Below are 288,358 nucleotides of genomic sequence, written 5' to 3'. Positions count from 1 at the left end.
ATAGGAGCATAAATATGCTACAGACGAAACTAAATGCTTTATGAGTGTAGTAAAAACTTCAAAAATGTAGTACATACTTGAAGCATTAGCAGATACTACGTTTTATGCATTCCACCCATTGTCTCACTCATTCTCCAATTTTTTGAAGTTTTAGACGCTTATTACCAAATAAATTGAGATTGATGAATTATTAAAATCTTATTTAAATATAAAATTTTGCACTAGTGAAACATGGAGGATTAAAAAAAAGAAAGTGAGATTCATGCAAGTGGTATGCCCAGTATCACAAACGGCTAAACCAGATTAAAAAAAAAACTTATTCACGATTTTACACTTCTTCTCTTACACTTCTTCATAGGTACTCTTTTCTAAAATTTTTCGCTGCATGATATTCTACAGAAGTTGTTATTTTGTTCCTGTCACCACGGGAAAGCCATTTCAGATAATCAGATAAATAATTTTTATTGGTAAATAATTTAAAAGGAAATGCAATACTCAATAGACAATTTCGGATTTAAAAAGACTTCATCAGCGACTATATTAAAAAAATGTTTGAAATAAATCTTCAGACGATTTTTATAACTTCTATTTTCCTCATAAATATGATATATTTTAGAAGAAAAATAGACACATAATTGGAAGTACATAATGTCAAAACTTTTTTCATTAACGTAACTAATTTACAAATACGCAATTAAAAGAGTAACTGAAATGACATTAACAACGTGGAATGAAGTAAACACTTCTGTTATATAGGTATATGAATTTATTACATTTTTAAAGTTTATCCACGAGGAAGTGGAAAATGTACAAAACGTTGTTGAAGTACAAACGTTGAAAATGTACAAGACCAACTGAGTTGGTCGTTAATCTCTCACTTGAACACAAGTAGGGGAGAGCTGGACAAAACCGGGTAGGTTGATAAAACCGGATACCCCTAAATTCTTCTAATTGTCTGCTGCTATCTATTAGACAATGTTAAAATCGGTGTCCCTTTACCACCAACAGTCGTTTGTATTCATTTCTACCTCATTTGAGTAATCTGTGCCGGAGCAGTAAGACCTCACCAGTAAGTTTATAGCTGTTTTCTCCTCTAATGAATAACTAATGGCCATTTCAAAATTTAATACATATAACCTAGTATATTACCTTTAATTTGGCCAAAAATTTTGAATATTATTTCATAACTTAAAAAATTAAATAACAATTAACGTCTTGTTTACGAGTTTGACAAAACCGGCTAGTCCGAAAATCGACAAAACCGGGTACCCGATTTTATCAGACCTATTGCTACTTCTAGTTTCTGAAGTGGTTTTTTGCTTTTAGTTAACTACAACATATGTGTGGCTCCTTCTGTTGAGAAGAAGCTAGCAAGAAAGCAAGTAGGAAAAATTTAAAAAATCTCCAGTCGTAAAAAAATTAAAACTAAATGAACTGGACAAAAAAAAAAAAAAGAAAAAACGTGTAAAAAGGGCTGCACCAAAAACAAAATTTTGGAGAGTTTGGAGGAAGAAGATAATAATGACTATGCGTGTCTATATTAAAATTAACTATTTTCAAATTATAATGTGAAGGAAGGCTGGATAAATGTGTGTCTTGCACCAAATGGGCTTATTACGCCTGTAGTGCCTATGATGATGTAGATGAAGTTTTTATTTGTGACTTCTGTTAATAGATTTTCGATTTTTGTTCGCATACTTTTAATAAATATTTTATTTTCTGCCCATTAGTCTTTTTACATGGTAATTAAGTTACTACCCGGTTTTATCATACCGGTTGGACAAAACCGGGTGTTTTGCAATATTTTCATAAAAATTAAAAGAATTAAAGATCTAAGAATATTTTTAAAAATTGACATTGGCATATCAAACTTAAGTCATTTGAGAATATTTCAATCTACAGCAAACATTTGCTACTCTCACATAGCAAAAGATACAGACGGCTTTTGGAGTGCTACTCGGTTTTGTCCAACTCTCCCCTACCTTGTGCAATTTTCGAGCAAGGAAGAAGTACATCCACATGTGAACTTTAAAATCTTAAGACATCGACTTAATGTCGACTACTTTTTAATATACAATGTAACAATAATGTAATTTATAGGTTTTTACACCTATTGAAGTGGCTAGTTACAAATACTTGTACACTGTACGTTTACACTGATGATGGTCAGTTTGACCGAAAACGTTTTGTACATTTTTCACTTCCTCGTGGATAAATTTTAAGAATTTTAATAAATTCATATACCTATATGCAACGGAAGTGTTTACTTCATTCCACGTTGTTTTGTCGAAGGTATACAGCCAACTATATGGTTTATTCTTTTTAAAGGAATGGCATTATTTAAAAACAAGCAACTGTTTAAAATTAAAATACATAAGATATAATATTAACAACTAGAGTGAAGTTTATTCACCAAAAGTTGCTGAAGGCGGCATATACAGTAGTTAGAATCCCAGCTGGACAAAAAAATAGGGACTAGTACCTACAGCTCCTATTTAAATTCGAATGTTGTTACCAGATAGTGTCCGATTTTTTTCGTAGGGTCTATGCATTCCGATAAACTGATAATCACATTGCTATATTTATTTTGTATGCCGCATCTCGAAACAACTCAGTGGTATTCATGTTGTGTTATTTGTAGTTGATTTTGCAGTCAGAAAATAGGTCTTTTTTATGGTGCTTCCTTCTCATGTACCTTTCCTTAAATAATCCATTAAACAAGGAAGTAATGTTCTTGATATCCTTCTCATCATCATTATCTTTGCCACTATCCCCTTCCCTATTTTCTCCTAATTTCTCCAAAAGTCTCAATCTTGGTTTGCCGAGTATGTATTAATCTGTATATCACTGACCTGGTTTCGACTTGTATCAATATATGCACTTGTGGTAGATTGAGAAGTAGTTACAACACTACAGGAGTTTTTTGTATGCATGATAGTATTGGTTTATTAGTTAGAAGACTTATTGCTTTCACTTGGTGCGTCTTTATCTACCAAGTCACAGTTTCCTAGGTTCCAATTATTGCTCTATAAACCCTTGTGTATAACTCTAGTATCATTTTCGGGCTAAAACCCCGATTTTTATGTCACATTCCTCTATATTTACCAACAGATATAGTAGCTGTCTATATGGTATTTAGTATAAGAGTATTCTATGTAAGACTTTGATCAAAACATACCATTAGGTATTTTGCTTCGTTGGCAAATAAAAAATCTCTGTTCCTCCCAGCATTGCAGGTTTTAGATGTTTTACTGTTGTGTTTTTTGTAAAGTAAACGAATTCTATTTTTTGTCTATCTGACAGTGTGCTAGTATTGACTATCAGTATCTCTTATTTACATTAGATATTAACTATATTTGACACCAACTGGGTCAATTTTTCCCTAACGAACAATTGCAATATCGTCAGCGTATGCTAAACAGTAAAAGTCGTTTGCGGAAAAATTGTGAGATCACCTAACAAGGTTGTCTAAAGTAAAAGTGACAGAATTGTTCTTGTGGACAGCCTCCATCTACTCTTGATTTGATAGTTGCTTTAACCGGAATGGATATTACTCTCCTATTCTCCAGAGTACCTTTATTATCAGTAGTAATTGCACAAGAGCTCCGAAATTATTGAATTTTTCCCGAGTGATATTTTGACAGTTTTAATTTCACGAGCCGAAGGCGAGTAACTTATGTCAAAGTGTCACGAGACCAACAATTCTACATTAATTTCAGAGGTCGAGTGCAATTTGTTGCGATTATTTCATGAATAAAACTATTCAAAACCAAAATTTTATTGTAATTTATTTATGTAAACACACAGTTTTTATAAATATTTGACCATTGAAAGTTATCACCTTTATAATTTTTAAAACACTAATTGTCACTAATGTCACTGAATGTATTTTTTTCGTAGCAACGAAGGACATCTGACATAATATACTTAACGACGAGAAATTATAAAAAATTATCGATTTAATTCAGATTTCTGTAGCTTTCTATTGGTCAGAATCTCCTATGAATGAAATAATCAGTAGTAATTGCACAAGAGCGCTGAAATTATTGACTTTTTCCCGAGTGACACTTTGACAGTTTTAATTTCACGAGTCGAAAGCGAGTGAAACTATGTCAAAGTGTCACGAGAGCAAAAATTCTATATTAATTTCAGAGGTCGAGTGCAATTTGTTGCTATTATTTCACGAATAAAACTGTTCAAAACCAAAATTTTATTGTAATTTATTTATGTAAGTACCATTAAACACACAGTTTTTTTAAATATTTGACGATTGAAAGTCATCACTTTTATAATTTTTAAAACATTAATTGTCATTAATGTCACTGAATGTATTTTTTCGTAGCAACGAAGGGCATCTGACGTAATATACTTAAAGACGGGAGATTATCAAAATTTATCGATTTAATTCAGGTTTCTGTAGCTTTCTATTGGTCAGAATCTCCTATGAATGAAATAATCAACGAAATACATTATAATAGAGGGTACTGTTTCCTCTAGCGGTAACTTCTGTGCTTTCATCTTCGTGTTTTGTTCTTATTTATAAAATATCTCTTTTGTTTCTCCACTTAGCCACACAACTAAACAGTTCATTTTTTCCCATTAATTTTATTTGTGCAATTGGCACTGGATTTTACTTCCGAGTACTCCATAACATTCCGACCATTTTCTTTTTCTTCACGTGCCATATCAGAATTATCCGACGTTGGCGATCACCTTTGCGAAGTCTTCTCGGTTTTCTGCAATATGGTATAATTGTCCAGCATTTGGTATCTGAGTCCATTCTCGAATGTTTTTTAACCACGAAACTTCGTACACCTCTACGGCCCTCTATTTTGCCTTTAAAGATCAGTTGTAAATCGACTTCCCCTCAATATATGTCCCAGATAATACATTTTTCGATGTTTAACAGTCTTTAGTAGTTCTCTATTTTTGTTGACCCTCCTTAGTACTTCTTTATTTGTTTTCCTTGCCGTCCAAGGTATCTTCAGCATTCGTCTATGAATCCACATTTCCAATGCTTCAATTTTGTTAATGATTGATACTTTTAGCGTCCACACTAAAAGTATCGATCCTGTGCACTATACAAAAGTACGGACCAAACATAGCACTTAACCATTCTTTGTCTTCGTTCTAAACTGAGATGATTATTGCAAAGAAATGACTTCATTTTCATAAAAGTAGTTTTCGTCATTGCTGTTCTACGTTTTATTTCTATGTCTGGATCTAGTTGGTACGTTATCACAGTTCCCAAATATGTCATTTTGTGAACTTTCTCAACTTGGACTCCGTTTAATTGAAGTTTTTCATCTGGATGTGTCACGAATAAACAATAAAAATTTGGTTTTGTTTGAATTTATTTTAATGCCCATTTCCTCTCCTACCTCGTGAATACGTTCAAACAGAATTTGGAGACCTTCAATTTTATCTGACAGAATTACTGTATCGTCTGCATATCTAATCACATTAAGTAATTCGCCGTTGATTTTTATTCCATATGGCTGTCTCTTAAGTGCCTTTTTAAATAACTGGTCCGAGTAAATATTGAACAATGTTGGCGACAAAATGCACCCTTGTCTGACTCCTCGTTGTATGGAGATTTCATCGGTGAAGTTATCTCCAATTTTTACGATAGCAGTTTGATTCCAGTACAATTTTTACTGACACGAATATCCTTGTAATCTTTTTCGATATTTTTCAGTATTTTCATTAATTTTACATGCTGAACTTTATCGAATGCCTTTTCGAAGTCCATGAAACATGCAAATGTATCTTTTCTTTGGTAACGGCATTTTTGAAATAGGATGTTAAGCGCAAAAATGCCTCCCTGGTTCCCATAGCATTTCTAAAACCAAATTGATTATCCTCGAGATCTTCTTCGCATTTGCGTCTAATTTTGTTGTGAAGTATTCTTAGGAAAATTTTGAGAGTGTGGCTCATTAGGCTAATTAATCGATATTCTGAAGATTTTCTCGCATTGTGTTTTTTAGGTATTGCAACAAAGATGGATTTAAGCCAATCTGTGGGAATCATTTCGGTGTTATATATTGAATTAAAAAGTCTTACTACTACTTTTATGCTATTATCCTCTGTTAGTTTCAGCAACTCAGTTGGTGTATCATTTGGACCACAAGCTTTTCTAATTCTAGCATTATTTATAGCATGCCCTACCTCGCATTTCATAATTTCTGGGCCGTCAGTACAGTTTTGGTAGAATTCGGTAATATTATTCCTGTCATCTGCAAACAACTCTGGATAAATTCAGCTGCCATTTTTTTCTTATTTCGTGCTCATTTACAATAATTTTGTTATTATTGTCACCGAGTCTAGAGCAAACTCGTTTTTTAAATATATTACTTATTTCTTTTAGTTTTTTGTGCACATTAAATAAGTCGTGTTTATATATCACATTCTCCATTTCGTCGCACCTTTCTCTCATCCATTTTTCTTTCTCTAATTTGATCTCTTTTTTTATTCTTCTCTGTAGGTGTATATATTGTGTTTCATTAGATTTTATCAGTCGCCGTTGTTCAATCAATTTCAAGATGTCGTCTGTCATCCATTTATTTTCCTTGATTAAGTTTTTTCTATAATCATTGTTTGTGAAGATTTCGTTAACTTGGTTTTTAAATTCAGTCCATAGTTCTTCTGGATCTTTTAGTTGTTCTCCGATGTTTTTTATTATATTGTTAAATTCTTTTTTAATGTTATGTTTTATGTTTATATTGTCAAAGTGAAGTACATTGGTTTCTGGTTTTTGTCGCTAAATTCGTTTTAACCTTAGTTTAATACATGCTACAAGTGGTTGATGATCAGATTCAATATCTGCTCCAGGAAATGTAGTGACTTTTTTGACGGCATTCCGACCATATGTGTATTATTTATAATTAACTCTTTAGCTAAACCAATACTAGTTTACGAATTACATCATCAGCGAAGAGTATGTCCATCTTCTACTACCCATTTATAAATCTAAAGAGTACTTTACCGGCCACTATAACAGCTGTAGAGTTATCTAGTCCAGAATAAATCTGTATATGGTACGTTTAACCAACCTTTAGATATTTTAAATATTAAGCAGTATTCTTGTATTTCCACTTTCTGATAAAAGTACTTAAGTAACACAATTCCAATTTAGTGCTTATCATTCTGCTTATTATTATTTAAGTAATAGATCTTTAAATGTTAACTTAAAAATAATTAAAATATAATTTAATATTCCAATCACGGAACATGAACACAGGAAAATTAGCCTTTTCACATGTATTATAATAAGGCTAATAATCTTTATCTCGATGGGCATCTAAATTTAATCTACCAATAGATAAATAGCCCTATGTTCACAAATTATTTAGAGTAGTCAAATACTTTTCCTTCTTTGATGAGAGTGTTGTTCCTCCATTCATCCTTTTTATCTGTGCTTATATAGTATCTTCTAATATCGTCATTTAGTACGTTCTTTAAAGGTAAAATATTGCAAAACCTCTAAGTTTTAAAGAACTGCTTGGATTAACATGAAATTTGGCATACACATAGCTAACAAGTCAAAGAAAAAAAGTGATATTGTGTCAATGTGTGCTTTTGCCCTCGGGGTGAGTTTCACCCACTTGTGTGGGTGAAAAATATATGTTCGAAATAAGTCCGGAAATGGATAAAATGACTAATTCTAAGCAACTTTCGTTCTATAAAGTTTTTTCACCAAGTTAATACTTTCGAGTTATTTGCGAGTGAATAAGTTAATTTTCCTACAAAATAACCAGACCAGACGGCTTTTCGCAAAAAACTCAAAAAGGAGGTATTTGGTGGAAAAAAATTCTTATAATTAGCATAGAACGTAAAAAAGTGAGAACTTGTTGTATATATTAGGTCACTGTACCTAGTAGAAGCAGAGCTATAGCTAATGAAAAATAGGTTCATATTTGTCAAATTCCAAATCGTATATTTTAACGTTCCATAACCAAAAAATTAAGCACTTTTTTGGAGAAAACTCTATTTAGCTTTTTTAAGAGTTTAAAAAATTCTTAGTTCTGTCTTTTAAAAAAAAAATTAGCATCAAAAGTAAACAAGTTACGCTCAAGATAAATTGGGTACTATTTTTTTGTTAAGAAGTCGGGAAAATCACCCCCTAATTAGCATTTCAAATGAACTTAATTGTTATCACTTCAGAAGTTTTTTACTCGCGTATGTATTTATCATACGATCTGTAAGTTTCATCGGTTCAAAGTCCCTATTTTTGAAGGAGCTGTAGTTAAAAGGACTTGGACGAGTCCCTTATCACGAGTGTATGCAAATTTAGAAACACCGAATCTTGACCAATTTTTGTCTGACAGAAAAACAAAAAATAGAAAATATTCAGAAAAGTAAAGCTGGCTTTTTTTTTATTGTTTAAGATTTTTGGTATATCTAACGATTTTTAAGTTATTTTGAAAAAAAAGCATTTTTTTCAAAATTAAAATTTTTAAAAATGTTACTTTTAAACCAAATTTTTCAAAAATAAGCACTTTGAATCGATGAAACTTACAGCTCATATAAACACAATATAAGTAAAGTAAGTTTTGAAGCGGTAACGATTAATTTCATTTAAGTTGCTAATTGGGGGGTGATCTTCCTGATTTTTTTTTTTGCCAAAACAAAAGGGACCAACTTTATTTTGAGCGTAACTTGCTTACATTTGATGCTAGATATTTCTTTGGTAAAAACAGAAAGAAAGCTTTTTTAAACACTTTAAAAAGTTGTAATGTGTTTTCCCCAAGAGTGCCTCATTATTTGGATATTTCACATTGAATTATTCTATTTGGAATTTTTCGAACATCAACCTATTTTTCATTAGCTATAACTCTGCTTTTGTTAGGTATAGAGACCTAATATATACACCGTTTTTTTCAATTTTTTATAGGTTATAATTTTGCTAAGAATATTTTTTTTACAAAATGCTTACGTGTTGAGTTATTTGCGAAAAATCGTCTAAAAACGTGGTTATTTTGTTGAAAAATGAACATATTCACTTGCAAATAACACGAAAAGTATTGATTTGGTGAAAAAACTCTATAGAACAAAAGTTGGTTAAAATTAGTCAGTTCATCCATTTCGGGACTTAATTTGATCATATATTTTTTCACCCCTGAGATGGAATGAAACTCACCCCCAGGTCAAAAGCACACATCAGCACCATATCACTTTTTTTCTATGCTATTTTGGTTATGCGTATTCCAAGTTTCATGTCAATTAAAGCGCTTCTTTAAAATTTACAGCAAAAACCGTAAAATAATATACTAATTATTCAAAAATTCCAATTAAAATATTTTATTTTAATGTACATTGTAATCTACGCTACTGTATTCGTAACTGTAGCTATCTGGCTCGAGGTTTCTGAGCCTAGTGTATACATGTGTTGAGTTTCCCAGCAGACTTCATAATAAAAGTAAATATTTGTATCTGCTGAATTAACGCGTTACATTATGTCCTTCGCACGCTTGAGCCCTTCAACACAGCGCCAGTGCCCTTAAGCTAATTTTTATGTAAAACGTCGTTCTTGGGGTCTTTAAATCTTGTGAAGTCTCAGCAATTTTTGATTATCTATGTAAAAAATCTCAAAGACAATTATTAAAATTCGAATAATTTATTATACAAATTAGTTTAATGTAATCAGTTGATTTTTAATTAGAATATTTAGTGTTTTAAGAAAATTTAAACTGTCAAAAACGTCACTTAAATAAATTTGGGTTAGAATGATCATCAATAATTGACGCCTATTTTCTATAAAAGCCAATACTATGACTATAACCTAATAAGGAATAAACTAATTAAACAGGGTGTCCCGAAAAATTGGTCATAAATTATACCACATATTCTGGGGTCAAAAATAGGTTGATTGAACCTCACTTACCTATATACAATAGTGCACACAAAAGAAGTTACAGCCCTTTGAAGTTACAAAATGAAAATCGATTTTTTTTCATATATCGAAAGCTCTCAGATTTTTTATTGAAAATGGACATGTGGCATTCTTATGACAGCAGCATCTTAAATAAAAATTAAAGTGGAATTTGTGTACCCCATAAAATTTTTGTAGGGATTTTGTTCCTTTAAACCCCCCCCCCCCAAACTTTTGTCTACATTCCAATTTAATTATTAGTGTGGCACCATTAGTTAAACACACTGTTTTTAAAACATTTTTGCCTCTCAGGGCTTTTTCGATAATCCAGTGTTTATCGAGATATTTTGAATATTTATCGAATCTACCACATATTTTTAATATTTTAAATTTAATATATAAATTATATATTAAAAGAAAAAAGAAAACAAAAAAAATATAAAAAAATATACTTAATAAAAAAATATGTAGATAAAAATGAATGACGAACTTGGACAGTCCATAGTAAAAAGTTTTCGAATTAAGTAGAGGGCTAAAGAAGAATGTTGCAGTTTTTGCTGTGGAATTCTGAGAACATCATTTAGAAAAAAATATAAAAAATTATTAAAAAAAATACAAAAATAATTATTTATTAGTAGAATTGTTTATTAGAGATTAATATTAGTATTAGTTTTAGGATAAGATACGAAAAAATGACTAATAAAATAAAAAATGGTAAAATTGTAAAATAGTAAACATATAAACCCAAATAAACAAAAAAACAACACCACATATTTGTATATGGCAAGTACGATTATAGAGACCTGTTAATAATCTTAAAACGTATTTATAATTTACATTTTTAGGTATATTTTGAAAAAGATGCCACATCTCGATAAAAGGTGACTTATCAAAAAAAGACTACGAGACCAAAAAGGTTTAAAAACACTGTGTTTAACTAATGGTATCACAATAATAGTTTAATTTTTACGTACACAAACATATGGGGGGTTTAAAGGAACAATAATACCCCCATAAAATTTTTATGTAAATATATTAAAAAAGAAACCGCATCTAGATAAAAACTCGCTTATCGAAAAAATACTAGGAGGCAAAAAAGTTTTAAAAACGTAGTGGTTAACTAATGGTATCACAATAATAAATTAATTGAAACCTACATAAAATTTGGGGGGGGGGTTTAAGGGATCAAAACCCCGATAAAATTTTTATGAGGTGGACAAATCTCACTATACATAATTTTGTTTTAAGATGATCCTGCCATAAGAATGATACATGTCCATTTTCAATAAAAAAATCTTTAATAGTTTTTGATATATTGAAATAAATCGATTTTCATTTTGTAAATTCAAAGCGCTGTAACTTTTTTTATGAGCACATTTGTACTAAGGTAAGTTAGGTTAAATAGAACTATTTTTGACTCCAGAATGTGTGGTATAATTTATGACCAATCTTTTTGAGACACCCTGTATAACAACAATAAACATACCTATTCCGTCATTTAAGAATGTTCTGCTTCTTCTTCTTCTTCGGCATTTTCCAATTATGATTTAACCGTGTCAACATAACCCTCAACAACTTTCTATCCTCCCAGTCACCTTCTCTGATACCTCTTTCCATCATCATAATATTATGGCTTAGATATATTTTCAATCTCAAAGCTGGCCTTCTTACTCCGACAACAATACGACACAATCTAATACGTTCATAGGGTAGTAAGAACCACCAGAAATGCTCTAGAGCAGGGGTTCCCAACCTTCAAGCAACTGCGTACCACCTGATATATTTTGAAGATTTTGGCGTACCACCAAACACAGGTTTGGCGGGGAGGGCATGGAATGGAAGGAAGCCCCCCAATTTTTTTAGAAACGTATTTTCTATCAAAAATATGTCCATTGGCTTGTTCTATTTTATCCAGAAATCAATTAAGGATTTCTTTTTAAAAGTGTCTTCTGTGAAATCGATTAATGTTTTCTGTAAATCCTGTAAGTCTAACTTATTTGGTGGGCTTCCTGCAAAACAATTTCTGATCCAGTCAAGTTTGGAATAAACTTCAGAGAAATATTTAGATATTAAAACTTTCTTGAAAAGATTCCAAGTGATAAATTATATCAGCAACCACATCTCTTATTCGAGCTATTTCGTTTTCGTCAAAAAATGATGACAGGGTCGGAAACGCAGAGACAACTTTTCCCTGTACTCGAGAACAAAAAGGAACTAACTTTTTCTTGAAGGAGTTTATTTTGGTTTACCAGCTTCACATCGTACAACAACTGAATGACACTCTCATAATGGCCTGCAACGAAAATCAGAAGCTAGCCTCTCAGATACCACAAAGTCACATAAATAAATTTCAAATATGACTCAACCTGGAGAGAGTTAAAACTCATAGCTCCAAGTCAACACATATTACGTTTAGATTAAGGAAGGGGATTATTTCAGCTCTAACTTTTAGCAACATTTAACTGGCAATAAGAAGTGACGTCAAATACATACTTTGGGATTTGTCTACATAACCGCCTAACATGGCAAAAGCATATTTGGACCAAACGACTGTAACTGGGACTCATATTATACAGAAAGATGTACTGGTTCATGAATCAGAAATCACGTCTAGGTCTAGGTAATCGACTGCTTATCTACAAATGTGTACTGAAACCCATCTAGACGTGTGACACACAAATATGGGGAACTGCCAGAAAAACAACCTTACACATTTACACAAGCTCCAGCGCTTTCAATAAAAAGTTCTAAGGCAACTTTGCAAAGCTCCTTGGTACATTTCCAACAATACTCTACATAGGGAAATCCAAGTTTAAACTGCTAAAGAAGACATATTATTTCTCTGTCCTCCAAGTAAAACAACAGACTGTAGGTTCACTCAAACAGATAGGTCGCCAATCTCTTGATACCTCTACAGAAAAGAAGACTATAAAGATTTGGATTTTTTTTATTATTTTAAATGAAAGTACAGAACTTCAAGAATACTCTCTGAAATTTCAGATTAATCAAAAAAAATACCGGTAATACAGCATGTTGAATACCCTACCTTCGACACGTTTTGTCCAGCGCGCTTGAGCTTAGTGAGAAATGTCTAACAGCTGTTCCCATTTTCTCATAAAAACTCCGCGATTCAAAACATATTCTGGTGTGCATCACTTTACGATCTGACACACAAAATTTTAAACGCGTTTTTCTCAAAACCGCTTTTTTCAAACATGGTGGACATTGTAACTCAAAAACTACTAGACCTATTCGCCTAAAATTTTATATATATATTCATTAGACATTTCATGAGGTAACTCTGTCAAAGTATTTTTTTTGTTTTATGCCTATTTTTTATTTAACAATAATAAATATGTTGATTTTCACGCGTTTTTTTTTTGTTAAAAATTTCGTTGTTTTGACTTCTGAGTGATACCAAAAATTTTAAAATCGCTCTAACTAAAAAAACTCGACATAGTTACGTTAATAAACTCATAAGCTAATAAAATATGTTTGATCTTTTTGTTTCACATGATCCACTGATGAGTACTGGTCCACCGCAAAATCCATTTTTGAGGTGTTTTTAAAAATTTGTCACCGTTGGCTTATTTTTTAATATTTTACCTTACATTTTGGTTTGAAAATTCTTTGAATTATACCAAATATGCATATTTAATTTAAAAATAAAAAATAATTCTATCATACTTTCAAAAACAATTAAAAAAATGTGCTTGAAATATTGATTTTAAACCCTACGCCCCCCCCCTTAAGCATAGCTATGAAAAAATGTTTCAAATAGAAAGCGATGGGTGCAGGTCGAATGATAAGAATAATAATCTGTGCTCCGTGCGTAAAGAGAGTTAAGTCCTAAAACACTGTTTGGAGATAAACGCGTTTAAAATTTGCAATAATCTGTTGAGTTATACTTTTGGAGTTTTTACAAGAATGTATCCCTCAAAATTCTTTTAAACACTTTTGATCAATTAAATATTTATTTCCCTCAATAACACAATCAATAAATCATATAAACAAATCATATTTATAAGTATTATAAAAAGAATAATAAATTTTTTCTTACATGGAGTTAACACAATTTGCACAAATATCATGAACTTAACACGCTGAATGCATAACAAAAACTATTACAAAAAGCATAAAAAATAATATCTAATACATAATAAAAATGGGGATTCTTAAGACCAAAGTAGCAGGTTTTAATAAATAATAATCCAAGAACTTTTAGCAAGACCAAATCTTCTGTTTATTCATCATAAAGTAATAATACAAAGTAGATAAGTAAAATACATATACAAAAATTAAACAAAAACTGATATGGAAAACAAATCAATATTCTTTTAAAGTTTTGTTATTTAGTACTTACATTTTTCCCTTCTTTCTGACAGTTTGTTTCTTTGATTTATTTTCATGTCAACTGTCATTTTTTCGTGGTTTTCAAATTTACTTTCTTTTTTTGTCATCTAGTTGCATTATCTCTTCATTTTTTTCAACAGGAATGTCATCAGTGTAGGTATTCTCTGCTTAATTTGAGGTTATTAAGTCTATAGAATTGGTGAAATACTGGTAAAATGTATGAAAGCAGGTTGAGGAGGTCATTCTTTTTCTTCTTAGATATAGGATTTTCTTTCTTTGCCTCTTCTTTTGCAACTAATGTACTGAAACGATTTATTAAGGTCTAAGTAATTCTTATAGTAAATTGTTTCAGCCTCATTTTTGACAACATTCAGCCTCTGTACATCCCTTCAGCTAAAATTGTTTCCAACAACATCATCTTTTCGCTGCTGAATGTCGGTTTTAGCAGCTTAGCAAAGTCAAAGAAGCTATCTCGATTAATCTCCTTCATTACGAAAGGGCGTTTTTTACCAGTGCTTTGTATAACTTCGGTCCAATCATGAGGATGGTGTAAGATTCAGCACTAAAAAATTTATGAATAATCTCTTTTAAGTTAGTAGAATTTTGCAGGGCTATCGTACATATAACTGCTACATGAGTATTCTTGTTTTGACCACCAACTATATCTGAGTACATGGTCAAACTTTTCGCAAGAGGCTTTAAATCTTTAGAAATAAATATGTATACACATGAGCCAACTCCATTAGCACCACTGCCAGCTACACCTTCATGTAAAAGGTAACAGTAAATTGTGCTATCACTGCAGTCGTAGACTGTTAGATTAAGAGTCCAAAGTTGGCGTTTGTAGAAGGCTAGAGAACTATGCACGAGTGGAGTGGGAAGACATTGCTGCATGTCAAATGTCACAGTTTTGGTTGAACGTTAACTTTTGTATTTTCTTTGTCTTTTTAGACTCATACGCACACTCCGCGTTATCAAGGTGGTCATTTTTTTTTGTTTTAAAAACTCCTAGATTTCATTCTCAGAACATATTTTAAGTTGCATGTCTAGCCTATCACATTTTGAACATTTTGATCAGCTTTAGCCTTTTTAATTTTTAAATTTATGTTGTGAACTCCTCACAAAACTTAATATAAGCTTACCGGTTTTGAACTGGTTTCAGATAGGGTACGCATATATTCTTCATATTATAGTGTCACTATCGTCAAATGTGGAGAAACAAATTTTTCCCACAATCTCGTCTTGAGTACGGGCTTTCATAATCTGGGATTCTAATTAAAAATTTATTTACTTTATTCTTTTCTTCTTCAGTTATAAAGGTTTTTCTAAAGTTTCCTCTTTCATCTGGTTGGATTATGCCCGAAGAAGATAATCTTTTCTTTTGAATAATAGTTTATAGTTATCTCCAACTTTTTCCAAATACTTTTAGTAAAATAGACAAATCAGCTTTAAAAGCGCGCGGCGTACAAAGTCAACGTAATAACTTATATATAACTTATATAACTTGTAAGTCGCAAAATTGTGGGACTTAACACACTGTGTCTTCTTGTTTCTTAAATAATGTTTAGTATAAAGAGTGATATGTTTAAGTTCAGGACTTAACACGCTTTACTCAGTTAGGATTAATAGTTTTTCATTTGTGTAAAATTAATATCTCAGTTTAGGAATTGAATTGGACTTTATATACACATGTAGATAACAAATTCTAACATACAGATAGTGCATTGGCTAATTTCGACCATTTTTGGACTTAACTCACTTTACGCACAGAGCACAGAAATAATCTAAGATTCTTTAGGTTAGATTTTTAAGAGTTTCGGTATGTGGCGTTTGAGAATATTCAGAAGTAGGGCTCCAAAATTAAAATAGGAATTTGTAACTCATAATCAGATGCGAAAAATATATTGAAAAATAAAATTGTCAAGTGTTGACAAAGGTTTGTTACGTGGGCAGATTATTAATTTTCATATAACTGAAAACAGGTACCTACCTACCCACTGTAAATAAAATTGATAAGATACTTATTGAAGAATTTGAGTGTAAATAATGAAAACAAAGTATGTATACCTTTGGTAATGAGAAATTTCAGATTCCAGTTAAAAAAAAGACAGCATATAATGGAACTTTTAATGAAAAATATGCTCTTTTTTGGACAAAAGGATAGCTGTGGTATGAGGAGGAAAATTATAAATAAATTTATAGCCCAATAAATGACCGTTTTGGAGTGTAATTTCCAGGGGCAACTCCGAATTGCATGAAAATTTGGATTTAGATTCTACTTACCCTCCACTTCAATGTTGAATTTGTGCCGTTGGTTGCTTTTACTTGGGGGGTGACATTTACCCCTTCTCGGGGGGTGAAAAAGGCGTGTTTAAGATAAGGCCGGAAATGGGTAAGTAGAGGTAGGGACACCTGGTGCTGGGAACTTTTTTTATGACCAGCACCAATATGTCCCAACCCCTACTGCGTATCGCATATAAACGTGACGTCATCAATCGCATGTCGCCCGCTCTTTCTTTTAATTTACGTCGCCCGCATAATTTAACATTTAATTAGATGACATGATTATTCTTATCTACATCGATCACGACGACTGATATTTTTAAAATTTTAACACGCGCATTTAACATATGGGCTGTGTAAGATCTCGTTATGACTGTTATAAAATTAAAACAAAGATGGATATGCATTTTTTTGACATAGGGATCCATAATAAAGAAGTAAACGGATATTGAAAACACTTAGGTCTTATAAAAAGTTAACAGTGTTTATAATAATCATTTGTATAGTCACTGACGTTACACAAATGACCAAGTAAGGGAAAAATGTAAGAAGTATTATAACTTGTTTTTAACAATTAATTAGAATTTAACCCAAATATTTCGAAACAGAAATTGATTTCATAGTTTAATAATAATAATAATTATTATTAATAACAATAATATTGGGGTGTTTCCGTTTTGAAAATCGACCAAAAAAATACGAGATTTTAAATAGAAATGTATAAAAATCGTAAGGAAGGTGAGGGAAAGCGGGAAAGCTATACATAGTTTTTATAAACTACGCTTCATTAATTACCATAAAACGTTCTATACTGTAGAGCACGACAAGCTGATGGAGATATTACCAAATACTGAAATAAACACAAAGAACCTAGTAGTTATTAGCAAATATTTACTGGAATCAACATTCGTACAAAGGCAGGAGAATACGATATCAAAAATATGATATGACAAATATGTGTACTATCAACTGTGCTGTTCAACATAATATGATATACTCTATAAGCTTTCAAGAAGCAGTAGAGAATATTGAATCGGAATTCTGATTAACGGAGTGTATCAATAGAATCAGATACTCGGACGACACGACGGTATTCGCTGACACCTACAAACCCTTCAGGAGTTAATGAATGTGATCGCAGAAAGTAAAAGATATGGAAACATTAAGAGAAAACATCTCTAACAGCAATTAGGACGAGTCAGTATGAATGGTCAACAATAGAAAAAGAGCAATTCACCTATCTTGGTACGAACGTAAATGAACTTAGAAATCAAATGTAGATAGAGAAAGCAAGACCTTATTTTCAAAAATAGCTACAAATGCCATTATTTTTAAACACCTATAAAAATCAGATTATTACGATGTTTCCTAATACTCTTGTAAGGAGATGAGTCATGGACTTTCAGAGACGCTATCCGCAAGACAATTGAGACCATGAAAATGTGGCTATATCGTCGAATCCTGAAGATATCTTCCACGTTACTAATCAGTACGTCTTATTGGAATAAAAACAGTCAAAATCGAATATCTGGTAATTTCATGATGAACAGAGAAAGATATGGTTTGCTGCAACTAATTTTACACGAAACGTAGTAGAAGGAAAACTTGAACTGCCTGAAAAATTTACGTACTTGGTTCAATACAACATCCGCAAATATTTTAAAAGTAGCATCGTGAAAAGTAAAAATTTTCGTAATGGTGACCAACATCCGAAATTGATACAAGAGGAAGATAGAAGAATAGAGATTAAGAAATATGCCGTTTATTAGCAAATAAAAATTGCATCAATTAAAAACAAAAATGTATTTTGAAATTTTGTTTATAGATACAAAAATGTAAATTTTTAAGGAATTGGTAACCAAATTAATGAAGACTGCAACAACTAGCTTATTTGGTTGTATATTTTCTACAATGAATCTGTTAAAATGTTTGCAAGGAGAGCTATGAGTTTGCAGAGCGAATAAAAATTTCGTACGTGTTTCCATGGTAATCTAATAAATATGTCTTAGAACAAGTGAACTTTATAATGGAAGTTTTTGAAACTTATGAACGTATATATAAATTTGAATATGCTTTTAGGTAACTAGTAACTGATATCAAATATTGTATTACGGTTTTTGATTTGTATTTTAATAATAGTCTCCTGTTTTATAAAACTAACGAGGCTTGGGGGATTATAGCAGGGTAGTCTGTTATCTCTAGAGCCTACGGTATACAAAAAAAAGGTAACAGGGCCAGTGGTACGCTTCAACCGCCTATTATTACCCTTGGTTTTACCAAGGTATTCATATTATTCAGATGAGTCGACCTGGTGTCTATAGACATTTTTTAAAATATGTAGATGTTCTCCTCTGCGCTATGATTCGAACCCCGGCCTATCTGCATGGAAGTCAGACATCCTACCGTCTGAGCTATCAGGGCCCACAGGTCTAGTTCACCAGGCAAAAAAATGTCATATTTTAGGAACTAAAATATCGGAAATATTTTGATATAAGAAGAAAAGCATATGTAATTAAACATTGTTAACATTTTTTATTTAGCTTAAATGGCTCGACAACTAAGGTCATTAGTATGGTACAATTGATTTCGCAAACAGATACCTAGTGTAATGTGTAGTGTGTGTGTTGGGTAAATGTCTTGTTACTTAATAAAGTCGACTTTACAGTCTTTGCAAAGAAAAAAACTAATCGTAATATTGTAAACATTTACTTTGTTTATTTATGTGAATAACGTATAATTGTTATTTTAACCAAGAAGAACCTAATAATCTACATTGAATACCAGAAAATTATTAGATACAATTTAAGATAAAGCTCCTAATGAGAAATAAAGTACCTTTATTGTTGCGTACACAAATGCATTACACCCTGCAGAGTAGAAAAATACTCAGTTTCAGTTCAATAAATCATAAATTTAGGCAAAAAAGTGTATCGATAATGCTAAAAAATTACGTAGTCTACTCGTATATAATTACTAAATAATCAAATGTCTGAAAGCATCGATATTTTTCAACGTCTATTGCAAAAAAAATAGATTAGCTATATTTTGGTACCGGTCTAATATAGAACTATATACAAGAAATTAATTTGTACTTAGGTTTCTTCTTAAAATTTTTGAAGGTATTCAACAAATATACCAAAATCTTACTGTTTGTTATAAATTTAAAAATGTTTATGTACAATTTGTCTTTATTGTCTGTACCTTGAATATTTGAAAATTATTTTACCTAATATTAACCGAAATCATAGAATAGACAAGACAATCGATAGAACAGTACTTACTTACTCAATAGAACAGTAAGCATAGAGTAACAGAAAGTAATTTACTGGAATTATTTATTGTAATACCTTAATTTCATTTAGTTTACTCAAGAGCTGTACACAAGTTATGTAGTAAATATGTCAAATATGATAAAATTGGAATATCCGAAACAAGTCTGAACTCGATAAAAAATTAATTATTATAATAGGATCAATCATCTTGGAGCGTAGCATAGGGCGGTTAGATGTAATAATGCAGGTGTTTCATTAAGTAGACTTTTCGCTGAGCATACTGCAGGTGGTTGATGTCGCTAAAACAGGGGGAAGAGTAAGTGCCCATATAAACTCATATTGAATCAGTATTGTGAGTGCTCGTGCCGGTGATAGGTATACCTAGGTAAGTACGTCTGCAATATTACAATTATTAAATGATAAGTATACATATCTAAATATTTTAAAACTACTGATGAAGATAAATAGCATTAAACACCTTATTAATAATAAACATTTCGTATATTGGTAATAATTATTCTGCTAGCATTTTGTATGAAAAGTAAATTTCAGTACTAGCTACAAGTACGTAAATTAAAATTTTCAGCCGGATGGTTTTGCACACTGGATATCTTTGTACACTTTTATAATTGTTATAATATGTAAAAAGTAAGAGAATGTGTACAATCAAACAGCTTTTTCCGAAAATAAAACTAGAACCTATCATAACTTTATCAATTAGAGCTGTTCAGTAATATATCGATAATAAAAAAATATTTTGTATTTCTCTTGTGTTTTCACAGAAATTATCATGTATCTATTAGTATTTCTTACATAATTTAAAAAATGAACATATTTTTTATTTTTTTTTTAGTTATTTCGAATTTGTTACCATTCTTCTTCAGCCTTTTTGCATCCACTCCTGGACAAAGGCCTGCCCATGAATTCTCCATTCTTCTCTGTTTTATACTATTGGAGTCAGTTTTCCCTTTTTCTTTGCTTTGATGTCGTCTAGCCATCGTTTGTGGTCTTCTTTTCCTGCTACTGTTATGTATTATATATCATTCATAAGGCAATCGTTAATTATTTTCCATATAGAGAGTATTTGTAATAGTGTTCTCCTAAAAGTTAATATACGTATAAAATCATTATAATTATTCTTCGCTTGTCCACAGCTGAACATAGATCTCCCTCATAATTTTCTAGGTTGTACCTTTTTGCATCTAATTTTTATGATCTTCAATTCGTCAGTTAAATCGTAACCGTTTATCCATCTGTGATGGACATAATATATGGAACAGATTTAAATTTTTAATCCTTTAATGCTTTTAGTAAACTCCTTGTAAAATAGCTCATCCTTAAAAAAAAAAAAAAATCCTTTTAGGTATCTAAAAGAAACCAAAGTGAATTCCTAAAAATTATGGGTAATAAATACTGTACAGTAAAACCTCGATATAACGGACTAATTGGGGACGGGTTAAAGCCGAAAGTCCGTTGTATAAAAAATAGGTTTAAAATTAATCAAAATTTTTTTTTTTAATTATGTAGGTACTGTATTTAGATACAGTGTACAAATCTGTAAATTATAAAAGGAATATAGTTTTGTTCTCTACTTTTTTTACTTTTCTACTTCATCTAAAAACTTTCTGTAATATACTCTATTTGGTTGACAAAATTATTCACTGATTCATGGGGTTGAATAAGCGATGTATTTTTTGGCAAAACATACAATTAAAGTTGCCATCTTCTGAATTTAGAATACTTTCAGGGTTATTAGCAGGAGCTTTATTTAAAATCAATAAACCTTTCACCTCTTTAGGCGGTATTTCCAGTTTCTTCCCTTGACATTTTCTCACTGCAGGTACAAATACTTTAAAACCAATTTTTGAAAATATCTCTGGTGATCCATGCCCTATAAGAGCTATAATATGAAACAGGCAGATGATGCCTTTTGATGATTATATCTTTGACAACATTAGGTTTACGAGATTTACCAACAATTATAGTAGTCAATCCATGCGAATCATCGGCGTTAGCACAAAGCAGTGCCCAGATCCTGTCCTTGTTGATTTTCCTTCTACATAGAATTCGATTTTTCATATTTTTGCATTCAAGCTTTTACATTTAATCTTATTTTTTGTCCGTTATATTCGAAGTCCATTAAAGAGTGCCGTTCTATCGAGGTTTTACTGTATTCATTTTTCGTCTATTTGAAATAAATAACACTGATTCTGTAATATTTTTCCTTATGCGACACGAATGTAGTTATTCTCTCAGTTGTGTGATTTTCACTTATTAAGTTAAGGGTATTCCAATATGTTTTCTTTTGTGACCAGGAGAATCCTCTTGTTGAGAATATAAAGGTTGTTTTTATTTTTTTTTTTGTCCTGATAAAAATATAATTTTCAAAAACTCGTTCGTAAAGTAGGTTTGCTATATTTAAAAATTATTAAAATCTTATATTGCTTGAACATCTTGAATATTATGCACACTAAATAATGTACCATTTTCATTCAACATTTGTTTATACATTATCAAAGATTTTTATCGTTAGAATGTTCTAACGGCGCACCTTATTTTCATGTATTGGATTATACCTGCTGCAGTTAGGTACCACGATATTCAGTCAAATGAATTTCTACTGGAGTACCTTCTACGTCAGGAAATGTAGCAAGTCCTAGTATACGGTTATCGTGGGTGTTATTTATTTAGTATGATGTACATGTTCGACATAAATCCATATATACACATACTGATTTATTAAAGATCCTCTTTCAAAGTAATATCTCTCTTAAAATAATACTTCTAAAAAATTACTCTCAACTGTGTATAAAAGATATAATTAACTGTAGTAAATTTTACATCTCTTAAGATTTTACCTATTCCGATCTAATGTAAGATAATCCCCCTTCTGGTATAAATATCGTAGACAGGTTCTTCAATATTCCTTTATTAAATTCCAGTTAACCCATGAGTTGGCTTGAAATTCACCTAATGCTTTAATGATATCATCGGTGTCACATTTATCATCTACAATCATTTTTTTTAACATCGACCTCAATTTGTTTACGTAAATAACCGAAACAAAACTACCACTAATAGAAATTCACTATTTATTTTGAGTTTTAAATCCCTAATGACTTTTTATGATTTTATATGATATACTTGATCTGTAAAACGTAATTGGCTAAAATTCCGGAATTTTGGCAATTTTCTATCGGGTAATCCAATATATAATATTAATATCATGTATTACTTAAATTAATAAACAAAAATTATATTGTGTAGACAGAAAAATAAGAATTTTTCAGTAATTATAATACTAAGCATACCTAATGAACTATTTGTACTCACAGTCCTTTTTGTTCTTTCACAAAATTTTTTATATTAATACTCAAATATTCACAAAGAATGAGCGGCTATTCAAATTTCTGAGAAAATATCGTATGCTAGTCTGTTTACGTCACCTGAATCATTCCATCTTAATTTGAAAGGTTTAATGACAACAAAAGCTTTTTGGAAATAAACAAAAATTTAGTTTATACAATTATGTGTATAATGCGTAGGAAATCATTCTTCATATGCCTCATCCTCTAAGGATATTATCGATCTTCATTTTACTCTGATTGCAGCAAAATCTGAATTTCTATTGTTGTTTTTCTACACTACAGCTTTAAATTTTCAATCAGGACGTGCGTCGTCTCCCCGATCTTTTTTTTAAAACCAATCGCAAGTTGATATTTTCATTTCTAAAATGTGACCACAGTAGCTCATTATTTTTCTGCATGATGTTAAGTACTTCTTTTCTTTTTTTTTTCATCTTTCTTAACATTTCCATGCTGGTTATGTGTTGTACCCATGATATTTTCCATATTCTTCAATTTTACATCTTAAACCTTTCATCTTTCGGTTGCGTCTGTAATTGACCAGGCTTTAACTCCTTTTAATAGCTCAGTTAATAATGCGTAGGAACTCTTTGCTCTACTTTATGTGCCTCATCCTTAAGAATATTATCGATCTGCATTTTACTCTGTCTACAGAAATTGTGAATAATTTTATTGTTATTTTTTCCACTCCACTGCTTTAAATTTTTTAATCAAGACGTGTATCACCTCTCCTGTCCTCATTTGTCTTCCCTTTCTCTTGTATATCCATTAACTCATATTTCTATTTCTTAGTATGTGACCAAAGTAGCTCATTATTTTTTCTTCATGGCACTACTTTTTTCTTTTTTCATCTTTCTTAATATTTCAGTGTTAGTTATGTGTTACGATAACACCACAGCTTTCATTTTTCAGTTACGTCGCTAATTGACCAAGCTTCAACTTCCTTTATATTCCTAATGCTTAGGAACCCTTTAAAAATTGTGTAAACCTAACAAAGAAATATATAGACAATTATAATTATAATACAGTGTTGTTTAAAATATAAAGAAAAATCCACATCAGATATAATTCAAATGAAATATTAGTTCAACAAGTTCCATACTTCCACAAAATTTATTACAAGGTAATGCCACTACAGCTGTTTCTGCGGAATATCTTTCTCGAGGAATTTTACTATGAGTCTGCACAAGTCTATCTGAAGAGGTTGAGGTGTGGAGAGCGGTAGTCTCAAGTTGAGCATTCAGAATTATATCTTTATTTTTATAATTTATAAATTTCAATAAAGATAGCATGTGTGAGGCCTTTATTTTGAATATGAAGAATTTGAAACTCTTAATGAAAGTACTATTATGATCTATAACGTCAAGAGCATACGTAGAATCTGTTTTTATATCTCTTTTTTTTTCTGGTATACGTTTGTTAAAGGCGTCTGATCGATGAAAGTTTTTAGACAGTCACTACGTGTCTGTCCACTCTGAAATTGCTTTTTTTGGACTCTTATTGTTGTTAATGTATTTGTCTAAGTTGTCTAAGCTGGTGTTATTCCTTTCTTTTTTATGTGTTTGGTTATTTTTTGTGTATATGTGTTAGTATTTTGTCATCAATTATTGAAATATTTAAGATTATGGCAATTATGCATATTGAAAAAAATTTATTTCTAAGAGGGTTACACAAAACAAAGTCATATGTTTACAATATCTAAATTTTTTGATAATAATAATAATACTTTAAAATAATTCATATTTAAAAATCTGAACTAAATACCAATAATATACTCAATCAATAGTTTTCGTTTTTTAATTAAATAATTTCACATACCTTCATTATTAAAATTACATAAGTATTCAGTATATACCTTTGCAAAGACATTAGTTTAATACGTTAAATTCCATATTGATATCTCTGCTGTTAATTTCAACAAACAGAAGAATAATTAGTGAAATACTAGATTTTGAGTGTGCTTTTCAGGTAGCTTCTAGGTGAATGACATTTTAGAAATTTCTGGTTCTGACAAGTACTATGGAAATAGGTTCATTACTTGTTAAAAATCATACTATATTTTCGAAGCTCTTTGTATTTTGTAAATCAGTCTCGGGTTCTTCTTACGATGTTTATCCATCAGATGTTAGCGATCAGCCTGGGTATCTTAACTTTACTTGCAGCTATTCCGAATAGTCCTGTTGTAGACGTATAAGACTTTCTTAAGATTTGAAGCCAAGGTATCCTCCTTAGTCCTCTCTTTCAAATACCTTGCCCAGAAAAATAACAAGATATATCTTTATTCATTTCTTAGAACATGGCAGAGATAGTCTAAATAATGCTCTTTAATTGTGTTAATAATCTCACATTTCTTGCCTATTCTAAGTAGTATCTCAACATTTGTTAGACGATCTACCCTTAAAAATTCTTAAAGTGCGTCTGTAATTCCATTATCTTGAAGGCCTCCAGTTTCCTTAAAAATGGTTCATAAAGTGTCCAGGTCTCCTTCTAATAACGTAAAAAATACACAACATCTGATGATAGAGATTTTGGTACCAAGTGGTAAATCGTGACTTCTAAAATGAGACTTTATCATTACGAACGCTTGTTAAATAGCATAAGCTAAATGTTTAATTACTTCCGACATTTTACAGTCCATTCAATTGAGTTTTTCGAACAAAAATCAGCTATTTTCATGTAATTCTTTTTCCACCAACTCACAGAGAAAAAATTTAATTATGTTTTCAAGGAGACTCTTCAGGGTTTAATATTATCCATTATTCCTTTGTACATATTTTTTTGAAATAAATAGTAAAATATGTAGATATAGTCCCCGAAGAACAATAGCCAATTTTAAAAATTTGGAATTTTAGGCCTCAGGTCTTTCAGCCACGAGTTATATGGCCTTTCTACTAATCTTTTGACGCATACTTTACCTTACAATATGATTCAGATGTATTTTCCTCTTTTATCATACTTAATAATCCTTTTTTTTGTTTACTCATGCGCCGAAGCTCCTCATCGTTGTTAACTTTTTGTACCCTTGAAATTTTCGGCACCAGTCTGCATATATACATCTCAAAGGCATATATTCTCTTTTCTGTTTCAGAGTTCATTATCCAACTTTCACATCCATACAATAAACATACAAACGTAACAACTGATCATTCGGATTATGAGTTCTAGACTAAGATCTGCTCTTATAATATATGTTTTTAGGCTCAAGAGTGTTACTTCGCTTTTTAGATTCTTGATATAATTTTTTTTTGTTACACTGGCTTCTGCTCCCAAATATTTTATGAAAGTTACCTACTTTATTATTTGACATTTATTGGTATATTTAAAAATAGTAAAATTCTAGTTTTGGAAACATTTAAATTTCAACATTTTACTATGACGAACTAAAGAATTTGGATATTTCGTAGTTATTGTCCACTGCTTGCTATTAGAACGGTATTATCAGCGTCCTGATGCTATTTATGCTGATTCCGTTAATCTTGAGTCCATCTAGGACCTTTTATAATACTCCTCTGAATATAAATTCCGAATACAGATTACGTAAATGGGGTAAAAACTCAACAAAGTACCTAACTACTTTAGTAAACATCCTTTTCTTTGATACTGAAGAATTATTTTGATATTAAACCTTGGTTTTATTACATTTCTAAAAATATATTGCTTTAGGCTATTTTAAAAAGTAAAATAAAAGCTGATTGTAATTTTAAACTTTAATCAAAATTCTATTATAGTATTACAAACAGTATTTTTAGTGAGTATTATAAACACTGATATGCTTAAAATGTGAATATTTTTGTACATAAGTAAACGCTTAACACTTTGTCTCTGCTTTCTTCTCTACTAGGTCTCTTTTCAAATTTTTTTTGGCTTCTTTGGATTATGAAGTAACTGCTTTTATATGTTGTTTATAATAATTTTTGTCACACTTGGTTTAATCCTACTTATTTAAAGCTGGATGTTTCATAAGTTTAGATAATTAGACCAGGTCGGATCTGTGAAAAACGTCTATATTTATATGTGAGAGGTGGCATTCTGATTTTTGCAGAAAAAAAAGGTAAGCTTCAGTAATAATAATTGACTCATCCTACCTCTCAAATATGCCCTAAACATTAATAAAAAAAAAACTAAAATATTTAAAAATTTCGAAAAAACATTGCGTTTCTTCTACTTTTCTTACTTATAACTTTAAAATTTGTAAGCAAAAGATGGAAACAAAATAAAGATAACTGAAATATCTACGAGATACGAGTGGTTGAAAATGTTTTAATTTACTACCCTTACTGAAAAATAACAATAAATACAAAAAAAAAAGCGAGGAAACAAGCCTTTCCCCATTCAACGGTTTTCAATTACTTCGGTTGTACCTTAATAATTCGCCTAGAAAATCATTGTAGCACAATAAAACAGAACACAAAATTTCATTAAAATCCATTTAATAGATTTTGCAGCAATTTATTTTATTTTTAAATTGAATTGAAATCTTGCACAAGAAAACTAGATCACATAGAAGTTTAATTTTTTTACGTATAAATCCCTATCTAACATACTTTATAGGATTAAAATTTGACTATTTGGGGGGAGGGTCTCAGGAATGTTCTAAAGTTATGAACAATTTTTTGGCTTATCAACAGATCTTCGTAACTATTAGATTAAATTCAGAAAATGGTGTTGGAAAAAACTCAGTAAGACGCTTCTTTGAAATAAAAAAAAAGGGTAAAATTGCTAAAAGTGGTTCCTGAGATACAATCGATCAAATTTGACCAATATTTGCGACGAGCATTAGGACGATAGTTTTTGAACCATTACATTTTTATTTCGTTTCTCTTTCTTCTCCATAAAAGACTTCCTATATCTTTAGGAAACTCATAACATATAATGATAATTAAAACGATCGGTCTATCTATGTATCTAATCAGCCCTAAACATACATCCTTGGATATAGGCGTCCTCTTCCTTCTTCCATACCTTTCTATCTGGTATTGCTCGTAAAAATACCAAAAAATACGCTAGGTTGAAGAAAATAAAAATTTCAGAGTTGAAAATCGGTATATGAATAAAAATGTGTTTTCTCGGCTTCCTATTTTCTTTATTTTATTAATCCAAATAACTCGAGTAGAGCCGTAGTTAATGCATACCAAATCCCAAAGGTACTTTAGTATTGTTACAATTAATTTATTTATAACAAAATAAAACTACATATTTTTCGTATGTTGTAGACTTTTTTTAGAAACAAATATAAATATTCTAATTTGAAATATCTATAATTATTGTTCTGACGTTATTTCCTTGTGGCATTTTTATAATATATAAATATTATTTTGTATTTTGACAACGACACCCGACTTGGGTGTCGAGACGTTAAAAAAAATAATTTTATTTTTTGGTAAAATTATGACTTACTTCACATATATACAATAGTTCTCTATAATTATTTAAATAAAACTTTGTTTAAACTAATTAAAATTAATAATCTTTATTTTACCTTACTGAAACGTTTCCGCAGCTCTTATTTCGCTCCAGAACAATGTCATATATATTTATATTTCAAGAGTGTGTGTTTTCGAGTCGAGAACAGTTAGTAGTTTATCAAATTAAAATTATTTTAATATTTTTATTCTGCGATTCCTAAATATATTTATGTATGTACCATCTTAGTGTGGAAGTTTTATTTAAATATCAGTTTTTAAGAATAGTAAAATTTTCATGTTTATGGTATTATTTAACAACTATAATATATAAAGACATTTTCTATTTAGCTTTCACTTTATAATGATATTTAAGACATCCTGGACACTATAACCGAATCCCTCACCAATCTACTCTTCCTATATTAGCCGTAGTAAATTATACTTTGAAGTACATTTTTAGGACTTAACTTGGTAGTTATTAATGTTTTTGGTATTGGTGTTTAATTGTTCAGTTTTTTGTCAGCACACAATTAACTTTTATGCCTTTTTTCTACAGAGGTGAAGTAGATCTTGAAAAAATTTATATTTTATCTCCATAGTTCAAACTGTTTTAATCTTCATCAGTAGTGATTGTAACATCTATAAGGTAATCAACAACTTTTCAAACTTACAGATACTGCCTTATTTTTCAAGAAAGAAGATTTCCCGAGTATTTATCGTAAGTACTTAAAATTTTCTCTACACTTTAGTTTAGTGTTAAACTATCTAATAATTTAAACTTTTACTAGTAATAGGTAGAAATTTAGTCACGTGACCTATTTAGCTTATTATAAATACAGGAAGGATTTTCACGTTTGTTAGTATTACTTAGTTAACTGCAGTAATAAGTCCTAATCTCAGTGTAGTCATTTGTTAGGAAGACTTAATATTAACCAAGTATAAGTTATAATGGAAAAGTTCTTAATTATCAAAGATACCTTCAAAAAAAGTCCTCGTTTTGGGCTCCAGGCTCGAAATCTCGAATTTAAAATTAAACCGATACCTGATGGGAAAGAGCCGGTCTCGTGGATCAGAGGCGCAATTGAAGGAATTATAAAGAAAGCAACATAAGGTTTAAGCCCTAATGATCAAGTAGGGTTTACGTTCTGTTCTAAAGAGTTTAGCAGAGGAGAAGGCTGGTTGCATTTTAGACCTGCATCAAAAATGTTTTTCAATGACATATGGGAAAAAATATCTTGTATTTACCAGTCTAACTCAGCTGGACTTGATACGGAGACATTTTGTCTAAACTCTACGTCTATAAAAATGCCTGTAGGTAAAGGAAGAGGAAAATTATACAATACTTTTCAGGAAGAGTGTAAAAGTAGAAAAGGTGTTATTTCTATTCGAAATAACGACAATCTTTGCCTACCGAGAGCTCTAGTTGTAGCTATTAGTCATAGGAATAGCGATCCTGATTACAAAAATAGAAAAATAATTAAAGATACTGCTAAAATTCAAAAAAAAAGAACTTTAGAACTTTTGAAAAAAAGCCGAGTTGTTATTCCCTTTGAGGGGTCAGGAATTTGTGAGTTGCAAAAATTTCAGGATTATTTGACTGATTATAATATTGTAGTTTATGAATACGGTTCAAGAGGTCGTGATGTAATTTTTACAGGTAATAAGAATAAACCGTGCTTAAATTTACTATTTCATAAAGGTCATTACAATGTTATTACATCACTTACCTCTGCTTTTTGCTGTGGATACTTTTGTGAAGAATGTTATCAGCCTTACAATAATAAAAACCAACATAGATGTGGGGGTATATGTTTTGCTTGTCGAAGTACACCTGCTTGCTCAAATAAAGAAGTAAAAATTAAATGTTCCGAATGCAATCGTTTGTTTTACGGCGAGAATTGTTACAGAAATCATTTAGATTCCGTATGTTCTCAAATAAAACGATGTATGGAATGCTATAAAATTTATTTTAAGGCCCATACATGCGGAGAGATCTATTGCAAAATTTGTCAAAAGAAACAATCTGAGGCCCATCTTTGCTATATACAACCAGATACGGGATCACCTAAGACTAAAGATATTTTGTTTATCATTTATGATCTAGAAACTAGACAAGAAACAATTCGTGAAGAAACTGTAATAAAAAACAAGAAAGAAGAGGTTACATCTAGTCCTCTTCATGAACCTAATTTATGCGTTTACCACAAAACATGTTCTAACTGTATAAATGAGACAAATTTGTATTATTGTCAAGTTTGCGGAATTAAAGTAGTTGTTCTACAAGAAGATGTTGTTACTAGTTTTATGGCGAACCTGTTGACTCTACGCAAATCATTTAAGAACCTTTATGTTATAGGCCATAATAGCGGTGGTTTTGACAATATATTTCTTTTAAATCACATACTAACAAAGACAGACTTGAAACCCGAACTAATAATGAGAGGAACTAGAACAATTTTAATGCAGGTAGAAAATATCAAGTTTTTGGACTCACTGAATTATTTTCCTATGGCTTTGAATAAACTCCCAAAGTCTTTCGGTTTAACAGAATTAAAAAAAGGTTATTTCCCTCACTTATTTAATCGTAGTGAAAACGCAAACTATATTGGTGAATTACCGAGTCTTGAATTTTATGATTACGATAATATGAAAAGTGGTCTTGAGAATGATGTAGGTACCAGAGAAAACTTTTTGAAATGGTACCAGGAACGAAAAGATGAAAATTATGTGTTTGATTTCCAAAAGGAAATTGTGGAATATTGTAAATCCGATGTAAATATCCTTAGTCAAGCATGCTTCGAATTTCGTAAACAGATGTTGGAAACAACGAATGTTTTTCCATTCACTGAATGTCTGACTATAGCGTCTACATGTAGTAAAGTGTTTAGACGTAATTTTCTGAAACCTAAAACCATTGCAATAATCCCTAAAGGGGGATATAGATGGCGTGATACTCAATCAAAAATTGCTATTCAGTGGTTGGTTTGGGAGGAAAAAATTAGAAATATAAATATTCAACATTCTGCTAAAAGTTCTGAAGCTATTATTAATGGTGTAAAAGTAGATGGATTCTGTGCCGAAACAAACCAAATATTTGAGTTTCAAGGATGCTACTTTCACGGATGTGTATTATGCTATAAGTATTCTAGAAATAAATTACTGCCCGATTCCTCTTCAGAATCGATGGATATTAGGTATGAAAATACTTTAGCCAAAATTGAGCATCTCCAAAATAAAGGATTTGAGGTAATTCAGATGTGGGAATGTGAATTCCGTAATCAACTTGCAGAAAATTTACAAGTACAGAGATATACGGAGACTCATCCTCTTTTACAAATTTTACCACTTAACCCCAGAGATGCCCTATATGGCGGTCGTACAGGAAACACTGTGGAATATTATAAAGCTAAAGATGGTGAAAAAATTAAGTATATAGATGTATGCTCACTATATCCATGGGCTTGCAAATATGGAAAGTTTCCTAAAGGCCATCCTAAAAATATATATATTGGAGATCAATGTTTAGATATATCTCTCTCATCAATATGTGGAGTTATAAATTGTTGTATCTTACCCCCGGAAAATCTTTATCACCCTGTGTTACCGATGAAAATGAACAACAAACTAATGTTTGTTTTATGTAGATCTTGTGGTGAACAAAACTATGACGACACATGTCAACATTCCACAGATGAGCGCTCTTTAACTGGTACTTGGGTAATTGATGAGGTTGTAAAAGCTCTTGAAAAAGGTTATCAAATGATAAAAATCTACGAAATATGGGATTACGAAACTATTCAGCTTAGTACAAATCAATCTGGATTATTTTCGGATATGATTAACAAGTTTCTTCAGATTAAACAGCAAGCCTCGGGATGGCCAAAGAACTGTAAAACTGATGAGGAAAAAGATCAGTACATCGGAGAATTTTTCAAACGTGAAAATGTTAAACTAGAATTTTCAAAAATTATAGATAATCCAGGTCTTAGATCGCTTGCTAAACTATTACTAAACTCTTTTTGGGGAAAATTTGCTCAGAGAGAAAATCAGAATCAAACCTCTATAATTAATGAACCAGGTGAATTTTTTAACATGTTAACAAACCCTGCTATTTATATGAATACCATTTTACCCGTAAATGACGACACGCTAGTTGTTAATTGGGGGTTTAAAGAAGAAGCTTATAATATTTCTAACACTGCTAATGTGGTTATAGCTGCTTACGTTACGACAATAGCTAGATTAAAACTGTACAGTTATTTGGAGCAGTTAGGAAACAGAGTATTGTATTATGATACCGACTCTATAATATACACATCAAAACCAGAAGAATTTGATATCCCTACGGGTTCGTTTCTTGGCGATATGACGGATGAAGTAGAATCTTATGGTCCTGGAAGCTATATTACAGAATTTGTCTCTGGAGGCCCGAAAAATTATGCTTTTAAAATATTTTCACCAAATAATGACGACAAACCAGAATCGGTCGTCTGTAAAGTCAAAGGTATTCAACTAAACTACTCAACATCAAAAAAGATAAACTTTGATTCTATAAAAGAAATGGTGTTAAAAAAGACGGAACCGCTGATTATAACTAGCAAACAAATATGTCGTACCAAAGAATACGAGGTTTTGACAAAAACTGTTAAAAAAACTTACAAGACTAATTCTACTAAAAGAAAATTTTTTGAAGATCACAGTTCTTTACCTTTCGGATACAAAAAGCATAAAATTTAAAAGTTCTGACATTTCAGTTTGTCTTTTTGTAATTCATTTTTATTTATGTTTCAGGACAACCCAAATCCTTATTTTATCCTATCCTACCCTTATCCTTTTTCTTTATTAATATAAAAATTGCAGATTGTTCTTTATAAAAGTCTAGTAAATATTACTAAATTATTTTAATTAATTCATGAATATGTTGTATACTATAAGTAATAGACAAACACAATGCGTACCCCTCCATTTAACTTCAGAGTATGTTATTTTGCTGGTATTCAGAATTTAATGCCCACCAAACAAAGAGGCTATACTGTACCGCAACGTGCTCATTTTAATAACTTCAGGGTGTGTTACATTGTTAGCATTCAGAATAATAAAAAGATGCCCACCAAACAAAAGAGGCCATAATCTACCACAACGTAATCCTCTGAGAGGATTAAACCTCCACTAAACAAAAGAGGCCATACTATACCACAACGTAATCCTCTGATTAACTTCAGGGTGTGTTTCTTTGTTGGTATTCAGAATAATAAAAGATGCCCACCAAACAAAAGAGGCCATAATCTACCACAACGTAATCCTCTGATTAAATTCAGGGTGTGTTACTTTGTTGGTATTCAGAATAATAAAAGATGCCCACTAAACAAAAGAGGCCATACTCTACCACGACGTAATCCTCTGATTAAATTCAGGGTGTGTTACTTTGTTGGTATTCAGAATAATAAAAAGATGCCCACTAAACAAAAGAGGCCATACTATACCACAAGGTAATTCTCTGATTAAATTCAGGGTGTGTTACTTTGTTGGTATTCAGAATAATAAAAAGATGCCCACTAAACAAAAGAGGCCATACTATACCACAAGGTAATTCTCTGACTAACTTCAGGGTGTGTTACTTTGTTTGTATTCAGAATAATAAAAGAGGCCATAGTATATCACAACGTAATCATCTGATTAACTTCATGGCGTCTTACTTTGTTGGTATTCAGAATAATAAAAAGATGCCCACTAAACAAAAGAGGTTATACGTAAGGTAAGGTAACATACCATTTGAATTTTAAGCGATATGTATTAAATTGCGGTAATAGAATATCTGTAAAGACTTTGATTATTATATCTACTTGGACATTTATCTATAGAGATATAAGAAATCAACGGTTTTAACCAAAATCTATAATTTTTATATTTCTTAAAACCTCCTTCCTTCTATCCTGGCGAATATGTAGTCTAACTTTTTTTATATTCAAATTGAAATTTTTATCAATTTGGATATCTTAGAAGGCCTTCTGGTGGCATTCGCTGTTAAGTTCAAATTCTGATTAACTTTAATCAGATTTTGTTCGACCAAATAGACTAATCCCTGTTTTTATTTTTTTTTATTCTTTTAAAATATAATTATATTAGCTTTTGCCATATTTAATCGTATGTACATCTCGGTACTCTTGTAAACAGTCCATGAGAATGCAATTCATGTATTTACTATAATAATAAATATAGTAAATTACTTCGATCACCGACTCCTTATTAATTGCGGTCTGTATTATTATACTCACTAAATTTGGTAACGTATTTTCAGATATTCGAGATACATTTCGTAAAGAATTTTTCAACTACCATATAAATATTTATGAAGTTTTATAACAACTATCTATAGGCTTCTCCCGCCTTCCTTTTTTACATTTTAATACCCACCAGGATTTTTATACATTTCTATTTAAAATCTCGTATTTTTGGTCGATTTTCAAAACGGAAACACCCCAATATAATTGTTATTAATAATGATTATTATTATTATTAAACTATGAAATCAATTTCTGTTTCGAAATATTTGGGTTAAATTCTAATTAATTGTTAAAAACAAGTTACAATACTTCTTACATTTTTCCCTTACTTGGTCATTTCTGTAACGTCAGTGACTATACAAATGATTATTATAAACACTGTTAACTTTTATAAGACCTAAGTGTTTTCAATATCCGTTTACTTCTTTATTATGGATCCCTATGTCAAAAAAAATGCATATCCATCTTTGTTTTAATTTTATAACAGTCATAACGAGATCTTACACAGCCCACAATATAACTATCGAAAGTTTGATATTAATATAATGATTACAATGTTTGTAATATAGTTAATAACTCGACCTAACGAGGTCTGGTTTAAATTCATTTTAGCAGAAATAGTCCCAGCAGGCGTGCTCTAAAAACCCTTGTAATATGAACAACTGTTCATATGTTAAATGCGCGTGTTAAAATTTTTAAAAATATCAGTCGTCGTGATCGATGTAGATAAGAATAATCATGTCATCTAATTAAATGTTAAATTATGCGGGCGACGTAAATTAAAAGAAAGAGCGGGCGACAAGCGATTGATGACGTCACGTTTATATGCGATACGCAGTAGGGGTTGGGACATATTGGTGCTGGTCATAAAAAAAGTTCCCAGCACCAGGTGTCCCTACCTCTACTTGGGTAAATTGACTTATTTTAAGCACCTTTTGTTCTATAAAGTTTTTTACGTAAGTTAATACTTTTCGAGTTATTCGCGATTTAAAATGTTGATTTTTCGACAAAAAAACTACGTTTTCAGACCCTTTTTCCCAAATAACTCAAAAAGTAAATATTTTATCGAAAAAAATATTTTTAGCAAAAGTGTAGCCTATAAAAAACGAAAAAAATGGCCAGTAAAGTCTACAAATTGAGTAGAAGCAAAGTTGTAGCTCATGAAAAATACGTTCTTATTCGTCTAATTCCAAATCGAATAATTCAACGCGGAATCACCGAAGAAAGAATCGTTTTTCGGGAAAAACTTATTAACATTTTTCAAGTATCGAAAAAAAGCTTATTATTTATTTTTTACAAAAGTTTACAGCATCACAAATGAACGAGTTGCACTGAAAAAAATAGTTGGCCCCTTTTTTTTTGGTAAAAAAAATCGTGAAATCCTACCTCTATTTAGCACCCTAAATGAAATTAATCGTTTGGCTTTACTATCTATTTTAACTGTATGTGTATTGTTTATATGATCTGTAAGTTTGACTGGTTTTAAGTGCTTATTTTTGAAAACATTTGGTTTTATAGTAAAAAGAAAATTTCTAAAAATTTTTGAAAAATTTTATTTTTTCAAAATAACTTAAAAAGTATTAGTGATCAGAAAAATCTTAAAGAGTAAAAAAATGTAGGTTTTGCTATTATAAATGTGCTAGTTTATTTTGTTTCTCCGTAAGATAAAAATTGGTTAAGATATGGCTGTTCAAAATTTGCATAAACTCGTGATTAGTGACCCATTCAAGCTTTCTCAATTATATCCCTTTCAAAAATAAACACTTTAAACTGGTGAGACTGACATATCATATAAAAAATAGATCGGTAAGTAAATTGTTTGGAAAGCGGTAGCGATTAATTTTATTTGGGGAGCTAAACACGGCGAGATTTTCATGATTTTTTACAAAAAAAAGCGGGCCAACTTTATTTTGAGCGTAACTCGCTTAGTTTTAATGCTAAAACTTTTGCTAACAACTAAAACAAAGCTTTTTGTAAACACTCTAAAAAAGTTTAAATATGTTTTTCCCGAAAAGTGCTTCATTTTTCAGTGATTTAACCTTGAAATATTCGATTTGGAATTAGACGAATAAGAACGTATTTTCATGAGCTACAACTTTGTTTTTACTTGATTGATAGACTTTACTGATACACCATTTTTTTGGGTTTTTTATAAGCTACACTTTTACTAAGAATATTTTTTTTGATGAAATATTTTCTTTTTGAGTTATTTGCGAAAAACCGTCTGAAAACGTAGTTTTTTTGTCGAAAAATCAACATTTTCAATGGCAAATAACTCGAAAAGTATTGACTTACGTAAAAAAACTCTATAGAACAAAAGTTGCTTAAACTTAGTTAATTTATCCATTTCCGGTCTTATCTTGAACATATGTTTTTCACCCCCGAGAAGGGGTGACTCTCACCCCCAAGTAAAAGCAACCAACAGTACAATTTCAACTTTGAAGTGGAGGGTAAGTAGAATCTAAATCCAAATTTTCATGCAATTCGGAGTTGCCCCTGAAAATTACACGGTATCGCCGAATTTCCCGTTCATTTACTGGGCTATTATATATATTAGAAAGATCAATTATTAAAAATAAATAATATCAAATCTTGTTTAATATTAAACTATTAAACTTTTATAAAAATATATTTATTAAAATTCCACTAAAAATGGCTAAATCACAGAAGCAGAACTAGTTTTCTCTCTGATTACAGATCATCATCAGTGCTGACTTAAAATAAGTATAACCCAATAAGTTAAAGCAAACCTTAAAATATTGACTAAGGATGAAAAAATATATAGGTTATACTCACAGGTTGCTAACATGCTAAGCCACCAAAATTAAACATATTTGGGTAAAATCCCTTAAAAATTATATAGTCATGGAAACATTGACTAGAATTATAATTATATACATGGAGTTATTAAATATCACATGATTAGTCCCGGGGCACCCTATGACTTTCACTTCAGTTGAATTCGTTCTTCACATTTTGAACGGTCGTTGGCAACTAATTATAGTAAGGCAAATCTTGGAAGATATCAGGACTAAACTGTCAGTGCAACAGGAAGTACTAATATGTACCTAATGGTTATATAGCCAACAATATAAGACTTGTTGAAATTAAAACGACAGTAACGAACATCACTCTACTGCGATTAAGAGATTAATCCAAGTAAAAATAACCTCGAATAACAAAGGTGAGAGCATAAAGAAGATATAATTAAGTTGCATAAAGATGATGTTTATCTTATCTGAGGGTAGGCAAGCAACAACGCTCGTGAGTGAATTATGTTGAATTAGAGAATCAATCAAACTAAGAAAATTAATAATAAATCCTTTTTGTGTTTGGCCACACCTGGGACTGTGGACGTATTTTGTGTCGATGTAAATTTCTTAGCTATTGAATTTATTAAATAGTTGGACAATGTTGAACTTTATATAAAATGCAAGAATAAAAAACATATAGGGTGATGGATGTATAAAGTTATCTCAGCTAATCCAAAGAATAAGTATCGATAAACAAAAACCCATACTTGGGCGACGAATCCTTAAGGACCCACTATTCTTTGGATTAACTGAGATATCTTCATACATCCATCACCCTAACTGTGTTTTATTCTTGCATTTTATATAAACTTCAACATCGACCAACTTCAGCCATCTTGCAGAAAGATGGCTACAGGCATACCATTACAACACCCGCATCGGATAGCAAGATTAAATTGTGCCCAGACTCACCTTCATTGAAATAAAGTAAATTGGAGCAACGTACTATTTCAGCCTGAGTCGCGTTTTTATCTCAATGGATCAGACGGATGTCGTCAAGTATGGAGAAGACGAGGAGAAAGATATGCTGCGGCTTGTATCGATGAGCGACTCCTATATGGCGGTAGGTCGGTTATGGTGTGAACAGGAATTACTTCACAAGCACGCACAGAGTTAGTCTTCATACAAAATGGCTCCTTTACGGCTCATAGATACACTACCCAAATTTTAGACGATCACGTTACACCTTCCTGAAAATTGGGGGCGTTTTCATGCAATATAATCGTAGACCACATACTACCAGAGTTGTCAGAGAATATTTTGATAAAGGGACCACCGGTTTGATTGGCCACCACTCAGCCCAGACATAACTCCTATCGAACATATCTGGGATGAGTTGGGCTGACGTATCCGAAAGCATACACCGGCTCTAAGAACGCCCAGGAGTTAAGAGAATTGTTATTGCAGGAATGGGGTAACATCGACCAGAATGTAATCCGTAATTTTATTGACAATAGGTCGCGTCGCCTATAAGCTCTCATTAATGCAAGAGAGGAAACACTCGCTATTGACGAAGATCTTTTTCCAATAATTAATAACTTTTTGGTCAGTTTCTTCACAATAAGTCGCACTTTGTTTTAACTGTAAACTTGTTATTTCTTCTAAATAAAGCTCAAAAACCAAAATATTGCTATTAATTTAATATTGAATATTAAAGGTAGTGTACAAAATACAATCAGAAATGTTAACGAGATATCACAATTTTCATATTTTCAAAGAGGTTTTAAAAAAAATGTTTTAGAGTATTTTTTTAAATTTTTGTTATGCTAAAAATTATCTGTACTAGAAATTCGTTACAACAAATAAAGGTTTGACTTTCCTTCAAATAAATACAGGGTATAACAAAAATGCAAGTCATAAATTAAATCACATATTCTGGGACAAAAATAGTTCGATTGAACCTAACTTACCTTAGTACAAATGTGCACATAAAAAAAGTTACAGCCCTTTAAAGTTACAAAGTGAAAATCGATTTTTCTAATATATCGAAAACTACTAGAGATTTTTTATTGAAAATCAATATGTGGTATTGCTATGGGGGACACATCTCAAAAAATAACAACAGTGAAATTTGTACACCCCATAAAAATTTTATGGGGGTTTTGTTCCTTTAAACCCCCTCCAAGCTTTTGTGTACGTTCCAATTAAATTTTTACTGCAGCACCATGAGTTAAACAAAATATTTTTAAAACTTTTTGCCTCTTAGTATTTTTTCGATAAGCCAGTTTTTATCGAGATACGGCTTCTTTCTTAATATGTTAACATAAAAAGTTTATGGGGGTTTTGTTCCCTTAAACGCCCCAAATATTTGTGTACGTTCCCATTAAGTTATTATTGTGGTATCATTAGTTAAACACAATGTTTTTAAAACTTTTTTGCCTCGTAGTATGTTTTCGATAAACGATTTTTTATCGAAATATATTTCAAAATATACCAAAAAAATGTTAATTCACAATAAATTTTCATATTATTACCAGGTCTCTATAATCTTACATACCATGGAAAAATTTGTGTTGGAGTTTACAAATGTTCAAAATATCTCGATAAAAACTAACTTATAGAAAAATTACAATGAGACAAAAAAGTTTTAAAAAGATATTGTTTAACTAATGGTATCACAATAGTAATTTAATTGGAACGTACACAAATATTTGGGGGGGGGGGCTTAAGGGAACAAAACCCACACGAAATTTTTATGGGATGCACAAATTTCACTTTTATTTTTTTTCAAGGTATTCCTGCCATAAGAGTGCCACATGTCTATTCTCAATAAAAATCTCTGAAAGTTTTCAATATATTGGAAAAAATCGATTTTTATTTTGTAACTTCAAAGGGCTATAACCTTTTTCATGTGCACATTTTTACTAAGCCACATGTCCATTTTCAATAAAAAATCACTAATAATTTTCGATATATTGGAAAAAATCTATTTTCATTTCGTAACTTCAAAGGGTTGTAACTTTTTTTATTTGCACATTTGTACTAAGGTAAGTTAGGTTCAATCGAACTATTTTTGGTCTCACAACCTGTGATCTTATTTATGACTTGTATTTTTGTTACACCCTGTATATTATTTAAGTACTCGAACGCACTGGCGACATTTATCTTTCTGGAACATTTTTTGAAGTTATACTTCTTTAGGCCCGAGGGTGAATTTTTACATTCCCTGGCGCATGCGCACACCAGCGCTATCTTATTAGTCGCTCAAACGTTATGAGGGCCCTTATTGGGGGTTAAAATCATCTGTCAATAATTGTTGGATATTATGGATAAACAAATGTTGTGTATATTAGTTTTTATTGTTGTGATGGCAGACAAAAAAGCAAGTTTATAATTGTAGTGACTTTTTAAATAGTTTTTAAATGTGACAGGTCCGTAATAATTGTAAATGTTTCAGTATCCTAATAAAAAATTACATAGGTACCTAGGACCGGACATTTGAAAGTAGGTACCCATTTTAATTTTAGTTTAATTTTATTTGAATTTAAGCTCATTTTGATGAATAAACTAAATAAATACTAAAATTGTAGTTACGCATTTAATTAATAAATTCAAACGTTCGCCTCTGGTTAGTTGTCAAAATGTTGACGTTTTTAAATTCTCTAATTGTTTTTACGTCAACCTCAACTTTTTTGGCAAATAACCAGTGGCGGACGTTGGAATATTTGTTAATTAAATGCAAAATTTGGAAAATTTAAAATGAACATACCAAAATAGTATGTACTGCTTTGATTTACATAATTTGATTACCATCAAAATTTCTGTCAATATTCACCTAATATATTGTTTTATTACTCTATGTTTTGTTGTATTTTAATATTCTACAAAAATCAAAATAGTTTGGTTCAATTCAGAATTGTCAAAAGTTTAAACCGTTTAGTTCGTCGATCTCCCACATAATGCATGTGCCTCCGTGGGTAAAAGTGTAAGATGAATGAATTCCAATATTAACTGCGCAAACATAAGCGGGTTCGAACCCCAATTGAAACTTTTATTTTTTTATTTTTTTTATACATTTTATGATTGTAAGTATATTTACTATATAAATTTTTTTTCAGAAAATACGTATTTAGTTATAAATTTTTCCGACAATTATTGCTCAGAAATCATTTGTGGCATTTTTCAATGTGTTTGTGTGTGTTTTATTCTTTTATTTTTTTTAATTTTTGGTACTGTTTTAATAAAATTTTTTGAAAAGTAGCAAGTATTAAAATTAGTTTAATATTTAAATAAAATATAAATAAACTTTTTAAAGTATATTAATTTCGTTGAAATCATATAATAGAAGTATAACTTCTTACGTGCGTACAAAGTACACACACATTCTTTTTTATTTTTACCTTCAATGAAATAAATCAGACAAAATTTGGAAAAGGTCTTTATTATTTAATTTGTTTCTTATATCTCAATAATTTAGTAACGTCGTAACTAAAACGGCGCTGCTTTTTCTATAATGGAAGTTTTCCCGGTAATCAGATCCTTTCGAGACTTGAGATCAAATAACCGTTTATTATCTGCAAATGGTAGCCCTAATGAACCATGTATTAAACGAAAATGAGAGAAATAGGAATTTGATTTACAAACCAATCGTATCTGATTTAATCACAGTAATATAGCCAATTACAAAATACCTTTTACAGTTTAAATGGAAAGTAATTATTTTTATTTGATTAAAAATTTTTACACAGGGATATCGTTGATACAAATAAAATAAATGAATGGTAATCAAGTAATCATATTATAGATGATTATATAGTGCTAGTCAAAAGTCCGCTCCCGCCTTGTATTTTTTGAACGGTTATACTTACAATAGTGAAATTTGGAAGGAACGAAATAAACATACGCAAGCTTTTAAAAAGGTATAACAGGTGATGTAATAGTAACAGATGACGTTACAGAGCCACTGTGACCGATAATTTTAAATTGAACCGTATGACAAATGATACCTCGTTTGAAAGGTATTGAAAGTACCTATTTTAATTTTAATTTAATTTTATTAGAGTTTAAGCTCATTTTGTTGAATAAATTAAATAAATACTAAAATTGTAGTTTCGCATTTATTTAATAAATATACAAACGTCCGCCTCTGGTTAGTGGTCAAAATGTTGACGTTTTTAAATTCTCTAATTGTTTTTACGTCAACATCAACTTTTTTGACTAATAGCCAGAGGCGGAAGTTAGAGTATTTTTATTAATTAAATGAAAAATTACAATTTAAATATACCTATTCAATCATACTAATATTTTGTGGGTTTAAGTGGATTGTGATTTTAATGAATAAATTAAGTAAATATAACATTGTAGTTTCGCATTTATTTAATCAAAACTCAAATATCCACCTATGGTTATTTGTGAAAAAAGTTGACGTTTTTCAATTGTCTAGTTGTTTTTACGTTAACGTCAACCTTTTTGACAAGTAACCATAGGCGGAAGTTTAAATTTTTATTAATTAAATGCGAAACTAAAATTTTATATTTATTTAATTTATTTATCATAATGAGGTTAAAATTAAACAAAATTAGTATGACTGAATAAGTATTCTTAATACCTTTCAAACGAGGTATCACTTGCTGTAAGGTCCCATTTAAAATTATCTGTTACAGTCAGTGGCGGCTCGTACCACTTTAAGAAGGTAGTGCCACAACTCGGGCAGCCGCCAAAATTTTTAGTAACGGATTCACGATATTGTCAAAAAAGGTATACTGACAACAAAAACTAAAAAAAAAATATGCGCGGATGCTTTTATCTCATGTACATATCTTAAGTTTATTGATCTGAGGTGCCAAGCAATTGTCCAACATTGATCAAAACAGTTCCGTAAATTAATTAATAATAAAAACCTCTTAACCTACCACCAGCATTTACTGCTGATAGTGCTTGAAAATTGTTATTACGATTTAGTCTCTATTTACCAATTTATAAAAATAATACTATTTCATTATTCACACACATGCACAAATTTTTGTAATGTCACTTTTAAAGTTTACGATATATGAAGTTCATTCTTCTATTTTTTGGTTGCAAAGTTTTCAATGACTTTATAATTAAAATTATCAATACAATTTACAAAATGCTTTTCTGCAGATAGCATACCTAAAGCACTAGGTTTCGATGTAAACATCGAAAAACAGCGTTCTGCTTCAGATGTTGATATAGGAATGGTAACTAAAATACTTAAAAGTTTAATAGTTTCTTCAAATGTGCTTTTTGAACCTTCCCTCTACAATAAAACCGATAGCGAAACAGCCCCAGAGGTAGTACTTAATTCGTCTCGCTAATACAGTACCTACTTCTAATTCAGTTTTAAACCGAGTTTTGCTTAAAAATTAAAATTGTCTCCAGTCTCCATGGTTCATTAAGAAATGATTCGGAGAACTGATGCTTATAAGCAGAAAACTTCTCCGACATAAATAAATTAGAAGCAACTAAATGTCCGGAGAAGGTAGACCTTTGAAAGATCTGGTACTTTGAATAATATGAACCTTTAAGTCGTTGTCTAATTCGGCGCTAAAATTGACCAGCTCCTTAAAAATATGCCTCTATTTTCTGAATTTTCTTTTTCGTCGTGACCTCTTAAAGCTAACTCGAAAGCTCCACAACACCTTATAACATTTGTAGTTTTTTTTCTAGCGAAAAACCACCAAAAAAAATTTTAAAATACTAATCTTTATTGTCAATTAATAAATTAACCTTAAGAAATAATCAAAATATTATCAAAATACCCACGATCATGATGCACCAAAAGTTTAATTATAAATACAAAAACTTTTTAACAGAAAATATACATAATAAAAGCGACAAACCAGCACGTAAAGAAACTCAAAATAAATAGACCTGGCTTCATACCCTCGTGCCTGGCACAGAGATTCTAATGTTAAGGTATACTAATAGTCCAATATAGCTCTTTCTCTGTCACTTACATATAATGCTCGTAAAATCTTTCTCTCTTTACTCGTGCCAGTACTGACTTCGGCGCGAAGGAGATTCTCCTGTCGAATACTCTCCGCTGTCGGCAGGGGTTGTATTGCGCCCATAGTTGCCATATTTTATATAAATGATGAAGATCAAAAGAAATACACACAAAAAAATTAATAGGAATTAAAAAGTTTTGAAGATAAAAAATATGTTTATGGATAGTTAGCAAGGTAGTGCCATGGCTCTATGGCACTACCTCACGGGCCGCCACTGGTTACAGTGGCGCTGTAAAGTCAACTGTTACTATTACGTTACCTGTTATGGCTAGTTGGCCTACATCCGTTTATTTCCTCCCTCCAAATTTCACTATTATAAGTATAACCGCTCAAAAATACGAGAGGGTATCGGACTTTTGACTAGCATTGTATACTGCGCATTTAGCAAATTGTGCAACTATTTTTTATTTATTTACATAAAGTACCTCCACATCTCTGGTCATTGGTACAGAAACACCATCATTTTTCTTCTTATTCTTATTCTTCTTCTTCTTCTTCAGCCTGTTTGCATCCAATCCTGGACAAAGACCTCCCCATGAGCTCTCCACTCTTCTCTGATTTGTGCAATTTGGTGCCAGTTTCTCACCACTTTGGCTTTGATGTCGTCTAGCCATCGTTTTTGTGGACTTCTTCTACTACGAATGTATTCGCGTGGTCTCCAATGTACAATGTTACTCGTCCACCTGCGTTGTTTTGCCGTGCCACGTGTCCTACCCAGTTCCATTTCATTTGCGCAATTTTTCCAATTACATCTTTCACCTTCGTCCTGCTTTGCACTTCCCCGTTTCGTATATGTTCTCTCAGAGATACTCCCAACATAACTCGTTCGATGGCCCTCTGTGTTGTTCTTAATCTATTGGCAAACAACTCCGTAAGTGTCATGGTCTCCATTCCATAAGTCACAACTGGTAGAATACAACTGTTGAGTAACCTTTTCTGCAGATATATTGGTATCTTTTTGTTTTTCAACACATCACTGAGTCTTCCCACGGCTGCCCAAGTCATTTGGATTCTTCTAGTTATCTCTTTAGTCTTTAATTGAATAGATTGAGGAGTGGGGAGCTGTTTTTCTTAAGTTGGTTATTATAATTATATCTGTATTTTTGAAGTTATAGTTCTTTACCGGCGATATGAGGGTGAATTTTTATATGTTAAAACCTATGATCCCAGCGCATGCGCATTATAACTTTGTTCTGATTGGATGTTCAAATGACATGTCAAAAATTATTCAATATGGCGGCTGTGGTACAGCTGTAGTTTGATTATTTATGGTTGTTGCGTTTAAAATTTGTGTGAAAAGAAACAACAAACAAAAGTTAGTTAATAGTTATACTGCCTTTTAAATAGTTTTCATATACCTATATTTTTGGACTTTTGGACTATTTTGGACAAGGAAAAGTCATTCTAATTTGGTAAGTAGTTTTTATTATAATCCTATTGTAATTATACATTTGGATTAGGTTGAAATACAGTAGAGCGTCGATTATCCGAACTAATTGGGGGACATAGGTGTTCGGAAAACCGATTTGTTCGGATAATCGAACTACAATATATTGATACATATTTATAGTCATACATATTTATCCACAAGTGAATAAAAGCCATATTCATATACCTACATATTTATTTATATCTTGATAATGACAACTAGCAACTAAACAAAAAAGTACAGCCTTTGCAACAACATAATTATTTTTGGATACAATATTGAAGAAAATTGAAGATATTTTAAGCGTAAATTACTAACGCTTGCTCGGTATTTTAAGCGTCAATTACTAACGCTTGCTCGGTATTCGAGTGCGGGACGAGGGAGTCGATAGTTCGAATAAGCGGTCGTTCGGTTGATCGACGTTCGGATAATCGACGCTCTACTGTACATTTATTTTCTCAAGAATGGGGATTTTAGAGAGAAATCCCAAATTAGGTCCGATTTTTATTTTTAAATTATGATTTTTGGCGTAGATTTATTTATCTAGTAGGTATGTAATGCTTTGATTTACATACTTAATTTGATTACCAACAAAAGTTCTGTCAATCTTCATCTAATATATTGTTTTCTTACTGTTTTTGTTATATTTTAATATTTTTTTTCACAAAATTTAAACTACATAATTTAATTATATTCAAAACAACTGTCAAACAGTAAAACGTTCAGTTACCCTATTTTTCTACATGACAAATAATGTGGAATTGGACGAGTGAGTCTAGGCTTCGATTACGAATCAAAGCGCCCCGAAAGTCACGGGGTCGATTCCCGATGCAAGTTTTTTATTTTTTTATTTTTTTATGCATTTTATGATTGTAAGTATATTTGTTACATATTTTTTTTTTTTCAGAAAATGCGTATTTAGAATTGTTGCCAACAATTATTATCGTTCAGAAATCATTTTTTCTTTGTGGCATTTTTCAATGTGTTTGTGTGCGTTTTATTCTTTTATTTTTTTAAATTTTTGGTATTGTCTTAAAAATCACATAATATGTAATAGAAGTATAACTTCTTACGTGCGTACAAAGTACACACACATTCTTTTTTTAATTTAATAATTTGCATAGATTCTAATAAAGACGGCTTGAGACCTTTATTTTGAATATGAAGGATATATTACTGTTCATTAAAAGAATGACTATGATCTAAAATGTGAAGTGCGTACGTAAAATCTGTTTTTCTATTAATGAAAGCCCTTTTGCGTTCTGCTATGCATGTGTCAAAAGTTCTACTAGTTTGACCGATGTAGGTTTTTGGACAGTCACCACATGTCAGTTTGTAAACACCACTCTGTAATTTCTTTTTCTTTTTGCTCTTATTGTTCTTAATGTATTTTCCTAAGTTTTTGTTAGTTCTGAAAGCTGTTGCTATTCCCTTCTTTTTTATATATTTGGCTCTATTTGTTGACACCTTACCTGTAAATATGATAGAGATGATGGTACTGGGTATCTTTCTGTGGTAATGGGAAGACTAATTTTAAGGCTTTCTTATGCAGTTTTTGATTTAAAATTTTGTTAATTATTTGTTCGATTTACCAATTTCTTACTGCTGATTTTTAGTAATCGAACAATTATATATCGAAGTATTTTTTGATATGGAAATTTCTGTCAATCTAATCTTAAAACTTTTTTGAAAATATTGAAAATAAAAGTCTTCAGTATTTTATGGTTAGGTAATATGAATTTCCATCAAGTAACGGTCGAAACCATCAATAAATGTATATTAAATTAAATCTTTTGATAGAACTGAGCAGTTTTTGGAAACAGTAGAGTTTTCTTGATTTACGTAGGGTTGTTGAGCATTTACCTCTTTTGACCCATGTATCTCACAAGATACATGACTTTATAATCGATTTTTTAAATATTGCGGGTTTTACAGTTGTACATATATTGGCTGTCCCAATCAGCTGTTCTTTCTCTATACAGTTGGCAGTCTTTTTTTGATTTAGAGAGTTTCAACTTATCATGTTATGTTAATTTATTTTCTTGTTTTGAGTGTGTGCGCGTTTTTCAAGCCATCAACAAAAGCGGTAAGTTCAGTTTACTGTTACAATTCTATTACATTTTTTTTATGAAAACCTATTTTGGTGAGTTATTATTATGTTATTTATTTTTAATTATTCATAAGTATTAGACCCTAATACTTTCTGATTTATTTGCAATAAACTTTTATAAAATGTATCTTAAGGTACGATTCCAACAACGACTGCAGACGGCAGGCGGCAAGTTCAGACGGCAGTTACAGTTGTTACCATGACAGACTTCATTACTTTGCACTATTAATTTGTATATTTATTAGCAACTAACGTTCTGCCGGACAGCAGTTGCAGTCAGATGTCGAAATCATTCTCATGCAAATTAAAGGTACGATTCCGACAACGACTGCAGACGGCAGGTGTCGCCGTGACAAACTTCAGTACTTTGCTCCATTAATTTGTATGAGACTGATTCCGACATCTAACTGCAGTTGCTATCCGGCAGAACGTCAGTTCCTAATAAATATACAAATTAATAGTGCAAAGTAATGAAGTCCTCATGGTGACAAGTCTAACTGCCGGAATCGTACCTTCAGGGCCGGTTGTTCGAACGCTAATCAACAATGATCACTATCAAATATTTAATTACTGTCACCAAAACTGTCAATGTCAACTTTTATTGGGTTGCTGAAAACATAATTGATTATAATTATGAGATTGATTAATCAATTAACATAACAATTATTAACATAATTGATTAAGTAATTTCATAATTGTAATCAATTATGTGTTCAGCAACCCAAACAAAGTTGACATTGACAGTTGGTGACAGTAATTAAATATTTGATAATGATCATTGTTGATTAGCGTTCGAACAACCGGCCCTTAGAGTACACCTTGGCAGCATGTAATAATTTTGACATTTTGTATCCAAGGGAACATCAAAGCAACAATCGGAGAGTAAATGAATGTCACTTAAAGCTTTCAGACTAGACGTTGCTTAAAATTCAGCTAGAAAAAAACGAGGAGCCCTATTAGTTAGATTTCCACCCACCTTCATCTGTTGCCAAGAGAATCTACGGAATGACGGTGTAGGACATTTTCCCAATTATGGTGATAAACATAGATGCACAAAGTGTCAGAAAAGCAAAATACCGTGGGTTGTTCAAAGTGTGATAGTAGATTATGTTTCGGACCAAAAAAAAAACTATTTTTATGAATATCATCACATACATTTGTACAATAATACATTATTAAACAGTGAGGACGTTTGAGTTGGAATAAATTTATTTTCTCGAGAATGGGCGACTCTGGAGATAAATGCCGAAAAAGGTTGATTTTATTTTTAAATTATAACTTTTTGGTACAAATATCATACGAGTGACGTCATTACTCTGGGCGTGGTGACGCAATCAATGATTTTTTAAACAAGAATAGGGGTCGTGTGATAGCTCATTCGAAAGGCCATTCAATTCTCTATTCACTTATATAAACATTAACATAATTATTTATACAGGGGGCCTAATTTTTTTTAATTAAATTATTTAAGACCATCGGTACATAATTCGCAAATATTTTACGGCTATCCCTACTTTTTCTGTTTTTACACGGCAAAGTACGTGTAGCAAAATTCACAGTGGTATGGATATATAAACATTACCAGAATGTCATTCTACTTGAAAATGTCATCAATAACTTAAAGAGATGGCTTTTGAATGTTCTTGGATAACTGTTATTTGTACAATTGCAAATTATTAATTCAGTTAATAAATGTGATAATTTTTTCACTAACTATGTATTCAGTGATTGTAATAATTTATATGCACAACAAAAACTAATACTCAATCAAAAAAAGAGGAAAGTGTTAAAGTGATTTTTTAATCATATATTGTTACTATGGAACGATTACAGTTTTGAATATCTTTAACAAAAAATACTTGGATCACAGTGTATATTATCCTGATGTATTCTCTGATTGGATCTTCCACAAATAATACACAATAAATAACTTTTTATTGAGTTCACGTCTTAAATCAATTATATATCAAATACAATATACAGGGTGATTGATTAGTGGGGTAAAGCTCAATAGCTTCGCTATAGTAATAGATAACAATAAAAGTTAATAACAAAAATTTTAGCCACCTTTGAGTTTCACATTACAAAATTAGTTAGAATCTTACAGGGTTCGATAACACAGTGGCAGACCAAACTTTTGTTTTTTTAAATGGAACACCCTATATTTTATTTTAAATTAGAAGTCCTGCTAACTTCTTTATCACAAAAATATAAAGGTTTGCTATGATTTATAGGGTATTTACAAAGTTATAACCAATTTTATATGAAAATCGTAACAAGTTCAACTCCCTGTATAAATAAAAATAAGCAAAATAGCCATAGCTTATTAATGCCATATTTTTTTACGTTTTGTCAAAATATTAAAGAATGATTGATATTTCTAATTTTCTTTATATCAAATACAGGGTGAGTAAAAACGCAAGTACATTATTTTCTCAGTAATTTTAAATAGAACACCGTATATTTTATGTCACTGTTGAAAAGTACCATTGCCGCTCTTTAATTTTTATATAACATTCCCTATGTCTAAATTTAACAGTTTTCGAGATATTTTCATTTTTCAATGGACAGTAGCGCGGCCACCCAAATCACCAGAATTTAACCCGGCACCTGCCACGTGGGGTGCTACCAGCACCCCATAACACATTTTTATCAAATATTTGGTATTTCAAGTTTGGTAACCGAGCTGTGCGTCATAGTAGCTTTCTATAATATTATATAGCATATATGTGTTAGTGTTTGAAGTGGTTATTTAGTGTCATTCTGAACTTACAGCTCTAAAGTCGAATTGGGGTGTCATCATCTGGCACTTTAATTTTTAAATTTTTTTTGTATTTTTGATAAACAGGTCAAATTTACATTTTTTATTGAAATAACTGATTTAAATTATTAATATAGACTCTACACTCACTAAATCTTAATTTTTTTAGATATTTTACTTGACTTCATTTATTATGGGTTGGTACTTGCTAATTTGCTTATAACACCTTTTTCATTTTATTTTTTAACTTTTATAACATATTAGTGGCTAATAAGTTAATAAAACATGTTTATTTATATTCTTGTGTTACTCAACACATTATTTTGTTTTTTAAACAAGTAGATCACAGAAAATTTTTAATGGGTGCTGTGAGCACCCCACGTGGCAGTTGGCGCCTTGCAAAGCCACGTGGCAGGTGCCGGGTTAATAAACTGGACTGCTTTTTTGGGGTTACGTTAATAATGAAGTTTATAACATAATAAAATACCTCCAACAACAAGGGATGATATGAAAAATAGAATACGAAGTGTATTTCGATGTGTTAATTTACAAATGCTTCGTAGAGTAAGTAGCTCATTCAATGATCGTTTTTAGGCGTGCATAAATCTGTTAGGAGGTAATTTTGAACACCTTATGTAATTAAGTATTAAAAATATTTTAGTAAAAGTAGCTTCTTATTTTTTCAAAAATGTTTTTTTTTGCAAAATGTACGACTGATAAATTATTTTTCGTTCTTTATTTGTTACATTGTTACATTTACAAACAAAAGTAGTGTTTAATTGTCTTCACAAAATTTTGTATTTTGTGTTTGTGTGTTTTTTTGTAAAATTTATTACTAATTTTCTTTTTTTATTTATTGCATTTACATAAAAATGTAGTTTTTAATTGTTTCAAAAATGTTGCATGTTGTGGTTGAGTTTTTTTTTTGTAAAATGTATTACTAATAAATTATTTTTATTTCTTTATTTGCTACATTGTTACATTGATTACCGGATTGATAATCAGTAATCGTCAATTGTTAATTCAGTCATCGCTTACTTGAAATTTAGTTAAATTTAGACACCTAAAATAATGTGCTCTGAAAAATGAAAATATTTTGAAAACTAATAAATTTGGACATAAGAAATATTATATAAAAATTAAAGTACGGTAATGTTACTTTTCAATAAGATATAAAATACAGGGGGTTCCATTTAACATTACTGAGAGAATAATGTACTTGCGTTTTGACTCACCCTGTATTTGATATAAAGAAAATTAGCAATGTCAATAATTCTTGAAAATTTTGACAATAAATTAAAAATATGGCATGAATAAACCGTTGCTGTTGTGCCTATTTTTATTTGTACAGGGAGTTGAATTTGTTAGAATTTTCATACAAAATTGGTTATAACATTGTAAATGCCCTGTATAACGTAACAAACCTTTATATTTTTGTAATGAAGAAGTTAACAGGATTTCGAATATAAAATAAAATATAGGGTGTTCCATTTAAAAAAACAAAATTTGGTCTGCCACTGTGTTATCGAACACCCTGTAACATTTTAACTAATTTTGTAATGTGAAGCTCAAAGTTTGCTAACATTTTTGTTATTAACTTTTATTGCTATCTATTACTATAGCGGATCTATTGAGCTTTACCCCACTAATCAATCACCCTGTATATCAATATTATATAATCAACAACTCAAAATATTCCCGATACCATGTCAAATATTTAAAATTGTCACTGTTTGTCACTGGCTGACTGACAATATGCTGACAATATTCTATTTGACTGAGTGCGTTGTAAGACAAAGATAGATTTGGAAAATATTACCACGGACATTGTGTTCATTTGTTTCGAATCCTGAAAAAACCAATAAATATTTTTGAAAAATTTAAACGCAGAATGAAAGACTAAATTATTAGCGAGGGGCGAAAGTCCCTTAGAATTAATAGAAAGTTTCTTTTGAATGAGATATTTGAAATAAAAATCACACTAAATTTTCTCTTAGTTTTTCACCACTGTAACATATTAAAATATACATTATAGAAGTTTTTAGGGACATTCGGCCCACGGTAATAACTAAATCTTTCATTCTGCGTTTAAATTTTTCAAAAAATATTTATTAGTTTTCTCAGGATTCGAAAAAATGAATCCTAATTTGAATATCATTGCAGCCGAAAATACTTACCCATTCCCTTAAGACGAACAGAAGAATGTATGTAATTTATTTAATGCAAAATACATTCTACTGCTGTCAGAAAATAGAAAAAAATATTAATTTTGAAAAATAAACATTGCTTTTCGCTTAAATTAAATGTTCAAACTGCTAAGAGGCAGATGGGTGGCAGCTTTAATATTGAATTTAAGCGAAAAACAATATTTATTTATCAAATAAACATTTTTCCCCGTTTGTGGACAACAGTAAAATGTATTTCGAATTAAATAAATTATATACATTATTCTTTTTGTCTCAATTAATTTAACTCAATTTTTTTTGGACACCCTTCAGAAATAATTCTGTTAATACTTATATTAGCAAATAAAGCATTGAATAACATTGCGAATCAGCTATCACAGGACCCATATTCTCATTTAAAAAATCATCGATTACGTCATCACGCCTAGATGGATGACGTAACTATTATAATATATAATGCCAAAAAATTATAATTTAAAAATAAAAGTCGACTTGTTTCGGAATTCTGTGCTCTGTGCGTAAAGTGAGTTAAGTCCAAAAATGGTCGAAATTAGCCAATGCACTATCTGTAAGTTAGAATTTGATATCTACACGTGTATATAATTTATCAAGTCCAATAAACTAAGATAATCCTTTTACACAAATGAAAAACGATCAATCCTAACTGTGTAAAGCGTGCTAAGTCCTGGACCTAGACACACCACTCTTTACACTAGACATTATTTAAGAAACAATAAGACTAATTGTGCTATGTCCCACAAATTTGGGACTTAACACACTGTACACTAATAATTTATTACGTTGACTCTCTGTACGCCGCGCGCCTTGAAAGCTGATTTGTCTATTTTACTAAAAATCCACAAGTAAGAAATTCCTGTAGCTGGCTGTATACCATTAATTACAAGTAAAATTTAATAAAAAAAATTTTGTCCTGGTAACAGGTATATTAGTTTAAAAAGCCCCTATAGGGCTACAAACATATAAACAAAACGTTTTCGCTCTGTAACAAGAGCATCATCAGTGTTACAAGCACATGGTGAGCCACCCAAAAATACAAAGGTTGAAACCTTTTACAAATAGACTAAATGTCTTATATCAATATAAACATCCTAAAATCCAAAGGATGGATAAAATTCTTATGGATGTGGCTCTAGGGCAACATATAACTCCCACAGGTGGTAAGTGGGTTAATTAATTAGGTCATTATGTTATAAGAGGTGACAGGCAACTCAAGTCACTTGAGTTGCCCTAAATCCACATCCATAGGAATTTTATCCATCCTTTGGATTTTAGGATGTTTATATTGGTAAAAGACTTTTAGTGTATTTGTAAAAGGTTTCAACCTTTGTATTTTTGGGTGGCTCACCATGTGCTCGTAACACTGATGATGCTCTTATTACAGAGCGCAAACGTTTTGTTTATATGTTTGTAGCCCTGCTTGTTAAACTAATATACCTTTTACCAGGACAAATTTTTTTTATTAAATTTTACTTATTTTACTAAAGGTATTTGGAGAAAGTCGGAGATAACTATAAACTATTATTCAAAAGAAAAGATCATCTTCTTCGGGCATAATCCAACCGGAATAAAGAGGAACTGAAGAAGAAAGGAATAAAGTAAATACATTTCTAATTAGAATCCCAGCTTATGAAACCCCGTACTCAAGAGGAGATTGTGGGAAAAAATTTATTTTCTACACATTTCACGATAGTGACATTATAATATTATGAAGAATACAAGCGTACCCTATCTGAAACCAGTTTAAAACTGGTAAGCTATACTAAGTTTTGCGAGGAGTTCCACAAATTAAATTTAAAAATTAAAAAGCCTAAAGTAGATACCTGTTTAAAATGTGAGAGGCTAGACATGCAACTTAGGAGAATGAAAACTAGGAGTTTTTAAAAAACAAAAAAATGACCACCTTGATAACGCGGAGTGTGCGCATGAGTCTAAAAAGACAAAGAATATGTGGCATAGTTCTGTAGCCCTTCTACAAACTCCAACTTTGGAATTTTATTCTAACAGTTTACGACTGCAGTGATGGCACACCTTACTGTTACCTTAGGCATGAAGGTGTAGCTGGCAGAGGTGCTGATGGAGTTCGCTCATGTGTATACAAATTTATTTCTAAATCTTTAAAGCCTGTTGCGAAAAGTTTGACCATGTACTGAGATACATGTGGTGGTCAAAACAAGAATAATCATGTAGCAGTTATGTGTATGGTAGCCCTGCAAAATTCTCCTAACTTGGAGAAGATTAATTATAATTTTTTTAGTACTGGATCTTCTACCATCCTCATGATTGAGCCGAAGTTATACAAAGCACTGGTAAGAAACGCCCTTTCGTGATGAAGGAGATAAATCGAGATAGCTTCTTTGACTTTGCTAAGCTGCTAAAAACCGACATTCAGCAGCGAAAAGATGATGTTGTTGGAAACAATTTTAGCTGGAGAGATGTACAGCAGCTAAATTTTGTCAAAAACGAGCCTGAAATAATTTACTACAAGAATTACTTAGACCTTAATCGACCGTTTCAATGCATTACTTTCAAAAGAAAAGGCAAAGAAACCATTATCAAAATAGACCCTAGTTTACGTTACCCAGGATAAAATCCTATAGGTACCTAAGAAGAAAAATAAAATGACGTCCTCAACCTGCTTTCACATATTTCACCAGTATTTCACCGATTCTATAAAGGCTTAATAACCTCAAATAAAACAGAAGATACCTACCGACACTGATGATATTTATGTTGAGATATTATTATTTATTAAAACCTGCCACTTTGGTCTTAAAAATCCCCATTATTATTATTATATAATATTTTTTATGCTTTTTGTAATAGTTTGTGTTATGTGTTAAGTGTGTTAAGTTCATGATATTTGTGCAAATTGTGTTAAGTCCATGTAAGAAAAAGTTTATTATTTTTTTATAATACTTATATGGTTTGTTTCTATTATTTATTGATTATGTGATTGAGATAAATAAATATTTAATTGGCCAAAAGTGTTTAAAAGAATTTTGAGGGATACATTCTTGTAAAAACTCAAAAAGTATAACTCGAATATATTATTTCAAACTTTAAACGCGTTTATCTCAAAACAGTGTTTTAGGACTTAACTCTCTTTACGCACTGAGCACAGAATTTACCTCCAGTGTCGCCCGTTCTCGAGGAAATGAATATATTCTAACTCAAACGTCTCCATTTTAATATATAATAATTAATTTATAATTAATATTTATGCCCATTGTATTCTTAAAATAGCTTTTTTTAATTACAAAAATATTATACAATAAAATGATGTTATCTTTAATTCATTTTCCAAGTAATAGTTGTTTGCCGTGCCCAATACATCTCTTAGGATACCGCTTTCAAGACCTATCTGTCCCACAAGATACACATTTTTTATGACTTTTTTTGGGAGTGAGGGGGCGGAAATAATTTTAAATATGATTTTTGCTTAATTGGATCCTAAAGCAATAAAAGTCTAAATGGAAATTATCATGGGTTGAGGATTTCTTGAGAGGGTTAAGAGTAGTTTTCAAGTCCAATGATTTATACAAGTTGTTGAATGATTTAGACTAGGTAAGGATGTGTTTCACGGTCAGGTAAACATTGCAATGTTTGCCAAGTTTTACGAGTTCCTGAGAACATCAACAAAATATGGGTAAGTTAAGTGTCGTTGATTCGGAAGTCTTCTAATAATCGGAATATTCGAAGTATAACAGAAGTAATCCACAATATTCATGAAAATTGTTTTGATCGTTTCAATTGTCAAGAGGCTAGTGGGAGGCAGTTTTAATATTTAATTTAAGTGAAAATCAAAGCTCATTTGTCAAATAAACATTTTTTTCTCTTTTTTGAAAGCGGTAAAATGCACAATTTAAAAATTAAATATTTTTTGGCCACCCTATATAAATAAGGATATTGTCTATATTATTGAATAGAGAAGTAAATAACTTTCTTCTTCTTCTTCTTCTTCGCGCGACTAGGATTACTCCTGTTTGTCTACCTCTTATTCTGTTTCAGCTTTTTTTTGACTGTACATTGTCTTTCCACCTTTTCGGCGGCCTTCCAACGGGTCTTCTGCTATACGGCTTGTTGTTATTACAGGTGTTCGCTAATCTATCTGGTTCCATTCGGTTTACATGTTCGTTCCAGTTTTTCTTTCTTGTTTTTATTCACCTATGGTCAGATATTTGTTTCTCCATATGGTTTCTCAAAGGCAACCACTTACTCTTGCCGCTTTTGTTGCTTATGTTGTGGTCTCTGTTCTTATATTCCTGTCACTAGTGATCTCTACTCCTAGATAATTGAATTTCATTACTTGTTCTACAATTTTGCCGTCTATTTCTAACTTGCTTCTACGCGGCTCTTTACTTATCACTATACATTAAGTTTTTTCTACTGGTATTCTCATATTAAGTTTATTTGATGTGATATTGAAAGTGTGGAGCTGCCCTTGTAGATCATCCTCGTTATCAGCAATTAGTACTGCATTATCGGCATAGCATAGTATTGTGATTTTATGCGCTCCCATGTGGTATCTATGTCGTTTTCTTACTTCGTGAATTATTTTATTTATCACCATACTGAATAACAATGGGCTGAGCGAGCCTCCTACACGGATTCCTCCTTTCAGTTCTATGCGTTCTGATTCTCCTGTTGACATTATAACTCTGGTCTTGTTGTTCTTGTTAATTTCATTAATCAGCCTTATTATCTGGTGGTCTAAATTAAATAACCTTTTAAATAAACTAGCACGCGACCCCTATTCTCATTTAAAAAATCATTGATGCCATCATCACACCGACATAGATAACGTCATTAGTACTTATGCTATTTATGCCAAAAAATCATAACCACGTTAGAAATAAAAATCGACTTTTTTCGGGATTCGTCTCCAAAATTGCCCATTCTCAAAAAAAAAATAATTGGTTCCATAATTTTGTCACTCAATGTATAGGGATCTTAATGTGCTCACAGACTCATTAGGCTCATTAGAAGTACATAATTGGATCTGATACCTACTAATGAACAAACAATCCACGAACAACGCTTATCGATGCGGAAGTAGCAACAATAATCTGCTAATTAAATTTAAAAAGAAATTTGCCAAGTGAAGATCATGAAATATAAATAGAAAACCATCAAGAGTGGACAGTACTCAGAAGATATCTATTATCCTCTCTGATTAGGATGTAATTTCTAAGAGATTTTTGGAAAATATAAAACAGCTTGGTTTGGGTAAACATTTTGATAAGAAAATAAGAACACAATTCTTATGTATTATTATTTCTTGTAGATTTTGTGACCACGTGTTTTGAAGAAACACGTGGATTGTTTCATATGGTCAACGGACCACTATGTATAAAAAAAACCGCTGAGTGCTACCATTTAAAGGGGTGCGTTTTTGAGAAAGGGATGAATTAGTCCCTAGGCACAGGGTGAATTAGGGTGAGTTCTATGCATATTTGGTACAAACACGTCTATAGAAAAATTGTTCCAGGTTAAATTTACTATCGAAATATCACCTTTTAACCCGGCACCTGCCACGTGGCTTTGCAAGGCGCCAACTGCCACGTGGGGTGCTCACAGCACCCCTTAAAAATTTTCTGTGATCTACTTGTTTAAAAAACAAAATAATGTGTTGAGTAACACAAGAATATAAAAAAACATGTTTTATTAACTTATTAGCCACTAATATGTTATAAAAGTTAAAAAATAAGATGAAAAAGGTGTTATAAGCAAATTAGCAAGTATCAAGCTATAATAAATGAAGTCAAGTAAAATATCTAAAAAAAATAAGATTTAGTGAGTATAGAGTCTATATTAATAATTTAAATCAGTTATTTCAATAAAAAATGTAAAGACCAGTTTATCAAAAATACAAAAAAAAAATTAAAAGTTAAAGTGCCAGATAATGACACCCCAATTCGACTTTAGAGCTATTAGTTCAGAATGGCACTAAATAACCACTTCAAACACTAACATATCTATGCTATATAATATAGAAAGCTACTATGATGCACAGCTCGGTTACCAAACTTGAGATACCAAATATTAGATAAAAATGTGTTATGAGGTGCTAGCAGCACCCCGCGTGGCAGGTGCCGGGTTAAAATCAAAAATATTTTTTTACAAAAATATATTAAAACAAGCTGAAAATGCGAGCATTGTCATAACGAAAACTTTGTATATTTACGTATTTTAATTCATAATATGGAAAATTTCTATTATGAAAAGTAGTTTAGAATTAATATTTATGTTTTAATGTGCCATTATATCATTATAATTTAAATGTTATGAACTATAAAGGTAGTGTACTCTTGATCGAAATTCATATTTTTTATATACCTCATATAAAATTAATAAAATTTTCTACAAGGTGTCCCAAAAGTAGTGGAACGGTCGAATATTTCGCGAACTAAACATTGGATCGAAAAACTGAAAATTGCTTGTTCAATCATTTTCAAAAATCTATCCAATGACACCAAACACAAACCTCCACTATACTCCCTGGAGGTGGGGCGGGGGGTAACTTTAAAATCTCAAATGGAAACCCCTAGATTTTCTTGTAGATTTGGATTCGTTACGTAAAAGTAAGTAACTTTTATTCAAGACATTTTTTCGAAATGTGGATAGATGGCGCTATAATTGGGAAAAACGATTTATCCTGATACCATGTGTAAATTATAGAAACGGTCTAATATCTCGACAAATACACTTCCAAATATGAAACCAAACAAATTTTTTTAATACTTTTCGAAAACCTATCGAATAACACTAAACATGACCCTCCAACCCACCCGGTGGGGTGGGGGGTAACTTTAAAATATTAAATAGCAACCCCCACTTTTTATTACAGATTCGGATTTGTCATGAAAAACTAATGGCTGCTATTTAAGATTTTAAAGTTACCCCCCACGCCACCTCCAGGGAGTGGGTTGGAGGGTCATGTTTAGTGTGTATCGACAGGTTTTCGAAAAATATTAAAAACCTGTTTTTTGGTTTCTTATTTGGAAATGTATTTCTCGAGATATTAGACCGTTTCTATAATTTACCTATGGTATCCGGATAAATCGTTTTTCCCAACTATAGCGCCATCTATCCACAGTTCGAAAAAATGTCTTGGATAAAAGTTGCTTACTTTTACGTAACGAATCCAAATCTGCAAGAAAAACTAGGGGTTTACATTTAAGATTTTAAAGTTACCCCCCACCCCACCTCCAGGGGGTGTAGTGGGAGTTGGTGTTTGGTGTCATTGGATAGATTTTTGAAAATGATTGAAACACTTATTTTTCAGTTTTTCCATCCGATGTATAGTTCGCGAAATATTCGACCGTTCCACTACTTTTGGGACACCCTATATATGATGGTTGAATCATAAATTTTAGAACATGAAGAGCTTTTTATGAAGAATAACTTTTATTTGTCAAATTAAAAATAAAAGAGTTATAAATGAAAATGTTCTTGGTATCCATAATTTGAGAAAAATCTTCAAATATTTTTTTCCATTAGAAGGATGTACACAGACACAATACTGACTAGTGATTTTAGTCAATAATTTTGCCAATTCGAGAAAAAAATAATTTCTAAATAGTTAATAATTTTTACTAAATAATTAGTAATTTTGCCAATTTCGGCAAAATTCTCAAAAAACAAAAAAATTACCTTCTACAATCACTAGCCAGTTGTCTCGAGTTTAGCGAACGACTAGAAATGGAACAGTCCATTTATCATAAAAGGGAGGCCGTATTTATACTGGTATAAACCTTTTTAAAACTGTTAATAAATTATTGCTTTTAAAATATTTATACTCAAATTGTATTTTTGAACATCTTATTTATTTTATATAATAATTAAATTCATTATCAAATGTCATTGATGTTTTATTAATACTTAATTTAAAATTTAGTTTGACATTCACGAAGTGTCAAACTCAAATGTAAATAACCTATGCTTGGCAAATCGATATTTAAAAAAAAGTAGCCTACTTCCTAATCAACCATTTGAGCTGACATTTAGTGCGTCGGTAGGAAATAACCAGAATGTAACGTCACATTTTAGACTTTGAGGTCGATTATCTCGAAGCCGGTTAGAGATATCGAAATATCGTTTTCAGATTTGGATTCAGAAGGCAAAACTACATAAGAATCCATCGATGTACCTGCTCTAAGTATTGCAGGAGCGGCAACGCAATAACACACAGACTATTGCAAATTTATAAACGAAAAGTTCTCGTTGAAAAAAGCAAACAAAAAACATGAAAGAAAGCAATTTTGTGTTTTGCCCCATGTTTTTTCCACGGGGATAGAGGTATAGACATTGCTTTACAGAAAAAAAAACACCCATCTTTCCTCTTGAAAATGACGTTTGGTAGAAGTCTTTAGGATTGACAATTTCCGAAATATGATTTTTAAAATTTCGCCACTCACAGCATTTTTGGACCATTTTCCTTATTATTTCGCAAACATTGTTCTATACCTTTTTTCTACGCAGCTTTAGGTATGTGTAAAATGTAGTAGGAAGAGAAATTAACTATGTATATTTAAAATGGTCTATTGTATAAGGTTGCATAACTATTTTTAAGCAAGTTATGATTTTTCAAAATTTTATACTTTTAACGATTTTTGATATTTTTTACGATTATTTTTTAAATTTCTCATTATAACTTTTCGTCTTCGACATTTAGGTATATATTGTTACTGACACTAACATAAGTCTGGTCAATAAGGTTATAAACCGGTCAATATCGACAATGGCCTGTTGAATTAGTCATTGTCGACTAACGTTCATAGAAACTGGACATTGATGATAATTTTAAATTCTTGATAACATTTCTATCATTGTCCGGCCAATGTAAACAATGCCCGTTGTTAATGGGTCAATGTTAAAATTTTGACTAAATGATAGGTTATGTTTATTGATTGCTTCATTTCCGTTTTCGTGCTGAAATTCTTCTTCTTCTTCTTCCTTCTTGTATGCAGGCTTTAAAGCCTGTTTCTTCTTCAAGATTAGCCTCCTAAATTGTTTAAGTTATCGCACTATATTTTTCTTGGTCTGCCAATACTTCTTCGTCCATTTGGTGACTTATCTCGTGCTATTCGTACTATCCTATCCTCTGCCATTCTACTAATATGTTCGTTCCACTCCTGTTTCCGTTTTGTCACCCATCCATTTATGTCTTCTACATCGCATGATCTTCTTTTGTTTTCGCTTTTCTCCCTATCCAACAGACTTTTCCCTGATATTCGTCGGAGTATTTTCATCTGTGTTTTTTCTAATAGTCGTCTCGTTTTAGATGTGTCAGGTCTTGTCTCCGCCGTGTATGTCAATATAGGTCTAATTGCTGCTTTATAGATTCTTGCATTGTGTCTTTACTTAGGTGTTTGTTCTTCCAGATTGTGTCATTAAGAGATCCCGCCGCTTTACTTGTTTTTAAGCTTTGTTGTCGTACTCCCTCTTCAACATCTCGGTAACTGGTTATATCTATTCCCAGATATCTAAACCTTGCTTCCTGCTTTATTATTTTCCCATCAATTTCGATTTTATATCGTAGTGGGTATTTAGATGTTGTCATACATTTGTTTTTTTCTGATGATATTATCATATTGTATTTCTTGGCTGTTGTATTGAAGATGTGTGTTAATCTTTGGAGATGGTCTTCTGTCTCGTGCAGAAATTACTCGTAGTAAATTTATGTAAAAAAAAATGATTAGCTTTCAAAAGCTAGTTTAAATAGAAAATAATACATTATGCATACTTTTATTTATTTGTCTCTATATCTCTATATCTCTCTATATCTCTTTATCTCTATATTATGAAAGCTCTAATTTTAAGCTATTCTTTTTTACAACATTGGCCAATAATAGCTAATATTATTAAGGCCGGGCATTATTGCTAATAACCAGGGAAAATAGACATTCACGACAATGCCCGGTCTTTAAGGTCAATGTCCAGTTTACATTATTGTCCATAACATATTTACATTGTTCAATTAAAAGATAGCTCATTTCCTGTACTTTAAAATGGTGTATTGTAAAAAATATTATGACTACTTTTAAACAAGATATTCGTAGAGTATCCAAGAGTATCCTTAATTTGAGAAAAATTTTTAGATTTTTTTTTCAATTTGGAGAATATATTAATTACATATAAGAACATAGTTTTTAATTCCACATAACTTTTCTTTATAACACATAATATTTTTTCATTCCACATAACATTTTTTGATATTGTGAAATTTTACTCCTTAGTAAAATTCATATTTTTTAACATACCTCGTATACTATTGATAAAATACGATATCTGATGATTGCGTCTTAGGTTTTACACTATGCCGAGCATATAATATTTTTCAAAAAATTAATTATAAATAACTCTTCCATATGGTTTCAACTTGTGGGACATATTGCATGTGTTTATGTGACATTTGACAAATCATATCTTGTTTAAAAATAATCCTAGAATTTTTTACAATACACCATTTTTATTACTATTTATTACTATTATGACATAGAAACTGAAACAAAAAATTAGTTTACAATTTTATATTGGGTCCTAAAAATAATAGTCCATTGAAATGTTACATTTAGTGTGCATTTCTTAGAGGAGTCAATTTTATTTTTTTTAATGTGTAGGGAGGTTCAGTAGAAGCTTAAGTTCAAGTTTTTGGGGTTGAGGCCCTTGTCCCCCGGCCGCCATCTTGGAAAAAGTGGTGCAAAGGGCTTTCGCGCTGTATCTCGTAAACTAGCTACCCTACAGAAAATTTAATTTTACATAAAATGAAGCAAATTAAATTTTATACAATTTTATATCTATTACTTTTTATCATAAAGTGACCAACAAAAAAGTTATAAACAAAAATAAGAGAAAATTTTGTAAGAAATTTCCTTTTGGAAGTTATAACTTTTTTTACGTTCATTTCACAATAAAATAACATCATAGCGATTTGGTAGAGGATTTATCAATAAACAATTTTCACTATAAAGTTGTTTAAGTTTATTTATTATCTAGGTTTTACAGTCCAAACTTGACCAGATTCTCTAATTCTAGTAGAAAAATAATGCTTTTCTATCTACGAGCGTACGAGCGGCATTCCGTTATGCCAGCCACGAAAATCAAATTTAAGGTGAATGATCAATTTTGATCTATTTTTATGTTTTAGAGGTCGCTGAATCCGAATATGAAGTTTATTTTTATCTAGAGTTGGTGGAACATGTTAAAAAAAATTTTTATACAAAAATGCCAAAAATTAATTTTGATGATTTTTCAAATTTACCTCGCTGTATCTTTGGTCGCTGTAAATATTTCCTTTTAAAAATTTTACTGTGTCATCTTTAAAGTAGGTAGATAACAACGAAATTTGTCAAAAATGTTTAAAAAGATTAAAAAATGAGTTGTTAATTTATTAACATTTTGTCATCATATTTTGTTAGTTTCATGTTTAATTAAAAAAGTTGAGTGACAAACATTTTAGTTTATAATTTTAACCAACACAACAATAAAATATAGTTCACGAAGAAGTTTTTTGGAAAATTTTAAGTCAAAATATATAATAGGAAAAAAGTTACGTTACTTCATATACAAGCGGAACACCCCAAAAAACGTTTATATTTCGAGATCCTTACCACGGTGTGGTGAATGGCTAATTTTTATCATACTTATGATTTTGATACCAAAAATCGTTTTTTTGCTCTGCTTAAGAATTTTGCATTTTGCGGTTGCGTCATTCTTCTTCTGAAGCGGCGAATTTGTCCTCAAACAACTTCTTGGGCCTTTTCTATATATGCTTAGAGTTATAAGTTTTATAATGGGAAGAAAGGTCAAGAACAGATTAATAATAGCATAGGAATGTTAAAATAATAATAAATTGTATGAATAAAAAATATATATAGATAGAAAAGTAAGCCTAACTTTTGTTTTTATTGTATCCCTATGAGCAGTCGAGAATCTGGTCAAGTTTGGAGCGCTGTAAAACCTATATAAATAAATATAATTAAATAACTTTATAGTGAAAATTGTTCGCTGAAAAACCCTCTACAAAATTGCTAAAATGTTATTTTATTTTAAAATGAACTGAAAAAAAAGTTATAAGATCCAAAAGGAAACTTGTTAAAAAAATTGTACATATTTTTGGTTATATCTTTTTTGTTGGTCACTTGACGATAAAAAGTAATAGAAACAAAATTGTGGAAAATTGAATTTTCTACATTTTATGTTTCATTAGATTTTCCGTAGGGTTGGTAGTTTACGAGATAGAGCGCGAAACCCCTTTGCACTCCATTTCCAAGATGGCGACCGGGGGACAAGAATGGCGACCCCAAAAACTTGAACTGAAGCTTCTACTGATCCCCCCTACACATTAAAGAAATAAAATTGACTCCTTTAAGAAATGCAAAGTACGGCCTAAAAAATGTAACATTTTAATGGACTATAATGAAAACGTTTTATTATAAAAAGTTCTTTTTTATAAAAGTGTAATTATACATTAAGTACTTCTAAACGTAGCGCAACGGATTAAAGGAGCGTAGGCGTAAAAGCTCGGGCCAATGCTTTTAAATACATTCGATTTTTTCGAATCCTGAGAAAACTAATAAGTGTTTTTGAAAAATTTAAACTCAATATGAAAGATTACATTATTGCCGAGGGCAGAAAGTCCATGAAAACTTCTATAATGTATATTTTGATGAGTTACAGGGGTGAAGAAAAAAAATGAAAATTGAGTGTGATTTTTAATTCCAAATATTTTATTCAACAGAAACTTTTTGTTTATTCTAACGGACTTTCGGCCCTCGGTAATCATGTAATACTTCATTCTGCTTTTAAGTTTTTTAAAAATATTTATTTTTCTACGACCGTTTGATAATGTGCTCATTATTCACTATTTTTGAATAGATAATGACACCCATTACTTTACCCGTGAGTAATATTTCATTACTCACGGGCTGAAGTTACACACGAGTCATTACTCACGGGTTGAAGTTAGATTAGTGGTGTATGGCACTTTTAGTGTACTTATTATTAACAAATAAAATTACTTAAACTTGTTTATTTAATAAAATAATCATTGTAATTTATATCAACAATTAACTTCGAAAAATGTTTAAAGGATTTTTAGCTGTAACAATGCGTCAGTACATACAGTTGAGTCCGCGAATATTTACCCGTGCGTCATCATATAAAGCATACGAAATAAGTCGATGATAAGTCGCAAATTGAAATTTACTAAACGCAACAGCAAGTCACATACTGTCACTTACTGTTGCGTTTAGTAAATTTCGATTTCCGACTTATCATCGACCTATTTCGTATGCTTTAAATGATGACGCACGGGTAAAGATTCGCGGACTCAACTTTATATATTTTTAGTAAGTGCATTTTTTACTTCTAAATTTCAACATTTGACATTTTAAGATTGACGTTATTAAAAGGTGAACAAACAATGCGTAGGTACTAATTCCGTAAAAGGGTTTACGGACATGAAATTTATATCAATGAATTATGTGTCACTTACTGTTGATTGTACGGTAGATTTTTATTGGGAGCAAATATTCTATTTCATGTAATTGCCTTAAAATATGTCATATTTTTAAAAACAACCACCATTATATACCATGCTTGACATTGATCACAACTACTGTTTCGTAAGCTCAAGAAAGGTAATTCTAACCGTGTTGCCATAGTTATATAAAATATGTCTTCTTATGAAAAATAAAATCTTTTGATTTTAAAAAATAATGTTAGTAGTTTATAATTATATTTTTTACTAATCCAAATAAAAAAAGGTCGTAGAAACAGTATAGTAGAAACAGTATTACTCACTCTGATGAATTACGACACTCGCCTACGGCTCGTGTCGCAAACTTCATCATCGTGAATAATAGCCATCATTACATGCTCGTTGAATAATAAACTATAGTTTATTGTCCGACTGGTATATTATTTAACAAATACTGATGTTAAAGTCAGTCAAATATTATATAGTTCCCTAGGCTGCTATTTTTAAAAATAACCGTCCAGGGCTTATTAAATTTACAAATAATTTGACAATAAATAAGTCATCAAAAGGTTTTCGTCGACACGGTCCACGCACTGCTTCGTCAACCAGGCATCAAAATGGAAATATTCTTTCTCGTAAATCCTCAAAGTTTCTTGGCACAACCATCTACTGCTCAGTGCGTCATAGTTTTTCGATTTCTTTCTAACGCATTAAGTTGGAAGTGACAGAAAAAAAGGTACGTCCTTGATTAAAATCATTTATAACATTTATTGTAGTTGTTGACAGATGGCGCTGTAATCGAACAAAAAATTATTAAAAAAAAATATTTATAGTCGTATTACTCCGTAGAGTAACTAGGTGCATTTTTCCGTTGGAACTTTACCAGCTGCAGACGGGGGATGTGAATTGCATAGTGTAGAATTCCTTCCCTCTCGTCTTCACTGCAGCATCCATTTGACTTGCAAATTGTAGAAGTCTTGGAGGTGTCACCAGGAAAGTGTACCAATAAGTTTTCAATTTAAAAATATTTTAGTAATGTTTTTAATATTTTTCAATAATATTAATTTACTATTAGGATTGAAAACTACTTCGTCCTTCGCCAAAAAATTATTTATATATTATCTATACGACTATAATCTGTAAAATTTATAAAACTATACAAATCAAAGAACATACTTTTTAAAAATAAAATAAACAAAATTAATTTGATTGTATACCAAATTACGATTACGATTCCGACAACTGTCAGTTTTAATTAAAATTCCATGCTATGTTATGATTCTCTACATTTTTAAAATCATATATTACATCACTAACGATACACTGGAAGACTGAGAAGTTAAATTATAGTCGTATACATATGTAATAGGTAAATAATCAGTAAATCGGTAAACCTAAAACTTTTTTTGATTATAGCGCCATCTATCAACAACTGGAATAACTGTTATACATGTGTATGTATCACGGACGTGACTTTTTTCTGTCACTTGCGTCACACTGAAAAAAGCCTCTGAGAAGAACAATAAACTAAAATTTTAAACAATTTCAAACATATATTTAATTACATCATATCCCACTAGTACAAACTCGACGGCAAACAAATTCAACAAATTTTTCCGCATTTATTAGATTCTTCGCTACCGTCAAGTTTAGCAGGAAAGCGTTGTTGCGAAATAAAAAACATATAATATAATATATTTACCGTAACAACTACCGGCTACACTGTTTCTCTTTGTTATTAAGAGTGTGCAACAAAGATAGCTATCTGTAATATGAAGTGTCGAAATCATGTTGACCTATAGAAGGTTATGTAAGATTTTTGTTTGTTTATTTTTTTTTCATCTTTTATGGGCTTTTGGAGGCTGTGCCCATGTAGGCAGCAACATATCTTAAAATTCACGCCTACTAAACCTACCATATAACAAGACTATTACGAACCTAATCAACCAAAAAAGGTTAGTGAAGGGAAACTGAAATTGATTAAATAATAAACTCTTGTTAAAATATAAACTAAATAAATAGAATTTAATTTGAAAACAATAATTTGCCATTATATTTAACCTCCAATAAAATTCTCCCTGTAATAGGAATGGCATGTCAAGAAAATCTGATTATTCCCTATATATTTTTTCAAACTTAAAATATGATAGTCCTGTCACCAGGGGGGGTAGAACGGCCTTCTTAATTCAGATGGACTTCCCCAAGTTTTTTTTTTATGTATTTTTGCCCGTAGAACACGAATTTTTTGGGTAACAGTTGATCCGGATGTCGATAAGATTGTTATAAACAAAGAAGTTGAGGAATTACATAACAGCAATTTCTCGCAAAACAAAACAATTTTTTGTATTTTTTGGGCCATTCTAACCAAAAAATATTCTTACAAGTTTTTTCGTAGGATGCATAGTTTTCGTAATAAACGCGGTTAAACTTTCAAAAAATCGAAAAATTGCAATTTGTGAACCCGAATAACTTTTGAATAAAAAATAAAATAGCAATTCTGCTTACCGCATCTGAAAGTTTAAGTCAAATTATATCGGTTTTGAATATTTGCATTGCTAAAAATTTATTTTTTTATTGTTAAAAAAAGCTACAAACACATAGTGTTTCCCGTGCCTAATACATGCGTTACATACAAGCCTCGCTTGCACGTTTACCTACTCTATCTACTCGTTCGATTTTAAATGAGAAATCATTGAAAACATCACTCAAGCACTAGGTGATTATAGCTTTGTTTAACAATAAAATAATAAATTTTTAGCAATGCAAATAATTAAAACCGATATAATTTGACCTGAACTTTCAAATGCGGTAAGCAGAATTGCTATTTTATTTTTTAGTCAAAAGTTATTCGGGTTCAAAAACTGCAATTTTTCAATTTTTTGAAATTTCAACCGCATTTATCTCGAAAACTATGCATCCTACGAAAAAATTTGTAGGAACATTTTTTGCTTAGAATGGCCCAAAAAATACAAAAAAATGTTTTGTTTTGCGATAAATCGCTGTTATGTAATTCCTCAACTTCTTTGTTTATAACAATCTTATCGACATCCGGATCAAGTGTTACCCAAAAAATTCGTGTTCTACGGGTCAAAATACATAAAAAAAAACTTGGGTAAGTCCATCTGAATACAGGAGGCCGTTATACCCCCACTGGCGAGAGGACTATGACAACAAGGAGGAAATTGCGTACGAGTCTTATTGTTTGCCTTCGACCATAGTCAGCAAAATGGTTTCAATATAATATGAGTTGTTTGCATTACCAGTAAAATCACTTTTTAATTAACTTAATTTAATTGTTGTACGTTTATAAGTTAATATTTTGCGGTACTTAAGAATCCAACTGAGTTTGCCAAATCCAGCCCATGCCAGTCTGCTCTTCTAGTGTTTCCGCACTTTGGTTCTTTTTGTCGGGCTTCAGAATTTTTGGCTTTTGTAGATATATGCTTAGATTTGTTCTACTTTATTGTAATTTAGAGTTATACATCTGAGATCGTCTATGTTTGTCATTGTTTCAGATGTTGTCAAATACATTTTTAGGTTGACATTTTGGCTCTGTGTCTGTGCGCTCCTTTTTTGTAGTTCCTCGAATGTGCACCCTGTTGTACTGGTTGATAACTATCCATTTTGTAAGTCATCCAGTTGTTAATAATTCTCATAAACATTCTTTAGGTTACATTATGTGTCCTATTTTTTGTGTAGTCGTTCGCCCGCTCCAGGCCTTAGGCATGTTGGTACTATGAAAACATCTATTAAATAGCTCTGTTAGTATTTTGGATGTTTTTATTTTAAGTCACTCTATATTTGGTAGTATGTATCTCTAGTTTTACGTTTTTCATTTTTATTTTGACGTTTTCTTTTGTTGCTCCATTAGGCTTTCTTTACGAAATATAAAAGGACTTGTAAAAAGCTTTTCGAAATATACGAAGTTTTGTAGAAGTCTTCACCGATTTTTGTTATTTTTCTATTGTTTGCTATGACTTACTGTATTCATATCTTGTTCCATTTTTTGATGGACTCAAATTTCACTCAGTTTGTAATTGTTATATTCAGTTCTGCGTCTTCTTGAGTGTGGAGTTTATTTTTCGCTAGTAGTTGTCTTCTTTTCTTTGTTAGTTATTTAGTTCTTATTTAGATTCTTTGCTTGTTTTGTCTTCATTATTTATTTTCTTCTTTGTGACCTGTACTCCAGGCTTCGATAAGGTTTTTATTTATATTTTTTTAACGTCATGTATTTGATCAACTTGGCAGACTAAGACAATATACTTTCTGCACTAGCTGATTGGCGAGTGGACCAAAGGTGTGTAACACCCATTAAAGCATCTATGAGAGCGCAGAAGTAAGTGTCGCACTCCACCATAGTACATCAAAGTTTAAAAAGGAACGTGGAGTTTGTCAAAATGATAATGTCGCACGAAAAGTGTTAGCAATGCTGTTAGAATTAACATTAAGAAATAAAGTTCCAAATGTAATTATAAGAGCTAAAACAGAAATTAAATATGCTGTAGAAAGAATAGCTTACATTAAGTGGAATTTGGCTGGACACGTGGCGAGAATAAACGTGGTGGATTTGCGTCCTGGCTTTGATACAAATTGAGGTGATACATAATAAAAAGATAAGATAGAAAGATTCCATTAAGAGAGTCACAAGATGGGCATTACTGGAACATCTGAGGGAGCAGTGGATCTTACAGGCTGCGCGATCATGATGATGTAGTTTTTCAGATATTTAAAAAAGAGCAAAATTAAACATGTTATGAGAAATAACGTCTGGGAATTTATAAACAAACACTTAAAAGAGTGGAAACAAAGGCCTGGATATATTAGTCAGTTATTAGACCAGTTGTGACTTACACGGCCAAAACAAGACCAGATACAAGCAAAACACAAAGACATCTGGAGACCAACGAAATGGAGATCTTAAGAAGGGTTGCTGAAAAAGGACTAGAGGACAAGGTAAAAAGTGAGGAAATCAGACGCATAATATGTAGGGTAGACAATATAAATACCTGGGTAAAGAACAGAAAAGAAGAGTGGAATCAACGCATAAGCAAGATGTCTGAATCAAGGATAGTAAGAATAGTCAGAGACAAGTCACCGCTAGGCAGAAGAAGTATAGGACGTACAAGGAAAAGATGGAATGACTATTTAGGGACAGAATAAAAGGAACCGTTGAAGAAAAATAGGCGGTACTGCCACTGCCTATATAAATGAAAAAAAAAGAGAAGAAGAAAATGGAATTTATAAAACTATTTAAGATAAGAAAAAACTGGAAGTTGTAACGTTTCAATCGGCCGATTGAATGCTTCACCAAGCTCCGCTCGGTACTTGTCCCTCGTACTATACATTTCTACAAGCGACCCTACTATCGTCAAATTAATTTGTCGAATTCTTCTAAGGTATTTAAACCGATGCAAATTTGTACCAGGGCTTTTTCATTACATGGGGAACATTACATGGGGACACAAACTGTAGCTGGAGAAAACTATCTTGGAGAGCCGAACGCGACAGCGACATCTCGCAACAGCCCACAGTATCCTGTATCCAACTACTGATCTACTGATGCATCAGAAGAAGAATGGCTTCAACAAGATAGCCCTAGAATTCCCACAACTACCGTCAGCAACAGAAAGTTCTGCAGAGATTGGAGACCTCCCATAAGAACTGTGTGACTCCGACAAGAGGACTTAAAGCTGAGTACCTTTTTTACCTTTATAACTTTTATACCGGTAACCACCAGGGTCTCGGTCACAGTTTCAGAAAATTAATTTGGTTGCCTGTACATAATAGAATGATTTTTATTAATTTTTTTTATTTGAATAAATAGTATATACAGCGTGTCTACTTGAGTTGGAAACATATGGGAAACTTTTTTATTATTAATTTTACGAAAAAAAGTTATTCTTTATAAAAAGTTCTGCATGCCCCAAAACCTAAGACTCAATTATCAGATATTAAATTTTCTCAATATTATACGAGGTATGTCAAAAAATATGAATTTCGGCTAAGGGTAAAGTACCTTTATTTCTCTCAATATCGAAAATTCTTATGATAAAAAGTTGTTTGGAATTAAAAACTAAGATGAAATATGCAATTACATGCTTCTTATTGAAAAAAAAATATTTTTCTCAAATTTATGGATACCTAACATCGTTTTTAATTATTACAAATATCATAACTCGTTTATTATTCATTTTACGAAAAAAAGTTATTTTTCATAAAAAACTTTGCATGGTCTAAAATCTAAGACACAACCATGATATATCAACTTTTATTAATTTTATACGAGGTGTGTCAAAAAATATGAAATTCGCTCAATATTATAGCACCCTTATATTTCACAGTATTTCAATTAGAAGGATGTAATTACATATTGACACAAAGTTTTTAATTCTAAACAACTTTTTTAATAACCGTTTTCAATATTGTGAAAAATAAAGGTACTTTACTCTTGAGTGAAATTCATATTTTTTGACATAACTCGTATAAAATTAATAAAATGTCATATCTGTTGGTTGAATCTTCGGTTTTAGGACATACAGAGATTTTTATAAAGAATACCTTTTTTTCGTAAAAGTAATAATAAAAGAGTTATCGTATGTGTAATGAATAAAAACGAAGTTAGTACCTATCAATAAATTTGAGAAAAATTTGGAAAATATTTTTTTCCAATTAGAAGCATGTAATTACATATTTGAGCTTGGTTTTTATTTCCAAACAACTTTTCATAATAAGAATTTTCGATATTGAGAGAAATAAAGGTACTTTACCCTTAGCCGAAATTCATATTTTTTGACATACCTCGTATAATATTGAGAAAATTTGATATCTGATAATTGAATCTTAGGTTTTGGGGCATGCAGAACTTTTTATAAAGAATAACTTTTTTTCGTAAAATTAATAATAAAAAAGTTTCCCATATGTTTCCAACTCAAGTAGACACGCTGTATATAAAATTATTTCGTAAACTTTTTATTTTCTGTACCTTTCTGGGATGGGTGTGAGGGAAGATTGAACAGGGAATGAACCCAGGGCTAAGCAGTCGGGCAGAGCACCATTCTGATGGATGGAACGGTGGACGTTTTTATTTTGAATATCCTAAGGGATGTTCTAGGAATTACTCCCCTTGTTTATCCCAGCAGTGTGGTGTTGCTTAATGCCATGGTCGTGCTACGATCAGGACGTTACAAAGTAGTAGAAATAAACCATCTAAGAAGAGAATATCGGATATCCAGACTAATACACTACAATCTAATTTCTATTGTACGGGCGTGTACTGCGAATGAAAGATAAATGATGACCAATACAGGCCCTTAACTATGATCCATGAATTGAAAGTAGGACAGGAAGATCAGAATTGGAATGGAGAGAAGAAATGAGAGATGGAGCCATAAATATGGAGCAATGGACCAATTGAAAAAGGTTCAGAGGCTGTAGGAGACTGTAGGATTCCTGTTGTGTTACAATAAATATAAATACCTATGTTACAGTTCAAGGTGATTCTCAGTTAGAGTTGACTATTCCTAGTTTGAGTCAACTCTAACTAAAACGAGCAGTAAAAGTTGATTTAAAAAATTTAATTCAACTTTTACTAGTTGAAGTTGACTATACCTGGATCGATTCAGTAAATGTCGATTATACGATTTATACGAGTATAATCTCACATGTTTTTTTGACGAGTGTGCGTCTCTTTGTTTTGACCGTTTTAACTACTTATCACGATTTAGTCCAGGCTGTATCGTCGCCCCCGTTAGACAAATCATTCCTGTTCGATTTCTTTGCACAAACTTACTCAAAAAGAGGTCTTTATAATAAATCCACAGGGTGCCGGGCGGTATTGTGGCTGAAAAATTGTTTAAACAATTCTTTTAAACAAATTCGCTAAACTAATGTTTTCACTTTGGCAAATTTTTTTTAGATTTTTTAGGTCATTTGTTTCTAAAAAATTGATTGTTGTCGAGTTATATGAAATTTAAAATTTGAAAAAGCGAAAATATCTATTTTTAAGGCTTAATAACTCGGTTAAAAATATTTATTTTGAAAGTCAGAAACTGACCTACGTAATAATTCATCATTAATTATCAACAATGAGCTCTAAAGGGTGTATTGAGGCGGCCGTCAATGTCAGAAACTGACCTTCATAATAACTCATCATTAATTATCAACAATGAGTGCTAAAGGGTGTATTGAGGCGGCCGTCAATGTGAGTGTGAGTGAGGTGCATTATTGGATGGCTGAAATGGTGCATCTCTTTCGCACTCACCATTGACGGCCGCCTAATACGCACTTACCGCTCATTGTTAATAATTAAAAATAACAGCTTAGTAAAAAATGATGACAAAAATTTCTTCACGATTTTGTAGAGGGGGCTATAAACTTTTTGGTCACTTTCTGACTTTCATAATAATTATTTTTAACCGAGTTTTTAAGCCTTGGATGGCTATTTGTATAACTCGACAATAATCAATTTTAGAGAAAAATCACAAGAGACCTTTTTTGCTCAAAATACCACACGATCTACAAAAAATTCGAAGTAAATTTTTCGAAGTAAAAAAATAATTTTTGTGAATTTGTTTAAATAAATTGTTTATACAATTTTTTGACCACGGTGCCGATTGACACCATGTGGATTTGTTATATTCTTCAAGTGCCATCTTCGCGACGAAGGTCGGCAATCATTATAGCTATTCGGATTTTGGAGACTGAAAAGACTGGTTGCTCTGAAAAGATCGTTTGATGTACATCCGTACCACTCTCTCAGGTTGCGCAGCCACGATATTCTGCGTCTCCCTATGTATCTTTTTCCTTGAATCACAGCTTGCATAATGAGATGAAGCAAGTTGTATCTCTCTCCACCTGTAATATGTCCGAAATATTCAAATTTTCTGGTTTTGATTGTATTTAAGACTTCCATTTCTTTATTCATCTTTCGCAGAACCTATTTGTTTGTGACGTTTTCTGTCCATGATATATTTAGAATTCTTCTATATACCCACATCTCGAATGATTCCAGTTTTTCATTGATGCCGCATTCAAGGTCCAAGCTTCCATTCCGTAAAACAGAGTCGAGAAAACGTAACACCTAACCAACTTTACTCTTAGCTCTAACCTGAGATCTCTTGTGCAGAGCACTTTTCTCATTTTGTTAAAATTCGCTCTAGCCTTTTCTATTCTAACTTTAATCTCCTGGAAGTGATCATTTGTGGAGTTGATCATTGTTCCTATATATGCATATTGGTCTACTCGTTCGACGTTGGTTCCGTTTATGAGGATATTCTCCTTATTTCTTTTAGTTTTAGATATTCTCATGAATTTTGTCTTCTTGATGTTCATTGTTAGACCTCTTTTTGTGTAAGTTTGTGCAAAACGATGGAATCGGAATAAATTACCTAACGGGGGCGACGATACAGGCTGGACTAATTTGAACATAAATAACATTTAATTTCTATTCCAGTCGGTTGTTTGTGTAAATCAACTCTTACTAAATGGCGTTGGGAAGAGTATACTTTTTCTAGTTGGATTCTACTTTTACTAGTAAATGTTGAATAAAAATCTTCATTATATGTTTATAATCAACTTTTACTGAAATCAGCCGTTTGGGTTGACTCAAAGTACGAATAGTCAACTCCAACTGGATAATCAACTTGAACTGTAACATATATATTTCATACGCTGCCTTGATCATGTCAGCTTGGATGAGCACTAGCTGGTACTCTATGGGTATACTTGTTATATATATTATGCTAAGGTGTTAGTTTTTGCTCCATAGCTAGTATTCCTGTTGCCCTCTGGTTGTCTGGTTGTGACAACATTTATACAGTTCGTTTTATAGTAATATTTTGAAGATGGTTATTATCAAGTTTTATAGGATTATTGTAACTATTTAATCAAAGATGAACTAAATTCCGTTTCTGATTATTTAAATTTACTACTCAACAAAGGGTCATCAGGTATTTAATAACTGTACAATTTTAAAATAGTACCTACAAGTATATGTGGTGTAAGATATCACTGTTTTAATATCATTTTTCTACTACTTTACGATTTTATTTCAGCTGACCGAGAAATAAATAAGCAGAACTGCACCAAAAACACACTTAACATAATTACTGAAATATCCAGGTAGCTGAAAGCTTTTTTAGTTAGTGTAGACCTACAGAATGAAAACCTACCTGTTTCCTGCCTAGACTTGCCGCCCGTTCTTTAATTATCAACAATTTAGTACAAAAAATGCGATTTTTTCGATTTTTTGCTCTCCATTCAAAAGTTAAATACTTGGCATAAAATTACAAAATTTAATTTTTTAGAACCTTGAATAACCTTCGTAATGACGATTTTTGAAAGCTAAAAAGTTAATTTGTTGCTGTTCAAAAACTAAAAAAGCAACTTAAAACTACTATCTTTTCTATATCTCGGTATCTACTCAATGGATTTTGATCTTCCTTTTTTTTAATTTTTGTATGTACTTTTTGTGTATATTACAAATTAAAAATATGCAATTTGTCTAGACATTTACTAATTCATAAATAATCTAATTTGTTAAAACCTACCTGTAGTCACCTACCTGAATATTTCAGTGCCTAAAAAATTCCTTATTTCTCTGGACTAAATATAATGAAGTAATAAATACTAACCCTGTGCCGGCAAATCTTGTAAACACCTGCATTATCTTCAGACTTAACTCCCTCTCTCTTGAGTTGAACTGTAATGAGAGATTCAGTGGATGACCAAAAACGTACTCGATTTCGTCGCCATGCATTACCCCCATCCATTCACCCCAAAGGGACGTACTAGTTCGCTGTAACAAAAAATGTATGTTGTGAAATTGCTTCACTGTTGCATCTCCGCTTTTGTTATATACACTTCCCCAAGAAATTAACGCACCACCTTAAAAATGGGTAATTTTTAATGTCTCGAATTTATTTCCCAAGCCTGTTGTCCGATTTAAGTGCTTTTTTAAACATGTTACAGCCTTATTCTTTAACAATATCGCTATAATAATATTGTTGCTAAACAGGTAAACGGTTATTGTATACCGGGTTTACCAATTACACTGTGATTTCTTCTCAAAGTTCGCGTGACTCTGTGGAATATTCTGGCACTTATAAAATACTGAAATTAAAACCCAACTATAGCCTTATGTTTTCTTGGCATTCCGTTTTTTATTCATTCGCTTATGTTGAATAATGAAAATGTTAGGTACTTTCACAACTAGCCTTGATTTTCGTCAATACAGGGTATTTTTAAATAGGTATAGCAAACTTTAAGGAGTAATTGTGCATGAAAAAATAAAGCCAGTTGCTTTATAATCATATGTCCGAATATGCTTCGTTTCTCCGAGATAGGGGGTGTTGAAATTTTTTTTTAATAAACTGACGATTTATTTATTGCTCTAAAACCGGTTAAAATATTCAAATGAAATTTTTTATATACAATTACGAATTTAATACTGACCATTGGCGGGCATACCGGTAATACGACCTTTATGTGCGCCAATGATGGACATAAAATTTCTTTATTATATGTCAAAAAACTGCACAAAAGCTACCTCTTAAACCCACCAAATATTATTTGCATATCTCAACTGTTTGTAAGAAAAAATTCAACAATCCCTACCTCGAAAACGAAGCATTTGCGGACATACGTTTATCAAGCAAACTGTCATTATTTTTTAATGCAGAATTACCCCTGAAAGTTTGCCATATTTATTTGAAACAGCCTGTATTAATAGAAAACAAGGCTAGTTGTTAAAGTACTTACCTTTTTTATTATCCAACATAAGCGAATGAGTAAAGAAAAATAATGTTAAGAAAACATGCAAGCATATTCCACGCAGGTGATGGAATCAAAAACATATGGTAAAAGAAAGAAAGGGAGGCCAAGGAAAAGATGGATCGATCAGATTATAGAAATCGGACAGGAAAAAGGAAAAACACATCAACAAATGAGAGAGTTAGTAAAGGACCGCAAAAAATGGAAGATATGGATAGAGGATGAATAAAACCTCCGACGCCCCTGGGGGGCATAAGGAGTTTCTAGAAAGAAGAAGAATATTTCACAAGGTGACGCAAACTTTGTGAAAAAATCACAGTTTTATTGGTACATCGACCAACATCGTACAATGACCGTTTACGTGTCTAGCAACAATATTATTAAAGCGTATTAACAAGTAAATTATTATTCTTTGGTTTTCTCATTTCAAAGTCATTTTCAAATAAAAGAATCTTTGTATTTTAGTAACAACTTGCAGTGCTGGACTCAGAACTTGAAATACCGAAGGTGAATTTATAATCTTTGGTTTATTCCCAACAAAAATGTCAACAAAAAAGATCATAATAGTTGTTTTAATTACTAAAATAAGTAATAGTCTAAGGGCTGGGAGCGGATTTTGTGCGTGCTAAGTAATATGCAAAAACTATACGGGTACATGTTGAATTAGTTGTGTACATGACTTTCCCCAACGGCCGGAAACCAGAGTGGGGGACGAGGGTAGTTATAAGGAGTCAAAGTCGCGGTTTTTATTTTTTTTTTGTGACTCTCATGATGTGCACCAAAATTTGGGAATAAGTAGGTCATGACGTAACTAAGTAAAATCTCCAATGCGGCACGCTGCGTGGCCGAAAAAGGGGTGGGGGTAGCGGTGAATATTAAAAATATAAGGGGTTTTTTGCGACGTTCGTGATTGAGATAGTGCATCAAAATTTGGGAATAAGTAGACCATGACATAACTAAGTAAAATCCGCAGAGCCGGAAACCAGAGTGGGGGACGAGGGTAGTTATAAGGGGTCAAATTTGCGATTTTTATTATTTTTTTTTGTCATGCTCATGACCCCTCACTGATCACGCAAAAAACTCCTTATATTTTTTTCTGTTCACCCCCACCCCTTTGGCGGTCACGCAGCATTCCACCCCTGGAGATTTTACTTAGTTAAGTCATGACATACTTATTCCCAAATTTTGGTGCACTATCTCGATCATCAGCGTCACAGAAAAAATAAAAATCGCGATTTTGGCCCCTTATAACTACCCTCGTCCCCCACTGTGGTTTTCGGCTCTGAGGATATTACTTAGTTATGTCATGGTCTACTTATACCCAAATTTTGTTGCACTATCTCAATCACGAACGTCAAAAAAAACCCCTTATATTTTTTATATTTACCCTTGCCCCCACCCATTTGTCGGCCACGCAGCGCTCCACCCCTAGAGATTTTACTTAGTTACGTCATGACCTACTTATTCCCAAATTTTGGTGCACTATCTCCATCATGAGCGTCACAAAAAAAATAATAAAAACCGCGATTTTGACCCCTTATAACTACCCTCGTCCCCCACTCTGGTTTCCGACCACTGTGGAAAGTCATGTACACAACTAATTCAACATATCCCCGTATAGTTTTTCCATATTACTTATCACGCACAAAATCCGCTTCTATCTCTCCGACTATAATATAACCACATTTACAAAAAATAGATTAAAACAATTTATTTTATTGATTTACAAAGCTTAACAGGCCTAGAGCTAAAAACACGATTAATTTAATAAAAAATATATAATACAGTGTGGGCCAAAGAAAAGAACCCACCTCGATATTTGGCAATATTTATTATTAGATTTTAAGGAAATGAAGAAAAGGGTAGATTTTGTATCTAAGAGGGACACATTTTTACGGTACATACATCTGTCATTTTTCAACCCCTTTCCTTCCACTTCCCCCACCCCTTATTTTTAAATATGTAATAGAGGTCGTGTGAAATCTTATTTGAAAGATTATTCAATTCTCTATTCACTAATATAAACATTAACATAATTATTTATACAGGGTGTCCAAGAAAACTTATTTTGGGTTAAATTAATTGACAAAAAAGAAGAAAGTATTTAATTTATTTAATTCAACTTACATTCTACTGCTGTCACAAAACAGAGAAAAATGTTATTTGATAAATAAACATTGCTTTTCGCTTAATTTCAATGTTCAAGCTGCCGCCCATCTGCCTCTTGGTAGGTTGAATATTGGATTTAAGCAACAAACAGTGATTATTTATGAAATACACACTTTTTTCTGTTTTCTGTTAGTAGCACAATGTATTTTGAGGTGAATAAATTACATACATTCTTCTTTTTGTGTCAATTAATTTAATTCCAAATCATTTTTCTTGGGCGCCCTGTATAAATAATTAAACTTGAATAACCTTTCAAATCAGCTAGCACACGGGCCCTATTCCCTATTTAAAAATAAGGGGTGGGCGAAGTGGAAGGGAGGGGGTTAACAAATGGCAGATGTATGTAACGTAAAAATGTGTTCCCCATAGATCAAAAATCGACCTGTATCTTATAAATACTACCAAATATCGAGGTGGACCATTTTCTTTGGCCCACACTGTATACTACAAAACTTGTTTCAAGTGGGCTGGATTCTGTCTACTAATTTGACTCACTAATCTTTATATTCATCCCTGTTTATTACTCTTCCTTCGCAACCAATAATTCCCTTATTTCTGAGATCTTCCTGTACGCTGACAAACCATCTTTGTCTGCGACTTCTTTTCCTTCTTTTCGTGATTCTGCTCCGTTTTAGGGTCACATTGGGCATTCTCTTCCTTTTCATTCTCATCACGTTTCCCATCGATCTCACTTTCTGTGTTTTTATGACACGACTGATGATTGGTTCGTAATATAGTTCCTCTAGCTCCCTGTTCGTTCGTTTCACCCAACCTTCCACCTTTTTTTCCTCCATATACAGGGTGAGGCAGATAAAGGGCCTATTAGAAATATCTCGAGAACTAAAGGCAACAGAATCATGAATATTGGAATAAATGGGTTTTGAAGGATGATCTATTAAATTAAAATATTTTCATCTCTTTGTAACTTCCGGTTATACCGGAAGTTGCTTATAACTTCGTTTTTTTAAATGCGACACCCTGTATATATTTACATTTTTGGATTCTCCTCAATGTTGTCTTTCTAAAATATGAGGTTTTGTAATATCATACATGGTATTTTAAAAGATATTTACGTTTTTTATTAAATTCGTAACAATATTCACACCCTGTAGAATTGTAATACTTTGACATTAAAAACTCTGCTTACGTTCAAGTGATTTTTAATATAGTCTACTACTGTTAAGAATCATTGGTATAGCTAATTTTGAAATTTTAGTATACAGGGTTAGTCGAAAAAAAAAAAGAATATTTTCTGAGTTTTCTTAAATGCACCCTGTATTTTAGTATTGTAATGAAATGATATTTTATGGTACTTTTTTATTTTATAAGTGTTCCCTATACCTAATTGCTTTAATTTGTGAGTTATTGGTGATTCAATCTAAATATTAACTGCAACAAAAAATAAGTAAAATTTTATTAGGTTGGCCCTGAAAAAATTCAATCGCAAATAATACATCTATAGTTCTATAAATACATCTTAGTTCAGACTGATCCTTAAAATTACCAATAATGGTTTAGCTATCAGAATACCTACGTAGATAAGATTGTTGGTGCGATTAACAATTAAGCACAAATTAAAGCAGTTTGGTATAGGAGATGCTTAAGAAATAAAAAAAGCACCATAAAATATTATTTCACTACAATACAAAAATACAGGGGGGAGACCGGCCCTGGCAAGGTATGGTGAAGTTGTACTGATATTGTACTCCTAGTTTTTACTAAAAACAAGTGGTATTATTAAATAGTTTTTTAAAATTAAAGTGTTTATCTACTAGATACTACTACGTAAGTCATCTATAGGTAATTATTACTTTATTATTGTGAAAAGAAAACGTCAAATAATAAATATACACCACCGTTCAATCATTTTGTGAGGTTAGCTAGCATGAGGTCGGTTTGTCGCTTACCAGAGCCGGACTGAAGCTTTCGCCACTGCAGCTAAAATGACTTCACACAATGTAAACACACCTTCCGATCTAACCAGTCCAGTAAATCAACGTTCGAATATCACAAACAGTTATGCATCAGCCGCTTCAAACTCTTTTCCGAGTAAGACCCAAGCAATTGTATTTAGTTGTATCGATAATGCTAAATTGCAGGATTATTTAATTCCGTTGGGCACAATAATCAACCCAAAAAATATTATTTTTTCATCTAGATTATCTCATAATAGAATCTGCATGTATTTGGCAAACAAAACCGTAGTAGATAATTTCATGCAACAACATGGCTCTATAGAAGTACTCGGCGAAGTTGTAACAGCACGGAGACTTGTCTCTCCAGCAGAAAGACTAGTCTTGTCTGGTGTCTGCCCGTCAATTCCTCATAAAGTATTAGTTGAAGAATTACAGAATATTGGTTTAAAGCTTATTTCCCCAATAACATTTCTGAAAATTAGCTCAACTCTTCCCGAATATAGTCACATATTGAGCTTTCGGAGGCAAGTTTATGTAAGCCCTATAACATCACCAATTCCAGATTCTATTCTAATAAATTTCGACCAAACACCTTACCGCATATTTTTGTCACAAGGTACACTCACCTGCTTTATTTGCAAAAATACAGGACACATATCATCCCAATGCAATAACAGTTCAGTAACGGAATTAACTCATATTGATTCAAACAATGAAGTACCAAATCAAACAGATCCAACAAGTATATTACACAAGTTACCAAACACTCAGCAGTCATCAAGTTATGCATTATCAAATCCGAGCATATCACCTACACCTACAAATCTCCATGACCAAGAAATTACTAATACTCCTACTCATAGCAACACTTTCAGTCATCCACATTCAGCGGCAATACCGTTTTCACAAACTCCTAAAGCAATATCCTCCAATCTATCAGCACCTCTTCCATTAGATACAACTGCAGAAAACTCCAATAAAACTGATACATCACCACAATTTTCCGAAACAACCATTTCAACCAATCTTACAATCAAAACTTCAAGCTCGACTTCTGTCATTACCAATGAGTCTGCTCCAGTACTTCCAAAGGTCATAAAGCCACAACATCTAAGTGAAAACTCTAATAGCACTTGCGAAAACGCAAGTTCTTCCATAAAACGCAGTATGGGTGAGATCGATACTCCTCCTTCAGACTCAGCAATTTCATCACAAAATCTGTTTGCAAAACCCAAATCTTCTAAACCAAAAAAACCGCGCTCATCTAAAGTCCCATCTACACGGGAAACTCTTGAAAATTTTATTGATAATCATACCCCACCATTCGTTTTAAATTACCACCAATTGTCCTTACTGATTGATAATGTCCAAGGCTCCCCCGACACTATTAGCGTCGTTAAAGAATTTACAACTGATATGCCTGGTTTACTCTATCTTTTACAAAGCAGCTATCAATATGCAAATGATAGATCTACAAAAACTAAGTTTACAAAACTTAAAAAGAAACTTCTTAACCATTTAGGGAAAGAGATTTCTGACTTAGACAGTGACTCTTCTGTAGATAATTGCTCAGTATCATCTAACTCCGAATCTGTTAACAACATTCAACTCGATACTTCAATGGAACATTGATGGATTTTTCCATCGTCTTCCTATGCTACAGCTTCTTTTATCCGAATATTCTCCAGATATTATTTGTCTACAGGAGACAAACTTAAAGACCAATCAGTTGTACAATTCAAAATATTTCAATTGTTTCCGCAAAGACCGTACAGATGCAGGTCGTGCAAGCGGTGGTGTAGCGATACTAGTAAACAATCTTCTTTTCCGTTTACCCCCAGCATGTAGCACATTTTCAGCTGAACTCTACGCCATATACCGTGCTGTGAAACTTCTTAACGAGCTTACACTCACCAAAGCCCTGATCATAACAGATTCCCTTAGCTCTCTTAACTCATTAAAACACAATTTTCCGAAACATCCTTTTGAAAAGTTGCTAAAATACCAGCTTTCCCAAGCTCATGAACATGGAAGAAGCGTTCAATTTGTATGGGTTCCCTCACACGTCGGAATAACAGGAAATAAAGAAGCTGACAGGTCTGCACGAGAGGCAAGTTTAAGTGATTTTTCGGAGCCGATAGACAAGTGTGTCTCCAGTGACTTAAAAGCTTATTTTAAAAATAAAGTGTTGTGTTTGTGGCGAAATGAGTGGTCTCAATCTAATTCTAAGTTAAATAAAATAAAAAATAATGTGTCTTAGTGGTTTCCATCGTCGCGCAATAGACGAGAACAAATTGCGGTTGCGCGTTTACGTCTAGGACATACCAGGTTAACGCACTCTTACCTTTTCACAAAGAGTAATCCACCTATATGCGATCAGTGTAACGTCCGATTAACAGTCGAACACTTTTTAATAGTTTGTAGTAAATATGACCAAGAAAGACAGCGCTACAAAATCCCAAACGCTCTACCACAGGCTCTAGGTCAAAACTATTCCTGCGACAATATAGTTAATTATCTAAAATCCATAAACATTCTGTACAACCTGTAGTTGTTTACTTTTGTTATTTATATTTTGTTCCGTCGCTAATAACCTTTTGGTGGATGCGACTTCTTTTTCTAATAAAAAAAAAAAAAAAAAAATACAGGGTATTACATTTAAGAAAACTCAGAAAATACTCATTCCGAGTTTCGACCAACCCTGTATACTTCAATTAAAAATTTAGCTATACTAATGATTCTTAACAATAGTGGACTATATTAAAAGTCATTTGAATGTAAGTAGAGTTTTAGATATCAAACTACTACAATTCTACAGGGTGTGAATATTGCTACGAAATTAATAAAAAAACGTAATTATCTTTTAAAATACTCTATACAGTCGAACCCGCTTATTGGAATAGCCTTCGTGCCAAGCAAAAGTATTCCTATAACCGGGATATTCTAATAACCGATCATTGGTGGCTAGTAGAAACGTTTCGGGACCTCAAATTTCTATTCCTTAAAGCGGGATATTCGTTTAACAGGTATTCTAATAAGCGGGTTCGACTGTATAACATTACAAAACCTCATATTTTAAGAAAAAAGACATCGAAGAGGATCAAAAAATGTGAAAATATACAGGGTGTCCCATTAAAAAAACGAAGTTATAAGCGACTTTAGGTATAACCTGAAGTAGCAAATAGATGAAAATATTTTCATTAAATAGATGACTCTTTTCAAAACCCCTTAATTCAAAATTTAAAATTTCATGATTCTGTTGCCTTTAGTTCTCGAGATATTTCTAATAGGCCCTTTATTTGGCTTATCCTGTATAACTCTGAACTCTGAACATTGTCCTTTCCTATCTTTACAATTTCTCCGTATTTGCTCATAATGGTTGTTCATATATGGTTCTTCTAGGTTTGTAAGCAGGCAAACGCAGTCCAGGACGAAGAAGAACCTCGTGGTTGAAGAACTTGCGAGATTGGTATGGTGTTGATACAAGCATGCTATTTAGGGTGGCAGTTAATAAAATTAAGATAGCTATGATGCTAACCAACGTTCTGAAAGGACATGATACATGAAGAAGAGGAAGGTTTGTAATTATTCTATTATTCTTTAATGTTTCCATTAGTATAACCGTGTTCTTATTTCTATTCAAATAAATTTCAATGGGCAGTTCTCAAATAAATTTTCAGTAGATTGAAGTTTCCATGCTTTTTCTCTAGTCTTACTTACTCATTCATTTTTTATAAAACGTGTCGTATTAATTGTCATGATATTTATTTTCGTATCATTAGCTATATCTTTTCGTATTTTGTTTTCAAATTTTTTTCGTTTAATTCTGGAACAGCTATATTTTTAATCTGCAGTAGTTCCCATTTGATTTAAGATGTAGATGTTTATGGCTCATATTCTTAATAGTACGTTCTTTAATGGTAAAATATTGCAAAACCTCTAAATTTTAAAGAACCGCTTGTATGGACATGAAATTTGGCAAACACATAGCTAACAAGTCAAAGAAAAAAGGGATATTGTGCCGATGTGTGCTTTTGTCCTAGGGGTAAGTTTCACCTCTTTTGTGGGTGAAAAATATATGTTCGAAATAAAGAAATATGTCCGAAAATAGATAAAATGACTAATTCTAAGCAACTTTTGTTCTATAAAGTTTTTCACCAAGTTAAGTTGATACTTTTCGAGTTATTTGCGAGTTAATATGTTAATTTTTCTACAAACTAACCACGTTTTCAGACGGTTTTTCGCAAATAACTCAAAAAGTAAGTATTTGGTCGAAAAAGAAATTCTTATCAAAAATATAGAACGTAAAAAAGTGAAAATCACGGTGTATATATTAGGTCACTATACTTAGTAGAAGCAGAGTTATAGCTAATTAAAAAAATAGGTTCATATTCGTCAAACTCCAAATCGAATAATTTAACGTGCCATAACCAAAAAACGAAGCACTCTTTTGGGAAAAACTCATTTTAACTTTTTTAAAATGTAAAAAGTGCTTATTTTTGTTTCTTAAAAAAGTTTTAGCATCAAAAGTAAACAAGTTACGCTCAAAATAAAGTTGGTCCCTTTTTGAAGTTATATTTTTTTAGGCGCCATTGAGAGTAAAATTTCATAATACTGCGCGCATGCGCACACAGACAGTATGGCGTTTAGTTTCTAAATCTTTCAAGTTATGGTTAATTATACCAACATACGTCTGTTTTGGATTTTCGCGACAACGAATATTTCAGTGTGCAACATACGAAGTGCGAAAGTAAATGGCTCTAATAATTATTTCAATAAACAGCAATGTAATTTGCAATTTATTTTCGTTCTTCATATTTTGCACAATAAAATATTCATTGTCGAAATAATCCAAAACAGATTTATATTCGTGAAATAAGATATATGTATAAATATATCAGTGCAAGAAAAGTGTGAAAAGAATATATTAGTGTTTTTAGTAAATATATTTATTATAATTTTTGTGTCTTTGGATTTGTCTTCCTCAGGAGTAAGATAAGTATTATTACATTTTATTGTATATTTATTATACATCACTTTGTCTATTGGTTTACTGTGAATTGTCATTAGGTACTTCCAAACCGATACAGACACAGTCTTCGTAGCGCATTTGGTATAGCATTCGGCTAGAGATCGAGAGGTCTTGAGTTCAAATCTAGTGCAATCCTATACTTTTTTTTTATTTTTTTGAAAGCGGTAAGCACAAAATTAGTTTGGTGTTTAAAAAAAATTAAAACAAACTCTTTAAAGTATATTTATTTTTAAGAAATTATATAATAGAAGTATAACTTCTTACGTGCGTACAAAGTACACACACATTCTTTGTTTTTGGTAAGGAATCGGGAAAATCACCGACTAATTAGCATTTCAAATGAACTTAATTGTTACCACTTCACAAGTTTTATACTCGCGTATGTAATGATCATATGATCTGTAAGTTTCATCGGTTCAAAGTCCTTATTTTTAAAAGAGCTATAGTTAAAAGGGCTTGGACGAGTCACTTATCACGAGTGTATGCAAATTTAGAAACACCGAATCTTGAAACACCGACCAACTTTTGTCTTACAGAAAAACAAAAAATACAAAATATTCCGAAAAGTAAAACTGATTTTTTTTATTGTATAAGATTTTTGGTATCTCTAACATTTTGTCAGTTATTTTGAAAAAAGCGTTTTTTTCAAAATTAAAATTTTAAAAAATTTTACTTTAATTTTTTTTTTCAAAAATAGGCACTTTGAGTCGATGAAACTTACCGATCATATTATAAACACAACACAAGCAAAGTAACTTGTGAAGCGGTAACGATTAATTTCATTTAAGTTGCTAATTTGGTGGTGATCTTCCTGATTTTTTTCGTCAAAACAAAAGGGGCCAACTTTATTTTGAGCGTAACTTGCTTACATTTGATGCTAGAAATTTTTTTCATAAAAACACAAATTAAGCTTTTTTTAAACACTTTGAAAAAGTTGTAATGTGTTTTTCCCAAGAATGCTTCATTATTTGGATATTTCACATTGAATTTATTATATTTGGAATTTTTCGAATATGAGCCTATTTTTCATTAGCCCTAACTCTGCTTTTGCTAGGTATAGAGACCTCGTATATACGCCGTTTTTTTTTTACTTTTTATAGGCTATAGTTTTGCTAAGAATATTTTTTTTCGACGAAATGCTTACGTTTTGATTTATTTGCCAAAAACCGTCTAAAAACGTGGTTATTTTGTTGAGAAATGAACATATTCACTTGCAAATAATTCGAAAAGTATTGATTTGTTGAAAAAACTCTATAGAACAAAAGTTGCTTAAAATTAGTCAGTTTATCCATTTCGGGACTTATCTTGGACATATATTTATTCACAAGCAAGAGGGGGTGAAACTCATCCCCAGGGCAAAAACACACAGCGGCACCATATCAGTTTTTTTCTTTGACATATTAGCTATGCGTATATGCCAAATTTCATGTCAATCCAAGTGGTTCTTTAAAATTTACAGCAAAAACCGTGAAATAATGTACTACAAAAGTTTCAATAGATTTTAATCTCGGGCACCTTCCGCATTTAAGTTTTTTCTAATCCTTGCTTGCACGTATAGTTCCTACATTTTTTAGCTTAGCTTTCAATGTTTTCTTTGACAGTATATCTTGATTTTCTTTGATTTAAGTTTAACAGTTCTTAGTAGTAGTAACAATCGGATTATTCTTATCTACCCCATCAGACGTCTTCATTTCCACTTTGAAGATGTTCGAAAACGATTTTCTATGTGGAAATCGAAACGTCAGAATAAACGTATTTTGAAATAAAATTGTGGGCAATTCTCACTAAATATAGTAGACATAGTCGAGTCTCCAATCTGAGACACAACTGTCTACACTACAATTACAATAAATATGCACCAGAAATAAACAAGCACGAGGGGCACTCCCAAATAATGATTTGCGAGTGATCCTCGAACATTCAACGTGTCTTGGTTTGTTTATTTCTACTTAGTGCATCTTTATTGTGATTGTAGTGTAGACAGTTTTGTGTCAGATTAGCGAATCAACCATAATATTATATGCTACAAGAAAATAGCTTTAAAAAATATTACGTATGTGACGATAATATAATTTTATCGTATAGAGTACGCCAATGTATTAAACAAAACATGTTTTTATACCATCTTTGGCGCATCTGTTTTGAGATGGACGTTGAGAGGTGACTCAAATTTTTTTGCAGAGATTGCTTGAAAATAAATCAAATAATAATATTTAAGTTATCCTCCCTCTCAAAAAGGTCCGCAACATTGTTTAAATAATCAAAATGTCAAAAATTGAAGGAAAAATTCGAATTTTTTCTTTGTTTTTTGATTATAACTTTAAAAGTATTCATTTTCGAGAAAAGTTGTACTAACATAAAAGTTGTGTAATTAAATTTCCTACAATAAAAAATTAGCTAAAAATTTTAGAAATAGTCACCCTAGTTGCAAAATAGCAATAATTGCGAAAAAACCATTCAAAAACAAGTATTCGCATTTTACGTTTTTCAACCATTTATGCTACACTTAGGACCTTCATATTTCACCCAGAAAAACGTTGTGATACAGTAATATAATACTGTAAATTTAATTAAGATCGGTTTAATAGATTTGGCAAAATAAATTTTGCAATCCAGCTTTCGCAAACAAAATTCATTTATTCAAAATGTTACAGGACTGAAAATAAAGCAGATAGCAAGTTGAAATGTTTTTTTGCTTATATAAGTGTACTGTACCTTTCATTTGCAATTTTCAAAATTAAAATCGATTAATTACCACGGCGTCAGAAAATTTTTGAAATAAACAATAATATTTGGTGCTGCGCGCAGGACAGCGGTGTTCTATTCACACAAGTTGATTTCCACCAAAATTTCTTCCAATCTTTATCTAATATATTATTTTTTTACTCTATATTTTGTTGTATTTTAATATTTTAATTCCACAAAAATCAAACTAATTTTATTATTGTTTTTGAAATATTGTTTAAAAAATTGCATATGTTTAAAAATAATAAACTTTTATTATTTAAGTTAAAATTTGTGAACAAAGAAAGTTTTTGCTAATAAAAGTGTTATTTCAAAGGATAGAGTATGTGTTTTTATTTTGCAATAAAGAAATTTTTTATTTATATCGAAATGTGATATAAATTAAAATGTATCAATCATTATCAAAGGTCATTGGAATGCCCAATCAGAGCAAACTATCCGCTGTCCTGCGCGTAGCACCAATAACTAATGTTTATTTAAAAAAATTTCTGACGCCGTGGTGTTAATCGATTTTAATTTTTCAAAATTGCAAATGAAAGGTACAGCACACTTCTATATGCAAGAAAATTTTGAACTTGCTATCTGCTTTATTTTCAGTCCTGTAACATTTTGAAAAAATGAATTTTTTTTACGAAAGCTTGATTGCAAAATTTATTTTGCAAAATCTATTGAACCGATCTTAACGAAATTTACAGTATTGTTTTATTATATCATACGGTTCTTCAGAGTGAAATATGAAGGTCCTAAGTGTAGCATAAATGGTTGAAAAACGTAAAATGCGAATACTTGTTTTTGTATGTTTTTTTCAAAATTATTGCTATTTTGCAACAAGGCTGACTATTTTTTAAATTTTTAACCAATTCTGTATTATAGAAAATTCAATTACGCAACTTTTATGTCAGCACAACTTTTCTCGGAAATGAATACTTTTAAAGTTACAATCAAAAAACCAAGAAAAAAATCGAATTTTTCCTTAGTTTTTTGACATTTTGATTATTTAAACAATGTTCCAGACCTTTTTGAGAGGGAGGATAACTCAAATATTATTATTTTTATTTATTTTGAAGCAATTTCTGCAAAAAAATTTGAGTCACCTCTCAACGTCTAAATGTACTAATATTTTTACAGATGCGCCCTGGTCTAAAAGCCATTTATATTATTCTCGGTGAACTGAATGGAGAATAATAAAGAAGGTATAATAGGTGAGTCCTGACCACATTCTGTAATTAATAAGTAATTAACGCTAATTATCTTACTGGGTATATAAATTAAGAAAAGAAGATTTAATTAATGTTATGGCAGAATTTGACTTAGACACGACAGGTAAAGTAGACAATCTTCGATCAAGAATGGTCTTACACATACGCTTAAAAAGACTGACACAGTTACCAATGTCGGACCGGAAGATCCAGAAACATACGATTTCCAAACGGAAAATAATCATAGTCAAATAATGGACACAGTTAGAAATGGGCCTTACATTTTGACGGATCCAAAGACCCCACAGAATTTTTGGAGAGACTACACGAACCAAATACCTATTACCGAATTCGAGACGACGCGTTACTAAAAGCGCTACCAGAAATATTTAGGGGAAAAGCGATATTATGGTTCCGAAGCAATGTCGACTTCTGGTCAAACTAGAACAATTTCACGGAGAATTTCAACCTCGCTTTTCAATCAGCAAACTGGCTAGACGATTTGGAAGACCAAATTAGAACAAGAACGCAGAAAACAAATGAACGATTTAACCTTTAACTACCCGCGCATCAAGTTATAACATAACTACACGCGTGGCGTACTTTATACGCCACAAGAAAGTACACTTAAAAACAGCGGATATGTTTATTTTTTTTTTTTTGAAAAAATACAATAAGTTATTTGTTATATACCTTATTCAGCATCAGCGAATATTTGATGTTCCTTCTCAGTAAGCCAATTGGGATTTATAACTGGAATCTGATTCCATGATAAATAAAATTACTAATAAAAAATTTTTTGAAATGTGATTTTTGATATGAGAAAAAGTATTGTTTATAAAGAAAAATATATTTTGTTCCATAATGACTAAAAAACAATTGAAAGATGTATTTATATTACTACTTATATTACTATAATCGTGGGCTATATTGTGCACGACCGGAAACAACAAATAATAAACTGTAAATTACGATCTTCCCAGAACGCCGATTATAACGAAACTAAAACCAATTGTAAAGCAAATTCCAGTGATGAGTTAGAGAGATAAACAAGGTCAAAAATGTAATATTTAAATATATTTGCAGTGGAATTCTTATATCTGGCGTAAAAAATACGCCAGCGCGTGTAGTTAAATGTTTTAAATAATATTTTCTGTTAGACCTTCAAACTCTAATCAGAAAGTACGGCAAAATGGACAAAACACAACATTTCTAACTAGTCCAGAAAGCCACTGCGCATCCGCTAGGAAAAATATTCCGATTTGGACTTTTTGCACAATCTTACTCAAAAAAGACCCCTTTTAACAAATTTGCGTGTTGCCAGGACCAAAAGTGGGTCAAAAATTTTTTAAATGTTTTTTTTTTGTTTTTTCCTAAGATTATTTTTTTGCATGGAACAAAGTTTTTTTATGATTTTTGGATCATTGCAAACAGAAAAGGTCTTTAGCGATTTTTCTCTATAGCTGATAGTTTTTGACATATTAGCGATTAAAAATTGAAAAATTGCGAACCCTCAAAAACAAACTATGCGAAAAACTGAAAATTTGAATGTTGCCAAGGTAGGTAGATATTCTTTAAACATCGACTGATGAAATCCCGAAGAGTTTTTTGCAATACAATATTCAAAACTCCTTTGTTTTTTAATTGCTAATCAAGCGTGTGCCACATTATTTTCCACGGTTGCATGTGTGTGTATGCCCAAGTAGCAATTTTTCGACGCATTGGTTGTCAGTACAAACAAATGCACTGTATATAACGTTGCCCGAGAGCATTTTAAGTTGTTTCGGCCAACGTCCCCTATCCCGACTGACATTGCGATGTTACAACTTTAAGTAATACCTTTAGTTACACGGGCAACTAATTTATTACCATTGTGACAACTACATATCACAGTTCGGTTTTTTCAACAATCGCAACGACTTAAAAACGTTATAATGCTAAACTAATTTACGCCCTGGTCGACTCTGAAGTTGTCTGTCACGACCCTAGGTGTTGTTCTAGGTGTGTGACACCTTTGCGGCAACTTCAGAAGGAGAAAAAGAATTTACTTTATAACCTTATTTTTTTCTTATTATTATATGTTTTATTTTGCTGGAAATTTTCGATTTATTTAACAACCTGTTTGTTTGTTTTTTTAATAGCTGGTTTCCATTCCATTGTCCACTGTTTTATCAGTAGATTTGATAACCTTAATCTTTCTATCTTTGTATCAGCTTTGCTAGACGGGGTTGTCTGCTAGACGGGGTTGCCAGGTCAGTTTTTACTCTTTCAGTAGTTTTGCTTTCACAAAATCAGTAGATTCTTTTTAGGCCATGTAAATACAGTATACTTATACAGTAATCTGCATATCCGTCTTAACTGTCCAAGAGGAATTCCAAAAAATTGGAAACCTAATTATTCCAAAACAACAACTGGTAATTACCATTTTTTAGCTAAAATCTACTAAATCAAAAACTAAAATATACTTAAGGATTTTTGGGATATATTTGGGATTTTTGATAATAAAAACAACAGCTAACTTAAGGGGATAGGCGCAAAATGTCGCCCGTTAAAATGTTCAATGTATTTTAAATGTTTTCATTTTTTGCGAATCCTGAGAAAACTAATAAGTATTTTGAAAAATTTAAACGCAGAAAGAAAGATTACGTTATTACCGAGGACCGAAAGTCCCTGAAAACTTCTATAATGTTTATTCTAATAAGTTACAGGGGTGAAAAAAAGACAAAATGTAGTGTCATTTTAATTCCAAATATCTCATTCAAAAGAAACGTTTTGGTTTTTCTAAATAATGCAGTCTTTCATTCTGCGTTTAAATTTTTCAAAAATACTTATTATAGTTTCCTCATGATTCGAAAAAAATGAATAGGTACATTTAACAACTAGAATATTTTGTCATCCACTAATTTTAACAGCTGCATGTCTGGATCAAATTCTTCAAACAATTGTTTCGCATTTAACATTAGAAACACGTGAACACAACATTTTGTGTTTTGCAAAGTTACATATGTTTAGATATTTTAGTTTTCCATCGTTAGCTTCTAATAGGCTCACCGAATGTCAGAACTCTTCAATAACACCTGAAACACTGCTTGCACTGTTACTTGAAATCTGCAAGTTTGTTACACAAGAATCCAGTTTCCAGTTTCATGTTTCGTTTCTCTGTAAAATTCATCATCTACGTCCTGAATCTTATTTTCGGTAATGACCTAATTATTCTGAATCTTATTTTCGGTCTTATTTTCGGATTGGGAAATTGTAACCAAATGTGTGAAAATTAATTTAGAAATGGGGTAAATACTATTAAAAAGCAAATTTTATTTTATTCATAACAAAATGTTGAAATATAACAAAAATCTACTAAACAATATTACCTACTAGAATATTTTAAAAAATATTAAAAATCTACCAAAAAAGTAGAAATCTCCAAAATGTGGCAACGCTGTTAAGGAGAATGCTACACTTTTGACACTGGTCACATGACCTCTCTGTCACCCAATAAGAGGGTGCGTTCTAAAATGGTTGGGATAGTCAGCGCGGCCGGGCTTGGTTGGCGATTGGACTTCTAAGTTGTCTTATCGGTCTAGGGTTGGTAATAAGGTATTTTTTTAGTAATAAGGTAATATTGTTTAATGCACCATTTTGGTTTTACTTGAGATTTTTGGGATGTAAGAAAATGAAAATACAGAATATAAAAAATGATGCCTTTTTCTGATACCTTTAAAAGCAACATCAATACATTAAATTTATACAGAACATCTTTAACATAAATTTTAACTTTTATATTAAAATTTGATTTTTTTAAATTTGCATATTTTTTGTCAAAAATGTCGTAAAAAAGTAGCGCGTGTGTTTTTAAAAGGTGAAATATCCATATTTGACGGTAATCTGAGATGCGTTTATAAATTTTCAGATCAGGTAATTTTGTTTAAGTCCTTTATGTATTTATATAAATTTAAATAACTAATACGATGTCAAAATAGTTACCATTTTGGTTTTCGCATTCACCATACAGGTGTTAAAAATATAGGTAAAAAAACATTACTAGTCTGACTCCTTGAGCAACCATTGCACGCGCAGGTTCTTTTTATAGTCGCTTCAGTTGTCTTATGCAACGCTTACGAAACGATGTTGCTTCATAGGAGGTTGCCTAGGCAACGTCAAGACAACTCAAAAATCGTCCACCAAATTAGTGCAGAATAGGGTCGTCTTCTAGGCAATAACAACGTTGTAACAAAACGTTGCCACGCGGTAGACAACGTTGTCGCGTCGACAAATTGCTACTTGGGTGCAGTATGCTGCAAATGAAAGGAATAAATTCGTTATTTCGTAAACCTTCGACTTTGAGGAAAAATCCTGAAACAGGTCGATTTTTATTTTTAAGTTATGATATTGTGGCATATATACTATATGGTATACTAAAGACGTCATCCATCTGGGCGTAAATACGTGATCGATGATTTTTTAAATGAGAATAGGGGTCGTGTGCTAGCTCATTTGAAATGTTCTTCAATAATTCTCTATTCAATAATATAAACATTTACATAATTATTTATACAGGGTGTCCAAAAAAAATTTTTTTCATTAAATTATTTGAAAAAAATAGATTGTATGTAATTTAGTTAATTCAAGATACATTTTACTATTACCCGAAAACTAAAAAAATGTTTATTTCACAAATAAACATTGCTTTTCGATTAAACTCAATGTTCAAGCCAGCTCCCGCCAGCCACCTGCCTCTTGGAAGTTTGAACATTTAATTTAAGCGAAAAGCAATGTTTATTTGTGAAATAAACTTTGTTTTCTGATTTGTGAAAGCAGTAAATTGTATTTTGAATTAAATAAATTACATAAATTCTTCTTTTTTTGTCAAATAATTTAATTTAATAAAAATTTTTTGGCACCCTTTGTAAATAATTATGTAAATGTTTATGTATATTACTGAATAGAGAATTGAAGAACCTTTCAGCATGCTTGACTACCAATTAAAAAACAAAGGAGTTTTGAATATTGTATTGCAAAAAACTCTTCGGGATTTCATCAACCGATGTTTAAAGAATATCCACCTACCTTGGCAACATTCAAATTTTCAGTTTTTCACATAGTTTTTGAGGGTTAAAAATGGCCGATTTCGCAATTTTTCAATTTTTAATCGCTTATGTGTCAAAAACTATCAGCTATAAAGAAAAGTCGCTAAAGACCTTTTCTGTTTGGAATGATCCAAAAAACCTAAAAAAACTTTGTTCCATGCAAAAAAATAATTTTAGGAAAAAACAAAAAAAAAACTTTTAAAAAATTTTTGACCCACTTTTGGTCCTGGCAACACGCAAATTTGTTCAAAGAGGTCCATTTTGAGTAAGGTTGTGCAAAAAATCCGAATCGGAATATTTTTCCTAGCGGATGCGCAGTGGCTGTCTGGACTAAACGCCGCCAAACAGCTGAATGCCAAATTAGCTCCCAAATTCTCCTGTCCATATACCATTCACAAAGTATTATAAAAAGTAATTTTTATCCAAATTCCAGTTAAAGAAGCAACGAGAAAAACAATTAACAAAGTTCACATTAAAGATATGAAACCGGCTTATGACGATAGTACATGACCCCTGCATTCTTTTCCAAATGTGAAGACAACGGGTAGCAAATTCAGTCGAAGTTAGGATTCGTTTTTAAGATATTTGATACATGACTGAATAATACTAAACAACGATCGGAATTGCATTTATTTATTAATGAGAAACGGTTATAAAACGAGAGGCCATCTCGCTCAACTCGCCAGGAGGAAAGACATGTAAGGAATTACGATTATCTCTCATATAGGATGGGTAAATGAAACGTCGTAATCGCTCAACATTCCAAGTCGACGGGGTTCGGAAGGGATCCGAATAATGTGGTCGAGACTCACCTATTATACCTTCTTGATTATTCTTCGTTCAGCTCACCAAGAATAATCAAATGGCTTTTCGTTCCGTCTTTTATACTGTCAGAGACAATATAAAAACACGTTTTGCCTAATAAATTTTGCGTGCTCTAGATGATAAAATTATATTACCGTCACAAGTATCGTATCAAAAATTTTTAAAATCGTAAAAGACCCCCCAACTCTCCTTATGAAAAAGTGGTTCAGGTCAAAAACGAAACTACGGTCAATGATAGTTCTCAGTGAGTAGTTTAAAAAAGTCTATAGCACCTAGGTCTGAAAATCTATTATTCTCGAGCTACAGCCTTCCGAAGTTTTTAAATTCAGGTATTCGGTTTACGTTAAGTGCACAAATTCACACAGTCAAGTGAATGCAAGTATCTATTATTTAAAGAAGATAGACTAATTTTGTCATGCGTATTTGCGTGTTGCATATAAATGCGTGGTTAAAAATAGATGCATCGTATTTTACTCTTCAGCAAACCTCCGAAAAGTACTCAGAAAACTGAAGTAGTACGATAGAAAATGTGTTGCTACTACGACATAAGAATTATCATATTTTAATGAATGGTTCAGACTTGTTTAACACCAGCATAGCTGCAGTTCCTCCTTATCTTTAGAAAACTACTGAACAGTGGCAAATCTAGGGGGAATAGGGTATTTCTCCCCGTAACACGGTCCAGAATTTAAAAAAATTATTGAAACTTAAAAAATATATTAGCGGATATGAAACTTACTACAGAGAGACAAATTCAACCCAATTAACTCGGCAGTTAGGAAAATTAAGCGAACTTATTGCACATATTATTTATTATCTATGTCTTGTAATTTGGGTTTATATATTTTATGTATTTAACGGTTGGTGTTTTATTGGAAGTCGCACCCTCTCCCAAGGCATATATTTCGCCACTGCTACTGAAGCGCCTTCAGAAAATTGAGGAACAACCACAATAAGTGCTGCTAGAGCAGAACAAGGTATCTCTCACGTTTTCACGCATGCATAATTAAATGCCACTAAAAATCATTAGGTATGCCGACGAAGCAGTAGTTTTCGCAAATAGCTTAGATGACTTGCAAAGAATAATCTCCAGCATATCAGATTTGAGTGGATTAAATAGACTTGATTTCAATACGAAAAGAAAAAACAAAGTAGATACATAGACCAGGGCTCATCGGTAAAAATATTAGCACATTTGGACATTGAGAGGCGACTCAATTTTTTTTGCAAAAATTGCTTGAAAATAAATGAAATAATAATATTTGAGTTATCCTCCCTCTCAAAAAGGTCCGGAACATTGTTTAAATAATCAAAATGTCAAAAAATAAAGGAAAATTCGATTTTTGATTATAACTTATAAAGTATTCATTTCCGAGAAAAGTTGTACTGACATAAAAGTTGCGTAATTAAATTTCCTACAATATAGAACTAGTTAAGAATTTAAAAAACAGTCACCCTTGTTGCAAAATAGCAATAATTGCGAAAAAACATACAAAAGCAAGTATTTGCATTTTACGTTTCTCAACCATTTATGCTACACTTAGGACCTTCATATTTCACCCGGAAAAACTTTATGATAGAGTAAAATAATGTTGTAAATTTCATTAAGATCGGTTCAACAGATTTTGCAAAATAAATTTTGCGATCCAGCTTTCGCAAAAAAAATTCATTTTTTCAAAATGTTACAGGACTGAAAACGAAGCAGATAACAAGTTAATTTTTTTTTGCGTATAGAAGTGTACTGTACCTTTCATTTGCAATTTTGCAAAATTAAAATCGATTAACTACCACGGTCAGGATTTTTTTTAAATAAACCTTCATTATTGGTGCAACGCGCAGGACAGCGGATATATAATGATTGATATATTTTAATTTTTTATTACATTTCGGTATAAATAAATATATTTGTTTATTGCAAAATAAAAACATATACTCTATCCTTTGAAATAACACTTTTATTAGCAAAAACGTTATTGTGTATATATTTTAACTAAGAGAATAAAAGTTTATTATTTTTAAACATATGCAACTGTTTAAACAATATTTCACAAACAATAATAAAATTAGTTTGATTTTTGTGGAATTAAAATATTAAAATACAACAAAATATAGAGTAAGAAAATAACATGTTAGATAAAGATTAGAAGAAATTTTGGTGGAAATCAACTTGTGTGAATCGAACACCGCTGTCCTGCTCGTAGCACCAAAAATAATTGTTTATTTAAAAATTTCCTGACGCCGTGGTAATTAATCGATTTTATCTTTGCAAATTGCAAATGGAAGGTACAGTACACTTCTATAAGCAAAAAAAATATTCAACTTGCTATCTGCTTTATTTTTAGTCCTGTAACATTTTAAAAAATGATTTCTTTTTTGCGAAAGCTGGATTGCAAAATTTATTTTGCAAAATCTATTGAACCGATCTTAATAAAATTTACAGTATTGTTTAACTGTATCATAATGTTTTTGTGTGTGAAATATGAAGGTCCTAGGTATAGCATAAATGGTTGAAAAACGTAAAATGCCAATACTTGTTTTTGTATTGTTTTTCGCAATTATTGCTATTTTGCAACAAGGGTGACTATTTTTAAAATTTTTCACCAATTCTATATTGTAGGAAATTTAATTACGCAACTTTTATGCCAATAAAACTTTTCTCGGAAATGAATACTTTACAGTTATAATCAAAAAACAAAAAAAAATCGAATTTTTCCTTAATTTTTGGACAATTTGATTATTAAAACAATGTTCCGGACCTTTTTGAGAGGGAGGATAACTCAAATATTATTATTTGATTTATTTTCAAGCAATTTCTGCAAAAAAATTTGAGTCACCTCTCAACGTCTATCTCAAAACAGATGCGTCCTGGACTAACATGGTAGTAGGTAAACGCGAAATATTAATTACAATTTACTATGAAAACATCGGATTTATGTCATCTTCGACTACCTGTACGTTATGATTTTGCTAATTTTGGTTAGATGCATCATATTTTAGGTCGTGTTAACTAATGATCTATGGGGATATTTCAGCAGCAATGGCGAAACATTTGCCTTGGGGGGGGGGGGGGGCGACTTCCAATAAAACACCAACCCCAAAATATATAAAATAGATAAACCGAAATTAAAAAAAAACATAGGTAATAACATGTGCAAAAAGTCCGTTTATTTTCCTAACTGCCGAGTTAATTGAGTTGAATTTGTCTGTCTGTAGTAAGTTGCATGTAAGCTAACATATTTCAACATGTAATAATCATGTTTCTTTAATTCTGGACTGTGTTACTACAAAATTCCCCTATTCCACCTCTAAATCCGCCACTGTTTAGTAGTTTTTTAAAGATAAGGTGTAACTGCAGCTATACTGGTATTGGATAAGTGTGAAGCATTCATGAAAACATGATAATTGCTATGTTGCTCTAGCAGCACATTTTCTATCGCACTTCTTTATTTTTCTGAGGACTTTTCGGAGGTTTTCTGAAGACTAAAATGTGATGCATCTATTTTTGACCATGAATTAATATGCAACACGCAAATATGTATGAAGAAAATGAGTCTGACTTCTTTCAGTAATAGATATTTTCATTCACTAGACCGTGAATCAGTTCACTTAACGTAAACCGAGTACCTGAATTTAAGAACTTCAGAAGGCTGTAGCTCAAGAATAATAGTTTTTCAGACCTAGGTCCCCAGGACCTTTTTAACTCACTGAGGACTATCATTGACCAAAGTTTCGTTAAATTTGATCGGGACCACTTTTCAATAAGGGGTGTCGCGGGGTCCATTTGTCGAATAAAATTATATAAATACAATTCGAATATTAAAGATTCATCTAAATACCTTTCTGTACAATAAATCTTAAAAAAACTAAAAAATGATCAAATTGTTACAATAATAACATTAAACATATTTTCTAAATCCTTTTATTTTTAAATATTTTTACGACACCGCATAATCGTGGAGTCATTAAGCTTTGTCAACTTCAGTCAACAACAAAACTTGCAAGGAACACGCACAGCGAACATTCATTATTATAAAGGTAATGTCGTAGGTTTAAGGGTTAGTGAATCATTATCACACCACAATTATTTTACTGGCCTTATTTGAATCTTGAAGAGGCCTGATAATTTAGCAGATATATGCTTATATTTTATAATTCCAGTAAATACACCACAGCAGTGGTTAAGCAATTCTACCACTTTTGGTGAGATCTTGCCTTATTTTCTTGTATTATTCCCAGAGTAATTTTGATGTTAAATATTATGATATTATAATAAAAATTATAGGTCAGTTCCAGTTAAGTATAGACCTTTTTCTTTGATTGTCCATAATTTACATTTGTACAAATAAAAATATTTCCAAAATCGAAAATATGATATATGATTTCATTGCACAAAGAGCTTTAGAGTTTAAGATTCCTCCTTGATTTACATTTCTCTTTATTTTTGGTCCGTTAATTAATAACCAACTTGGATTTCAATTTCAATTCGCTAATTGTATCCGGTACTCACCGAATGGATCGCAGATATTCGGATACAATTAGCGTCCCTTTGTAAAGATAATGAAGTCGACTTTACTAAGTAATAAGACATTTACTCAACACACAAACTACACATGACATCTTATTGCGAAATCAACCGTACCATTCCAATGGCCTTAGTTGTCGAGGCATTTACGCTAAATAAAAAAATATGTTTCTGATAATTCCGATATTATGTCCTGTTGCCAGGGGGTACAACGGCCTCCTTTATTCAGATGGACTTACCCAAGTTTTTTTTATGTATTTTTACCCGTAGAACACGAATTTTTTGGGTAACAGTTGATCCGGATGTCGATAAGATTGTTATAAACAAAGAACTTGAGGAATTATATACCAGAGATTTTTCGCAAAACAAAACATGTTTTTGTATTTTTTGGTCATTCTAAGCAAAAAATGTTTTTAAGAGTTTTTTCGTAGGATGCATAGTTTTCGACATAGACGCGGTTGAACTGTCAAAAAATCGAAAAATTGCAATTTTTTAACCCGAATAACTTTTGATTAAAAAATAAAATAGCAATTCTGCTTATCGCATTTGATTAAATTCTATCGGTTTTGTTATTTTCATTGCTAAAAACTATTTTTTTTTATTGTTAAACAAAGCTATAAACAAATAGTTCTTGAATGATATTTTCAATGCATTTCTCATTTAAAATCGAACGAGTAGGCGCGCATAGGCACAATCTCTACGTATGAATTACGTACATTAAAACGCATGCATTGGGCACGGGAAAAAATATGTGTTTATAGCTTTGTTTAACTATAAATAAATTAATTTTTTCTACGGCCGTGCTAAAAGAGCCACTTTAACGCACGCATTTCGTTTCCGAAAGTTGCACTTTCCCGCACGGCGTGCGTGAAAGTAAATTTTCGCGCATGGCGTGCGGGAAAGTAAAATACCTTGTAATATGGCATTATAATATATTACAATTACCTGCCAAAAACTAATATTTAGATATTATTTACTAATTTATTGCAAGTTTATTTTATTGTGTTCATGTTTTATTGAAATTAGCGCGATAATTCGATGAAATAAAATTATTTTGACATAATATTTAAATAATAAACTTAAAGATAAAACCCATAACTAAATTAAAATTCATGGTGACGTTTCAATTATTACTTTAATCATCGTTAGAATAATAAGTTTCTTGGGCGGATGCTTTAACATAATTTTAAAGGAACAAACAATAATTAATGAAAACGTAAAAATGACATTGACAATCATTGGGTTAAGTCAATAATTTCAAACACGCCTTGTTTGTCTTGTTGCCTGTTTAAGGGTGGCTTCAAAAGAAATATGGATAATGCCTCCTTGATGCTGAGTTCCGTTGGAGAACTTGCATGACCAATGATTGAGAAGTCCTTACGACTAATAGGGTGGTCAGAATCAGTCATATGTTGGAATACCGCTGAATTTGGAATTGTGCTTGATCGTCTTCCTAAGTGAGGAGTGACACCTAAGTGTTCGCAATATTAATGTCAGATGTTGCGAACACTTATGTGTCACTCCTCATTTAGGAAGACGATCAAGAACAATTCCAAATTTATATATTCCAACATATGACTGATTCTGACCACCCTATTAGTCGTAAGGACTTCTCAATCATTGGTCATGCAAGTTCTCTAACGGAACTCAGCATCAACGAGGCATTATCCATATTTCTTTTGAAGCCACCCTTACACACGCAACAAGACATGGCGTGTTTGAAATTATTGACTTAACCCAATGATTGTCAATGTCATTTTTACGTTTTCATTAATTATTGTTTGTTCCTTTAAAATTATTTTAAAGCATCCGCTCAAGAAACTTATTATTCTGACGATGATTAAAGTAATAATTGAAACGTCACCATGAATTATAATATTTAAAAGTCAGATAAGCAGACAATTACAATGGTTTTGAATCGTCGTCATGGAAACCAATATCGTCGTCGTGGTAACCCATTATATTGAAAGTTTTGGTTTTGACATCCTTGTCAAACAATTAATTTGTGTATTTTCATTTCTAAATAAAAATTGATATAACCCTATTTTTTGTGGCTTTTTTCCAAACGTACGGCCCTAGAAAAAATATTGTTCCTAACTCATGCGGAAAGTGTCTTCACCGCACTCGACTCTTGCCCGAACTCCGCTATCGCGTCGTTCGGGTCAACGACAGTCTCGTGCGTGAAAGTAACACTTTCCGCATTAGTTAGGAAAATAACTATTTCTACTATATTCAACTAGCAATGCAAATAATCAAAACCGATAACATTTGACTTGAAGTTTCAAATGCAGTAAGCAGAAATTTTATTTATTTTTTAATCAAGTTATTTCATGGTATGGTTCAAAAATTCCAATTTTTCGATTTCTTGAAAGTTCAATCGCATTTATCTCGAAAACGCATTTTTTGCTTAGAATGACCAAAAAATACAAAAACATGTTTTGTTTTGCGAAAAATCTCTGGTATGTAATTCCTCAAGTTCTTTGTTTATAACAATCTTATCGACATCCGGATCAACTGCTACCCAAAATATTCGTGTTCTACGGGTCAAAATACATAAAAAACTTGGGTAAGTCCATCTGAATTAAGAAGGCCGTTGTACCCCCCTGGTGACAGGACTATAAGTAGTGGCTCTCCTTACAATATTTTACTTCAATCATATTGATATACATATTCCGAATATTTTTTTAAATAATACTTTTGTATTATAAAATGTAGCTGAAAATGTGACCGGTTTAATATAGAGTCCAATGTCCCTTAAGCAGTAGAAACTTAACCCTTATTATGATATTCAGAGCACTGGATTCCAACAACAACTGTGTCAAAGTCACCAAAAGTGAAAAATCTAATGGCCAAAAACTTTAGTGTAATTCCAAATAGGTAGTAGTTTAAGTCTAAAATGGAAATGAGCAGTTAAAACATTTTGTATTTAGAAAGTTTTCGTGGAATGCTTCCATAAATTTAAATGCTGGAGATTATGTTTAACTATGAAAGAAAGAGAGTTTCCTTTCAGTTGAATTTATAATAGCTACAAGTAATTCGAATATTAGCAAGTAAATGCAATGTAAAGCAATGCGCCAATTACATCAAGTAAGATAATTAAATATCTAAAAAAGGTATAACGACAGTTGGCTAAATAATGTCATACGTAGTAACGTCAATAACAATAACCGTATTATTCCATTTACTTACAGTTTTTTCTCAGAATTTTAAAAAACCGCTTAGATTGACATGAATTTGGCATACGCAAAGCTCACCATTTTAAAGAAAAAAGTGATATTGTTTCCATGTGTGCTTTGTCCCTTTGCATGCCCTGTGGGTGAGCTTGGCCTCTTCTCGGGGGTGGAAATATCAGTGGCGGCTCGTGATTTTTACAATAGGGGAGGCTATACCTAACTGTAAAATATCTAGACAAATTTGCACTTGCAAAAAAAATCCGCCAAAAAATCTAATTTAAGGGTCCATTTTTTGACCATTTTTTATTTACATTTTAAATGTCATCATAATTCATAATTTCATAATATCATAATAATATCATTTTTAACTATTTAGAATGGGAAATAAGCCACAATATTATTAAAAAATGATTTTTATTAACGTTTCGACGCCCAAATCGGGTGCCGTTGTCAAAATACAAAATACTATTAATATAAACAAAAATGTTGTGGCTTAGTAAAAAAATTCTTCTAATAATTTATTTAATTTGACTCATTTATATCGGCAATTCAGATACATATGATACGTTTTAAAGTAAAAGACTTTAAAATGATATTGCCAATATTTATGAGTTGCGTTCCTGGGACGACTTTACTGAAAGATAGTTCATTCGATTACATGAAATGAATGAACTATCTTTCAGTAAAGTCGTCCCAGGAACGCAACTCATAAATATTGGCAATATCATTTTAAAGTCTTTTACTTTAAAATGTATCATATGTATCTGAATTGCCGATATAAATGAGTCAAATTAAATAAATTATTAGAAGAATTTTTTTACTAAGCAACAACATTTTTGTTTATATTAATAGTATTTTGTATTTTGACAACGGCACCCGATTTGGGCGTCGAAACGTTAATAAAAATCATTTTTTAATAATATTGTGGCTTATTTCCCATTCTAAATAGTTAAAATTGTAAAAATGCCACAAGAAAATAGCTTCAGAACAACATTAATAATATCATGTTAAGAATAGTTAGTTTAATTGTAAAAGTGTATTACCAAAGTTTGTGTCGTTTATTTGATAACAATTCTATCTCTGTAAGTAGATATGCATATCAAAATAAATACAGATTTGAAGTTTTGCAGTCCATACAGGTTGAAGGTTCACATTTCTTAAGATACTCAACTGGATTTTTTTAATTCTAAAAGCGGCCTACTGCGAATCCAAAAACACGGTAAATTACCAATATTTTGCTTTGCATTACATACATATATCGGAAAAAGTATTTGAACAAGTTGTTCCAAATTTATTCTAATCTAGTAATCTAATCTACTATTAGTTTTGAGAGTAAACTAAAGTAAGACCTAATACTTACTATGTCGGGATAGTATCACGAGGTTTTTTCCTGGGTTTCCCTCGTTATTTACTATGGAATCTCTAGCGCGAGAATTTTACTGTCACCATTGCATGTGGTTGTCTTTTTAAAGACAGATCACATATGTTATGATTTTTTTGTGACGGATATTCTTAAGTTGGGGTTGATTTTATGTAATCGAATGAACTATCTTTCAATAAAGTCGTCCCAGGGACCCAACTCATAAATATTGGCAATATAATTTTAAAGTCTTCTACTTTAGAATGTATAATATATGTTTGAATTGCCGATATAAATAAGTCAGATTAAATAAATTATTAGAAGATTTTTTTTACTAGGCAACAACATTTTTGTTGAATTCATTAATATTTTTTGTATTTTGACAACGACACCCGGTTTGGGCGTCGAAACGTTAATGAAATAATTTTTTTAGGAAAATTGTGGCTTATTTCCCATCACAACTAGTTAATTGCAAAAATGCCACAAGAAACTAGCTTAAGAACAAAATTATACTGAAACAAAAGGCCGATATCGAGCACTGAGTTTTATTAAATCTTGTCCAAATATGCATACGCTCCTAGAGCATCTTCAGGTAAATTTCGTCAAAAATGAAGGTATCCTCGAATGTCATTAACATTTGTCTGAATGGTGGCAACTTAAATTAACATTTAATATAACAAATAATTAATATACACTAGACGAAGGACAAACAGAAATTTGATTGCCGGTACTTGGGTACTACTACACTTTGAAGATTGAGGTGAAATTTTCTGTTTATCCTTCGTCTAGCGTATGAATTTGTTATATGTTAATTTAAGTTGCCACCATTCAGATAAATGTTAATGACATTCGAGGATACCTTCCTTTCTTGACGAAATGTTCTGAAGATACTCTAGGAGCAAAAGTATACTTGAGAAAGATTTAATAAAATTCAGTGCTCGATATCTGCCTTTTATATCCGTAAAATTCATATATTCGAGCATTCAACCACGTCCCATTTTAATATACACAATATTTTAAAATCTTACTTGTTGCATTTTCAGTTAAAATCTTTAACGGTTGTACCCTTATTATTCCTCTACAAAATATAGTACCGTGACTTAGCCGATATTTACATATATTATATGTAAATGTAATACTTTATTATCCAACAGATAGTCTTTCTTGTAGCGTGTGTCCCAATTTCCTCTAATAAAAAACTCCGAAACCTATCAAATGTCACACCTGATCTATTTATACGAACGACTTGTGCCGTTACGATAATCGTAGCAGGTTAATGTGTCCATCCATTAAATGGCCGTCCCGTCGTCAGACAGGATGTCCCTAAAGGGCTCTGCGTCTGCCGGATATCCGTTGGGCCCTAAACGACGGCCCGACGCGAGGCCGCCATGCTGCCATCGATTATGTTTTCGCCGTACCGGACCCATACACTGGCTAGGAACACCTACATGAGATAAAAAGGAAAATGAACTTGTCTGTAGACACATTGAGGTATTGGGTAGATGCAAGAAATATATAAAGAATATTATCAAAAGCCGATTTTTTTATTCTGTAGTTATGACTATAAGACAAAGTGAATAGTTTAGTGTGAATTAACCTTTTTAAACGCTTTTATTTAGTTCAATAGGTTGCGTCAAATCTTTGGACGTTAATTTGACTGCCTTTTCTCCAATGCAAATGAATGAAAATTTGCAGATATAGGCATTCGCGGGAACAATGCACGAATAGTCAATAAAGTTTTTTTTTATGTTTATTAATTGTTTAAATTAAAAAAACGATTTTAAAGGAAAATGCTTAAATTCTCTTGTTTTTTACAATTTAAAAACATGAAACTTTTACGGATTGTAGCTAATGATATGAACTATACATAATTTCACTTTTTACGTTAATTGTTTACGTTATGCTTCATAAATAAACAAAAAAGATTCAAATTTTTTCCGACTCCGACTACTTTTTATGTTAGTACATCATTATGTTTTATACATATTTTAATAAACATGACGATAGATGTTAATGTTTGAAAAGTGTACGACTAAAAAGTAAAAAGTAAAAGAATATGAAAAAAAAAATTAAGAAACGCTCTTCTTTAGTTACGAGTGACTAAAACTAAAAATATTATAAAAAAATCAACTAAAAAGCAAAAAATAAAATAAATCGAAAAAATCTAACACATTCGTTAAAGAAAAGCATGGGGCGAAAAGCGTTTATTCGATGAAGACGCGACAAGCTTTTCTTTTACGAATGTGTTGGATTTTTTCGATTTTTTTTTATTTTTTGCTTTTTAGTTGATTTTTTTAATATTTTTAATTTTAGTCACTCGCAACAAAAGAAAAGCGTTTCTTAAATTTTTTTTTATATTCTTTTATTTATTCTATGTACGTTAGATTTTTATTGGATATACGTGGGTAATCCGATAAGTACTTAGCCTCTCCGCCCTGTGGCGCAACTATCGCAAGAGGAATATACTACCGTATAATACGTTCTTGTAACGACCTATGTCAAAATCTCAACCAAATCGGATTTATAGTTTTGTGTTGGACCGCGTGCGGAAGCAGACCTGTCTGGAGATTTTAGATATATGAAAAAAGAGTAATAGGGGAGTGCATATAGATTTTCACTTCCGAAAAAATCAAACAAGATAGAACTTTTGGTAATTTCATTAAGAAATGTTTAATAAACAACATATCAAAACGTTCTACTCGAGAAGAGGGTGCTTCATTTTTTATTAAACAAAAATGAACTGCGAAATTAGATGTTTTTTAAATAACTCTGAAACTATAAACTTTAGAAAAAACTGACTTAACCATTAAAAATTCAGAACATTTTACAAAAAAAAACTTGAATAAAGGTTTTTCTAAAATTAAATCTGTAGCTTATATAATTTTTTATTTATAACGCTAAAGTCACCCTTCTCACAAACATTGGCGCACTGTAAACTATGGATGGGAAAAACCTACCGGTTATAACCTAAAACCCGTTTTTGTCCTCTGCAATAATCGGTTTTTCCGGCTGTTTTTTTGTCCCAGTTATAAGCGGTTTTTTCTTTTTAACGTAATAACCGGCAAAAAACCGAATACGTGGAAAAATACTGAATTTAGAGAAAAAATGGGAAAATGTTTCACCACTTGCGAAGAGGCTACAGTAGCGATCAACAGGTAGCAACAAGCGCGTTCCAAGATTGCGGCTCTAATTTTTAATATTTTGTCAAGATATTTGGCACACATATTCGTAATATAATAAAGAATGGCGGTACAGAGCCCAATTTCAGAAATATGTTATTACGTGGAAATTATTCTATAAAAAATAAAATATTGAAAAAAGGAGCCTGTACCGCCATTAAGAAAGACAAAAAATACACTTTCTTCAAATAAACTTTTTTATCCCATGCCTAGATTTTGTGTAATCTTGGAACTACTAAAATTTTTTATTTCTAACAAGAAATCGAACATATGACAACTAAATAACTAATTAGGCAACATAGATAAATTATCACTGTCATTTTGACAAACCTGAGTCAGATTTTCTCTAATCTGTTCTGTCATCTTTATCGATATCGGTTCAGTGAAGTAGTGTGTTAATTTAAGGATTCGTTTTTGTTGTTTTATAGGAAAGTAGTGTTTATTGATAGTAAATTTATTATATATTTGTTGTTGTTGTATAAGTATAAAACGACATTAAAATAATCATTGGAGACATGAACGCCCAGATAGGAAAGGAGATATGCTACCAAGATTATATTGGTAAACACAGCCTTCACGAAGTTACTAATGTCAATGGCTTAAGACTTATTAGTATGGCAGCTTCCAAAGACTTAGTTGTGGGAAGTACATATTTTAATCATAAGAATATCCATAAATCAACTTAGATATCACCAAATGGACACACCACAAATCAAATTGACCATGTTATAATTGACAGAAAGCATTTTACAAACCTAATGGACGTCAGAAGTTACAGATGCGTCAATATTGACTCAGACCATTTCATGGTAGGGGCCAAGTTACGACACAGAATTTCCAATGCCAAGAAAGAAAGGGGCACTAGACAAGTAAAATATAATTTACATATGCTAAAAAATGAAAACATAGAGAAACAGTTCCAGTCACATTTAAAAGAAACCCTAGTACACACCTGGGCAGTCGACCGGTCAAGCACGGAAATGTGGAACAACTGCAAGGAGGCTCTGAAATTAGCAACCGAAAGCACATTAGGAATATCCCGAAACCAAGAAAGAAACGACTGGTTCGACCAAGACTACAAAAAAATAAAAGATGAGAAGAACGAGACATTTAGGACCATGCAACAACGGAAAACTAGGACAACAATAGATAGATACAAAAACTTAAGGAGAGAGGAGAAACGCATACACCGAAAAAAGAAACGAGACTCGGAAAATGACATATTAGAACGGCTCGAAAGCCATATGAGTCACGGAGAAACAAGAAAGTTCTATCATTAAATAAATATTATTAGAAAAGAATTCAAACCGAGAATCAACTATTGTAATGATAAGGAAGGTAACTTACTTACCAACAAAGAGGATATCCTGTTACGATGGGTAGAGAACTTTCGAGAGTTACTGGAAGGGGAACCTACTAACAATATAGAGCTGGAATACCGAAATGAGGAACTCGTGGAACCCCCCTCGGTAGAAGAAGTGAAAATATCTATAGAAAAACTAAGAAACCACAAATCCCTAGGCAGCGATGGCATCCCAGCAGAATTATTTAAGCACGGTGGAGAGCAGCTCACCAAGGTAATGCGAGAAATTGTTTGTAAAATTTGGTCTGATGAGAAAATGCCTGAAGAATGGAGCTTAGGCTTAATATGCCCGTTACACAAAAAGGGAAACCAACTGGAATGCAATAATTACCGCCGAATAACTCTCCTAAATATAGCATACAAGATATTGTCAAGCATTTTGCACGAGAGATTGAAGCCTTATACCGAAACGTTTCTAGGAGAATATCAGGAAGGATTCAGGCGTAGACGTTCAACCATTAACCAGATCTTAACACTACGACAGATCCTGGAAAAAGCGCAAGAGTTTAACATAGATATGTACCATATTTTTGTCGATTTTAAAGCTGCTTATGACAGTGTATTAAGACCAAGTCTCTACAACGCTATGAATGAGTTAGGAATCCCAAAAAACTCATATGTATGATAAAAGTGACAATGGCGAAGATGACATCAGCAGTAAAAATTCAAAACGACTCGCCAACCCCATTTTAAATACATAGGGGGTTAAGGCAGGGAGATGCGCTGGCGTGTCATCTTTTTAATGTAGCATTAGAAAAAGTAGTACGAGACGTTAATATAAATAGCAGGGGAACAATATTCAATAGATCTGTCCAAATTCTAGCATATGCGACGTGGACATTATAGCAAGAACCAGAGCGAGAACTGCGGAAATCCTAATCGAGCTATTAGCAGCAGCAGAACGAATGAGGTTACATATAAATCGAAATAAAACAAAATTCATGGCGACTAACACAAACACAAGAGCTGGAAATTTTGACGAAGATCTAATCATCAATGACCAAAACTTCGAAGCCGTCAAAGAGTTCATATATCTAGGGATATCAGTTAACCCCAATAATAACATGTCAGAGGAAATAAAAAGACGAATAATAATTGCAAACAGGTGTTATCATAGTCTATCAAAGTACTTAGCTAACAAACGTCTGTCTCAAAAAACTCGTATACGGCTGTATACAACATTGATAGTCCCCGTTCTCACATATGGATCAGAGGCATGGACGCTAACTAAAACAGATGAATCCGCTCTGTCGATTTTTAAAAGAAAGGTGCTACGTAAGATATTCGGAGCGGTCTATTAGAACGGAATATGGAGGCGTGGATATAACTTTGAACTGCAGAATATCTACAAGCATACGTTTGGTGGAAAAGATATTATCACTATAATTAAGCGAAACCGCCTGGTTTCGCCAAGTTCTTGGGAATTAAATAACCTACAATTTCATATTTAAAATTTTTTTCTTATCTCTGATGCTTATCTATCTATTCTGAAGAAAATGGAATTTTTTACCAAACTACAAAAATTCGTTATTTGCTATTAAATCCAGTTTTTAAACACTAATTATTCTAATAAGCCATTCAACCTTTTCTAATCTATTAACAATACATAAATAAAGATAAATGAATAAGGCTAATAACTAAAAACACCTCTAACTTACATTATTATGCTTCCAATTAGATTTCTCCTTTTTTTTCAAAAAAATTTATTGATTTTTTTACCGTAAATTTTTATTTTTTATCTTAAAAAGTTTGTTAAAAAAACTTTTTGTAGGTTTTTACAAGATATATAAGCCTATTAATATTGAGTCTTTTGACAATCCTCAGTCGTAAAAAGAGGTCACTTTGAAAGGGTTGGTATAGGTGGTTTTTGCATTTTATTAAGTTAAGATTTAATTGCCAATATCTGACTCAATTTTTGCCGTAGAAAAAAATTGCATTTTTTCCGGGCAGGGGGTGCAAAATAGTAATTGCATCACTCTGTCCGGAAAATAAGTACGTAGCTACATGTATAGTTGTATATTTTATACTGGTTAATAGTACCTATGTATAAATTCAGATGTAGTTGCCTGAATTTCAGATGCGCTCCCTGAAAATAATCCTGGGGCGCACATGCAAGCTCCTTACAGAGTAAAACTCCCTCGCAACTCGCCTGGCTTGTTTATTTTATTGATATTTTAATATATATTTTAAAGTCACCTCAAAGATATTTTTTGTGATAACAATTTTTACCCTTTTTTAACTTTGGGGGAATTTTTGGGAAAATGACCGCTACTCTCCAGTCAGACGGGCATTTTTGTATTAGGCTATCATGGAAGAGTTACCTGAAATCTTTTCACATTTCCTAAAATATTCTACCCAAAAATGTCTAAGAGCTCTCGGACCAATAGTTATTGATTTAAAAATTACCCGTTGCCGGGAATACAGGTTCTTCATAGCTATGGTTTTTATGGCTTAAAATATACAAAATAAAAGGGGAGAAGAAAAACTAAGGATAATAATGGCTTCAGAATCGGAAAGAAACCATTACTATTATCTTCTTAATTTTTTAATAATTAAATACCACTTACAGCAAATAACAACTATTCCAACATTTTGGTTTTATAAGATCAGTTTGGACACAGTAAATTTCAGGAAACATCGACACGCATCTTTCACGGTAGAATTGGAAATAACGGAATCTTAATCAGATTCGTAATAATTATTCATTTTTGTTTGAAAGGGATAGGCAAAGACAAATAAACAACCATGTAAGTAGGTATATAATTTCCATGAAATTTATTTAAAATATATTAAGTTTAATTATTAAGACAAGCGATAAAATCTTAAATAAATTCTTCTGCCTTTCAAGCGACGGATTGGGTTTCCAGTCCTTACTTTACCAATTTTTTCCGTGCAATTCTATTTTTCGCCATCGTATTCTAGGTTTTTGCTTTCTCATTTGTCTGAAATTTTAATTTTTTATTCTTATTATGTTTAATTTTTTATAGTCCAGTTTTTGCTTGTGTATGTTATTATTGGCACTGCCATCGCGTTGTGAATTTTCCTATGATTTCGATTTTGACAGATTTGTGTCGTAGTAGTGTTGTAATAATTATTGTGTGGTATAATCCTGTAGACTTATTTCCGTGTCTATTTTTTATTTTCACGTATCCTTTTCAGATCCAAGAAAAGAGTTTTTATTAAAAATGAATAACCATTTTCAATTTCGTTGCAAAACTAAAATATAGCCGCACCATATTCTAGTCCAATCAGAGAGTGCAGAAAGCACCTCTACCGGTTTGAAAACTTATTAGTCTCTCATCAGGAGGCATATATGCTGCTCTCTCTGATCCAACCAAAAAAAACCCAGGCGTGCAGTCACGGATTGCAACGAACGAAATGGCATAGATGCCCTAGCGGCAACTGCTAGCAAAAGACTAAGTTTTCAATCTAATGGCATATAAATCAACATAATGTTACTCTACATCCCATCAGACGGAAAACAATGGGAACCTTCTCTGGTTACACCTCCGAGGCTTCTACAATTTTTTTATTATTTTAACAATATTTTCTATTTTCTCTCCTCATTTGTGAAAACAATACACAGTCTGTCAAACAAATATTTGACAGACATAATATTAAAGGTCCAGCATAATGGACATCAGCGCTTAGCTTTCATATAATTTAAGTATGAAACTGAAAAAACATTCTCGTTCAGGAGAAATACACACAGGTATATTTTGCATTTTGTACAAAAGAAACTCGTGTTCTTAGTGCGTCCAAGAGGTTTAGGCAACGCGGTATGAATTTCTATTGCTGACAGAACATATTGGCAAATGGTTATTACTGGTTTTTCTTATATCTATAGGCGGTAACTGGACAACTGTAGATGTCTCCGGTTCTCTTAAAATAGACGCACTAGCTTGTCTCCCGTCTTACCACCTAGAGCTAGTTACCTTCCAGCATACAGCTTAAATTGCTGTAAATCCATTTCCTTTGATTATTATCGCTATCTTCACTGACGAAAAAATCGTTATCTGCCAAAATAGCCTTCAATGCACGTTCTATTAATAACCTATTATGTACTATCTAGACCAGGGCGCATCTGTAAAAATATTAGTACATTTGGACGTTGAGAGGTGACTCAATTTTTTTTTGCAGAAATTGCTTGAAAATAAATAAAATAATAATATTTGATTTATCCTCCCTGTCAAAAAGTCCGGAACATTGTTTAAATAATCAAAATGTCAAAAAATTAAGGAAAAATTCGATTTTTTTCTTGGTTTTTTGATTATAACTTTAAAAGTATTCATTTCTGAGAAAAGTTGTACTGACGTAAAAGTTGCTTAATTAAATTTACTACAATATAGAATTGGCTAAAAATTTAAAAAATAGTCACACTTGTTGCAAAATAGCAATAATTTTGAAAAAAACATACAAAAACAAGTATTCGCATTTTGCGTTTTTTAACCATTTATGCTATACTTGGGACCTTCATATTTCACCCTAAAAAACTTTATGATAGAATAAAACAATACTGTAAATTTCATTAAGATCGCTTCAATAGATTTTGCAAAATAAATTTTGAAATCCAGCTTTCGTAAAAAAAATTCATTTTTTCAAAATGTTACAGGACTGAAAATAAATGAGGTAGCAAGTTGAAAATTTTTTTGCGTATAGAAGTGTACTGTACCTCTCATTTTCAATTTTGTAAAATTAAAACCGATTAACACCACGGCGTCAGGATTTTTTTAAATAAACATTTATTACTGGTGCTACGCGCAGGACAGCGGATAGTTTGCTCTGATTGGGCATTCCAATGACCTTTGATAATGATTGATACATTTTAATTTTTATTACATTTCGATATAAATAAATAAATTTGTTTATTGCAAAATAAAAACACATACTCTATCCTTTGAAATAACACTTTTATTAGCAAAACTTTCTTTGGTTCATATATTTTAACTTAAATAATAAAAGTTTATTATTTTTAAACATATGCAATTGTTTAAACAATATTTCACAAACAATAATAAAATTAGTTTGATTTTTGTGGAATTAAAATATTAAAATACAACAAAATATAGAGTAAGAAAATAATATATTAGATAAAGATTGAAAGAAATTTTGGTGGAAATCAACTTGTGTGACTCGAACACCGCTGTCCTGCGCGTAGCACCAATAATAAATGTTTATTTCAAAAATTTTCTGACGCCCTGGTAGTTAACCGATTTTAATTTTGAAAATTACAAATGAAAGGTACAGTACATTTCTATAAGCAAAAAAAATTTCAACTTGATATCTGCTTTATTTTCAGTCCTGTAACATTTTGATAAAATGAACTTTTTTTGCGAAAGCTGGATTGCAAAATTTATTTTGCAAAATCTATATAACCGATCTTAATAAAATTTCCAGTATTGTTTTACTGTATCATAAAGTTTTTCTGGGTGAAATATGAAGATCCTAAGTGTAGCATAAATGGTTGAAAAACGTAAAATGCGAATACTTGTTTTTGAATGTTTTTTTCGCAATTATTGCTCTTTTGCAACTAGGGTGACTATTTTTTAAATTTTTAACCAATTCTATATTGTAGGAAATTTAATTACGCAACTTTGATGTCAGTACAACTTTTCTCGGAAATGAATACTTTTAAAGTTATAATAAAAAAACCAAGAAAAAAATCGAATTTTTCCTTAAATTTTTGATATTTTGATTATTTAAACAATGTTCCGGACTTTGTGAGAGGGAGGATGACTCAAATATTATAATTTGATTTATTTTCAAGCAATTTCTGCAAAAAAATATGAGTCACCTCTCAACGTCCATCTCAAAGCTGATGCGCCCTGGACTAATCTGTAACCCAATGTCTAAAATTCTAATGTCTAAACGTCTTTTCTAATTCTAATGTCTAATGTCTAAATGTCTAAAATTCTGGACAAAAAGTTTAGAGGGCCCCTGACGTGTCCACTTGTAATTATTTTCAAATATATATTTACCACAAATACGTCCAAACCTCAAGTAGTAACATACGTTAAAAACAATCAATATTTTAAAGTACAGAAAAGCACTACAACTTACTGTATTTTTGTGGGGCCACCATCATAACTTAAAAGTTTCACCAATTATAAAAACAAACTACAGAAGTAGGCGCTCTTGTCAAATTTTTCAAACAATTAAATTTTACTGATAAATAGGAACTCCAATGCTGCAATATAGGACACAGAGATGCCCAATCCGAATAGTCATCGTGTAATAAATTATTAAATACTGTCCAGCTGGCTGGACCTATTGACTATTTTGCGACCATCAGCCAAAATGCTGCCCCGATATGCGTCCGTGGTTATTTTTTTCTAAAATTGTTCCATTAAACTTATTTACTTTTTGTTTGGCCTTCCCTGAAATTAACTATCAACGTTTTCCTTTTATTTATATTGGCGTCCATTTTTATATTTAGTATTTCTTCAGTCCACGAAATCACTAACATTTGAATTTGATTTTTATTGTTCGCTACGTATACAATATTACCTGCATAGACTAAAGTATATAATTTTATTGGTTGCATGATCCTGTAACAAATTTTTGTAATTGAAGAGGTGGCTGCAATAACCAGGTAGCTCCAAATTTTAAAATTTGTGGGAAAAGCGCCTAAAAATTCAAAGGAGGATTCTCCAGGAGCTGTCCGGTTCTTGCTACAAACCGACAGCAAGGTAGCTCCAAATATCGTTGCCAGTTATGTGCCGTTATTAGGCGATAACCGTTTGTGGCAGGGAACGATCGGCCGATTTTTGTTAAGAGTAAGTGGAGCTGCCTGCTTATTGCAGCCACCCCTTCAGTTAGGTTTTCTTCTCTTGCTTCGAGCTTCTCCTTGAGGAACTATCAATATCAAGAACCAACAAGGAGACTTTCTCACTGATAGATGAGATATACAAAGACGAAAATATTACTTTTAAGAACTGTTAAACTTCCAACAAGCACAACCGCACGATACAGAAATATGCCACTATTGAAGTAGATATATTACAATCAACACTTGACGAAATACATGAGCAAATAAGAGTTTTGAAAAACTATAAGGCTCCTGGCCGTGATAGCATTTCAAACAGAGTTGGTAAAGAATGTTGGAGAAAATCTCGCGAAAGAACTACACTGCCTTATATAAGAAAAGTGGGAAAAGCAAGAAATTTCAGATCAATTGACGAAAACACTAATTGTACGATTATTCACAAAAGAAAATAGAATAAACTGCTGCAATTATCGCGGTATATCTTATTTGTGCACGAGATACAAGATACTTGCATATATTTTGCACGAAAGATTAAAACCACAAGCCGAACAAAACGGTACCTAAGCACCGTAAAGAATTAGCTAAGAAATATACCAACGGAGTATCAGAAAAAATAGAGAATCCATAAATAGATACAATCTTCAGTATCCGGCAAATCTTGGAGAAACAATGGGAATATAATCTATATGTTCTCAACCTATTCCTTAATTCTTAACAAGCTCGTTAACTAGCTCTTAACAAGCTCGACTTGTTAGCAATATCAGAAGGGACGACCAGGAGCTCATTTGCACCATTTGAGAGAGCTTTAATGGATCAAAAAGCGTGATGGGATATATGCAGGGAGGCTAAAACTCTTAAAGACTTATATACATCGTAAATGTAAAGAGTTATACAGCCATGTAAAAAAGTAATGAGCTCTTAAGCTGGTTTTGCAAAAAAATTTTTCAAATTTTCCCTGTTTAATATTCATATCTGTTTCGTATTGGTAGGGGAGCAAAGTATGTTAAAATTTGCAGTCAATCTAGCGTTATGGGGACCTATTAAGTTGTGATTATTAGGTCATAAAATCAAAAGAAATTAAGCAAAATTTTCCATTTTAGGGGGCGCTTTCCATTTTTTAATGAATTTTCCATTTCCAACAATCGTTTTTTCCAATTATGGCTCCATTTATCCATAATTAGAAAAAATGTCTCGAAAAAAAGTTGCTTATTGTTACGTAGAGAATCCAAATCTGCAATAAAAATTTGGGGTCCCCTTTAAGATTCTAACCTTCCGATGACCAACCTTTTTTTGTTACACGGATGACCAAGGTGGGGGGGGGGGGGGAAATGACCCCAGGTCAAAAATGCCAAAAATGACAATTAACAAAAAAATAAAGTTTTTTTTTTAATTTTTAATTGGCATGGACTTTATGTCATTCAGCCAGTCACAACATGAGTATTAGTGTTATGTGCAGTGTGGATGATGAGTAAGTGTTACTTTGCAAAGTCGACGTCATTAGCGTAAAACTACTTGCAATTACACATAATAGACTCTATTTTATTAAACATCAACTTCAGAATATATTTTTTATTTGTAAAATATAGAGAATTTTTTTTATTTCAAAATATGAGGATATCTAGAACGATATTTTAAAGTCAAATAAAAAAATAATGAGTTAAAAATAAAAAATACTTTTGAATTTATTAAAGGAAAACCTACGCTGGGGTCACAATTTCCCCCGCTTGGTCATCCGAAGGTTAAAGTAACATCTCACCCCACCTCCATGGTGGGTTGTGTTTAGTATCATTCGATAGATTTTTGAAAAATATTGAAGACGTATTTTTTAGTTTTTCGATCTAACGTTCATTTCGCGAAATATTCGCTTTTTTCGTGAAACCTTTTGACTCACCCATTTCCTTACGCCCCGCTCAAATCGTCAGATTTTTGAAATATACACTATTTTACATGTACTTAACTTACCTTATCGAGGGCTGAGAACAATAAGGTTCCAAGCGCCATATCATAAATATTTCAGGAGACAATTTTCTAATTTTAAACTATCATAACTTCGTTATTTGAAGGAGTGTAAATCTTAAAATTATTTTAAACTACAATGTGGTAAATTGTGATAACGTTTCACGTTAGATAATGACATAAGTAAGCATCTAATGTGCAATTTTTTAACATATTTACTGACGTCTGCAGTGTACTTGGAACCTTATTGCACTATAAGCCTTGTAATTGGAATGTCATGGAATTATAAGATAAATATTTCACAAAAAATTTAAATTTTCCAAAAATTTTTAGCGAAATTGGTGAAATTAAGGCATAAATTTTAAAATAAAATTTAAATATATTAAACTGTTATTGAAAATGGCAATGTCTGTTAAAAACAGGTTACATTTTCTTACTTCTCTTTAATTATTTTTTATAAGCGCTGAGGGGGACAAACCCCCCTGGATACGTCACTGAAAGTATATTTGTTTCGTTGAAATCATATAATAAAAGTATAACTTCTTACGTGGGTACAAAGTACACACACTCTTAATTTGTCGAAAGTATTTGTCGCTTGGAACCTTATTGCCCCAACCTGAAAGTATTTCACGTACTTGAAACCTTATTTCGTCATTGATTACACCGCCATCTAGAAACAATTAACGTTTTTCAACTATCATTCGATGCAGAATTCTTTATTAAATATAATTCTGCAAAAAAAAAACGATTTTGTACAAAATGTCGCTTGAAACCCTATTGTTCTTAACCCTCGTTATATTAATCTGACAATTTCGAGTACCTATTTTTAAGGATATTTTTTTTTTCGTGATCCCCTTAACGAACTTCTTTGTGTTAAGATCCAATATATGGTAGAAGTACATCTGCAGGGTACCAGGTTTCTCCCCATATGATAATCTGACGCGCTCGAGTAACTGCAAAAATCCCCGCTTCGGCTCCCGTATTATATATGGTCCTTCCATATAATGATTATGGTTTCCTTCTTCGTCTCACTTCATGTAACATATCTTTTCAAAACGTTGGTTACCATCATAGCTATCTTACTCTTATTCACTGCCACCCTAAATAACATGCTTGTATCAACACCAATCTCGCAAGTTCTTCAACCATGAAGTTCTTCTTCGTCCTGGACTGAGTTTTCCTGCTATTTTCCCTTGCATAATATTTTGTAGCAACCTGTAATTTGGACTTATCATTTCTTGTCCGAATAGTTTCCTTGAGAAGATCTTTCACATTAGTTTTTGCAACAATCACAATAATTATTGTGATTCTAACTTTATTTCTTGTATGAGTGTACATTTTTGTCTTCCTTTATCAGTTTGATTTGGTTTGGTTTAGTTTTTATAAAAAAGGCTTTTTAGAACCAATTTTCCCTAACTAGTAATAATATTATATTGGATTCCTAACAATATAGTAGATTCCTTATTCTCTAATACTGTATCGAGGCTTAAAAAAAATAATGGGGTAAGTTTTGAATTTACTTTTTTTACTATATAAAACCTGATTGCCCGATTTATTACTTGTCTTAACGAAATATTATTTTTTACTATCATAGTTTAACTATATTAATGTCTCTGGTTTCTCCTGTAAGCTGCATTTCCCCTGTAATTATAGTTATAATTCGTCAAAACCTACAACGGTTTTTTTTAGTTATGTTAACTTGTGGACAGCCAATCAGGTTTCACCATTTCAAACACTAATTTAAATGTTGCGTAACCTGTTACTGAATTTACTGAAATGGACGAAATAGAGAAATACTGCACCCACGCACATAAATTATTTGAAAGTTTGGATAATTGTATCGTAATATATGTATTTTCTAAGTTCATAAATATTATGTCGAATACAGTGTTTTAATATAATAATAAGTGGAAATTTACGTACCTAGTGATTAAAGGCTGTCTCGATATAATAAAATGATTGTCTCTTTGGCCATCATTACATCGGTTCACGACCTTTCAAGGCCTTCTTTCGTAGTTCGTTTCAAAAATAATATTTATTTATATACATGTACATTCTATTGATACCTGCGTAGTCTCTTGTTGCTAACTTATAAAAAAATTAGGTATTATTTTTCCCAATATTTTATTTAGTACTTTCTGTTTGTTACGTATTATTCATATGTTTACACGGTTTTCCTTATACATCTGTAGCACCACATCGAAAGCCTTCACCATATTCATAGAGGCCTTTCAGAGGGTCCAAGCTTCCACTCCATAATGCAAAACCGAAACTATTTAGCACTTAAGTAGCCGACATTTTGTTGCCAGACTTATATCTCAATTTTTTAAAATCGACGTTATTTTAATAAATGCTTTGCTCCTAAAGTAATGCCTGATTTAGTCGTTCTTAAAATAAACCTGATTTCCTCCAAAAAATCTGCGAATTCCATTACTGGGGGGTGAGTAGGAACTTTTTCAGTGTCAAATACTTTTGGGTAGTCAGCCGTCCATTTGAATTTTGAATTTTTTTGGAATATTGGGAATGCCTATAAAGGCCAATTAGTGTGATATAACTTCTAAGTAATGTTAATTTGGTTACCACGTGTTTCTTTAAGTATAAGCAGCTTTCTCTTCTAGGTTTCCACTTCTTGTCTATTAATACTACCAATTTTTAGTTTCCGAAGTTTATTTCAAATATTGTTTTAATATTATGTATCTCATTGTTTCTTTCTTATCTCCCGTATATCTCCCTTTGCTCCCAATCAACTGCATTTTCAAATAGTTATACAGTGTGATTAAACAGGTCGATTTTTGATTTAAGATGGACACATTTTTACGGTACATACATCTGTCATTTGTCAACTTCCTCCCCTTCCACTTCCCCCACCCCTTATTTTTAAAAAGGGAATAGGGGTCGTATTCTAGCTCATTTGAAAGGTTATTCAATTCTCTATTCAGTAATATTAACATTGACATATTTATTTATACAGGGTGTCCAAGAAAAATTATTTTGAATAAAATTAATTGACACAAAAAGAAGAATGTAAGTAATTTATTTATTTAAAAATACATTCTACCGCTGTCTCAAAACAGAAAAAATGTTTTTTGATAAATAAACATTATTTTCGCCTAATTTCAAAGATCAATCTCCCACCCATCTGCCTCTTGGTAGGCTGAATACATCCTTCTTTTTGTGTCAATTAACTTAATTCAAAATTCTTTTTTGACACCCTTTATAAATAATTATGTCAATGTTAATATCACTGAAAAGAGAATTAAATAACGTTTTAAATGAGCCAGCACACAACCCCTATTCCCTCTTTAAAATAAGGTGAGGGGGAAGTGGAAGGGAGGGGGTTGCCAAATGACAGATGCATGTACCGTAAAAATGTGTCCTCCTTATATCAAAAATCGACATGTTTCTTCATTTCCTTAAAATCTAATAAATACTGCCAAATCTAAAGGTGGACTATTTTCTTTGGCCCACACTGTATAATTCTTGATTTGTCTAGTTCGTACTGATATGGATCTGTCCGGCATTTAAGTTGGATGTTTTTGATAGGTTTGTTCTAGCATCAGTTTCAAACGGTTTGAAACCATCAGCGAATAGCACGCAGGTAGCACTGGTGACTGTATTATGTTCTCTCACTGACCAACTGTTTGCTGACGGTTTCTGACTAGTTTGACTGTTTGCTAGAACAAACCTAATGTTTGTAATTTCCCCAGTAAAGGCTACCAATCTGTAGATAGTGAGGTTGTTACTGGATAGTCAGATAGTGCGGATGCCACTTCAAAACCACAAATTACAAATGAAGAAAGCCTTCTTCTACAAAACAACACAACAGAAAATAAATTTATAAAAGCTGCTGTGTACATACCCAGAATGTCTTCGAATTTATTATTACCAAAAAATAAACATTAAACAAGACGAACCTATGAATGATGGATTTCTTCGAGGAAAAAATAGATAGCGAAATAGAAAGAGAAAAATTGTTGGAAATAAAACATTGCTGTTGCAATAAAATATCGCATTATCGTTTTAAAATTAGGAAAATAATTATTTAAAATCATTTATTAAAAATAATTTTATGTTTTTCAAAAAAAAAAATATTTTTTTGAGCTTATGTACACCCAACCTAGGGGTCTATAAAAAATAGAAATATTTTTTAAAAGCCTCAATCATGCGTGTGAATTTTTTGAAATTTTAAAATTGATTGCATCCCACCTAAATAAAAATATAAACAAAAAATGAAGTTTTTGATGGTGGAGGAAGTGGAAAGTGTTGGTGGGTTAAAATTAGGCTGAGTCTTATTTTTTATTCACGTAGTACTTAAAAAAATTTTAAAAATTGAATTCCGAGAGTGAGGGAGGGTACCTTTTAATTTATTTATCCCGTCCATAACTGAAAAGATTGATGCGCCACTGTCGACACATGTGCCACTAAAAAGTGACGGCACAGTGTCCATACGTTTTACTTTTGGTTCTACTATTTAAGTTATAGACTCTTATTGTGCCTAAAACAGTTAGAAAATTTTATCTAGACCTGCTATTAGTGTACAGTGATGAGTGTGTTAATAATAACCGGCAAAATACCGCAAAACATGGAAAACATAATACGTTGTGCAATAAAAAGAACTACTAGAGGCGTCAAATTATGGATAGGAACATATAAATTTACATTACATTACATAGTTTCCCACCTTATGACATCTGTGACAGGAGAATTTTATAAAATTATCCTGTCACAGTGATAGTTGTAATACTTCTCCGATACGTCTTAAGGTGGGAAACTGTGTAATGTAATGTAAATTTATAGGTTCCTATCAATAATTTTACACCTCTACTAGCTTCATCTCTTTTTATTTCACGATGTAGTATGTTTTCCATCTTTTACGTTATTTTGCCGGTTATTAGCGCGCTCATATCTTTATCATTTTTTTATCTCTTTACTTATTAGTACCCCCCTACCGTGAGCCTCCTTTATTTAGACGGACGTTCCCAAGTTTTTGATAAGATAACAAACTTATCGAGATCCGGACAAACTGTTAAATACCCAAAAAATTCGGGTTCTACGGGTCAAAATCAATAAAAAAAACTTGGGTAAGTCCATCTAAATAAAGGAGGCCGTTGTACCCCACTGGCGGTAGGCAAAGAGGTTTTCTACCCACTTCAGTGATTATTTTGGCCATTAAATTTGACACCCCCGCGAAGGGGTGGGAACCAATCATATACAAACAAAGCGGCATATTATATAGCAGGGGTGAGCAAACTTTTTCTAGAAAGGGCCACAAATGTTTTTCGTCTATTACCGAGGGCCGCAATATTTGTTACTTACCTTAACCTTCGAGTGGTAACGTACGGTCCCTGACACCGACGTAGCGGATTTTTCGCGGTAAAACTCAAATGCGCATTTTTTTTTGTCCCCGCGGCCAGGTAGCTTTCAAATTCTCATCACACTATTTATTCTTAAAAAATCTGTGGCCAAGTGTGGATAGTTCATATGTTATTTGACCTGACGGTGTGAGAGACCGAGGTTACCATTTATGTTATACTTAACGGTCAGTTTTTGTCGTTTTTGGTTCATAGTCAGTTTAAATAATAGATTTTTATTTTTGGAGTTGTATATGAATATTGATTATGAAAGAGAACAAATCAGGTTGCAACAACTTTTTGACGAAATTGTTGCTAATTCCGAACAAGAACCGTACAGTGCGGTGCAGTGGTGTGTATAAAAAATGAGGAAAAAACGGACAATAGTTTCAGTTTGTGTTGGACATTTGTTGAATAATTTTATTTTTTTTGTGACATTTCAACCCTTGTCGATATGTTTGTTGATATTTTGTATTCAAAAACTTGACAGTTTTTTGTAAATTATTTGTCAATTATGTTAGTATCTAAAAGAAGCCACTTTTTTTAATGTGCATTTTTTTCCTGAATATAAATAAATATTGATCATTTCTTACTATATTGTTATTTAAATATAGTTATATTAAACATTTAGTCACATCAAAATATTAACAGAAAATCACAACCTAAGATATTCATTATTAAAAAAGTCGGTGTCGTAGACCGACGTTACCAACTATGTTACAAGAATTCACGTTACCGGCGGAAGGTTAATATGTTCGAATTTTGAACTTTTCGCTAATTTTGTATAAGGGGGGGGGTGGCTTGAAATCAAAATTTCAAGTACCATTTTTTAAATTTTGTTTTTAAATAAACTTATTTAGTACAATTCAAAGAATATTCAAAAAAAATTCAAGACTAAATATTAAAGAATAAGCCAACGGTGGCAAATTTTTACAGGCATCTCAAAAGAAAAAGATTTTACAGTAAACGTCAGAACTCGTAATGGGATCATAGTGAAACAAAAAATTCAAAAATATTTTATTAGCATGAGTTTTTTCTTGAGGTAACGCTCCCGAGTTTTTTAGTTTTAACGATTTTTGAGTTTTTGATACCACCCAGAATTCAAAATACCGATTTTTTTTGTAAAAGGGGTGAAAATCAACGTATTTATTATCGTTTAACAAAAAATTATCCTAAAACAAGAAATATCTCGGCAGAGTTACCTTATGAAATGTCTAAAGAAAATCTATGAAAAATTTCAGGTGGATCTGTCAAGTAGCTTTTGAATTACAATGTCCACCGCCTTTGAAAAAAGCAGTTTTAAGAAAAACGTGTTTAAACTTTTGACAAATTTTATTTTCAATTTCTTTTTTTGTGTGTCAAATCGTAAATTGATGCACGTTGGAATATGTTTTTGAATCGCAGAGTAATTTACAAAAGAGAAGGAAAACCTCTTATTGAACCTTTCTTACTACGTTCAAGCTGCTGCAAAGCGAATCATGATATTAAACATGCTGTTTTTGCGGTAATTTTACTTAGGTAACAGAAATTTTCAGAGACTCTTCCTGAAGTTATGTATATACTTTTATTTAAAATAATAAAAAAATCGAAATTTTCAAAATTCTCGAATCATATCTTTTCCCCCTAAATAACATTCGTCCTTATTTAAGCATGCTATTTTCCTCAAATATGTATATAATAGGTATATATTTATTTATTTTTAGTTTATCTAGGAACCTATTTCTTTTTTCATTAATATGGTTCTCAAGCTATTTTCTTGTGACATTTTATGCAATTTAATATTTTATTTGGGAATATGCCACAATTTAAGTGTGAAATTAAATTTATTTGACGATTCGATTTCACTTGGATTGATCTTGATTCTCTTCATTGTTTTCGTTTTCTTTGAAAGCATTAAATACTTTTCGCAAAAAAATGTCGAAAGTTTCATTTTAAAAGTTTCATTTTGCGTTCAAATCTTGTAAATTTAGCAAATTACTAGCAGTTTTTCCTTTCTAAAAATAAAGCAATTTCCTCCCCTAATTCATAACACATCATTTAAGGACCTTTTCTAAACTTAACCAACAAAGATGATTGTGGTATAAATAAGATATCAGGATGTTCTGTTTCTAAATCTACCAGGAATGCTATGAATGCACGATAATCATTCTTTTGAACGAATAAAATATGTAACAATATTAGTTATAATTGAAATGGCGTTGTCTGCTTTAAATTTTCTCAACATTATAATATTTGCTTCTCTTAAATTTGGTGCTCCGTCAGTTGTTACTCTTACTAGGTGGTTACGGGATAATTTAAAATTTTCCAAACAGTTCCTGATTACTTCAAAAATAGCGTTTCCATTTGTTGAAATTTCATGGATTTCATTGAGGGAGCCGACAAAATACTGTGCCTGAAACCCAAATAATTGCCTGCGTTATATTGAAAATTTGCGGAAAAATTACCCTCTGCGAAATTGTTAATTAATAGCTGCATTAGCTATATTGATTTATTAATATTAGCAATAATTTTAAAAAATATTTAAATGAAAATAATTTACTTTTTTCCGCGGGCCACAAAAAATGTATAAAGGGCCGCATGCGGCCCGCGGGCCGCACTTTGCCCACCCCTGTTATATAGGGTAGACGTTGTTTCTTGCTATTCCCTACTTACTGTGAAAATATCAAGTAAATTGATGCAGTAGGATGGAATTCGGAGCCAAATACCTTCATTAACTGCAGTATTAGTTAACGGACTAAATAATATCCAACGACATTATCGTTTTACCCTATTAGAGACATGTGGACTCTAACTTATAAAAGTTTATTAATTTATAACTTCGTCGCCAACAAAACCAACTGAAATAAAAACTTCAGTAAGACTAAAATAGCCGATATTCCCGATGCTATTAACTAACTTATTGCAAGATATCTTCGAAACTTTAAACTGAAAAAGTATAGGAAAAATTCTCAACGGGTTCAATATAGCAAACTTCGGATTATCAGCTGGTAGAGCATTGCTTGTGAAGTGTCCACACACAGATTTTTTAATATTTCTCTTAAATTTAATTATCAAAATAGTGGCATGTATTAATTTGGATTTGCTAAACCAAGGTCAGGAAACTAAACATGCTAACTTGGACTTAATTCAATGTCAATACCTGAAATACATAATATAATAAAAAGATATTGATAAGTAGAGCTCGGGAAATATGCACTTAAAAAACCCTAAAATATGCATGCAAATATGCACAAGAAACAGTTGAAATATGCACTGAAATATGCTTTTGTGCACTTAATGCATATAAATAAAAAACGCAGGAATCCTTGTATTGAATATCTGTATTTAATTTATTTTATGGTAAAGCCAAAAAAAATATTTATTGAAATTTCTATCACCTACATCCTTATATTCATTTATTCTTTATTATTATTATCATTATGAGAGTTAAAACTATATATTATTAAGTGTTTTTATAAATTTCTAGAGAAAAACTGTGTCGTATATCTGATAATAATGGTTTATACGCGGAAAAACTTCTTTTTTACTTCACCCCTGTTATACTGGCCCTCCACCTTGTAGAAATTAAAAAAACTAATAGCGCTAAATTACAAGCTATTTATGAGATTTCATATACCGTAGATTAAAAATTTTGAGCTCGTTACACTGGACAGGAATTTAATATTTTTTAAATATACTTAAACCCGACTACTTAAAAATAAAGATATTAAATCGATCTTTGCGGCAGAATAACGATAGTTTCGATTTTTGAGCTAATCCCCCTAACCCCCAAAGAACTCTTTAATTATTGATTCAACTCAAGAGAAACATGTTGAGAAAAATTAAAATGTATCGTATTGCGGATATAATTCGTAAAACGTATAAATTCTAAGAATAACCTCTTAAAATATGTGCACTCCGATTATTGAGTTACAACCCCTTTACAAGAAAACCTCCCCATCTTCCCGGCTTAAGTGAGAATTGTACTTAAAATGAATAAAATTAATTATTTTGCGACTACATATCGTTTACTAATATATGAGCTTGCAAAATACGCGCATTTCGATTATTGAATTGCAATTTATGTTCTATAGTGCAGCCACTGAATGTAAAAATCAACTAAAATCAAAATTTAGATTTTTCTTGAAAAAATGCACGTTTTAAAGCGGTTTTTCATAAATAACTCAAAAACTGTAAGTCTTTTGTCATATTATGCTAATAAAAATAAGGGGTATTTTCGAGGGATATTTTTACCTTTTTCGCTAAATTGCATTACATGTCAGTCACAGTCCTCAGATGTTACAGTTTTATTACATTACATTACATTACATTACATTTACAGTCCTCAGATATTTGTCCATATTATGATACATCTGAAAATATGCACTTTTAATAAATGCATATGCACTTATAAAATTTATCCAAAATATGCAAATATGCACCTAATATATATTTTGCATATTTCCCGAGCTCTATTGACAAGCAATCCGTGGGTTTTACATACAATAAAAGGCACGTATGCGGCCTTTTGTAATCAGCATAAATTATCAGTAGTAATATATTATAATAATTGCACGAGAGCTCTAAAATTATCGATTTGTATCCCGACTGACACTTTGACAGTTTTAATTAAAGTAAAAACAGTAAATCCTTTATAAAAGGTATATATTTAAAATCCCTTAAAAGGGCTACATCACAATCACATAAGTAGTTTTCGAATGGTTTACCAGTCATCATCAATGCTTACGTGAAGTTTACATGCTAACTACCAAGATATAGTTTATTGAACAAAAATATGTGGGTCAATGTCCTGTATAAGTGGTCCGTTAAGGAAACATCAGTTAAAAATGTCAATTTGGAATTTTAAAATATTTTAATATTATGCCCCATGTAACATCTGAGCTGTGGTTTGACTTTCACCATGTAATCAAGTCAAACTACAGCTCAGGTGTTACCTGGGGCATAATATTAAAATATTTTAAACATCCATGCTTTAATTGGAATTTTTAACTGATGTTTCCTTAACGGACCACTTATACAGGGCTTTGACCCACATATTTTTTGTTCAACTATATCTTGGTGGTTAGCATGTAAACTTCACGTAAGCACTGATGATGACTGGTAAACCAGTCGGAAACTAGTTATGTGGTTGTGATTTGTAGCCCTTTTTAGGGATTTTAAATATATGCCTTTTATAAAGGATTTACTGTTTTTTGTATTACATGGTATACAGCCAACTACAGGAAAACTGTTTCCTTGTGGATTTTTGAGTTTTAATTTACGAAATTATGTCAAAGTGGCACTAGGTAACAAGTCGATATAAATTTTAGACATCGAGGTTAATTCGCTGAGATTATTTCATGAATAAAATGATTTTTTTAATCATTTTAACTAATATTTTGTTCATATATTCACCTGAATATTTGCTAAACCTGTTTCTTGGTGTTCTCTGTGACAAGTTGTAAAACATTAATGTCACTGTATGTTCATTTTTACATATTAACGAAGGGCATCTGAAGTAATGCTTGACGACGGGATATTATCAAATATTATCAATGTAATTTTTATTTCTGTAGCTTTCTATTGGTCAGAATCTCCTATGAATGAAATAATCGCTGTAATTTTTATTCTTGTAGCTTTTTATTGGTCAGAATCTCTATGAATGAAACAATCTAGTTAAGCAACTTATAGATATACGAGTAGAGATAGAAAAATATGATTGATCAGTTATAGATAGATATACAGGGTGAGTCATGAGGAACTTTACATGATCCTACCTCGTATAGAGGCCCCTATGGGGAATAACAAATGACCATTAAAAAGTGTCTGCTCCCATTGTTTAATAATATACAGGGCGAGTTTCGCATTTTGACAGAAATTTGTATTCTTCATAATTTTTGAACTGTCAGATCGATGTGTCTCTTATTTTGGTCAATCGTTACACTATTACTACCTAATCAACTAATTTATTCAAACTGAAAAAAAATCAGGTCCGGCTTTAAAAAATTAGTTTGTTTTGGTCTTAGACAAAAATTTCACCCTGTATATGCTTTTTGAAAACTCTAATATGAATTTTACAAATTAGACAATAGGTAATTAAAATGGCATAATTAATTTTTTCCCCACACGATTACTTAATTTTTTATAAAAAAATCAAATTTGACTATAAATTCAAAGTTTGGTAAAGTGAACCATAGATTTAAAAAAATTAACTTGTATTACAAAAATTATTACTTTTTAAACACATATTTAATTTATTATACCACCTAATCAACTGATTTATTAAAACTAGAAAAAATCAGGTCCGGCTTTAAAAAATTAGTTCGTTTGGGTCTTAGAAAAAATTTCACCCTGTATACGCTTTTTGAAAACTCTAATATTAATTTTACAAATTAGACAAATAGGCAATTACAATGGCATATTTATTTTTTTCCCCACACGATTACTTAATTTTTTATTAAAAAATCAATTTTATCTAAATCGCAATTTTATCATAAAAATAAAAAAATTAAACAACGTTTTTCTTAAAATTAAAAGTTTCACCATTTTTTTTTATATAAACGTCTAGATCTAAAACCCCATAACCCTTCTCTTCGGACTCTATAGTTTAACATAGACGTGATCAAATAGATAAATTTTAAATTTTTTCACTTAATTTTTGCGATTTATCTTTGCAATTCACGAATCTGCACCTTTTATTTTTAAAAATTCATAACTTCTACGAGAAGAACACTGAAAGTCTACAACAATTTTCATAGTCTTCAGAAGGGTAAAAGATATGTGCTGTAAAAATTTCTGAAAAAAAATATTAAAATGGAACTGAGTTGTAGCGAGTTAAACCGTGATTTCATTTTTTTTTTCATTATTAGGTTAAAATTCCGATTTTGACAAAGTCGATTTTTTAATAAAAAATTAAGTAACCGTGTTGGAAAAAAATAAATATGCCATTTTAATTGCCTATTTATGTAATTTGTAAAATTCATATTAGAGTTTTCAAAAAGCGTATACAGGGTGACATTTTTTCTAAGACCAAAACGAACTAATTTTTTAAATCCGGGCCTGATTTTTTTCTAGTTTGAATAAATCAGTTGATTGGGTGGTAACATAAATTTAATGTTTGTTCAAAAAAAATTAATTTTTGCAATAAAAGTAATTTTTTTTTAAATCTATGGTTCACTTTACCAAACTTTTAATTCATAGTCAAATTTGATTTTTTTATAAAAAATTAAGTAATCGTTTGGGGAAAAAAATAAATATGCTATTTTAATTCCCTATTTGTCTTATTTGTAAAATTCATATTAGAGTTTTCAAAAAGCGTATACAGGGTGAAATTTTGTCTAAGACCCAAACGAACTAATTTTTTAAAGCCGGACCTGATTTTTTTCTAGTTTGAATAAATCAGTTAATTAGGTGGTAATAGTGTAACGATTTACCAAAATAAGAGACACATCGATCTGACCGTTCAAAAATTATGACGAATTCAAATTTTTGTCAAAATGCGAAACTCGCCCTGTATATCATTAAAAAATGGGAGCAGACACTTTTTAATGGTCATTTGTTATTCCCCATAGGAGCCTCTATACGAGGTAGGAGTATGTACAGTTCCTCATGACTCACCCTGTTTGATTCATCAGTAGTGTGTTGACGTTAGTAGATAGGGCGGCAATCAAAAGATGTTGTCCGTCCGCTATAACTTTTCCCATGCGGTACGATTCATTTTCAATCAAATTAAGTCAAAACAGAAAGTGAAATGTATATACACATCGACGTTCGTTTCAATTTATATTTTGACTTAATTTGATTGAAAATGAATCGTACCGCATGGGAAAAGTTATAGCGGACGGACTTTATATGCTTCTTTTCATGAGCATTTTTCAGTGCGTCACAAATGATAGAAGAAAAGGTAAGTCGGTGATAATACACATTTATGACATTTCGAGGGTTTAGTATCAAACAATAGTCTAAGAGCTGGGAGCGGATTTTGTGCGTGATAAGTAATATGGAAAAACTATACGGGGATATGTTGAATTAGTTGTGTACATAACTTTCACCAACGGCCGGAAACCAGAGTTGAGGCCGAGGGTAGTTATAAGGGGTCAAAGTCGCGGATTTTATTATTTTTTTTATGACGCCCATGATCGAGATAGTGCACCAAAATTTGGGAATAAGTAGGTCATGGCATAACTAAGTAAAATCTCTAGGGGCGGAACGCTGCGTGGTCGACAAAGGGGTGGGGGTAGGGGTGAATATAAAAAATATAAAGGGTTTTTTGCGACGTTCGTGATTGAGATAGTGGACCAAAATTTGGTAATAAGTAGATCATGACATTACTAAGTAAAATCCCCAGAGCCGGAAACCAGAGTTGGGGATGAGGGTAATTATAAGGGGTCAAAATCGACGTTTTTATTATTTTTTTGTGACGCTCATGATCGAGAGAGTGAACCAAAATTTGGGAATAAGTAGGTCATGACGTAACTAAGTAAAATCTCCAGGGGTGGCACGCTGCGTGGCCGACAAAGGGGTGGGGCAGGGGTGAATATAAAAAATATAAGGGGTTTTTTTGCGACGTTCGTGATTGATAGAGTGCACCAAAATTTGGGAATAAGTAGACCATGACATAAATAAGTAATATCCCCAGAGGCGGAAACCAGAGTGGCCGAAGAGCGTAGTTATATGGGGTAAAATCGCGGTTTTTATTATTTTTTTTTGTGGCGCTCATGATGGAGATAGTGCAAAAAAATTTGGGAGTAAGTAGGTTATGACGTAACAAAGTAAAATCTTCAAGGGCGGAATGCTGCTTGGGGTACAAAGGGGTGGTAGGCAGGGGTGAGTCTAAAAATATATGGGGTTTCTTTTGCCGTTCGTGATCGGGATAGTGCACCAAAATTTGGGAATAAGTAGATCATGACATTACTAAGTAAAATCTCCAGGGGCGGAACGCTGCGTGGGGGACAAATATTGTGCCGGGTCAAAAAAAATAATACACTCTGCGAATTTGACCCCTTAAAACTAGCCTCATCCCCAACTCTGGTTTCCGGCTCTGGGGATTTTACTTAGCTAAGTCATGGTCTACTTATTCCCAAATTTTGGTGCACTATCTCCATCTAGCACGTCGCAGAAAGCCCCTTATATTTTTTATATTCACACCTACCCCCAACCCTTTATCGGCCACGCAGCGTTTCACCCCTGGAGATTGTACTTATTTACCTCATGATCTACTTATTCCCAAATTTTGGTGCACTATCTCGATCATGAGCGTCACAAAAAAAAATAATAAAAACGGCGATTTTGACCAATTATAACTACCCTCATGCCCAACTCTGGTTTCCGGCTATGAGGATTTTATTTAGTTATGTCATGGTCTACTTATTCCCAAATTTTGGTGCACTCTCTCAATCACGAACGTCGCAAAAAAATCCCTTATATTTTTTGTATTCACCCCTGCCCCACCCCTTTGTCGGCCACGCAGCGTACCACCCCTGGAGATTTTACTTACTTACTTCATGACCTACTTATTCCCAAATTTTGGTTCACTCTCTCGATCATGAGCGTCACAAAAAAAATAATAAAAACGTCGACTTTGACCCCTTATAATTATCCTCATCCCCAACTCTGGTTTCCGGCTCTGGGGATTTTACTTAGTAATGTCATGATCTACTTATTACCAAATTTTGGTCCACTATCTCAATCACGAACGTCGCAAAAAACCCTTTATATTTTTTTATATTCACCCCTACCCCCACCCCTTTGTCGACCACGCAGCGTTCCGCCCCTAGAGATTTTACTTAGTTATGCCATGACCTACTTATTCCCAAATTTTGGTCCACTATCTCGATCATGGGCGTCTTAAAAAAATAATAAATTCCGCGACTTTGGCCCTTTATAACTACCCTCGGCCCCAACTCTGGTTTCCGGCCGTTGGTGAAAGTCATGTACACAACTAATTCAACATATCCCCGTATAGTTTTTCCATATTACTTATCACGCACAAAACCCGCTTCTATCTCTCCGACTACAACGTTAACTACAAAAACATAAAGTGGCAGAAAATGCGAAAAACTGTTTTGAAACGTAATATCGGCCAACAAATTTGTGATTACCGAGGCAAAATACATTACAATAGAAATCTGTAAGTTTATATAATATTATTATGGTTTCTTTGACATATGGTTAAAATTATTACAGGTTATTGTTATTCTACAGAGAAAAAAATAAACTTTTTTTCTAATAATGACCTGATAACGCTTTTTGATATTACCGATATATATTTTTTGTAACCGTTAATGTCGCACCTGTAATAATAGTTTTATTACAGGGTTAGCACTGCTGGGTGAAAATGTAAAAATGTAATTTCCCTAAAATGTTGAGAAAATTTCACTGATATTTGCCCTTTTTTCAGGATATGTATCCTTTAACTTAAATTTGCTGATATTTTCAAAATTTTCAGGATGTCCAATGCAGCACTAACCCTGTATTATAAAAAATGTTATAAGTGTATTTAAATAAAAAATTTTATTTTTCTAATAACACACAAATATTAAACTTATGAAATGTCTAAATACTTATAGGTATCATCTTTAAACGTCTTCATCTTCTGAAATATTTTCATTATGATCATCACCCCTTCCTTGAAGATTCTAGTAAAAGAAGTGGTATTGGTCTTTAATTTTTACTCACAGAGTTCTACTAAACCTTTTAACTTTTTATTATTAATCGTTAACGGTTTGTCATATTTTCTTCTTGGCACAAGTTTGTTAATTGAAAATGTTCGAAGTTGCCTTCTCTGTATTTTTAATTTCGTAAAGTTGTCTGATTTAAAATTATATTTGAAATAACTGTGTACAGTGTCTTCTTTTATAATATATGTATATTGTAGTCAAACTATGTTCAACCAATTGACAACATTTCCTTCAATGTCAGTTTTTTTTATTTTTAATCATTTGAATTTGAAGTTCTTTAAAATTCAAAATGTCTTCCTGATCTGTTTCAACTACTTCGTATTTTGATTTCTTTAAAGACATTTTAATCACTGTACATATACCATCCCGATGGATCATAAATTTACAAGCCTTTACTCGCGTTTTCGATGTGGGCATGGACCATATCACGTTCCATTTGGGAATATCCGGGCTCAAAAAATAACTGGTCGATTTTTGAAATATTTAGTGTTTCAACAGCAAACAGAAACATTTTGATCCGAACAACTTTTAGACATAAAAGCGAAGCCTTTCCCAGTAACTTCACTTTTCATTGTATTTGTAAGGCAAGAGGCTACCTAAGAAGATCCACGACCCGCTAAAGCTTCGTGTCATAAAAAGTTTTGTGCTACGACTGGACATTTTTCTGTTAAACACTGACAAAATCAAAATATTAAATAATTACGACAAATATATACGTAACCGGCAATAAGAAAATAATATATATATATATATATATATATATATATATATATATATATATATATATATATATATATATATATGTTTTCTTTTAACTTCGGCAAAACTAAAAAATGTAATGAGTAATCAGATTATTGTAATCATGTAATCAGATGGTAGAATCGAACAATATCGAAAATAAATAAATGTATTTGGCTATCCAGTATCAAAATGGCGTTTTTCAAACAAATACGAATTATAATAATAACGCTGTCTGCAATTACAGCTTAAAATATTAGTGTCAATAAACGTTAACAGTCGATAACTGTTTTTGATGTATCACGAAATTCACTGTGAAATAACGTTATCACCTCTTAGATGTTTTTGATATGAACAATTTTTTACAATTGGTAGTTAACGTTTAATGTATTTTGTAATCTGCTGCACATAGAGATACAGGTTTTTGTTACTAAATGAAGTCGAAAACAGTGAACTCGATTATAGATATATCTCAATTTCACAAAAAATGTAGATAACGTTGTTTGACACTAAACCCTCGATTTATTCTAACATGACATTTTAGTTAAATCTGACAGTTTTCACATTTAATTTGCAATTTGGCTTAAAAACAAATGAAATGTTTTTATTGCATTTATAAAATGGTATTTTCTTTGATTTGTATAGTCTTATAAATTGTACAGATTATATTCGTAGATATTTTATTATATAATTAGTACATTTTTTTTCGAATATAGCACATCTATTGACAACTAGAATTAATGTTATAAATGTCACCGACGAAATGTAACCACCGACGTGCGTTTTTTTCTGTCACATACAATTTAATGCTTTAGAAAGAAATCGAAAAACTGTGACGCACTGAAAGATCCTCATGAGAAAAAGCATAATATGAACTTATCTAAATAATCGTAAGTAAATTTTTAGTTACAATTCGTAAAAGTGAAGTACCTTAGTGTTGTTTTTTATATTATTGTAGTAAAATTATAGGAATCTATTTTTATTAAGGAAGAAGAATTTTCGAGCATAGTTGATAATGTGTTGATTCTTAGTTAAATGGATATTTGAAGAAAAATTATATATTTATAAAATATGAAACTCTTTTCGCTCCGGGGAATGGTGGAGCTCAACAACCTGAAATGTTTCCTCGGTTAGACTGGAATTTTAATACATAAAATATTAGTGTAGGAAACAGAGGTTGAACCTTGCGAAATGGACACAAGTCTAGTTTTATTTTTTTTCTCGTATATTAAGGGGTGCTTATTATGAGACTAACTTTTTCTTAAAAAATTTCTTCCCGGGACCCCCCTTTCCATCCCTTTAAAGGGGATAATTTGTGGTTTTTGCGAAACGTGGCCCTTCCTGTACGTTTTGAAAAAAATATGCTTTATAGTAAAATGAAGAGGACTATAATTCCTACTATTTATTTGCCGACAGCATATGTCTATCACCCGCCGTTTAGCGGGGGTGGCGCTCAAAAGTTGACATGTTTTTAAAAAAGATGTTTTTAAAAAATTATCAAGAAGAAACCCTGCGGCAGTTAATCACAAATAAGTAACTGATTTTTTGGTATAGGCTTCATTTAAGGGCAATTGTCCATTTTTTAATTACAGAGTGTCACATTATAAAAAACCACTTTTTATACCATCTGACCCGCTTATGCTAAAGTAACAAAAGTTTCAGCGATTAGCCATGTACAAGTATTATTTACAAATTTGTATAATGCACCCCCATATTTTCCCAGAGAACCACCCCAAAAAAGAAAATCAATAAAAAAAATAATCAAAAATTGATTTTGGACCACCACTGTGGCTTTAGCTTACAAAGAAAAGAAAATATGCATAAATCATAATGTGTAGCAGAGAGTGTGTTCTTTTATTTTCCATAAGTACGTTTTCAATAAAATGAATAGGTGACGAAAAAAAAAACAAAACTGGAGGCCGCCAAAAAAAAGTGCACAAAATGATATATGAAGCATTTTAATAAAGGGCATGGTTTTTGAAGGATTCAAAGAAAATCACTTTCTTTATTAATTATCCTTTTTTATGCGGTGGTTCAGGGGAAAAAGGGGTGCATTATACAACTTTGTAAATAACATCAGCCCATGGACAATTGCTGAAAGTTTTTTTACTCTAGCTTAAACGGATCAGACGGTACAATAAAATGTTTTTTAGAATGTAACACCCTGTAATTAAAAAATAGGCAATTACCCTTAAATGAAACCTATACCAAAAAATCAGCCACTTATTTGTGATTATTCGCCTCAGGTTTTCTTCTTGATTTGGATTAAAGTTAGGGAAAACTATTTTTTTAAAATATCTTTTTAAAAACTTTGGGACGCCAACCCCGCTAAAGGGTGAGTGATAGACATATGCTGTCGGGAAATAAATAATAGGGAATATAATAGTTTTCTTCATTTTACTATTAAGTAAATTTTTTGCAAAACGTACAGGAAGGGCTACGTTTAGCAAAAACCACGAATTACCCCCTTTAAACGGATGAAAAGGGGAGTTCCGGAGCGCAATTTTTTAAGAAAAAGTTAGTGTAATAATATGCACCCCTTTATATACAAAAAAAACCGGACTTGTGTCCATTTTGCGAGGTTCAACCACTGTTTCCTACACTATAATATTTTTACATACAGAAGTGTTGCAGAACTGCTAAGAGCCAAACAATCTTCAACACAAAAGAAATGTGCTGGCGAATGCATTTATATGCAAGCCAAAAAACAAAGTGGAAGCGGATAACCAGGGCATTTAGCACTAAAAACACCGAAATAAATCGGTTTTTAAATACAGCACCCAAAGACTTAACTTTTTGCATTGTGTTCAGGAGAACGCCAAGAAAAAAGTTGACAATGGAAAAATGGGTGGAAATATACAGGGTGTAACAAAAATACAGGTCATAAATTTAATCAGATATTTTGGGACCAAAAATAGTTCGATTGAACCTAACTTACCTTAGTACAAATGTGCAAATAAAAAAAGTTACAGCCCTTTGAAGTTACGAAATGAAAATCGATTTTTTCCAATATATCGAAAATTATTAGTGATTTTTTATTGAAAATGGACATGTGGCAATCTTCTGGCAGTAGTATCTTACGAAAAAATTATAGTGAAATTTTGACACCCCTTAAAAACTTTATGAGGGTTTAGTTCCTTTAAATTATTATTGTAGTACCATTAGTTAAACACAGTGTTTTAAAAACTTTTTTGCCTTGTAGTGCGTTTACTAAAAGTCAGTTTTTATCGAGATATTTTGAATATTTGTCAAATCCACCACACATTTGTATATGGTTAAGTACGGTTATGGGGACTTGGTAATAATATGAAAATTTATTTATGATTTACATTTTTGGGTATATTTAGAACCATATTAAAAAATGAGCCACATCTCGATAAAAGGTGCCTTATCGAAAAAATATAAAGAGCCACAAAAGTTTTAAAAATACTGTGTTTAACTAATGGTAGCGCAGTAATAGTTTAATTGGAACGTACACAAATATTTGGGGGGTGTAAAGGCACACAACCCCCATAAATTTCTTATGAAAACATATTAAAAAAGAAGCCGCTTCTCGATAAAAACTGCCTTATCAAAAAAATACTAAGAGGCAAAAAAGTTTTCAAAATATTGAATTTAACTAATGATACCACAACATTGGCACGTACACAAAAGTTTTGGGGGTGCTTAAGGGAACAAAACCCCATGAAATTTTTAGGGGGTGCACAAATTTTATTTTAATTTTTCCCTAAGATGTTCCTGTCATAAGAATGCCACATGTCAATTTTCAATAAAAATTCTCTAATAGTTTTCGATATATTCAGGAAAATCAATTTTCATTTTGTAACTTCAAAGGGCTGAAACTTTTTTTATGTGCATATTTGTACTAAGGTAAGTTAGGTTCATTCGAGCACCATTTTTGGTCCAAGAATATGTACTTTAATTTATGACCTTTATTTTTGTTACACCCTGTATAATTGCATTTTAAAACAGGCACCTGATGACCACGGTTACTGCTAAGGTACGTCATCTGGAGATTCGAGTGTTTTTGGCGCTAAATTGATGCAAACATATTTCTCGGGAGTTTTGGGATCTCTGAACATTAATACATTATCAGAACCGACCCACAAGAGCACCTGGTTCCCAGGGTCACTGCTGAGGTACTTTATCTTCTGGTGTTTCGAAGGTTTTCGACACTAAATTGAATCATACAGATGACTCGGTATGAGTTTTTGGGGTTGTTCAACACGACAATGATATCAGAATCAACCCTCAATTCACTTACTGTACAGGGTGACTAATATGCACGTCATCTATCGCTATTACGTTACCTGTTTTTAATACTATATCTCGTTTTTAAACTAGGATGGATAATTAAAATTGACCGCTTCGCAATGCTTGTTTGTAATTGGTCGAACCGTAGGCAAGTTTACTCCACAAATGTATGACTGTTTGACACTATTGACATTTATTATATTTTAACACTATTGGCATTTAAATGTTGATGGATTATTTAAATTTTATGAGCGATTTTTTGTTTTTTTTTTCTGCGCAATTCCTTTAATTTATAGGTTTTTGGTCTGCATTTATAAAATAAACAGTTGTTTTTAGAATTCTTTAGCGACGTATTAGTATAATATAAGATTTATGGATTACCGTCGAAGGCCGATATGATCAACAAAAGAAGAAGATTAATCTGGTAATATGATGATTTTTCTAGAAACATTATTGGTTGCGAATCTGTATTTTTAGTTTATAAGTATAACCGATTATTATAAGCATAACCGATTAAAAGATACAAGGGTGAAGGGGACTTTTGGCTAGCACTGTACATTCTGAGGTAGGTACATAATTTTATAATGACGTAAATTTGGCAAACAATTGAAAATTGATGTGTAAACACACACATTTTGAATTGAACGTAAACACGTACATCACAATGTACATTAGCATCAAAGAAATATAATTTGCGCTACCCAAGCAATCAAACTCTACTTACTCTTTCAGTAACTCTAATGGGAAATGGATGATGGCAAATGGGGTTGTTTTTCACCACATGCTGCTTCGAGGGAATCCCTGGCCAGTATAATCTGATCAGGTCACGAAATGATAATGAAAATATGGGAAGGCCGTCTGTGATAAATGGTTTTTTCGATGGTTTGTTGTGTGTACGTCTTACTACACACACGGGTGGTGGTTTATTGAAAACAGACATTAATATCGGCGGAAAGAAATATATTAGTTAATATTTGTCCATTTTCTTCTCGATTTTTTTTCTATTAATAATATTTTTTGAAAAGAGAAAGTGTAAAGCGATGAAATTATTTTCAGTATGATTTCGAATAAAAATCACAGGTAAAGTGTACCAATATTATTTAAGACTATAGGTTTGCATATTCATGCATATCAACAATATGGTGTTGCATTTGCATATCAATAATATGGTGTCCAATGTCATTATGCATAACGTATCCTTAAAGCAAATCTTATTCCTTAACATACGTTTCCTACTAAAGATCAAGCGATAATTTTCAGTGATATAGCTGTTCCATTATATCTTCGCACAAACGTCAGGATTCATTTGCAAACAAGTTAAATCAAAACATTAAAATGAAACGTACATCGATATGTAATATCGTTGATATACTGTCAATGTAATAATTACGAAATGGCTATTAGCGGTGGACGTAATTTATAAAATTATATTGCACATTTATATTTAACTGTGTTATAATATTCACTACAGATCTTCACTACAGAATCTCCACAAAATGCGATAAGGTTATTGGTTGCTCACAATTTGGATTTCGATAAGGCCTGGGTACCAGGGAAGCACTAGTTGCAACCCAAGTGCTAGCTCAGAACTGCTACGATCAAAGGAAAGATGTAATGATGTGCTTTATAGATTATGAAAAAGCCTTCGATTGAGTACAACATCATAAACTCGTACATATACTAAAACAACTCGACATAGATCAAAAAGACATTCGTTGCATAGAGGCTCTTTACTGGAATCAAACAGCTGTCGTCAAGGTGGATAATGAAACAACGCAAGCTCAAAAAATTTTCAGAGGTGTAAGACAGGGATGCATTCTTTCCCCACTACTGTTCAATCTATATTCATAAAGTATCTTCCAGGAAGCTCTTGAGGAATGCGAAAGCGGCATCAAAGTAAATGGTACCTGGGCCAATAATATACGATATGCGGATGACTCGGTCTTAATAGCAGACAATATAGAAGACACCCAAAACCTTCTTAATAAAATTGGAGAGCATAGCGAGAACATGGGACTTAGCATCAATATAAAAAAGAAGAAGTTCCTTATAATCAGCCGTCAATTATGTCAACATCAAAATGCAAGACTAGCATATAACAACCAAGATGTAGAGCGCGTAAGAAAGTTTAAGTACCTGGGAACCTGGCTATGTGAAGACTGGATGTCGGATATGGAAATTAAATGTCGGATAGAAAGAGGCAGAAGTGCATTTATGAAATTCAGAAACGTCTTTACGAACTCTGACTTTGACATAAACCCAAGACTAATATTCACCAACTGCTATATATGGTCGGTGCTCCTATATGGCATGGAAGGATGGACTTTAAAAATAAACACAATGAATAAGCTAGAGGCATTTGAGATGTGGATCTATCGACGAATCCTTAAAGTTCCCTGGACCGCAAGAATAATAAATGAAGAAATCCTGAGAAGAATTGGTACATAACGACAACTGATGTGCACAATTAAACAGAGAAAAACGGCATACCTGGGACACATAATTAGAAATGAAAGATATCAATTTCTGCAAACCTTAATTGAAGGAAATATCGAAGGAGGAAGGGGAGTGGGCAGGAAGAAAATGTCATGGCTCCGTAATGTCAAACAATGGACAGGATAAAAAAACATAGGAGACCTACTACATACTGCAAGGGATATTTAACACAATATAAATTTAAAAAATAAACACAATATAAGTTATAGATTCCAATAGACATAACAAATGTGCTAGTTTCATTGTCACAAAATGTTAAACGTCAAAATTCATATTAAACAAAATATCAAAGATCTAAGGTATTTTTAATCCTTGTTTAACTTACTGTGGTTTCTCCTAATGGTCTCGTTGCTTAATCTATCCCATTTTGTCTTTACAACTCTCTTTATTAGGTGTCTCACCTCGATTGCATTTATCGTGCTTTTATATTTTCCAGAATCGTCCACTTTTCACTTGCATAAAGCACAGTGGGTATTACTATTGTGTTATATATTTTTATCCTTGTCTCTCTTTTAAGTTCTCTTTTTCTTAGTATTGGCGCTAAGGCATAATATAACTTATTTGATTTCATTGTTCTATTTGTTATTTCCTTGTCTATGCTTTTGTCGTTAATATTTAAACTTCCCAGGTATTCGTAAGTTGTAACTACTACCAGTTCTGAGTTTTTACATTTCATCTTTATTTCATTACCTTCATTATCTTCTTTGCTGTTGATTATGATTATCTTACTTTTTTTCTCGTTTATTTTCATTTTTAATTCTTCTGTTTGTTATATTCATATATCCATTAGCTTCTGTATTTTATTATCGGAATCTGCTATTAGTGTTATATCGTCCGCACACATTAAGGGCTCTATTGTATTGGGTTGCAATCTATGGTATTTATCCTATTATTGTCTGTAGTTGGTTGGTTCTTACTCTAGTATTTCTTATCAATTAGTTCATTACTATTATAAATAACAAAAGGCTGAGCCTGTCTCTTTCTTTAAAGAAAGAGATTGTGGTGCAGATGGCCACCCTTCGCGCAGATCACCACTGATATTGTTCATAAGCACGCCATTAATGATTATGTCCTCTTTTGCGTTTTCCAACACTTCATTTAAGATTGCTTCAGCTTAAAGATTAAACAACATTGGTGACAATATACAGCCTTGTCGCAATTGAGGTCATTACTTACGCTGAAATAAAGAAAGTGTTATAGGAATTTCTATAAATTTTAGTTTGTAAACTAATATCTAATAACTAATACTCCCTTGTCGAGTATTTCGCCAGTCTGTTATGTTTTATTTTTCCAACTTAAAAAGCTCAGAGGAAAAATCATTTCGAATTTTATTTCCTGACTCAACTTTCGATTCATAGATGGTGCCAGTAGCATCTTTGGTAATTATTTCGATTATTTCATTCATAGAAGATTCTGACCAATAGAAAGCTACATAAATCTGAATTAAATTGATAATTTTTGATTATCTCATTCATAGGAGATTCTGACCAATAGAAAGCTACAGAAATACAAATTAAGGTGATAATTTTTGATAATATCCCGTCGTCAAGTATATTACGTCAGATGCCCTTCGTTGCTACGAAAAAATACATTCAGTGACATTAATGACAATTAATGTTTTAAAAATTATAAAAGTGATGACTTTCAATCGTCAAATATTTATAAAAACTGTGTGTTTAATGGTACTTACTACTGATAATTACCCGGAAAGCATGAAAGGATTTGATTTCAGTTCAGTGCCTCTACCCAGGCGCTCCGATGAGGAAACGGCTATTCCGAAATACGTATAAGCACATAGTAGAACTGCTGTACTGTAATAAAATCTAATCCACCCTTTTCTTCCTTTTAGTTTACACTTTATCCACTTTTGTGGAGATAAAGGGAATTAATTTGCCAAAATTATTATCACGGTGAATGACAGGACGTGAAATGCATTTTTAGATTTCCCTTGTCGAGTATTTCGTCAGTCTGTTATGCTTTATTTTTTCCAACTTAAAAAGCTCAGAGGATAAATAATTTCTAATTTTATTTCCTGACTCAACTTTCGATTCATAGATGGTGCTAGTAGCATCTTTGGTAATTATTTTGCTAATTACCCCGAAAGGATGAAAGGATTTGATTTCAGTTCAGTGCCTCTACCCAGGTGCTCCGATGAGGAAACGGCTATTACGAAATACGTATAAGCACATAGTAGAAGTGCTGTACTGTAATCAAATCTAAACCATCCTTTCTTTTCTATTACTTTTCGAGTTATTTGCAAGTGAATATGTTCATTTTTCAGCAAAATACCTACGTTTTTAGACGGTTTTTCGCAAATAATTCAAAACTTAAGCATTTTGTCGAAAAAAATACGCCTATAAAAAAGTGAAGAAACTGGTCTATTTAGGTCTCCATAGCCTAGCAAAAGCAGACTTATATATAATGAAACATAGGTTCATATTCGAAAAATTCCGAATAGAATAATTTAATGTGAAATATCCAAATAATGAAGCAATCTTGGGGAAAACCCATTACAACTTTCTTAAAGCGTTTAAAAAAAGCTTTATTTCTGTTTTTATAAAAAAATTTCTTGCATCAAGTGTAAGCAAGTTACGCTCAAAATAAAGATGGTCCCTTTTGCTTTGGCAAAAAAAATCAGGAATATCATCCCCCAATTAGTAATTTAATATGATCTGCAAGTTTCATCGATTCAAAGTGCTTATTTTTGAAAAAATGTGGTTTTAAAATAAAATTTTTATAAATTTTAATTTTGAAAAAATTCTTTTTTTCCCCTTATGTCCATTCGAACTCCATTCGAACTCCATTCGTTAAATAGAGGTCCATCCTATCGAGGTTTTACTGTACATTTACAGCATGAAATATTTATATTTCTAACAAAATAGTACAGCGAAAATGACCTAATTTTCACTTCTTTTTTTTTCAGAACTGGAATAATGGAAATGATAAAATATAATTTTTCTACGACCGTTTAATAACATGCTCATTATTCGCTACTTTTTCATAGATAATAGCACCCATTACTCTACCCGTGAGTAATAATTCATTACTCACGGGTTGAAGTTAGATTCAAGTGACGCATGCCACTTTTAATATTAATCGTATATAAAGTGCAGATAAAATTACTTAATCTGGTTTATTTAATACAATAAATATTGTAATTTATATCAATAATTAACTTCGAAAAAATTTTAAAGGAATTTTAACTGTAACAATGTCAGTATATTTTTTACGTTTATATCTTGTTTATTAAAAATTTTGACATTTATTATTTATTTTAGTGACAGTGACATTGGCGCATTTTGTTTATGTTAATTGGAATTTATAACTAATATTGTGTTCATTTTTCACGTTATCATGTGTTAAATATGTTATAACATATTATGTATAGTTATATTATTATATTATACCTATATAGTTAAATGTAAAATATACATTATAACTATATATATGAAATACGTCCACCGACAACAGCCATTGCCTATTTATTAGATATATTCACTGACAGTAGGTACAAATTTAAGCTTATAATTTTTCGGAAACGAATAGAACTCATATTGACTATTTCTAGTTGTATTTTTACGATAAATAAGAATTTGGTAATAGTAGGCAACCAATTATTCAGCCACGTACTAGGGGTAAGTAGCATTTAGTTATTTTTGTAAATTACATATTATAATTTAAATCTCGAGTAGTTGATAATTAAATTTTTTACTAATTAAAATAAAAAAAGGTCGTAGAAAAAGTATAGTATTCTACTCGCATGTAATGGCTATTACTCACTCTGATGAATTACGACACTCGCCTACGGCTCGTGTCGCAAACTACATCATCGTGAGTAATAGCCATCATTACATGCTCGTTGAATAATATACTATTAATTTTAATAGATAACGGCACAAATGTGTAATTGGTTTAATAAAACTGTCATTATTGGAGTTAGTTTTTTTAGACCATTCTGTTTCCTACATTTAAAGTCTGTTTGGACTTCTCAGGCCTCAAATTGTGTCTGTATATTCGTTGAGAATATACTAAAAGAAATAAAATGTCATATGTTTCCGTATTTCACTGGACTTATTTTATGAAAAATTTTTAGTACAAAAAAAATGTTAAAAAAATATAAAAATAATTAACTACTGTCGAATAAAATATTATAAGTATACGTTCCAGCTATGATTCAATAAAATTGTGTTTTGACTAGGAAAGTTTTGGGGTAGTTCTGATTTTTTTTATTTTATATGGATTTTGGACTGCTGAATCCGAATATGAGGTGTGCGGAGAAAATTTCGTGCCGGAACATTAAAAACATCGCAAAAAAAGCGAAAAATTTCAGCCTCTTTCTGCATTTTTGCTCAAATCTCGAAAACTATTAACTTTTAGCAAATGGTTTGTTAACAAAAATTAAAGTACTTAAATTATCTACAACTATCACTATTTACTTTTTTTTCAGACGAACCGTTCGGAATAAAGTACAAGTTGAAAATTGCCTAATTTTAACGGTCTCGGCACAACCCACTTTTTACATTCCAAAACTTTATTTTTTATGAGAATGCTGTCATTTGATAAATGTGTCCTAGTTTTCTGTACAAATAATAAATGTTAGTTCATAGGTATGGTTTGTCTCTTGTGACAGCTTCCATGAGTCCATTCCGTCCTAAGAGGCCGGGAATGTCTCTGCTTTTCCTTTATTAGAGCCACAGAAGATTAGGCACAGATGGAGTCACAGTTTCAGTTGGTGTGAACATTTCCTTCGGATCTGTTATCTTGATTTCTGATAAACCTAGTTGAACAGCTCCCCGACTTCCATAAATTTCAGGCGCGGGTTTCTTTTTTATTTTTGGGTGCGGTTTGGGTGCAATACAAGAAATGCCACATATGACGTGAAAAGTGTGGTATTCGTCGATTGTATGTATGTTAAAATCAGCGTTATCGTACACCTGCTGTGTAACGCACGGCAGGTCAATTTTCTGCGGATCGCCTTCGAATGCTGACACTTCCAGGCGAACAGATTCTGTATACGATGAACATAACCCCAAAGTGGCCCAAAGAGGACATCAACCTATTTTCTTGAGCCGTACTTTTTTTAGAGAAAACGGTTAACTCTGCAGGGAATGGCGAGACCAACTATCTGGCCTTACTGTCGCTACAAGACTTTGAGCAAGCCCGTTGCTTATCTGGAAATGTCAGCAATCGCAGGCGATCCGCAAAAAATTGACCAGCCTTGCTTTACACAACAGGTGTACGAAAACGCTGATGCCAGGACTTAATTTGCATGTTGGTCCATCAATCCCATAGGTTTTTTCATGCTTAGAGTCCCATTGCCTTATATATACGTCGCACATAAATAAACAAATAAATGACCAAAACATGTTTAACCAACTTAAACCTTTTTTTAACCAACTTAAATGTTTTCTTTTTAAAAGTACACATCAGAGAGCAAAACCAACTTGAAAAAATGTAACTAACTTAAAAAAAATATTGTATTGTAACATTAAAAGTTTTCCTTTTTGTGGCACCCCTCAAAACATGACACTACGCAAAGGCCGACTTCGCATTTTGCACACGTGTATCTCGATTCGCTTCTTTTGTTTTTCTGGTCTTTTCTGTGGCTACAAACGCTTCACCTTCTAGCAGCCACCTATAAGCGTTGCCACGAGTGCTACAATATAGCATATATCTAAAATATATGAACAAATATATTCGACAACGGGTCCACATGACCTGTCTTAGGTGCCAACATTTTGAGGCTTTGGGAACAATATAATCTAACATTTTCGGACATATTTCTACCGGCATATTTCTTCGGCACTGGGACACCAATGAGGCTAAAATTTTATAAGCAACGCATATTTTCGGCTTTGGTAAATTGAGACCAGAACACCTTGAACGTATATATACGGAGGCTGGGAATACGGACCCACTTTTTCAAAAACATATTATTATGCAGCGTTGGGACAGAAAGGGTTAACGTACATAAAATCGACGGATAGGATACCACACATTTTACGTCATGGGTGACATTTCTTGTATTGCACCAAAACATGCAATAGCTCCTAACCAATCCATTCCTCGGCTAAAAACTAAACCCGCACCTGAGGTTTATGGAAGTCAGAGAGCTGTTAAACTAATACATTTTGAAAGGACAAAACCTCAAGGTTTATCAAAAATCAAGATCCGAAGGGAATGTTCACAACAACTGAAACTGTGATTCCATATGTGCCTGATCTTCTGTGACTCTAAGGGAAAAGCAGAGACATTCTCGGTATTTTAGGATGGAATGGATTCATGGAAACTGTGAGAAGAAACATACCATATTCATATTATGAACTAACATTTATTATTTGTACAGAAAACTAGGAGAAATTTATCAAATGACAGCATTTTAATAAAAACTAAAGTTTTGGAATGTAAAAAGTGGGTTTTGCTGAGACCATTACAAATTGGCAATTTTCAATTTGCACTTTAGATCGAACGGTTCGTCTGAAAAAAAAGTAAATAGTGATATTTGTAGATCATTTTAAGTACTTTAATTTCTGTTAACAGACCGTTTACAAAAAGTTAATAGTTTTCACGATTTGAGCAAAAAAGCGGAAAAAAGCTGAAATTTTTCGATTTTCTCGCGATATTTTCAATGTTCCGGCAAGAAATTTTGTCCGCAAACCAATTATTCGGATTCAGCAGCCCAAAATCTATATATGTATAATAAAAAATCAGAACTACCCCAAAACTTTCCCACTAGGGAGCTCATAGAGTACAAATTCACTAAATTACTAAAAAATATAATGAAGACGTTCTGCATAAATAGCAACTGATAAACTCATCAAAAATAAGTAACGTAACACTGTAATCTGAGTTTTATACAATTGGGTCGAAAAAAAGCTGTGTATAGAATTCCCTCGGTAGCTATAAACATCATGCTGCATGCAACACACTTGTTAACAAATCCAACTCGATGTATTTTTAATTGAAATTATGAAAAACACGTTTAAACCGATTTAATTACAGGTTTGTCGGCCTGTCTCGTCACACACGTACGTTACGTTTCGCTACTGTTGCCTTGCACAAACATGCACGCTACTCGTTTACTCGTAATTTTTTAATTACTTGCTAATGATTTGTTATACACGCACAAATAATGAATGTAAAAGCATGAATAAACGGGTTTTATATTCTTTTGGAGTACCTGTCCATTAGAGTTTTAATTTTGGCAATCAACGATGACGAATTGGTCTATTTCGGACACTTATTTTTTATGCAAATTTTTCACGCATTTTACCTCCTATTTTGTCCCAGCGTGATGACTGATGTTGATTGTGGGTTATAACTTTGTAAGCGCACAGTATATATATATATATATACATAACCGGTTCTATAGCGTTCTACGCCTTCCGGTACCCAATCGCCAAGCCTGTCGATCTAGCCAGTCATTTTCTTGAAGATTTCTTTCTGACATGGCTTTTGTAATTCCTTGTTTCCAGGAGGTCGGTGGCCTTCCTCTTTTCCGTTTTTCTGGCGGTATCCATCTCATTGTAATTTTTGGTAATCTTTCATCTCCCATTCGTTGGACGTGTCCATACCAAGTAAGTTGGTTTCGTTGTACCTCGTCCACTATTGTTTTCTGCTTACCTACTTTTTCTCTGATCTGTTCATTTCGAACATGGTCCCATCTCGATATTCTGGCAGATCTTCTAAAAAAATCCATTTCAGTAGTAAGCAGCTTATTTTCGGATTTTTTTTTGTCATTTGCCACACTTCGGAGCCATACGTTAAAATTGGTTTCAGAATAGCGTCGTACATCCTCATTTTTGTATTTAAATTTATGTTATGTTGCCATAAGACAGGGTTTAGGGCTCTAGTAACCTTTCTAGCCATCGTCACTCTATCATCTATACTGGGTTCCGTTCTTCCACTATTTGTTAATTTAATCCCTAGATATATATACTCTGTACAACCCCTGATGTAGTCACTTCCGTCAAGATCTAGGTCCTCCTGTTGTATTTGGTTACCGATGTGTAGATATTGTGTTTTCCTTATGTTTACCTCTAAACCCCATTTCCTGTATTCTTCCATCAATTTTCTGGTCATATATTCTAAGTCTTCCTTATCTTGGGCAACTACCACCTGGTCGTCTGCGTAATTCAAAGTGTATAATGTTATGTCTCCGATTGGTATACCCATACCACTGCATTTCTGCTTCCAAAGTCTGAGAGCACCGTCGGTATATATATTGAAAAGAATGGGAGATAAGCAGCACCCTTGTTTAAGGCCTTTTGTTACTTGGAAGCTAGATGACAGATGGTTACCTCTCTTTACCCTTGACATAGAATCTTTATAGAGGCATTGCATGGCTTTGATGACAGTTGCAGATATGTGTGTGTTGTCCAAAACCTCCCACAATTTTTTCACGGGCACTGTGTCATATGCTTTCGTTAGGTCGACAAAAAGTATATGTGTGTCTTGTCCACGTTCGAGTCTTTTTTCCATAACCTGTGTTAGACAGAATATATTATCAATCGTAGATCGGCCGGCCCTGAAACCACACTGTTCTTCGGATTCACAGGGTTGATATTCTTCGCAAATAATGTTTTTCAGTATTCTGCCATATAAACGGCTCATTGTGCTTGTTACAGTTATGCTTGCACAGTAAACTTTGAATAAATAATGCTAATCGGTATTATGTTATTTAATTTAATCTATTTATATCACATGATTTCTTTTATTACACCCGTTTCGTCTATTCAAAAAACTTCCCATGTTCAAAAAGTGAACTGTAGTTTAATCCACTGTTTCTCAACCGCTGGTCCATGGACCGGCGCCGGTCCATGGAAAAATTTTGCCGGTCCGCAGAAAATATGTTGCATTTGCAAACCCCCCGCCAATTTCGCGCTCAGATACAGTGACATCCAACAAAAAAAGTTCGTTGGCCTGTGCACTGATGGAGCAGCTAATATGACAGAAAAGCACTGTGGTGTTGCTAAAAAAATTTAAGAACTTTCGTTTTCAGATCTTATCAATACACATTGTGTCATACATCGTTAACATTTAGCAACGAGAAACTTGTCACCAGGACTAAATTATGTTCTTTTGCGAATTTATAAAAATCGTGAATTTTAATAAGAACAGCGATTTAAATTCGAGATTATTTGCAATATTTTGACAAGAAGTAGGGGCAGAACATTACTTGAAACTACAACTAATAACTTTTACTTCATTCTGAAGTGAGATGGTTGTCTCGGAGCAAAGTGTTGACAAAACTATTTGAATTGCGAACAGAAGTGAAAATATTTTTAAATGAAAAAAAATCTTCATTATCAAATTATTTTTCCGTTACATAATGGGTCGCAAAACTGGCCTATCTGAGCGACATATTTTCTTACGTTAACGATTTAAATTTAAGTCTTCATCTTCGGGATAGTACAACAGATATATTTAATTTGCACAGCAAAATAGATGCTTTTAAGAAAAAGATTAAATGTTGGTTAACGCAAGTTAAACAAAATAATTGTCAAATATTCTCCGCTTACTTAGATTTCCTAAATACCAAAAAAGAATTAAATTATATAAAACGTAATGCAACAATTTGTATCCATCTACAAGCATTGTATGATGGGTTTGAAAAGCATTTTTCCACAGACATCGGTGTACCTACTTGAGAGTAATTTATCGATAATATAACAAATCCTTTCATTTGTAGTGTTAACAAAATGAATCAGAGATATAAAATGGGTAACCGAACCATGAGAATAAATTGCTACGCACATGATGCAATCTTAATAGCCGAAAACGAAGATGACTTACAACGCCTACTACAAAAATTCAAAATAACCGCCGAAAAGTATAACCTGACAATATCCACAGAGAAAACCCAATCGATGGTAATATCCAAGAACCCAATTAGATATAAATTAGTAGTGGACGACCATATAATCGAACAGGTAATGGATTGTAGATATTTGGGTGTGGAAATATCTAGCGACAGGCATCTGTGACAAGAAACAAAACAGCAGATAACGAAAGCAGCGATAATATCTGATTTCCTGAGGGATATAATCTGGGGGAATAAATATATGAGCACCGAAAGCAAAGTCCGCATTTATAAGACATGTGTTAGACCCGTACTGACATACGCAGCTGAGACAAGGGCCGAGACAATAAAGACCAAAAAAATAATCAGAATAACAGAGATGAAAACCCTAAGATCCATGAGAGGTATCACACTCAGAGATAGAATACGAAACTAAAACACATTGAGGGAGCTAGGTGCTCAAGACGTAGTGAGATGGACAAGAGCACGACGACGCATGTGGAGAGACCACATAGATCGGATGGACCCTGAACGTATGGCGCAATGGGCGAAAACACAGAAGCCCAACGCCAAGCGAACCAAAAGACAATGGTACGAGAGCTGGAGCTCCGGATCGCAGCAGAGACTTTAACAGGAGAAACAGGACATAGTCCTATTACAAGAAGAAGAAATCCTCTGATAGAATATGAAAATCTTCAATTAAACAATGAAGGGAAACAACATATTTTAAAATTGGGTTCTGATTTGACGTTAAAGTTAAATTTTTCGACAATGACATCCAATGAATTTTGGACTAAAATTAAAGAAGAATATCCCAGTCTTCACAACCAGGCTATGAAGATGTTGCTCCGTTTTGCTACAACATATTTATGTGAAGCGGGATTTTCGACAATGACGACAACTAAAAACAAAGCGAGGAATCGGTTGTCGACAAACACGTGACTTCGATTAACACTAACCAATTTACAACCCGAAATGGACACTGTTATACAAAAGAAACAGGCAATCACATTAAACTGTTAAAAATTTTGTGAAAATACTTTTTGTAATTTTAGTTTTCAATAATAATTTACTAAACGTGTAGGTACTACATATTTGAAAAAATTATTGGTCCGCTAAAAATTATCCTAATTATTACCGGTCCGCTAAAAATTATCCCAAATATTACCGGTCCCTGATAAGAAAAAGGTTGAGAAACACTGGTCTAATCAAATATCCAAGTTTTTTAAATTGTTTAAATACTGAAAACATTCAGAATTATTTAGAATCTCTAACCCCAACGGAAGCCTCAGAATACGCACTATGGAGGGCTACAAAAAAATCTTAAACAACCTCAACAGTTTAATCCTCCAATTAAAAACGGAAATAAATGAACAAGAAATGACAAAAAAAATCAGAAGTATTTACTGAACACTTAAAAACGTATTCCATCCATAAGATCGAGAGCAGCATTCAGAAGATAAAGAAATAGACGAAACACTAAATGCAAGATTAACGATAACTTCCAACAAAAACGTTACTGTTCTGCTGCCTTTATTGAAATGTCACAAGCATTCGATAAGGTTTGGCATATTGGACCCTTCTAAAAAATTAGGAAGCTACTTCCATATTCCCACTTCCTGTTACTAAAATCCAACCTAACCCATAGACACGTCGTTGTCAGACAAAATAAAGAATATTCTTCTCTGAACGCCATAAAATCAGGGGTACCACAGGGCAGTGTACTCGGACCTATCCTGTATTTGTTATACACAAGTGATCTTCCTACTACAACAATGGTTACAATAACCATATTTGCGGACAATACAGCTGCTCTCTCTTCACACGAAGATCCAAAGATGGCATCAAGAAAACTTCAAATGAAAATGAACTAAAATCTACACATGTAACATTTACACTCCGTAAAGAAACTTGCCCACCAGTACAATTTTACAATAACGACTTACGTCAAGCCGAAGATGCAAAATACTTGGAAATTCACCTAGACAGAAAACTAACATGACAAAAACTTATTTTCACTAAACGCAAAGAGTTAGGACTAAAGTTAAGCCGTCTATATTGGATCATCGGCACAAACTCTAAGTCGTCTCTAGAAAACAAATTACTGGTCCACAAAACCATTATAAAGCCCATTTGGACCTACGCTATCCAGCTCTGGGAAGCAACTTCTAATAGCAACATAAATATAATACAGAGATTACAAAACAAGACGATAGGGCTGATTCTTGATGCTCCATACTACGTACCAGACTAATGCCCGATTTCACCAACGATACCTAAACAGTTGCCTTATTAAGTAATTCTTATCGATAGGAACTTCTTAAGTCAATACTTAGGAACAATCGCATTTCACAACTAAAAGAACTGCTTATCTAGGAAATGCTTTCCTAGGTATTACCTAGGGTACGTTTGAACTATTTTTGATAAATAAAAAGAAGAATAAGATGACCTTTTTTTACTTTTTCGATTATTTGTCATTATTGTTTGTTTGCCAATTTGGTTTTATTCAGTTTTCTACTGTTATAGTTATTTTATTTAGTAGTTAGTTATTTGTGCATTAAGTTTGTATATAATAAATATAGTTTTGTGTGTTATTTGTATATGTACAGTGAAATGGAGGAAAAGAAGAGTTGTAAATTTCACATATTATGACGAAAAATTGAAGTTAGTTGAATTGTCATTAATGAAATAATTTTAAAATAAATAATATGTTGAAAATTGCTTTTTATTATTAATTTTTTAATGACACTCTTTTAGTTATATCATGAATGGGTTTTTGAAACACAACACTAGTTTGTTAGATAGTAGGTAGACTACATAATTTTGTCAACAGACCTGTAAAAAACTCCAAAGGATTTTCTATATTTTCCAACACATATTATATTAATAATATAAAAGAAAATACAAAATTACAACTAATATACCTAATATTACAGAATAACAGAAAAATTAAGGTAAGAAGCAAATTACTGACAAACGTCACAAGTACATTAGTCAAAATTGTAAAAATATAACCCGACTGTCAACGATAAGTAATACCTAAAGTGTAGGGAGATCGAAATCCGTATCCTAACGTAAGGTAATGCTTAAGCGGTTTAGGCAATTCTTATCGTATGGTGAAATCCGTTTTAGAGTTAGGAAGTACCTAAACCCACTTAGGTAATTCTTAAATATTTAGGTATCGTTGGTGAAATCGGGCATAAGTGATCCAAAGAGACTTTCCAATCCAAACAGTGCAAGAAGTAATAATAGACCAGGGCGCATCAGTAAAAATATTAGTACATTTGAACGTTGAGAGGTGACTCAAATTTTTTTGCAGAAATTGCTTGAAAATAAAACAAATAATAATATTTGAGATATCCTCCCTCTCAAAAAGGTCCGGAACATGGTTTAAATAATCAAAATGTCAAAAAATTAAGGAAAAATTCGATATTTTTCTTGGTTTTTTGATTATAACTTTAAAAGTATTCATTTCCGAGAAAAGTTGTATCGACATAAAAGTTGCGTAATTAAATTTCCTACAATATAGAATTGGTTAAAAATTTAAGAAATAGTCACCCTTGTTGCAAAATAGCAATAATTGTGAAAAAAACATACAAAAACAAGTATTCGCATTTTACGTTTTTCAACCATTTATGCCACACTTAGAAACTTCATATTTCACCCTGAAAAATTTTATGATACAGTAAAACAATACTGTAAGTTTCATTAAGATCGGTTTAACAGATTTTGCCAAATAAATTTTGCAATCCAGCTTTCGTAAAAAAAAATTCATTTTTTCAAAATGTTACAGGACTGAAAATAAAGCAGATAGCAAGTTGGAAATTTTTTTACATGTAGAAATGTACTGTACCTTTCCTTTGCAATTTTGCAAAATTAAAATCGCTTAACACCACGGCGTCAGGAATTTTTTTAAATAAACATTAATTATTGGTGCTACGCGTAGGACTCTGATAGGTTGCTCTGATTGGGCATTCCAATGACCTTTGATAATGATTGATACATTTTAATTTTTATGACATTTCGATATAAATAAATAAATTTGTTTATTTCAAAATAAAAACACATACTCTATCCTTTGAAATAACACTTTTATGAGCAAAAACTTTCTTTGTTCATATATTTTAACTTAAATAATAAAAGTTTATTATTTTTAAACATATGCAATTGTTTAAACAATATTTCACAAACAATAATAAAGTTGGTTTGATTTTTGTGGAATTAAAAAGTTAAAATACAACAAAATATAGAGTAAGAAAATAATATATTAGATAAAGATTGGAAGAAACTTTGGTGGAAATCAACCTGTGTGAATCGAACACCGCTGTCCTGCGCATAGCACCAAAAATTATTGTTTATTTCAAAAATTTTCTGACGCCGTGGTAATTAATCGATTTTAATTTTGAAAATTGCAAATGAAAGGTACAGTACACTTCTATAAGCGAAAAAAAAAAATTCAACTTGCTATCTGCTTTATTTCCAGTCCTGTAACATTTTGAAAAAATGAATTTTTTTTTGCGAAAGCTGTATTGCAAAATTTATTTTGCAAAATCTATTAAACCGATCTTAATGAAATTTACAGTATTGTTTTACTGTATCATGAAGTATTTCTGGGTGAAATATGAATGTCCTAAGTGTAGCATAAATGGTTGAAAAACGTAAAATGCGAATACTTGTTTTTGTATGGTTTTTTCGCAATCATTGCTATTGTGCAACTAGGGTGACTATTTTTTAAATTTTTAACCAATTCTATATTGTAGTAAATTGAATTATGCAACTTTTATGTCAGTACAACTTTTCTCGGAAATGAATACTTTTAAAGTTATAATCAAAAAACGAAGAAAAAAATCGAATTTTTCCTTCAATTCTTGACATTTTGATTATTTAAACAATGTTCCGGACCTTTTTGAGAGGGAGGATAACTCAAATATTATTATTTGATTTATTTTCAAGCAGTTTCTGCAAAAAAATTTGAGTCACCTCTCAACGTCCATCTCAAAACAGATCCGCCCTGGATTATAAGTGAATATAGTGCAACATATCGCGAACGAGTGTCTACACATCCCACCGAGTTAGCCTAGAGGTTGTTTGAAGACTTGCAGGAAGAAAGAAGATTTAAAAAATTCAAACCAATAGACTTAATTAATAGGTTTAAGTAATTTGTATTATACATATTTTTGTAAATAATAATTGTAAATTGTAAATGGTAAATACTAGCGGTAATGCCATAAAGTTAGCAATAACTACATTATAAAACAGAGTTTTAATTTTCAGTTTCAAATATCTCGGAAACTAATGATTTTATCGTTAAGAATAAATAATATACTCTTCAGTCCTAACGATAAAATCATTAGCTTTCGATATATTTAAAATTAAAATGTAAGCGGCACAAAACATTAATTAAAATAACTGCCGTTACGTGTTCAACTTCAAATATTTCGAAAACCAATGGCTATCGTCACGAGTCAGAGTAATTTATTAACATAGAGTATGGGAGAATCTAAAAACTGCGCTAAAATGGCAATTTCACCAGTGACGTAGAATTTGGGAAGGGTTAACCATTTGCTTTCCCCTGTCGTATGCCTCTGGTAATAGCCGGGAACCTGTATTTAACATAATTTCATAGGATGTACAGTACCTTCACTTTCTACCAAGTATGAAAAGGATTCGTCGAATAGTTTTAAAATACTGAGCAAAAATAATTTTTAAATTTGTAAATAAAACACCCTGTAACTCAATAAGGAGCCATATTTTATTTAAGTGATTTTGGTTAAATCTTAATATTTCGAGGTCTAGAATCGACAACTCAGAGATTGGACATTCTTAATGAAACCCTCTCTATAAGCAAAACTTTATCTTTTACTACTATAAGGAAGAAAAAAATAAAACGACAAAAAAATTGTGTTAATTGGTGAAAAACTCCCAGAAACCCGATTATCGGAACAGCATTTCAAAATGTTTAATCCCCACGACCTTATTAAAAAACAAATTATAAACAAATTAGAACAATTTTCAAATATCATTTTAGAGGGGAGTTAAATTGAAATTTGAATTTATCAATACATTTATCGAAACTATACATAAAAATAAAAGTAATGAGATTTTAATCAGGTTTTTATTCTTTTGCTAACATCCGCGTTTTTGCAATTGAAAATATAGTAACATTTGATAAACAAATTAAATATGTCATAAATTATGAAATATATTTTAACCAAGTTATTTTGTTTAATACTGGTAACATAGTGCCACTTCTCCTATTAAATAAAATAATTTATAGTGTATACTTAAAACGCAAAAAATATTTTTTTGCAAATTTGATTTTTAAATTTTAGATATAATTATTTTAATAAATAGGGGGTCAAATTTAATTTAGTAAGCCTTAGGTGAAAGATTTGTCTTTCAGCTTTGTAGAAAAAAACCCTAAAGACCTTTATTAAAATGTAAATTACCTCAGCAGGTAAAAAAGTTCATATTGTGCAAAAATGACCCCTTTGTAATTATTTAAACAATGATCCCCCTATATGATTTGGATACTTTCTTGAAAATATCTTCTCACCGAAACTTTGATATAAAATTTGTTTCAACCTGTACGAATTTACATTTTGATTTACATGTAGTGTAATCTTATTTTACTAGAATAATACTCGTTTAATCTATTCAAAAAAGTTCCCACATTCAAAAAGTGAATTTTCAGTGTCATCAAACATCCAAATTTTTTTAAATTCTTTAAATATTCCGAATCTCGTGCATTTTCTAAGAATTTTTTAAACAACTTGCTTGAAGGACCCCCATGCTTCTTCCTTATTTAGTGTCATTGTGGTTTCAAAGTTAACGTCGAATATCATTTTTCTAATGATAATGATAAACAAGAGCTCTACCTATCTAATACACCTTACAGAAGTAAAATCGGAATATTTAAGCAGCCTCAGCAATGTTTTAAATTTATAAACTTTTTGGCTTATATACAAATTAGGGCTGTCGCCAGGGAGGGGGTTCAACGGTCTCCTTCATTTAGATGGTTTTACCCAATATTTTATATGTATTTTGACCCGTAGAACACAAATTTTTTGGGTAACATTTGATCCGGATGTCGATAAGATTGTTATAAACAAAGAACTTGAGGAATTACATGAAAGCAATTTTTCGCAAAATAAAACGTTTTTTTTTTGTATGTCTTGGGTAATTCTAAACAAAAAATGTTTTTACAAGTTTTCTCGTAGGATTCATAGTTTTCGAGATAAAAATTTCAATGTTTGACCCCGAATAACTTTTAATTAAAAAATAAAATAGCAATTTTGCCTGCAACATTTGAAAGCTTAAGTCAAATTATACCGGTTTTAATTATTTGCATTGCTAAAAATTAATTTTTTGTTTTTTAAACAAAGCTATTTGTTTATAAGCCAAAAATTGATTTTAATTTTAAAACATTGCCGAGGCCGCTTAAATAATCCGAAATTAATTCTGTAAAGTGTATTAGATAGGTAGAGCGCCTCTTTAAAATATGTAAAAAAAATTAGCCAACTTCTAAATAATCTAATTTTTGTTCAGAAAGTTTTTAAAAAGTTAGAACTTTTTTAAAAATTTTAGATTGCAAATTTATTATGCAAAATCTATTACGTCGATTTTAATGAAATTTGATAGATAGTTTAAGTGTACTATAATAATTTTCTAAGCGAATTATTAAGTTTCTAAGTGACACCAAAGTGGTTTAAAAACAAGTAATTGGACTTCGTAAGTTCTAGGTTTTCACCCAAAGTAATCGAAAGTAGAATTGGAAGTCGATATTTGAATTCTTCGTGTAACTTTGCGTGGATTGATATACAAATTTACTAATTTTAAGTCATTTTTACTAAACTGTTTACACAGAAATAACTCTAAAGATTCAAATCTTTCAAGATGCTTCGATTTATGTGTTACATATACTATTTCTGAGTCTATTGGGACCGTGCAAGTTCGGCAAAACGACACCTGGTTTCTACGCTCTGCAACTTTATTCGCACTTTTAATTATATTGGCCAATTATATTAGTCCTGGTTACTGGATAATTGTCAAGGCCATAGTCCAAAAAAATAATAAGAAGAAAAAATAAGATTCGGGTTATGTTATTAAAACGTAAACAATTGTATGTAGTAAATAAAATTAGTTATTAAAATGCAGTACTGCAGTAATGCAGTACGTCAATTTGACAATTTCAATGGACAATATGAATTATTTAAGAAAGGTGCAATATTTCTCCTCTATTCGCGCACGATCGTTTCTCGTATCCCTTCCAAGTACTTGCACACCGCGAATAATGGCATTTCCGGTTATAACTTTTTAAGCAGAAATTACGTAAAAATCAAAATTTTACATTTGTTCTCATCTTGCTAAGACACGTTGAATAATATATCACTTATTCTCTTTCGGCGACTTTAAAATAGTAAATACTTACGGTTGCAACTCTAAAACCGGAACTCCGACGTCAAATTTCTCATCTTTAATAATACCATCCTTAGGTTAAAAGCTTTCATTCGACACCCTATTTGTCATTCTATCTGTATTAATAACGGAGGGAGTTGTATTCGCGGATGGACAGACAGACGGACAGAGAGCCTAGGTAAAATTTTTCATCTTTAGTACCATGCTTGAACTATAAGCTACCATTTGGCACCTCATTTGTCATTATACCTGGTATAATGACGGAGGATTTATACTCGCGGTCGGAGGGATCGACGGACAGACAGCTTAGGTCAAATTTTTTACCTTTAGTATCATCCTTGGATTATAAGCTTTCATTTGACACCTCATTTGTCATTCTATCTGGTATAATGACGGAGGAGCTATATTCGCGGTCGGACGGACCGACGGTCAGATAGCGTAAGTCAAATTTCTCACCTTTAGTACCATCCTTGGATTATAAGCTTTCATGTGACACCTCATTTGTCATTCTATCTGGTATAATGACGGAGGAGCTATATTAGCGGTCGGACGGACCGACGGACAGACAGCCTAAGCCAAATTTCTCACTTTTAGTACCATCCTTGGATTATAAGCTTTCATTTGACACCTCATTTGTCATTCTACCTGGTATAATGACGGAGGACTCATATTCGCGGTCGGACGGACCGACGGACAGACAGCCTAAGTCAAATTTCTCACCTTTAGTACCATCCTTGGATTATAAGCCTATATTTGACACCTCATTTGTCATTCTACCTGGTATAATGACGGAGGAGCTATATTCGGGGTCGGACGGACCGACGGACAGACAGCCTAAGTCAAATTTCTCACCCTTAGTACCATCTTTGGATTATAAGCTTTCATTTGACACCTCATTTGTCATTCTACCTGGTATAATGACGGAGGAGTTATATTCGCGGTCGGACGGACCGACAGCCTCAGTTAATTTTCTCACCTTTAGTACCATCCTTCGATTATAAGCTTTCATTTGACACCTAATTTGTCATTCTACCTGGTATAATGACGGAGGAGCTATATTCGTGGTCGGACGGACGGACGGATAGACAGCGTAAGTCAAATTTCTCACTTTTAGTACCATCCTTGGATTATAAGCTTTCATTTGACACCTCATTTGTCATTCTACCTGGTATAATGACGGAGGAGTTATATTTGCGGTCGGACAGACCGAAGGACGGACAGCCAAAATCAAATTTCTCATCTTTAGTACCATCCTTGGATTATACGCTTTCATTTGACACCTCATTTGTCATTCTACCTGGTATAATGACGGAGGAGTTATATTCGCGGTCGGACAGACCGACGGACAGATAGTTTAGGTCAAATTTCTCACCTTTAGTGCCATCCTTGGATTATAAGCTTTCATTTGACACCTCACTTGTCATTCTACCTAGTATAATGACGGAGGAGTTGTTGTTACAGACAGACGGATGGACAGACGGACGTGGATAATCCAAAGTTTTCACATTTTTTCAAAATTGGGTGAAAACAACATTGAAAAACAACAGGCTTCTTTTGCCCCCTTATTTTGTATTTATTGCTATTCTGCAGAATGGGTAATACTTTAAGACATTTTTAACCAGTCGCATATCATACAAAGTCAATTATCTTTATTTTATTTTTCTAGGACTTTGTTCCAAAATGACTCGTTTTAAAGTTAAAAGCAAAGAAAGTAAAAAAATCCATGTTTTTCAAAATTTTTAAATACATATTTTAATTTTTTTATTAATGTTCCGGGCATGTTTAAGAAGAAGCATAAATCAATTATTATTATTGAAGTTGTCACCTAACTTTTTCTGCAAAAATCCGAATGCCACCTCTCACATCCAAAAATAGACGTTTTTTCAGAGATCAGCCCTGGTCTATTGTTATACACGCACAAATAATGAATATAAAAGCATGAATAAACGGGTTTATATTCTTTTGGATTACCAGTCCATTAGTTTTTTAACTTTGGAAATCAACGATGACGAATGGGTCTATTTCGGACACTTTTTTTATGCAAATTTTTCACGAATTTTGCCTCCTATTTTGACCCAGTGTGATGACTGATATTGATTATGGCTTTAGTCTGGGCAGATTATCGAAGAATAGGCCATTTGTTTGAATAGACATTTACCAGCAATTTTGTTGCTGGAATCTTATGATTCTATATATTATTAATATAGGTATGCAAAGCCCGTAAATAGTGTGCTATTTTTTTATAAACAAAATGGCGCCCCCGTCAATTAAGTGGTTCGACTCAAGTTACTTGGGAACAAAAAAAAAATGGAGAAAATTGCTCCATGGGAAGCCGAGAAAATGAATTTTTTAACGTATACCAATTTTGAACTTTGAGATTATATTTTCTTCAACCTAATTTCTGATTGGAATTTTGGTAGTTTTGGTATTTTTTACTCGTAATGCCGATCGTTTTTATTATTATAATATATGTTTAAAGTCTCTTAGAGATATGTGTGGAGAAAGATAACCGAAATAAAAAGGTACTGGTTCAAAAATTACCATCCCATTGTTTATAACTTCGTCGTACATACCAGTCAACTTTGACCGGTTGTATCTCAGAAACCACTAATTAAATTTAAATGTATTTTCTTTTAAAAGAAACGTCCTACCACCTTCTTTACAATACCGTTTTCATAACTTAATTTAATTAATTTATTACTTGCCGAGATATTAAATTTTTTTATAAGCCAAAAAATAGTTTATAACCTTAAAATATTCCTGAGGTCGCTTGAATAGTCCAATTTCAATTCTATGAAGGTATAGTGCCTTCTGATCTATCATTCGTAATTATCCAGATTTAGCAATACGGCTCACACTCCTTCTAAGGGGTAAATTGACAGGGCCGCGCCGTCCACGTGTGCAATGTGTGCGGCACACACAGGTGCCAGCAATCAAGGGGCGCCACTAGAGTTACGCGGATCAAAATAACACTTAGCTATTTTTTTCAACTTCTACCAAACGTTAGAATATCATAAAAAAACACTTTACAAGCATTTACCTAATACACGCTGATCCAGTAGAATTGATGCTTTAAAGCCATTATACAAAAATTTGTCAGAAATGTATTATGAATTATGTGATATAACTTGGGATAAAGATCGTGATTGGAATTATCAAACTAGATGCTTAGGAGATAAAATATCAACATTTACATTCATATGCTCAGTTGTGCAGTCTATATGCCTATGGTATAAAGTTCTGATAAAAGTTAACTTCGTTAGCAAAATTTTTCAATCAAAAACAATGAATATGCAGCTGGCCTTAAATGCTTTACAAGAGATAAAACAATTGATGCTAGAGTTTCAGACAAATATCAAATTTAATGATGTAATTACTACAGCAAATGAAACTGCAGAGAAACTGGATGTGAAGCCCAGTTATCAACCAGTCACACAGTTAAGGCTTCGGGAAAAAGCGGACAGTTCGATTACTAACATAAAGACGAACCGATTTTGCATCCTAAAATGTCATACAAAGTTAACTTCTTTCATTGTGTTCTCGAGCAAGCATTAATATCAGTAAACGAAAGATTTTCATATTGGCAAATCATGTTAATTCTTTAAAAGTTTTATAAAGGTAATTTTAACGACAATACAGAAAACTCACAATTAAAACTTTTGTGTAGAAATTTGGAAAAAAACTGAGATTTAATGATCATCTATGTATTATGGAGGGAGACGATTTGTTTAAAGAATTATATTAATTATAGCTTCGGCCTTTGTTAAAACAATTAAATAATGATGTTTGTAAAATTTTAAAATATATATTTTTAAAGGAAATAACTGTTTCTTCTTATTCATACGCTTATCCGTGACGAATGTTGGCGATTATCGTGGCAATCTTTATTTTAGCTATATACGCGATATGCATAGAGGAAAAGCTGCACAGGGCCTCGATTGTTGACCCTGCGCTTCGTTATCGAACGTATTCGTTTCGTATCTGTTTAGTATATTGACCCTTCGCTTCGTTATCGCACGTATTCGCTTCGTATACTAAACAAATACGAAACAATTACGTTCGATAACGAATCCCTGAGCCTCGATTTTTGACCCTTCGCTTCGTTATCGAACGTATTCGCTTCGTACCTGTTTAGTATACGAAACGAATACGTTCGATAACGACGCGAAGGGTCAAAAATCGAGGCCCAGATGTTTTGTTGAACTAGGTTCTGAGGTATTTTAACCAGGATCTTTTTTTTTTCTTGCTGGGCCTTGCTTTCCAAATATTTTTCCTTGCACGATGGCTTGTAGTGGGGCATATCTGGATTTATTTCGCATAATGTGTACAAAGTATTCTAACTTCGAGATTTGATGGTGTTCAGTACCTTTCGGTTCTTCTTCATTTTTCTGAGGGCCTTCTCATTTGTGACCCGATCAGTCCACGGGATTTTAAGCATTCTACGGTATAGCCACATCTCAAAGCTTCCAATTTTCTGCACATATCTTCATTTAAGGTCCACGATTCAACACCATAAAAATGGATGGAGAGGACGTAGCATCGTAGCATTCTTACTTTTATAGGTACCAAGAGAGGGGTTGTGACCCTTGAAGAAAGGTCCCATACGGTTGAAGGTGGATTTAGCTTTTCCAATGCGCGCTGTTATTGCTTGGTTGTTGTTAGTCCATTCTTCATTTACATATTATGGTGTTGAGGTAGTTGTGTGCGTCACTCTTTCTACGGGGTTTTGGTTGATTTAGAGTTGCCCTTCTGTTATCTTTTCCTTGCTAATGATCATAACCTTTGTCTCCATTACGTTTATATTGAGTTCATATTATCGACTATAATATGTGATTTTGTACATAAGGACTTGCATGTCTTCTAGACATGCAAGTCATGTGTTATCTGCATACCTGATGTTATTTAGTAGGTACCCGTTTAGTAGAATTCCTTTTTCAGTCTCGCTCAAAGCTTCGATAAATGTTCTTTCAGAGGAGAGGTTGAAAATTACAGTGTACAAAATACAGCCTTGCCTCAGTCCACGCATGATGTTCACGTATTCGGTGTGTTTACGAAATGCGTATTTTTGGGCGCCATTAAATGTTTTGCACACAGGCGCTAACACGTGCTGGCGCGGCACTGTAAATTGACTCATCCCAGATACCTACGGTATCAAAAGGATTGAGCTCTGGTGGGACTCTTTCCATGTTATCGAGCCCTAGGTGACTTGGTATGCAGGTGTATATCCCAAAAATTTTCGTACACTTCTGGCCTTCGTGAGTAGTACAGCTTTCTGCATGGTCTTATAAAGATGTTCATTCAGACCCAACTTTTTTATGCTTTCGAGGAGGGTCTTCGGAATGACTCCAGTAGTAGACATAATAATCGGTATTGTCTGGGTACTTTGCATTCTCCATTGTCTCCGTATTTGAATTTTCAGATCTCTGTACTTGGCGATATTTTCAGTAAATTTAATACGTAGATTATTGTTGTTAGGTATCGTCACATCAATTAGTGTTGTTTGTCTTGTTAATTTATTAACTAGTACGAGATCTGGTCTATTATGTGCCACTGTTTGGTCTGTGAGCACATTGCGGTCCCAGTATAGCTTGTAGTTGCCATCCTCAAGCATACTCTCAGGGACGTATTGATAATATGGGAGATGGTCTGTTTGGAGAAGTCCCAGTTTGATAGCTATCTCTTGATGAATGATCTTTCCAACTGAGTCATGCCGTTCCTTGTATTCAGTTGCAGCAAATGCCTTGCAGCCCCCTGTAATATGTTGGATGGTCTCTTGGGCTTGACATCCATATCGGCTTCTATCGTTTTGAACCTGAGGGTCTTTGACGATATATTTCAGGTAATTTCTGGTTGGTATAACCTGATCCTGAATGGCCAGTAATGAACCCTCCGTTTCAGGGAACATCTTTCCTGATGTCAACCAATAGTTCGACGCTGTATTGTCGACATAGTCTTGGCTGACCTCATTGGGATGTCGCCCGTGCAGAGGTTTACCCATCCAGGTGCGCATTTTTTCGTCTTTAATGAGGTGGTTTATGCGCATTTCTGGTTCCCTCAGTTTAATCGGTGTTGAATGAATGAATGAATTTATTTGATTACATTACACAATTACAAGGTTTGTAGCAAGTCAGAAGCAGATAGCGCGATGTAGAGTAGATGTCTGTATGCATCTGAAAATAAGTTCTTAAGTTAGCAATTTGTTTGTCTAATTGCTCACGTATATCCATAAGTCCTCTTCCTCCTAAATTCCGTGGTATTGTCGTTCTTTCTACTGCACTTTTGGGGTGATTCATTCCTAATTATTATTATGGATATTATTGCGATCGTAAATTGTCAATTAACAACTTAATTGTTGCTAAATTATTCATTCAATTTCCATCCTCTTCTGGAAATGTAATCTATTATTTAATTATTAATAAATAATTACTTCCCTAAAATTTTAGTTAAAAACTAAAGATTTTGTTAGGATAACCCGCATTTTCCGAGGAAAATTTTCGTTGTAGCAAATCGAGAAAACGTGTCTTTATGCAGAATTTAATTACAGTGAATTTCTATTGGGGCGTTTTTGTTGCAAAGTTAAAATCTTCGGAGTTATAGAGCAATAATTGAAAAAGAAACATGATTTGGGGGCGCCATTTTGTTTATAAAAAAAACACACTATTTGCGGACTTTGAATTCTTCTTCTTGATGTGCCTATCCGTGACGAATGTTGGCGATCATCATGTCAATCTTCACCTTATCTGCAGCAATGCGGAAAAGCTGCACAGGTGTTGTGTTGAACCAGGTTCTGAGGTTCTTTAACCAGAATGTTCTTCTTTTCCCGGACCTCGCTTTCCAAATATTTTTCCTTGCAGGATGGCTTGTAGGAGGGCATATCTGGATTTATTTCACATAATGTATCCAAAGGGTTCCAACTTTCGAGATTTTATGGGGGTCAGTGCCTCTCGGTTCTTCCCCATTTTTCTAAGGACCTCCCCATTTGTGACCCGATCAGTCCATGGGATTTTAAGAATTTTCCGATAAAGCCACATCTCAAATGCTTCCAACTTTTGGCACATATCCTCGTTCAAAGTCCATCATTCAACACCATAAAAAAGGACAGAGAAGACGTAAAATCTCAACATTCTTACTTTTGTACCGAGAGAAAGGTTGTGGCTCTTGAAAAACGCGCCCATACGGTTGAAGATTGATCTAGCTTTTCCTATGCGCGCTCTTATCTCTTGGTTGTTGGTCCATTCTTCATTTATTATGGTGCCGAGGTAGTTGTAGTGCCTCACTATTTCTACAGGGGTTTGGTTGCTATAGAGTTGACCTTCTGTTATCTTTTTCTTGCTGACGATCATAAGCTTTGTTTTCTTTACGTTTATATTGAGTCCATATTGTTGACTATAATACGTGATTTTGTTCATGAGGACTTGTAAGTTTTCTAGGTTGTCCGCAAATACTATGGTGTCATCTGCATATGTGAGATGTTATTTAGCCGGCACCCGTTTAGTAGAATACCTTTTTCAGTTTCGTGCAAAGCTTCTATAAATATTCTTTCAGAGTAAAGATTAAAAATTAGGGGGGAGAAAATGCAGCCCTGCCTCACTCCACGCATGATTTTCACATATTCGGTATGTTCACCGTCAACTCTGAGGTTTGCAGTCTATTTACAGTAAAAGTTTCTAATTATTTTCAGATCTTGGTTGGTAATTCCTGCTTCTTTTAGTATTTGCATCATCTTGGTGTGTTGTACTCGATCAAACGCCTTCTCGTAATCAACCAGACATACGTATACGTCGCAATTGACGTCTCTTCATCTCTGGAATAAGACTTGCATTGAAAACAAAGCCTCTCTTGTACCAACAGCATTTATGAACCCGAACTGGTGGGCGAAATTTGACTTTCACATGGCTTGTAAATTCTCGTATGGATTACCTTTAGGAAAAATTTTAGGAGATGACTCATCAGGCTTATCGTACTGTATTCTTCGCATTTTTTGGCTCCTGGTTTTTTTGGAAGTACAATAAACTCAGACTTCAGCCATTCTGTTGGTATTTCTCCAGAGCTGTGTATGTTGTTGAATATCTTTGTGATTATTTCTATTGATTCGTTGCCCATCAGTTTCTGTAGTTCTGCTTGTATATTATCGGGACCTGCTGCTTTGCCATCCCTTAGCTGTGTTATGGCAGAATAAACTTCCTGCTGTAATATTCTTGGACCATCATTTACCTCTTCTTCTAACTCAAAGGTGTTATCTCTTTGGTCTTAAAATAGTTTTTTTAGATATCTTTCCACGTTATAATTTTACTCTGTTTGTCTAAGATGATGTCTGATGGACTTTGCATACCTACACTATTTATATTATATAAATTATAAGATTCTATTCCAACAATAAAATTGATGGTAAATACCTTTTCCTCGTATTTCGCTAATTTTCCCAGAGTAGTTATAAATTTGTAAGCACACACTAAACTTTTAATAAAGGGTGATAATCGGTATTCTGTAATTTGAATTCAGTTGTATGACTTATCCCTAGCTCTACTATCGTATTTCACACAAAGAACAGGTAAATTTGGCAAAACCACCTTGCTGGCCAAGAAGCATGCATGTTAATTTATGTTGTGTCTTGCAAAAACATGCGCGCTACCGTTTACTCCTATTTTTTTAATTACTTGTTAAATTATTTGTCATAAACGCACAAATAATAAATATAAAAGCATGAATAAACGGGTGTTATATTCTTTTGGAGTACCTGTCCATTAGTGTTTTAACCTTGGAAATCAACGATGATAAATGGGTCTATTTCGGACACTTATTTTTTATAAAAATTGTTCACACACTTTGCCTTCTATTCTGATCCAACAAGATGACTGATAGTCTAAGAGCTAGTGAACCCTCCGACTAACGGTCGTCCTGTAAGGCTAGAAATTTGTCTAGTGATAATTCATAGCACACCAAGGCTAAAAACCATGACCTGGCAGGTATCAGCGATGCACGTGTATCTACCAGGTGAATCGAAAAGTGGAAATTTGGGGGGTAAATAAACTTTCTCCTGTAAGGTTTAAATTTAAGTATGTGTTTGAGTAAGTCATTTAGAAGAAATGTATACAATGACAGGCGATTCTGAAGAGCATAAGACCTTGCCAGGCGAGGGGAAAGATTTGGGGTTTTTCCTAAAATTATTCTTTTTGCATGAAACAAATTTTTTTTAGATTTTTTTAATAATTTCAAGCAGAAAATGTTCTTAGTGATTTTTCTCTTAAGTTATTAGTTTTTGTTATACAAGCGATTGAAAATTTTGAAAAGTGCGAAATTTTCCCATTTTTAACCCTAAATCGGACACTTATCTAAAAATTTCAATATTGGCAAGGTACGTAGATATTCCTTAAACATTGATTGATGAAATCCCGAAGAGTTTTTTGCAATAAAATATCGAAAACCCCTTTGTTTTTTTTTTAATTGCTAATCAAGCGGGCGCTACACTGTAGTATAAGTGAGGACTTTTGAGTTTGCATAAATTTATTATTTCGAGAATGGGCAAATTTCAAGAGAAATCCTCAGACAGGTCGATTTTTATTTTCAAATTAGGACTTTTTGGTATATATATATATATATATATATATATATATATATATATATATATATATATATATATATATATATATATATATATATATATATATATAATAATAGTGACCTCATCCATCTGGGCGTGATGACGTAATCGATGCTTTTTTTAAATAAGAGTAGGGGTTGTGTAATAGTTCATTTGAAAGGTTATTTTATTATCTATTCAGTAATATAAACTTTAACATAATTATTTATACAGGGTGTACAAAAAAAATTTTTCTTCTACTTGTCAAATTTAATCAAAGTTAATTTAATAAAAAACATTTTTTTGTACACCTTGTATAACTAATTATGGTAATGTTTATATTAGTGAATAGAGAATTAAATAAGATTTCAAATGAGCTATCACAAAATCGCTACTCTCATTTAAAAAAATCATCGATTACGTCATCACGCTCAGATGGATGACGTCACTAGTATTATATATATTATGTCAAAAAGTCCTAATTTAAAAATAAAAATCGACCTTTCTGAGGATTACTCTTGAAATTTGCCCATTCTCAAGATAATGAATTTATGCCAACTCAAACGTCCTCACTTATACTACAGTGTGGCGTCCGCTTGATTAGCAATTAAAAAACAAAGGGGTTTCCGATATTGTATTGCAAAAAACTTTTTGGGATTTCATCAATCAATGTTTAACCTACCTTGGCAACTTTGAAATTTTTAGATAAATGTCCGATTTAGGGTTAAAAATGGTCGATTTCGCGATTTTCAAAATTTTCAATCGCTTATATAACAAAAACTATTAACTTAAGGGAAAAATCACTAAAGACCTTTTCTGTTTGGAATGATTCAACAAACTTAAAAAAAAATTTGTTCGAAGCAAAAAAAAATAAATTTAGAAAAAACCCCTAATCTTTCCCCTCGCCTGGCAAGATCTTATGTTCTTCAGAATCGCCTGTCATTGTACACATTTCTTTTAAATGACTTACTCAAACACATACTTAAATTTAAACCTTACAGGAGAAAGTTTATTTTACCCCCTAAATTTGCACTTTTCGATTCACCTGGTAGATACACGTGCACCACTGAGGCCTGCCAGGTCATGGTTTTTAGCCTTGGTGTGCTATGAATTATCACTAGAAAAATGTCTAGCCTTACAGGACGACCGTTAGTCGAAGGGTTCACTAGCTCTTAGACTATGATCTTGATTGTGTGTTATAACTTGGTAATCACATACTAAACTTTTATTAATAGTATATTAAGTATGGAGAACGGTAAGGGTTTTATACCGATCGAAGACAATTGTTTGGAGGAGGAGCGGAGCGACGACTCCAATTATTGTCTGAGATCGGTTACCCTTAACGTTCGACATGCTTATAACGTTTTTTGCACGATTGATACCATTATAAATTATAAAATTAAACATTTTCGTCATACTGACTAGTTTCATTCATTTTGTCAAGATAGATACTTTGGTTGTTAGGTAGTAACTAGGGTGCATAACAACAATGGAGAATTGAGTTTTTATTTAGTTGTCAATAATTTTAAGTACAATTTTTTGATTATTATAAATGAAAATATGAGCGAAAGTGAATTTGAATAAATTGAACGGGCTTGGGAAGAAGGGTGTTCCGCAATTATTCCCGAAAAATACAAAATCCGTTATCAAAATACCTACCAAAATTTAAAAAAATGGTGCGAAGGCAAGAATTTAAGAATCGAAGAAAAGACTCTAGTGGCATATTTCGTTCAAATACATATGCAGTTGGAAGCTCCTGGAAGCCTCTGGGCAGAATATTCAATGATTAAATCCACCGTTTTTCTTTATGATGGCATTATTATCCAGTTTTTCAGTTTTCAACTTTGATCGCGTATTTGAAGAGAAAAAATGTTGGCTATAGGCCTAAGAAAGCGAGTGTTTTTACACGGGAGCAATTTGAAAAATTTCTGATGGAAGCACCGGATGAAGAATTTCTAGTTCACAAGGTAATATAAGCTAGTTTAGGTAAAAGAAATACTCTAATGAATATTTTTTCATAATTTGTAGGTCGCAATGATATTGGGAATATCTGGTGCCTGTAGAAGAGAAGAATTATATAATATTACTATGAATGACATCCAACAAACCGATGGTTTAATGATTATAAAAGTACCCAATACAAAAACGAACATCCAGCGTACTTTTACAGTCGTTAATAAACCAGACGATAAAATTCCATATTTAGAAATTCTGCAAAAGTATATAAAACTTCGTCCATTACAAGTAAAATCAAATCATTTGTTCTTAAGATACGCCAAAGGAAAATGTTGTGCTCAAGTAATAGGGAAAGGGACAATCGGGGGCTGGCCTTCTCAAATTGCCAAATTCTTAAATTTGCCTAATCCCGGGAACTATACTGGCCATTCGTTCAGGAGGACATCAGCAACGCTTTTGGCTAATAAAGGTGTTGATATCCTCGGATTAAAGCGTCATGGAGGTTGGCGTTCAACGACAGTGGCAGAAAGTTATGTAGAAGATTCTCTTCAAAATAAAATAGATTTTGCAATATTGCAAATATTGTGCAATACTAGTAATACTACTAATGTATGCGATTCTGCAGGAGTTTCTGTTAGAAGTGAAACCACAGCCCAAACAAGTGGGATTTCATTAAATAATTTAACAAATTGTACCATAAGATTCAATATTAATAAATAATTCTAGTCCTGTCGCCAGGGGGGGTACAACGGCCTCGTTAATTCAGATGGACTTACCCAAGTTTTTTTTATGTATTTTGACCCGTAGAACACGAATTTTTTGGGTAACAGTTGATCCGGATGTCGATAAGATTGTTATAGACCAAGAACTTGAGGAATCAAATAACAGCGATTTTTGGCAAAACAAAACAATATTTTGTATTTTTTGGGTCATTTTAAGCAAAAAATATTTCTACATGTTTTTTAGTAGGATGCACAGTTTTCGAGATAAACGCGGTTGAACTTTCAAAAAATCGAAAAACTGCAATTTTTAAACCCGAATAACTTTTGATTAAAAAATAAAATAGCAATTCTGCTTAGCGCCTTTGAAAGTTCAAGTCAAATTATGTCGGTTTTGATTATTTGCATTGCTAAAAATTTATTGTGTTATTGTTAAACAAAGCTACAAACAACTAGTGCGTGAGTGATGTTTCTATGATTTCTCATTTAAAATCGAACGAGTAGGTAGAATAGGTACTAGTGCAATCAAGACTATTTCTACGTTACATGCGTTAAAACGCATGTAAAAGCACGGGAAACCCTACGTGTTTATAGCTTTGTTAAACAATAAAAAAATAAATTTTTACCAATGCAAATAATCAAAACCGATAAAATTTGACTTAAACTTTCAAATGCGGTAAGCAGACTTGCTATTTTATTTTTTAATCAAAAGTTATTCGGGTTCAAAAATTGCAATTTTTCGATTTTTTTAAAGTTCAACCGCGTTTATCTCGAAAACTGTGCATCCTACGAAAAAACTTGTAGAAATATTTTTTACTTAAAATGGCCCAAAAAATACAAAATATTGTTTTGTTTTGCCAAAAATCGCTGTTATTTGATTCCTCAAGTTCTTGGTCTATAACAATCTTATCGATATCCGGATCAACTGTTACCCAAAAAATTCGTGTTCTACGGGTCAAAATACATAAAAAAAACTTGAGTAAGTCCATCTGAATTAACGAGGCCGTTGTACCCCCCCTGGCGACAGGACTATTCGTTAGTTTTCTTTATTCTTTCAAAAAATAAATTAAAATTAAGAGATTTTTTAACTCGACGGTAAGTGAATTACTTACCGTCGAGTTGGAGTACTTACCGTCGAGTTGGATTACTTACCGTCGAGTTGCTAGTAAATGTCACCTACTGACGTAAAATCTGTCACGGTAAACAGTCAAAAATGATCAATCGTGCAAAAAAGGTGTTTTTCTACAACCACTATTCAAAGTGCACTTTTCTGCACGGTTTTATGTTAGCAAACTTGATATTTTCTCACAGTATAAGATATTTGACATTAGTGTGCAGAAAAGTGACGTTTCTGTGCCGCAAAATTCTTTTCTGCATAGTTGACTACCTCATTCTGAGTAACGTTATATTCTGTTTACATCCGTGGACTACCGCATTCTGAGTAACGTTATATTCTGTTTACATCCGTGGTTAAACTTTAGACAAATACATAACCTATAAGACAATTATTATATTTAACTATAGCATAGAAACTAAATTATGGATGTTACAACTGTTTTATTTTACAATTTTATTCTTATTAAACATTTTATAATTATCAAATAACCAATAAGGATTTAGCAACCTGTGCAAGAGACGTCGAATGAAGTAGGTTTTGTGTAAATCCGTGACTGCATAAATATAATGTCAATAATGTGTAATAATTGTTTAAATTTAAACAAATTAAGGCAGTGCATTAATTTTTTAACTGATTTCTGTGCAATTTATTTAGGTATAAGGAATTTAAATTGATTAGTAGGTATTAATTAAATACAGTTTATAATTTATCACGTAGGTACCTATTATAATTAATCGTCGTTTGGAAATTGTCATTTTTATTTTTAGGAAAAACTGTGCTTGTAGAAAAAGTATAGTGTGAAACACGTGCAGAAAGGTAATTTCTCACTCGTTTGAATTGCGGCACTTGCTTGCGCTCGTACCGCAACTTTTCAAACTCGTGAGAAATTAGTACCTTTCTGCACTTGTTGCACAATATACTATTATTGATATGTATTCTGTAATTTAATTTCAGTTGTGTTTTATATTATCGCTTATTACACACCTTTTCGAAAAACGCACAACTATTTGTAAAAATGGTGTAAATAATTTAAGCATATTTTGGCAAACGTGTTCTGAAAATATTGACTTTTGCAGATTTACAGTATTTTTGAGTTATCTTCATACATATTCTTGTTATTTCCACCAGAGCAGTAATAACAGTGTGCGATTGATCCACGTCGATATGAAATATTCAACACTCAATTGAATTTATGCACCAGTGGGAGGAACAGAAAAATAAAACGTCATAGAGTTTTATATACAACTAAAATTCACTGTAGATTGCTGCAAAGATAATAACACAGAGTTAATTAAAATGAGAAACACCTGAATACTTACAACCACCTTTTGCAGATGATCATAGAAATGTACAGGAATAATACAGTACAGGTTAGAAAGGGAGAGATATTGTCGCACTCCATTAATGTCACAAAGGGCCTTAGACAGGTTTGTAGTATGTCTCCTATTTTGTTTAATTTATATGTTGAAGCATCCCTTAGAAGCTGGAAGAAGAGGTGTGGCGGAATGGGTATTCCAGTCAATGACAACACCCTTTTCTCTTTTAGTTTTGCAGATGATCAGGTCGTGATAGCTCAGGATACTTTCGATCTAGAATTTATGAGGAAAATGTTGTATCATGAGTATCAAAGGTGGGGACTGCAAGTAGACAAGCTGAAAACGGTGGGTTCGTTGGGAAAAATATTCCCATGAGATTTATTTGCATAATAACATTCGTGAGACATCCCAGAATAAGGTTCAAGGAGTCGCCCACGTGAAAAGTGGGCCAAATTTTTTAACAATTTTTTTTTTAATCAAATGGCAAAAATCAATGTTTTTGGCCCGTACAATTTTTTGTAGGTTTTTGGGCCATTTTGGATAAAAAGGGTCTCTTATAATTTTTCTCTAAAGTTGATCCTTTTCGAGCTATAAGCAATTTAATATTGAAAAAAAAAACGAAAAGTGGTGATTTTCAAGGCTTAATAACTCGGTTAAAAGTTATTATTATGAAAGTCAAAAAGTAACTAAATCAAAGTTTAATGCCCCCCCTACAAGATCCCGAAGAAATTTTTGTTGTTATTTTATTACTAAGCTGTTATTTTTAAGTAATAATATTGAGCGCCATGCACGTGGTAGCCGGCCGTAAATGCTGAGTGCGAGAGAGATGCCACTCCAGCAGTCCAATTGTGCATCTTACTTGCACTCACATTTACGGCCGCCTACCACGTGCATGGCGGTCAATATTATTACTTAAAAATAACAGCTTAGTAATAAAATAATGACAAAAATTTCTTCGGGATCTTGTAGGAGGCATTAAACTTTGATTTAGTCACTTTCTGATTTTCATAATAATAACTTTTAACACCGACTTATTAAGCCTTGAAAATCGCCACTTTTCGTTTTTTTTTTTTTCAATTTTAAATTGCTTATAACTCGAAAAGGCTTAGCTTTAGAGAAAAATTATAAGTGACCTTTTTTATCCAAAATGGTCCAAAAAACCTACAAAAAATTGCACGGGCCAAAAATATTGATTTTTGCAATTTGATTAAAAAAATTGTTAAAAAAAAATTGGCCCAGTTTTCACGTGGGCGACTTCTTGAACCTTATTCTGGGATGTCTCCCGAATGTAATTATGCAAAAAAATCTCATGGGAATATTTTTCCCAACGAACCCGCCGTTTCGCCTTGTATAAAGTGAGTCTAACAAAAACAGAGTATTTGGTAGTAAACAGCGAGGCTCGGTTTCAAGTCCGTGTGAATGATGACGTTAACGATAATCAAGTGGAAACATTTAAATACCTGGGAGCATTGTTTGACACCACCGGATTGGGGGGAGTAGAGATAAAGCAGAGAATCAGACTGTGTTTTGATAACGATGTCCGATTTGGGTGTCGAAACGCCACTAAAATCATTTGTTAAGTTAATTTGTGGTTTATTTCCCATTTAGAATAATATACAGTGCGTCCATAAAGTAAGGCATAAATTCATTATTTCGTAAGCCGGAGACTTTAAGGAAAAATCCCGAAACAGGTCGATTTTTATTTTTAAATTACGATTTTTTGGTATACATGTCATACTAGTGACGTCATCCATCTGGGTGTGATGACGTAATCGATGAATTTTTTAAATGAGAATAGGGGTCATATAATAGCTTATTTGAAGGAGTATGTAATTCTCTATTCAATAATATTATAAACATTAATATAATGATTTATACAGGGTGCCCAAAAAATGTTTTTTTAAATTAAATTAATTGGTACAAAAAGTGAACGTATATAATTTGTTTAATTCTAAATATATTTTATTGGTGCCAGAAAACATAAAAATTTTTTATTTAAAAAATAAACATTGATTTTCGCTTAAGCGTAATGTTAAACTTCCAAGAGGCAGGTGGGTGGCAGCTCTAACATTGAATTTAAGCGAAAAGCAATATTTATTATTTGTCAAATAAACATGTATTCCTGTTTTCTGACAAAAGTTAAACGAATTTTGAATTAAATAAGTTACATACATTCTTCTTTTTGTCTCAATTAATTTAATTAAAAAATTATTTTTGGACACCCTGTATAAATAATTGTGTTATTGTTTGTATTAGTAAATAGAGAATTAAATACCCTTTCAAATGAGCTATCACATGACCCCTATTCTCATTTAAAAAAATCATATATTACGTTATCCAGCCCAGATGGATGATGTCACTAGTATGTATATGCCAAAAAATTGTAATTTGAAAATAAAAATCGACCTGTTTCGGAATTTTTCCTTAAAGTCGTCGGTTTATGAAATAATGAATTTATGCGTTACTTTATGGACGCACTGTATTTGAGTGAATATATAATAATATATACATGAAACTAATCATTTTTACTTCAAATATACCTACGCCTGCATAGTTTAGGGTTTTTTTTACATATTTTCAAAACTCAATCATAATCAAGCTGTATAAATTATACGGAACGAATCTATACGTAATCCTAAAAATACATCTTTCAACCAGTTCTTCATCAAAACGCTGAAAATCGTTTAAAAGTTCTTGAAAAACTTCCGGTAAAAACGACGTTTTATCGTGACTAAATATCCTGCTTTTTAATTAAGAAGGGTTTGTTTCCGGTAACACTAAACCAACGCCATTTTTACCTATTACATAAAATATACCTTGGATGGAAAGTCAATAGAACTGCATGTCTACTATTAAATTTTCATAAATGTAACAAGGTGGCATAAAAAATTTAAAGCATTATTTTGATCGATTAGATATGTAATTATTAAAAAAACCTTCAATGCCAATAGTCGGAGAGATAGAAGCGGATTTTGATCATGATAACTAAATATGGACAAACTATAGGACGATATGTTAAATCAGTTGTGTACCGGGTGTCCCAATAAGAATGGCTCTCGGCCATATCTCAGGAACCGTTTATAGTAGAGCTTTGAAATAAAAAATTTTATAACAAAAGTTGCCTCAGGAAAAGCCTGGAAATTATTTTCATAATTGTGGGACCACCGCTAGAGGGCGTAATTGAATATCAAAAATTAAAAAATCTAAATTTTACAAAATTTCCCTAATGAAGGGGCACTGGAAATCCGATCGTCGTATTCTTCATAAAATTCTACGCATATTTGATTTGACAAGTTTAGGTCTACCTTTGGAAATAAGAGGTGGGGTGAGTGGGAACCTTGTTATGAAAAACTGGCTCTGAGTCCGGTTCTGCTTAATCAAATTTTGCAAACTTGGTCCTGTTGAAGACAGATCTTTTTCATCAATGTAAAAGTTATGATTTCGAACCAACTTACTGAGTAATATGCCAGCTAGAAGGCGTTATTTAATTTTTTTCAGAAATCTAGTGTTCCTTGTAATATATTAAATACAAACATGCATTTTTAATACCATATTACAAAATTAGACAAAATTATCAACAGAATAGTGAAAACCGCATGTTAATACCTTTTTTCTATCTTGAGATATCTTACAAAACGTGTAAATTTAAAAACATAACTGTTACTGTCACCGGTAAACGAAATAATTCATTAAAAGTAGTGTGCTATGGAAACAACAAAGAAACATGTTCCAGCTGTCAACGTATATTAGGTATTTTCAACGCTTCTCATTGTTTCGAGCCTCGTTCATATCTCGTATATTAATATTATACACGGATTATACGGCATATTACAGAGGCTCGAAACAAATGAGAAGCGTTGAAAAGCCCTATTACAAAGAAATAAAAACAACTATTTAGTGATGACATAAACGATCAAATTTTTGCCCATCATTTTCGTTGCAAACATTTACTCTTTTAAGAGTAGATTGAACAGCAGTCTCAATTTCTGCTTTCGATATGCTTTGAATGGCGTTTAGTATTCTCTGGATAATGTATTCTAGACTTGTGTATGATAGGCAACAATTTGAATATTTAGGTCGTCACTAAGTAGTTCTTTTTTTTCTGTGTTATATTTAATTTTAATAGTATTGTTTCTCTTTATGTTGTTGTTTTAATTAATTATATTTTTACACGTTGACATCTGGAAAATTTTATTTTGTTTTTTTCCACAGCACATTACTTTTCATTAACTTAGTTTACCGGTGATAGTAAGTTATGTATAAAATTTACACGATTCTCGAGATATCTTGAGATAGACAAAAGGTATCGACATGCGGTTTTCGCTATTCTATTGCTAATTTTATAAAGTATGATTAAAAATGCATACTTGTATTTAATATTTTCCAAAGAAAACTAGATTTCTGAAAAAAATTAAATAACGCCTCCCAGCTGGCTTATTACTTATTAGGATGGTTCAAAATTATCACGCTTACATTGAAGAAAAAGATCTGTCTTCAACAAGACCCAGTTTTCAAAATTTGATTTAGCAGAACCGGAATTACAGCCATTTTTTCATAACAAGGTTCCCAATCACCCCCACCTCTTATTTGCAAAGGTAGAGTTAAACTTGTTAAATCAAATATGCGCAGAATTTGATGAATAATACAATAATCGGATTTCCAGTGCCCCTTCATTAGGAAAATTTTGTAAAATTTAGATTTTTTTATTTTTGATATTCAATTACGCCCTCTAGCGGTGGTCCCACAATTATGAAAATAATTTCCAGGCTTTTCCTGAGGCAACTTTTGTTATAAAATTTTTTATTTCAAAGCTCTACTATAAACCGTTCCTGAGATATGGCCGAGAGCCATTCTTATTGTGACACCCGGTACATGACTTTCCTCTACGGGCGGAAACCAGAGTGGGGAACGAGGGTAGTTATAAGGGGTCAAAGTCGCGGTTTTCATTATTTTTTTGTGATGCTCATGATCGAGAGAGTGCACCAAAAATTTGGAAATAAGTAGATCATGACGTAACTAAGCAAAATTCTAGAGGAGGAACGCTGCGTGGGAGACAAAGGAGTGATGGGCAGGGGTGAATATAAAAATTATATGGGTGTTTTGTGACGTTCTTCCTTATAATTTTTATATTCATTTCTGATCACCACCCCTTTGTCCCCCACACATCGTTCCGCCCCTGCAGATAACACCAGTAAGTCGTTTTCCACCTGGTCCTTAAATCGTTCTCTGGGCCTGCCTCTTGTCCGGTCTTCTTCTGGCCTTTGATGATATATGTATTTTGACGGCTCCATCTCGTTCATTCTCTCTTATTGGTCTAGCAACCGCAGCCTGTTTATTTTGATGGACTTACCAATACTAGGCTCTTTATAAAGGAGCTAATGCTCAAAATTACAGCGTCTACCTACACCATAATCCATTTTCATGCACGCATTTAGACATACAGGGTGTCCCCGAAAATAGTGCGTTCCTTTAAGGTGTGGATATAATACACAATTTAGAACAAAAAAGTCCTATAACATTTTTTCCTAAAGTTAACCGTTTCCAAAAAAATACATTGTTCTCCATACGAGTGAATTTTTATTTTCATAAATTTTAATGACCTGGCAACATTGCGTAGAAGAACCTGTGATTGTAGAAATTTCATCTAATGGAACCCCTTGTTTATTTACTATTTGAGGTGTGATTTTTAGGGTTGATGACCCTAGGTATAGGTCGTAGGTACCTACCTACAAAATAATTATTTCTTGCTATAATAATGTGGCATTTTTGCTATTAATATCTGAATTAAGGTTTTGGATTAAGGGTCGAAATTTTACATAAATTTTAACTTTTTCTTAAGTAACTATGGTTCAATTCCTAAAATGTAATTAATGCTCTTAGTGGAAAAATGATTTGTATCTAATGTTTTTCTGAAATCTATTCAAATATGGAATAATTTTAAACGAATTGATAAAATGTCAATCATTTACAATAAAAAACATTTTATCTTTTAACTAAACTAGTATTATGTACTTATTAAGCTTTGAAGGTGTTGAATGTAAGGATTTTAACTTAATTACATAGTTTACAGTGGAAATTAAATTCAGCAGACAACGTTTAACGATTCTATTTTAGTTTTTTACATTATGGTCCGACTATCAGTAATTTGTTTACAGGTGGTCTAAAAATTAAATTAAATGTTTGTGCTTAATTGATAATAATTTTTATAATACTTAAATGTTCAAAGTGAGCTCTACCATACATCGATACGACGAATCCGGTTGTTAGTAATGCCATAGTTAACTAAATTATGTCGGATAGTTTCTGCAGCACCAAAAATACATTTCTGTAGTTCAGCTTCTGTTTGGATTTTATGTCGATTATCATACACTAACGATTTCAAATGTCCCCAAAAATAAAAATCCAATACATTGAATTCGGGACTCACAGTGGCCACATAATGGGTTTATTCCTACCAATTCCATGACGAGGATAAATAATATCCAGAAGATTTTTCACAGCTTTGGTAAAATGTGCTGGGGCTTCGTCGCGTCATGAAGAAACCACATTTGACGTCGCGTCGTGTTTGCGAAGGCACGTCTTCAAGAAGTACCGGCAAAATATTTTGCAAAAAATTTATAGGCCTTTACATTTAGTGTTCTGGGTAATTCATAAAATATTGCACCCTTTACCCTTTCTGTATCCTTTACAAATTCCTCATTTTTAAGAAATACCTGTACTTTTGGAATAAAATTAAATAACCCCAAATATTAAATGTCAATAACATCAAACAAACCAAGGGGTGAAAAAATGTAAACACTAGCCATTTGGTTGATATTTACATTTTTACTTTACTACCTACCAGATACAAATGACCTAAAAACCTACTATATTTAAATATGTCAACGGTGTTGCCAGACTTCAATTTGCATATCAAAATGTATTTTGGCCAGACGGCTGAAATTAGAAAAAAGTTATAAGACTTTTTTGCTCTACATAGTGCCTTCTATCTATACCTTTAAGGAACGCACTATTTTCGGGGACATCCTGTATATTAAAGATTTTTACGTTCAAATCGTTTTTCATTGCTATTTTTTTTATCGTCCACGTTTCTGATACGTAAGTGAGGACTGGCTTGATAAGAGTTCTGTATATCAATATTTTTGTCCTTTTTATGACTATGTTTGATGTTAAAAGTTTATTTAATCCATATTAGGCTCTATTGGCTAGATATACAGTGAGGACATTTGAGTTAGAATAAATTCATTATCTCGAGAAGGCGCGAATTTGAAGAGAAATCCTGAGACAGGTCAATTTTTATTTTTAAATTTTCGCCATACATGTCATACTAGTGACGTCATCCATTTGGGTGTGATGACGTAATCGATGATTTTTTAAAATGAGAGCAGGGGTCGTATTACAGCTCATTTGGAAGGTTATTTAATTCTGTATTCAATAATATAAACTTTAACATAATTATCTTTACAGGAAATCAAAAAAAATTTTTAATTAAATTATTTGAGATAAAAAGAAGGATGTATGTAAATTCATTTATTTTTAAAAACATTTGAGTGTTGTCAAAAAACAGAAAGGAATGTTTATTGGACAAATAAACATTGTTTTTTGCTTAAATTTAATGTTAAATCTGCCACCCACCGGTCTCTTAGCAGTTTGAACATTGAATTTAAGCGAAAATCAATGTTTATTTGTGAAATAAACAATATTACGTGTTTTCGTGACAGCAGTAAAATGTATTTTGAATTAAATAAATTGCTTACATTCTTCTTTTTGTGTAAATTAATTTAATAAAATATTTTTTTTGTACACTCTGTATAAATAATTATGTTTTTATTTATATTACGGAATAGAGCATTAAATAACCTTTCAAATGAGCTATCACACAGCCCCTTCTCTCATTTAAAAAAATCATTGATTACGTCATCATGCCCAGATGAATGACGTCACTAGTATAATAAATAATATGCCAAAAAGTCATAATTTCAAAATAAAAGTCTCAGGATTTCTCATTCTCGAGATAATTAATTTATTCCAACTCAAACGTATACTGACTATACAGAGAGCACGTAAAGGTTGGAATAAATTCATTTTCTCAAGAATGGACAATTTTAGAAAAAAATCCCGAAACAGGTCGATTTTTATTTTTAAATTACGACTTTTTGGCATATATATTATACTAGTGACGTCATCCATCTAAGCGTGATGACGTAATCGATGATTTTTTTAAATAAGAATAGGGGTCACGTTATAGCTCATTTGAAAGGTAATTCAATTCTCTATTCAGTAATATAAAAATTAATATAATTATTTATACAGGGTGTCCAAAAAAAATTTTTGAATTAAATTTACTGACATAAAAAGAAGAATCTGTGTAATTTATTTAATTCAAAATACATTTTACTGCTATCAGAAAAGAGGAAAAAATGTTTATTTGACAAATAAATATTGTTTTTGCTAATTGAATATTAAAGCGGCCACCCACCTGCCTCTTGACAAATTGAGCATTTAATTTAACTCATTTAGCGCCAAAGGTGCGAAAACGCACCATTTTTTTGTAGAATTTTTTTTTGACAATTCGTTAATTTTTTTTAAATCTTTGTATTTTTTAAGCAACCACAAGATGTAAGTGTAACTGAATTTAATTTTTTTTAATTTCCAAACTCGTGCTTTCATCACAAAAATATTTTCTAAATGTCCGACATTTTCAATCCTTCGACACAACTTTATTTTTACTGTAGTAATTTTATTGGCTTAACACTTTTGTGGTCAAATAAATTAAAACATTATTTTTTTAACCTATTTGTACACCAATTGTTATAAAAATACAAAAAAAATAATTTCTGAGTCATCAAATCTCGTGTTTGAAAATAATGGTTCGATAACGAACCATTGGCGGAAGTCGACATATAATCCTGTCTGATCAGGAATAAGTTCAAGGTGATGCACAGGCAGTAATTTGTTGGGATATTTCTTTATTATGTGTAAAAACACGTATCCATTATTCTTGCGCTCCGAGCTCCTGCAACTGCTCCACATAGTGGACACGTTTGGCGCTCCCGGACTGTGCAATTGTGCGCACTCTGCCTCGGCGCTCCAATCTGTGGCAGTTTATATGTAAGGGAGCGCATACCGTATCGATTGGAGCAGTTGCAGGGAGCGCGGAGCGCAAGAAGTTCGTGAACATAGTGGATGGTTGGCGCTCTCGGACCATGCAACAGTGGGCGCTCCGCCTCAACGGTCCAATAGATGGCGGTTTATATGTAGAGGAGCGCATGCATGTAGATGGGAGCAGTTGCAGGAAGCGCGGAGCGCAAGAAGTTTGTGAACGTAGTGGATGGTTGGCGCTCCCAGACCGTGCAACAGTGCGCGCTCCGCCTCGGCGTTCCAATTGGTGTCGGTTTATATGTAGAGGAGCGCATACCGTATCGATTGGAGCAGTTGCAGGGAGCGCGGAGTGCAAGAGGTTTGTGAACATATTGGATGGTTGGCGCTCCCGGACCGTGCAACAGTGCGCCAACGACCGTGCGGCAGTGCCTCGGTGGTCCAATATTACGAACGTAGTGGATACGTACCTTTAGAAAGACGGGTATTCTGGTATTCAGTTTTGTTAAAATCTAGGGTGGGGGAGGGGGCTACATAAGGGAGATTGCCGGTTGCGTAGTGTTGTAGACAATATGTCGATTTGTCGAATTTATGCAACTGGCACAGTGCAAGATACAGGAATGGACAGTGTAAACTGGAAATATCTAAAATAATTTCTAAAAAAGATAGAGAGCCGTTCGACTTCGTTTTTGATAAAGAAGCTGAAAAAGGTGTAGGCAATGTTCTAACAATACTATTTTTGTTTATCAAAACTTCCAGGTCCATTTACGCTCTAAATGTTTTGAGACTTTTCACAAAAATATAAAATTGTGTATTTCAATTTTTATATCTCATTTCCGCCAAAGGTTCGAAAACGAACCATTTTGTTGTTGTGACACCTGCCATTATCAAAGCGTAAAATAATTTTTTTACGAATGTTTAAGTTTATTTTACTCTAGTTAATCAAATATATTACATATTATTGTAGTATTTCTTTGCTTGGCGGTTAATGGGTTAAGCGAAAAGCAATGATTTTTTCAAATAAACATTTTTTCTGTTTTCTGAGAGCAGTAAAATGTATTTTGAATTAAATAAATTACATATATTCTTCTTTTTATGTCAATAAATTTAATTCAAAAAAATTTTTTTTCGACACCCTGTATAAATAAATATGTTAATATTTATATTACTGAATAGAGAATTGAATTACCTTTCAAATGAGCTATCACACGACCACTATTCTCATTTAAAAAAATCATCGATGACGTCATCACGCCCAAATGGGTGACGTCACTAGTAATATGTATAAGCCAAAAAGTCGTAATTTAAAAATAAAAATTGACCTGTTTCTGGAATTTTTTCCGAAATCGTCCATTTTCGAGAAAATGAATTTATTCCAACCTTTACGTGCTCACTGTATAATACGTCTGTTGATATCTGGAGTTATTGTGTTACTTTGGTTGATTTGTGAGCCTAGATATGTGAACTCTCTTACCCCTTCGAAAGTATATGTTCCAACCATTAGATCTTCGGGTTTTGCTTATTATTTGTCACCTTCATATACTTTTTTTCACTGGTATTAACGTGTAGCCCCATTTTTTTTGCTACTGCTTCCTATGCCGTGAACGATTGGACCAGGGTCACCTTTCTTCTTGTTACGATATCAATTTTATACGCATATTATGCTTGAATTTATACATTCCTAGTAATAACGGCTTTAGAGTTAAAGTTAAAACTGTTTTGGAAAGGCAATCTATATTTTTAGGATTGATATGCGTAATAACTTAAGTATATCAAATAAACTTAAACGCATATAAAACCTAAAATTGTAGATTGCCTTTCAAAAACAGTTTAAATTTAATCTCTCTAATGTTTGATGATAAATGCTTTTTGATAAAATCGTTATCACCGTGCTAAAAACTCTCATTGCCTATGTTCCTTATGCTGTAAAGTCAAGGTGAGATGGACTATAGAATCATAATAATATTATTATATTATATATATTATAAATATATATATATATATTATATCCGAAAGATATTTTCAAGTTAAAAATGAGGAAGCATAATAAAAGTTGAAGCTGGAGTACAAGGAAGTGTATTGGGGCCAGTGCTATACCTGCTTCATACCAGCGATATAATCATCATTAGAACCAAATACAATTGTGACATTTGAAGATGACACATGCATTTTAGCCGTCGGAAAAAATCACGAAGAAGCAGCAACCATGCAAAATTCTGTTGAACAAATTAATATCTCGACCAGGCGATGGCGTATCAAATTGAATGAAACAAAATCTCTTCCTGTCAATTTTATTAACAAAAGAGAACGAATTTTGGTAACTAACAAATATTGCAAAATATTTTGGTATGCCATTAAATTCAAAGCTACGCTCGAAAGCGCACATTAAAAAAAGGAAGAATTATAAATTGAGTTCAGAAAGATGTACTGGTTGGTGGGAAAAAATCCACTCTGTCTGCTTACAACAAATTGTTATTGTATAAGCAAGTCCTTAAACCTATATGGACATGTGGGATAGAGCTATTAGACTAAGAGCCGCTATAGGTGAAATTTCTTAATATTTTAGGCACGATGGGACCCTATAACTTAAATAGTGGAACCTAAAAGAAAACGTTTGAACACTGTGCCTTCACTTTTCAGTGGCACATGCGTCGACAGTGGCGCATCAAACTTTCCACTTATGGATGGGATAAATAAATTAAAAGTTACCCTCCCTTACTAACAGATGTAATTTTTTTTTCTTTTTTAAGTTCTATGTGATTAACACGTAGGATTCAGCGTAATTTTAACCCACCACCTCCTTCCCCCTGCCCCCTCCATCAAAAATTTCATTTTTCGTTTTTTTTTTGTGGGATGCAATCAATTTTAAAATTTCAAAAAATTCACACGCTCCCGTTATAGGGTCCCATCGTGCCTAAAATGATTAAGAAATTTCACCTATAGCGGCTCTTAGTCTATATGGGGCTATACAAGAGAAAGTAACATCCAAATTATATAACGCTACCAGAATAAAGACCTCCAGATGGATACGGTTAGCCAGACAATAAGTAAGTTTACCGAGAATGATGACCAAAGGTTTTCCTACCATGTTAATGTCGAGGCCATCAAACTCCTCGACAACTCTAATCAGACAAGAAGATTTAACGATCCGATGACCAACCTTTTTTTGTTACAAGGATGACCAAGGGGTGGAAAAAATGACCCCAAGTCAGAAATGTCAAAAATGAAAATTAACAAAAAAATGAAGTTTTTTTTATGGCATGGACTTTATGTCATTCAGCCAGTCACAACATGAGTATTAGTGTCATGTGTAATGTGTATGTTGAGTAAGTGTCTTGATACTATGCAAAGTCGACGTCATTAGCGTAAAACTACTTGGAATTACACATAATAGACGGTATTTTACTTAACATCAACTTCAGAATATATTTTTTATTCGTAAAATTAGGGAATTTTTTTTATTTTAAAATATGAGGATATCTAGAATGATATTAAAGTCAAATAAAAAAAATAATGAGTTAAAAATTGAACATACTTTTGAATTTATTAAAGAAAAACTTACGCTGGGGTCACTATTTCCCCCGCTTGGTCATCCGAAGGTTAAGAGAACAAAACCTTTTGAGTTAGTGCTATAAGTTAAATAAGTGTGATAAGTGAATCAGCAGCGCAAAGTACGGCTAACTGTACACGTGAGTTAGTGTTATTATAGTCCGTCCGCTATAACTTTTCCCATGCGGTACAACTCATTTTCAATCAAATTAAGTCAAAACATAAATTGAAACGAACCTCGATGTGTATATACATTTTGTATACTGTATACTTTATAGTACACACATCGGCGTACGTTTCACTTTCTTTTTTGACTTAATTTGATTGAAAATGAATAGTACCGCATGGGAAAAGTTATAGCGAACGGACTATATGTATTAGAGCCTTCGGACTATTGGTAAATATCACCTTGGATAAGTTTTTTTTGTAGTATTAAATTAAGATAGAACTAACTCCATTATTGATCGTAGTAAATGATCAAATATCAATGATCATAACCAAAGTTAGGCAAATATGCAAGAGTGCATATGCATATGCATTTGCATATTTTTGTATTTTCTTTTGAATTTTGCATATAATGGTATATTTAAAAATAAAGTGCATGTAATACGTTTTCAAAACATATTTACTTGTTGATTCATAGTTCAAATACCTTCGTAGGTACCTGATATTTCCAAAATAATATTATTCTTATCTTAATTCCTTAAAAATTTTTAAATAGGTACCTGAAAATAGAAAGTATAACTTCCCAATAATTAGCCTATTGGGACCTCTTATTGGACTTTTATTAACTTAGGCACAGTATAATTGGAAGTAAAATTGGAAGTACCGAAAAATTGGAAGTAAAATCTGTAGTCGTGCATGGCGGTCGCGCAATGTTCTTAGTCGCTTTTGCCAAGGGAAAACCCGTATCCACCACTGGTGAATTACCAATTGCGTACTGCCGGTATTACTTCTTGAGATCAAAGCGCCGACAGAGGAGTGGTTTTACTGTGGAACCTCTATATACTGTGACTTAGGTAAGGAAAATTTCAATGTAGTTTATATAACTGAACTTGAACAGTTACTTTTGGATTTTGGAGTTTACAGAATGGTAAAAAGTTTTATCCAGTGTAGTTAAAATGTCGAAAGAATCGAATGTCTCTGCGTGGATCAAGACATATCCAGAATTATGGCTTGGTATGGGAAAAGTAATTTTCTCACCATGCAGTAACTAACAAGTAAGCCTAAATATTTTAGTTTGCATTAAAATAATCAGAAAACCATAATTTTTAATTCTTTAAGTTATTTTGTTACACCTTTAAACGCTTTAAATAACCCTAGATCTAAAAATTATTTAGTTTACTGCAGGAATTTTTTTAAAACTGCTTTACACACCGACAAAAAAAAAAGAAATTAGAATCGGGAGAGAAAAAGCAAGATTCGATATCTAGGTACTACAATCAACTAATCGGAAATCAATCAAGTGAGCAAGAGATATTGTTAAGCTCAAATATACCTTCGTCCAAATTATCAAACGAAGATTTGCGCATTTTTCTTGGAAAATACGGCAAATGGAATATTCCAAGTGAAAGAAGCCTCAGAAGAAACAAGGTCGATTCTGTATATTCTGCGGTACTGAGTAAAATAAGATTAGATATACAAGACAATTATTTTTAGGTATGTCGTATGTGTGGATGAAAAAATAAATTGATTCTTCTGGACGTTACATGGCACATTTATTAATCGGATCTCTTAAAAATGAGCAAGCTTGTAAATTACATTTAATTGCTTCCAAGCAATTGAATAAAACCAACACACACTAACAGATTCAAGGTTTTTGCAAAACAGTTTAGGAATTTTTTTCTTCCTTTAGCTGTTCCCAACTAAAAATCGGGTGAACAGGGAAAGTGTACTTTTGAAGTGTGTAAAACAAATAAATCCTAGCTGAGCGCTTTGGGCTTATAAAGCCATCTTCGGAACTATGCTACAATAGAAAAGTCTCTAATGAATAATAATTGATCTTAGAATTCAAAAGTTTAACTTACGTCAAAAGGTTCAAAATACCACTATGAAGAGAGATGGATCCCATGTACGATATACAAAAAATACTTCTATTACTTGTGCAGTTTTTTTAATGATGGAAAAAAATATAGAAAAAACTTTGTCTGTCTGTTGAAAAAAGGTGGTCAATTCTTGCTGTTCTTAGTCGAAAAAGTTGAAAAAACATATATATTACAAGCACAAAGGACTTTCACGAAAAACTACATGTTCTTGACACTTTTGCCTTATGTAAAACTTCAAAAAACATACCAGCTCATTTCAAAACAGACTTAGAAAGAAAACTACTCAGGAAAGAAATCTGTCTACATTATGCAAAAATTAACAACATTAACATTGAACTTAAGATATTGTATGATCAGATTGCAAGAGTCACTTCTTCTTTTTAAGCTTTCCAACAAGCTCGTCAAGAACATCAAGATGATTTAGCATTGAGTAAACACCTTAAATATGAAAAACTCAACAAAAAACTAAATAAACTAAAATCAGCACGTTCAGGTTATAATAATCAATATCAAACCTTTATTAATAACAACAGCAGGAATCAGGTCCCAAGTAGCAATTTTACGACCTGCAACCAATTTTGTCCTAATGGGACGTTAAATTTAAGGACAAAATTGGTTCACAATAAGCCTTAACCAAGGAAAACGTCTGTTTTTCCTATGGACCAACGTTGCTGCTAATAAGTAATATAATCTGATGACCAACCGATATCGGGAATAACGACGTCAATTATTAGGATAAGGTTTGACGTTAAGCTGACGTCGGTCTTAACCTATCTGTAGTATAAGTGCAATTAAGTGGCATACATCAACGACTACTCAACGTCGGGAATTACAACGTATTTTTTAGGATAGATGCCAACGTTCAGAGGACGTTGGTGTTTTATCGAATATGGTAGACGTATTTTTCGGGAAGACCACAACGACAATCCAACGTTGAGAATACCAACGTTAATTATTAGGTTAAGGTTTAACGTTAAGCTAACGTCGGGTATAACCTCTATACTACAATGTAATTTACTGGAAGACATTTAACGACTGCTCAACGTCGGGGATTACAGAGTATTTATTAGTATCGAATCCAACGTTCAGGAGACGTAGCGTCGGGTGTTTTCTCAGTAGGTATATGGTAGATTGATGCGTGTACTTGCGGGAAGGTGAGAACGACAATACAACGTAGGTAATAACAACGTAGTACTTAAGTAAAGTTGTATACGTTAACCTGACGTCAAAGTTTTTTTATAAGATACCTGTAATTTACTAAAAAACGTCGACGACTATCCAACGTCGTAAAGTAAATTTTCGACAATTGGTTGTATACCAATAGGTAAATTCGAGGTGTGCAAGGTAAAAATAGGTTATAATAAAGGTCGGCAGGGGATGTTCTTGTCCAAATCAGTTAAAATCGCAATTTAGGTGGCGAGTCAAATCCGCCATTAATGAAAGATCGCCATGGTTCAGCCATTTGTTGAAACATAATGTTTGGCAATTTTTTTGCTAGATTTTATTGAATATTTAATTTTAATTAACGAATTTTGTTTATATATAAATCAAGGATAATTTTGTATGGGTCTAGACATAATAATATGTTTTTTTAATTACGATGGTTATTTCTATTTTTACCGTTTTGTTCGATTTAACCTGTAAATTTCTGAGGCGCTTTCAGTTTTTAGCAATTTCTATACCTAGTTTAACAGTACACTTCCTTGCGTTTGTAAATTTTCGACCGCATTATGCAATGATGCAGATGATTAATAAAATAATTATACAAGTCACTTAGGTTATATTCTGAATAGAGTAGGAACCTACTTAAATAAGTATCAACAGGCCGTCATGCATCTTAATTTCTGATGAGTTAATATCCTCCAAGGTTATTAACCTATTTGGTAAAAATGAAGTGTGTCGGCCGTACTTCTGTGGTAGAGAATTTTATACTATTACTTTACAAGACCAAAGTCCTAAAAACTAACGTAATTTGACGATAAAATATCTCGAGATGAGAAGTCGAGAGGGGGACGTCGAGGCAACCCGTATTTCTATTCCCCACTTAGGTGCAAATAGCGGTTTTCTGACCGTCGTCGCAACGTCGCGTATTAACGTTGGGGCATTTAGTGCAACGTTAAGACGTCGTAAAATTACGTCCAATTGCTTCTTGGGGTGATTCAACAAAATTATCATACCTTTCATGAAAGAGTCAAAAATTTGTCTAACTGTAAATTCACACAATCCGAACTTGATTTTCTAAGGAGAGGTCTCAAGTTCTGCAGTAAAGCCAAACCTGATCTAAATAACATTGAATTGCTTTGTGTAGAAATTGACAGTATTATAAACAGTTTGAATATCACAAGCACTGTAAAAACAAACTTAAAAATGTCTTGTCTTCTTACACTAACTCAATCATATGAAAAATGTTCTTCAAACAATAAAGTCATGTCAACTTTTCAGTCTCAACTCAAACTTGTCAAGTATATGTCTAATAAAATTAAAACCCATAAACTTATAATAACAAAAGCAGATAAAAGTAATTGTCTTTTGATCATATACAATATAGATTATATCGACAAAGTAGAGTCCTTTCTATCTGACAACGCATTCATTCAACTAAACAAAAATCCAATGAAAAAAATGATAAATGAACTTAAAATTAACATCTCAAATGCTACAAATCTATTTCAAGAATCTAAAATCAACCCAAAAACTTTGATTTCTAGCAATTCTCTAATGCCACGACTCTATGGTCTTCCCAAAATCCATAAGATCAATGTTACAATAAGACCTGTAGTCAGTTTTGTCAATACTCCACTAGCTCCACTAGCCAAATTTATCAAAACCCTTCTCCAGGATCTTCTTAATTATACTCCGAAATACACTATCAAGAACCCCCTTGATTTAATATCCAAACTTTCTTCAACTAACCTTCCAAACAATTTCACTATGGTCTCTTTTGACGTAACTAATCTTTTCACTAATGTTCCTAGACTAGAAACCATTCCTATTGTAAACAATCTTCTAATTATAAAGAATATAGACCCTAACAAATGTTCACAAATCACCTCACTACTTCAATTTTGCCTTTCCCAAGATTTCTTCATCTTCAACAACAAAATGTACAGTCAACCAGCAGGTCTAGCAATGGGAAATCCTTTAAATCCGCTACTGGCAGATATTTTTCTAGATTCTCTTGAAAATATTTTGTCCAATCACATCCACAAATAATCCTATGGTACAGATATGTGGATGATATTTTAGCATTTATAGAAGGTCCTCTTTCAGAACCTAACAACATTCTTTCAATAATTATTAATAACCTACATCCAGCAATTAAGTTCACATTGGAGTTAGAAACCAACAACATGATCAATTTTCTAGACCTAACCATCAAAAAGAATACATATTCTGCTTCTACACCTTCTACTACTCTGGAATACTCAGTATTTAGAAAACCCACTCAAACTGACCATATGATACCCATGTCATCTAACCATCCCTTTTAACATAAGATGGCAGCTATTTAATGTTATGTTCACAGCCTTCTAAATATCCCCATGTCCCAAGACAATTACAACAACGAAATTTCAATCATTAAGCAAATAGCAAACAACAATGGCTGCCCCTCTTCTACCGTAGATAAGGTCATTAGAAAGTCAATACTGAAAAAGAGACTAAAACAAGCTTTTAACATAGAAAACGAACCCAACACTACATCTATTTATAGATCCTTATCCTACTTATGGCCAATTTCAGAAAAACTATCAAGATTACTTTGTAATAAAGTCATTAACCTAAACATCTCCTTCAAAACCAAAAATAACATTAAGTCCATCTTCAGCCACACCAAAGATAAAATCGACAAACTAAATGAAAGTGGTATTTATAAGCCGTCTTGTGGGGATTGTAACATGACTTATGTGGGCAGAACTATGAGTATCTCAGAGGATCAAGGAACATCTCAGCAATCCAGAAAAATCCAATTTGGGTTATCACGTTAAATTTAGCAACCATTCCTTCTCTCCTTCCAAAAACAGTACAATTTTACATATCATACCAACCAAAAACTATAGACAAATGAACCTTTTAGAAGATCTAGAGATAACTAAAGAAATGAAACTTAATCCTGATTTTTGCTTAAATACACAAATCAACCTTAATTACAACTATAAACCTCTATTCAGACTCCTTTGGGAGGCTCTAGAAGAGGAAGTTTGACCTCATGCAATCAAAATCAAACATTTTTTAAAAAACTTTTTAATTCTTTAATAATATTATCATTATAAATCAATAATTGTAATCAATCATTTGGCAGCTTATTCTTTAGAAAACCATATTCTCAAAAAATTCATTCTTAATTAATTTTATTTTCCATCTTCGATACACCCATAGTCCACCTAATGAAATTTGTGACATCCAATAATATGGAAAACTTCACCATCGAGCTTCTTTACATCTTATATAAAATTTTTTTAAAAAAGATCTGAGTTCAGTTTTTTGAAGGATAACTTGTCAACTGATTTATCTTGGACCTTAAGTCGTCTTTTTCAATAATATGTATTTCATTATAATTTAAAAAACTAGATTTATGTAACTACAGACCATGTTGAAAAGTTGTTCAATTCCATTGCTAAAATGTCATATATGTCAACTGTCACTTGTTATGAGAAAAGGGGAAAGTACCTTTACCAGCACACACTATCTATGTCAGCTATCATTAAAATCCACCAGACTACATGCCGCCATTCCGCCATTCTTCATACTGACACAGCACACATCAGATGGTAAGGTCTCTCGACCTTACCATGATAAAATTTTTGTTATTATGTAATGTAGTTTTTCGTGAAAGTCCTTTGTGCTTGTAATATATATATATATGTTTTTTCAACTTTTCTGACTAAGAACAGCAAGAATTGACCACCTTTTTTCAACAGAAAGACAAGGTTTTTTTCTATAATTTTTCCATCATTAAAAAACTGCACAAGTAATAGAAGTATTTTTTGTATATCGTACATGGGATCCATCTCTCTTCATAGTGGTATTTTGAACCTTTTACCGTAAGTTAAACTTTTGAATTCTAAGATCAAGAGACCTTTCATTAGAGACCTTTCTATCGTAGCATAGCTCCGAAGATGGCTTTATAAGCCGAAAGCGCTCAACTAGGATTAATTTGTTTTACACACTTCAAAAGTACACTTTCCCTGTTCACGTGTTGTCATAAGTGTGTACAAAACTTTTTCAGTCTTTACATTTACCAACTAAAAATGTTTGTAATAAATCATCATTTCGTTGTGAACCGAAACAAAAGCCGCCTTATTTTAGTTACTTCAGAGAGCGCCAAAGCACTATAACTAGTTTCAACCCTTGTTAGGGTTTTTTTATAGAGTGCATATTTGATTCTCAGAGAGAATCAGTTAAACAGTTTATAAGTGCTCATTTTGTTTAAATCAATGCATATACAATACATGCATATTTGACATAAATAATATATGCATATACATGCATATTTGACATAAATAAATGCATATACATGCATATTTCTCACAAATAATATGCATATAATATATGCGCATATATCTTACTTTTTAGCCTGCATATTGCCTGACTTTGATCATAACATTACTGTTGGAGTTTTAAAATAAAAAAAAACGGAAAAAATTTGGTCCTTATTTTTTTGTGCACGTTAAAATTTTGAAGAAAACCAAAAATAAAGCAGAAAGAATTAAAACAATTTTTCAATACCTCTGTAACACATTTGTTTTATTCGAACGTACAGCTTGTATTAAAACCTTTTGAAGCTATTAGCAGCTTTAATTATTATTTTACAGTAAGCTGCATTATTCCTGCTCTTTAATATTTCAAACGTTTAGAATCAAGCAGTGTACAAGCTTATCGATACAACGTCAAAGGAAGAAAAACTTTGAAGGCTTTTGAGACGTTCGATGCTCCCCAGGGCTGTAAAAGACATTTTGCTTTGACTGCACTCCGCTATTTATTGTAAACGTTGAACGGCTTTTAGCTGGATAGATTTAGGGGTCTCATATTTCATCGGAAAGGATAAAGATTCGGGAAACAACTAAAACGGATGTTTAAACAAAAATTGTTTTTTAAATTTGTCTTTTCGTTTTTACCGCAATCAAATAACTACTGCTTACTATTTGTAGATGCATAAGCTAAAAAGTTGTTTTCCAATTACATAAATTAAATAAAATTACAAATTAAAATTAACATTATTTGCATTGTTAGGGGCTTAGCATGGGTAAAAGTGAATTATACATTGACTATTTAAAAATTAGTTTTGTTAGGATTCTGAGTATCTGAGGAGTATCATATATCTGAGTTATATTATTTATGATTGGAAATATTTGGAAAACTTTGTTTTGAAATAGGAGAACCCAGGATTAAAATGTTATCAAAAAATTTAAAAATTGAATGTGAAAGAGGAACTTTACCACAATATTGGCTAACATCTAGGAAAAACTATTTATTATATTGTTTTTCCACAGAAGCGCTAAGCAAAAGTTGGGATGATCATTGCATTGCACAATATCCTTAATGGTTCGCGCTGCAAAGATATTTATGAAAATAATATTTGATGGGTTTCAAGGAAGGTGTGAAGAATATCTAAATTTTTCCCAGTATGTCTTCACAAAGTAAAAGAAAGATAGAAATAAAAGAAAGAAATTTACTCTCTTCTCTCACTCCAGAGGCAATCCTAGGATTAAGTTTAATTATACCAGGGTCGATTTGTTGAAACCAAAAATATAGTAGCAGGATGGACCCATGGGAAAAGAAAGAAAGTATTACCAAAATACCAGGAAAATTTTACGAGAAATCTAAGAAGGGAATTGGATGGGGGTGAGTGTTTAAGGGAAACATTGATACAAATGGAAGTGTGAAAAACGGATTAGGAGCGAAGAAAAAGAAATAGCAATTTTAAGTTATACTGATTTGGAACCTGATTCAAATACCTTAATAAAAAAATATGAAAAAAAAGTTTTTAGGAAACGCTTTTCTTTAGTTCCGGGTGACTAAAATTATAAATATTAAAAAATCAACTAAAAAGCAAAAAATAAAAAAAATTGAAAAAATCCAACACATTCGTCAAAGAAAAGCATGGGGCGTCTTCATCAAATAAACGGTTTTCGCCCCACGCTTTTCTTTAACGAATGTGTTGAATTTTTTAATTTTTTTTTTATTTTTTGCTTTTTAGTTGATTTTTTAATATTTATAATTTTAGTCACCCGGAACTAAAGAAAAGCGTTTCCTAAAAACTTTTTTTTCATATTTTTTTATTTTTTACTTTTTAGTCTTACACTTTTCAAACATTAAAATATATCGTCATGTTTATTAAAATATGTATATAAAACATATGTTATACAAACATAAAAAGTAGTCGGAATCGGCAAAAAATTTGAAACTTCATTGTTTATTTGTGAAGCATAACGTAAACAATTTACATAAAAAGTGAAATTATGTATAGTTCATATGATTAGCTACAATCCGTAAAAATTTCAAATTTCTAGATTGTAAAAAACAAGAGAATTTAAGCATTTTCCATTAAAATCGTTTTTCTTAAACAATTATTAAACATAAACAATTTTTTTTGACTATTCGTGTATTGTTCCCGCGAATGCATATGTCTGCAAATTTTCATTCATTTGCATTGATGAAAAGGCAGGCAAATTGACCTCTAAAGATTTGACGCAAACTATTGAACTAAAGAAAAGCGTTTAAAAAAAGAAGAATGTGTGTAACTTATTAAATTTAAATTAAAATATTTCTTTTAAAATGTTTATTTCTGCAATACACATTTTTTCTGTTTACGGGCAACTGTAAAATGTATTCTGAGTTAAATGAATTACATACATTCTTCTTTTTGTCAAATAATTTAATTAAAAAATTATTTTTGGACACCCTGTACAAATAATTATATAAATTTTTACATTACTGAATAAAGAATTGAATTGCCTTTCAAATGAGCTATCGCATGTCCCCTATTCTCATTTAAAAAAATCATCGATTACGTCATCGCACCCAGATGGATGACGTCACTAGTATGACATATATGCCAAAATATTGTATTTTCAAAATAAAAATCGACCTCTTTCGAGATTTTTCCTTAAAGTCGCCTTTTTAAGAACTAACGAATTTATTCCTTTCATTTGCATCGTAATGTATAAACAAACATATGAGTGTTCAAAATTTAAAACTTTATTGTTTATTTATGACGCATAACGTAAACAATTAACGTAAAAAGTGAAATTGTGTATAGGTTATATCATTAGCTTCCATCCGTAAAAGTTTCAAGTTTCTACATTGTAAAAAACAAGAGAATTTAGGCATTTTTCCATTAAAATCGTTTTTTTTTTATTTAAACAATTAATAAACATAAACAAAAATTTTTTGTTGTCTATTCGTGTATTGTTCCCGCGAATACATATGTTTGCAAATTTTCATTCATTTGAATGCAAGAAAAGGTAGTCAAATTAACATCCAAAGATTTGACGCAATCTATTGAACTAAATAAAAGCGTTTAAAAATCATCGACTACGTCATCTCGCCCAGAAGGATGACGTCACTAGTATGACATATATGCCAAAATATCGTAATTTAAAAATAAAATCGACCTCTTTCGGAATTTTTCCTTAACCCTGGATTGCTACACTTATTTTCTAAACTCAATCTGCTACATCGAGGTACAGTGGTACCCCAAATAAAATCGACCTAAAATATTGAAGACAAAAACAATCTTAAGATAACATGCTAAGAATTTATTTTGTATACAAAAATATTTTATTATATTATTATTCACAAGTTTATTTTCATATTTTCTACACCCACTACTGCAAATTAGTGTAACTTACAAACAAGGTTGGGGTACAAGTGTACCCCAGGTAGCATTCCAGGGTTCAAGTCGCCTTTTTACGAAATAACGAATTTATTCCTTTCACTTGCATCGTACTGTATAAACAAATATATGAGTGTTCAAAATTTAAAACTTTATTGTTTATTTATGACGCATAACGTAAACAATTAACGTAAAAAGTGAAATTATGTATAGGTTATATCATTAGCTACCATCCGTAAAAGTTTCAAGTTTCTACATTGTAAAAAACAAGAGAATTTAGGCCTTTTTCCATTAAAATCTTTTTTTTTTATTTAAACAATTAATAAACATAAACAAAAATTTTTTGTTGTCTATTCGTGTATTGCCACCGCGAATGCATATGTCTGCAAATTTTCATTCATTTGCATGGAAGAAAAAGTAGTCAAATTAACATTCAAAAATTTGACGCAATCTATTGAACTAAATAAAAGCGTTTAAAAATAGTATAAGAATCTGGTTTTTTAGCGCGTTACTGTTCGCAGAGCATTAAAAAAAATACAAATTTCATTGCTACAAATAGTCCAGGGCCCATCTGTTTTGAGATGGACGTTGAGAGGTGACTCAAATTTTTTTGCAGAAATTGCTTGAAAATAACTCAAATAATAATATTTGAGTTATCCTCCCACTCAAAATGGTCCGGAACATTGTTTAAATAATCAAAATGTCAAAAAATTAAGGAAAAATTCGATTTTTTTCTTCGTTTTTTGATTATAACTTTAAAAGTATTCATTTCCCAGAAAAGATGTACTGACATAAAAGTTGCATAATTAAATTTCCTACAATATAGAATTAGTTAAAAGTTGAAAAAATAGTCACCCTTGTTGCAAAATAGCAATATTTACGAAAAAAACCATACAAAAACAAGTATTGGCATTTTACGTTTTTCAACCATTTATGCTACACTTATGAGCTTCATATTTCACCTAGAAAAACTTTATGATACAGTAAAGCAATACTGTAAATTTCATTAAGATTGGTTCAACAGATTTTGCAAAATAAATTTTGCAATCCAGCTTTCGCAAAAACAATTCATTTTTTCAAAATGTTACAGGACTGAAAATAAAGCAGATAGCAAGTTGAAATTTTTTTTGCGTATAGAAGTGTACAGTTCATTCATTTGCAATTTGCAAAATTAAAATCGATTAACTACCGCGGCGTCAGGAATTTTTTTAAATAAACATTAATTATTGGTGCTACGCGCAGGACAGCGGTGTTCGATTCACATGAAGTTGATTTCCACCAAAATTTCTTCCAATATTCATCTAATATATTATTTTCTTACTCTATATTTTGTTGTATTTTAATATTTTAATTCCACAAAAATCAAACTAATTTTATTATTAAAAAAAAAAAAAAAAAAAAAATCAATGGGAAAATCCCAATAGTTGGCTGTATACCATAGTTTAAAAAACCAATACAGAAGTAAAAACTTCGAGATGTATTCTGGTATAAAATCGTTTATTTAAAAACTATAAAATGTCATCGAATGCAGAACGTTTTCGTTCTAAACAGAACATCTTCAGTGCCTAGAATGAAGTATTTCCACGTTAGATTAAAGCAAAAGGTTAAAAATGTGACTGTTAAAATGAAAAATGTGGGAATACTTACATCCTACCGAGTATTTTGAAACTAGCACACCGTAAATAGTGTTAACATCATCATATATGGTTTACATAATGTAATATGTTAAAATGTTATGACTACAAGTCGATGTTAATGGATAAAGTGGAACACATGCTAAAAGGGTGCCATGGTTCCCTGCTCGAAGATACTAGGTACTTGCCAATTCAATGGGCACAGACCAACTGAGAAATTGTGAAGTGGATATACAATTTGACAAGGGTGACATGACATGACAAGATAAAGCCAATTTTTGGTTAAAGTTTCATTTGATTTTGGATTTTTTAATAAAATGCGAAGGTTTGTCTGCAAAAATAATTTAAATTATTTGAATAATAAAATATACTGTAAAGTTTAAATTAGCAACTCTCTATTCCAGAATAACTTATAGATTCATTAAATTTAATGCAGATATATTACGTGGTTTAAGTTGTGACGTCATCGGATGTGAAATGACGAGATGAAAGTTGAGTTTGTTGAAACAAGGAAATACACTACATAATAAGATAATTAGACTTGCATGGAAAAACAAAGCTAAACAAGCCGAGAAAACCAGAATTTAAGAGTGTTTTTATGTGATGAAATGTTGGTTGCCTAACAAGGCAAGCAGGCAACAGGTTGAATGTAAACGGTAGAATATTGCAAGAAAACAGTATATATACAAAAGGTGGCTATTTATTGTGTTAAATTTATTATTATACTATTGTAATGAATAATTATGTCTGTTAAAAGTTGGAAAATAGTTGTTAAAAAATTAAATAACTAAAGATTACTGTTAGTGAGGTAGATATATGTGTGACGGATATGATTGTATATAGTATTGTGAAATGAATGAGAGTATGTAATAATATAATAAAATTAAACTATGTGACCTAAAGTCTAATTCATCTTTATGTAGTTTTGAAAGGACTGAATGAATTGAAAGTAATGTATCTTGATATTCCACCAACGTGGAATAGTGAATAAAATAATTAAAATGAGAGCTACCAATATAGGTCAAATTGTGTGTTGGTGTCAGTATGTAAAGAAGAATCTAAATTGAATGAGTATATGAAATAGAAAAGTATGAGATTGATTTCTATTGGTGATAGTGGAGTGAACAGACTGAACTAAATGAAATATATTTAAGTGCGCAAACTTTATGAACGTATGTGATTGTAACTGAAATCAAACAAATGAAAAATGTGAAAAATTTTTTTATTTTAAATTGGGATAAATGGATATTGGAAGTTGCCTGATACGAATGGAAATGAAAAGATAGATGAAAAAAAAAAAAAAAAAAAAAAAAAAAGAAGAATAGTGAATGCAATAAAACTTAAATGTTATAATCTGAAAGAAGTTTGACTGAATGGGTCGTAATGGATATAGGTGTGCAGTATCCTATTGTTCAGTGAAGTCTAAGAATCTAAAAAGAAAGAAGTGACAGAATGTTACTAAGTAAGGAAAGTGATATATATGACAGACCAGAGTGATTGGATGTATGGTGTTATTTATTATTGTAAGCGGAGATGAGAAAAAAATGAGTAAGTAACATAACAGGCAACAGGATAAGGGAGTGTGAAGAACATTCCAAAGAGACAATATACCAGACCGATTTAAGGATTAATAATAATAAGAGGCATTTAAATAAATTATGAAAGAAGTGGTGAGATGAGATATAGAGGACCTGAAAAAGAGACAGAGACACAAGGTCAGACCAGAAATGAATAGGAGTGGAGGAAAATATGAAGGATAGGAAAATAGAAGAATCAAAACTGTGTTAGGGATGGGATGGTGGGGGAGGCAGCCATGAAGTTGAAAAGAAATGCAAGTTGAGATATGTGTTAATGGGTGATTAGTATGGAAAGAGAAGACTGTTAAACTAGTGGGGTAGTGGAAAAAGAGGGGGAGGGGGAAATGGAGAATAGGAGTATAGGGGTAGGGGGGTGAGAGGAATAATGAGAGAAAACTAGGGTTGGATTAAGGGAATAGTTGTCGATGGATAGGAGTGAAAGGACGATTTAAAGTTGTTTGACGATTAACGCAATTGGGGCTGGTCCTCATGTCTCTGGAAATCTCGAGGTCCTCGTACAAATCCAGGCGTAGATTGTTTCTGTCTTGGATGTTATGAATTAATTTAACACCATCAGGGATGTCAAGATGATGATTATTAACTTTCAAATGATGGGAAAAGGCTGATGTAGTGTCTCTTTTAGAATGTTCAGCAGATCTGGTTGAGAGTGATCTGTAAGTCCTGCCGATGTAAGAGGCATCACAATCAGAACAAGTCAGTCTATAAACACCACTACGATTCATATAGTGTATTGTATCCTTAGTATTTGTCAAAAAGTGGCCAAGGGTATTTCCAACTTTGAAAGAAATATGTATATTCTCAGAAGAGTTAGATACAATACGTTTAATCTTTTCAGATAGATGTGGGTTATGATATGGTAGTGACCTGTAAATAGCAGAAGATGAAGATGACTGATGGAAAGCAGAATTTTGAAGCAATTTAGATTCTCTTTTACGGATGAGTTTATCTATTATAGAGGGATCGTAACCATTGTTGACAGCTATTTGTTTTATAATGTTGAGTTCTTTGTTGAACGAATCTGTTGACATAGGTATAGAGAAAAGTCTGTGTATGAAGCTTCTGAAAGCTGCTAGTTTGTGTGATAGAGGATGATTAGAAGAAAAATGAATTACATGGTCAGTTTGGGTGGGTTTACGAAAGATACCAAAGTTGAATTGGTTGTTAAGTCTGGTAATAGATAAATCAAGGAAATTAATGGCCTGAGAAGATTCTAGTTCCATGGTAAATTTGATATTAGGGTGAATTAAGTTAATTTTAAGAAGTAGTTGTTGAGCTGAGTCATGATGTCAGCGATGAAGACTAAACAGTCATCTACGTAACGAAACCAATGTAAAATTTCTGGATTTTTCATAATGTGATTGGACTCTAAATGATCCATAAAGACATCAGCTAGGAATGGGGATAAGCAACTGCCCATTGCTAAACCATCTGGTTGTTTATAGAATTTGTTGTTGAATTGAAAGAAATCTTGAGATAGACATAATTCAAGGATATCTAGTATCGGTGAAATGACATTGGGCTGAAAAGACTTGTTGACTAAGAGTGATTTTACCAGACTTAAAGTTTCGATTTTGGGCACTGAAGTAAATAGGTTGCTTACATCAAAAGAAAGCATAGTTATGTCTGGATTGAGATTGATGAGTTGAAGTTTATCAACTAATTGGTATGAATTTGATACAGTAAAACGGGGTGTGAAGTTGATTAAATTTTTTAAGGTGTTAAGTATGAATTTTGATAAAATAGATACTGGAGTGTTAATGAAACTGACGACAGGACGTATAGGAATTCCAACTTTATGTATCTTGGGTAAACCGTACAACCTCGGAATAAGAGGGTTGCCAGGCAGTTTGTTGTAAGGGGCCTCATAATTGGATAAAAATTCAGAGTGTTTTTTGATGTTATCTTTCAATTTACTTATGAATCTCTTGGGAGGATCAGTTGGTAAAATAATGAAATGGTTGTCATCTAGAAAAGATGAAACTTTATTGTTGTAAGTATCACGGTCTAGAATAACCAAACAATTACCTTTATCAGCTTTAGAAAAAATTAGGTTGTGATTAGCAATTTTATGTTTAATTGATTTAAGAGTTTTGAGATGAGATTGAGCTTGTTTAAATGATAGATTATCAATAAAAGAAGAGTTCTGAGAAGAAGAAGAATTTGAAGATGAAGAAATCTTATTTTTATATTTATTTATGTAACGGTAACAGGAATTTCTAGTTGACGTTCTTTGTGAAAGAGATAATGAAAGGTTTTGGATTACTACATCTGTCTCAATAGATAGACTCTCAAGATCGTGTAAAGATAAATCTTTAGGGACGGAGTATTTGAGACCATAGTTTAATAATTTAATTTCATCTGTTGAAAAGCTGATATCGGTAAGGTTCTTTATTCTAGGATGGAATTGAAAATCTGAAAACTTTTTATTGTTATTTCTATCCTGAGAGGCTTGATCATATACAGTTTTGTCTCTAATGAGATTAATAAGCTTGTTATGTACTCTATTGAATTTAATTGTGTTAGAAGCATCTACCTTGTCATGCACATCTGTCAAAAAATTATTGAAGTTAATGAATCCTATAATATCGAGCAAAGAATCATACATTACCTTAAGCTTACAATTGATGTAATTAAGTTTACTATAATGTGAACATATCTCTTTTTTCATAAGTTTTATCTGTAGTGAAGTCCTGATGTTGGGTGGTACATTTTTTGATGTCCTGACTATACTAAAAGTTGGAAAAACTTTGAATTTGAGACACTGTTGAATAAACCATATATCGAGTTTCAAGTTGTTTCGTCGTGTTGCTAGTCGCAAATACTGAAGAGCCAAATTGACCATACTGTCATTAATAAAAAATCAATGGGAAAATCCCAATAGTTGGCTGTATACCATAGTTTAAAAAACCAATACAGAAGTAAAAACTTCGAGATGTATTCTGGTATAAAATCGTTTATTTAAAAACTATAAAATGTCATCGAATGCAGAACGTTTTCGTTCTAAACAGAACATCTTCAGTGTCTAGAATGAAGTATTTCCACGTTAGATTAAAGCAAAAGGTTAAAAATGTGACTGTTAAAATGAAAAATGTGGGAATACTTACATCCTACCGAGTATTTTGAAACTAGCACACCGTAAATAGTGTTAACATCATCATATATGGTTTACATAATGTAATATGTTAAAATGTTATGACTACAAGTCGATGTTAATGGATAAAGTGGAACACATGCTAAAAGGGTGCCATGGTTCCCTGCTCGAAGATACTAGGTACTTGCCAATTCAATGGGCACAGACCAACTGAGAAATTGTGAAGTGGATATACAATTTGACAAGGGTGACATGACATGACAAGATAAAGCCAATTTTTGGTTAAAGTTTCATTTGATTTTGGATTTTTTAATAAAATGCGAAGGTTTGTCTGCAAAAATAATTTAAATTATTTGAATAATAAAATATACTGTAAAGTTTAAATTAGCAACTCTCTATTCCAGAATAACTTATAGATTCATTAAATTTAATGCAGATATATTACGTGGTTTAAGTTGTGACGTCATCGGATGTGAAATGACGAGATGAAAGTTGAGTTTGTTGAAACAAGGAAATACACTACATAATAAGATAATTAGACTTGCATGGAAAAACAAAGCTAAACAAGCCGAGAAAACCAGAATTTAAGAGTGTTTTTATGTGATGAAATGTTGGTTGCCTAACAAGGCAAGCAGGCAACAGGTTGAATGTAAACGGTAGAATATTGCAAGAAAACAGTATATATACAAAAGGTGGCTATTTATTGTGTTAAATTTATTATTATACTATTGTAATGAATAATTATGTCTGTTAAAAGTTGGAAAATAGTTGTTAAAAAATTAAATAACTAAAGATTACTGTTAGTGAGGTAGATATATGTGTGACGGATATGATTGTATATAGTATTGTGAAATGAATGAGAGTATGTAATAATATAATAAAATTAAACTATGTGACCTAAAGTCTAATTCATCTTTATGTAGTTTTGAAAGGACTGAATGAATTGAAAGTAATGTATCTTGATATTCCACCAACGTGGAATAGTGAATAAAATAATTAAAATGAGAGCTACCAATATAGGTCAAATTGTGTGTTGGTGTCAGTATGTATGTTCTTCTTTACATACTGACACCAACACACAATTTGACCTATATTGGTAGCTCTCATTTTAATTATTTTATTCACTATTCCACGTTGGTGGAATATCAAGATACATTACTTTCAATTCATTCAGTCCTTTCAAAACTACATAAAGATGAATTAGACTTTAGGTCACATAGTTTAATTTTATTATATTATTACATACTCTCATTCATTTCACAATACTATATACAATCATATCCGTCACACATATATCTACCTCACTAACAGTAATCTTTAGTTATTTAATTTTTTAACAACTATTTTCCAACTTTTAACAGACATAATTATTCATTACAATAGTATAATAATAAATTTAACACAATAAATAGCCACCTTTTGTATATATACTGTTTTCTTGCAATATTCTACCGTTTACATTCAACCTGTTGCCTGCTTGCCTTGTTAGGCAACCAACTCATCACATAAAAACACTCTTAAATTCTGGTTTTCTCGGCTTGTTTAGCTTTGTTTTTCCATGCAAGTCTAATTATCTTATTATGTAGTGTATTTCCTTGTTTCAACAAACTCAACTTTCATCTCGTCATTTCACATCCGATGACGTCACAACTTAAACCACGTAATATATCTGCATTAAATTTAATGAATCTATAAGTTATTCTGGAATAGAGAGTTGCTAATTTAAACTTTACAGTATAGTTTATTATTCAAATAATTTAAATTATTTTTGCAGACAAACCTTCGCATTTTATTAAAAAATCCAAAATCAAATGAAACTTTAACCAAAAATTGGCTTTATCTTGTCATGTCATGTCACCCTTGTCAAATTGTATATCCACTTCAAAATTTCTCAGTTGGTCTGTGCCCATTGAATTGGCAAGTACCTAGTATCTTCGAGCAGGGAACCATGGCACCCTTTTAGCATGTGTTCCACTTTATCCATTAACATCGACTTGTAGTCATAACATTTTAACATATTACATTATGTAAACCATATATGATGATGTTAACACTATTTACGGTGTGCTAGTTTCAAAATACTCGGTAGGATGTAAGTATTCCCACATTTTTCATTTTAACAGTCACATTTTTAACCTTTTGCTTTAATCTAACGTGGAAATACTTCATTCTAGGCACTGAAGATGTTCTGTTTAGAACGAAAACGTTCTGCATTCGATGACATTTTATAGTTTTTAAATAAACGATTTTATACCAGAATACATCTCGAAGTTTTTACTTCTGTATTGGTTTTTTAAACTATGGTATACAGCCAACTATTGGGATTTTCCCATTGATTTTTTATTAATGACAGTATGGTCAATTTGGCTCTTCAGTATTTGCGACTAGCAACACGACGAAACAACTTGAAACTCGATATATGGTTTATTCAACAGTGTCTCAAATTCAAAGTTTTTCCAACTTTTAGTATAGTCAGGACATCAAAAAATGTACCACCCAACATCAGGACTTCACTACAGATAAAACTTATGAAAAAAGAGATATGTTCACATTATAGTAAACTTAATTACATCAATTGTAAGCTTAAGGTAATGTATGATTCTTTGCTCGATATTATAGGATTCATTAACTTCAATAATTTTTTGACAGATGTGCATGACAAGGTAGATGCTTCTAACACAATTAAATTCAATAGAGTACATAACAAGCTTATTAATCTCATTAGAGACAAAACTGTATATGATCAAGCCTCTCAGGATAGAAATAACAATAAAAAGTTTTCAGATTTTCAATTCCATCCTAGAATAAAGAACCTTACCGATATCAGCTTTTCAACAGATGAAATTAAATTATTAAACTATGGTCTCAAATACTCCGTCCCTAAAGATTTATCTTTACACGATCTTGAGAGTCTATCTATTGAGACAGATGTAGTAATCCAAAACCTTTCATTATCTCTTTCACAAAGAACGTCAACTAGAAATTCCTGTTACCGTTACATAAATAAATATAAAAATAAGATTTCTTCATCTTCAAATTCTTCTTCTTCTCAGAACTCTTCTTTTATTGATAATCTATCATTTAAACAAGCTCAATCTCATCTCAAAACTCTTAAATCAATTAAACATAAAATTGCTAATCACAACCTAATTTTTTCTAAAGCTGATAAAGGTAATTGTTTGGTTATTCTAGACCGTGATACTTACAACAATAAAGTTTCATCTTTTCTAGATGACAACCATTTCATTATTTTACCAACTGATCCTTCCAAGAGATTCATAAGTAAATTGAAAGATAACATCAAAAAACACTCTGAATTTTTATCCAATTATGAGGCCCCTTACAACAAACTGCCTGCCAACCCTCTTATTCCGAGGTTGTACGGTTTACCCAAGATACATAAAGTTGGAATTCCTATACGTCCTGTCGTCAGTTTCATTAACACTCCAGTATCTATTTTATCAAAATTCATACTTAACACCTTAAAAAATTTAATCAACTTCACACCCCGTTTTACTGTATCAAATTCATACCAATTAGTTGATAAACTTCAACTCATCAATCTCAATCCAGACATAACTATGCTTTCTTTTGATGTAAGCAACCTATTTACTTCAGTGCCCAAAATCGAAACTTTAAGTCTGGTAAAATCACTCTTAGTCAACAAGTCTTTTCAGCCCAATGTCATTTCACCGATACTAGATATCCTTGAATTATGTCTATCTCAAGATTTCTTTCAATTCAACAACAAATTCTATAAACAACCAGATGGTTTAGCAATGGGCAGTTGCTTATCCCCATTCCTAGCTGATGTCTTTATGGATCATTTAGAGTCCAATCACATTATGAAAAATCCAGAAATTTTACATTGGTTTCGTTACGTAGATGACTGTTTGGTCTTCATCGCTGGACATCATGACTCAGCTCAACAACTACTTCTTAAAATTAACTTAATTCACCCTAATATCAAATTTACCATGGAACTAGAATCTTCTCAGGCCATTAATTTCCTTGATTTATCTATTACCAGACTTAACAACCAATTCAACTTTGGTATCTTTCGTAAACCCACCCAAACTGACCATGTAATTCATTTTTCTTCTAATCATCCTCTATCACACAAACTAGCAGCTTTCAGAAGCTTCATACACAGACTTTTCTCTATACCTATGTCAACAGATTCGTTCAACAAAGAACTCAACATTATAAAACAAATAGCTGTCAACAATGGTTACGATCCCTCTATAATAGATAAACTCATCCGTAAAAGAGAATCTAAATTGCTTCAAAATTCTGCTTTCCATCAGTCATCTTCATCTTCTGCTATTTACAGGTCACTACCATATCATAACCCACATCTATCTGAAAAGATTAAACGTATTGTATCTAACTCTTCTGAGAATATACATATTTCTTTCAAAGTTGGAAATACCCTTGGCCACTTTTTGACAAATACTAAGGATACAATACACTATATGAATCGTAGTGGTGTTTATAGACTGACTTGTTCTGATTGTGATGCCTCTTACATCGGCAGGACTTACAGATCACTCTCAACCAGATCTGCTGAACATTCTAAAAGAGACACTACATCAGCCTTTTCCCATCATTTGAAAGTTAATAATCATCATCTTGACATCCCTGATGGTGTTAAATTAATTCATAACATCCAAGACAGAAACAATCTACGCCTGGATTTGTACGAGGACCTCGAGATTTCCAGAGACATGAGGACCAGCCCCAATTGCGTTAATCGTCAAACAACTTTAAATCGTCCTTTCACTCCTATCCATCGACAACTATTCCCTTAATCCAACCCTAGTTTTCTCTCATTATTCCTCTCACCCCCCTACCCCTATACTCCTATTCTCCATTTCCCCCTCCCCCTCTTTTTCCACTACCCCACTAGTTTAACAGTCTTCTCTTTCCATACTAATCACCCATTAACACATATCTCAACTTGCATTTCTTTTCAACTTCATGGCTGCCTCCCCCACCATCCCATCCCTAACACAGTTTTGATTCTTCTATTTTCCTATCCTTCATATTTTCCTCCACTCCTATTCATTTCTGGTCTGACCTTGTGTCTCTGTCTCTTTTTCAGGTCCTCTATATCTCATCTCACCACTTCTTTCATAATTTATTTAAATGCCTCTTATTATTATTAATCCTTAAATCGGTCTGGTATATTGTCTCTTTGGAATGTTCTTCACACTCCCTTATCCTGTTGCCTGTTATGTTACTTACTCATTTTTTTCTCATCTCCGCTTACAATAATAAATAACACCATACATCCAATCACTCTGGTCTGTCATATATATCACTTTCCTTACTTAGTAACATTCTGTCACTTCTTTCTTTTTAGATTCTTAGACTTCACTGAACAATAGGATACTGCACACCTATATCCATTACGACCCATTCAGTCAAACTTCTTTCAGATTATAACATTTAAGTTTTATTGCATTCACTATTCTTCTTTTTTTTTTCATCTATCTTTTCATTTCCATTCGTATCAGGCAACTTCCAATATCCATTTATCCCAATTTAAAATAAAAAAATTTTTCACATTTTTCATTTGTTTGATTTCAGTTACAATCACATACGTTCATAAAGTTTGTGCACTTAAATATATTTCATTTAGTTCAGTCTGTTCACTCCACTATCACCAATAGAAATCAATCTCATACTTTTCTATTTCATATACTCATTCAATTTAGATTCTTCTTTACATACTGACACCAACACACAATTTGACCTATATTGGTAGCTCTCATTTTAATTATTTTATTCACTATTCCACGTTGGTGGAATATCAAGATACATTACTTTCAATTCATTCAGTCCTTTCAAAACTACATAAAGATGAATTAGACTTTAGGTCACATAGTTTAATTTTATTATATTATTACATACTCTCATTCATTTCACAATACTATATACAATCATATCCGTCACACATATATCTACCTCACTAACAGTAATCTTTAGTTATTTAATTTTTTAACAACTATTTTCCAACTTTTAACAGACATAATTATTCATTACAATAGTATAATAATAAATTTAACACAATAAATAGCCACCTTTTGTATATATACTGTTTTCTTGCAATATTCTACCGTTTACATTCAACCTGTTGCCTGCTTGCCTTGTTAGGCAACCAACATTTCATCACATAAAAACACTCTTAAATTCTGGTTTTCTCGGCTTGTTTAGCTTTGTTTTTCCATGCAAGTCTAATTATCTTATTATGTAGTGTATTTCCTTGTTTCAACAAACTCAACTTTCATCTCGTCATTTCACATCCGATGACGTCACAACTTAAACCACGTAATATATCTGCATTAAATTTAATGAATCTATAAGTTATTCTGGAATAGAGAGTTGCTAATTTAAACTTTACAGTATATTTTATTATTCAAATAATTTAAATTATTTTTGCAGACAAACCTTCGCATTTTATTAAAAAATCCAAAATCAAATGAAACTTTAACCAAAAATTGGCTTTATCTTGTCATGTCATGTCACCCTTGTCAAATTGTATATCCACTTCACAATTTCTCAGTTGGTCTGTGCCCATTGAATTGGCAAGTACCTAGTATCTTCGAGCAGGGAACCATGGCACCCTTTTAGCATGTGTTCCACTTTATCCATTAACATCGACTTGTAGTCATAACATTTTAACATATTACATTATGTAAACCATATATGATGATGTTAACACTATTTACGGTGTGCTAGTTTCAAAATACTCGGTAGGATGTAAGTATTCCCACATTTTTCATTTTAACAGTCACATTTTTAACCTTTTGCTTTAATCTAACGTGGAAATACTTCATTCTAGGCACTGAAGATGTTCTGTTTAGAACGAAAACGTTCTGCATTCGATGACATTTTATAGTTTTTAAATAAACGATTTTATACCAGAATACATCTCGAAGTTTTTACTTCTGTTTTGAATTTTATTATTGTTTGTGAAATATTGTTTAAACAATTGTATATGTTTAAAAATAATAAACATTTATTCTCAAGTTAAAATATATGAACAAAGAAAGTTTTTGCTAAAAAAAGTGTTATTTCAAAGGATAGAGTATGTGTTTTTATTTTGCAATAAACAAATTTATTTATTTATATCGAAATGTAATAAAAATTAAAATGTGTCAATAATTATCAAAGGTCATTGGAATGCCCAATCAGAGCAAACTATCCGGTGTCCTGCGCGCAACACCAATAATTAATGTTTATTTAAAAAAAATCCTGACGCCGTGGTGGTTAATCGATTTTAGTTTTGAAAATTGAAAATGAAAGGTACAGTACACTTCTATAAGCAAAAAAATGTCAACTTGCTATCTGCTTTATTTTCAGTCCTGTACCAGTTTGAAAAAATGAATTTTTTTGCGAAAGCTGGATTGCAAAATTTATTTTGCAAAATCTCTTGAACCGCTCTTAATGAAATTTACAGTATTACTTAACTATATCATATAGTTTTTCTGGGTGAAATTTGAAGGTCCTAAGTTTAACATAAATGGTTGAAAAACGTAAAATGCGAATACTTGTTTTTGTATAGTTTTTTACCAATTATTGCTATTTTGCAACAAGGGTGACTATGTTTTAAATTTTCAACCAACTCTATATTATAGGAAATTTAATTACACAACTTTTATGTCAATACAACTTTTCTCGGAAATGAATACTCTTAAAGTTATAATCAAAAAACGAAGAAGAAAATCGAATTTTTCCTTCGTTTTTTGACATTCTGATTATTTAAGCAATGTTCCGAACCTTTTTGAGAGGGAGGGTAAATCAAATATTATTAATTGAGTTATTTTCAAGCAATTTCTGCAAAAAAATTTGAGTCACCTCTCAACGTCCAAATGTACTAATATTTTTACAGATGCGCCCTGGTCTAAAAAGACAATTGGTACAAGAGATAAATAAAGATTATCCGGCGACTACAGATTTGTGAAACTATGAGAATAAAAATAGTAATCCAAAGTTTATATTTAATAATAATTGTTTTTCTAGACAAAATTTTAACGAAAACGCATTTAGAATTATGAGAGAACACAGTTGGTCCTGTTTTTACAGAGATAATCGAAAATAATAACAGGAAGGCATAAAATGATTTATTTGTTTTTTCAACAAGAATTCACACCTCCACATTATAGCATAAAAGTAAGAATTAATAAACCGTTTGCTAGACCAGGAAATGAACGAAAAGGTTTTGTTGACTTGCCAGTAAGATCTCCTCAGTTAACTCCTCTGGACTTCCTATATTGTATGGACGTTGGTAGATATAATTTTCAATATTGAGTTAAATAAATATAGCTGATGAGTAAACTGTTTTGAGTTATAACTTTATTAAATTTTGTAGTTTATTTTATTTATGGCACATTTAATTAAGTTTCCTATTAATTAATTTGTTTTAATGAATTTTTTTACATGACATGTTCAGTTTCTAAGAGTACACCCCTTCAATACACCCTATCAATAAACTGATAATTTTTCATGATACATCGCCCTGATATGCCACATGTTAGGGTGAAGTATTTGTAATGGCCAACTTTGTATAGATTCTTGGTCCGCCTTTTCTCAGAATTTCTACTTCTGAAATTTTGACTGCTGCTCGCCGATTGTAGTAAAATTTTTGTACTAATCTTACACTTGGTCCGTCCGGGTTTTATTAGATTTAACATTATCAAAGGCTTTTTTATAGTATATACAGAAGATCTGAATGTTTTTATTATTGTAACAGCCTAATTGCATATTAATCTACTAATATCCACAAATAATTTAGAGTAGATTCTATAATACATTAAACAAAAATAAAGCGTACCAAATTTCTTTTTCTTATAAAGGTACCTATTTTTTAGTGATGTTGGCCATCACATCATCCTGTCTTATTCTATTCACAGCAGTTCGAGATAGATCATTAGTTGACGTTGGACCAGTCGATTTCTAAGATTGGCCAACCCTGATACACGTGTACGTCCAGGGCGTCATTTGCCTTCGATCTTGCCTTGTAGATTCAACTGGAGATATCGATATGTATTTATATAAGCTATGATCTTAGGCATCCTTAACCTCGTATACCTCGTATAAAATTGATAAAATTTAATATAAGATGGTTGTATTTTAGGTTTTAGACCATCCAAAACTTTTTATTAAGCATCACTTTTTTTGTCAAATTAATAATAAAACCGTTATCAGAATTAAAATAACTGAAAATAATGTTAGTTATCCATAATTTTTCAAAAAAAAATTCAATAAGAAGGATGTAATTGCATATTAGAATAATATAGTTTTTAATCCCAAACAACTTCTCATAATAGCAATTTGCAATATTGTGAAAAATAAAGCTACTTTACTCTTGAGTGAAATTCAAACTTTTTGACATACCTCGTATAACATTCATAAAATTTGATATCTGATGGTTGAATCTTAGGTTTTGGACCATGCGCAGCTTTTTATAAAGAATAACTTTTTTTCATAAAATTAATGATAAAAAAGTTTTCCCTATGGACACAACTTACAGGGACATACTGTATACCAACATTAAATTTATAACCAAAAATTATCAATTTATTTATTAAAACAAAATTGGAAGCAATATCACCTAAATATCCGTTAAACAGCACCTAAACGTAGGATTGTTTTTTGTTAAATATCCATTTCACATTTTATTAGCAAACTGGCCGTAAAATTGAAGTAAATAGATTGTAAATAAATGTCATCGCCCGACCTAGGGATGTTTTACTACGTCGTAACATATATATAAAGTCTGGAAACTTACGTGAGTAAAATAGTAGTAATAAACTTTCATGCCTCTCTCTGCCGCCAATTCAGCAAAGTCGTTCGTTGGGCACACGAAGAAATAATCACCTACAACGTCTCCGATCATTTTTTGGTTTAGATATCCATCGTGGACTTGTTCCCAGTTAGTATACTGCAAATAAAAATATAGCTGCAATGGTTAGGTTCATCATTTGAAAAATATTGTTATAATTATATTTTTAATACGAGAGTCAGCATAAGTCAGGCAACGCTATCGAAAAATGTTTTGAGGGTAACGTAATGGGCAAAAGTTACCTGGAAATGCTTGAAGATTTGCGTGGGAAAAAATATGGTCATGTGGGCACTCGCGAACCTGCGATGTGTGCGGGAGTAGCTTAATGTTCATTTTTGAGAATGGTTAAGCAGACGAAGAATCGTTGAGTGGCCAACACGGTCCTATGACCTAACACCCTGTGATTTTTTCCTGGCCTTCTTAATGACCCCGGTTTTTGCACTAGTACCATGCACCCTTCCCGACCTCCAAAACTGAAATTGAAGAAGAAGTTGATAATCTTCCCGGCAGCTTGACGTCCTTCACCGGACCTGCCTCTCCGTTGCAAAACGTTGCAGTAAATACAGTGAGCAATATGAGCATCAATTTGAACACTTGCAGTAACCCGTTGTCGAATTTTTTTTGCAATTTATTTGATTAAATTCATTTTAACGCTGCATTTTTTGTCTTATTGCAAATTTGTTGACTGACTTATGCCGACACAGGTATATATCAAAGTAGAATAAAAAAAACTAAATCATTATTTACAAATGGCAGAATATTGGCACTTAAATTTAGATAAATTATGAGCGTTTATATATCTTGTTTGTCTTTCAAATTTGTGGATATATGCCATTTTTCGACCAAATATACATTCTGGAATGCAATATTGCTTAATTTATGACCAAAGTACACATCGGAAAAATACTTTTTTGCTATGACATGTTAGCTACGTGTATGCCAAATCTCATGTTAATCCAAGCTGTTCTTTAAAATTCGGAGTTATTGCAATATTCTACTATGAGTGAATGGACTATTAAAATTTAATAGAGATATATAATACATAGGTACCAACTTAATTTTTAAAGCACCTTTCTCACACGAACGATATCCAATATATTATGTAGATTATTTCATTCATAGGAGATTCTGACCAATAAAAAGCTACAGAAATAAAAATTAAACTGATTATTTTTTAATGATTTTAACTTCCAATTGTATAGTAAGACATTTGATCACGTGTTTAATTCTGTCCAATCAGATTAAAATTATACTGAGACTGAGAATTATCTACTGTAGAAAATTACCGATAGAATTTTTTTAAGTAGATTGTTTCTGTTTAATGGCAACCAGTTTCCTAGTTTTGACAATAATTTTCACATTTAAGAAAATATCCATAATAAACGTATTAAAAAATAATCTTACGAATATCACACGACAGTAAGAATAAATAAGAAAATAATGCTTCATTTTTACTCAAATTTGTTGTCATTGGGCAATAGCCACTCAAGCCCTGCGAGCTCTCGTGTCTATTGCCAGACAACAAATTTTCGAAAAACTGTCGCATTATTTTCAATTTATTCTCACTCTCTTGTGATATTATACCCGATAATTTTTGATTATTTCATTCATAGGAGATTCTGACCAATAGAAAGCTACAGAAATGCAAATTAAGGTGACAATTTTTGATAATATAACGTCGTTAAGTATATTAAGTCAGATGCCCTTCGTTGCTACGAAAAAATACATTCAGTGACATTAATGACAATTAATGTTTTAAAGGTTATAAAAGTGATGATTTTCAACCGTAAAATATTTTATATCAACTGTGTGTTTAACAGTATTAATTTGTAATTACATAAATAAATTACAATAAAATTTTGGTTTTGAACAGTTTTATTCATGACATAATCGCAACAAATTGCACTCGATCTCTAAAATTAATATAGAATTTTAGAGCTCTTGTGCAATTACTACTGATAATATCCCGTCGTCAAGTATATTACGTCAGATGCCCTTCGTTGCTACTAAAAAATATAGTCAGTGACATTAATGACAATTAATGTTTTAAAAATTATAAAAGTGATGACTCTCAATTGTCAAATATTTATAACAACTGTGTGTTTAATTGTACTAACTGTACTTACATAAATAAATTATAATAAAATTGTTGTTTGAACAAACAGTTTTATTCATGAAATAATCGCAACAAATTGCACTCGATCTTTAAAATTATATCGAATTTTTGCTCTCGTGATACTTTGACATAATTTCACTCCCTTTCGGGTCGTGAAATTAAAACTGTCAAAGGGTCACTCGGGAAAAATTCGATAATATTAGAGCTCTTGTGCAATTACTACTGATAATGGTATTTTCATTACTTTTCTTATCTTTGTCATTACACTAGTTTCTGATTAATGATCAGACTTTATAGGTCTGGATCCCGCGTATAAAAAAAAGTTGATTAATAGCAAGCTGAAAATTTGGTAAGGGTGTCTAGTCGGATAATCTTTGATATATGAGAATACTGGAACAGGGGAAGTTTTAATTGTGGAACAGATTAAAAATTTCGAACGGTCAGACCACGAAAACGGCACATTTATTTTGTCCGACAGAATAGATTTAAACTCTCCGAACAGAGATTAAACTCTCATGCAAAGATCAGATTGCTATTTATCACCTGTCATAATTCCTGTCATTTGACATATTCTACATGTTCCACTCATTAAAACGCCCATTTGGTGATAAGTAAATAGCAGTCTGATTTTTGTATGAGAGTTTAATCTCTGTTCGGAGAGTTTAAGTTTGTTCTGTCGGACAAAATACATGTGCCGTTTCCGTGGTCTGACCGTTCCAAATTTTTAACCCGTCCCACAATTAAAACTTCCCCTGTTCCAGTGTTCCCATATATCAAAGTTTGTCCGACTAGACACCCTTAAGCTATTAACAAATTTTCAGCCTGCTATTAATAAACTTTTTTTTCATACGCGGGATCCAGACGTATTATGTTTTTCTTTTTATCCCTATTTTATTATTCTAACTTGGTAATTTTTTCGTTCATTTTTCGCTTTATTATGATTTATACCATACACAGAGTGAGTTTTATGTACGAAACGTCTCAATTATCTCAGAAACAGCTCGCACTATTTTCATAGCTTTTGGTGGGTAAGGCTACGGCTCCACGGGCGGGAAATTGACGCTAGCAGTAGCAGTAAAATGAACTTAAGGTTCCGCGGAACGGAATAGGGATAGCCGAACTGTACCAACTACAGGACTTGTGCGTAGTCGGTTCAGTTCGGCTATTCCCATTCCGTTCCGCGGAACCTTAAGTTCATTTCACTGCTACTGCTAGCGTCAATTTCTCGCCCGTGGAGCCGTAGCCTTAAGGGTTTTCTAATACGGCCGATATTATAGTGGCCATTACATTGTTGTGAGATCTTTCGTTTTTCTGGAAATCTAATGAATTTTTTATTTAAAAAATTATATATTTTTGCATTCTGAAGTATTGAATATTTTTCATGTTATATTCCCTATATCTAAATTCTATAATTTCGAAGTTATTGCTACATTTATTTAGCAAATTAAAAAACAGATTATAAAAATCTATTTTTTCGGCCAGTGGAGATATTATTTTAGGTTCTTTAGATCATTGGGAACAAAAAAGATCTTTTGTAATTTTTCTCTGAAGTTAATCGCTTTCGAGTTATAAACAACATACAACTAAAAAAAACGAAAAATAACGATATTTAAGGTCTAAAAACACAAGTAAAAAATATCATTTTCAAAATCACGAAGTACCTAAATTCAACCTCAAACCTTCTTCTATCAGTTCCCCATAAGAATTATTTTCCGCAGGTTTTATTCTAACACATTGTTTTTTATTTCTTGTTAATGAGTACAACTAAAAAACAGTGTTTTGAAATACACAAGCCCAAATTACTTATCGGTATATAATTATATAAGGTTTGAACTTGAATTTAGGTACTTCATAGTTTCAAAAATAATAATAATTATTATATATACAAATATACAAATATTCTATTTGTGTGATAAGTAGAGGGAATATAACATGAAAAATAATCAGTGTTTCTTAGTGACTTTAAAACGCAAAAAATATATAGGGTGTTTTATTTGAAATAAGAAAGTTTATTAGACTTCCAGAAAAACGAAAGATAGACAACAATCTAAATACTCCTACACATAGTTTCAAAAGTTATGCATCACCCCTCGTATTCACGATGTTTACGCTTTTATAAATCCGTATCTTTATCACATATTTAATGGGCCTTTTTTATAAAAAATATACCTTTTTTGGTTTTTTATTTTATTTGAATACCCATTTAATTGATCTGGTTTTGCCAAGGTGTAAACATTTGAAAAATTTATTCTGGTGAAATTTTTGAAAGCGTGATTAAAAATGAATCGTACTTTAATTTCTGAGTTGGACCGTATAAGAATTATCGATTTAGTTGAAGAAAGCCATTCACGGCGGTTCGTGGCGGAAAGAGTGGGTGTTTCTCAGAGTGATGTCTCAGGGATCTGGAATAGGTTCCTGGAGACAAACTCGATACGGAATAGAGCTCGGTCTGGTAGACCCCGAGTTACCAATGATCGAAAGAATGGATATATCGGAATTTTCATCCGTAGAAATTGTTCTATGTCTGTACCATCCCTCCAAAGAGAATTCAGGCATGTTCTAGGAGTCAGAGTATCGTTGGCTACAATAAGAATAAGAATTTTAGACTCAGGTTTCAGGAGTCGTCGACCAATAAGAGTTCCTCAGCTACAACCTAGACATGTTTTGGACCGCCTCCAGTGGGCCTAAGAACACATACAGATTTGGCCCCCTACAGCTTTGGAATTTTGTGCTTTTTTCAGACGAGACCAGAATCTGCTTAAATAGTGATAACCGGCGAATTCGTGTGTGGAGAGAGTCAACAAGAGCTGCACAACTAGCCACACACGAATTCGCCGGTTATCACTATTTAAACAGATTCTGGTCTCGTCTGAAAAAAGCACAAAATTACAAAACTCTTGGGGGAGCTGTATGTGTTCTTAAGGCCACTGGAGGCCGTCAAAAAAATGTCTAGGTTGTAGCTGAGGAACTCTTATTGGTCGAGGACTCCTCAAACCTGAGTCTAAAATTCTTCGTCTTATTGTAGCCAACGATGCTGTGACTCCTGTAGCATGCCTGAATTCTCTTTGGAGGGCTGTAAAGACATAGAAGAATTTCTACGGGTGGAAATTCTGATATATTTATTCTGTCGATCATTGGTAACTCAGGGTCTACCAGACCGAGCTCTATTACGTATCGAGTTTGTCCTACCTTCCTATTCCATACCCGTGAGACATCACTCTGAGAAACACCCACTCTTTCCGCCACGAACCGCCGTGAATGGCTTTCTTCAACTAAATCGATAATTCTTATACGGTCCAACTTAGAAATTAAAGTACGATTCATTTTTAATCACGCTTTCAAAAATTTCACCAGAATAAATTTTTCAAATGTTTACACCTTGGCAAAACCAGGTCAATTAAATGGGTATTCAAATAAAATAAAAAACCAAAAAAGGTATATTTTTTATAAAAAAGTCGCATTAAATATGTGATAAAAAGATGGATTTATAAAAACGCAAACATCGTGAATACGAGGGGTGATGCATAACTTTTGAAACTATGTGTATAAACTATAATATGGGCCGCATTAGTAGACCATTACCCACCAATTTCTATAAAAATCGTTGCAACGGTTTCCGAGATAATTGAGGGTTTCCATACATAAAACTCACTTTGTCTACCTAATAGAAACGGATCCTTTTTTAATTCCAAAATAATATCTGTTATACCCAGTCTTAAAACATGATATATGATAAATAAACATAAATATACAGGGTGTCCCGAAAAGAATGGTCATAAATTATACCACACATTCTGGGGTCAAAAATAGTTCGGTTGAACCTACCTTACCTTAGTACAAATGTGCTCATAAAAAAAGTTACAGTCCTCCGAAGTTACAAAATGAAAATCGATTTTTTTCAATATATCGAAAACTCTCAGAGATTTTTTATTGAAAACGGGCATGTATCATTCTTATGGCAGGACCACCTTAAAACAAAATTATAGTAAAATTTGTCCACCCCATAAAAAATTTATGGGGATTTTGTTCCCTTAAACCCCCCCAAACTTTTGTGTACGTTCCAATTAATTCATTATTGTGGTACCATTAGTTGAACAGACTGTTTTTAAAACTTTTTTGCCTTTTAGTATTTTTTCAATAAGCCAGTTTTTATCGAGATGCGGCTTCTTTTTTACTATATTTACATAAAAAATTTATGGGGGTTTTGTTCCTTTAAACCCCCCAAATGTTTGTGTACGTTCCAATCAAGCTATTATTGTGGTACCATTAGTTAAACACAGTGTTTTTAAAACTTTTTTGCCTCTTAGTCTTTTTTTGATAAGCCAACTTTTATCGAGATATGGCTTCTTTTTCAAAATATACCAAAAAATTTAAGTTATAAATAAATTTTCAGATTATTAACAGGTGTCTATAATCATACTTAACCATATACAAATATGTGGTGGATACGACAAATATTCAAAATATCTCGATAAACACTGGCTTATCAAAAAAGTACTAAGAGACAAGAAAGTTTTAAAAATATTGTGTTTAACTAATGGTGCCACAATAATAATTTAATTGGAACGTACATAAAATTTGGGGGGGTTTAAGGAAACAAAACCCCCATAAAATTTTTATGGGGTGCACAAATTTCACTATAATTTTTTTTTAAGATGTTGCTGCGATAAAAATTCCTCATGTGTATTTTCAATAAAAAACCTCTAGGAGTTTTCGATATATGAAAAAAAATCGATTGTTATTTTGTAACTTCAAAGGGCTGTAACTTTTTTTGTGTGCACTATTGTATATAGGTAAGTGAGGTTCAATCAACCTATTTTTGACCCCAGAATCTGTGGTATAATTTATGACCAATCTTTTCGGGACACCCTGTATAAATAGCCGGCGACTTTAAGGAAAAATCCCAAAACAGGTCGATTTTTATTTTTAAATTATCATTTTTTTGCATATACAGGGTGAGTCATGAGGAACTGTACATACTCCTACCTCGTGTAGAGGCTCCTATGGGGAACAACAAATGACCATTAACAAGTGTCTGCTCCCATTGTTTAATAATATACATGGCGAGTTTCGCATTTTGACAGAAATTTGTATTCGTCATAATTTTTGAACGGTCAGATCGATGTGTCTCTTATTTTGGTCAATCGTTACACTATTACCACCTAATCAACTGATTTATTCAAACTAGAAAAAAATCTGGTCCGGCTTCAAAAAAATTAGTTCGTTTGGGTCTTAGAAAAAATTTCACCCTGTATACGCTTTATGAAAACTCTAATATGAATTTTACAAATTAGACAAATAGGCAATTGAAATGGCATAACTATTTTTTCCCCACGCGATTACTTAATTTTTTATAAAAAAATCAAATTTGACACTGAATAATTAAAAGTTTGGTAAAATGAACCATAGACTTTAAAAAATGAACTTTTATTACAAAAATTAATTTTTTTTTGAACAAATATTTAACTTATGTTACCACCCAATCAACTGATTTATACAAACTAGAAAAAAATCAGGCCCGGATTTAAAAAATTAATTCGTTTTGATCTTAGAAACAATTTCACCCTGTATACTCTTTCTGGAAACTCTAATATGAATTTTACAAATTAGACAAATAGGCAATTAAAATGGCATATATATTTTTTCTCCACACGATTACTTAATTTTTTATTAAAAAATCAAATTTGTCAAAATCGGAATTTTAACCTAAAACTGAAAAAAAAATGAAATCACGGTTTAACTCGCTACAAATCTGTTCCATTTTAATATTTTTTTTCTGAAATTTTACAGCACATATCTCTTACCATTGTGAATATGAAAATTGTTGTAGACTTTCCGTCTTCTTCTCATAAAAGTTATGAATTTAAAAAAATAAAAGGTGCAGATTCGTGAATTGCAAAGTTAAATCGCAAAAATTAAGTGAAATTTTTTTTTATCTATTTGATCACCTCTATGTTAAACTATAGAGTCCAAAGAGAAGTGTTATGGGTTTTAGATCTAGACGTGGTATAGAAAAAAAAAATGGTGAAGCTTTTAATTTTGAGAAAAACGTTGTTTAATTTTTTTTATTTTTATGGTAAAATTCCGATTTTGAAAAATTTGATTTTTTAATAAAAAATTAAGTAATCGTGTGGGGAAAAATAAATGCGCCATTTTAATTGCCTATTTGTCTAATTTGTAAAATTCATACTAGAGTTTTTAAAAAGCATATACAGGGTGAAATTTTTTCTAAGACCAAAACGAACTAATTTTTTAAATCCGGGCCCGATTTTTTTCTAGTTTGAATAAATCAGTTGATTGGGTGATAACATAAATTAAATATTTGTTAAAAAAAAAATTAATTTTTGTAATAAAAGTTAATTTTTTTAAATCTGGTTTCTAGTAAATATTGTTCAGTTTACCAAACTTTTAATTATTCATAGTCAAATTTGATTTTTTTATAAAAAATTAATTAATCGTGTGGGGAAAAAATAAATATGCCATTCTAATTGCCTATTTGTCTAATTTGGAAAATTCGTATTAGAGTTTTCAAAAAGCTTATACGGGGTGAAATTTTTTTAAGAACAAAACGAATTAATTTTCTAAATCCGGGCCTGATTTTTTTCTAGTTTGTATAAATAAGTTGATTGGGTGGTAACATAAGTTAAATATTTGTTAAAAAAACTAATTTTTGTAACAAAAGTAATTTTTTTTTTAATTTATGGTTCACTTTACTAAACTTTTAATTCATACTCAAATTTAATTTTTTTATAAAAAAATAAGTGATCGTGTGGGGAAAAAAATAAATATGTCAGTTTAATTGCCTATTTGTCTAATTTGTAAAATTCATATTATAGTTTTCAAAAAACGTATACAGGGTGAAATTTTTTCTAAGGCCCAAACGAACTAATTTTTTTGAAGCCGGACCTGATTTTTTTATTGTTTGAATAAATCAGTTGATTAGGTGGTAATAGTGTAACGATTGACCAAAATAAGAGACACATCGATCTGACCGTTCAAAAATTATGACGAATAAAATTTCTGTCAAAATGCGAAACTCGCCCTGTATATTATTAAACAATGGGAGCAGACACTTTTTAATGGTCATTTGTTATTCCCCATAGGGGCCTATATACGAGGTAGGAGTATGTACAGTTCCTCATGACTCACCCTGTATAATTCAAGTGACGTCATTCATCTGGGCGTCATGACGTTATAGATGTTATTTTAATGAGAATATAGGTCGTGTGCTGGCTCATTTAAAAGGCTATTTAATTCTTTATTAAATATTATGAACATAACATAACATAATTATTTATACAGTGTGTCCAAAAAATATTTTTTATTAAATATTAAGTGATAAAAATTAAGCATGTATGTAATTTATTTAATTTAAAATACCTTTTACTGCTGTCAGAAAACAGATAAATTGTTTATTTGACAAATAAACATTGCCTTCCGTTTAAACGCAATGTTAAAGCTGCCACCCACCTGCCACTTGGCAGTTTGAATATTTAATTTAAGCGAAAAGCAGTGTTTATTTATTAAATAAACATTTTTTTTGTTCTCTGACAGAAGTAAAATGTATTTTGAATTAAATAAATTACACGCATTCTTCTTTTTGTGCCAATTAATTTAGTCTAAAGAATTTGTGTTGGAAAAATTGGAAAAGACTGCAAGACTTGTACACACTTCTGAATAGGTCAAAACGGCAAACAGGTGTATGTTTTCAAAAAACTTTTGATAGTGTGTAAAAAATATATTTTATATCAGCTAAGTACTTTCAACACATAACGTGCCATCATCAGAGCTTCCTAAAAGGACATATTAAGATAAAATTTTTCCATATAAAAAAATGAGTGAAAAACTTACGTCCTCTTAAAATACCTTCATAGAAGAGCAATTGCTTAACAACACAACAAAAAACATGAATACTGGGCAAAAGCCAGTGAATAGAATCACATCTAAATTCTTTTATTAAATTATAAAGACAACATGGCTGAGTCAGACCATTTTGAGCCCACGTGAACTGCAGATCAGCTGAGGAAGACTGTCATTTATTAAAATGGTAAAGAACCATCCTTCTTTACCATTTTAATAAATGACAGTCTTCCTCAGCTGATCTGCTGTTCACGTGGGCTCAAAATGGTCTGACTCAGCCATGTTGTCTTTATAATTTAATAAACGAATTTAGATGTGATTCTATTCACTGTAAAGGGTTATTACCCTATATCTGTGGCTTTTGCCCAGTATTCACGTTTTTGTTGTGTTGTTAAGCAATTGCTCTTCTATGAAGGTATTTTAAGAGGACGTAAGTTTTTCACTAATTTTTTTATATGAAAAGATTTTATCTTAATATGTCCTTTTAGGAAGCTCTGATGATGGCACGTTATGTGTTGAAAGTACTTAGCTGATATAAAATATATTTTTTACACACTATCAAAAGTTTTTTGAAATCATACACCTGTTTGCCATTTTGACCTAAAGAATTTGTGACTGTCAAATTAACGTCAAAACGTGTATGTATCGATATATAAATTGGTGCCGAAATTTGTAATTATTACTGTAAATGCTAGTTATTAAAATTAGTTTTCGCACAAATAGTGACTAATAACAATTGTATTACGTGTAAATCATCAAGAACAAGCCGTAACTTCGTTCAGTAAGAGATTTTTTACTTAATAATCTTTCAACTTAAACACATCCAGTGTCAAACTGTCAATAGTTTTTCACTGTTGATATCCTGTCCCAACGGACGCCACCGGTTAGGCAACCAGTATTGCAGTGATGTATTCAAGGTTATCACTTACTTCCAGGCATCCAAAGCGTTAATATAAACAGATTCAAGTTACTTTTGACTACATGAGTAAAAATTTAAATCAATGTTCCCCACTGTTAGCAACACCATGTCTGGACCCAATTCTTCCAGTAATCTTACTAGTTCATATGCAACTGCTACTATGACTTAACCCCGTGCGAAGTATCCGAAGAAGACCGAAGCAATTTTAATTCATGCAGAACCAAATTTATACTACTCGACTATGTCAAGGCCATAGGTAACATTGTTAATCCGAAAAACATCTGCTTCGCCTCAAGAATTTCCAATAACAGAATCTGTATCTACCTTACAAATTCTGAACTCGTCGATCAAATTATAACTGAACATTCTACAATTAAAATAAATACAGTTGAACTACCAGTACGCAGACTAGTAACCCCAGCTAAAAGGCTTATAATTTTCAGCGTTTGTCCATCAATCCCACAAGATATCATAGAAAAACATTTCAAGGATCTAGGTCTACAACTCGCGTCACCAGTCTCATATCTAAAAGCTGGAATCCCCGGTGATGTATTTACTCATATTATGAGTTTCAGAAGACAAGTATATGTCACTCCATCCACAGAAAACTTTAAGCTCAAAACTTTAATAATAATCCCTTTTGACAACAACTCTCACAGGATATTTCTCTATACGGATTAAATGGTTTGCTTTTTATGCAAACAACAAGGTCACACGGCAAATAATTGTCAAAATCCTCCTAGAAGTTCTTCCCTAAATGAACAATCCTTCCCTACTGAAACCAATCCCACTTTCCCAATATCAAATAATGACACACTTTCAAACCCAACAAATAATCTAGATCTTAGTCAACAAATAAATACAGTCGATGTTCCCGTTACTTCCATAACCCCAAATAATGATTTTCTTCCCCCATCCACCAGTCAGAAACGAAGTCGTTCTGACATCAGTGATACAAGCTCTATAGAAACACAAACTTGTAAAATTACACCCACTAAAATCAATGAAATGTCCACATCAAATGTAATTGTTCCCACTAAACATAAAGCCAAAAGATCTAAGAAAGACTCCCCCGATAAGTATAAATTAACTAATTCCACTATTCACACTATCCAAAATCTTTTTCAAGAAAATCCAGACTCATTTTCCCTTCCTGTTGAAGAGTTCCTAGCCTTCCTTGAAAATACATTCGGCAGTGATAACCCCTTGCACGAAGCACAGGAGTTCACTCCAAATGTCCAGGCACTCCTTGACGATATGTCAAAAATATACCCTCACTTGAAGACAGAACAGCGATAAATTAAAAAGAGTCTCTAAGAAAATTAAAAAACAGTTAAATCAATAAATTAAAACAATCAACCAATAATGATAACGATTATCTCTCAGACTCTTCCTTAACTACCTAAAGCCATTACTTTCACGCTAGTTCAGTGGAATTGCGATGGGTTTTGCCCTCGCTTAGAACGCATAAAACAGCTAACCAACAATACAGAAGCCGATATAATTTGCTTTCAAGAGACTAATTTTAAAGACTCTCATAAACGAGAGCGTAAAAACTTTGAAGGTTACCATTTTCTTCGAACAATATTTAGTAGAGCAAGTGGAGGAACCTCTATTTTCGTGTCTAACGATTTATTTTTTTACATCATATGCTAACCACTAATTTGGAGGCTATAGCAGTAACTATCTGGTGTCCTGATAAAATAACTATATGCAGTATTTATATTCCACCTAACTATAACCTCACTGAAATCGAGTTAGATGATTTAGTCTGCCAACTACCTAGCCCATTTATACTAATCGGAGACTTCAACGCCCATAATACTATGTGGGGCTCCAAGAAAACATTCGGAAGAGAAAAAATCATAGAAACCGTATTAAATTGCAATAATGCTTGTTTGATGAACAGTGGAGCTAACATATATTTTAATATCGCATCAGGAAGTTACTCGTCCATTGACTTAAGTATATGTGATCCCAAGCTAGCTGATTCACTCTCATGGTATACGTTAGATAGCCTATACGATAGTAATCATTTCCCGATAGTCATAACAAATAGTCATAAAAAACATTGCACCGTCACTAAGTGGAATATTGCTAAAGCAGACTGGAACGATTTCAAAAGTAGTGCCGAAAACCTACTCTCATTAGTACAAGAGTCTGAAGATATTGACGAGACAATAACTCTTTTTAACAATTGCATTATCATGGCTGCAGAAACTCATGTCCATAAAATATCAATATGCGCCTCTAAAAAGGCTGTACCATGGTGGAATCCAGAATGCGAACAAATAGTACAAGAATGTAAAACTGCTATTAGCAGATATCGAAGAAAGAGAAGTCAAGAAAACCTGATTTGCTTCAAAAGACTAAAAGCTAAAGCTAAATATGTTGTTAAAAAGAGTAAGAAAGATTCCTGGCAAAATTTTGTTTCGACTCTTACCAGTGATACTTCTCCAACACAAGTGTGGACAAAAATAAGTCAAATGAAAGGACAGAAATGTTCACCAAAAATCCCAGCAATTACACAGCAAGGAAAAGTAATTACAGATAACCAATCAATTTCGCATATTATGGCTGAAAGTTTCGCACTGAAATTTAGATACGAACTCGAGCCTAACCAAAGTCTAAATGAGCAAAATTCGTTCACTTCTTACACTCCTCAAATTAATAGACATGATATAGCCGCTATCAACCTCCCTTTTACACTAGAAGAATTAACAGTAGCTCTAGCGTCTTGTAAAATCTCCACTGCCGGGCCAGATAATATTCCATACGTATTTTTAAAAAATTTATCTGAATCCAGCCTTGCAAAACTTCTAAATCTGTACAATAAAATACGGCTTACTAAGAAATTTCCTCGTATACGCCCTGAGCTTCGCTGGTGTCGCTCCTAGCGGATTCTAATTCAACTTTCACCGGTAATTTTTAAATTTATTATTTAATTGTTATCGCTTAATATTTACAGCGCTAAAAGGTAATTAAATTGTAATAGATTTTTTCAAGATTTTGCTAATCATTTTGACGTTCTATTGATGAAATATTAATTTCTTACTTCGGATACTTTCACAATTATCGTGTAGATAGCGGTAAGAGTAACAGAATAGTTTATAATTACATATTAAGGAACATTAAAAAAACGTAAATTCCACAGACCACAGCTTTGACCAACTAATATTTTTTATAATTAATGTTTTTAATTTTAATTTTAAATTAATCACTTTGATATTTATGTCAAATTTCCGGTAAACGTTTACAGACTTGTCACTACTGGCGCTCGCGAATTTATAAATATCCCCTCTACAAGTCTGTAAACCTTTACCGGAAATTTGACATAAATGTCAAAGTGGTTAATTTAAAATTAAAATTATAAACATTAATTATAAAAAATATTAGTTGGTCAAAGCTGTGGTATATATTTTTACCTTAAATATACTTAAGTTTTAAATACTGAAATTAAGTTTTTTACAGTTCGGTAATATTTAATTATAAATTATTCTATTATTCTTAGCGCCATCTACACGATAACTGTGAAAGTATCCGATGTAAGAAATTCATATTTTATCAATAGAACGTCGAAATGATTAGTAAAATCTTAAAAAAATCGATTACAATTTAATTACCTTTTTGCGTTGTAAATATTAAGCGATAACAATTAAATAATAAATGTAAAAATTACCGGTGAAAGTTGAATTAGTAATCCGCTAGGAGCGCCACCAGCGAAGCACAGCGCGTATATGGTCCGAATCAATCATCATACCAATAAATAAAACCCGATCAACCTTCCAATCTGCCAAAATCATATAGGCCAATTTCACTGACCTGCTCGTCATGCAAACTTCTCGAGAAAATGATTAACTCAAGATTAACCTGGCTTCTAGAAAAATATGCTATAATCAACGAAGCCCAATCTGGCTTCATACGCCACCGTTCTACACTTGATAATTTAGTGTTACTCCAAACACAAATAGCTACCGAAGGCGCCTTCGATAACATTTCACGACCAGACATTCTTCAAAAGCTTCTTCAATACAATATTGCAGGAAATATTTATTTCTTCATACAAAAAAAAAAGAACTTTCAAGGTAAAAGTAAACGGTGAAATATCTGCAACATACCCGCAAAATAATGGAGTCCCACAAGGTTCCGTACTCAGTACAAACTTGTTTATACTCGCAATAAATGACATCTGTTCGAGTGTTTGTCAACCAGTCAAATATGTAATGTATGCGGATGATCTTATTCTATATTGTCAAGGAAAAAATACAACCGCCACATGTAAAGTACTGCAAACCGCCGTAAATCAACTTAACGAATGGGCTAAAAAGACAGGATTAATACTATCACCTTCCAAATCAAAATTAATTCGATTTAGCAGAAGACCTTGTAGCCAAAATCCTATTGTATACCTCAACGAGATTCCATTGCAAACTGTAACACACTATAAAATACTTGGTTTAATTTTTGATAGTAGACTAACTTGGAAAGAGCATATGAATAAACTGAAAGGAGATACCATGAAGAGGCTTAATATAATCAACGCACTGTCACAATATACTTGAAGTGCAGACGAAAGTATTTTACTCACAATATCTACAGAGCCTTAATTCGCTCCAAACTGGTCTACGGTAGTTTCATTTACATGTCTGCGTCAAAGTCTGACTTAAAGTTACTCAACTCTGTGCATAATACTTCAATTCGTCTCTGTTTAGGCGCCTTCAAATCCAGTCCTGCAGAGAGCCTTTATTGCGAGGATAATGAACCACCCCTCTGGATTCGACGAGAGTATCTCCTACAATCTTACTTTGCTACAGTATCCGCAAATGCATCTAACCCCGTCTATCGTCTAATAAATTTAAAACCTCTCTTGGATTTACCGAAAACGATCCAATCAATTATTAAAATCCAGAAATCAACCTTAAGAAATCCCATCCATCTTACCAAAACACTTCCATATCCAATTACAGCTACCCCTCCTTGGAGCAGATCAATCCTACATTTAAATATTTCTTTGTTGACCTACAACAAACACGAAACTCCGAGTATTGTGATAAGACAATACTTTGAAGAAATCATAGAGAACAACCAATTCCAAAAAATTTTATACACAGATGCTTCCAAAAGTGAAATAGGAACTGGATGTGCTGTTACCACAGTTGATAAGACTATAAAATCATTTTTATTACCAGATGTATACAGCGTATATACTGGAGAATTATACGCGATATTAGAAGCTTTTAAATCCTTAGAAATCGATAGTAAAAACCAAGCAATATGCACAGATTCCTTATCATCACTCTTATCCATAAAAAGTTTATATGTTCAACATCCTTTAGTTCACGAAATCCATAACATCTATAATACACTTGCTTCTCAAGACGTAGTTGTTACTATCATCTGGATACCATCCCATATCGGTATCCCCGGTAATGAAAAAGCAGATCACGTCGCCAAACTAGCCTTTACCCTAAATGGTCAGCATTTAAAAGAACATGTTCAAATCCGTAGTGATTTGAAGCAGATGATTAAGCAGCAACAACATATCTCTTGGCAAATCCACTGGAACACAATCAGAAACACATTACACGAGATCCGGCAGACTGTTAATATATTTGATCTCCCAACTGTGACTAGAAAAAAAAAAGCAGTCATTAGAAGGTTGAGAATTGGACATACCCGATACACACACGAATACTTAATGAAGTCTGAACCGAAGCCTAATTGTCAAACTTGCTTTAGTGTTTTAAGCGTGAAACACATCCTTACTGAGTGTCCTCAGTATGTGACGCAGAGAAATCAACATAAACTTCAGTCAAATATTAAAGATATTTTAAACTCTTCCGATCAACTTCGTAACCTAATTAGTTTCTTGAAAGACATTCAATTATTTAACACAATATGATATTTTGTCTTTATAATCTCTACATATTACTCAAAATTTAGTGATTAATAATTAATCATTATAATTAATAATTAGTAGTTGTTGTAATAATTAGTTGTACGTCTCTATAGTATCCAATGATTGTATATCCAATTTTTTTTTCTTCATAATTTTTACATAATGTTATTTAATATTTAGAAATTAACTGTTATAATATATAGTTTTAAGTCCTTATTGTAATTAGTTATTGTATAAACAATATTGTTTGTGTCAATGGCCATTCCAGCCGAGACACATAAATTTAAATAAAAAAAAAATTTGTCTTTGTACATAATATAAATAGATAGCAGAATATTTAAGATTAGCAGATAAGCAGTTAAATTTAAGATTAAGTTAGATGTTAATATTAAGTTGTTTTTGTATTGTACTATAACGTATTGTAACCACTATATCGTAACAGCGTTTTTTTGAAAATATATTATATTTTCATTATATTTTAAATGTTTTAATAAATAAACATTGCTTTTCGCTTAATCTGTTTTCTGACAGCAGTAAAAGGTATTTTAAATTATATAAATTACATACATGCTTCTTTTTTTGTCAATTAATATTTAATTAAAAAAATATGGGCACCTTCATAAATAAACAATTTTGTTGTTTATATTATTTAATAGAAATTTGAATAACCCTTTCAAATGAGCTAGAAAACGACCCCCACTCTTATTAAAAAACACCGATTACGTCATCACGCCCTGATGGAAAACGTCACTAGTATGGTACATAATATGCCAAAAAATCATCATTTACGAATAAAAATCGACCTGTTTCAGAATTTTTTCTTAAAGTCTACGAGTTACGAAATTAGGAATTTATTCCTTTTTTTTGCACCATACTGTATAATAAAATGATTGATCCATTATACTGTTTCATTGATATGTTAAAAAAGCTATGTTGATACTTACTTGGAATATTATGGCGTCCCTTTCCAACCGGCTCATGTTCTTAAAAATCCTATCAATAATTTCGTGATACTTTTCTCTTTGTAAAAAGCTTGGACCATCTTTCTCGAAAAAGTCAATGAAGTCGTACAGTAAAAAATACGTTCCTGAAAGAAAACATTATATTAATATTTTAGAAGCTCATATATGATTCTCATATTTTAAGAAACTTTTAAGGAAAAACGTACAAAATTTATTGAGTTTATTTATTTTTCCACACGTATTTATATTCTATTTAAAAATTTTTACACATTGATTTATTTATTTTTTATTTAAATTAACGTATCTTAGCAACAAAGGCCATCGACATGGTTACAAATACAAAGGTAAGGATTACAGTATATTTAACCCTAGAATACGGGACCGTTGTGCCAAACGTAAATACGGGACTATCGTAAATTTTACTACTCCATAGAGAAAAGCCTATTACCAGAGAACGGCAGTTATTGCCAGTGGCGCACACCCAAACCCCCCTACATGCGACACTATATATAGACGAAATTTTCGATTTTCTAAATCTGACTGAATTGAAAATTGGACCATCCTCCATTTTAAAGCTCAGGAAAAGACTCACTCACTCATGTATCAACCATCCATTTTGGTCCAAGGGTGTGGATTTTACGGCCCTTCCTATTTAGGGTCTGTTTTTCGTTCTCGTCCCCAAAACTCCCAGAAGCTTCAAAAATTTAAGTCCGACCTTTGCGGCTTCTAATATTACTCATCATTACCTTTCCAATGCAGGTCTAATTTTGAAAATCGATTATACCAGTCAAAAGTTACCAAGGTCAGAAATATGACTCAATTTTTATTTAAAAAAGGGAAAATGTTTGTGGATATGTATGTATGTGTGTGGAAGAGTTAAACCGATTTGAATTTTTTTTTCTGTGTTTGAAGAGAGGGTCAGGGCCGATTCAGAACCGGTATAGTTTTTGACTTTTCACCACCCTTAAGCCAGCTGTAGGACTTGGTAAGTACAAAACGGCATATTTTTGGGAGTAAATATCTTCGGATCAAGAAGAGACAGGAGAACCGCAAACACATCATATTAATACTGTTGAGTTAAGCTTTCAAATGGTGTCAGGATCAGATGGGCCAAGCCGTCAGGATTAGACATACACACGGCTCAGTATAGCCGAAAAACTGAAAAACTAAACTTTGAAAATTTTGGTTTTTCGATAATTATTCAAAATTTCAACCTACAAATTATGCCAGTAACTGAGCGTTTGTATAAGAACTCTAGATGAATCTAACGGTGTATACCTCATATCCGGGAAAATTCGAGTTTTTAAGTTATAGGCTTCTTAAGTATAATCATATCTATTTCCTATGGGAAAACGGTTCCTCAAGCTCAATAATTCCTGTAAAAGCTTCAGTTATCATACTTGACCTTAGATCCATCAGATACTACTGGTCAATATGTTTCAAACTCATGTTTACTGATCAACATCGGTTAAGCCGTTTAGAAGTTATTAAGCTACAAAAGTATAATCCAATTAAAGAGCATTCCAGAAATGGTTTATGTAGTTGTAGTGGTTACGACGCTAAATTTGGCAACATGCAATCCGACTTCATTTACCGGCCATCTCAATATTTTTTTTTCAATCTATTTCGAATAGAAAAAAATCTAATGTGCATTCGATGGACACTAAATCATTTTGGGGATAATGCAACAAAGGTGACCATTTATAAAGCCTAACGTGTAATAGAGGAACATTACATTCAAGTTCATACATTTAATTTATAAATAACTTTGAAAAACTCCTGATACAAGAATAAAAACCCGCTAAACGCCGTAAAAATGAGTGGCGCATACAATATTCCAGCTAGAAAAGATCTGATATGAATATTACGTGGCGCGAAAATGTATTTTCATTGTGATGCAAAACAAAATTCTAGTTTTATTTTAAAAGATTTTTCCATGATATTTGCTAAATTTGAAGTAAACGCGCCACAAAAAAATTTCCAAATTCAAACTGTATCAAAGTTACCCTTTTGTGGCGCGTTTACTTCAAATTTAGCAAATATTATGGAAAAATCTTTTAAAATAAAACTAGAATTTTGTTTTGCATCAAAATGAAAATACATTTTCGCGCCACGTAATATTCATATCAGATCTTTTCTAGCTGGAATATTGTATGCGCCACTCATTTTTACGGCGTTTAGCGGTTTTTTATTCTTGTATTTTTTACTTTGAATTTTTTATTCATTGTATAGAAAACAACTAAGATTTTTAGAATAAAAATAAAAGCATAAAATTATGAAACAAACATAATTTGGGTATTTTTAGGAACATAGGGTACAAATATCTCTTCGGTGTTCTCCGCAAATTGGCTTCTTGCACTCCTTGCAATAGTTCGTGGTCATGCGCCTTTTTTTGCCTGGACAGTAGAAACAAATCGTCCTCATCTTTTTCTGGGTCATATTTGCGTCATCTCCTTTAGTTATGTTGAGGATTTCAGCTATGTCTTGGCGAATATTTCGACGTAAACTTGCGGGGTGTATGTATTTATCGCCATGACTACGACTGCTATCGGAGCCATAGGATTCAGTTCCCAAATTGTCCTTTTCCCAGTCACTATCACTATCTTCAAACGGATCTGGATCACTCTCTTTCCCGTTCATAATACGTGACTATTCGTCCTCCAGTTATTTTGCGGACAAAAACTTTGTATTTGACATTCTAATAAGAAAAGCTCGAATATTAATTAGTAGTTATAGTCGGTTCGCTAAACTCAGACACAACTTACTAGAGATTTTAGTGGGTATTTTTTTTTTGTTTTTTGCCAGTTTTGCCAAAGTTGGCAAAATTGCTAACTATTTAGTAATTATTCACTATTTAGTGATTATTTTTTTGCCAATTTTAACAAATTGGCAAAATTACTTACTAAAATCATTAGCTAGTTGTGTCTGAGCTAAGCGAACCGACTATATATTATGTAATGAGAATGAAAAAAAAATTATTTTAATTTTTTGCTGCTTAAAACACTTAAAATCAAAATACCAAAAATAATAGCCAGCTGATTTATTATATGACATAAACACGTGACTTTCGTCATGCTCGTGTCTTTCGTGAACCCGTTCGTAAAATTTACGAACCAAGTGACGAAACATGGTCTTAGAATTGGAAATTATAACAACCGTCTGCTACTTTATCAAGCTCAATACTAATGTGGAAGGTACTCAATTAGGGAAATCGTTAAAATAAACGAGAGTGGACAAAAATGCCCAATGTATTATGAGCGTCGTAAAATTTACGAATGACCCGTATTCTAGGGTCAAAAAAAATTACAATGACAAAAGATAAGACCAATATATATATATATATATTATGGAGCAGCATAACTTATAAGGAAAAGTTACAAAAGTAAAGATTACATGATATTTAACCCTAGAAAGGTGGACTATTATTTACTGGCGGTTTAGGTGGACTTTCGTCATTTTTATGACATCAAGCAAAAAATTGGAAAAGAAATACCAATGTAATTGTAATAGTGTATTATTATTCATCAAGCATTGTAATGATGGCTATTACTCACGACAGAGTGAGGTCGGGTACTGAAAAAAAGTATCCGGATACCGGATACCGGATACGGATACTCAAAATATATCCGGATACTTTTTAAAAAAGTACGAATACTTTCATTTAAAAATGTATTCGGATACAAGTATCCGGGTATTTTTTTCGGATACTTCCTAGGCTACTTTGAAAGATACTTTTTTTAAGAAGGACATAAATTATTAGTATTAGAACTATGTGATGTGCATGTATTTTTAATGTAATATATAATAATAAAAATACATTAAATTATTAATTATTAATAATAAAATCCTTTTTGATTACTTCCATTTAGCGCGACTATGATATTGTCAAAATATTAATCTTAGATAATGTCAAAGATTACAACTTGCCAAAGTTTATGATACTATCTCCCGAAGTTATATTTTGTTGCTACCTGTTAATCGCTACTGTTTACTCTTAAACTTTTCCTGTCATTACATGGGGTATAAAGTACTGCCAACTTTACAACTGATATATTAGGTAATCAGGATTAATGTACTTCATTGCTGAAAGTCTTGTGAAGCTAAAACTAGCTATGAATTTACGTCAATTGTATCGTGTTAATACCTTCTTTTTTCTATTGTGTTACTCCAAGATATTGTGTGCATAGTTTATATTTCGACAACTTCATGCTTATTAATCCATTGAGGTCTCTAATTTACATGCATTCATGCTAGGTTAGCTAAACCCAGATTTTTAACGAAGTTATTACTCCTCTCACCCATACTTCATTCGGGCTTGGTACCAACAATACAAGCGCTAAGCTAATTAGTTTGCCCGACGGCCATGCAAGCGGAATTATTATTATTCCTGTTATAATACCGTTATTCTGTACTAAATTTAAGTATATATGCATCTTGTGTGGCAGGTTTGAAAACCATGACTAAAGACCGAGAAGGATGAATTGATATCGAAAATGCAATTTGAGACTTATATCGGAAATATAACTTCTAACTTAAATTAAACGACAAATCAATAATAGTAGCCCGATCAAGGTTCAAAAACTTTTCGAAAACTTCCAAAAAAATAAAGGAAAGATGAAAATTTGGGAATAAATAGTTAAAATTGCTTATTATTATATAAGAATAAGTTTACAATTCTACATCCCCTCCATTTTAAAAAATGGAAAATATACATTTCTCTGGGGTGAAAATATACATTTAAAATATGTCCGGAATTGGATAAAATGACTAATTCTAAGTAAGTTTTGTTCTGTAAGTGAGTTTTTTCACTAAGTCAATACTTTTCGAGTGATTTGAGAGTAAAATAAAATATGTTCATTTAACCTTTAACTACAAGGCTGGCGTAATTTGTACGCCAGATATAAGAATTCTACTGGAAATATATTTAAAAATTTAATTTTTGACCTTGCTTATTTTTCTAACCTATCACTGGAATGTGCTTTACAATTTGGTTTTAGTTTCGTTATAATCGGCGTTCTGGAAAGATCGTAATTTACATTTTATTATTTGTTGTTTCCGGTGGTGGACAATATACCCCAGGATTATATTACTATAAGTCGTAATATAAGTACATATTTTAATTGTTTTTTAGTCATTATGGCAAAAAATATATTTTTCTTTGTAAACAATACTTTTTCTCCTGTAAAAAATCACATTTAAAAAAATATTTTATTAGTACAGTCGAACCCGTTTATTAGAATACCTCTTTAAGGAATATCCCGGTTTAAGGAATAGAAATTTGAGGTCCCGAAACATTTATAGCAGCAACCAATGATCGGTTATTAGAATATCCCGGTTAAAGTAATATTTTGCTTGGCACAAAGGCTATTCCAATAAGCGGGTTCGACTGTAATTTTATTTATCATGGAATCCAGTTATTCCATGATTCCAGTTATAAATCCCAATTGGCTTACTGAAAAGGAACTCGGTATTCCCTGATGCCGAATAATAGTCCTGTCGCCAGGGGGGGTACAATGGCCTTCTTAATTCAGATGGACTTACCCAAGTTTTTTTTTATGTATTTTGGCCCGTAGAACACGAATTTTTTGGGTAACAGTTGATCCGGATGTCGATAAGATTGTTATAAACAAGGAAGTTGAGGAATTACATAACAGCGATTTCTCGCAAAACAAAACAATTTTTTGTATTTTTTGGGTCATTCTAACCAAAAAATGTTACTACAAGTTTTTTCGTAGGATGCATAGTTTTCGAGATAAACGCGGTTGAACTTTCAAAAAATCGAAAAATTGCAATTTTTGAAGCCGAATAACCTTTGAATAAAAAATAAAATAGCAATTCTGCTTAACGCCTTTAAAAGTCTAAGTCAAATTTAACTGTTTTGAATATTTGCATTGCTTAAAATTTATTTTTTGATTGTTAAAAAAAGCTATACACACATAGTGTTTCCCGTGCCTAATACATGCGTTTTAATGCATGCTACGTAGAAATAGCCCTGCTTGCACTTTTACCTCCTCTACCTACTCATTCGATTTTAAATGAGAAATCATTGAAAACATCACTCAAGCACTAGGTGTTTATAGCTTTGTTTTAACAATAAAATAATAAATTTTTAGCAATACAAATAATTAAAACCAATATAATTTGACTTGAACTTTCAAATGCGGTAAGCAGAATTGTTATTTTATTTTTTAATCAAAAGTTATTCGGGTTCAAAAATTGCAATTTTTCGATTTTTTGAAAGTTCAACCGCGTTTATCTCGAAAACTATACATCCTGCGGAAAAATTTGTAGGAACATTTTTTTGTTAGAATGGCCCAAAAAATACAAAAAAATGTTTTCTTTTGCAAGAAATCGCTGTTATGTGATTCCTCAACTTCTTGGTTTATAACAATCTTATCGACATCCGGATCAACTGTTACCCAAAAAATTCGTGTTCTACAGGTCAAAATACATAAAAAAGACTTGGGTAAGTCCATCTGAATACAGGAGGCCGTTGTACCCCCCCTGGCGACAGGACGGTTTATAACAAACAACTAAGTGTGTTTAAAAAAAAATTAAACAAGTCCGCTGTTTTTAAGTGTATTTTCTTGTGGCGTACAAAGTACGCCACGCGTGTAGTTATGTTATAACTTGATGCGCGGGTAGTTAAAGGTTAAAAAAGGAACAAAAAAAATGCTTTTGGACGGTTTTTGGCAAATAACTCAAAAAGTAAGTATTTAATCGAAAAAAATATTCTTAGCTACAAAATATCTTATTAAAAAAGTGAAACAAAATTTGTGTATTTTCATTAGTCCTGTTATAATACCGTTATTCTGTACTAAATTTAAGTATGTATGCATCTTGTGTCGCAGGTTTGAAAACCATGACTAAAGACCGAGAAAGATGAATGGATATCGGAAATGTAAGTTGAGACTTATATCGGAAATATAACTTCTAGCTTAAATTAAACGACAAATCAATAATAGTAGCCCGATCAAGAATCACAAAACTTTTCGAAACCCTCCAAAAAAATAAAGGAAGGATGAAAATTTGGATATAAATAGTTGAAATTGTCTATTATAAGAAAAAGTTTACAATTCTACAACTCCTCCATTTTATAAAAATGGAGGGGAATACTCCCTTCTCGGGGGTGAAAATATACATTTAAAATATGTCCGGAATTGGATAAAATGACTAATTCTAAGTAACTTTTTTTCTGTAGACTTTTTTCACTAAGTCAATACTTTTCGAGTTATTTGAGAGTAAATATGTTCATTTTTAAAAAAACAAAAAAAAAAACATGCTTTTGGACGGTTTTTCGCAAATAACTCAAAAAGTAAGTATTTAATCGAAAATAATATTCTTAGCGAAAAAATAGCTTATTAAAAAAGTGAAACAAACGGTGTATGCATGAAGTCTGTTGACCCAGTAGAAGCAGAGTTGTAGCTTATGAGAAGTAGATTCTTCTTTGTCAAATTTCAAATCGAATATTTTAACGTGAAATAACCAAAAAACGGAGCTTTTTTCAGGAAAAACTCGTTATAGATTTTTTTAAAATGTTTAAAAAAAGATTTATTTTTATTTAAAAAAAACTTCTAACATTAACAGTAAGTGAGTTACGTTTAAAATATGGTTGGTCGCTTTTACTTTTTGGTAAAAAAAATCGCGAAACACACCACCTAATTTCAGCATACCAAATAAAATTAATCGTTACCGCCTCACCAGTTACTTTGCTTATTTTTATGATCTGTAAGTTTCATCGGTTCAAAGTGTTTGTTTTTGAAAAAGCTGTAGTTAAAATTGCTTGAACGAGTCACTAATCACGAGTGTATGCAAATTTTGAACAGTCATAGCATAACCAATTTTGGTCTACCAGGAAAACAAAAAAAAATTCAAAATATTCAGAAAGAAAAACGTACATTTTATTACTCTTTGAGATTTTTAGTGTTACTAATAATTGTTAAGTTATTTTGAAAAAAAATGGATTTTTTTCCAAAATTAGAAATTTTTTTTTATTTTAAAACCAATTTTTTTCAAAAATGAACAGTTTGAACCACTGACACTTACAGATCATTATAAAGAATACATAAGCAAAGTAACTTGTGAAGCGGTAGCAATTTATTTTATTTGGACTGCTAATTAGGGTGTGATTTTGGCGATTATTTTTAGCAAATTATAAAAGGGTGCAACAATATTTTGAGCGTAAGTCACTTACTTTTAATGTTAAATGTTTTTCTAAAAAAAAACACAAATTAACTATTTTTAAACACTTTAAAAAAGTTGTAATGAGTTTTGCCCGGAAAGTCCTCCGTTTTTTGGTTATTTCAGTTTTAAATATTCGATTTGGAATTGGACGAATAAGAACCTACTTTTCATCAGCTACAACCTCACTTCTACTGAGTGTACAGACTTTATGCGTACACCATTCTTTTCACTTTTTTATAGGCTATATTTTTACTACGAATATTATTTTTTCGATAAATTACTTACTTTTTGAGTTATTTGCGAAAAATCGTCCAACATCATGTTTTTCTGTTGTTAAAAATAAACATATTCACTTGCAAATAACTCGAAAAGTATTGACTCAGTGAAAAAACTCTATAGAAAAAAAGTTGCTTAGAATTAGTCATTTTATCTAATTCCGGACTTATTTTAAGTATATGGTTTACACCCCCCCCCCCCCCAATAATTATGATTATTTCATTCATAGGAGATTCTGACCAATAGAAAGCTACAGAAATCTGAATTAAATCGATAATTTTTGATAATCTCCCGTCGTTAAATATATTACGTCAGATGCCCTTCGTTGCTACGAAAAAATACATTCAGTGAGATTAATGACAATTAATGTTTTAAAAATTATAAAAGTGATGACTTTCAATCGTCAAATATTTATAAAAACTGTGTGTTTAATGGTACGTACATAAAAAAATTACAATAAAATTTTGGTTTTGAACAGTTTTATTCATGAAATAATCGCAAAAAATTGCACTCGACCTCTGAAATTAATATAGAATTTTTGCTCTCGTGACACTTTGACATAATTTGTCACTCACACTCTAAACTGTCAAAGTGTCACTCGGGAAAAATTCAATAATTTCAGAGCTCTTGAGCAATTACTACTGATTATTTCATTCATAGGAGATTCTGACCAAAATATAAAGCTACAGAAATCTGAATTAAATCGATAATTTTTGATAATTGCTCGTCGTTAAGTATATTACGTCAGATGCCCTTCATTGCTACGAAAAAATACATTCAGTGACATTAATGACAATTAATGTTTTAAAAGTTTTAAAAATTATAAAAGTGATGACTTTCAATCGTCAAATATTTATAAAAACTTTGTGTTTAATTGTACTAATTTTTACTTACATAAATAAATTAAAATAAAATTTTGGTTTTGAACAGTATTGTTCATAAAATAATCGCAACAAATTGCACTCGAACTCTAAAATTAATATAGAATTTTTGCCCTCGTGACACTTTGACATAATTTCACTTGCCTTTGGCTCGTGAAATTAAAACTGTCAAAGTGTCACTCGGGAAAAATTCAATAATTTTAAAGCTCTTGTGCAATTGCTACTGATTATTTTTTTTACAAAAAAAGAGGCCAACTTGATTTTTAAAGCTTTTATAAAAAACAAAAATAAACATTTTAAATAATTCTTAAACATTTTAAAAAAGTTTTTATGAGTTTTCCCAAAATGCTACATTTTTTGGTTATTTTACGTTGAAATATGCGATTTGTAATTTCACTAATAAATCTAAATTTTCAAGGAAATTCGTCGTTTAGCTGAAAATTACACCCCAAAATAGTCTTTACTGGGCTATAATAAATTTTTAATTCATATATTACAATAAACATACAAACACAATTCATGTTAATGAAAAATTTTTAAACAACTGTAGCAGATGTTCAGATCGAATAAATAGAAACACAAGAATCAACTTCCAATGGTTGATTTTCTTTCATAAAATTAAAAGAGATATGTTACATTTTTCATAGACACTCAAAACCTTAACATTATCAATTATTTTGCTCGTACAACTATCAAGTGTTATTCAATACAAACATGTTGAATTGGGGTTAATTTGTTCGGATGTTGACCTTTTGTGAAGTTGACATGTTCCCGTTTTATATTTCATGGATAGTAAAGAAATTGACATATTTAGTGTATGTAATAAACATGAAATATTTTAGTTTTTTGTACAATTACTCAGTAAACATTACCGCCAGGTAAGATAATAGATTACATTTTACGCCAGGGACATAAGGCAAAAATATACCATGTTCACGACACATGAGCAGCCAGGTTGCAAATGGGTTTTTTTGGTACTATAGACCTAATACATTATAAATAAAAAAATGCCGGTCACAGTTCGGTCGAAAATTTTTGTTATTAACAAATAAGTGTCAAACATGGCATTATTTTGGTTTAAATCGCTACAGGTAAAAATAGGGTTATTATATATCTTATTTATAGTATTGTTCTTTTATTAGACCAGCAAAGGTTTAAAATGACAATTTTTGAATTTAGGTCCGATCATTTGTTGCTTCGGAAATTGCAAAATATGACTAAAATTTTTAAAATAAATAATTTGCTACAACTTTTGCGAAAATGATCTTACGACTTATATTTTGCGTCAAAAGTTGAATCAAACAATCCCTATAATGCACAAAAACTTTAAGACGATTCGTCGATTAGTTTAAATTTTATTCAATTTGTTTATCCCAAAGAGCTCTTTTTTGCAACGTTATTGTTCAGAAAATAATAATGATGTAGCAATTCGGTGAAAACCACATGAAAGAAGAATAATTATATTTTCAACTTATTTAAAAATAATCATTAAAGTAATTTTTATGATTCCGTTTTATATAAAGTAGAGTCATTTTACTAAAGTAGAGTCATTTTTGGCTTATAAACAATTTGAATGACTTTGTTAATATTGACTTTAGACTAAAATTACTTCGGTATTTGTAAAGCTAGTATTTTTACACGGATAATAAAAAAAACTCTTCGCCTAGGTTAATTACGGTCAAAGTTAGCGACTTTCTTTTATTTAATTTACAGCTACTTTTTTATATCAATTAAGTAACCTAACTGGCGCCATTTTAAAACTCAATGTATATAGTTTATGTGTAAACGGGTAAACTTTAAACTTCAACAGAGTGGTCAATAAAGCTTTAAAACTGACGTCCTAACGAAATAGATTCGTGGTCGGTGCAGGGGAGTTATTAAAATCCGTGCACTCAAAAAATGACATTGATTCTTCAAACGTATGCTGCAAATAATATCTCCGGAGCTTGTTGATGGATTTTGAACATAACTTTTTAATTTGTATGTACTCGTAGTTTTGTAGAGTACGTTATGTACACAAGTACACATATCCCCACCTAATATTACAAAATGTTAGGGGGAACCCCCCTTATCACTCAGGGATATTAGAAATAGATTACGACCGATTCTAAGACCTACCGAATATACATATATAATTTCATAAAAATCGGTAAAGCGGTCTCGGAGGAGTATGGCAACTAACACTCTGACAGGAGAATTTTATAGATGTAAATATAGATGGCTATTCAAAAATAGGGGTTGGTGATACAAAAGTCAAAATTAAGGATTGTATGTATTTTTTAATTCTACATCATATACAATTAACCCGCCGTTACACGCGTCTTCTATTGTGACGTGGTTGCACGCGTATGAGCGTCGCCCTCACCTACATAAATTCGACTTATTTCGAGAAAGAATGAATGTCAACATGTAAAAATATAAAATGGGTAGTACTCACATATTATAGAAAGTCTCGTAAACCAATTTTTTTTATTAATTTAACAAAACAAAAGTAAAAATAATATAGATCAAAAGCAAGTTTTCTTAATTTTCAATTTCAGCAAGCCACTGAAGAAATTAACGTTCTTTACGCGAATTCATTTTCCTAAAAATACAAATTAAAATTAAAAACTGTTCTGAAGTTATTTCTTTGTGGCATTTATGTAACTAACTATTAATATTTTGTATTTTGATGACGACGTCCGAGGTGGAATTCGAAACGTCAATAAAATCAATTTTTCAAGTTTAAATTGTGGCTTATTTCCCAATTAGAATAGGTAAATTTAAAAATGGGTTCTTAACCAGTGGCGCACCTAGACTTTTCCTCTGGGGGGGTTTGCTTGGGTACCGAAAGTTTTTTGTAATATTTGTGAAAGACAAGTTACATTTTCCTACTTTCTTTCATATATATTTCTATATGCTCTGGGTGGGAGTTTAACCCCCAAACCCCCCTCGGTGTGCCACTGTTCATAACCTAATCCAAACAATAATATTTTAATTAAACCTACCTAAATATTAAATAAAAACCTAAAAGTTTCTTTGAGATAATAGAAACGTGATTTCACTGTGATTGCACGCGCAGTGAGGAATTCTCTCACTTGAAGAGGGATGTCTCTTCTTTCAACTATCACACAGAACACTGGCCGCCTGAAATATTCTATAACTTTTTCATACCCTCTCATGGCATTCCTGGGTGCTTAAGGTTATCGTATTAGTTTACACAATTTCATTGGTTATAAACAAATATGGTGAGGGATTTCCTCATAGCGCGTGTAATGGCGGGTTAAGGTAGGCAATTTTGTCCAAAAATAAAATAAAATAAAATGTCAAGAGGGCAACCCGCCTTATAACTTATAACTTATAACTTATAACTTATATAAAAATAGATTACAACCTCTTCTCAGTCCTACAGGATATACGTGTAAAATTTCATAAAAATCGGTGAAGCCATTTGGGAGTAACTAACACTGTTGCAGGAGAATTTTATGAATATAGAAGTAACTGTGAATTAAAAAATAAAAATGGCTAACTTTGACCATAATTAACCTAGGCGAAAAGGTTTTATTTGAAAATTCCTGTAAAAATACCACCTTTTGAAATCCAACACTAGATTTACTCTACAATCAATATTAACAAAGCTATTCAAATTGTTTACAAGCCAAAAATAACTCTAATTTAGTAATACGTTTTGGAAATGATCAATTTTTTTTTGTTTTTTTAAATGCTTTGAACATATAAGCATTTTTCTTTCATGCGGTTTTCACAGAATTGATATATCATTATTATTTCCTGAACAATTACGTTGCAGAAAAAAAGCTCTTTGGGATAAACAAATTGAATAAAATTTAAACTAATTGACAAATCGTCTTGATGTTTTTGGTGCATTGTGCATTGTGCATGCTGTTTGATTCAGCTTTTCGTGCAATATAAAAGTTTTAAGGTCATTTTCGCAAAAATTAAAGCAAATTTTTTATTTTCGAAATTTTATCCTTATTTTGCAATTTCGGAAGCAACAAATGATCGGACCAAAATTCGAAAACTGACACTTTAAATCTTTGCTCATCTACTAAAAGAAGAATGCTATAAATAATATATTTAATTACCCTGTTTTTACCTGTAGTAATTTAAACGAAAAAACTGCAATTTTTGACACTTATTTGTTAATAACTAAGTTTCTCGTCCGAACTGTGACGGTCATTTTTGTATTTATAATATATTAGGTATATAGTACCCCAAAAATATATTTGCAGCCTGAGTGCTTAAGTGTCCCGACAAAAACCTTATTTCTCTGGACTGTTTACTGAATGAATTAAAAACAAACTGAAAATGTGAGCATATTATAACGAAAACTTTATGTCTATTTATGTATTCAAATTTATAATATGGAAAATTTCTATTATGAAAAGTTGTTTAGTAAATCGTTTCCAAAAATAAAATTTTAGTATTCTCAAAGACACCGATAAACGTAAATTTGTATGCCAAGGGACAAATTATTGAGCCAGTGACGTCCATAAAATATTTGGGAGCAAATCTCAATAGCTAGTGTAACCTAAAATAAAATCCTATCAAGAATCGAAGCAGCGAGGAAAATAATCTAAATGAACATGAAAGCATTTTTTATAAGATCAGACCTAAGTCTGGTGCTCAGATTTCGAATGATCAGCTGTTATGTGTTTTCTTTCTTGCTTAATGGCTATGAAAGTTGGACACTGGACTATGAAACAGAAAACAGAACGGATACATTTGAGATGTATATGTACAGACGGATGCTGAGAATTCCTTAGGTACAAAAAGTCCTAACAATGAGGTACATCGGCGCATGAACAAACAAAAGGAAAAACTAAGGAGAATCAATGAAAAAAATACAATACTCGGGCCATGTGTTGAGATCGGAAAGATATCTCTCTCTCTTGCCGTTTCCTCATTATTAAGAATCATGATTTCTTCCAATATTCCTAACAATGTTTCTCCATTGGTCTCTATCTTCAGCTGCTCTAAGAGCTTCGCAGAATAAGTTTTCAGCTGAATTCTTTATTTAATCGGACCATCTAGTTGGTGATCGTCCTCTTGATCTTCTCCCCGAAACGTTTCCAGAAACAATTAATCTCTCCAAACTGTCGTTACATCTGCGAACTACGTGACCAAAGAATTGCAGTATTCGTTGCAGACATATTGTCGACAGCCTTTTTTTAATCTTGAGTTGGTTTAGAATGGAAACGTTTGTCCTTTGATCTGTCGAAGGTATGCGCAGCATTCTTCTCCAGCACCACATCTCAAAGGCATCAATTTTTTGGCGCTCGCATGCACGAAGTTTCCAAGTCTCTGCTCCGCATAGAAATATTGAGAATACAAGGGCACTCATCAGTCCCATCTTGATATTTTGAGAAATAGATCTGTCTTTCCAAACTTAAGTTAGGCGACTCATCTCATTCTTTGCCATACCAATACGTCTCCGAACTTCTGCTTCACAGTTATTATCTTTAGTTATTCTAGACCCAAAATAGACAAAGGTGTTTACTATCTGGTATGGGTCATTCCACGAACATACGCCTGTTTTGGATTAATTCGACAACGAATATTTTACTGTGCAACATAAGAAGTACGAAAGTAAATGGCGCTAATAATTATTCAAATAAACAACAATGTAATTTGCAATTTACTTTTGTTCTTCTTATTTTGCACAGTAAAATATTCGTTGTCGAAGTAATCCAAAACAGGCGTATGTTCGTGGAATAGGGTATATTCTTGTAACATGTTAGTCAGTTGAATAGTGTCGAATTTGTCGACCACCATTATTTTTGTCTTAGCTTTATTGATTTTTATACCAACTTTATCATACTTCAAATCATATCATAACGTAAAGTACAAAGCAAGAGATCAGTAGGAAGACGCCAGAGATCGTGGCTGAAAGACCTGAGAAGATGGTTTGGCCGCTTATCTCCAGAAATTTTTCGTGCGGCAGTTTCCAAAACTACAATTATTGCTATTTGGATCGCCCACGTTCGAAAGAAGACAACGTAATAAGAAGAAGTAGTAACAAATTACAATTTGACGATTTTTATAAACTGGCCCTTCTAATGAACTGGCTAATGGACTCAGTTGGTAATTGCTACTCCACTGCTGGTATCGCTAATTTACTTTAATATCCAGCACAAACTTTTGCTGACATTTCTAACGATATATAAACTATAAAAGTAAACAAATAGTAAAGTATAATATAAATTCAAATTAAACTTATTTATGGATTCATATACCAACTTCCTATTCATTTATTGGAAAAACTTTAGGAGTTACAACAAAACTTATTCTTCCATTCTGTAGTTTAAAAGTCTACCTCAGCCACTCCATTAAATTATTAAAAAACTTTCGAAAAAGTATTAGGGTGAAGTTTGAAGAAAACTGCTTCTGATTCAATTTAATTTAACTTATTTTCCACAGTTATTCGAATCCAACATAAGTTTTATCACAGCGCTCGCCAATATTTTTATTTTCAGGTGCTGGCTGGAAGGAAAATGTATGAAATGTATTATTGCAAGTATAAAATATTTTTTGTCGTACAAGTGCCCAGTTTTGAATTCAAAAATCCTAAATGAGATACTACACTCATAAAAACGAGTGTTTTTTAATGCATTTATCTTACAGGGTGTTTCATTGGTACGTAGAATAAAGGTACCAGAAATTTTTCTTCTAATTTCATCACGTTTTGGTTTTTTAGTCGATTAAACTGTTAATCAGCAACTTGTAAACAGCAATGAGTTTAACTTATAATAACTAGTATGTAAAAAACTTATTTTCTTAAGAGCATTTTGACGGCAATTAACAGTAGTAATTACACAAGAGCTCTAAAATTATCTAATTTTATCCCTTTTTTTTTATTAACTCCTTGAGAGATCTGCACTCTGCCTATTAGGCAATAAGCGTTTGAAGCTGATGACATGTAGAGTATTATTCCAATGAATATTCTCTTTTAAATACATATATCTAAACCTAACTTAAACATTGTTGGTATGATTTTACAATTATTTGCCTAAAAAAAAAACTAAACTAAGGTCTGTGTGATATACAGTGCGTCCATAAAGTAACGCATAAATTAATTATTTCGTAAACCGGCGATATTAAGAAAAAATCCCGAAACAGATCGATTTTTATTTTTAAATTCCGATTTTTTGGCATATATATCATACTAGTGACGTCATCCATCTGGGCATGATGACGTAATCGATGATTTTTTTAAATGAGAATAGGGGTCATGTGATAGCTTATTTGAAAGGGTATTCAATTCTCTATTCACTAATATAAACATTAACATATTTATTTATACAAGGTGTTCAAAAAACATTTTTTTAATTAAAATAATTGAGACAAAAAGAAGAATGTATGTAATTTATTTAATTCAAAATACGTTTTACTGTTGTCAGAAAACAGGAAAAAATGTTTATTTGACAAATAAATATTGTTTTTCGCTTAAATTCAATATTACAGCTGCCACCCACCTGTCTCTTGGCAGTTTGAACATTTCGTTTAAACGAAAATCAATGTTTATTTGTCAAATAAAATTTTTTTCTCTTTACTGACAGTAGTAAAATGCATTTTGATTTAAAATAAATTACGTATATTCTTCTTTTTTCTCACTTATTTTAATTTAAAAAATGTTTTTTGAACACCCTGTATAAATAATTATGTTAATGTTTATATTATTGGATAGAGAATTAAATGCCCTTTCAAATGAGCTATCACATGACCCTTGTTCCCATTTAAAAAAATCATCGATTACGTCATCACGCCCAGATGCATGACGTCACGAAGATGATATATATGCCAAAAAAATCGCAATTTAAAAATAAAAATCGACCTGTTTCGGGATTTTTCCTTAAAGTCGCCGGTTTACGAAATAACGAATTTATGCATTACTTTATGGACGCACTGTAGATAAATCGGATGGCAGTAGACGTTTTAGTCTACGGATTTCAATGGCATCGCGCACGTTTAGTTCGGCCGCTAACCAATTCGTGTGCACTGATACTTTTTCACTATAGTTGACACTAAAACGATGTATGGCATCATTGATGGATTATAAAGGGATATCATGCTGAATGATTTCATTACTGACGTAGTAAGGAGCATCAACAATAGTTCTTAGTAGTACTTTATTTTGGAACCACTGCAAGATGGATATTGGATATAGAATAGAATAGAATAGAAATATGCTTTATTGTCACTGAAAATTATACAATTTTATGGCCAAAGCTTAACATAGATTCACGAAAAAGATATACATAACAATAACAAATACAATTTTATAAAATTAGATAAATCGTCAATAAAAAAAATATAAACAAGTTAAAAAAGTGAAGTAAAAACAACAAAAATCAATATGTTGCAAAATTACTATAAATTGCAAAATTGAACATAGAACATAATATAATAAAACACAAACAAAGGAACTAATAAGTTTAAGCTGCTGTATGTGACACCCAAATATATATAAATACATTTTAGTTACTTGTACATTACTGTGATTTCTTAGTCATTAAGAAACTCTTCTACTGAATAATATGGTCTTTTAGATAAATGAGCTTTTGTCATTTTACGGAACTTGAGAAAGGATGTTGCAGATTTGAGTTGTAAAGGGAGATGTTTGTATAGTTTTTTTGCGGAATATAGTATAGATTTCTTTACTAACTCAGAAGACGGGATTGGTAAATAGACATCAAAAGTTGAATTTCTGGTGGAGTAGTCATGATGCGGCCTTGCTGGAAAGACATGCATGTGTTTACGAATTAAGCAAACAGTTTCTAAAATATACAAAGATGGAAGAGTTAAAATTTCGTGATCTTTAAAGTAACTTCTGCAATGGGTTGTTCTTCTGAGGCCAAACAGGTATCTTAATACTCTTTTTTGTAATTTGAAAATAACGTCAAATTGGGCAGCTGTACTAGACCCCCAAAAAGGAAGACCATATCGAAGATGAGACTCGAATAAAGAAAAATACGTTATTTTAGAAGATGCTAAATTGAGTTCCTTCGAAACAGATCTTATGGCATAGCAGGCCGAGGCGAGTTTCTTACTTAACAAATCGATATGAAGGAACCATTTGAGGTTGCTGTCTAAAAGAATACCAAGAAATTTTACAGAATCAACGGTAGAGATCTGGCTGCTATTCACAAGCAGGGGTTGAAGAGCACCTTTATATGATAATGCTACCGTTTTATCCACGTTAAGGAGAGTAAATTAGAGTCAGACCAGGTTTTTATCGTAAGAAGACCAGAAGTTATAGTTGCATGAAGAGTTGCAATAGTTGAGTTGCTCCAAGTGATACTGGTATCATCAGCAAAAAGAAAAATTTTTCCATCGATTTTTAAATTAGTGATGTCATTTATAAAGATCAGGAAAAGTAGAGGCAATACTGAACCTTGTGGTACTCCACATATAATATTTTTGAGACTAGAGTCAGTATCATTTGCTCTAACCAATTGTTTCCTATTATCTAATTAAGATTTGAACCAATTCAAAGAAATACCTCGAATTCCATAGTAATTAAGTTTTTTAATCAAAATGTGATTTACACAATCAAAAGCTTTGGAATAGTCACATAAAACAGTGGTAGTATAAAGATTATTGTTTAGTGCTTGGTAAACCTCGTGAAGTACAGAAAACATGGCATCAGTTGTACATTTATTAGTTAAGAAGCCGAACTGATTTTGTGATAAAATATTGTTATCAAAGAGAAAGGACATAAGTCGGGTTTTTATGAGCCTCTCAATAATTTTGGAGAGTACCGGTAGTAGGGCAATATGTCTATAGTTGCAGGCATTAGATTTTTCGCCACCTTTATGAAGAGGAATAATAATGGCTGTCTTTAGCCACTCTGGAAATTTACCGTTTTCAAAGGAATCATAGTCAATTAGTGACACGAGGAGTTCTAACACATTATCTGTGAGATTTGAGAAGATTTTTATGGATAGTCCATCAGTACTACAAGATGATTTGCTTTTGATACTATTGATCGTTTGGATCAATTCAGATTTAGAGATTGGTCTTATAAAGAATGAATTCGAGACAATTTCTGAATTAGGGAGATAGAAAATGGGATCTTGTTGAGACTGAACAGTTGAATAGTTATATTTTTACTCACGTTAATGAAGTATTCGTTTAGATTTTCAGGGTTTGGAAGAGCAAATGTTTGAGCTGCGTGGGTTTTATTTCGAAGATCGTTTATTATGGACCAAGTTTCTTCCCAGACGATTTTGATAGTAGGCTTTTTTAGCTGATTTGATGAGTTTTAGGTACGTGACTCTGTAATTGGTGATATATTGAGTGACAGCGACGTTGGTAGTAAATTTCTTGATATAAAGTAGTGAACGCATATTTTTTGCTGATATGCGGATACCTTTGGTAGTCCAGGGTTTGCGACGTTTTGGCTTAATCGTAATTAAAGGAAATGCCTTATTGAAGATACAGACAAGCTTCTCCAAAAAATCACTGAAATTATAGTCCACGTCCGTAGAAGGAAAATGCCAGTCAGAAGTTAAACATAAATTTTGAAATTTATGAAAATTCCGAGCGGAAAAAATCCTACCCAAACGTCGGGTTTTCGAGGAGGGTTTGCTGAAGATGTTAAATTTCGTATATACTGCTTCATGATCCGATAGTTCCGCATTAATAACTGTAATCAATAAATCGGAGACAATATAATCAATTATGGTAGATGTAGTTTTTGTAATCCTTGTAGGAGAATTAGCGTGCATTTAGAGACCATATGATTCAAATATGTTGACCAAGAGCATTTGGGTAGCACTAGCAGCAGCAGCATATGGTGGAGTTGCTAGCCGTTCCCCACAGCTGGATACCGTGGGTCCACACAGATTTTAAGATTGTTTTGTATAATAATATTTTATTGTCTATGGAGAGTTTTGATCTGCGACCGATGAGTCAATACATGTTTTTAATTTGAGGCCAAATTGCTTGCGCTTAGTGAATATGTGTTTTGTCCAAGTCAGTCGTCGATCCAGGTGCATTCCGAGGTATTTGGCGGTATCAGATTATGGTAGTTGATAATCAATAAATTGAACAGGTGGGCACGTTTCTCTGCGGAGGGTAAACGTCACATGTGATTATTTCAATCCATTTGCTTTAATACGCTATTTTTTTAGCCAGTTTTGGACCTTGTTTAGACTAGTTTGCAGGTTCCTAGAGGCTGATGTTGGGTCAGTGTGGGACGCCAAAATGCCATCATCGGCAAATGTTGCAACAGTGGTAAGTCGTGTTGATGGCACGTCTGCAGTATACAATAAGTACAGAATCGGTCCAAGTACGCTACCTTGTGGAACTCCTGAATTTATTGGATGCAGCTCTCTATATTCACTTCCATGTTTTATTTGGAAGTGCCTATCTGTCAGGTATGATTTTAGAAGTTGAAAGTGGGGATGGGACAGTAGCTTCTTTAGTTTAACTTGCAATCCTTCATGCCACACCTTATTGAAAGCCTAAGATATATCGAGGAAAGTTACTGAACAATATTTTTTATTATTCAGGTCCTTGTTGATTTGATTTACCACTCTATGAACTTGATCTATTGTCCCGTGTTTATTATAGTCTATTATAGTTTTTAGCCTTTTAACATATAGCTTCTCAAAAACCTTGGAAAAAATTGGCAGTCAAAGTGTCACGAGGACAAATCCAATCCATAGTTTTTAAAAGCTCGAATGTAATTTGGTAAGATTATTTCATGAATAAAACTGCCTTTTTAAATCATTTTAACTAATATTTCATTGATATCTTGTTCGCCTGAATTCGCCTGAATATTTGTTAAACCTGTTTATGAGGTTCTCTTTGACAAGTTGTAAAAGATTAATTGTCATGAATGTCACTGAATGTTTATTTTTGCGTAGCAACGAAGGACATCTGACGTATTACTTGACGACGAGAAATTATCGAAAAATTGAAAATCATGCGACAATTTTTTGAAAATATTTTGCCTGGTAATAGACACAAGAGCCAGGAAGCCCGAGTGACTATTGCCGAATGGAAACAAGTTTGAGGAACAAATTGGAGCATTATTTTCTCATAAGAATTCTTTTAAATATTCTTACTATCGTGTGATATTCGACAGGTTATTTTTTAATACTTACATAAAAAAATTCAAGTCTTTGTATACAAACATTCAGTGACATTTATACCAATTAATGTGACATACACTTTTCAACTTGTCAAGTAAACAGTACAGTTTAGCAAATATTTAGACGCAGATATTAATAAAATATTAGTTAAAATTTTATAAATACAGTTTTATTCATGAAATACGAAAAAGTATTTCTTACGAAAGTACACTCGAGCGCTTAAAATTAGCGATTTGTGTTGTTCTCGTGACAATTTGACATTAGATTCAGAATTAAAAGCTTATTATGCTTCATTTTATTAAATGTGACAATTGTCATAACTAGGAACCTCGTAGTTAAACAGAAACAATCTAACAATACCATTAGCTGGTTTAGCAAAAATATTCAGGCGAAGATATCAATAAAATATTAGTTAAAATTATTTATAAATACAGTTTTTTTCATGAAATAATTTGACCGAAGTACACTCGAGCGCTTAGAAATACCGATTTGTGTTGTCCTCGTGACAATTTGACATTAGATGCAGAACTAAAATTTTATTATGTTTAATTGTCTTAAATGTGACAGTTGTCAAAACTGGGAAACTTGTAATTAAACAGAAACATCTACCTAAAATATTCCCAGTATAATAATCTAGGTAAAATATTGCCGGTATAATAATAATCTGATTGGACATAATTAAACACACGATCAAAAATCTTATTACACGATTGGAAGATAAAATCATTGAAAATTAACCGCTGTAATTTTTATTCCTGTAGGTTTCTATTGGTCAGAATCTATATGAATGAAATAATCAATCTTATTATACTTTTAACGATGTTGACGATATCTTTCAAAATCGCCCCTATATGTATTAGGGTACTTCTTACTTCGTAATTTTTTTAATATCAGAATTTCTTAACATAAGTTTTCTAAAAAAAATTGTACGCTTCCACCTCAATGCGAAGCATTCAGGAATCGTTTTTTGGCCTTTAGGCTTTAGTTGTATTCGAAAATCAGTATCGTGCTCCTACGACATATACTGTCATAAATACGTATATATTGTTATTACATGAATTTTTTTCTTGTTATGAGATTAAGATGCCTTTTATTAATTACATTAATTAATTAATTATTTTAATTGCTACTAATAAAACAAAACAGAATTTAATTAACTTTTTCAATAAAACAAATTCTCAGGGCTAATTTATTGTAATATATTACCTTTATTTTGTGGCTTCTAGTATTTATCGTTGCTTGCTTTATCCACGATAAACAGGGAAAATAAATATACTCAAAAACTAATATAATTTTTTTAACTACCATTTATTTGCTATACCATAAAGTGTAAAAAATTTAAATTTATGCTAAACTTTATCCTCTTGTAAAATTTCTTATCTAATAAAAAAAGAACCTTTAATTCTAGTATCTCTTTTTGTGAACCAAATTTATTCAATTAAATCGGTAAATTGGTCTAATTATTATTTAAAGAAGATATCAAATTTTAATTTCCACTTTTCACATCAATTACCTATATATGCTGTAAGTTTATGAAGGAATAATTTATGTTGCAATACTATAAAGTTGATGTGACTTTCAGAAAACAAATATGGTATATAATATTAAACAACACTCTCTTGTCACAAATAATCTGACTAACTTTTTCGATGAACCCCTTATTTATTCTGCTGGATTATGTTGTCCGAGATCTCCAACGACGCACGGTGGTCCTTTTTCATAATCTATGATTGCAAAAGGTATAAAATTCATCTTCAAATAATCGGTTGTAATGACACTCATTGAATACCTAGATAACCAGGTAAACAAAATAAATCGTTCTTAGAACTCAACTCCCACCTCGAAGTGAACAATTGAAACCGAAAGTTGTACTTCTTTACCGAACTTACGCTCAGTAGTTTCAGGCAATTTACCAGCGCCCGTGCCCTTTCGAAGTGAATTTAAGTGTACCTAAAACTGTTATTTTAATATTTTTTTGAAATTGAAGTCAAGCGAACAGGTATATTTACAATATTATAAAACAATAGTTGCACCTTTGTTGATAAAAAAATATTTGATTGTAAAGATGATGATAGATTAGCAATAAAATAAGAATTTGTAAAGATTTTAATAGAGTAGAACTTTTGGGATTGTTCGGGATTGTTGCTAAACTATTTTTTTTTGTTGTTACTTTATTCATTTATCTCTCAGAAAAAGTTACTCTTATGTGCTCGAACGTGCTCTTTCTATATTTTTTTAATTTTTGTAGGTTCTTGTATTTTACATATACTTCGTCCAATTTACTTACCGTTGCACGTCATCCGCGTCATAGCTTGTAACATGATACCAACACGAAAAATTTAGGAGGTAGGTGTGTTCTTTTTTAGAATCATAATGATTCTAAAATCATAATGATTCATCATAATGCTCGATTTACAAGCTATGACGCGGATGACGTGCAACGGTAAGTAAATTGGACGAAGTATATACAACAATGTTTTACCTGTATACGAATTTTCAGTCCCTTATATTTAGTCTAAGAGCTGGGAGCGGATTTTGTGCGTGATAAGTAATATGGAAAAACTATACGGGGATATATTGAATTAGTTGTGCACATGACTTTCTCCAACAGCCGGAAACCAGAGTGGGGGCGAGGGTAGTTATAAGGGGTCAAAGTCGCGGTTTTTATTTTTTTTTGTGACGCCCATGATGGAGATAGTGCACCAAAATTTGGGAATAAGTAGATCATGACATTACTAAGTAAAATCTCCAAGGGCGGAATGCTGCGTGGCGGTCAAATGTTCTGATGCGTCACAAAAAAAAAATAATACAAACTGTGACTTTGACCCCTTAAAGCTACCCTCATCCCCAACTCTGGTTTCCGACCCTGGAGATTTTGCTTAGTTACGTCATGATCTACTTAATCCCAAATTTTGCTTAACTATCTCGATCACGAACGTCACAAAAATCCCTTATAATTTTTATATTCACCCCTGCCCCCACCCCTTTGTCGGCACGCAACGTTCCGCCCCTGGAGATTGTACTTACTTACGTCATGACCTACTTATTACCATATTTTGGTGCACTTTCTCGATCATGAGCGTTACAAAAAAAAATAATAAAAACCGCGACTTTGGCCCCATATAACTACCCTCGTCCCCCACTCTGGTTTCCGGCCGTTGGAGAAAGTCATGTACACAACTAATTCAACATATTTCCGTATAGTTTTTCCATATTACTTATCACGCACAAAATCCGCTTTTATCTCTCCGACTAATTGTGGTGTAATACTTTTGCAACCATAGATCGTCCTAAAGGACCACTGTGCGACGTGCTGCTCTGATCCTGAAAAATGTGCTTCTCCTTTCAACTGTTTCAAAACAGCACTCGTTCGAATTCCCTCCACAAATTAAAATCTCCTTCTCGATATAAAAACAATAGCAATCTTTAGAATTCAAAGATTTTGCTCCTCAATTAGGTACCTCCTGCAAAGTTTATATAATACTTCTATTATTTAATTACAGAAACTGGAATCTTTTCGGACACAAGGAGTTTGGACTTCTCGACTTAATATCGTTTTTGCCTCCTACGATCCTGCTTCCACGGTCACCAAATGAACACACATTGCACAAATACACTACTTTCAAACTGGACTGATGGCTTTCGATGGTAATTACACAATCATTCCATTTTCTCTTATCTACTTTAAAATCGCTACTCCATTCTCCTTCCATCGCTCTTTCATAGCTTATCACACGCATTCACCGAACATCATACCCCTACTTTTATTTTCTTAAAAAAATAGTCTTGTATACAATGTTGCATTCTTCTCAATTTCTAGGAGATACTAAAAATACTTTTATCTCCTCTATGTCATATTATGTATAAGTTTTTAGTTTATGAAAACTGTCATTATATATAGCAGTGCGTGAAGTGTTTAAAGTGTGCGTGAAGTAGCAATGTATTTTAAATGGGACTTACTTTTTCGCACTGTTTTTGACACACTTTCATATAATCAAATAACCTTAACTTTCGCGTTGTCATGGTGATGACATATAATGAGCAATAAATTACGACAAAAGTTCTGACAGCTTTGTGGCTTGAAAGAAGTTGGAATTTTTAAATGTCAAAGTTCTAAAAGTTGTAGAATAGAAATAAATTCCAGTGACGAAGAGTTACAGTTTTTTTATTTGTTCATCATATATAAAATATTGTATGAAACTGTGAGTGAAGTACTTTTTGCGAACTTACGCGATGTATGTCAAAGTTTACTCGCTCCGTTGTCGCTCGTGCTCTAAACATCGTGTGCATCCCGATATCTTAAAATAAACAAATATGTTTAGTATCAATTCTTTCTAGGAAACCATATAAACGGCATTGTCTATTGTTAAGTGAACCTCAGTATACATTAAAATTTTCTATTGAATTTATAAAATGTTCGTAAAAATTCTACCACTATAAAATTTCACTCCTCTGCGGAACACTTTTTACTGCTAAATTATTTTATTTACAATATTTGATTATATACAGGGTCTCGAAAATTTATGGTCTCGTGGTCTCTCACATAAATTTTTTTTTTAAATTTTGATCTACAACAATATATATATATACCTACACAAGTTTAATCGTCAATCTTCTCTGGCAATTTTTAGTTTTATTTTCTTTTTATTTCCCATAATTACTAATAATAATTGAAAGATATAATTAAAAGTGCAGCGCTGTTTCAGTTAAGCTTCCTCTTGTCGACTTCCAAGGAAAGGAAATTGCTGGAGTAACTTGAAAATTGCTTTAGCTACGTCCGTTAAGCTGTACATATGAAATTAAATCAAGTAATTGCGTTAGCTCAGAGTACTTTAAAGCAGTGCTTTCCATTTTAATATTTTTACAAATTGGCTTTTATTTCCTTTATTCTCCGTATTTATTGCTCCGTGATTTATTTTCGAATATAAAAGTATAAAACAACTCTAAACAATTTTTAAGATGTCAGAGCTACATGTCGGCTAATTAAAAAGAGTTTTGTTCATTAATTCCCATGTTATTATAGTCTTCATACTGTCTTTCTAGTGTGAATTCTTATTTAATTTAAGTTGATATTTTCACTTATTTGTATTCATACCTGTCTTAAGAGCTACCTCGGAGCACTTTGCCTTGTTCCAAAAATGTTTTCGTGAACTATTAAAAGCCTTAAAGTCAACCTAAGTGTATTTTGGGAGGTGTACTGTGAGTAAATGAAGGTTAGAGAGAGTTAAAAATAATCTATTTTGAAAAATTATAAATCTCAAGCATAAAATAACCAAAGACAATATAGTACACCACCTAAAATGGTATGGTGCAGTAATGGTGATGGTACGAAATGAGCAGAGTAAAGGTCGCTTACCTAAATAGATACTAAGTTTTACAGCACTCGGCTAAAAATAAAAGAAGGAGACCTTAAGTAAATTAGAAAGACGTCACAGAGACAGAGAGATCTCACAAAGAGAAATCGACCTCAACTTGGGACAATGCAAAGAGGAATGGAGTTGGTGCAATTGGCTTAAGTACGACCGGTTATAACAACAAATGGCTTCCGAAAGGAAGAGTAAGCATGGCTCATCTTCTGATGTCAAGGCACTATATAAAACTTAGCGATTTAGCAATAAAACGCCGCTATATCAATAAGAAATCAGTAATAAAAAACTACCAACATTAATAAGGTAACAAAATATCAAGATGTTTTATATCAAGATGTTTTAAAATATCACATGTTTTATAATAAAGAACATCGTTTAGAAGCTACTTTCTTGTGGCATATTAATTGAAATTTATTATATGTTAAAATAAAAAGAAAAGAAAAGAAAAAAAAAAGAAAAGAAATATAAAAAAAAATAATAAAATAAAAATAAAAAAAAAATAAAAAAAAATAAAAAAATAATAAAAAAAAAAGAAAGAAAAAATATAAAAAAAAGATATATAAAAAAAATAGAAAAAAAAATATAATAATTAAAAAAATATAAAAAAAAATATGTAGATAAAAATGAATGACGAACTTGGACATTCCATAGTAAAATAGCTTTCGAATGAAGTAGAGGGCTAAAGAAGAATGTTGCAGTTTTTGCTGTGGAACTCTGAGAACATCATTTGGAAAAAAATTAATGAAAATATATATATATATATATATATATATATATATATATATATATATATATATATATATATATATATATATATATATATATACATAAAAAATTATTAAAAAAAAAATACAAAAATAATTATTTATTAGTAGAATTGTTTATTATATTAGTATTAGTTTTAGGATAAGATACGAAAAAATGACTAATAAAATAAAAAATAGTAAAATTGGCGAATGGATTTAGTGTCCGCAGTCATATAAACCCAAACAAACAACAAAATTTATTATAATTCTTGGAGAAAAAATGACAAGAAATCGAAACATTACAAAGTAAATACGACGACTTTAACGTGCATAACAAAGTAAGAGAAATTACAGGCAAATGTAAAAACAGAAGAATAAGTGAACTTGTTAATGACAATGTAATTAGATATAAAACTTTAAAAGGGTAAACCCTGTAGTTGGCTGTATACCTTTGTTAAGACAACGTAGAATGAAGTAAACACTTCTTGTTGTATGTAGGTATATAATTTATTAAAAAATTCTTAAAATTTATCCACAAGGGAGTGGAAGTACAACAAAACGTTTTCGGTCAAAATTACCATCCTCAGTGTAAACGTCCAGTGTACAAGTAATTGAAACTAGCCACTTGAATAGGTGTAAAACCTCAAAATAACATTATTGCTACATTATGAGCTGTGTAGTAATCGACAATAAGTCGATGTCTTAAGATTAAAAATATATCACATGTGGATGTATGTCATCCTTGCTCGGAATTTACACAAGGTTGTGATCAGGTGAGTTGGTTGTTAACCTCTCACCTGATCACAACCTTGTGTAAATTCCGAGCAAGGATGACATACATCCACATGTGATATATTTTTAATCTTAAGACATCGACTTATTGTCGATTACTACACAGCTCATAATGTAGCAATAATGTTATTTTGAGGTTTTACACCTATTCAAGTGGCTAGTTTCAATTACTTGTACACTGGACGTTTACACTGAGGATGGTCAGTTTGACCGAAAACGTTTTGTTGTACTTCCACTCCCTTGTGGATAAATTTTAAGAATTTTTTAATAAATTATATACCTACATACAACAAGAAGTGTTTACTTCATTATACGTTGTAATTAGATATCGATAATACCTGGAAAAATTACATATGATTTTTTTTTGATGAGAGGGAGAATCAGTCACTAATACTTACGGAAACAGGACCACCTCTACTAGTGGCAGAAATAAGAGCAGCCATAATATCACTAAAAGAAGGAAGAGCTCCAGGACCAGACGGAGTATAGGCTGAATTTCTTAAACTTCTTGATGATAAATCTTTAAGAATAGTATGTAAAATCTTTAATAATATCTATGACAAAAGAATGGCTAGTTTCAGAATTTATTACATTACCAAAGAAACAGGGAGCGAAAAAGTGCGGAGAATATAGGTTAATAAGTCTAATGAGCCATGCATTAAAATTTTTCTTAAAATTATACTTCGCAGAATATACAAGCTATGCGAAGAAAGAATATTAGATACACAGTTTGGATTCATGAAAGGCGTAGGTACAAGAGATGCACTGTTTAGTCTACCGGTATTATTTCAAAGATGCAGAGATATGACTTGCGATATTTACACCTGCTTTGTGGACTATCAAAAAGCATTTGATACAGTTGAAAGCCGAAAATGATGGATGTTCTAACAAAAACCCAAATGGATGTTAAAGATCGGCGTATAATACAAAATTTATACTGGAACCAATCAGCCACAATAAGAACAAATCTTGAAGATGAAACAACTGAAGCGATTCAGACTCTACGAGGCTTTATACAACGATGTATAATTTTACTTATATCATTTAACCTATATTCAGAGGAAATATTTGGAGAAGCCTCGGAAAATTGCGCATAGAATACTCCTAAATGGAGTACGCCTAAACAACATCCGCTATGCAGACGACACCGTTATTTTTTCAAACAGTTTGAACAGTTTTTAACAACTTATAAACAAGCAAATAAAGTAAGTGAAAGATTTGGACTACAAGCAAACCTATCAAAAATTAAATTTCTGGTCAGCAAAAATAAAATTAGAGACGCCCAACTGCTTATCAAGAATACACCAGTGGACCGAGGAAAATAGTATACCTGTATTGGAGTAATAATAGTAAGCGAACAATGGACTCACTCACAAAAAGTAAAATGTAGAATAGAGAAAGCAAGGAGTGCATTAAATAACATGGCCAAACTCTTTAAAAGCCACAACCTTAATCTGGAGATATAAGTAAGGCTACTACGTCTTGTTATATCTTCTCAATATTATACTACGGAGTTTGTGACGTTTTAATCGTTCAGATGTAGATTAATTTTGTAAATATATTTTCACATATCAAATATTGAACGATTCCCGCCTTAAAGTAAATGATTACTTTTTATGAACTGACAACACTGGAGGTTATTGTCGGTTCGTTTTTGGTTACATTTTTGTGCTTTATTTATTAGTTGCAAAAGCAATATTTTAAGTTTTGACGACATCAGAGGATTTTGGGTCGGTGTGCAAGTCCTTGGGAAAAAAGGGACTTTCCACTTACCGAGATTCCTCTGTTGTCGTACAAAACGTGTACTATGTCAAGTCTACAGCGGCCTGTTTTTTTTTTCTAGCCATTTGGGATCACTTGGAACTATTTTCACTCAGTTCAATGGCAACTACTGCAGAATAAGCGTAACACCAACCGAGGACCACCCTAGGGTGCTGCAGCAATCAGGAATCCAAGGAAAAGCCGGCCGAACATCAAGAATAGCACATGGAAAATCTTAACTAACATCACAGAAACAGAAGAAGTCGGCCGAATATCCGTAGACTAGAGTCCACAACAACGATAACTCCTGGGAAAGTTCAGTTAAGTCCATCGTTTCTTTCTTGGCTTAAACATCGATCCCTGATTCGCTGATTTTAATTTTCAAGTTGTCAATTATTAATTTAATTACGTAGTAAGATATAAGCAATAAAATGTAATTGAGTATCTACTTGCTGAAAAAAGAATGTGTTGAAAACATTTTATTCCGTCAATAATTCCTAATTTCTTCATATTAATTAGTTTATGCCGAACAACACCCCTGAGGGGTTTCAATTTGAGGAAAGGTAAGCTAGCTGCTTCAAGTTGAATCCTGGAAACTCACTGACTCGATGTAGAAAAAACTTAAAGCCTTTGAGATATGGCTATACAGGCGAATCCTAAGGATATCATGGACGGACAACTTAACCAACCAGACAGTATTACGAAGAACGGAGAAAAAAAGAGAGGTGATGTATACCATTAAAAGGAGAATGTTAGAATATCTCGGACACATAATGAGAAACGGCACTAAATACAGATTACTAAAGGTAATCCTTCAAGGAAAAATATTCGGAAAGCGAGGAATTAGGAGAAGAAGAATATCATGGTTAAAGAACCAGAGAAAATGGTTCTCCACAACAACAACTAATATATTTAAAGCAGCAGTTAATTAAACAGTTATAGCCAGAATGATCGCCAATATTAGAAACGAATAGGCACCAAAAGAAGAAGATAATCATTGGAAACTAACCACAATATTAGTTTAAAATATGTTTATTTTGACGTTTCGATTTCCTCTTCGGATTTTCAGACCGCGTCCGACAGAAGGCTAATTTTGTGGTAATTATTTTGGACTGAAATCAACGAATTAACAGGACAAAACAGAAAAAAAACATACAGAATAATGGAACAAAATAACAAGATGAAACATAAACCACACGAAATGCTTAAATTCTGGAAAGAGTCTTATTCTTCTTTACGTGCCTTGCCGTATTCAGACGTTGACCGTCATCATGTTTACAAGTCCCCGAAACCTTTCTCTATTGGCTGCTGCGCGAAATAATTCTTCTACTGTGGATCCACACCATTGTCTAGTATGACGCAACCATGAAAGTTTATTTCGACCAATCCGTATCTTTCCCTCTACCTTTCCTTTTATTATAAGACGAAATAGATAGTATTTAGGTCCTCCAATTATATGGCCGAAATATTTTGTTTTTCTCCTCTTTATGATGTTTATGAGGAGACGTTATAAATTCATCATTTGGAGAACATCTTCATTAGAACTGTGCGAAACCCACGATATCTTTGGGATTCATCGATAGCGCCATAATTCGAACGCTTATAATTTATTTAGCATTGTGGTTTTTAACGTCCATGTTTCACAACCATACAATGATATAGACCCCACATAACATTTCAGGATCTTCTTGCGAATATTCATCGACAGGCTTCGTTTACATAAAACTGGTTTGCAGCGTCTTAAAAGCCTTACGTGATAATTCGATTCTGGTAATTATCTCTTCATCACAGTCGAAATTTACATTTAACCAACTGCCAGGGTATTTAAAATGGTTAATTCGTTTTATCTCCTCTCCATCCTCTCCCATTATTTCCTTTACGATCCACATAAATATTTCCAACTGCCATCCACTTTGTGTTTGAAATATTGATTTTTAGGCCTCTCCGGTAAATTTTTTCACTGACTAGATTTACTAATGCCTGAAGATCTTGTAAATTTTCTACAAGAATGGCTGTGTCGCCAGCGTATCTGATATTGTTGATTATTTCTCCGCCCAGTCTTACTCCCTCTTGTCTATCATCCAAAGCCTCCCTAAAGATTTCTTAGAGTACAGATTGAAAAGGCTGGGTGGCAAAACACGACTTTGTCTTACTTCACGTTTCATAGGTAGTTTTTCAATACGACTATCTCCAACTTGGATAGAGGCTACTTGAAAATAATACAAGTATTTTAGCAGTCTTATAGGGTAGTGGTCAAGTCCTGCTACCCGCAAGCAATTAAAAAGTGTATTCTGTTGTACTTCGTCGAATGCCTTCTCGAAGTCGATGAAACAAACATAATAAACGCTCTTTCGGAACTCACAACTTTTTGTAAAAGAACGCGCATACAAAATAGTGCCTCTCTAGTTCCTAGACCATTTTTAAATCCAAATTGTTTATTACCCATTCTACTTTCGCATATTACCCGAGTATTCCTTATATTATAAGGAATACTTGGTTTTGTATAATTCGTAAAAGTATCTTAAGTGCGTGACTTATTAAACTGATTAGTCTAAATCGCTGCACTTGGTGGGCCTGCTTTTCTTTGGTAATGTTACAAACAATGACTCCAATGAAAATAAGCAAGTAAAATCAGACCTGTGAATTCCAACGACGAATAACACTTGTTTGGGCGGCGTATAGTTCACTTGGAGATATCTTTAAGAGCAATATCCCGATAGCTATGAAACGGAAGACATTTGACCAATATGTTCTTCCTATTATGACATACGGAGCAGAAACTCTCACACTCACAAAAACAATAGCACTAAAAATGCAAGTGGCACAAAGGCACATGGAAAGATCGATTCTCGGCGTGACAAAAAAAGACAAAATAAGGAACCAAGACCTAAGGAAAAGAACAGGTATCACTGATGTCGTCGAACGTATCTCTCTCTCTTGTCGTTTCCCCATTACTGAGGATCGTGATTTCTTCCAATATTCCTCACAATGTTTCTCAATTGGTCTCTATCTTCAGCTGCTCTAAGAGCTTCGCATATTGAGTTTCCAGCTAAATTCTTTATTTGGTCGGACCATCTAGTTAGTGATCGTCCTCTTGATCTTCTCCCCGGAAGCATATACGTAAACTGCAGACGCACAAGGCATGGGCGAACGATTCGGCTTTTTCCGATTAGCGGGTAGTAGAGTGCGCTACACTCTAATACCCGAAAGTTAAGTTAGGACCGAAGGGTTGGGTCTTCCTTCTTTTCGAATTCGTAAAATTTGATATTTGTACATAAAAATAATTAAAAACGTTGATAATACGAAGATATACTGTGTTTTATTTACATTTTTTAAACAGGCTTAAATAATTGTAGACGTATATTGGCATCACGATCAATCGTAGTAAACAGCAGACGTATAAAGGCTAAGTACGTCTGCACTCTACTACCCGCTAATCGGAAAAAGCCGAATCGTTCGCCCATGCCTTGTGCGTCTGCAGTTTACGTATATGCTCCCCGGAACGTTTCCAGGAACAATTAAACTCTCCAAACGAACGTCGAACTTATAGCCAAGCTGAAATGGAATTGGGCAGGTCACATAGCGAGACTGAAATACTCAAGATGGACCAGAAAACTAATTGACTGGCGCCCAAGAGAAGACAAACGCAGCAGAGGACGACCACAAACAGGCTGGATGGAAGATATTAAACGAATATCCAAGAAATGGCAACAAGGCGCACAGAACCATGAAGCGTGGCGAAAAATAGGAGAGACCTATTAACGTTGCATGATGATGATGATGATTAATTTTTTATATCAAAATGTTTTTAAATAACGACTTCTGGACTGGCCGTCGAAAATAATTTTAATTTATCTTTGAAAAATAATCAGTATAATTTTTTTTGACTGAAGAATTTCGGTCGTTAAGAGCATCTGCACAGAGAATGGGACTAAATATAAATGTTCAAAAGACCAAATATATATGTTGCACTAGGTCAAGCAACCCCACACCTACAAGAATAATAATTGATGACCTAGAACTGGAAGCTCTCAACACCTTCATATACTTAGGCTCGCTGCTAACTAAAGATAACAATATCAGTGAAGAAATTAAAGGAAGAATAGTTCTCGCCAATAAGTGTTACTATGGTTTAAGAAGACAGATGGCCTCAAAAATGCCTGGAAAAATTAAACTGACTGAAGACCAGTACTAACATATGGTTCAGAAACTTGGACCGTTCAGAAACTTGGACCATTCACACAATGACCAAGAACTGCTCAAACGTTTTGAGCGAAAAATACTAAGACGAATATATGGATGCATAAAAGAACAAGGTTTGTGGCGCAGGCGTTACAACTTTGAGTTGTATAGAAGTTTTGGAGAACCTGACGTTGTAAAATTCATTAACCTTCGGAGTACGAAGACTGGGTCAAGCGTGACCCGAAATTCACTTATTTCTTAATATTTTATGAAATAATTTTTTTACAAATCCGTTTGTTCGTAAGTTCTCCTTATTTGTTTCAATCTATTTTTTCGTATATAATTCGTGAACATGCAAATTACAGTTTTTCCTCTACGTAACATATATGATGCCGGGTCAGTCCTGACCCGGTCTTCGGATTTCGAAGAATATTTTCAATATGTTTGTAGGTACACGTAAATCGCAGCCGTCTCTGTTTACGGGTATACGTATTCAAATATATGGCCGGAGCGAATTTACCTATGCCCGTTTTCTGTAAGGTATTAAAATCTGGCCGCCGGAGCGAACTAGTATATGCCCATGGGGAACCATCTTAAAAAATTTAAATACAATAATTTAGGATTATAAATGTTTGTTTGTTTTTTGTTGAATTAAAATATTGTTTAATAATACTGACTATTTAAAACATCCTTCTAAATAAAATGAGAATGGGTCACGCTTGACCCATCATCGTAATCTAAGTAAGTCAAATAATCTTCGTACTCCGAAGGTTAAGGTAGAACGACTTAGATGGATAGGTTATGTAATCAGACCAGAGGAAGATGCCATAGTCAGAAAAGTTTTTGACCGAATAGGGCAGATAGGACAACGAACAAGAGAAAAACCGAGACTTAGGTACCAAGACAACCTAGAAAATGATTTGAAATCTATTGGAATTAGAGCATGGAGAAGAGTTGCCAGAGACAGGGGCGAATGGAGGATTGTGCTGAAGAAGGCTTTGGCTCATAAAGAGCTGTAACGCCACTGATGATGATGATGATATTTTTTTTTATTTTTTATGTCAATAAAAGATCTTCTGTAAAAACCTGTAGGTACATCAAGTACATAATCATTTTACAATATGATTCAAAATATTCCAATACTATGTTTTAAAGAAGCACTTTTTTGTACGGAATAAAAGTACGGAATAAAAATAAAACAAATCATGGAAAATGAGAAAAAGTCCAAAAAAACCAAGAATTAACTTATTTACTTTGCAGTTTGAAAGAAACAATTGCATACGTCCTCAAAGAAAGAAAAATATATAAAAAAACTTAAAAAGAGTCAGATTATAAAACCGTCCCTGCAAAATTAATGATAAAACAAAGACGACGTTGTCGTAGCAATGTCAGTTTATAAAAGGAAGATATGCGGAAGGGAGCGTCATTCTTCAAGGTCAAACTTAAGTGGTTCAATATTATAGCTACGGAAATAAACAACTTTACTAGTCAATCATCAAATAAGTTTCATGTATAAGTTCTCTGTCTCTTACTGAAATGTCGATCAATAGTATCATGGATTTTTAAAAAGGATGTCCATTAGAACAACGATTTGCACGTTGCTATATTCGTAAATCTATTAAATATAGATATTAGAAGCTTAAGGGATATTTTTAAAAGCTTATGAATTATTTGCTCGTTAATGTACCGGTATCCAGGTTTAGATTGTTCAGAATATCGTTTTTGATACACACTGCATTTTTTTCCCTGACACCTAACTGTAACTTACTTTAAGTATATACCTAAATAGAAAAGTAACTTACGGTAGGTCTTGTATATCGAACTAAATAAACATTTAATAAAAAAAATAGTAAAATCCTTTATAAAAGGTATATTTAAAATCCCTAAAAAGGGCTGCATCACAATCACATAACTAGTTTTCGACTGGTTTATCAGTCATCATCAGTGCTTACCTAAAATGAATATACCTGGTAAAATAATGCAAAGATTTTGAAATTTTGACTACGGTTAAGAAAAGTTGTAGGTTATACTCACGTGAAGTTTACGTGCTAATCACCAAGATATAATTTACAAAATATTAGGGTCAAAGCCCTGTAAAAGTAATCCGTCAAGGAAACATCGATTGAAAATATGTACTGACTTAAGCGTCGATGTTTGAAATACTTGCTAATATGCCCCAGGTAACATCTGAGCTGTGATTTGACTTGTTCACATGGTGGAAGTGTAGCAGCAAGTGACAATGAAATGGATTCGATGAAGTGGATTCCAATTTAATAAAAAAAATTGGAAAAGAACATACAGAGAAAAACAAAAAATAACGGTAGTACAACAGGTAGACCTAGAAATAGTACTATCGGAGGATGAAGGGAGACATATTTAAATCAAAACGACACCGTAGATTTCCTTATTTTAAAAAAATAATATTAAATCTATTTTTGTTTATTGGATATTGAGTGCGCCTGTAGCTGCGGTAATTTTTACCCTATGTGTGATGCTGTGGACTGGCATGGGGTTGGCTGTAATTGGGTCAGGTTGATCCGAGTTCTCCTTTCTCAGAGGCACATAGTTGCGTCCAAGAACTGTTGTTGCGTTCGGGTGTCATATTCTCGTGGTTGCCTTCAGGGGGGAGTTTTTCCCTCTGGTGTCGTACCTGGTGGTCAGGGACCTTCTTAACAACTATCTTAACAATATCTGTATTGTATGCACAACCCTACGCCGTTGATGTAGTGATACTAGTTAAGAGAATTGGGAACTGGGAACGGTTATGAGGTCAGGTGGGCTTCATCCTCTTTAAAAATTTGGCCGGGAGCAATTAATCTGGGGTTAATCCTTAAGAGACTGCTGTAGTCCCGTTTACTCGCAGAAGGACCATCGCATAGACCAGGAAGCTTACCTGTTATGTTAAATCTGTATTGGTTTCCGGGTCAGAAGAGTACCTAGGATTGATCCTGGATTCTAAACTGTGATGAAAGGGATATATGGACGCCAAGGTAAAGAAGTCCATTGCAGCTTTCTGGGCGTAAAGAAGATATTTCGGAGCGAAATAGACTGACATTCTGGATCCGAGAATCCTACATTGGATATTAGCCTCGGGCTAGACAAGCTTCAACTAAGGTCCAATTGGCTCATTTCCAGCAGTAGGCATTCGTTGGCATCTCAGCAGTGAAGTAGACCACTCCCACAGCGGCTTTTGAGGCTCTGTTGGGCTTACTTCCTTTATATCTTATTAAAGAGCACGAAGCCATGATGACAGCCTATCGGTTCATCTGTTCTGAATAATGATTGGGAACGACTAGTCGAATGAGCCATTGTGATATCTGGACACAGGCCGTCGAATGTTGACCTGTGCGTTCTATGCTATAGGACAGCATGAGCCCTCAATTTGACTTCTCATTCTCCTTATTAGTCCAACTTTCTGACCGGAATGAAAGGATGACACGAAAACCTGCACTAATCCCTAAGGGAGGAGTTTAAAGATGGGCCCAGAATTGATGAGATGAGCGGACAGGCGCTGGAGTACATGCTGGCAAGGTAGAATTTCACTCTAGAGAGTTTTCTGGATCCCATGCATCATTCTTTCAGGCCGGGACCTTTTTGAAATCACCCAAAGTCAGCTATAAGCTGGTTTGTTGGATGCAAGAGAGCACTCGCTGCTGTTTCGCTGACCAATAGAGTCAACTTGACAGGTAGCGGGGCACATACGTCTGGAAAAGAACGAACGGGCTGACGCCCTGGCAAGACATGGCTCATTATCTCTGCTTGTGGGGAGCTTAACCTGTAGAGTGGGGCTGTCAAAATATGTTACAGTCCAACTTTACTTTATAGACCATAAAAGATGCTCTCTAGTGGTCAGTATGCTTATCCATCACTGTGTACTTAAGATGGCTCAGGTGAGGAAACCTCCTTACTTCTACTCTGAAAGTGCAGAGGTGGCAGATCATGGGTTCGACCTCTATGCAACCGAGCCAAATAAATGAGTTACTTCTAAAGGAACCTTGTGACTTTAAGTGAGGTCACAAGGTTACTAAACGATTAGACGTTTTTATATACATTTTTGAAGTTTGATATTTCTAAAAACCGCTAAACGCCGTAAAAATGAGTGGCGCAGACAATATTCCAGCTACAAAAGATCTGATATGAATATTACGTGGCGTGAAAATATATTTCCATTTTGATGCAAAACAAAATTCTAGTTTTATTTTAAAAGATTTTTCCGTAATATTAAATTTGCTAGATTTGAAGTAAAATGCGCCACAAAACAGTTTCCAAATTCAAACTATATCAAAGTTACTCTTTTGTGGCGCGTTTTACTTCAAATTTAGCAAATATTATGGAGAAATCTTTTAAAATAAAACTAGAATTTTATTTTGCATCAAAATGAAAATACATTTTCGCGCCAGGTAATATTCATATCAGATCTTTTGTAGCTGGAATACTGTATGCGCCACTCATTTTTACGGCGTTTTGCGGTTTTTTATTTCTGTGTCAGGAGTTTTTCAAAGTTATTTATTAATTAAATATATAAAGTTAAATGCAATATTACTCGATTACACTTTAAGCTTTATAAATGGTCGCCTTTGTCGCATTATCTCCCAAATGATCTAGTGTCCATCGAATGTACACTATATTTTTTTCTATTCGAAATAGATTAAAAAAATATTAGCATGGCCGGTAAATGAACTCGGATTGGCCGTTGCCAGATCAAATTTAGCGTCGTAACCACTACAACTACATAAACTATTTAGGGAATAATCGTTAATTGGATTATACATTTTTAGCTTAATAACTTCTAAACAACTTAACCGATTTTGATCACTAAACATGAGTTTCAAACGTATTGATAAGTAGTATCTGATGAATCTAAGTTCAAGTATGATAACTGAAGCTATTACAGAAAATATTGAGCTTGAAAATCCGTTTTTCCCATAAGAAACAGATTTGATCATACTCATGAAGCCTATAACTCAAAAATTCGAATTTTCCCGAAAATGAGGTATACACCGTTAGATTCGCCTAGAGTCCTTCTACAAACGCTCAGTTATTGGCGCAATTCGTATGTTGAAATTTTGAGTAATTGTCGAAAAACCAAAAATATAAAAGTTTAGTTTTTCAGTTTTTCGGCTATACTGAGTCGTGTGTATGTCTGATCCTGGTGACTTAAACGCCATTTGAAAGCTTAACTCAACACTATTGAATTGGTGTCTTTCCTGTTCTCCTGTCTCTTCTAGAACCGAAGATATATACCCCCAAAAAATATGCCGTTTTGTACCTACCAAGTCCTATAGCTGACTTGGGTGGTCAAAAGTCACAAACTACACCGGTTCTGAATCGGCCTTGACCCCGTCCTCAAACACGGAAAAAAAAATTCAGGTCGGTTTAACTTTTCCACATACATACTGATGTGATCTTGATTATTGATATGAGATAATATTCTTATATGTCACTTAATTTAATCAATGTATTAATACTAATCTAATTAATTAACCAGATCACATATCAATATGTTTTCAATCTCAGGGCGAATTATAAATTAATTACTTACTTTCGTGGCTTCAAATATTTCTTAATGGTTCCTAATCGGGATAGAAAAGAAAAGAGTAAAAAAAAATACACATATGGGTTACAATTATAATCAAAATATTTTTTATTTTATTTAAAAGGCAATCAATGCTTAATATTTGCTATTTCTTATTATTCTTAAACATAACATTTACAAATGGGAATCTTATTTCCTTTTGGTTTTCAATTGAAAGTTTTTATTAACATTTAACTATTAGGAGTTATTAGGAACAACTCTATTTAACTTTGATGAAGCTTTTCTGATATTATTGATTATGTTATTCAATTTTTTATGTGGAATTTAATACGAAAAACCCATACATTCATGTCCAAACAAATGAGACTGACCTTTTCCTGGTGAACTGAAAATGTCCTCACACAAGACCCGTTTCCTGCTATCCTTGGCTGCGATCAAACCTCGTCCTGGCTTCCAGTAATGTTCTCCTTTGAAAAACTAGCTCGAATAGCTCTCGTTCCTGCTTTTGTCGTGATGCTGTGTTCTACCTTTTTCGAAACTGCTATCAGCTACCGGGACACTCTTGGCTCAAGGAGGTTCTTTTACTCTCGTCCTGGCCTACTTCTCGTTCCACGATAGATACTCCACACTCACGGAACTACCGGCTTTCTCACTCTCCGTACACTACCGTCTACTACTCGACTTCACTTCTCGACAGCTCAAAACATTCTGCTCTCACTTTGTCATTCATTCCCCTACTTTCTAAATATCCCTTCCAAATTCACAAATCAATCTTCCACCACCAACTCTCATTCGTAATATTCCTCAAAACCAATTTTTAATCTTTCTAAATATGCTTAATGGATTTCAAAAGAAAATATTTAATTCCCATTCTAAAATACTTTCTAACTATTTACAAATTTTAATGACCTATTCTCTCTTTCAAATGAGTCTTATTTAGCATAGGCTAATGATCGAAACCTTCCGCGAAAAACGATAATGAACTATCATCTATTTCACTGAGTTTTATTTAGCATAGGCTAATGATCGACCTTCCGAGAAGAACGATAATGGTACGCGTCATTCACTTTGTTTATCTAAGCACATTGTTCCGAGTTTCGTACGCTTATTCTAATCACTTCTTAAAATTAAATATAACAATTTGTTGTATACAGGTTGTTCTAAATTTATATGCCCGAGGTTGAGAAAATTAAAAATATTTTATATTAAAGTGAATTTTGTTTATAATTATCAAATTTTAATTTTTATATCAAATAGAAATATAACAAATCCCCGCCTTGTATTCGATAAAATTTATCTGCATTTTTAAATAAATTTTCTCGAGGCAAAACCAACTCCCTGTATATTTCCTTACTTTAATCTACGTCTTATACCCCTTCTTCTTGTATTACTCTAATTAGTCCCACCTGTAGAGTAATTGTTTCCTTATTTTCAGTGTCCTCATCCTGTGTTAGAGTGTCGGCTATTATGTTGTCTTTCCCTTTTTCCCATATTAATCTTCTCTCTTTTTCCTCAGATTTTTCACATACTTTTATCGTGTATTCTGCATCCTCGTTTTCATATGCCTCCTCTTCAAATGCCACTGTTTCGATCATATCTTTTTCGCTTTCATTTTTTTGCTTTATTTCTTCTTCTCCTGAGCTCGTCTCTTCTTTTGAGGAATCCCAGGTTTCCTTTGTTTCTGATACTCTCAAATTTTCTTCTTCTGGGCTCAACTCTTCTTTTGAGGAGCCACAGGTTTCATTTTCTTTTGTCTTTTTCTGACTTTTTCTCCCTTTTCTTCTTTGTCCTTGCTTCGTTGCCAAATTCATTTCCACTGTTTGTTCTTTACCTGATTCGTCCGTATTTTGTTTCTCATGTTCCTTGTCCTGTTCTTTTTCTTTTTCTTCTGTTAGTTTCATCGTATTATTTTTAAAATCTATCACTACATGTTTTTCTGCCAATTCGTCCACTCCTACTATCATGTCATGTGACATGTTTGGCATTATTACACATTGTAGTGCATACATATTCTTGCCCAGTCGTACCATTACTCGTATGCCTTCATTTATAGTTGCCAATGTCCGTTTGTTTGCGCCCACTAAATTTACCCTAGGTATTTTATAAATTAAATTTGTTAAGTTAACTTCTTCTATTAGTTTTCTGTTGACCAATGTTATTTCAGATCCAGTGTCTATCATAATTTTAATTGGTTTCTCGTTGATAAATCCATCCACAAATTTTAAATTAACTCCATTTTTCTTTTCGTTGTTTCTTGCCAATTTAATAAACTCCTTGGGGTTACAAAAGATTCCTGTTTGATTTTTGGTTTTTAGTGAGCGCCGTCGTGAAAAAACGCCGGTTGCTCATCGTTGTTTATATTTTCGTCATAATGTCTCTCTCCGTCATATCCATCTGTCTGGGTATTATTTACTTCTCTTCTATTTTCTCTTGGTCTGTCGGATCTGTTTCGGTTTTCTTGATATCCCTGTTCATTTTGTCTACCATTATTTCTGTTTTCTTGATTTGAGCGTGTGGTGCTTCTATTCTGGTATTCTCGATTTCTGTCCTCATTCCATTGCCTATTTCTTTGTTCATAATTTCCTCTTCCGTTGTCTCTATTTTCGTTTTCCCTTCTGGGATTAAAATCTCGTCTTGTATAGTCCCTCCTATTTTGATTTCTATCTCTGTAATCCTGTGTTTCTCGGGGCCTGTAATCTTCTCGCGACCTTCTTGATTTTGTTTCTCTTACACGTAATTCTCTTATTTGTAGGAATTGGCATAAACTATCTATGTCTTTGTAGTTTTGCAATGTGATATGGTCTTCCAGCGTTTCTTCGAAATGTCTTGCAATCAGTTCGACTAATTGTTCCGATGAGTAATTATATTGTAAATGTTTTGTGTTATAGTAAATTTGTAATGCATATGTCCTTTCTGATATACCCATCCTATCATTGTATTTCCCATTTTGCAATTCCTTGTTAATTTCCAATTGTTGGACTTTTCCCCAGAAATAATTCAAAAATTTTTGTTCAAATTGTTGCCAACTGTCAAATTCTTCTTCTTTGCAATCGAACCATAGGCTTGCTTCATTTTTGAGATGGTTTCTGATAGTTTCTTTTGCTGTTTCGAAATTTCCGATGTGCTGTATTTTCTTTTTCAGGCTATTTATGAACGGCACTGGGTGTAATCTTCTTACATCCCCGCCAAACCTTATCTTCACGTCATCTGTGCTATGTATAACCATTTCTCTTCTTTCTCCGACATTTTGTTGCGTCCGGTTTTCGGTGACTTGTTTTTCTATTTCCGTGATTCTTTTTTCCACTTCTTCTCTGTCTACTTGAATAGCATTTTCCAACTTATTTTCCAAATTTTCTAGTTCCTTTTTCTGGCCATTCGTTAACTCCTTTATTTTATCTTGAATTTTCATTTCATACTTTTCTATGCGTTCCTCCATTTTCTTGTTGTTCTCTTCTATGGCTTGTTTTGTTTCCTTCTGATTTTCTTGCATTATTCTTTTTGTTTCATCCATTTTTTGATCCAATTTTTGTTGTGTTTCATCCATTTTTCGTTGTGTTTCCTCCATTTTTTGATCCACTTTATCCATTTTCTTTGATGTTTCTTCCTGATTTTTCTCCATTGTTTGTTTTGTTTCTCTTTGATTGTCATCCAGTTTTTGTTGTGTTTCATCCATTTTCTGTTCCATTCTTTGTGACTGGAGTTGCATCATTTGTAATAATTTATCTATTCCTGATAATTCTTGCTGTTCTGATGCCATGATTGTCGTGTCTAAAATATCTTCTTGGTCTGAATGTTCTTTTTGTTTTTTGTTATCCTTGCTTTGGCTTCTTGTCACAGACATTTGTTTTCAAGAAGTATTATCCCCGCCAAATATGAAATTTTACTAGTATGTTACCAATACGACTCTGTTTTTTTACCCAAATATTATAAATTGTCAATAAATATATCAAATGTAAATATCGTAAAATAAAATATTAAATCAGTTATGTAAAATTTGTACCTAAAGGGATCTAAAATTTTATGTTATCAAATGTAAGTATCTCACTTTTTACCACAGGCATATAAATTTTCAAATACCGGCTTTACTCTTTCTATCCTTCAAATTTGCCACTAGAAATACTTTACAATGCTTTCCACGTTGGACGACAGTTGATGTGATCTTGATTATTGATATGAGATAATATTCTTATATGTCACTTAATTTAATCAATGTATTAATACTAATCTAATTAATTAACCAGATCACATATCAATATGTTTTCAATCTCAGGGCGAATTATAAATTAATTACTTACTTTCGTGGCTTCAAATATTTCTTAATGGTTCCTAATCGGGATAGAAAAGAAAAGAGTAAAAAAAAATACACATATGGGTTACAATTATAATCAAAATATTTTTTATTTTATTTAAAAGGCAATCAATGCTTAATATTTGCTATTTCTTATTATTCTTAAACATAACATTTACAAATGGGAATCTTATTTCCTTTTGGTTTTCAATTGAAAGTTTTTATTAACATTTAACTATTAGGAGTTATTAGGAACAACTCTATTTAACTTTGATGAAGCTTTTCTGATATTATTGATTATGTTATTCAATTTTTTATGTGGAATTTAATACGAAAAACCCATACATTCATGTCCAAACAAATGAGACTGACCTTTTCCTGGTGAACTGAAAATGTCCTCACACAAGACCCGTTTCCTGCTATCCTTGGCTGCGATCAAACCTCGTCCTGGCTTCCAGTAATGTTCTCCTTTGAAAAACTAGCTCGAATAGCTCTCGTTCCTGCTTTTGTCGTGATGCTGTGTTCTACCTTTTTCGAAACTGCTATCAGCTACCGGGACACTCTTGGCTCAAGGAGGTTCTTTTACTCTCGTCCTGGCCTACTTCTCGTTCCACGATAGATACTCCACACTCACGGAACTACCGGCTTTCTCACTCTCCGTACACTACCGTCTACTACTCGACTTCACTTCTCGACAGCTCAAAACATTCTGCTCTCACTTTGTCATTCATTCCCCTACTTTCTAAATATCCCTTCCAAATTCACAAATCAATCTTCCACCACCAACTCTCATTCGTAATATTCCTCAAAACCAATTTTTAATCTTTCTAAATATGCTTAATGGATTTCAAAAGAAAATATTTAATTCCCATTCTAAAATACTTTCTAACTATTTACAAATTTTAATGACCTATTCTCTCTTTCAAATGAGTCTTATTTAGCATAGGCTAATGATCGAAACCTTCCGCGAAAAACGATAATGAACTATCATCTATTTCACTGAGTTTTATTTAGCATAGGCTAATGATCGACCTTCCGAGAAGAACGATAATGGTACGCGTCATTCACTTTGTTTATCTAAGCACATTGTTCCGAGTTTCGTACGCTTATTCTAATCACTTCTTAAAATTAAATATAACAATTTGTTGTATACAGGTTGTTCTAAATTTATATGCCCGAGGTTGAGAAAATTAAAAATATTTTATATTAAAGTGAATTTTGTTTATAATTATCAAATTTTAATTTTTATATCAAATAGAAATATAACAATACATATCGACAAACATTTTCCCTTTTTAAATTAAAATTGAGTCATATTTCTGAGATCGGTAACTTTTGAATGGTATGACCGATTTTCAAAATTAGACATGCGTTAGAAAGATAATGATCAGTGCTATCAGAAACCGCAAAGGTAGAAGTTATATTTTCGAAGTTTTTGGGAGTTTCGGGGACGAGAACGAAAAACAGACCCTAAATAGGAAGGGCCGTAAAATCCACACCCGTGGACCAAAATGGATGTTTGACACATGAATGGGTGAGTCTTTTCCTGAACTTTAAGATTTAAGTTGGACCAATTTTCAATTCAGTCAGATTTATAAAATCGAAAATTTCGTGTATATATAGTGTCGCGTGTAGGGGAGTGTGGATGTGCGCCACTGGCGAGAACTGCTGTTCTCTGGTAATAATACTTCACACCTTGCCTGTTTGTTACCGTGAATTGTCATTAGGTATGTCCGAACCGATACCGACACAGTCGTCGTAGCATATTTGGTATAGCATTCGGCCAGAGATCGAGAGGTCTTGAGTTTGAATCCAGTGCACTCCTATACTTTTTTTTATTTTTTTGAAAGCGGTAAGCACAAAATTAGTTTGGTGTTTAAAAAAATTAAAACAAACTGTTTAAATATATTTATTTTTAAGAAATCATATAATAGAAGTATAACTTCTTACTTGCGTACAAAGTACACACACACATTCCTTTTTTTAACTTTGTAACTAAAAACTCCAAGAAAACATTACAAACAAATTAAATAAAAATTGGATTAAGACATGCTACTTTTAAAAAGTCTCCCGTACTATTGTAGTTCCTCTCTTTATAATAATTTACCCTCGTGATTAAAAAATTTTATAATCTCAGAATCAAAGAATATTTATTGGATAAAAGGTTCTACTCCGTAGAGGAATTCTTGAAAAGAGCTGGTGGGTAGTTATGGATGTGAGGATTTATGTATATTTTTTGTCCTCTGTTTCCGCCTATTTCGTATATTTTTGTACCTTACCTTTTTTTGTATAATGTAGAAGGTCAATAAATTTTATAGCTCCAGATTATTCTTATTATTGTTTTGGCCTCACATATTAAGTTACTTATATCAAAAAATTAAACCATTAGTTAGAATACTATAGACCTGGATCCCGCGAACCAAAAAGGTTGATTAATAGCAAGCTGAAAATTTGTTAATAGCTTAAGGGTGTCTAGTCGGACAAATTTTGATGTATGGGAACACTGGAACAGGGGAAGTTTTACCGTAATTTTAATTGTGGAACGTTTCATCCTGACATGTTTATGATTTTGAAAACCAGCAGGTTGTTTTTAAGTTTATTCAATAGCAAAATTTTATAATATATGAAAAAATGTTTGCCTGACAAACATGTTGGGCATTTTAATTAATATGTCCGACACTAGAACATGTCAAATGACAGGAATTATATTAGTGTTGAATAGCAGTCCGATTTTTGCATGAGAGTTTAATGAAAGGGTAAAGTAACAAATCAATAGGGAACTTGCCTAAAATTTTAAATTCGAAAAAAATGCTATAAATCACAACAGGACATAATTTAAAACATTAACCAAAAAAAAAGTTTATTTGTCTTTCGTTTGGCTCCTAAAGACGATTAAAAATTCAAATTATAGCAGCCCAAATTAAACAATAATTACTATGCCACTAATAGTATAACGGATAATTGTAACTACTTTTCGTAAAACCTTAAAAAACTGTTTTCTACAAATACCTCGTATTAGAAAGATTCTCAGCTACCGGTCTTGATTATTTTCAATCGGTTCTATCGATCTGGGTATCCTCGATCAACTCACAATGAGATACTTTTAAAACTCAATCGTATCAAAAGTTTTTGTTTTTTTGTGAGACAACTTCAGAGGTTGGTGTAAGTACAAGAGGTGAAAAGTTTTTGGAACGAATATATGTTCAACGCACTTTTCTTAATACTTTTTCTTCTGAAAGTCGTAATAAAAGGTCATAATAAAAAGTTTTCTGTCTGATATAAGATGTTTTCGAGGGAATATTTTTGATTTGATTTTAGAAGTGAAATAAAGAAAGTTGGAAGTAGAATTTAGAAGGTTAAATGGATTAAAAGTGGAAAAGGTGAGGCTCATGAAATATTAAATTTATAACATGCTACGTGACACCAAACTTTTATAAGAACTACACATAAAAAGTAAATATTTTCAATAATTTTTAAGAATTATTAGAATGTAATTAATGGTTAGGTGTGTATTATAATTTAACCTTCCTCTTATTTTGACTCTTAGACTTGTATCGATTTTGGTGTTTTGTTTTTAGAGAGTTATATTAAACATTTAGTAAGAAAGTAACTAGAAAGCTTAAAACGCATAAATGATTAAACCTTAGATAGTATAGTATGACATCAAGATTATAATGGGTGATATGAATGCTAAAATAGGCAAGGAACCGCAGTTCTATGGCACAATAGGAAAATACTCTCTGCACAATGAAACAAGCGAGAATGGGGAGTTTTTGATAAATTTTGCCACCAGTAAAAACATGGTTATAAGTTCCACATGCTTCCCACATAAAGGCATACACAAAATGACATGGATTTCACCAGATGGAACCACAACCAATCAAATTGACCATGTGCTGATAGACAAAAGGACAGCCAGTAGTATCTCCGATGTGAGAATACGACGAGGAGCATGCTGTGGATCAGACCATCTTTTAGTACAAACCAAATTTAGATGCAGAGTTAACAGCAAAAGAAACGAAAGACAACAAAGAACAAACAAACTGGACCTGGAAAAACTGAAGATTCAGGAATGTAAAGAGAAGTTCGAACAAGAAGTCGCAAATGAGTTAAGGACGCTAGAACTGCACTCCATAGAGGGCAAATGGACTAATATCAAAACAGCAGTACTGACAGCAGCAGCGTCCACCCTGGGAAACAAGAAAAAGAAGAGAAGAGCAGCATGGTTTGATGACGAGTGCAGACAAGCAATCGAGGAAAGAAATGAAGCACACAAAATGTACATAACAAGAAGAACACGGGAAAGACGAACATTATTTGAAGTCGCAAGACGGAAAGCAGACAAGACATGTAGAAGTAAAAAGAGAGCCTATGAAAATGGACAAATAGAAAAAATGGAAGAACATTTCAAAAACAACGAAATTAGAGGGGCTTACGAATACCTAAAAAAGATAAAAAGTGGGTATAAACCTCAAACAAGTCTATGTAAAGATGAAAGTGGGCAAATAATCAGTGACCAACAGAAAGTCACAGAAACCTGGAAGCATTATTTTCAGACACTACTTGGAACTCAAGTAGACATGGAAGTTGAAATGGGTATGATCTACGTAGAAGAGAATGGAGTAGAAGCTCCAACCATAGAGGAAGTTTTCGAAGCCATTAAGGCCCAGAAAAACAATAAAGCTCCGGGAGTTGATGAAATACCAGCAGAACTATATAAGGTAGGTGGCGACCACCTAGCAAGTCACATCCACGCGCTCATCAGAGACGTATGGCAAGAAGAGAAAATACCCGACGACTGGAAGAAAAGTATAGTATGCCCGATCTATAAAAAAGGAGACAAACTCCAGTGCAAAAACTACCGTGGAATCTCTCTACTATGTACAGCATATAAAGTCTTCACGTATATTATAAACCAGCGGCTCCAACCACTAGCAGAAAATATTATTGGAGAGTATCAGACGGGCTTCCGACGGGGAAGATCGACACTGAATCAAATATTCACAGTAAAACAGATCTTGAGCAAAGCATGGGAACACGATATTGATGTTCACAACGTGTTTGTAGACTTCAAACAGGCATACGACTCAGTCAAAAGGAACAAACTATACTATATATTGGCTGAATTGGCAATACCACACAAGTTAATAAGACTCATTAAAGCCACAATGGATGAAACTCAGGCATGTGTGCGAATACAAAACCACCGGACAGAGTTTTTTATCTTTTCGCAGGGACTAAAACAGGGAGATGGGCTGGCCCCAACATTGTTTAACCTGGCACTGGAGTATGCGGTTAGGCAAATGCAAACTGGACGAGGAAATCTACTGACCAACCGAACGGTTCAACTGGCTGCTTATGCTGATGATATTAATATTATGAGTAGAACATCAACAGGAGCACAGGAAACATATGCAGAGTTAAAAACACAAACAAAATTGCTAGGTCTGGAAATTAACTTAACACAGAAAAAACAAAAATAATGACTCAGACGAGAAGAAATATAGTCCCAGAAAACATTATACATGAAGATGATATTGAAACGATTGAAAAGTTTACATACCTGGGAGTAGAAATATATGCCGACGGATCAGAAGATGGAGAAATAAGGAAGAGAATAACGCAGGCAAACATAGCTTATTTTGCCCTCTCCCATATATTTCGGTCAAAAAGTGTCCACCGAAATACAAAGATGAGAATCTATAAAACCTTAATTCGACCAATAACATGCTATGGCAGTGAAGTCTGGGTGCTGAAAGAAACATCCAAAAACAAACTCGACACATTCGAAAGGAAAGTACTTAGGAGAATACTAGGACCTGTGAGGGAAAACGGAATCTTCAGAAGTCGATACAACAACGAGCTTTATCAACTTTATAAGGAAACGCCCCTGTCAGACTTCATTAGATTACAAAGATTGCAATGTGCCGGACATGTGATAAGAATGGGAGAGGATAGGCTAACAAAACGAGCACTGAATGCTAGAATGCAAGGAAAGAGACCGGTTGGGAAGCCACGAAAGCGCTGGGAAGACACAGTAAACAGCGACGCACAAGCCCTTTTAGGAGTCCGTGTATGGAGAAGGGCAGCCACAGACAGGCAAGGGTGGAGGCAAAAAATAAAGGAGGCCAAGACTCAATTTGGGCTGTAGTGCCGTAGAAGAAGAAGAAGTATAGTAGACTTGTTTAACAAAGAGTGTAAAAAACAGGAAACCTATCAAAAACGTTACTCTACACCTTGTGTGCTATCACTAAAAATACAAATGCCAAAGATTGCACTGAATACAGAACAATATCACTAATAACTCATCTTCTCAAATTATTCTTGAAAGTAATACATGGTCAATACATGGTACAATGGATATGAATGTGGATGTGCAATTTTGTTACGTTGATTTTAAAAAAGCATTTGACAAAGTAAGACGACGGCCCTTAAAGGAGTAGATTCAACTTTTGTTATAATAATTATGATCTCACACAGATTTAAATTTTCTGTACGGGTAGACTTGTTCGGGGTCTGTTAATTGTGTGGAACTTTAACAACTATTGCTTCATTTTACTATGTTATCTACTGAAATAATTTTTTTATGCAGAATAAATATATTTTTTTTAATTTTTTTATATGTTTATTAGGCAATCTGTTATAACATATAATATAACAATAGGCACATTTTATCTGAGAAATAATGACATGAAGAGATTGTGACCAGCGCCACACATCTCTATAGAGATAATATTAAATTACTGTATTACATATATTAACTTATCTACTGTAACAATATTAATGTCTGTGCGGTAAATCTAATGGTGTCTGTCTCTTTAACCGTTTTGTTTCCTGACTGTTGTCTAACAAATTAATTGGAAGCACATTCGCGTGGCTTTCAAGACGTACGATGTATTTTGCACTTAATTCCACTATCACTCCACTGACGGTTTTCGTTTCCAGATCATTGTAAATATCCCTGTTAATAACAAACCACGGAGCATCGATTATTGAACGTAACATGTTGGACTGGAATCTCTCAGTTATGGATACATTCGACTTGGATGCTGTTCCCCAGAGCTGCAGACCATATGCCCAGACTGATTTGAATATTGTGTTGTAGACTAGCAGTTTATTTCTTGTTGTGAGCTTAGACTTACGCCCTAGAAGCCAATAATGCTTACTAAATTTTATGCCCAGTTGTTTCCGTTTGTTCCATATATGCGTTCTCCAGGTTAATCCCCTGTCCAATTGCATGCCCAGATATTTTACAGAGGTAACTGAGGGAATGACCTTATTATTTATTGTTACTGTAGGTGATTCACCGTGACATTTTGTAAAAACAATATGGTTTGATTTTTGTTCATTCAATTTAATTCTCCAATTTTGTGCCCATGTATTTATTTGATTTAATACTCTCTGGAGTTTTGCAGCAGCTTCGACGGGATTTTTGTGTACTGCTAGGATTGCAGTATCGTCTGCAAAGGTGGTGGTTGTTGTATCACGATTTGTGGGTAAGTCGGCTGTGTAAATCAGATACAGTTGTGGTCCCAGAACGCTTCCTTGCGGTACCCCTGATCTGATGGGATATAGTGTTGTATAGGCTGACTCAAACTTCACTCGAAAGTATCTTTCTGATAAATACGACTTAAGGAGTGTATATAGTTCCTCTGGTAAGTTCTTTTTCAGTTTATACAACAGTCCTTGATGCCAAACTTTATCAAAAGCCTGGCTAACATCGAGGAATGCTGCTGAATAATAACTGGCATTAACCTAATTGGTCGAAATGAAGTGGGCTCATTTGAAGGTATTCCTGATTTGTGTGTAAGGATAATTTCCGCAATTTTCCATTGGATTGGGAAGTGCTTTAGCCTTAATACCGCATTACACAATTGAGTTAGCATTTTAATTGCTTTGGTAGGTAGATTTTTAATTACCTCACCTGTGATTAAGTCATAGCCAGGTGCTTTCTTTTTTATTAGATTATTGTTGATTATGTTTTGAACTTCTTTGGGTGAAGCGTGTAGTGTGTTTTCTCCTGTCGGGGTTTGGTTCTGTAGGAAATTGTAGATTTCTTGATCGTTATTTGTTGCAGCAGCTGGTATAGGTTTGAAAACTTCTTCTAGGTATTCTCCGAAAATTTCTGCGTTTTCATTGTTTGTTCTGGCCCATGTTCCGTTGGATTTTCTAATTGGTGGGATATGACGATGTTGCTGTTTTAATTTTTTTGTAGCCTTCCATAGCGCATAATCGCTGGCATCTGACGGCGTTAAATTTTTTAGGTATTCTTGAACGCTGTTATTTTTTAGTCAATTGTCGTGCTGCTCTATTGAGCCTTAACTTGTCATCTGGATGTCTAGTTTGCTTCCAAGTTCTACTCAGATACCTTTTTTCAATTATTTTTTCTCTGACATTTATTGGACAATTAATTTTTTGTTTTGCTTTTGTTGGTGGAGGTGTTGATTTCCATGCAGCTTCCTGAATCGTTGTTGTGTAATTTTGGATTTCTTTTTCTAGTTCTTCTGGTGACTTTAGTGATACGTTTAGTTTAATATTTGCTTCAACCCTTTCTCTGAAAGCTTGCCAGTTGGTTTTGTAATTGTGCAACTTGGACAGAGGCTCTTTTTATTTAATTCCTGAATGTACATTTGCTACTACAGGAGTATGATCAGACTCTATATCAAAATTTGATTCGATACTTAGATATCCCCTTGAGAACCCTTTTGTAACAAAGAAATCTAAACAGTCGGGAACTTTCTGCGGGTCGGATGGCCAGTATGTAGGCTGATACGTAGACAAATGGTCCAAGTGTTGTTCTGATATGATTTGATGTAGTACCCTGCCTCTTCCAGGAGCGCACAGTCTTGAACCCCACCTACTATGTTTGGCGTTATAGTCTCCACCTGCCAGGAAACGGTTACCAAGTTGGTTAAAGAGATTACCTAAAGAAATTTTGTTAGCTCTATAATTTGGTGGGCAGTATACAGCAGCTATCGAGATTGGTCCGATCCAATCTTCAATTTCAATGGAGACTGCTTGTAGATCTGGTTGTTCAATCTTTTCTAAAATATGGTGTTTTATACCCTTTCTAATGATTATAGCTGCTCCAGGACTGGCTCTTCTTGCTGCGTCTGGATGGGCAGCATTGTACATTAAATAGTTGGATATTCTAAAACTATTTTCTGATGTTCAGTGAGATTCAGATATTAGAATTATATCTAGGTTGTGAGATTTTAAAAATGCCTCAATTTCATTCTTCCGATTTATGACCCCACTGGCGTTCCATAAAGCTATTTTGAATATTTGAGCCATTAGTTATTGGATTTAGTGTTTTGCTGTACTAGATCTCTCAAATATCTTATTTCCTTGGTTAGTTCAAGGCTTGCTTGCTGTTGCTTTTCTATTTGTTTTTGAAGTTGAACGTTTTGTTGCAGGATATAATTATTTTGCTGTTGAAGGAACGTGGTGAATTGATTGTTTGTTGACTGCGGTAATAACTCTACCCTGTTTATATTTTGAACTTGATTTTGATTTGAAGCTGCTTGTGCATATGTTTTCACTTCTGCTGGAGCGTGTGAGCTGCTTATAGTGTTTTGTGATTCTTTTTCTTGTACTTTTGGTCTTGTCACTTGATTTTGTACAGCCACACCATTACTGGAGGGATATCTTCTATTCAAAATTTCAAGCTATACCTGACAACCTTTATAATTTGCAGGATGTGCTCCTCCACATAATGCACATTTTGCTGGATTGCCATCCTCTTTTTTCTTTTTGCAGGTACGGTAGTCGTGGTACTCAGCACATTTCACGCAGCGAAATTGTTGAGTGCATTGGTTTCTTGTATATCCATAACTTTGGCATCGTTTACATTGCACTATAGTTTGCTTTTTGTGGGGTGTTTCGAATTTAACAACTGCATTTAACAGTTTTGAGATTTTAAAGATATCACCATTATTGCGATTTCTCTCAAAGTCAATAAAGAATAAGTTTTTGGGTGATTTTATTTGTTTTTCATGGACGTTCATTATTTGTTTTACCTTATGATCTTCTTCTGCTAATGCTGCTGTTATGTCTTTTGTGTCTGTGCTGTGGTATATGTTTTGTAATTTGTAAGCAAAATCTGACGTAGATGAGCGAATTAATGTTAGAACACCTGTTAAATTTGAGACTCCATATAGTATAAAAGGAGGAACTTTATCTATTTCCTTTTTGTTATTATTTCTTTGCTCTGTATCATCTTCATTTGATAGTGAAGAAAAACGATTTTGTGTACTAATAGAATTTTCAACTTCACTTACCTTTAAGGATTTCTTTTTCATTTGTGGGCTGTTGCTATTTCTTCTCCGCTTCTTATATTCAATTTTTTGGAACTCATTAGGTTGAAATACTTCATTATCTGAATTTTCTTGCTCCATTTTTTCGTTTTCTGGCAGTGAGATATTTCTTATTTGGTTTTGATTACTTGTAGTTGGATTTACTGTATGATAATAATAATTTATCTTCTGCTGAACTTTATTTTGGTGGATTTGATCGGAAATGGCCTGTGTTGACATCGTGAATGGTGTACATTGCATTTGTTGTTGAGTGAGAAACATCCACTGTGCGTAGTTGTTATGAGCCGCATACTTTTTTGGTACCATTGGGATGGATTGATTTGTATCAAATGCGGTTGAATACTGAACATTTTGCGTGCTGTAAATGTTTGGGATGGGTTGCATTTGTATATATGGTG

At 32.3% G+C, this 288,358-nt stretch overlaps 1 protein-coding gene across 1 annotated transcript; it reads right to left on the bottom strand.

Moving 5' to 3' along the window:
* Positions 1 to 67,374: 67,374 nt before the first annotated feature.
* LOC126883787 (acetylcholinesterase-like) lies at positions 67,375 to 236,171 on the bottom strand. The gene is made up of 5 exons (XM_050649456.1): positions 235,928 to 236,171; positions 233,514 to 233,656; positions 215,722 to 215,874; positions 77,239 to 77,402; positions 67,375 to 67,399 (listed from the first exon to the last, which is right to left on the bottom strand). The coding sequence occupies exons 1-5, from the start codon at positions 236,169 to 236,171 to the stop codon at positions 67,375 to 67,377; spliced, it is 729 nt and encodes a 242-aa protein (XP_050505413.1).
* Between the last annotated feature and the right edge of the window lie 52,187 nt (positions 236,172 to 288,358).

The sequence above is a fragment of the Diabrotica virgifera genome, chromosome 4 (genome assembly GCF_917563875.1).
Source record: "Diabrotica virgifera virgifera chromosome 4, PGI_DIABVI_V3a".
Taxonomy (NCBI): Eukaryota; Metazoa; Arthropoda; class Insecta; order Coleoptera; family Chrysomelidae; genus Diabrotica; species Diabrotica virgifera.
This window is presented reverse-complemented; position numbering and strand designations above follow the sequence as displayed.

Bases quoted from the DNA above. Each gene is read 5' to 3' on its own strand.
- LOC126883787 (XM_050649456.1), bottom strand. From the start codon at position 236,171: ATGAACGGGAAAGAGAGTGATCCAGATCCGTTTGAAGATAGTGATAGT. The intron at 215,875-233,513 runs GTAAGTATCAAC...TTTTATTTGCAG, and splicing joins GGGACGCCATAATATTCCAA to TATACTAACTGGGAACAAGT. The intron at 77,403-215,721 runs GTAAGTTTCCAG...TTTTTGTTACAG, and splicing joins ATTACTACTATTTTACTCAC to CGAACTAGTACGTCCCTTTG.